A 221,155-nucleotide genomic window follows, 5' to 3' on the forward strand; every position below is an offset into this window, starting at 1 on the left:
CAAGCTTTTGGACACAAGCTTACCGTCTTCCTATCCTTTGAACTGGCCAAACTCTAGTCATTCAGCCCTGTTTGTTTGATTATTACAGATTTATACAGCTGGCCAGCTAATGGGAAGTGACTCTGGGTAGCATACAATAATCAAATAAAAACAGTATATATATAAAACAAGCATTTAAAAATATAAAAATCAACATTAAAAATTAATTAAAACAGAAATATATACAAACCCCAGGCAGAGAGAGAATGAGTAAGTCCACAATAGTGGAGCCATCTCAACAGATCCCCAGTTCCCTGGGACCCGCAGGCCTGGTGGCACATCCAAGTCTTGAGGGACTTCCGGAACGTAAAAAGGGATGGAGCTAACCTAATATTGGGGGGAGGGGGGAGAATGTTCCATAAGGTAGGCACCAAATATCTTCCAGAAATAAATGCCACAGGGGATAACATTGGCTGACACTGCATCCAGAAGTGTCGTAGTATATGGACTACGAAAGTGACATTTGAATAAGCAAAATCACACACACACACACACACACTACAGAAAAAGTAATGCAAACAGTAGAAAGCACAGCCACAAGAAAATTATATTGGCCTAAGCAGCAGAAAACCTGTAATTCACTCACTTGAGATACAACTGGTTGGACCTAGTCTGCTTTCCTGGTTGAATCAGCCGTCCATGAAAACAGTTCTTTAAACAGCAGATCAATCTCTGTTTGAAAAGACAACTGAACAAATCATGCTTGAATGTGTTATGTTCACTGTTTCAATGTGTACTGTACATCGTAACGTTTCACATGCCATGGTGCTGACACGCGTTGCTGTTGGGAGGGAGCTGCTGGGGGACCTTGTGCCAAGCTCTGTATCTATGTTCGTTTCAATGGAATGTGTTTGGGTTATGTGCTCTGCTCAAGGACTTTTCCCGCGGACCATCAGAAGCTGTTAGGAGCACCTGGGATTGTGAGCTTGGGAAGATTCTACGGGGGGAGGGATCTCGTTTGTACCGAGGGTTTTTAGTTTGCATTTGGCGCGCTTTTTCCATTCTCAGTTTTCTTTGTGATCCTGGATACTATTCTTTAATAAATCAGATATCTTTGTGATCCTGCTCATGAGTCTGATGGTGTTCTAGAATAGGCAATCATTACAGAATGGCCCTTTGGAAAGCATCAGTACACCCTGACCCAGGCAGAGGCATCTGCAGAAGCCAGGTGCCTGACCTCTCCTGCAGACCAGGCTAAAAGAGAGCCCTGGAGGATGGCATCCAGCACCCAGAGGATGGGGACATGCCTGCAACATCCAGAAGTGGCCAACGGGAGCCAAGCAGAACCAGCCACCACTCATGTAAAACATCCATATTGCAAATAGTGATGAGAAAAGAGGAAAAAGGACAAAACAGCACTTTAAGACCACCGCTATGAAAGATACACGTGAGCTGCCTCCCAGGTGGGCTGGGGTGAGACAATGGCTGCCGTGACATCTGCAGGGGAGGTCGAAAGAGTCAAGATGAGAGCTGCAACTATGCAGTCAAAGACCTGTTTTTGCACATGTCACATATACAATGCATGTAAAAAAGGGGGCAGGGCTATGATTATGCTGCCATGTCTGCCATCTTTACTTTTTTGACCCCCTCTGCAGCCACCTCTGGAAGGCTGCCTCATGTCCTACCAAAATGTTGAGTGGCCTCTTTGTGCGATGGGGGGGTGCAAGGCTGAAGCAGACATTCCCAAAGGGATCTATCGTCCATGCAGAGCGTCCCAGCCTCGCCAGCGTCTTGCCTGGCCATCGCCAACAAGGCCCTCCTCACCCAGTTCATGCTCAACCATTTTATCCTGACAGGCAGAGAGTCCCAGATGCCAAAAACGCCTTCCTTCTGTCTCATCTTTCTATCCCACCTTCCCTGGAAGGTTTCAAAGATTCTCACAGCTCAGTTTGAAGCTTCTTTTCCTCCAAAACACAAAATTCATGTGTGGCTTTTTTAAAAGCAAACAAAACCTAGCTAGATCTATTGGAAAACTGCAGAGGGAAACTCTAAGAAGAGTGAGTTGGTAAGTTTATTTTGATGAAATGCAACAATTATCAGCCTTAGCAGCTGTTGCTATTTAAAACAAGAAAAAAGCAAGCCTTGCACTGAAAACTGTTTTGTGAACCAGTTGCACCAACAATCTGTTCCAGGCAAACCAGCCATTATGAAATCCGTATAATAGCAGGAGCTCATTACGGAAAAGTTAAATTGCAAATCGTATTCCCCCACCCCCACCCTTTCTGTCACTCACTTCAAAGGCAGATTGATGAATGCACAATTTTGTCTCAAAGAGAGTTTCTTAATTTTGATCTGGCTGCCAAAAGACACCTCACTCCAAACTGCAGCTGCTCTGGAAGAAAGATTGTCCATTCCAACAACGGGAAGTTTTCTCTTTCAAAGTGAGGATTTAGAAGCAAAAACAAAGCAGAAGTTTGGAAAATTAGTCTCTCTTTCAAAGAAACCTGCTTTGAGCACTCAAGATCTGCCAAGAGCAGATTGCTGCGTGTTGTTCTCACCTACAATGTTTAATGCCGCTTCATCCGTTAAATCCAATAGAGGCACTACAGGCCCAGGCTGGCCTTTTTCACGTAAGGCACAAAACAAACCCACGGCTTCCTTAACCGCTTTTCGTTGTCCGTTGCCCGTTCCAGCTGAAGGCCCGGGTAGTCATAAGAAAAATTATCGCTTAATGCTTGCCTGCTAGCAGATGATATGAGACACTTATCAGGAAGCCAGGCTAGGAACCATGCTGGGTCGGTAGTTCAACTCTAGGTCTGTATTGTTCTCACCCTACAGACAGAATCTTGCCAGACTAGGACCAATCACTAACCTGAGGGGAAATACCCCAGAAGGGCTCTAGGGCGGAGCCACCCTGAACCGCTTGACCTTCCCAGCAACAGAGCCCGGGCCGCAGAGCCGCTTATCTGGCTGGAACGCACTCCCCCCCTGGGAACCAGGGGCAGTGCCTGTGGTTCAGTTTCAGAAGGATGTGGGTTGAACAGCAGGTATCTGACCGTAGGGGGAAAGCCTGCTGTACTTGGGGAAAAGAGGAAGAAGACCGGTTTCGAGGTATTCAAAACCCACAGAGTGACCTTGTTATGGGATCACCGCTGACCTAGCTGTAACCTGAAGGCTGATTAGCATAGTAGAATGCACACTCCTAAGGTGGGAGTTCTAGAAAGCATAGACCTTGCTAAGGAATATTATGGGGTAGTATGTAATATGTGAGGTTACTGTGCAAGTGCTAAAAGAATCAGCCAATAAAGAGATTTTGATGCCTTTGTTTCCTTGCTAGGAAATGTACAAAAGGGAAGCCAGATGTGTTGTTCGGGGCTCTTGCACTTGGGCAGGAGCCCTCCCTTGGTGCTGTGCCCAGAAATAAGAGAGAACAGAGGACCTTCCTGCCTCGGTGTGGTTTATAGGGTGACCACTCATGCTGCGTCACAGCCCTTCTTGGCCAACACAACAACAGAAAGACTAAGAGATTAAGTGACAGATCACCAGGTTTACAGCTAAATCATAAATCATGGCTTATAAAAATGGCTGGGTTCCTACAACCAACTGTGTAGGACCAACTCTAAGAGGCAAAGAAGAAAATTGCATGTGGAACGAACACAGTAGCATCCTTCCATATACCTAAGAAGGGCTTTATTCTTAAAAAGAGGCAACTTGATACATTTTGAAGGTAGACTGATGCACCTGAAGAGCTGGCTGCCAATTAACCCACTGTGCTAAGCTTTGGGCTCAGTGTGTGGGCCAATCCAGATAAGGAGTTCATCCAGGCACCAAGTTTAGCACGTCGTATGAATTCAGTCCCAACGGGATACTGGGGGGCAGAGGGAGGAAAGTTGTCGCAGATTCTGATCTTGTGTGCCGCACCTCTCGGGGGCTTGGAAGGGTGAGTCAGCCAGGAAGAGCGAGGGAAGAGAATGGGGCCGGTTCCTGCTCAGTGTCCCTTGTACTAGAGCAGATGGACTCTGTGCCACAGAAATAAACAACCACAAACAGTGGGACTGTTTGGAGAACACCACCTATCAGCAATGATGGTGGGCTGGGTTATGTTTCAAGAAACCCCCCAGAGGAGCCCCCAGTTGCATGTCCTGCTGTATTTGGATTTGAATTCCTGAGAACTTATTATTGGCAGTTAACACCCAAGAGATTTCTGAAGCAAGAAAAAGTCACACTCTTATTCCCTGTCTGGGAACAGAAAGATAATGTCTATTTCCCACTTTGCCTCTTGCAGGTAAGAAATAGACAGCTGTGCTGGAAGCTTTAAAGATTTTTTTTTTGTGCCAAAAGTGATTGTGGTAGCTAATCATTGCCAATTTTGCCAGCAGGAACAGAACGGTGGAGAAGTTATTCTCTAATGTTTTACTGCTTGAGGGATGTGACGGTCCCATGTAATTTTGAAGTCAGGGCAGATGAAATGATCCAAGAGCAGCAGGGTGAGAAAACGTGTCTGCCTCATATCTGGGAAGGCTGGTGGGTGGAGACAGACCTTCCTCTGCAAGAGGCGAGACCGACCGGAGACCCCTGCCAAGAGCGGGAGGCCAGAGAGACGGGGTGAAGCCCGGGCTGCAGCTTCTCTACGGGCCTCTTCGGGGGGAACGTGAAGGTGGAAAGGAGATGGATGGGCCCAGCAAAGTCAAGAAAGGGGAAGAGCTTGTTTTGCAGTGGCTCCTTTCAGAACATGGTGTATTAACAGGATGCCCTGCCGGGTGGCCCAACACAAGTCATATAAAAAGATCAGACCCTTTGCCGAAGCCTGACGTAGTAATGGGTTTAACCACCAGGCACGTGCAGCTATAGTTCCAGCTGCGATTATTTTGAAGGTGGGCCGTACTGGCTGTATTCCCCGTGCAGAGAAAATTATGGTCAGTGTCAAGTTGTAGCAGTGTGGGTACCGAAAGAGGCAGAGTTGCTGTTGGACCAGTCCCTTCTCTATTGCCAGAGTCAGTCCATGTGCAGAACCTGAGGAGAGCGTCGCTTACAGAACACAGGCTACAGCGAGTGTGCTATTTGGGAAAAGTCACGTCCCAGTGAAGGGACGCTTGCCTGTAACAATAACTTAGTGGTATCCCTGTTCTTGGGAGAGAGAAATTGCTGCATTCAGCTTAGGGAAGTAGACGGATAAGTATTTCCCCATCAGTTAAAAACGCAGTTGCAACAGGAAGGGGAGAACCACCCACGAATGTTATCCATCAACTTAAAACGGAGCAGAATGTGTCAACGAAAACCAGGAGAATTTCAGAGAACCTGAAGGGGCTGTGACTAAAGAGGTAGAGTCACCAGAATGGGTTGCACATATAACAGGGATGAGGGAGTGAGTTGTGAGGATTCTTCTTTGTGTGGACTTGAGGAAGCCAAATAAATATCCACTTCCTCATATAGACCTTTTCAAGCTTTGATGTGCAAAGTGCAAACCATCAGGTCGTGACTGAAAACAACAGAGATCTTACAGTGTGCATTACACATGATGGATTTAAACTTGTCTCCTGGGGGCTTGCATCGGCATTGACTGCATGTATATGTATATGTATGCGTATGCATACGTGTGTGTGTGTGTGTATGCTAGATGAACGGCCGCATTAGGGCCAAACAGCCAAACATTCAGTGGATTAAGTCTGTGTCTGTGTGTGTTTATGCGCACTCTTTACAAAGTTCTAGGAGGGAGGCGGCAAAACATCTCCCAAGCAAGCAAATTCCAAGGCAGGGGGGACATAAGGAACAACACCTGCTGTCTCGCTCACACCCTGGTACTTCTTTGCTGATGGGGACTCTCAGCAGGCCCTCTGGATGTGCTCAGACCAGGCAGGCAGATTCAGTCTTGTCAAGATGCGGTCTGATGTACCCTAAAGAGCTTTGTGGGAAAGGCAGCACTTTCAGCTAAGCCTGGAAAGCTGGTGCTTTTCAGGGTATGGTGTCTATTATTCTGATCATCAGAAGGAGGGGCACTGCTATTTAGATTCTGCAACAGGAAAACAGGAGAAGAACATGAACATAATTTGAGGTCAGCCGTGGATTATATTAAGACAGCAGGCTCAAGGCTTAATTTGGAAAAATGTAGGTGGAAACAAACAGAGCTTTCCTTTTGGGGACAAACAATTTCAAAACACGGATTGAAGCCTATCCTGAACACATGGTAGCAATTTCAGAGGCGCCTCCTCCAAGGGTGTACTGACACATACAACACTTTGTGTGGTGGTGGGGGGGTGTCTTTCCTGTGGTATGAAAAATGGATTCCAAATTACATGCTTGTACTGGGGTCCCTTCATAAACTGTTATGGGAATTAGGATTTTGGATGGACAGGGATTGCAGAGACACATTTTGAGAATGGGAGGCCTGCTTGTTAACGACGTTGTTTGGGTTGCCTGCATTGGTAACCACAGATACTTCGGATTATGGATTAGGAGATGCACTTGCACAGTTACCAGAGGGGAATGTAGAGAAAACTGCTGCATTCATATCTAGACCACTTACTGATGCTATAGGAAATATTCAGCTATTGAAAAAGAAACACTTGGGATAGTTGAAACAATGGAAACCTATTTGTGGGTTCTCATGTTTAAATGACGTACCCATCATAAACTTTCAACAGCATTACTGGCCAGCCAAGGAACAGACCACCAGGCACTCACATGCTAGACGGTGAGCAGAATTGCACTCCTGTACGTGTGATACAGAGCCTAGGCCAGGCACACAAAATGTAGCTGCTGATTGCCATCTTTAGAGGTGTTTGTGGATGAGGAAATTGAGAGGGAGGCAGCATTGCCTTCTAGAGCACCAACAGCTGCATCTGAAGAAGCTTATGTGCTGCGAGCGTGATGGGTCCAGTCCAGTGAAGTTGCAGGAATGAGTGCGGGAAACAGCCTAAGAGTAAGAGGAGAGTTGAGCCCATGTAACTGCCTTGTCAGAGGACTCGGGAGGAACTTTCATTACAAGCAGAATATGAGTTGTGGTTGCTCGTGCCAGACGAATTGCAGCAAACCTTTACAAGCTGGCACAGGATACCCATCGAGGCAAAGCAAAGATGGTGCAGTTTTTGACTAGGGATAGACTCCCAAGCAGAGGTGGCAGTAAAATCATGCACCAGCAGTGAGAGAGTTACACCATTACACCGTGCGCCTCTTCCAGTAGCTGATGATATTGTAAGTTCTTTTGACAATGGGTGGATTGTCACTACACCATCCAGCTGGTGGTCAGAAATGGTTTTTACATCATTACATTTCTTCCTCTTGTTTTTAGTAGGAAGGGAATCCTGAAGTAAAAGTTAGCCGCTGAAGTAAACCAAGTGGGACTTGGTTTACTTCACTGGAATGTGAACGTTTTCTAGCAAGAGGTAATGTTATATATCGAAGGAGATTGCTGCATCATCCACAAGCAAATGAAGAGTTTGAGAGGTCCACTGGGACTCTGAAAGACCGCTCACAGACCACAGAGGGGGAAAATGGTTGAAGCCATTTATTACTGAATCTTTGGAGGTTTATAGAGCTACACATCACACAGTGACAGAGACATCACCAGCAGAAGTTGTGTGGAAGAAAGATGTGCTGGAGCTGGGTGGCTAATAAATTAAAATACATACATACATAAGGTAAAGGTAAAGGTTTCCCTTGACGTAAAGTCCAGTCGAATCCGACTCTAGGGGGCGGTGCTCATCTCCGTTTCTAAGCCTTGGAGCCGGCGTTGTCCGTAAGGACCCGTCCGTGGTCATGTGGCCAGCATGACGACACGGAACGCCGTTACCTTCCCGCCGAAGCGGTACCTATTGATCTACTCACATTTGCATGTTTTCGAACTGCTAGGTGAGCAGGAGCTGGGACGAGCAACGGGAGCTCACCCCGCCGTGCGGTTTCAAACCACCGACCTTCCGATCGACAGCTCAGCGGTTTAACCCGCAGCGCCACCGCATCCCTTACATACATACATACATACATATTAAATGTGACTGGAGTAGTATGGTGACCACCAGACATGAAGACAAGATGGAAAAGAAACAAGAGGAATTTCAAAATGGTCCAGATCCACAGATGAGGCTAAAGGACTAGAGTAAAAGAAAGAGATGTTACATTTCCTCACAAATTTCTTGGAATAAAGGGACATTATTGTTGGCAGATTGCTGGGAAAGCCTTTGGCCCAGGAGAGATCAGAAAAGTCACACACCAGGCATTTCTATAAAATAATTTTATTTACAGAAAGCAAAACATATTTAAAAGCTTCTGCATTCTTGCAGGCTCTCAGTGAGAGCAGCTTGACTCTCTACATGCCTACACATGTAGAGGGAAACAGAAACTAAAACAAGTCCAGGCAAGTTCTTTCCCCCAGGTGCAAAAAAATTAACATCCGAAAAGGGGACAGTTGAATTCAACCTCTTCACCCAGCCAAAATGATTAGTTACCATAGTAACTTTAATCTGTAGTAGAAAACATTAACACTCCCCTTTTTATACTACAGAATAAGATGCCAACCAATTTTCTTTGACAACTCTGTATGTCTTTCCATTCACATTATTTTAACATTATCTCCCCTTTGGTTTAACAGAAAGCTACCATCCTTCTCCCTGTGTATTTCCAAGCCTAGATAATTTGTTACAGTTCCAAGGCTTTTTAATGTGAAATGGCTTTTCATGCAGGCTTCAAAATCGAGCCTTTGTTTTTCTGTTGATGTGAACAGCAGCAAATCATCAACATAAATGCACAGATACATACAGCCTTGTTTGTCTTTCTTCATATATACACATGGATCTGCTTTTCCTTTTTCAAAACCAAAATTCTGCAGTTTTTCATCTAATTTTTGGTTCCAGCATCTAGCAGCTTGTTTTAACCCATAGATTGACTTCTGCAGTTCACAGACTAGATTCTCCCCTTTTTCATAGCCAGAGGGTTGCTGCATGTATAATTTGTGGTCTAAATCACCATAGAGAAATGCAGTTTGAATGTCATAGTGGTGAACTGACATTCCTTTGAGTGCAGCAATTTTTAACAGTAATCTAATTGATTCACCTTTAGTAACTGGTGCAAAAGTCTTGTCAAAGTCTAAATCTTTCCTTTGAGTGAACCCTTTTGCAACTAACCTTGCTTTATATTTTTGGAATTTTCCATCAGCATCCCTTTTCAGTTTGAAAACCCACCTGCAACCTAGACAGCGTTCATTGGGAGGTAGATTTACCAGTTTCCATGTTTTTTTTTCTTTCAAGGATGCTAACTCCGGTTGCATGGCAGAATGCCAATTTTGTGCAATCTCAGGTGGTAAAGCATTCATTTGTTCTAAAGACTCAGGTTCTGCAAATATGTGAAAAGCCTTTACTGTTTCAGCCTGAAAACGTGATGGAGGAACGCCTTTATTACTCCTCTGAGATCTGCGAGGTAATATAGGGCTTAAATTTTGACTCCTATAACTTTCCTGAGAAGCATCTATCTCATCAGACAGATCTTCAGTTTGCTTTTCTGGTTTAACGTCCTCATCAGGCAAAAGATCACCATCAGCAAGTCCTTGCTGTTCTCTTGTGGTGGTCAGTTCAACTGGAGAGCTAGAATTTAATCTCCCCCAGTTTTGTTCAGCAAAAGAAGCGCTTTTGCTAATTATTAATTTCTCTCCCATTATGAACCTGTAGCTCCTCTGGCTTTGTTCATAGCCAACAAAGATGGCTTTCTTTGTTGTGGGGCCTCCTTTCCTTCTCTGCTGTTTTGGAATGTGAACCCATGCAGTACTACCAGACACTCTAAGATGGCTTACCTTTGGTTTCACACCATAAAACAAATGGAATGGAGTGTCCTGAATCACAGAGTTATACAACCTGTTCTGAACATAAGTGGCAGTCGATATTGCCTCTCCCCAGAACTTAAAACATAATCGTGAATCTTTTAACATGCATTCCATCGCATTTTGCAAGGTTCTGCCCTTTCTTTCAGCAACACCATTTTGCTGAGGGGTGTATGGGTTAGAAAGAATTTGTTCTATCCCTTTTTCCACTAGGAACCTTCTGAATTTGTGAGAAAGGTATTCTCCTCCTCTATCACATTGGAGTGCAGATACAGGCCTAGGGAATTTTCCATTTGCCCATGTCACAAAACTTTTAACTTTCTCAAATGCCTCATCTTTATGTTTTAAGATGTAGATAAATCTGTATCTTGAGAAATCATCAATGATGGTCATTGCATACCTTGCTTGTCCAAGACTTGGAGCAAAAGGACCAATAATGTCAGAGCGTACAATTTCCAAAGGTCTAGTTGTAACTCTGTCACTGTGCTTACTCACAGGAGCTTTTAGTGTTTTGCACTCTTTGCAAACTACACAGTCTAAGTATTTGTCACAGGGTTTTATCTTTAGGTCAGCACACAGCTGTGGCATTTGTGCTATATACTTGAAATTAGCATGACCAAATCTCCTGTGCATCAGGTGTACACATTGGTCATGATATGGAGTGTTGCCAACTGCAGCCTTGCAGCTTGGCTTCCTTGCATTTTGCACAATGTACAAGGAGTCTTTTAACATACCAGTAGCACACAATTTTCCATGTTTACGTATCTCACAACCATTTTTCTTAAAAGTTATGACATACCCTGTTGCAGCCAATTGTGCCACAGATAAAAGGTTTGATTGTAAATTTGGCACATACAACACACCTTTTACAGTTTCTCCTAAGCAGGATAAATACAAGTCACCTTGCCCCATAATTTTGGTCACAGACCCATCAGCCAAAGATACACTTTGTCTTTCAGTTTTAGACAGTGACACAAAAGAGCTTTTACAATTACATAAATGACAACTGGCCCCAGAATCTAACACCCATACATCAGAATTACCCTTCTCAGCCACCTGTGCAATTTGGGTTGTCTGAAGAGCCTTCTTCTGTGTTGCCCTTGTGTTCTTCTTCTCTGTCTTTCTACTCTTGGGTCTCAAGGCACCGTCTTTCTGCAAATGTCCAGCTGAACCACAGGTGAAGCATCGCTGGCTGGCTAGCGCTGTGGCCTCAGCTTCCTTTCCCTTCTTTTTCCTTGTTTTCTGGTACTGCAGCTTTCCAGAAGAGATGGGGGGGATCTTTCCTCTCTCTTCTCCCATTCAGCGAGTAAGCGCTGTGTAACATACGATGGGGTGAGGTCTGCTTCAGGCATAGCCTCCAGGGTACAAATCAGCGTGTCCCACGTTTCATTCAGTGAGGACAGGAGGATATATGATTTTGTGAGAGGTGTAAATTCCATTCCTCTCTCCTGCAACTCAACAAACAGCTGCTGAATATAATGCAGGTGCTCAGGAAGGCTATCTCCTTCTGCAAGGTAGGCTTTGTACAGCTTTTTTGTCAGGGTAACTTTACTCCCTGCTGTTGCCTTTACATACAAGTCTCTTAAAGCGTCCCAAGGTTGCTTTGCAGACTGCATACCTCACACATGGACTAGCTGATTGTCCTCAACTCCCAGGATAATGGTGGCTCTAGCCCGCTCATCCTGTCTCAGCCATTCAGCACTGGGATTTTGGGGGGTTTGCTCACCAACTGGCACCCAAAGATTCTCTCTGTGAAGATACATCTCCATCTTCAGGGCCCAATTCAAATAGTTGGTCTCTGATAGGCATCGCTGAGGGCTGGGAGGTAGCCATGGCTTCTTCCTTCTTTTGCAAGTCACCTTAGCTGGCTTCTTTGTCCTGTAGACCGGCAGTTGCTGGAAAATCTCCAGGTGGCTCCAAAGAAAATCTTCACAGGTCTTTGCTACCTGCCTTTAAATTGTGCATGAGGTGTGGAGCTGATCTCTCTTTTCTCTCTGGGTTGTACTGGGCTTACTGGGCTGTTTACTGGATGCATAACCTGTTGGCAGATCGCTGGGAAAGCCTTTGGCCCAGGAGAGATCAGAAAAGTCACACACCAGGCATTTCTATAAAAATAATTTTATTTACAGAAAGCAAAACATATTTAAAAGCTTCTGCATTCTTGCAGGCTCTCAGTGAGAGCAGCTTGACTCTCTACATGCCTACACAGAAGGGAAACAGAAACTAAAACAAGTCCAGGCAAGTTCTTTCCCCCAGGTGCAAAAAAATTAACATCTGAAAAGGGGACAGTTGAATTCAACCTCTTCACCAGGCCAAAATGATTAGTTACCATAGTAACTTTAATCTGTAGTAGAAAACATTAACAATTATAATCATAAATTGTTGCATGGGTTGCTGTGGCATACTTCTCCCTTGCTGCAATATTTGTGGAGGAAGATGCTGCACAGTCAGCATTTGATGACCTTGGGTTTGCCTCGGGACTAGAAGGCTCAAGGGGGTTACATGACGGGCTGTGAGAATAACCTTGAGGAACAGGAGGAAGAGCCACAGCCGAGGCAATGGTCGGATAAGAGAAATCTGGGTTCAAAGCAGGAATGTAATGTAAGAAAATGGCTCAGACTTGACCGTCCCTAGTTTTCTTTAGGATAAAGGCAGGGAGGGGAGAGGCCCATTCGCACTTGCAAGGTTCTGTTACTGTAACCCTATAATAAAAGCAGTTTTAGTATTCATGACTTTGGTGTCCAAGTCTGGTCTACCTTGAAGGGCCAACAAGTGAGGAGTGGGACCAGTTAGGAGCCGAAGCTGAAATGTAGTTCCTTTGCCAGTTTGGACTGAAGCTGGTGTTCTGTAAATGTGGGGTTTGATACGAATTGTTCCGAGGGGAATAAAAGTGACATGCGATTGTTGTCATTGTGTAATGTGATTCTAAGGGGCTTGGAAGGGTAAGCTGGTGGGAAGGAGTGAGTAGATAAAAAAGGGGTGGGTGGCTGCTGTACTTGGTCATGTGGAAGCAGCTTTAAATGAACATGCTGATTGGCATTTGGAGGATCCAGTGGGGCTCTACAAAAATGGCTCTACAACTTTAATCTTAAAGTCATGACATTGGGAGTGACTCCATGTGCATCCTCAGCACAAACAGGCCCAGCGAGGCCTCTTCTGCCACTGTTGGGCTCTCGGAGGCCCTGCAGTTCCCAGTCTCAGGCAGAGAAGGACTTCCACCGAGCTACCTCCTGCTTGGGGATCCCCCCTTAGCCGCCGCCTCCTCCTCCCTGCACCCCTGGGGGGGGCTGCCCTGTCTTTGGCCCCAGGGTGGGGAGATCTGGAGCCCCAGAAACCTCTTGCCACTGCTGAGCTGCCGCTGAACAAGCATGCGGTGGACTGGGTATGCTTCCAACCTGCTGGGCCACAAGTCCTGTCAAATTCCACTGCTGCTGTATCCCGTTGAGCCTAAAAATATTCCTCTTTAGGACTGAGCGCATAACATATAAACATGAAAGCACTTATTATCTTTTAATCACCAGCTTTGTCCTCGCCACTTTTAGCAGTCGCTGTTATGTTCCCATCAGGATGAAAATTAATTTGTCATTTCAGCAGTATTTTTAGGAAGGTTTGCATCTTCTTTGCTTTCTCTCCCACTTCAGAAGAAGACGGTGCCTGGAGGGTCCTTTGCACCCCTCTCTTTGTGTTTCCATAGTGCTCCCACCTCCTGGGCCTGGGGAGAGCCCTGCAGCAGGCGGATGCCTGGCCAAGGCAGTTCAGGCATCAAACTCTTCAGGATTCCGGAAAATGAGATGAAAACAGAGCAGTCCTTACCAAGCTTGCCAAGCTTCTCCTGGAGAGCTTCAAGAGTTGCTCTGCAATAAACTTTTGAAATAGTCCACCCATACTTTTTTATTTCTTCCCTTCTTTAAAGAATTTATATAGCTGCCCATCTAAACCAAATAATTCTGGACAGCTAACAAATCATACGCATAAAATAACACACTATAACGGCCACCAGGCAACACGTAATGAAAATATCCTCAGGAAACATCTCATGGCACAAAAGAAAACACACAAACCAGGCTGTGCTAACATCTGTAATGGTATGTGGGAATGACCTTGGGAGGTGAGGGAAGAGATGGTGCCTAGGGAACGATCAGATAAAAGGGAAAGGAGCCTGCAGCTGCATAATGGGAAGAGAAAGAAACTCAGAAAGGATCCGCCCTAACTTATCAGGCCATAAAAAAGAGATGACGGGAGATTTGTATTTTCAGACTTGCAAGATTCTATCAATGTAGCCTTACAATAAAGTAGAACTAGCTCATCTGGTTGTGTTTCCTGCCAGGTCCACCTGGGAGGGCCAACATGGCCCCAGTGCCTGAGAAAGCTGTTCTTTAATCCTAAAAGATCAACAGGGTTGGGCCCTCTGGGTTTGCAGGGAGGCGCTTCCCAAGGGCAGGTACCACAAAATAGCAGAGACAGGAAAGAACAGCCCAGCAGACCCCCCAGTTGCTCAGCAAAGGACTTCTAGAGAACCAGGGCAAAAAGTAACCTGCTCCAACTTCATTGTCAAAAACTAAAAAAGGGAACTTTTGCTTTTCCACTTGCATTGCTTGGGCACCAGGCTTGGCAGGACACTGTTCACTGTGTGCCTTTATGAAATGGGCAGTTTTTCTTCCATCAATCACCAGATGTTCTGGAGTGCCAGGAGGTTTGACATGGCTTTTTGGCAAGCATGGTATCCCTCACTGGTGTCCCTCACTGGTCATTTCACAGGGGTGACTTGGCCTTTCCTAGGCAAGGATGATTGGTAATGCCAGTATTTCTCAACCTTGGCCACTTTCAGATGTGTAGACTTCAACTCCCAGAATTCCTCAGCCAGCAAGGCTGGCTGGGGAATTCTGGGAGTTGAAGTCCACACATCTGAAAGTGGCCAAGGTTGAGAAACACTGGGTAATACTGTATGTTAGCAAAGATGGCAGAAGCAAGCTGGCCCAGTGAGAAAGGCATGCCACATGGAAAGTGGCTGAACCTGATGCTCGGTCACATGAAAGCTGAAAGGGAGCGGGAGAGAGAGCCAAGAAAATGAATGGAAGTGAAGGGGCTCTGGAAGGAATAGACTTTAATTAGGAGATAAAACTCCTGGCTGCTACTCGTGTCGGTGTAAGGGAGCTCACAGACTCCTCAGCTCCCTCCCGCCTCACCCCCACTTCCTTCTCCCTGTATAGAAGTGAAGTTTTAGCACTGTATATTATTTGCAAGCAACCCCAGCAGCAATTGCAGCTGCAGCCAAGGTTGCAGTTTGCCCTTTGCAGTCACCTGTGCTATTTGCTGCAAGGAAATGGGTCCTGACTTTGATTTGCAGTCCAGCCTCCGTGGGATGACTCAATCAAATCTTTGTCTTCAACGCTTTGCATGGCCCTACTGAAACAATAATGAATTAACCAAATTTGGGGACACCCTTGATTGTGATCTAAATGAATTCTTATGAATTTCCCCTGATCGTAGTAGCAACTTTTCAAAACAAGAGAGAGATGAAATTCTCCCTGGATACAAAGAACTTTGCTAGTCACACCTAGCCACAAATAGCCCTTTGTCTGCAAGATGCTTGAAAGAGTCTTGTCTGCAGTTGACGTTCTTGGAAGACACAGATTCTCTTGGCCCTTTTCATCTGGGTTCAGGCCTGCTTCTGGTACAGAATGAGACATGGTCACTCTAATAGATGACTTCCTGTGGGACAGGGACAGGGAGTGTGCCCCTGTTGATCTCTGTGATGGTTGATACTATTGACAATGGTACTCTCCCCAGGGGCTACAGTTATTCAGCTTGAACTTGCAGGGACTGAGTTTTGAACATCTGCACCTCTACTTCCTGGTATCTCTGCTAAGAAGTTCCCCTGGGGACTATTCTGTCTCCACTGATACATAACAACTATATGAAATTGGTGATCCTAAAGGGTTTAGGAGCTGGAAGTCACTAATATGCAGATGACCCTCACCTCCCTTTCTCCATAGCATCTGCATGAGAGGGTGATTCAGGGTGTGCACATCATGAACAGTGTCTGGATGCAGAGATGGAGTGGATAAGAACCAATAAACTAACACAATCTTAACAAGATTAGGTCCTAAGCAACTTTGGACCAAGATGTCTATCAGATCACCTTTCTCATTATAGACCTGGTTGTCACTGAGATGATCACAAAAGATCTGAACTCTTGAACCAAGAGCTTCAGTAGGGAGGACATTAACTTTCCTCTTTGAAATTATCAGCCAACTATGAGAAGCTTTCAGAGATTAGAATTATAGATTGTTGGGAGATATAATCAACCACCACAAGAGCTGAGGGTGATGCCTTACAAAAGCAAACCCCAGGATCTTATGAAAGATTTTGCTTAATGATTTGCTGAAATCAAGGTATACTATGTCCACTGCATTCCCATAATCAGCTGATCAAGTCACTGTTAGAAAACAGAGATCTGGTTTGGTTTGTCATAAGAACTAGTTAGGATGCCAAATAACTGGAGGAGGATAAATATTCCTCCTATATTCAAAAGTCGGAAAAAGAGGATTTAGCAAATTACAATGTAGTCAGGCAAAAGGACATCTGGGAAGATTCTAGATTAAATTATACAGAGATTGGTCTGTGAGTACTTTGAAAACAATGTGATAGCTGTCAGGCCAGCATGGATTTGTACTGAACATCTTCTCAGGCTTCTATTATGCCATTGCTCTATGGGCTAGCTTCCTTAATATATTGTGAGAAAGTCATAGAGATAGCTTGATTCAGCAAAGCATTTAACAATGAAACATACAGTATGACCACTGCAATGTCCAATTAGCAGACTTTGTGTGGGCTGGGTGACATGACAATTAAATGAACCCATGGCTGGCTCAAACACTGTATGCAGAAGATTGCTGGCCAGTGGCTCCTTATTCGACTGCGGACTGCAGTGACAGAGGTTCAGTCTTGGGTCCTCTGCTCTTCCACATGAATGAAGAGGTAGGGTGAATGCTTATGAAATTTGCTGATGACTCATAATATGCTGGGAGAGCTGATATTCTAGGAGACAGAAGTAAAATTCCAAAGGATCTTGACAGATTGGAGAACTCGGGTGAAGGTAAGAGAAAGACATATAACAGAGACAAGAAAATGAAATATAACAGAGACAAATGGATGGGGGATTCCTGGCTTGGAAATGGTACTTATGTAAAAGACCTTGGAATAGGAGTTGGAAAATGTGATTTGGCTTCAAAACAAAGAAACTTTAGGTTGCCTCTATAGTATTTTCCAAATCACAGGAAGGAATCATTCCACTTTATTTATTTAGGAACTCAAAGACACTTACAAAGAGAACTAAAAATATAAATTGACAAAGCAATAATAAAATAGTAAAAAAACAACCATGTCAAGGGAAGATGAAAACTTAAATCACAAACTCTCCAGCGGGTTCACAAATCACCCAGCACAGTGCCTGCCAGAACAGCCACTTTTTAAAGATAGCAGGGTTGGGGCCACAGGGACCTTGCAGGGATTGCTGTTTCAAAGGGCAGGCATGTGTCCTGTAAGATGACATTGACTTGAAGGGACCTGGAGCATGCTAACCCTATCAAATCTTATAGGACAGACAGAGATTTTATTTATTTGTTTGTTGATTTGTTTTTTTATTAAATTTCTCTGCTGCCCATCTCACGTACAACAACTCTGGGCAGCTTACAATAGTAAAAATGACAAATCACTAACAATTCAATATAAATACATTAAAAAAAATAGAAATATAAATACAAAGTATAAAATATAGAATATAAAATATAAAATTCAAGATGGGAAGTAAGATCTTAACCTTGGCACCCTCACAGGGCCAACCACTCCCATGAATAGCTGTCCCCCCTCCCATCCCAGGCCAGGTGGCATAGCCATGTTTTTACTTCCATCCAGAAGGCCAGAGAGTGGGACCCTGTCTTACCCCCGGGGGTAACTTGTTCCAAAGCATGGGTGCTACGGCAGAGGAGGCCCTCCTCCTGGACCCTGCCAATCAGCAGTCCCTCATGGACAGGGTCTGCAACATTCCCTCTCTGCCTGACTGGGTGGGACAGGTCGATGTAACAGGGGTGAGGCAGTCCCTCGGGTAACCTGGACCTATGCCATGTAGGGCTTTAAAGGTGATAATCAACACCTTGAATTGGACCCGGAAGCAAACTGGTACCCAATCATGCAGCAATGCTGTTATATGTGCCCTCCTTGAGGCTTCTAAAATGAAAAAGTAAAAACTGAAACTAAAAAGATAATTGGAAATAGATGATCCTGCAAATATCCAGGCCCTAAATCATCAAAGATTTTACAGATGACAACCAGAGGCTTGAATTATGCTTGGAATGCAAATGGTAATCAGTACACCTCCAAAGGTGAGGTGTCACATAGGTAAACAGGAGCCAGGAAAGTTACAGATCCCAAGGAACACCACAAAGTAAGTGCCTTGGGCTAGATCTCTCTCCACCATCACCAACACCTACTGGAACTGGCCCAAGGATGAATTCACCATTGCTTGGACCCAACCACATGTTGTCTCCTGGGTAGTTTTGACCATGAGGGTCATGGATCTGACACCCTGATAGACCCAACCCTGTCCACTTTATCCATATCTACAAGCTCAAACTTCTCCCAGATAAGAAGACAAAATCCTATTCCAGGATCTTCCAAGCAATTCAGAGAAGATCTGAGTGATTTTATGCATCAGATACCTAGAATAATGCTTTCAGCGGCTCTTCAGATGTTCCTCTGACCCTTCCCTTCCTAGTAGGAACCAGGTTACCCTAAGCAGGGCCACCAGACAGCAATCTGAGGATGCAATAAGAATGGAAAATAATTATGTCTTGTCACACTTATCACCACGATTTAGACACTACTATGGGATCCTACACCTGTTTCCTCAAACTCACTCCTTGACTTTCTCCACTGGTGCTCTAGTTATCTCTTCTGTTATTTTATTTCCCAGAAATCTTCCAAAAATCAGGCAGGTCCCCAAGTTCCACATACGGGAAGAAGCTTCTCTGTCAGCCCTTTGAGGACAAGAATCACAAACCATGGGTACTAATACTAGCTTTATTGTAAGGTTACAGTAACAGACACTTGCAAGTCTGTAAGTACCTCTCCTCTCCCTTACTTTTACTCTCCCCAGAACTAGGGAGGGTCCCTTCTGGGATGCCTTCTCCACCCCCACCCCTCCTTCAGGCTCAGATTTCATTTCTCAGACCGTTGTCTAGGCTGCAGTTCTTCCTCCTGTTTCCCAAGGCCATTCCCACATACCATTACATTCTCAGGTACACTCCAGTTCAAAGCCACCATCACACTCTTGTTCCAAGTGGTGACTAGGGCCAAATAGTGACTTGTTCCAAGTAGTGATTCTGCCTATTGAAGCCTCAAAAAACTCCCCAAGCTCTCTCTGAAACCTAGCTGGGTCCATCAGGTGTCAGGAAACTGATCAAATAGGTCCAATTTTTCAGTGGTGGGGAACAGCAACAGAAATCTCAAAAGCAATCAGTTGTGCTCTGATGTAATCTGTGGTCTGACCATGAAAAGGGACAGGAGTTAAGATCCCTCAAGACTGAAGCCATTAGTGGACAGCTAGGACTGCTGAATGGAGCAGAGCTTAATACAGCAAAAAGACACACACAGAAAAGAATATTATCTAAAATAGCATTAATGAGCACGTTGAGAGAAATACAGGTTATTGATCTTACACACTTAGCCCACCCAAGCATAAAGAATTACACACATAGACAAAGTAGGTTCAAAAGTAAGCAAAAGAAAAAAGGACTTACTCATTTATTTGGTCCACTTACATCCACTCAGGAAAATGATTCTTGTTCTTCTTTCTTTCCCTAAACTGAATTAACCCTTAGCCTTTATTACTGCTAAAGGCTGCATGCAGAAAGGGGGAACCTCCTGATTCTAGGTCCATGCATGGCCCCAGATGGAAGGAGCAGCAGCATGCTCCCTTCTCAGATGGTGGAGGAGGTAGGACTGAAGGAATGTGGGAGGGACACCACACTGCTTCCTCCAGAAGCACATAGAGAATTGCATCCTAGAATGAACCCATCCTCATGCTAATGAGGCATGCTGATTTGCTGGGACCTCCAATAAAGATAAAACCCATATCCAACATGTGACCACATATGTGTGTTAAGCCCTTGATGATTTGGTCAAGTTCATGATGGTCACAAAATCCTGAGCTGCTTCAAACTCTGCACCAAGAGAAGGAAGGTAGAAGTCCCCTGCCCAGAAGATCAGTACCCTAACAAGGGCAAAGATCACTGCATGGCCAAGAAGATCCACTTCCTTTCCTATCAAGAGACCTTGGGATACACTTTAGCTTCTCTTGCTCTTTCTCTGTCCATGATCACATCTGCAGTCCTGGTGATTTTCCTTAAGCATTGCGACACACTGATCATCAAGGCCAACAAGTGAGATCTTACCTATGTCCTCCTGGTCTCCCTCCTGCTCTGCTTCCGCTGCTCCTTCCTCTTTGTTGGTTGACCCGGGAAGCTCACCTGTCTCTTCTGACAAACTGCCTTTGCCATTCTCTTTTCCCTTGCGATTTCCTCTCTGTTGGCAAAAACTGTCATGGTGGTTCTGGCCTTCATGGCCACCAAGCCAGGGAACAGGACAAGGAAACTCTTAGGAAAGCCACTGACCAACTCCATTGTCATAGCCTGTCCCTTGGTCCAAGCAGTTCTTTGTGCCACCTGGCTGGTAACCTCTCCCCTGTTTCCCAACTTGGACTTCCACTCCTTGGTAGGAGAGACCATCTTGGAATGTAAGGAAGGCTCAGCTTCACTGTTTTACACTGTCCTCCTATCTGGATTTCCTGGCCCTCCTCAGTTTCACAGTGGCCTTTCTGGCTAGGAAGTTGCCTGACAGCTTTAACAAAGCCAGGTTCATTACTTTTAGCATGCTGGTCTTTTGCAGCATTTGGATCACCTTCCTCCCCACCTACCTGAGCACCAAAGGGAAATCCATGGTGGCCGTGGAGATCTTCTCCATTTTGGCCTCTGGAGCTGGTTGCTTGGTGTGTATCTTTTTCCCCAAATGCTACATTATCCTACTGAGACCTGAACTGAATAGCAGAGAAAATATAATGAGGAACAAAAATTTCTGAGTAATACAGAGATAGGACACATTCATTTTTGCTATGGGCATGGTTAAAAATTGAAAACATTTCTTACCAGTGATTAAATGAGAAAGGGGCATGTCTTTTAAATAATTGGTTATCAAGTTTTGTGACTGATCACAATATACCTATTAACCTGCAAGAGTCACCCATCCTTTGTTGGAATTATCAGGGGTCAACTCAGCATTGTCTCATAAGCATAAGGGGGACTTTCTAGTAAACGCATCTCTATTGTGCTTGAGGGATGTCACATGGGTCACCCAATTTCCATTTCCTCCTTCTTCTTGGGCTTGGGGATTAACAATCTCCATTACCTCTTGGGCACACCTGCAAGCAGGAGGTGCTGCAGAATGCAGCTCTCCTCCTCCTTTATCTTGCTTGCATGCAGACATTTCTATTCCACATAGAAATGTGTCTACAAAGAACCAGTGATGAATAAGTACTTTCTACTATGAAGCTGCTTTTATCCAGATCTACTGAATAAACATAAGCTACCTTTTTTTTTCTCTTTATCTAACTACTGTATGAAAACTGAATTATTTTCAGAATGTAATTAAGCTAAATTTGCAAGTTTTGGTTCATGCTTCTACTTTGCAAGATTGTTGTTAGCTGCTTGGAGTTCTTTTATTAACCTTTAAAAACTGCATCAAGGGTTATGGGCCCAGGACAAAACCAGTACAGCCCAGCAGAGTCCAGTATACTGACCAAGAACTGATTTTTGAAAGGGGTTTTTGGCCTCACAGCCAAAAGGAAGCCGCTGGCACATTTAAAGGACAAAGTTCAGAATTTTTTTTTCCTTCTCTCTGAAAAGTGGAGAGAGAGGAGGGAGTTCCCCCCATACCAAGATTGACTGAGGATAATTACTCAGCATGGCTATTAAGATTGAGGATGCAGCTAGATTTTGAAGACTGTTGGGATGTAATGGATTTACCTGAACCTAAACCAGAGGATGGGGAGGAAGCCAAAAGACAGTGGAAGAAAAAGGATAAGAGAGATAAAATTCTTATGCTAGATCTCTTCCAGATCATAGATTAGCAGAGATTAAAAATATTTCTACTGCGAAGGAAATGATTAAGAATTTATGCACCCTATACTCAGAAGCTGATGATCAGAAAGTGATCTCTTTGTTACGAGAACTGCATACATGCAATTTGGAAGACAATGTAAATGTAAATGACCACCTGATCAGGCTACAGGCAATCTTTGATCAGCTGAGCACAGTCCAGAATCTCATGAAAGAAAAACTTAAAATGTCTTTTGGGCTGAGTACGTTACCAAACAGATTTTTCCCATTTGTAGCTGGCCTGAATTTAGAAAGGAAAAATCTTTCTCAGCTTCTGGAAGTGATCAGATCAGAATGCCAAAGGCAAAAGAATTTGCAAAACAATAGAGAGCCTGGCAGAGACATTGGTTACCTAGCAACGAAGGGTAAACATGAGACAGAGCAATCAGTGACACACCAGAAAAACAAAGGGACAGAAAAAAGGGCCATTATGTGTAATTCATGTAAAAGGCCAGGACATATGGCAAAGTTTTGCAGAAATAAGGACAAGAAAGATTTTTCCAAGGATAAATCCAAGGAAAAAAAATTTAAAGGTAAGAAGGCTTTACACACTGTTTATAAAGCTGATACCAATAAATGTCCTAGATAATCGATTCGGGGGCCAGCAGGCATCTATGTGGGAATAGACGTGACTTTTGTGAGCTAAATGAAACCACAGAAGGAAGCATAACATTAGCAGATGGCAATTTGACTTTGATTCAAGAAAAAGGAAATGTACCATTGCGATGCATCAATGGAAGTGAACACAAAGATCTTATAGCAGAAGATGTTTTCTATGTACCAGACTTAGAAACCAATTTACTAAGTGTCTCAACATGGAATAACAAAGGTTTTGATGTGATTTTTAATGCTAATGGACAATGTAAAATCACCAGCGGAGAAAAGATTTATGTTACAGGTTTTCAAAAGGATGGCATCTACCAGGTGCACTGCAAACAACTGCCACCAGATGTCAGCCCCACCTGTCAGCAGCAAAAGGAGGACAACAGCACCACCACCTGGCACAGATGTTTTGCACACTGTGATTTTAACGCAATTTTTAGAATGAAAACTGAAGGCATGGTAAGAGATTTTGAAATAAGCAACCATGATAAATGCCAATCAAAATGTGTGATAAGCATCAAAGGAAAGGCAACAAGACCACCGATACCCAAACAAAGGGAAAGACGGGCAACCAAGCCACTAGAACTTATCCACACTGATTTGTGTGGACCTCTTCAAGCATCAGTGGGCGGAAATAAATATGTTTTATGCTTTATAGACAATTTTTCCAGATACCGTGTGACCTACCTAATGAAGGAAAAATCCCAAAGGGCGGACATGCAGAAAACGTACGTAGCCATGGTGACCAACAAGTTCAACAGAACCTCTCAAGCCCTCCAAAGTGACTGAGGAGGTAAGTTTATTTCACAAGCCCTGCAAACATACCTAACACAACTAGGTATAGAACACAGACTAACCACTCCATACACACCTGAACAAAATGGAGTTGCAGAAAGGAAAAATCACTCACTAATGGACATGGTAAGATGTATGCTTTTAGAAGCAGGTCTGCCTGACAAATACTGGGCAGATGCTGTTTTAACAGCTACATACTTACAGAATAGACTGCCAACCAAAGCCAACAAGGTAACACCTTTTGAGCTAGGGCATGAACGCAAACCAAGCGTAAAATATCTGAGAGGATTTGGATCCAAGGCTTATGCACACATACCAAAGGAGAAGAGATCCAGACTAGACCCCAGAGCTGAAGAAGGCATCATGATCGGGTATGCTCCAGGAAGCAAGGGATACAGAATCCTGAACCCCAAGACAGGAAAAGTAAGCACATGCAGAGTGGTGTACTTCGATGAACGAGAGAGAGGCTACCATAGTCACAATGATGATGACTGCACAGAAACCAGCAGCAGCAGTTACCAGCTTGAGACATTTAGCCCAACATTTGAAGACACAACCACCACACCGACCCAGAGGGAGATTGAAGCCCAGGCAGAAACTCCACCAGAGTCAGATGATGAGGCCGAGGGTGCAGAAGGGGTTGAACCACCAAGCGCCACTCCTGAACCTGCTCCAAGATGCTCACCACAACCCAACAAAGGAGTTCTAGCCAAGAGACTCACCTACCTCGCATGGTCGTCATTACCAAAAGAACCTGCATCGTGGAACAAAGTGCAGCAAATGCCACCAGATGAGGCAAGCAAGTGGAAGAAAGCAGCACAAGAAGAGCCAGAGACTCTACACAAGAACAAAACATGGACTTTGACAAAAACTACCAACAGGCAAGAAAGCCATAGGATGCAAATGGGTTTTCAGAGCCAAACAAGATGAAAATGGAGAAGTACAAAGATACAAAGCTAGACTAGTTGCAAAGGGCTATTGGCAAAAACATGGACTTGATTATGATGAATGTTTTGCTCCCGTTGTAAAACATACCACAATCAGAACGCTCCTGAGTCTAGCAGCTTCCAGGAACATGAGTGTTGAACACCTAGATGTAAAGACTGCATTTCTACATGGAGAGATGGAGGAAGAACTGTCCATGCTGCAACCCCCAGGCTTTGCCAATCCCAAGACACAGCAACTCATTTGCAAACTTCAGAAGGGGATTTATGGCCTGAAGCATGGAGTAAGAAGTTGAACCAAGTACTTCTTACGCAAGGTTTTGTTCAAGGCAAAGCTGATCCCTGTCTCTACACAAGACACAAATGGCAGAGAGGTGTACATTCTTTGTTACGTGGATGATTTGATGATTTGCCACAATAACAAAAAGGACTTTGATGAAATCGTGTCCAGCCTGAACAAAGAAGTAGAAGTCAAGCATCTGGGCAATGCCAGCTACTACTTGGGGATACAGATTGAAAAAGAAGATGGAAGCTTTCTTCTAAGCCAGAAGCAAAAGATCCTAGAACCGTTGGAGAACTTAGGACTGCAAAATGCCAATCCTATGCCAACACCAATGGAAACAGGTTTCCACAAGCAACAGGAACCTAGTGAACTTTTACCTGAGAACAATGGCTATAAAAGAGCCATAGGTAAGCTATTGTATCTAGCCACTACCACTAGGCCAGACCTAGCAGCTGCAGTAAACATGAGAGCTGCAGTCTCTCTCTGTGGGTGAGTGTGCTAGTTTTTCTGCATAGTGAGACTGGACTGGTGTTAAGCGGGTGGGAAGGTACCTAAAGGGCACCATACACCTAAAACTAAAGCCACCAGCCACTGACAATCCTAAACTAGTGGGGTATGCAGATGCAGGTTGGGCAGAAGACATTACTGAACATAAATCCACTAGTAGGTATGTATTGGAGCAGTAAGCAGTAAGCAAGCACAGTTGCACATTCATCCATAGAGGTGGAGTATGTGTCAGCAGCAGAAGCATGCAAAGAGGTTTCATGGCTCAAGCGAGTGCTTGAAGACATGGGAATAGAGGAATCTACCCCTATTCAGGTCTATGAAGACAACCAAAGTTGTATTAGACTCTCACGGTCAGAAAAGATTAATGGGAGAACTAAACACATTGATGTTAAGTATCATGTAGTAAAAGACTTGCAAGAGCAAGGAATAGTCAGACTAGAGTATTGTCTCACAAGGAACATGACTGCAGACATTCTCACGAAGGCGTTGCCGAGGAGCAGTTACCAAGAACTGCGGAAGGAGTTGAACCTTGTGGACTCTGAGACATGCTAACTTGAGAAGGGGTGTTGGAATTATCAGGGGTCAACTCAGCATTGTCTTGTAAGCATAAGGGGGTCTTTCTAGTAAATGCATCTCTATTGTGCTTGTGGGATGTCACATGGGTCACCTGATTTCCACTTCCTCCTTCTTCTTGGGTTTGGGGATTAACAATCTCCATTACCTCTTGGGCACACCTGCAAGCAGGAGGTGCTGCAGAATGCAGCTCTCCTCCTCCTTTATCTTGCTTGCATGCAGACATTTCTATTCCACATAGAAAGTGTCTACAAAGAACTAGTGATGAATAAGTGCTTTCTAGTATGAATCTACCTGTATCCAGATCTACTGAATAAATGTAAGCTACCTTTTTTTTCTCTTCATCTAACTACTGTGTGAAGACTGAATTTTATTTCTGAATGTAATTAAGCTAAATGTGCAAGTTTTGGTTCACACTTCTACTTGCAAGATTGTTGTTAGCTGCATGGAGTTCTTTTATTAACCTTTAAAAACTGCATCAGGAGTCACCATGAGTGAGTTGGGCAGCCATATCAATCTCTTTAATAAATAAATAGTCTGAAATTCATAATTTGACACTTGGAAGTGATTTTTTTTCATTTCATTTTAGCATGTCTGGAGAAAAATATCTACACCCAAGGTTCAAATCAAGGCAGAGCAGCCACATTCTCCCACCCCCAGAAATGGGACTTTCAACCCCCAGAATTCAGCCAGTGAGGCCATGGCTGGGGATCCTGGGAAGAAAGCCCGGCACCTGGCAGCTCCTGAGGGGGCAGGTATCTTCTAATGGTGTTGTGGCTGAGCTGCTCATTCGTGTGGCTGGCACGTTCTTTCTGTTGGCAGAGTGCTAGAAAGCATTTGGCCCAGGAGAGATCAGAAAAGTCACACACCAGGCATTTCTATAAAAATAATTTTATTTACAGAAAACAAACATATTTAAAGGCTGTTTGCTGAGAGGAGAGATTTCTCTCAGCTGCATATTCTCTGCAAGCCTACACAGAAGGGAAACTGAAACTAAAACAAGTTCAGGCAAGTTCTCCCTTAGGCAATGCAACCATTAACACGTGAAAAGGGGACAATTAAATTCAACCTCTTCACCCAGCCAAAATGATTAGTTACCATGGTAACCTTAATCTGTAGTAGAAAACATATTAACACTTTCCCAGGCAGGTGGGCAAGTCTGCAAAGGCTCAGCTAAGAGAGAGTGGAAAAGGTAGCCAGGAGAGGTTGGTGGCCACCCCTCAAGTCAGGGGAGAAGCAATTATTTATTTATTTATTATTCAAATTTAATTACCAGTTAATTAGCAGTTGCGACTCAGGTGTCTTTCTTTCCTTCAGATGGTTTGAGATGGTCCCTCCAATCAGTTAATCAGGCAGCTAAGCAAAACTGTACATCATTTTGCTGTGAAGTGAGGCATTCTCAGAATTCTATCTGAAGGAAATCTATTTTTCCCTGATGGTTCTTGCAGTTTTGTGCAACTTTCCTCAGGATATGTATATATTGATTTTGAACTATTTGGATTTATCTACTTCATTCTTTTTTTTTATTGAAAAACATTTTAAGTGGCTCTCATCTCGCTTGCACGCAGACGTTCTATTCCACATAGACGTGTCTACAAAGAACCAGTGATGAATAAGTACTTCCTACTATGAAGCTACTTGCATCCAGATCTATTGAATAAATGTAAGCTACCTTTTCTTTTTCTCTTCATCTAACTACTGTGTGAAGACTGAATTTATTTCTGATCATAATTAAGCTATATGTGCAAGTTTTGGTTCATGCTTCTACTCTGCAAGATTGTTGTTAGCTGCCTGGAGTTCTTTTATTAATCTTCAGAAACTCCACCACCCGTGGCCAGCAACAGGGCAGGTCCACCTTCACACTCTTCAGTTTGAGCCAAAAGTGTTTGGACTAGATGGTCCTGCTGGTGCTTTTGCACCAAACTATACAGAAGTTAAAGCCAGCACTTTGAATGGCATTTGGACTTTGCATTTCTAGTATAAGCAGATCTGAGACCTCCGTTGTTTCTCTGTTCTGAAAATCCCATCAAGAGTTGGGAAGGCGGCATGACCTCGTGTCATCTCACGTCATCAGTTTTGCAGCCAAATTGTTTTTCCCAAAGCTTCTAACCCTGGTTGAGGACTGCAGGTGGAGCCAAAAGTGGGGCGGGGGAGTTGGCAAGGAGTTTCAAATGATGCCCACAGGCAGTCACCAGGTTGGTGGGGAGAGAGGTCGAGAACGACAGTCCTGGAGAAACCCATTCCCTTCCTTCACCCCTCCCACCACATTGCAAAAGGGAATGCAAAGTTAATTCCTTCCTAAGGGGATGTAAATCTTGGCACACATCAGTCTTAATACATTCACACAAAACTGCTCCAGGAAAAAAGGAGCATTGCTTTTATCAGGGAAGCAGCTGGAGAGGGGGTGGTGAATGAATGGGCAAAGGTGGGATAAGGTCAGGTTGGATGGAAGGAAACGGGTAGAACAACTTGGGAACTGAACTGAATGTCAGGAATATAAACATCTAGATGTTGCATATTTCTTATTCTTATATTTGTTTGTTAATTGTAATTACATTTTTATATATTGTATTTATATTTTATGCCTATTGTTTTAATTGACTACTTTTATTGTAAACCACCCAGAGTCCCTCCGGTGGGAGGAGATGGGCGGTGACAAATTTGATACATAAATAAATAAGTAGGTAAGTAAGTAAGTCTAGGAAACCCCAACACCAACCCCGCAGTAGAATCAAGCAGCTCCTGGAGCACAGCAGGGGACCTACACAGCAGCAGCAATCCAAAGTGTTCCCTGGAGTCCAGCTGCACAAAGCAAGTCTCCCATCCGGGTCACTGTGGAGCAGAGTTTCAGAGCCTCCCAAATGACAACAGACACTCCACGCCCCCCGTTTTAGGACTGTGACTGATGCCAAACTCAGAACCCAGAGGGCACGACTCTGAGAGGGTAACAATCCTAGTGTCACTTACACATTCCAGGTCAGCCCTCTTACCCAGAATAAGGCCATGGATGAGGGAGCTGGTATTCAGCAGGCTATGGCAGCTCTGATGACCAGGCGTTAGGGAGGACCTCAGGAGGTTGGCAGATGGAACCAGCATCCAACAGGAAAATATCCTCCCAACAGCTCGCCCCCATCTACTACCACACCTTCCTCTGACAATCAGTCTCAAGACATTTCCCCACTGACAGTCCAGCCCCTCCCCAAACCCCTGCCCTCCCTCCTCCATGTCCTGAAGCCCCACCCACCCCATCAGAGTCAACTGCTCCAGTCCACTGAGTCCTAAATCCACAGGCAAGGAGTTCCTTGGTCCGAAAGAACCAATCACCATCAATCTCACCTCATGCACCACCACCAGTTTGGTATCCACTCTCACCAGTACCAGCAGCACAGAAATAAATTCAATCCCAATCCAAAACCACAAACCAGGGCAATGTGGAAGAAATGCTGCCACCACCTTTCTGCCTCTCACCCAGAGGGAGGCCAGCTGCCTTCCCCCTCAATCCAGATCAGAATCCCTGAATAACCTCTTATGTCTACGATCCAGATTCCTCTTTCCTCCAATCCTAACCCCGCTCCCGCTGCTGATATTCCTCACTCCCAGGCTGCTGTCAATGTCATCCAGAGGCCTGATGAACCTTGTCTGCCATTGTGCTCAGCTGACTGGTCCACATGGCTGGTCAAGCATCACAAGATGCCTACCAGACCTCTTCAGCAACACCACCAACCAACTCAACCCACCCCCAAGGACTTGGCTCCCCATCACCAAGAACCACCACTCCCAGACTGGCCCCTGCTCCTAGTGTTTCCCTGCCTTACCCCTCCACTGCCACTGTGATGTTCATGTTCTTGACACCACTCCAGAGGTCACTCACCATCTGTGACAATGGCGCCATCCCACAATTACCATCACACCTTCACCAAGCAACTGAAGCATCCACAGCACCTGATCTTCTGTGACCTGTGACAGCCACTCAGCTTTCTCCAGCACCGTTCCCCACACCTGCACTTGAGTCCTGCGTAGCATTTTGAGAAGCATTTAGAGAAATAGAAGTTTTCAGAGAAGGATGTTTTTAAAAAGGAAGACCACCAACCTCTCTTGAATACTTGGAGGCTGCCTGTGAGAGCAGAAATAACTGTAAAAATCTGTGCTCAGCTGTGAAGCTCCCTGACCAGGTCTGGGTTTGGGGCTGAGCCGATAATTGGGTTGTTTGGCCTCGGCTCAGTGGAAGGATGCACAAACCCAGCCAGTGGGATTTGCAAAACTCATATAGGCTTCCTGAGATGTGGGAAGGGGGGTGCCTCCAGGGAAGGCTGACTTGAGGAGGAATAAATGGGGATGCTCTTGATCAAGGGGAAGGTCTCAGGACGGGAAGCTGCCTAGAAAAAAAAGTGGAATCCAGCTACGTGTCTGGATCCTGTGGCTTCTTATGAATAGCAGCTGAGCCCAAAGAACTGGGCACCTTTTGGCCCTAGTCTTTTCAAGAACCTGCTGGCTTAGAGAGCCACCAGGTCAGCGGACAAGACCACTGTAATAAGGACGTTATTCCTGGTGAATTTCCTCTGAAAACCAGGAAGAGTTTTCAAGACCCCCTGTCTTTGACAGGTCTGCCCCCAAACTGCCCAGCTGAGCACAGATTGCTGGTTTCCTGCTATCTGTCCCCTGAGAAATCTGCCATCTCTGACGGTTTGGGATTGGCACTCTTTCGTGGGCAGGGGGAGCAATATTAAAGCCAAACTGTACCAAGGACACTCTTTTGATATGTTGCTCTTTTTACACATAGGAATTTTGAACGGAGAGTTTGGATCCACAAGTGAACTTGGTTGATTGCAGAATGAACCCTGCAGCTGTAGGCATTAATATCCATGACCTCAGACTCATGTGCTCAGGCACTAATGGGGAAAAAACACTAAAGATCACACTGGAGAACTGGAAAGGAAGACGGATACTGTCGTGGTTCCTGTTCCAGGGTTCCTAAAACATCGTAACCAGTTCCCGTGCCATGCTGGCGCTGACACGTGTTCCTGGGCAGGAGGGGGCTGCTGCAGTTAGCTTGTACCAGGCAGGAAGGCTGATGATGCGAGTGCGAAGGAATTCACGTTTGGACTACAGTTGCCTGGCCAAGGCCGTTACCCGAAGATTGCCAGCGACCTGCAGAGGAATGGGATTATACTGACGGGGGGAGGGGTCTGGGACTGCTTGTGGTTCAGTTGGGAGAAATCCCGCGCTTTTGGCCTTCTCAGCTTGCCTGTGATTCTGCATGCTATTCATCATTAAACTGGATTTCCACAGAACTCCATGGGAGGCTGGTTGTTGATCTGAATAGGCAGTCATTACAGATACAGCGTAGAGACCTATGCACTAAAAAAGTTTCTCCTAAAGTGAACGATCCTGTGGATATCTTAGCCAGAAACTATTGGAAAGTAATCCTTGGGAATATTGTTTAAGGATTTAGTTAGTACACAGTAGATTTAAAATGAAATTTCCTGCAAGGCAAGCTATCTCAGCCTGCACTAAAGATATCCACTACAGCCTGTAGTGCAAAAAAGACCAAGCTGTTGACACAGGGTGATTTGTAAGGTGTGTTCACACAACATACTTACCCGGATTGATTTAAAAAAGAACAGCTGCATTTGGATTAAATTTAGTTATTGTGCATTTCTCTGTATGTGTGTGGCTTCATTTTCCTGCATCTGTTTCAGTGCTTTATGATTCCTTGGGTGGCGTAAACCCCCAACCCTACCCTACCCCAGGGCCACATCTGCACAGCCCCTAGCTTTGGGGCTCTTGGATATCCTGGCAAATCCAGCATGCCTCATTAGCACATGGATAGTTGCTCTAGGATGCAAACTCTCTATGTGCGAGGAAGCTGTTTGTTGCCACTCCCACCTCCTCTTTCTGTTTCTTCCTCCTTCCACCGAGGGAGAAGCAGCATGTTTTGGCTGCTCCTCCCTCCATCTTGGGCCATGCGGCCAGGTCTAAGAAGAGGAGGATTCTGCCCCTTTCTTCCACTCAGCTTTTGGCAGCTATAAGGCTAAGAGATCACTAAGTATAGCTAAAGAACAGAAAAAACAAGGAACATCATTTTTCCACTGAAGATGGATGTAACAACAAATAAGTCAGTAAGAATCTTTTTACTTCTTAACCTACTCTGTCTAAGCATGTGATTCTTTATGCTTGGGAGTGCTGAATGTCTAAGATCAATAACCTGTGTTTCTCTGATATGCTCATTCATTAAAGCTATTTTTCTGTGTACAGCTTCTCAGCTGTGTTAAGCTCTGCTCCATTTCAGTGGTTCTAGCAGGCCACTAAATGGCTTCAGGGACACCCATTGACCATTTCTAGAAGATGCCCCCACCTGACACAGCCCCCCAACAGCTTGAGGGGCTGATGCTAAGGGCAACACTCTGTGCCCAGCACTCTGGGCTGGCCAAGGAGAGGCCTTTCTTCTGCATGGTGTCCTTTCAGATCCCATCGAGCCTTCTTTTCTCAAGGCCACACTATCTGGCCTTTTCTAGGCCTGTTTCTGCTCCCCAGCCCCTCCCACTGCCTGCCCTTGAACTGGTTCCAATTTCTCTGAATTGAGTCACATGGCCTTGTGTTCTGGGGCCAGAAGAGGACCAGAGAGCAGTCCTGGGCCACCCCTTTTCTTGCAAAGGCTCAACCAGTGCGCTGGATCAATTCAGTCTTCACACAGTAGTTAGATGGAGAGAAAAAAAAGGTAGCTTACATTTATTCAGTAGATCTGGATACAAGTAGTTTCACAGTAGAAAGCACTTATTCGTCACTGGTTCTTTGTAGACACTTCCTATGGAAATAGAAAGTCTGCATGCAAGTGAGATGAGAGGACGGGAGCTGCGTTCTGCAGCACCTCCTGCTTGCAGGTCTGCCAGAAGGCTAATGGAGATAGTTAATCCCCAAGCCCAAAAAGAAGGAGGAAGTAGAAATCAGGTGACCCATGTGACTGTTGGTATTTGTTTTTTCTGTGAGAAATTTGGCTGTAGAGGAATTAAGTTCCTATGGTAACAAATTACTCTGGCAGAGTCAGAAGGTCAAACTTAAGTATCCTCAGGTTTGGGTGTGAAAAGAATGACCAAATAAGCTAAAGCTGCTAATTGCCTAAGGGGAAGCTTGCCACCAGAAAGGTTTAGTTTTCTGTTTTAAGCCCAGCAGCAGCAGCAGCTCGTTCTCCCAGCTCTGCGTGTGTGCATGTCTGAGCTTGTAAAGCTTTTGTGTCTATCCAGGTTATCTGGATATGAAACTGTTTACGTTTTTATGCTTTCTGTAAATACATTTATTTTTATAGAAATGCCTGGTGTGTGTTTTTTCTGATTTCTTGGGCCAAACGCTTTCCAGCACTCTGAACAGTGACATCCCGCAAGCACAATAGAGATGCATTTACTAGAAAGACCCCCTTATGCTTATGAAACAATACTGCGTTGACCCCTAATAATTCCAACAACTCCAAGTGACTTACAGAAATAAAATCCCAAATAAAAACTCTGCTACACCCCCACCCTCTGGCAACAAAACAATACATTCAAACAAACCACCTGATGGGCTGTGCATCAACCTGGGATCCCCAGGCCCACTGGCAAAGCCATGTCTTCAGGGCCTTTCGGAAGAGTATTAAGGTGAGAGCCAATCTTATCTCTGCAGGGATGATGTTCCACAGGGAGGGAGCCACCACAGAGAAGGCCCTTCTTCTCAGTCCTACTAGATGGACTTCCTTAATGGGGGGGGGGGGGACTACATGGTTTAAGAGAATCATCAGAAATATTTAACCTCAAATCTCAGTTTCCAGAGTTAATTGTACTTTTCTATTTATAAAGACCAAAAGACATGTATACAGGTACTCGGACAGATCTACTACTAGGTAATAAATGAAATGGAAACAGGAAGAAAGTTTTTCCTCAGGAACCTTCTCAAATTTTGGACAGGAACCTCCTACTTGTCTCCTTTCATTTGAGCAGTGTTTTTCAACCTTGGCCACTTCAACTCCCAGAATTCCTCAGCCAGACTTGCTGGCTGGGGAATTGTCCAAACATCTGAAAGTGGCCAAGGTTGAGAAACACTGCTCTAAAGAATTCTTAGAAAACTTTTAAAATTAATACAGAAAATAGATGTATTTAGTAATCAGATTAAGCCTGTTGTTTTAGAGTTTGAGAATATATTGTATTCCTCCTGTGGAAACTGCTTGAGTTTTAAGATTTTCTTTTTTTACCTCTTTGTTAATTAGAGGTGGATAAAGAGCTGAACTCACCCGTTCACACAGCAGGTCAGTTAAAGACCTTGTTGTTACATAGGATTAGAGTGCAAAGCTTGGTTGTTTAAACTGTGGGATTCTTTCCTGGGTGTTAGTTAGCAAACCCAGAATATGGTTTAATCAGAAAACAGGCTGTCTCGGTGCAGAGTGGTTATCAATGGGTCTTTATCAGAAAGCAGCTCTCGTCCTTCCATCTCGCTTGCACGAAGACATTTCTATTTCCATAAAAATGTCTACGAAGTACCAGTGATGATTAAGTGCTGTGAAGCTACCTGCATCCAGATCTACTGAATAAATGTAAGCTTCCTTTCCTTTTTCTCTTCATCTAACTACTGTGTGAAGACTGAATTTATTTCTGATCGTTAATTAAGCTTAATGCGCAAGGGGTTTTTTGCTCCACACTTCTACTTTGCAAGGTTATTGTTAGTTGCTTGGAGTTCTTTTATTAACCTTTAAAAACTCCATCCGTATTTCACATCTACATGATGCTACTCCTGGCACTGGGTCAGGTGTCAGTGCTCTAATGTTACTTGGCTATGTATCTTGTCTCCCAACCTAACTGGAGATACATCCAAAGTGCTGTCTCAGTGCTTGGAATCTTTGAAGGTCTGAATGGAGATGAAGAGATTCAAGTTCAGTCCACTCAAGATGAGGTAGACGTGGATTTGGAAGATGAGACTAGTAACATTCCATCTTTGGTTCCAGGCAGGGTCACACTCTGTTGGGCTGAACTGGGTCATAATCTGGGTGTCTTTCTGACTCACAGTTCCTGCTCTTTGCAATGTTCCATTTCGTGCAGTTACAACCATTCCTGGATCAAGAGGCTTTGCTCACAGTAACCTACACTTCAGTCATCTCTCAGTTGGATTTATGAACTTGCTGTACATGGTGCTGCCCTTGAAGACCACCTGAAAGCTACAGCTGATCCAGAATGCAGTAGCCTTACTAATTAGGGGTGCCTCTCAGAATGCCTGAGTAACACCATGACTGCATGAGCTGCATAGCTTACCAGATGTTTCCCAGGAGAAATCCAAGGTGCTGATTATCACCTTTAAAGTCCTTCAAGCTCAGGACCTGGATATCCTTGGGGTTATATTCTCCAAGTGGCTTCTGCCTGTCCAATAAGGTCTAGCAAGGAGGGCATCCTGTGAGGCCATTTTTGAAGGAATGCTACCACCAGAGACCACGAGGGGGTGCCTTTTCCACTGCTGCCCCTCCTTTGGAACAGGGCTCCACCCGAGGTCCAGTCAACACCGACATGTTGGCATTTGCCAGCCCTGCTAAGACTTGGCTTTTTCAGACAGCCCTTGGGGCTCAGTAGAATGCGGGCAGACGATGGTTTTTGTTGAGAGTGATACATGATAGGCAGCCAGTTTGGTGTAGTAGTTAAGGTTAGAAACCGGGAGACCAGGAGTTCTAGTCCCACCTTAGGCATGAAGCCAGCTTGGGGACTTTGGGCCAGTCACCCTTTTTCAGCCCTAAGAAAGAGGCAATGGCAAACCACTTCTGAAAATCCTTGCCAAGAAAACTGCAGAGACTTGTCCAGGAAGTCGCCAGGAGTCAACACTGACTCAAAGGCACCCAAAAAACATGATACTTACAACACATATAAAAAATGGGTGCAGCTTTGATCGCACCATCATGGCCGCCATCTTGATTTTTTTTACCATACTCTACAGACAACCTTGATGTAGCAGATTTGAATTCCTCCTCTTGACTAAATCTATCTACTGTGACTATTCAAGGAAAATGGTTTGTGGATAAAACTTGTATCAAAGGCCAGAGAAATATGGAAGTCCTGAGACAAGACAGGACTCACGAAATTACTTCAGTCAAAGAAGCCAAGGCCTTAGTGGCGGGGAAGGTGGGGGGCTGAGGAAAGCAGAACAACCTCTGTTGCCTTCTTTCTGCTTTAACAATTATTTTCAATGAGTTCTGGTCCCTGCAGCTGACGCAGCAGCACCCATATTAAAAGGTACAAATAATAAAATGATTTCTTTCCATCCCATCAACATTCTTTTCAGAAAATTCTTGCATCAGCTGTGAAGTTCCAGCAGGGATGATTGTGCGACATTTTGCTTTGCATAAATGAATGTCAGTAATTTTACAAATCCTATTTGAAACACGAATTGATGAGGAGAGTTAAAAGCAAAGTTTGCTGTTCTGCTTTGGGGGCAGGGCATTGGGTGTTAAGTGTCCTCCTTTATAAAGGAAATAGCAATGACCGATCCCACCTGAATGCTCAAGAAGCGGGTGGGAATAAAGGAAAAGCGCATGTTCAAGACTGTTATTCCTCATTTGCTTTCCAATAGCTGTTACATCACAGGTGGTTTCCAGCTGTCAGCTCCATTTTGGAATTCATAGAGTTGCAGAATCATCAAGTTGGAAGGGACCTTGGAGGTCCTGTAGTCCATCCCCCTCCCTGGCTTCCCAGCTCTGAGAACCTCCCACCCAGATTATCGTAATACCTCAGAAGAGACGGGCTCTTGTAAAGATCACCCAAAAACATCTTCGCATGCTAATCATGCAGGAAGGCTTTTGACTGAGACCAGAAGCTCTGCATAGACAACACCGGTCCTCTTTCACCAATTCATTCCCAGACCCAATTTGATTCTTTCTTTAAATCTGCAAGAATGCTTCTCCCCAGGATGCCTTCCCACCCCACTGTGTTAGCTGCAAGGGCAGCCCTGGGCGGGACCTGGGAACCCTAAGCTTTGGGCTGGAGGCAGCCAAGGGCTCAGAAGAAAAGATAAAAAGACATCTTGGGAGTTGGGCCTCTGCAGACTTTTTTTGTTTTTAACTGGCTTGGTGGATGCCTGGCAGATTTGTTTGATGGATGACTGACAAACCTAAGCACATATATACTTATCTTTCATTGGGCTAAGATACATTGATTTTGCTAATTCTGTTGTGCAATCAGAGGATTGAGTGGTTAGGTCCTTGCCCAAGATCCCTACAAGTACAAGTAATGGAGAAAGAAGGGAAGGAGTAAAAGTGGAGGCTGGAGAAGGGGGGATTGGCATTTAGAGTAGCCTGGGGTCCCTGGGATCTAGTTGTTGCAAGCCCCAAAGCTTGTGCTGCAGTGAGGTGCCTGGCTCAGAACGTAGGCTGCTGGCCTCATGTTGAGGGGCAGCCAATACAGAGATCACCTCCTGGCCAGGCTTCCAAACAATAGGACAAGCTACTGTTGCCCCTTTGCCATTTTGCTTGCCTTCTACAGGGAGCCCCTACAAGGAACTGTCTGGGCCTGCAATACACTGATGGACCTACTTTTGTTCCTGAAGACAGACCTTCTGGTGGGCATTGAGGAAACAGACTTGGATAAGGATGCCATGAGGTAGTTCCCTCTTGGGAAACCAGGATCCTAGTGCTCCTGAGTGTGGCTGGCCATGTGGAGATAAGACCCTTTGCCACCCTGTGTAATGATTGCCTATCCTAACAGAGTCAGACTCACAAGCAGGTACTTAATGATATCTGATTTATTGTGAGAATAGTATGCAAATACAGAGAAAGCTGAGAATGAATAAAAGCGCGCCAAATACAAACTAAAAACCCTCGGCTCAAAACGTAATCCCTCCCCTCGCCCGGCCGTAGCAACCCCCCCCCCCCCAGGTGCTGGTAACCATTTTCTACTGATCCTGGGAAAGTAACCTTGAACACATGAGATAACCCAAACACATTCCAAACCAGCAGCCAACAGATAACGACTCCCTGAGATGGAATCTTCCTCCCTTCCCAGATCAAACACGTATCAGGTAAATGACATGCGAAACGTTACGATGTACCAGGAACATTGGAACGGTGAACATGACACCCTGGGCTGGTATAACTGCTGGCCATAGACTTGTTACATCTAGGCCAGGTTATTGCACCACACTCCCATTGTAATCATTTTCAAGGGTCCTACAAAATGTTCCTTGATTTGAGATGTAGCAGCAAGCAGTTCAAACCCCTCTGTGGAGTAGATTTGCATTTCTCAGGCTCCCCTTCCATGCCACAACAGGATAGGCCTGGGAGAAAACCACTCCCGGTTTCAGTCCGTTGGTTGGATGGAACTGTGCTTCGAAAATGCTGGTTGACTAGATTTTTACCTTGCCTTTCCTCCAGACGTTCAAGAAGGCAGACCTAGCACTCCCTCCTCCCACAACCCTATGGGGCAGGTTGGGTGGAGTGTTCATTGCTGGCCCAAAGTCACCCAGGAGGCTTCCATGGCCAAGGGGGATCTTACCAAGCTGGGTCCACATGGTTTTACTCATGAGTCCTTGATCTTGACCCACCACTAGGATTGTGTCTCAACCACCTGCCCTGCTTGAAGAATCTGTGCTTTGGGTTGGGCTACCTTTGCCCGCATGAGTTCCCAAGCCCACCCCATCCTTATGTGCCTCAGTATCTCCAATACTGAGGATGGAAAGAAGAGCTTGGTACTGCGGATCACTGAGTCAGGCCCAAGCTGCCCTGCCTTAGGGAGGGAGCAACTCAGTATCAGGGCTGTGGTCATAATACAGTAAAGCCAACAAGCTATTCTTATCATCCAGTCAAAGCTGAGAACATGAAATCAAGCGCATTGCAACATGGATACCTGGAGGAGTAAACAAACTGGTAAACAGGTCCAAAAGCAAGGAAGTTCTCATAGCTATGAATCCAACAAATGGGGCATCATAGAGACCTTCATGGACCAGCAGGCTAAATTGCTCCTTAAATAACAGAAGCTGACCTCATGAAGCACAGTGGGCCCTAGTCAGACCTGGCTTCCTTTGGCAGCTTACTCCTGAGTAGCCCTGCCTGGTCCAGCTGTTCCTTGAATAGGTGACCCCTCCTACCCCTCTGTGTCTTTTGACTTTCAACTCACCAAGGGTGGCCTTCTCAAGGGTGGAGGCAGCTCCTAGTGTAGGTCACCCTGTTGAGTGTGGGCCCGTGTGGGCTCTGACCTTGCATGGTTGCTAGAGACACTTTGTGGGACCTGCTCCGGTTCTTCCTGCTCATTAGAGGAGAAGATGGGACCCAGCAAAGGTTGTTTGGCACCTGAATCAAGACTGCAGCCTTTTGCGTTCCCTTCCAGTGCTCTCTGCTGGCCAACTGTGGAAATGCAAGATAGCATTTCCATACCAGCTGCAGTGACTTCACATGGCAAATGAAAGCAACAAGAAAAGAAGTAAAATGCAAACAAATAAACAAGGGATTTACAAATGTCATCGAGGTTCTAATTTTCCAGAATATCATAAACTGTTTGTGAGTAATCAAATATATTTTATTGTTTTAAAAACCTGAAAGTTGCTATTAAACTCTGAACAAAGCATCCCTCCATATTATTAAAAGTATGTTCTAATTTAGAAACATCATAAAATTGAAATGGAGACTTGATGCATTAATCCAGATTTTGGATGTGGTATGAATCCATTGGAAGGAAATCTTACCAGGTCCGTTCTGAGCCGGGAATGAAAGTTCTTAGGCAATTGCTTGAACAGAGATAATTTTATTTTCCAAGAGCATGTACAGAGTCTGCTGGTTGGAGGTGGCCACACTTGTATTTTCCCCACAAGCCCTTTATATAGGAGAGCTTGGCTGTTGTTATGCAAAGGTGTTCCTGCCCTCTAGGAACTTCTGAGAAAAGCATGGTTTACCAGAGTCCAGAGAGGAGGTGCTTTGTGGCCAGTCCTCAGCCCCCCCCGCCCCCCTGCCCCCCCCCCGTTTGTGTCTCCTGTTCTGATAGCCCAGGTTTCCTGCAGGGCTGTGGCTTTGCCTACTAGCCTGGGCTGTTCACCTTGGAAGGGATCTTTTGTTATTTGATTACGGAGACCTGTTTGGCTGTTCACCTGAATGGGCTCTACTAAATTCTGTGAATGAGCGACCTTTTGTCTTACAAGGTCTCTGATTAAGTCTGAAGGGAATCTTTTCCCTAAACAGTTGGGGTTTCCTATCATATTTTAATTTGCTGGCATCCTCTTTGTATGAACCCTTTCTATTTTGTAACTTTTAAAGTTTTAACTTTCTCAAGGGGAGGGAAATATTGCAGAAAGAAAATGTTCTGGGGGGAGACGACATGGCTGGCAGGAAGAGATCTTAATGTCTTCCAACAAATCCATAGTAAAGTTATAGTCCAGAAATGGTTTCCAATTTGAATTCAGTGCTGTATCAGATTTCCTTTTAAGATACAAAGGCAGTATTGTAGGCAAAATCCTGCTAACTACCCAATTAGTTCACTGTCGGCAATTAGTAAGCTTTATCCCAGGACTACCAAGTTGGGGGACCCTGGTTTGAGGGTGGAATTTTGAATTAGTGTTTTATTTTTCATGAAGTACCCCATTTCCTTGTTCTTGTATTTTCCGCCCCCAAATGGCAACAGGGAGAATTGTCCTATTACAGCGGCCGGTTAGCAAAGTCTCCAAGGCTGCAAAAAAAAAAAAAAACAGGCTGGGGGGAGGGGACAATGCAGACTACCTGCCCCCCTGGTTCTGTTTGCCCATAGCCCTGACTCAGGCAGGCTCTGCAGCACCTTTCTTCCACTCTGGGAATGAGACAGGCGGCAGTCATGCTTAGCTCTACAGGTGTCAAAGTCACATTTTTCCCTTATTCCCACCCACTCCAAGGGCCGCCTGGAGGGGCTCTGGCTCTGCTAGCCTTTTTGCCCCTTGCCCTGAAGGGAACTTTGGGCTTCAGGATCTGTGAAGGCCTGGCACCTCAGCAGGGCGAATCAGCCAGGAAGAGCAAAGGCTGTAGAAAACCAGCTGTGGGCAAATGCTAAGGGGCTTGGGAGGACGGGGGCAGGGGGAGGGGTGGTCTCTCAGCTGAACGACTCAGAGGGAGAAGCAGCCACATCCCAGCCCTGACAGTCGACGGGGAAAACAGAGCAACACCTCGGAACTGAACACTTTACGAGTTGCATTAAGGGCTCGGAAGACCAGTGACAGAACTAAGCTCCTAAAACAGAGTTTCTCAACTGTGGCCACCTTCAGATGTGTGGGTTCCTGTGCTGGGGAATTCTGGGAGTTGAAGTCCACATGTTTTCAAGTGGCCAAGGCTGAGAAACACTGTCCAAAGGCTCATCCTCCCAGATGCTTTGCTATGCTTTCTTCCTCCTAGAGCTCAGAGGAAATTGCTTGTTTATAAATTACTTATTTAGAAGAGCTATAAGCTGCCTTTCTCTAGAATGCTTGGCATGATCTGCAGTACATGGGCATAAATTGCGCTGCCTCGCAGCATGGCCTTGACGTGCTGCCAGAGCAGGGCTGGCCAGACACTGTCCTCACAGGTCCATCACACAACCGTGAAGGGAGCATCGAGGTCTCTTCAACCGAAATGCTGAAAAGTGGCGCTTGCACACTCCAGACCTTCATCCAACGAGCATTTGTTTAATGTTTCACCAAAGTTTATCGCCTGACTGACCCACCAAACACGCAGAGAGTTAAAGCTACCTGTCTCTTGGCTGCCATCAAGCGGTCATCGGGATTTGTGCAGCCAGTATACATTGGATTAGGGCAGTGAGACCCAGGTTCTAGTCCTCCCTCAATCGCAGAAGCAAAAAATTAAGTTGTGGTGGGCTCCTCTGAAATCTACCTTAGTAAAGATGTGTGCTTTCTGTAAGGCCAATTCAGATGCATATAGGAATTTGCACCCCAGAAATAAGATTTATAGTGCTGCCTCAGAATAGATGGAGGAGCAGAACGTCCATGCTTCTGCCTACCCAGAAAGATCAGCATAAGCAGAGTATTTAGTAAGATGGGAAAATTGATGGAGTTTTTAAAGGTTAATAAAAGAACTCCAGGCAGCTAACAACAATCTTGCAAAGTAGAAGCATGAACCAAAACTTGCACATTAAGCTTAATTACATTCAGAAATAAAATTCAGTCTTCACACAGTAGTTAGATAAAGAGAAAAAAAAGATAGCTTACATTTATTCAGTAGATCTGGATACAGGGAGACTCATAGTAGAAAGCACTTATTCATCACTTGTTCTTTGTAGACACCTTTCTATTGGAAATAGAAATGTCTGCGTGCAAGCAAGATGAGAGGACGAGAGCTGCGTTCTGCAGCACCTCCCGCTTGCAGGTGTGTCCAAGAGGTAATGGAGATTGTTAATCCCCAAACCCAAGGAGGAGGAGGAAGTGGAAATCAGGTGACCCATGTGACGTCCCACAAGCACAATAGAGATGTCTTTACTAGATAAACATTTTTAGGGTTTATAATAAACCCTAAATAAACATTTTTTAACCTTAATCCAAATATTTAAAAGCAAATAACATCAATCAAACCCTTAAAGCAAACCAGATAGACATTCTTTAATTCTTATCCCGCTTCAAAATAAACCAGAGCATTTACATATCCCCACAATGTGCACAGAGCTTTTCTCTTAAAAGAATCAAACAGCCTGACTGCCCCCCTCAAAAATTCCAACTTCTTTTCATGGCATTCCACCAGAAAGTCAATTTCACTTGTGGCTTGCAGATCTCTCTCTCCCTTAAATTTCTCCAAGTCCACTACCTGATCTTCATCCAGCATCTCAACAGAAATCCCAATCTCACTCTTAGAAGAAACATTTCTATCACTGCTGAATTCCTCAGTTTCATCCACCACTTCCCCAACCTGATGGCACATTTTAAATCTCATATTTTCCACGATGTCCTGAATATCTTGCATAAAAGCTTGGTAAAAGTCAGAAGAAATCTGTTTATAATCTTGGTGGAAGTCATAAAAAATCTGTTTAAAATCCTCCATGTCTCACGCAGTAGATTATGGAGCCCCCTAGAAGCTTAACCAGCAAAAGTGGAGGATATGAAAAAGTTCCGAAATGTATTTACGCAAGCGAAAGTGAGATAATCAGGCAGTTCCCAAGGGAAAGTGAAAACAGAAAGCTGAAGATTCAAATCAGCCAATTCAACATGTAGGAAAATGCTAATATCTTCAAATTTATTACAAAAATAATAACAGGAAGACAATTGTTTACTCTCAATCCTCCTTTATATTTGGAAGGAGAATGAAATCCAAAACTTTAAAAAAAATGTTTTTAAGAAGCAATTCCAAAAATAGAAAGCGTCTCTTAGGGTATGCATACTTTAAAAAAATACAAATTTGGTGATCTAGAGATGGGGTGGCTGATCTTGATGTCCCTTTAAGGCTACAGTGCAGCTTGGAAAGTGATGACGTTCCCGCCTCCCAGCTAGCTCTTACCAGTTGAACGTGAAAATGCTGTTTGCGATCTTCTGGCTGCAAGCAGAGGACAGATGTGATGATTCCAGGTATTCTCCTTTATCCAGAGAACATTTTTGGGCTTCAGGAGATCCTGCCTGAGCCTGAAAAAAGTTACTGCATTGTCAGCTAATACCACGGGCACAGCCGCTCAGTCTGACATTCCCCACCAGAAGCCCGACAAATAGGATGTGAATTGACTTTCTGGGTTCCACTTACTTTCTGGTTATCCCCACCCTGAGCCCATTAAGAAGCCCTCCTCATTTTCCAAAAAGCCACTATCGCATTTTGAGCTTCTGTTTGCAAAGTGCCCCCCGCTTCACAAATACAATATTTAGTCACTGCTCCTCAGCAAGGCATTCTTGTGCAGAATGGCCAGATCTATCACAAGGAAGGTATAGGCCGCACATGCATATAGTCGGTGTTTTTTTCTACCTGAAAACAAATCCCCATTAGTTTCCCATGCATGGGTTCAGCATCTGAACCCTCTAATGGAGGGAGGGGGTATGAAAGAGAGTAGTGGCATCTCTCCCATCTATCCATGCAGTGCTCTGCTTCTTCAAATCTTCCATTTGGGCCCAGAGAGAGTTGGATTAATGCTTTCAATGTCTCTGGGTGCTCAATCTTTATTTATTTATTTATTTGATTGATTGATTGATTGATTGAAGATTCATGTCATTCGAATAAGATTATCCCATATTTCAGCAGATAGACCTTTAAACTGGCTGACTAAGACTAATTCACTCCTGCCCACATCCTGAGCTAACAACTGAAAATCAGTCATGTATGCTCAACATTTACCTTGTCATACATGCCAGATAACAGAGCTGGCTGTCACCCATTTTGTGGGATTATTAAATGCTTTCATATAATTGTCAGTATCCAGGATGTTCTGTTACAGAAAAGGAATCAATCATTTTGCAGCTCCTCCAGTTTACAGCCTTTGCACAACTTCATATTGTGCACCAGTTGTGCCTGTTCCTACAGCGAGGGGCCCTACATAGGGCTGCCCTTGAAGCGTATCTGGAAACTTCAGCTGACACAAAATGCAGCAGCACAAGCAGTTACCATATGTTTCCTGTAGAACACGCTACACCTCTGCTTCGCGAGCCGCAATGGCTACCAGTTTGTTTCCAGGTCCAATTCAAAGTGCTAGCGTCGGCTTTTAAAGCCCTTCATGCCATGGGGCCAGGTTATTTGAGGGACTGCCTCTCCCCAACTTCATCTGCCCATCCCACAAGATCCAGCTAAGAGGGCATGTTACAGGTTCCATCATCTAGGGAGGTACATACACCCAGAGTCACTCTGTGAGTGAGATGGGCGGCAACTAAATTTGAAATATAAAAAATTTGGTGGGCCCTAGGTGGCGGGCCTTTTCTGTGGTGATGCCCACATTGTGAAATCTTCTTCCCCCGAGGTGAGGTTGGCCTCATCGCTTCTGAAGGTCCCTCAAGGCCTGGTTATGCCAGCAGGCCTGGGCACCCCAGGGGATGGGTGAGTTAGCAAGGTGGCTCCATTATTATTAACATCCCTTCCCCTACTTTTTGTTTTAGCTCAGTTTTTTATTGTTTTTGATGTTTTTAATTGTTAATAAATAGTGTTTTTAGGTATTTATTGCTGTTGTAACTTTGTAGTAAACTGCCCAGAGTCACTTGCAAAAGTGAGATGGGCAGCTATATAAACTAGATAAATAAATTAAACAAACAGACAAACAGGCCATTTATAAATCCTACATGGGAGCAATCAGTGGAAAATTCTACCCGCCTTAAAGAGTAGTATAATTCACACTGAATAAAAAAGATCATACACGCTCTGAGACCCCCACCCTAACCGTTAGGCAGAGACAATGAGCGACTGTTGGAGAACAGGGGTTGTCACTATAATTGCCCCACCTTGCTCGTGGGACCTGTGTGTTAAGCAGAGGAAAGCCTGGCGGCAGCAGCAGCACACAACAACAAATGCCAGCCCACCTGCACAGCTGAGCTCAGCTGGTCCCTCCCTAGTTCTAGTGGAGCGGCCCAGGATTCCAGCTCTGGAGTAGGGCACTGACAGCTGGATCCAAAGTCAACAGAGTTGCAGGAAGGCCAGTAGTCCTGGTCTGGGTCTTGGAAAACTCAAAGTCTTCTCCCATGGTATGGGAGGTGGAATTGCTGGGTCTGATCTTTGTCCAGGCTGAAACTAGAATTAGAAGGCTCACAGGCAGAGAGTCCAGGACATTGCTCTTATTGGTTTATTTATCAAATTCCTAAATAATATTACCTTTATTTGCAAATATACCGTGTGTGTGTTTGTGTGTGTGTGTGTATACACACGTAGTAAAGGTAAAGGTTTCCCTTGACATGAAGTCCAGTCATGTTCGACTCTAGGGGGCAGTGCTCATCTCCTTTTCAAAGCCAAAGAGCCGGCGTTTGTCCGTAGACACTTCCGTGGTCATGTGGCCAACATGACTACACGGAACGCCATTACCTGCCCACCGAAGCGGTACCTATTCATCTACTCACATTTGCATGCTTTCAAACTGCTAGGTTGGCAGGAGCTGGGACTAGCAACGGGAGCTCACCCCATCACACGGATTTGAACCGCCGACCTTCCGATCGGCAAGCTCAGCAGCTCAGCGGTTTAACCCGCAGCGCCACCGCGTCCCAATACACACATACATACTGTGTATATGTATGTGTATATATATATATATATTTCCCCCTTCTCACCCCCATGGGTGGCATGTGTCTTCCTCAGCCTCCGGTCCTCCACCACAGGCCTGGGAGTTTGAGGGTTCTGCGCAGGATCTTAGCTGTTCCTAGCACTGCACTCTTCTGGACAGAGAGCTCTGATGTGGCTCCTGGGATCTGCTGGAGCCACTCTCCCAGCTTGGGGGTCACAGCCCCAAGTGCCCCTACCACCACTGGGACCACTTTGGCTTCACTTTCCACATCCTCATCAGTTCCTCCTTCAGGCCCTGGTACTTCTCCAGCTTCTCATACTCCTTCTTCCTGATGTTGCTGTCCCTTGGCACTGCTATTATCTATGACCACCACTGTCTTGTGGTCCTTGTTTACTAACATGATGTCTGGTTGATTGGCCAGTGCCTACAGTACCTACCTGTCTGTCTGGAAGGTAACCAACTCTGCATCATGATGGGCTTAGCGCTCCCCTTTTTTGGTTGAGGAGCAGCTGAAATTGGTGCCTTCGTATGGCAACAGACTGGCAGGTCTCAGACCCTTTGCTTCTGACCTCACACCCTTTCTTTCTAAACCATCAAGGGTGGGGAGAAGGGGGATGGAGCCAAGGGACTCTGCCTGCCAAGCCCAAAAGCTGCTTGATCCAGACAGGGCTCTGTGCCCTTTTGAGAGGGCAGAGCAGGGTGCCAGCGCTCCCCCATCTTTTGGACCCAGGTTCCAGTCCACCCTCAACCACAGAAGCTCGCTGGGTGTCTTTGGGCCAGTCCCTTTCTCGGGTGGTGGTTATAGGGGAAAATGGGGAAAGGAGCCCCTTGGGCATTGCCTGGACCTCTGGCAGGAAAAGCAGGATATCAATCTAATAAACTCTGTCCACAGACAGGATATCTGAAATGGCTTTCCCACCCCGATTTGTAAAGCATTCCTTTTTACAAATCAACCTGTCTGGATCACTAATAGGAGTTACGATGATCTCCCCGGGTTTTCCTGCTGGTTGCTGAGGAAGGACAGCCCCGGCTGGCCCGCTTTGGCATAGCTAGCAGTGAGAAGCCCGGAAGACGCGCATCCACGACACGCGTGAAGAGGCTACCACGACGGCCCATTTAACAGACGCCACACCGGGCAGACACTCCCAGCCCCTCCGGCTGCCCCCATTGCTCGCTGGCGGGGGGGCCGCGGCGGCGCTGGGTAGCGGAGAAGAAAGTTCCCCGCAGTAAGGGCAGCTGGACAGCGGAAAGAGGAGCTTCTAACGATGTTTGGGGGCACGGAAGAAAGACACTGAACAGGGGCCGGATCTTTGCTGTCTGACTGGAAACGGAGATATCGAAGGGATCGATACAGAGATCGGGAGGTCCAGTTCCGGTGGGCGATCGCAGAGGACCCCCCCGAGAGCCCCGTCTTCCCTCCCGCTGCTGCTGCCGCGTCGCAGAAGGGCTGCGCGCGCACGACACGCGGGGCCGTTTCCGGGGGGAGCAGGGGGTGCTCCCTCCGCCGGGCCTCCTCTCCCCCCGCGATGGCTCCCCCAGCCTGCCCGGCGCGCCTCTGCCCGGCCTGCTGCGCTTCCTCCAAAGCCGGCAGAGCAGGAACCCGCCCGAAGCTCCGGAGGGGCTTGAACAGGAGCCCCCCCCTCGAGAAGCGCCTCTGCCGGAGACCCCGCCCGCGCGCAGCAGAAGAGAGGCGCCCGCCCAAAGCGCCGCCCCCCCCCGGCAGCCAACCGCACAAGGACCCGCCCCCGCAGCGCGCCGGGAGGGTCTGGTGGGCGGGGCGGCGCGAGCCGCCCAAACCCGCGGCCCCTTTAAGGGGCCGAACAGCGGCCGGTCACGTGGCTCCCTCTCGGGGCGGGTGAGGAGGGGAGAAAGCGGAAGAGCTTTTGTCATAATGCGCTGGGTCACGTGAGACCGCAGGAGGCGCGCTGTGACGCCTGCGCAGTCCAGCAGCTGGCTCGCCCTTCGGCGTGCGTTGTGCAGCCAGGGAGGCGGCTGTTCCCCTCGCGTCCTGCCTCCCTCCGCGGCCCTGCAGCTGCCGGCCGGGAGACCCCGGAGCGGAGGAGGAGCCGCCGCCGCCGGAGCAGCAGCGAAGGAGCGCCAGCGCCGCCGCCGCCGCGAGGAGGCCGCCGAGGCCGCGATCCGGGGGGAGGAGGAGGAGGAGGAGGAGGAGGAGGGGAGTGCGGCAGCGAGGCGAGCCGCTACCGCCGCCACCGGGAAGAAAGCGAGGCCCGCCGAGAGCGAAGGAGGAAGGACCCGCCGCCGCCGCCATGTTGGAGGCCTAGCCGGCCCGGCGCCTCGCCTGACAGGACCCGCCGCGAGGGCCATGGCCGGGCGAGGCGGCCTCTGAGGAGAGGAGAGCAGAGGAGGCCCGCCGCCCGCCCGCCCGCCGCCCGCCAGCCATGTCCTGCGTGCACTACAAGTTCTCGTCGAAGCTCAACTATGACACGGTCACCTTCGACGGCCTGCACATCTCGCTCTGCGACCTCAAGCGCCAGATCATGGGCCGCGAGAAGCTCAAGGCGGCCGACTGCGACCTCCAGATCACCAACGCCCAGACCAAAGAAGGTAGGCCGGCGGGGCGTGGCGGGGGCGGCGGGCACGTGGCGCGGCCTGGCCCCGGGGCGCCTCCCCAACGGCCGGCCCGGCGCCGCTCCGCGGGGCCTTTGTCCGGCGGCCGGTCGGGCCGCGAGTTCGGCGAGGCCCCGGCGGGGATGGGAGGCGGCCCCTTCCGAAGGCGCCCGCGCCTGGGGCGCTCGACGTCCTCGCCTGCTGCGTCGGCCGCTCCCGCTGATCACGTGCCAGGACTTTGTCCGAACGGGGTGGACAATGTCACGCTCGCTTTATTCTGTGTCGGTATGGCCGCCCACCTCCAAGACAGTACGTGACTCTGGGCAGCTAACGATACTGACCGTGATTTAAAAAAAGCCATGAAATCTGTAGTAGATGGGGAAAGACTTCTAAAAGTCAGGAACCTCGCCCCAGACTTTCTGTAGAGCGTTTGACGTTTGCCAGGAATAGTTCGCTCCAGTAGCTTTCTTGAGTAGAATTTTCCTGATATGTAAGGATTCAAAATGGTGTCATTATTCTGGGATGGACTGTGGAGTCCTGGGTGATCTGTGAGCTTGGTTATTGGCTTGCAGACGTTTCATTACCCAACTAGGGGACATCATCCGTACTAATAAGTATTTAGAGAGAGAGCCCGAGCTCATTTGGTCTAGAGGTTAACGAACCGGGCTAGAAAACAGGAGCCTGGGAGTTCTAGTCCCGCCTTAAGCAGCAAGCCGGCTGGGTGACTCTGGTCCAAGCCCCCTCCCTCAGCCCAACCCACCTCACAGGGTCGTTGTTGTGGGGGAAATAGGAGGAAGAGGAGGGAGTATTTGGTATGTTTGCTGCCTTATTTATAAAAATAAGGCAGGATAGAAAATAAATAGATAAAATAATGTGTGTGGGGTTTGCTGCTGTTTATATACTGTAGCTTTCCCTGCCAGTGGGAGCATAGTATTGCTTTCTGCATAAAAATGCTCTTATAATTATTGTAACAATTACAGTAATATTGTAAAAACAATACCCTAATCCAGGAACTAGCAGGGAGAAAACCACGCCCCCACCAAAACTGGCAGGGCAAGCTGCTGTATATAAACAGGGAGCAAGCCTCACATATATTAGCTCTGATGGTGTTACCTAGTCCGGTAATGAAACATTTGCAAACAGCCAAGTTCAGAGAGCACCAAGGACTCCACATATGCAAATATCGCCACAAAGATGCAGAGCAGGCTTGGTTGCAAGAATAGAACAACTGTAATCGTTAACTGTAAATTAACATGGATTAGTAGTCAGATTTAAACCATTGTTTAAGAAATATGTTTCAGCTTCCTGATTTGAAGTGTTTTGATTTAACTAATTCAGACTGATGGTGCCAGGTCTTAATTTAGAGTATAGAGATTAATACTAAGCACCTACCCTGAGCATAATCATTTTATGACAAAGGTTAATTTGTCATAATTTAAATCAATGCAATTTGAATTGCTTTGATTCAAATGTAATTTGAATGTAATTATTTAAGTCACTTGTCAGGAAGATTTTTAACAAATGTTTTCTAATAAAAGTATTGTTTAAAATAATTGTAATGCGTATAATCAGAACTTGGAAATAGATTCAAGTTTTAGTAACAAAAGGTAGGTACACACTGTATATTATCTGAATTGTATACTCTGTTTTTGAAAATCATTAAGTGAATTGGCTTCTGTTTAATAAATCATGAATAGCCACTAAGGGATTCTTTGCCATGCTTCGCTAGTTCATCATCAAATCATCAGAGGGCCCCCTCAGAACCAGAAGTGCCAGGGGAGGGGTACAGAAACATGTGCTGCTTACATGTTGTTTCTGTTCTTCTCACCTCTGCTTTAAATCCAGATTTCTGCTCTTCTGCCAGATCCATTCCATCCCCATCCCCCAAATACAGTTAAATTATCTTTGCCCATTGGAAGAGGTGAGCTTTGACTATGTAATGCATTTGCAAGGATGGTCTGGTCTGTTAATTCTCATTGTCATAAAGAGTGGTCAGCAAACTTACAGAATATAATTAGGACATGATGAAATCTTTGACTTCAGTTAATTTGTTTTTCCAGAATACTGTAAGGATTTTAAACATTCAGCTTAAATTTTAAAAATTGGGTTTAATTCATCCTATGTTGTAATTAGATATGCTTTGTGAAAGGTTTCAGTAGTTCTAATTCATTGGTATTGGCTCAAATAGATCATGGTAGAAATACAACTGGTGTGTGTGCAAAGGTATAATTAAAAGAGATGGAATAGTTATGTATGGCAGGTTGATGAAGTTATTTTAGTTCTAGTGTGAGCAGGTTTTTGGTGATAAATACATTTTTTTTCATTACATTGAGGGCTGTGATGGATGAGGCCATGATTTGGGGGGGAGTGTATCTGGGGACCAGTTTTTAATGCTATTCTAATACTAAATCATTGTTACATTTCTCTATTTTGATTTCTTGGCATTCTGTGATTTGGGAGCTGGGTCCATATCTCTTGCCTGTTGCCCATCACTCCCTAGATTACTGTGATGCACTGTCTATATATACAGTTACTTTCCTGGGGCAAAATTGGCAAAGCATCTACAGAACCATTTAGGCTAAAGCTACTTGGCAGTGCATCATGCTGACAACACCAGATCTGCTTTTTAGTAGATTTGTTTAGGATTGCCCTAATGAACTAGGCAACCCAGACTTTCATGCCCTCCTAGCTACAAGAATATACTGTGCCAATGAAGTCACCAGTAGTCTAATTCAGCTCAAATATGACTACCTAATTTTTATAAAACATCAGGCCATGATTGCATAGATACTATTTTAAAACAATATCTTATGAAATTTTTATTTGGAATTACTGGATGCATGAATACTTTAAATAAAATCTTACATTTGGTAACCCATTCAGTAGACAATGTATAGATGTTAACATTTACTATACGTTCTGCTCCTAATGTAAATTTCAGATTTTGAATAACCTTGAGGTACTGAAATTTTTATTGGTGTGCATAAAATAAGATTGGCTAATATTATGAAAAATAGTTAAGTTGTCCACTACATGCTGCTTAATAGAGGGTGTTAATTACCCTGCCTGATTATGCCAAGAATCCCTGTGCTTCGGTGGCTCATTAGGAGAAATTCTACATTTCAAACAGGAACTCCTGCAAATGTGTGTTTGTGTTTTTCCTCCTTCTCTTAGAATATACTGATGATAATGCCCTGATTCCCAAGAACTCATCTGTTATTGTCAGAAGAATCCCTATTGGAGGAGTAAAATGTACAAGCAAAACATATGTCATGTAAGTGTCTATCTTGATTTTTTTAAGAAGTAAGCTTGGGTTCTTACTTGATATTTCTTTTACAAGTTCTCTTGGTAATTAGAAAAGATACTTTCTAATATGGGTATGTTTGTCCCCCCAAAATTTTTTAATTGTGAATATTTTTGTGAAATTCCATTCTCAAAACCTTTGAAATAACACATTTTGCTTACCCCTACCTTGTAGATACTCATTAAAATAAAATGGGATTTGGACTACTATTCAAACTTGGTGACTGCCAGGAAAGATATTGATTTGTGTTGTCGCATGATCACTACATCTTAATGTTGCATATCTTCCAGATAGGATAGAATTGCTTTATATTTTGACTGTTTTTAGTGGCCATAGTTCAAACTATTAAAAGACTTTTGTCTAATATTTAACATATATCTGCTAATTGTAAATTGTTGCCTATTTTAGGCTCTGTGGAATAGTCATTCAAGAAACATTATGATCAAATATTACCATGTTTAAATATAAAAAGGTAGAATATGCAGGAAAGGCCCTTGGGCCTGATTATCTAGAATAGGAAAAGCTCTTCAGCTGACCGGGAAGTCTTGGCATTTGAACTCCTTTGTCCTGAACTATTGAAATGAAGGTATGTTGACAAGAGCAGTGGAGCTCAGCTAGGACATGATTCAGGTGAATTTTGCCTTGGAGGATTATTCTTTGCCCTCTACACTTACTTTAAAACGGTACTGCTCTGGGATCCTACGTATATAGTGTAGTAGTAAGTTCACAATAACATCTTAGCCAGTAGTATAATATGTGAATAGCACATCTAAGTAAGCAGTGGCGCAAGATTTGGTAATTCAGTATCTTGTTACTGAGATGTAGAGATACTACGTTAATATTTGACAGATTATTAATGGTGAATATTGCCTTGTTCCTTTAACTAAGGAAGAATACAAATGATTCATATTTGTGCTGTCTTTAGCTTTGAAGGTGTAAACGTGTGGGGTAAGGCTTTAAATATACCCTAGAACATGATCTTTGTTGCCCAGATGATCTTTGCTGCCCAGAGTAGAACCAGGCTCATGCTCCCCCAGTTGTGCATACCTATGTGCTTTGCTTTGTTTTGTCCTCTAAGAGTACAGCTCGTCTTCAGTGAGATATGCGCCCCTCCAGCAGGCTGCAAGTTCTATAATACGCCTTGAACATCAAGCCCTTCAGTAAAATTAAGGATCGGAAATTCAGAGGGATTTTGATTTTTGAATTTTAAAGTTATTTTATCTTGCTACTTCTTATTACAAAAATTAGGAAAAGTATCTGTCCAAAAGGTTTTGAATCCTGGGGCCTGCATATTTGGCCTGGTGCAGAACATAAAGGGGAAATATGAGTTTCTGCTTAAGTCACGGGAACTGTGACTCTTTATGGCAGTCTGCCTTACCTCACCTTCTCTTTTATGGCAACAGGGGAGAGGCAGCTTTTGCTTCCAACTTTATATTACATTCATCTTTTATAGCCATCCAGATTCAAAGCGGCTTTTCTTTACTCTGCCAAATCATCATTCTGAATATTGCCTTGTTCTCATTAATTTAGGTGTAAAATATAGTTTCCTGAATTTAGATGTCATGAGGATCTGTTAAAATCAGGAGGGAGGTCTAGTCTCTTCATGGCTCTGAAAGAAGAGGAGTGGTGCGCCCATATGAATCATTTACATGGCAAGCCACAGTGGTTTCCCATTACATTGGAACTTGGGTATTATGTTGTATGTCATCTAAGACGTCTTTTTAAAGAGACGAGTCACAGATGCAGCACAAACTTCCACATTGGTGAGGCAGATATTTTTTTAAACCTTGTATCTTGTTATAGGAACTATCAGGGTAATTAGGTTAGGCTGATAATACTGTATGCATATGAAATGTATGTAGAAATGCAGATTGATGGCACTGAAAGTACATGTTATTTATAAAAATAATAATGGCGGGATAGAAAATAAATAAACAAATAATGAACATCTTCTGGACTACAAAGAGTAGTTGTTTACTTTCAAAACCCATTATCTAATTATCCCCTCTTTCAGTTGTACTCTTTTTATTATTTGCAAATATCACACATGTCCCAAATTACATTGTGGGATTGGGTAATCCATCAGCATTGTAGAGAAGGTAACTTTCTAAATGTACAATATTCAAGACTTATTTAAAGCCTTTTTTAAATAAGACCTTTCTTCTTTATCACAGAACTCATAAGTTACACAGAATCGTAGACACTCCTCTCAGGTGATGTTTTTTGACCACTACTACCACTTTTAGTCAACATATCCTATCCTGCTTTGGTCTGTCTAGTCGAATTGACTGCCTTGTTCATGGTGTGGGGATTTGGCCTTTTTCCATAAACTTTGCATGTCAGTCTTAGAAAGCAGGTACTTCTAGAAGCTTAATGTTAAGGTTCCTTTAGGATCAGAGCCTTTGTCAAGTAAGTGTTTGAGGACTGTTTTTTCTCTGCATACAGTTTTAATATACACTATCGGTTTCTGGTGGTGAATTTCTGTTTTGTGAAATATCCTTTGCTGTTTCTGACAGTATGTTTTCCCTTTTTTAGAAGTCGAACTGATCCAGTGAGTGGACCTTCAAAAGCAGTATGTAAAAACACAATCTCACACTTTTTTCTTCTACACAATCTGCTTAATTTACAATATTGTAGCAATAAAGTATTTTTCTAAATATTTATTTCCCGCAGAGAACCATTGATACTGTAACTTACATTGTATTTTGATTCAGTATAGTAAACTGAGCAATGCAGATCATTTTAATGTGATCGTAAACACTTGTGCAAAGTGACACTCTGTATTGCATATTGGAATGCTAGATTATTTCCTGTATGACTTTGTGTTGTACAGATAATGTATGATCACTTACGGATCATGTAAGTTAAGGTTTGCACTGCTGAACGTAATTATTTTGTTCTACATTTTGTGTGTCTCTAGTTGGTAGCTGTTTGTTTGTATAGGTTGTTGTGTGCTTTTTGTTTCCTTGAAATAAAAATATTTGGAGTGTATCTTTTTTTGCCACTATCACATTGTATCAGCTTTTGTTCTTAATATTTCCATTAATGGTTTTTGAAGGTATTTTCAAAAACTGCATTATATTAAACTTACTTCTTTCCTCCTCAGATTCAATCATTTATTGAAAGGTGAAGGACCATTTGTGCAATTAAATTTATACTGAAAAACACACCTGTTCACATGATTTGCGTGAGCGGACAACTTAGAATGTGAACTGCTGTCCTAAGATCATGTGCTTCCTACCAATTATCTCTGAGCAAGATATAATTAATCTTATTCATCGTACAAAATAAGTATTTTAGTACAGTGACACGCCTCTTGGGCCTCTCCAAAGACCTACACAGTTAAGAAAGTTTGCCCTCGTTGGCTCCTCAGGTCACCACAAATTCTTAAATTTTATTTTGCCATTTGATAGCTATTCAGTTGCTGCCTTTGGTAAGCCCTTGTTTAGATATGTTACTGATCAGTGGCATTTTTTCCTATTTCAGTTCAATAAACACATCTGATCTCTATTCCTCTTAAAGTTTGCTTTACTTAGAGTTTAAAGTTACAAGTTGGCATGTAATTAAGTACAGTTAGGGTTCACTTTATCAGAATGAGAATGGAGCAATGTTAGAAAATAACATCATATTTTCTAATGCTAGAAAATAAAAGCAGTCTTGGTGACTGGTTAGAATATTTACGAAATTGTGGTTATTTAAAAATATTTAGCGTTTCTGTGGTAAATAAAAACATAGGTATCATTTGAGTATTAGTTATACAATACATGTCTGAAAACCATTTCTGTTTACAAGTGGCCCAAAACTAACTAATACAGCAGATTTGTGTAAGATATTCTCATTCCTATTTTATAATCAGTCCTTTTTGCTAGCATGTATAAAAAGTTATGTTCACAAATAAAGTTCAACTTTCCTTTAGAATTGTGTGTTCCCTGGCATGTCTATTACACACCTCGTAGCTCTGCTTAAAAGTACATGGTTTTAAGCAGGCTTGCAAACAGCTCTAGAAAATCCACTAATTCAGAGGCTGCCTACAGACATTTCTGTTACCTGCGTGACCGGAGGGAGCAGGTTCCACCTGGAGGCGGTCGGGCTTTGCAGTGCAGCTGTTTCAAGCCTACTTTGAAGCTAGGGTACACGGAGGCGATGTCCACCGACTCAGTAAAAAACCCCTGGCTGCTGTGCTGACACACCAAAATGCTACGTCGATGGAATCTAGGAAAGGGGACAGCAGGGGCAGGGGCGTGTGTCTTTTGTCGTTCGGTGCGAAGTCGCTTGTCACCTGGTGGGTTTGCAGAGGAGACTTCAGCATCTCCGTGCGCTCCGCCATTCTTGGCCAGAGCTTAGATTTAGGCTGATGCGGGGAGGGGTGTGTGTGCGGGTGTTAGATTTTGAGCTGTTGGGGAATAAGAGAATCCCTAACTGTGCTTGTATGTGATGTCCTGCTGTGCTTGATGACGGAGCAACGTGTGGTCCTTTCAGTCAGCCTCAAATCCTGGTCACTATAAGGGTCCCATGTAGTTCTTGGCAAGGATAGAATGGCTTGCCACTTTCTGAGGGTGTTTTGCTTTGTTTTTAAACTTCTCGCTGTAGCCTGTTGCACTAGAATTCACCATCCAAGTACTGAATAGCTCTGAACCCTTTTATCTCTCTCTTTAATCAGCTAGATTGGCTAGGCGCTCCCACCTGTTGTGGCCTTATTCACGTTCTTTGCCAGGATCCCCCTGATCCTTTTGTGATGAGTAAATGCCCTTTGTTTCCTAGGGAGGCAGAATATCTAGGCACGAAAGCCAGCTGGGTGCCCTTGGGCCAGTCCCTCCCTCTCAGCCCAGCCCACCTCGCAGGGTTGGGCGGAGAGTGCTGTGGTGGGGAAAAGAGGAGGAGGAGGAGGAAGGAGTATGAGGTATGCTCACCGCCTTGAGTTATTTATAAAAATAATGAAGGCGGGATAGAAAATAAATAAAAAATCTGGCATACATATCTCTTCCTGTCCTCCAGAAATGGCACAAACTCAGTGTTAACAGTGTGTAAACATCACATGTCTCACGTGCCCTGCTTCTGCGGGGAAGTGAAAGAGCACCACAATGGCTGCTCATCTAGGAATCCCTTGTTTTGCGGTGCCTGTTGCTATTTTCCTCCCGTATGGTATCTTTTGCCTGACATCCTCAAATCCAACTATTGTCATCTTTTTGTATAGCATTAAATTTCAAAACCTTCCTTGAAATTAAAGATAGTTTAGTAATTAAAATGAGAGTCTTAGCCATTTTGAAGATCCATTTTGAGTCATTTAGTTGTATGTGTGGTCTTGGCCAGTGTTTGACCCCTAGTGTGTTTTGATTCTCTTTCCTTGCTTTCTTTCCTCAGTCTGTTCCCTTAACAGTTTCCAAAATGGTCACTGAATCTTAAGAGGTTTTTAGACATCATATATAGGGCTACTGTACATACAGCCTTCTTCAGGTACTACATACATACTTGTATGACTTTACTAAAAATGTGTGTCATTCACATAGTTGAACTAATGGTGAGAAAAATAAAAATACATAGCCATCCAGCCAGCTAGGAATTTGGTGGTTGTGCCTAGGAATTTCTTATAGTAGAGTTGTTAAGATTGGCAGCAGATTCTTTGATTCTTTAGTGCTCACTTAAAGTATGCTCTGACATTAGGTGAAAAACTTGAATCAGGAATTGGTGACTGCAGGGACAGATTTTCCTATCTGCAATGAAACTCAAATAGGCTCAAATTTGGATGAATGACATCTTAGTTGAAATTAAAATGTCTAAAGGGTAAGAGACCAGCATTAAAGGAGGCAGAGGACTACCAGCTACTAGCAGACACAGATTCACATATTTCTGTTACTCTAATGGCCAAAAGATAGTACTGATTTATTTTATAAGAGATGCAATTTTGTCTGTACTAACCTGTTTCAAAGAGAGCTAGATAGTATCATTTGCTATATTCAGTCATTTGTTTTCTGTGGTGGCCCGACCATCTGTTTTTGTTCAGTTTATCTATTTTACATTCTTGTCTTATAAAAAGTGTTTTGGCATCCCACAGGTTATTTCAAACTCCATTTTCAAATAAAGATTTTAAGCACTATTTAAAAAGCAAACTTTTTATCAAGCTGCTTTGTGGCTATTTGTATAGCCCAGTAAAATGCTTCAAAATGAATGGGGAACATAAAACATACATTTTTAGTGAGCACAAATATCTGCAGATGGAATTCATCTGACAAATTTATATATTGAACATGTAGTCCATAAACACATTATTTCTTCATGATCCGTGCAGTCACCTCCTGGATTTCCTCTCTGTGATGAAATAATGAGGAGTGTATGTTCAATATTGTGTAAATGAGACAGTAACTTTAATAGAAAAACAAATGGGATTGATGGGATACATCTGAAGGAGTGGGTCGCAGCACCTTACCATGTACCTGGGTAGTTCTCAGCAGATTTCTGTGTAGAGCCAGGGGTAGGTGCACATGCTGCTGCTACACTGCTGTTCCACCTATAGTATTGGCTTTTGGGGCTGGATCTGAATGGCAGCTGTTAATTTGCATACACAAAAGCAGAGGGTTGCCCTTGGGCGACTTCAGACCTGGTCACTTCGGCATACACAGCAGGCTCTTCCCCTGTAAGAACCCCCCCCCCCGGTTCATTCTGGGGACACATTCTCAGTCCCACTGGAGATCGGCCTTAAGCTTCCACTACTGTAAATAGTAAACTGAAGCTAGAAGGAGAATATGTAATTCAGTTATACACTAATATAGGAAATTGAATGTTTCATAACCAAAACATAATCCATTTTTCTTCATTGACCTTGTTGCAAGACACCTGAAGAATGTTTGCCTGTGCAAAATGCCATATTGATTACTTTTGACAGGTATTAGCATTGTAATGTAATTTCAATTATTTTTTGTGAGATCGTCTTTCCAAACTGTGGCCTTATTGGCATGATGACTCCCACAGCCCAGTCCTGGTACACCTCACTCAGAGCAGCGGTGTGTGTTTCTCCAAAGTAAAGAGCTGGAGTCCTCGTAGTTAGGCCCTGTCTGTACACACGAGAGGTGCTTGTCCCTCAGTGATAGTTGGCATTGGATCATGCATGCCTATTTATGGGTCATAACATGGTAGTTGTCGTCATGGACGTAATTGCTTTAAGAGTGGGTTAATTTTATGACTAGAATTCTGAAATTTACCACATAATTGCACTTTGTCTGATTTAGTTCTATGACTGACTCTGTATGCTAAATAGAGGTTTCATTAGGTTTAAGTTAGGACTGGAAAATATGTCTATGTCCTGGTTTTCTAGAACTGAAAAAAAAAAAGCCTTGTAACTCCTAGTTTATATACCAAGTTTAGGAGTGTGTTCCTGAAAAAAAAATCATGAAATATCTATGTATTTCTTAAATTATTCATTCAAATGCATAAATATTTATTTTGCACGCTTAAGTTCAGCATCTTATATTCAGTACTTCCTCTCACAGAACATCTAAGGGTCCCTCATTGTTATCAGCATCGTAATGATTTTTCTTTTAAGTGCAGCATCTGTCATCTTCTAAAGCTTAGAATCACCCAAATTTTTAACACATCTAAAAGAAAACAGCTGTAAATAATGGTCTTTCCCACAACTTGTTTGAACATTTTTTACATCTACTTTTACCACAGCATACATTTACATAAAAATTGAAGGTTTTTAACCTTAACCTACTTAAATATTTAAATGTAGCATTTTTTGACTTCGGAAAATGTAATCTTGTTTATATTGGTTATAAAACAAAGCCAAAGTTGAAACTATTAAGTGAATTGGGTATCCTAGCTTATTTTCTACAGAACTGAATATTACGTGTTTGACTGCACAAGCCATAGAAGCAAATGATACATTTCAACCAAAGTTTTCTTTGAAAATTCCTCTCTGTAGAACATAGTCCCAGGCTAAATCTTAATACCACAGCTGAGGCTAAATATGTTGGCTACATTTTGACTGTGGAACTTGAATGTGTGTTTAATTTTTTATGAACAGATTGATGACTCTTCTGCATCTATTTCTCTGGCCCAGCTTACAAAGGTATATACATATATATTTGTCAAATATAACAAAATAAATTGTTGCTTGCTTGGTATTTTGAATGTTTTATGCTGTGATATTTATACAGTTAATTTCTGTCATAGATGCAAAACATTTTTAGTAAAAACAACTGGGTCTAAACATTGGAATTGTGTGTATTTATTAATAACTATCCTGTAAAGAGTAGTTCCCAGTATGGGAAGATAGAAGGGGAGTACCTTATCAGCCTCAACATAATGTTGCAGTTTTATTCATCTTCAAGACACAAAGAAGAAGCACTTCTGAAGCTGTTTTATCATTTCTTTGATATGTTACGTTAATTTTGCATTGGAAAAATAGCACAATTTTAAAGAAGAATTTTAATACTATTTATGGACTTCTAGGATTTCTCTGTGCAACAGTCAACAGAGAAGTATTTCCCTATCACATGGACACTTTACATGATTATTTTGGGAATCTTCACTCAAAGCCAGTGATAGAGCAATAATTTGCATCAAATAATTTGATCAGTTGTACCCTTGTAGTATATACAGTGGGCAATAGCTATGCAACTAATTTGTTTGAACACAGACTGTGTAAATGTATTTATAGGAATATACCAATGTGTATGTGTGGCATACTGGCAAATGTGACCTTAAACTGTTGTATCAACTTTGTTTGCAATGAAACTGCTTGCATTTCTGCTCAGTAATGTGTAATTTTGTCTGGGAAAGCACTAGTGATAACATCCAAATAAATAACTGCTCTTTAAAATTCTGAGTTAGAAGCAGTATTGCCTTATATTTCATATGTCTTTTTGTGAATAAAGGCTGGAGTTGTATTTTTTTTAAAAATAAACTACGTTTTCTAGTTTGGAAATTTTGACATGCGTTTGCGAATATTTAATTTAAATCAAGCAAGTCTGGTTTCCATTAGTGCTGTCCTTAAATTTGTCCTTGGTTTTGTAACCTTATGTCAAGTTTATTTTTCTGAGATGTGAAAAAATGTCCAAGAGCTGTACAATTTAAGTTTCAGGTAGAACTTCAGAGAGTATTTCTGTCAAATGCAGAATATTTTTATATAATATAAAGCAGTTCAAAACTGTTACTTACTTTATCCTCTTTGGTGCTCATAGTTCTTGCATAGAGGAAATGCATTTAACAGTTTTGTTTTATTCCTACTGTGTATTAAATGCCATATTTGAATTTTGGTCTATTCCTACTAATGTTCTGTGCTATTGGATATGCTCTGTAAACCTGTTTGGGTTCAAACAAATTAGCTAAGTATTTGTAAAATAGTTTTCTGTAAATGTGAACAATTTCATAGTTGTTAAATCTGCATTGTTAAGAAACGTTATGTATTTTAATCAACTGTTTAATAAAATGTTGAAACTAGCTGTTTGCTTTTGTGGATGAATGTATTAAAAAGTGTGCATGGCGGATCTGAATGTTAGGTGATTGGGTATCTGAGCAATTAATAACCAATCCCTTCAACCTTGCTTATATCTATATTAAGTGTGCAATGACCCATCTTAACAAGTTTCTAGAATTGTTAGCTTTACATCACAACTATGGCTTGCACCCTAAAGGGGCTGTCATCCTGAAAGTTGTGTGCCCAAAGCATTTTGTGTTGCATCAGATTCCAGTTGGTAAAAAGTTACTTGTTTAATCTGTGTTTACACCTTTCTGGATATGTTAGTTGCATTCCTTCATTTTACATTTCAGAAGGGAACTTACAAATAATTTCTTAACTTTTAAAAAACGGTCCAGATAGGTGTCTGAAACTTCAGTTTTCAGGATGATATTGCCTTTTTAATATTTCTAAGTGTAAAATGATAATGCTGTGCTGCAAATGGAGGCCATGAATTGCACCCTATCGTTCCCGAATAAACATCTTAAAATTCATGGCTTTTTATCTGTACATATTGCAGAAGGCACCTTTCAAAAGACTTAACTTTAGGCCACTTAAATTTATCCCAGGAAACAGGTGCGCTTACACAAGTCTTGTGTAAGTAGAAATAGCCTCATGCATAGAGTGTCCCAGCAAGGAAGATAGTTTTTTTGTTTTGTTTTGTTTTTTAAATCAGCTTAGGGCAACAGGCACATAAACATCATGTAATGGCATAAGGACTCCCTGGAACATCTTCAGGATAATCTGAGCTGTTTTTGAGACAACTTTAGTTAGCATTGTGCTGCTCTTTACAGGATTGGATGAGTGGTGTTTGTCTTTGACTGGATGGCCTTAAATGTGTTTTCTAATGTGTGTTGTCAAATGATTACCTATTGAACAGACCGCCAATCTGGCTGAAGCCAATGCTTCTGAAGAAGATAAAATTAAAGCTATGATGTCACAGTCTGGCCACGAATATGATCCAATCAAGTAAGTCTTCACCATGTCACACACCAAAACGAAGCAAAAAAGCTAACTTTGGAACAATTTACATAGTTAATTTTTTAAAGAAACAATCTGCAAAGATGCACGCTTCTTTTCTTACGCCTTTTTAGTTACATGAAGAAACCCTTGGGTCCGCCACCGCCATCATACACTTGCTTTCGTTGTGGAAAACCTGGTCATTATATAAAGATCTGCCCAACCAATGGGGTAAGACTGGTCTTGTTTTGATTGTTGAAGTAGCTTGTCTTTAGTTTCCTTATCACAGCTTAGTAATACTTTTTTGATTCATTGGGGAGGGGGGAATTCCCTCATGCTAAGCTAACTAGGCTATCTTGTGGGTGTTTCTAGTCGGGTTTAGAGGTACGGCGGATGGGATGGGTGAGCAGAGGCCACACATTAGGCTGCCTCTACTTTCTGTGTGCCTCCACTCCTGGGAGCAAAGTGATGAAGAACTGTCAACTGGAGTATTGCTGGAGGGTGCTGCTGATTGAAATTTAAGGTAGTTGATCTCCCTGTCTGTATCTGCACTCAAAAGGGCAGTCAGATTATCTGTTGTCTTCCAATGAGGACTGACTGACTGACTAAATACAATTCTGTTTCAAGCTACAAAATTTATCCATTGATCAAGTATGTGAAGATAAAGTTGACAGGAGTTGCAGGAACCATATTTTAAACAATGTTTGTGTTGTTTTTCCTTAATAGGACAAGAACTTTGAGTCTGTTCCCAGGATTAAGAAGAGTACTGGAATTCCACGAAGTTTCATGATGGAAGTGCAGGACCCTAATACTAAGGGTGCCATGCTTACCAACACAGGGAAATACGCTATTCCAACTATTGATGCGTAAGTAAAAGAGATCTTTGCAAAGCATCATCTCTCAAACCTCCCGCCTGAAAAACTGAAGCTGGCAATCTAGATAGGTAGATAGCTAACAATAAATTGGTTTGTTATGGAAATCTTACTAATACGCTGTTCAGGTTCATTGATTAATAATACTTATGAATTGCACATCCATGGTTATAGGTTCTCGAGTTCTGTATCAGAATTCACGTTTCATCTTTTCTCTCCCCTTACCTGAATTGTTTGAGACCTATCAGACTCTGCATTTGTGACAGCTAAGAGCTGCTAAAAGATAATTAATTAGAAATGAATCTCCGGGAAATAACATGGCCCCTCAAAGTGTCTTTGTTGCTGTTGCTGGAGGAGCAGAGGGTTTCAGCTTAGGAGAAACAGCAAAGCCAAGGCCGCTCAGGAATCTCGGTCCTGAGGAAAAGGATGAATTCCACCTCAGATCTTTATTTGCAATTTGATCCTTAGCACAGGCTTTGAGAGCATGTGTTTTTGCTTATTACAGAAAGTAGTAGGTACAGCAAGTAGCTGAAAAATGTTGCCAAAGTCCCTATTTTGGTTTACGCTATGGCAGTAATATTTGTTTTATTCATTTCCATTTGCCTGTTCAAAGTGTTGGAACTTAATCCATGAAAGAAGAGCTTTCTGGGCAGTGACATGACCATCACTTAATCAGTTAATAAGTTAATCACTTATTAGTGATTGATAAATGATGATAGTAATAATGTCACTGCCCAGAAAGCTCTTTCCTACTACTCCTAAATAGTTAATCTCTATTTTAAGTACTGTTGCTTTCTACTGCAGCTTTTCTGTTTGTTTGCTCTGTTTCAATAATTTTGAACTTTTTAGATAAGCTGTTTTCAGTCCACTGAATAAATTAAAAAGCTGTTGTCTCACTGCCATCTTGGCTTTGCCAAGTTCACTGAATATAAAATGATCTTTATCTAACTAAAATGCAACTTTGGAATTAATGCTTCTATTAATTTTGGCCAGTTCTGTGTTCAGGAATGTGGAAGAAAAAATTAAGACATGTCCTCAATGTTACAATATGCTTAACACTACTTTTTCTTCTACAAAGGTAACAAAAGATTTCACTGAAGTTTATTTTTTTCAGCGAGGCTTATGCTATCGGGAAGAAAGAGAAGCCCCCTTTCTTGCCAGAGGAGCCATCATCTTCCTCAGAGGAAGATGATCCTATTCCAGATGAATTGTTGTGTCTGATCTGCAAGGATATCATGACTGATGCTGTAGTGATTCCCTGTTGTGGAAACAGCTACTGTGATGAATGTGAGTTTTGTAGCCTGCTCAGTATCCAAATGCAAGGGGAAAAAGCAGTGATTCTCTGAGCGCCACGTGGATGGATCCGTGTTTGTGTAGACCAGGGTTCTGGCATGTCCTTGAGCTGGACTGGCAGGAGGCCCTTCCATGTACCTGCTGGAATACCCTCAGTTACCTCGATAACTTCACGTAGACTGTTTTCCTTACGGGTTACGCATTACTGAGCTTTTTAATTCTTTCCAATCCAACAGAATGTTAGGAATGTTAATTAAAGTTAGGGCCACTCTGTCCGGCAGCAGGATAACTCTCCAAAAACTGGATGGAAGTGGAGCAAATTTGGTTTGGAGGAATAAGCTGGTAAAAAGAAAATGGAGTTTAAAAATGGCTGAATCAGAATGGGGGCTGCTGAGGAAAAAAAAGATTGCAGAAACATTCCTGCAGGAGAGAGGATTAGACAGTGGCTCAGAATGTCGCTGAATATTCCATTCTATTTACTTTTTATTAACTAAATACAAAAAACAAAAATAATACACTTGTTCCATCCTAAGCCCCCTCCCATCCGGTGCTTCCTTGTGCACATTCATACACACTATACAAGGGTTTGCAACACGAGGGGAGAGCAATTCCTGGCCAGTGTCACCCTGGCAATTGGTGTGACTCTTACTAAAAATAATTCTGCTTTACCCTGGGCCACAGTTATTCTGGTTCTTTGTGCTCTCATATCCACCCCAGCGCTATGCCAATTTTTTACCTCTTTTGTGGCCTTTTTTGTTCCATGAGGTCTTTGTTCACGGCATCCTTGTTTCTTCCCTGCAATTTTCACATTATATCATAGATATTACTTCTCCCATTTACGTGCCAATCCTGGCGGTGATAAAGAATGGTCCACCAAGACTATTGCTTCCTCTCCTGCCTTTTTCTCAGGGTGTTCCCTTCGTGATACTTACAAGGCTGCAGTAGAACAGAAGTGATGTCCGTAGCAGGAGTTTCCTTTAATAGAGTGGAACTTGTCCTTTTCCCTCGTAGGACCACCTTCTCCAACATTTACAAATAAGTTCGCTGTTCTCCTCTCAGCAGGATGTATGGAGACTATGAACAACAGAGCAAATAACCTTTAATTCTGTGGTCACCTGTGCATTTAAGCAATCCTCCAGCCTCCTCTGTCATAGTTCTTTTAATTCATTGCCAAGGGACATATTGATGGAGATTTGGGCAGCCTGACACTGTAGAGATGGTTGAAGACTGGAATCCTGCCAACTCAATTCTACCAGGAAATGTCCCAAGACATTGCTATGTGCAAATGCAAACCATCAGTGCTCAGGTGGCCACTGGAATACCAAACCTTTGTTCTAGGCTAAACAGCTAATTTTTTTCTAAGCTGTGCAGTACATGTATTCTAGAATGAAATGCAAAGTGACAGAATGGCCCCTTCTTGACCTGGAAGATGCAATAGGCTTTTTCTCCAACCACTCCACCTAAGGTTGGGGGAAAAGCCTTAGAACGTGTTCTGTAGTGTTAGATTTCTTATTCGTCAGCTGTTTTGCTTTTCTTGTTTTGTTTTCTGCGTAGCATCATTTAGTTACCATGTCATAGAATATGTGCATTGGAAGGGATCTTTCAGGTCACCTGGAAGCCATCAGCAACTGGACGTGTCAAACCAGGCTCAGATTGAATCCCAGCAAGACAGAGTAGCCACCTATTCTGGGGTGTTCTTTTGGACACGCATCTTCTGCTGCAATATGTAGAAGTGATGGTCTAGAAAATCTTCCCCCAGCCTTTCTTAGAATCAGATGGTCATACTTTCATCACCTTATATCTGGACTACTGCAAGGCAGCCTACCTGGGGTTGCCTTGAACTCTGTGCAGAAGCTTCAGTTGGTAGCAGCCTGTGCGCTGGCGGGTAGAATCTGATTGATTGGAGTTACGCTCCTTCTTCAGCCTCCACACTGGTTTCCTGTAGGTTTCCAGGAACAATTCAAAGTGCTGGTTTGTAAAACCTTTCATGGCTTCGGCCCTGGCTGCCTTCAGGACTGCCTGCTCCGTGTAGCATTGACATGTTCTACATGTCTGAGTTGTGAAGGTTTGCAGTACTGTATGTGTGTTGGATAGATGGACAGAGCTACTCCAGCTTCCCTGCCCAGTGCGGGACTCTGCCAAACCATCCCCAGCAGATGGCCATCTCCAAGAAATTCCCCCTAATCTCCTGAATCATCTGAGTCATCCTGAATCTCCTTTCTTTAATTTCAACCCTCTGGTCTGAGTGGAAAACAGATCTGCCCTCTTGTGTGAGGGACAAGCTTTTAGATACCGCTGTCATATCCCCCCTCAGTTTTCTCTTGCTCAGCTCCTTTAGGTGTTCCTCATGATGCTTTGCTTCCAGATTCCTTATCACCCCAGTAGATCTTCCCCAGATCTGTTCCAAATGCTCCATATCCCTGTTAAACTGTGGTGCCCAGGACTGAATGTAGGGTTCCTAGCTCACACTTAGATGCGGCACTTTAAATTTAGTGCCTTTTAGGCATTGGTGACTGTTAAAAATTCTTAACTGTGCTATACTTGTCCATCTGTGCATACGCTGACATTCTCTGGTTATAATATTCTGTGCATTTAAAATGGAATTTTCAAATCATTTACAGGTATCCGAACATCCTTGCTGGAATCAGAGGAACATACCTGTCCAACTTGTCATCAGACAGATGTTTCTCCTGATGCTTTAATTGCCAACAAATTTTTACGTCAGGTAACCTCAAATCTACCTATATTAATCTCTGAGTGCACTTCCCCTGCTGTTTTTTTAATCACTTTACACTATTGTGAGTGGGAGAGATTCTGTTGAATATTTCAAGGGAAAGATGATCAGATGAAGCTGGTTGATTAGTCTGTGATTTGACAGAATTATCCAAGTGTCTCTTTTACTCCTGTCACAAGACCAGATGGATGTTAAGTTTCTGTACGAAGGTGGGAAACCCATTCTGCTGGTTACTCTGTTTACATCACACGTTAGTAGATAGGTGAAGACGTGGTCTATCTATTTTCATCACACATTACTCTGATTAGTGTTAATCTCGGTAGGCAGTGTTTTGCCTTTCAGTTTTTTGCTTAGCATGTTGTGCAAATTCAGTCTGGTTGAACAGTTTAAGGTAACACATGAACCCAGAAAACAAGTGAAATACTGTATGTAATGCAAATACAGCCCCTGTCTCTTACATCCAGCCTGTACAGTGCAGCAAATGACCCCTGTGGAAGAGAAGCTGTGATGTTATCCAGAAAGTTTTGACTCATCGGTTCATTCATTTTTCTCTCTTTAGGCTGTAAATAATTTCAAAAATGAAACAGGCTACACAAAAAGGCTCCGCAAGCAGGCCCCACCACCAAGACCTGCAGTTCAGCGGAACGTGCCTTCTATGCCGAGGCCAGCGGGCTCTAGGCAACAGGATCCCCTCATCCTTCCAGTCACTTCTGCTGCTGTTCGTGCCACTGCATCTCCCCCCTTGTCTTTGACTCCTGGCCAGGCACCCCCCACAACAGGCACATTGGCCGTGAGCCAGCCTGCCACCACCTCAGTCAGTGATGTGCCTGCAGCACTGTCCATGGCAATTCACACTGACAAGCCTGAAGGGCCTTTCCGGTAAGTCAGCTCAAGTGGGAGGTGGCATTCCTTCCTGCATTTATCTCCAGCGTCTCTGACACCACTCGTGACCGAAGTTGCAGCTGCACCCTTCAAGGCCTTTCTTGTGAGGTCTCTCTTCTAATGTGAGAATCTTCATTGGTCTCATGATCCCTGCAGAGCATACAGACTATTTTAACATTTCTGCCACTGGGTAGGACTCAGATTGTATAGGATTCTTAAATCCCTGATTAAGAGTAGCCTGACTTCAACTTTTAACCTGTTTTCATTCTTCTTACAATAACATTGCACAGATGCTTCCATGAATGGTTGTGTTTTTGAATTGCAAAGAATGCTGGAGGAAACTGAATAATACAACCTCCAGGAATTGATTCAGTTGCTATATTTGGATTCTGCTCTACCTTTCAAAGACTTCAGCACACAGCAGCATGTGAATTTAAGCTATGCTTAATTAGTTCTTGAATCAATGTTGTCTGCAAGTAAGAAGATATTGTTTGTTGTATTTTAAGAGAAGGCGATAAGTTACTAAAATTGCTTATATTTGCGATGAAGGGGAAAGTCACTTCTTTATATATTTCTTTTTCTATACTATATTCTTTTTTTTTTCTTTCTTTTCTATTTCTTTTTCTATTTTTTTCTTTTCTGCATCTATTTTTTCTTTGTTTTTCTTTTTTTTATTTTACTGTTGTAATTGTAATCTTGAATAAAATTACTATTAAAAAAGGAAAATAGATGGCTGAAAGGACTGAAATTTACATTATATTATAACTTAAAAGAAAATTTTTATAAAATTTTTGGAGTCCATTGGTACGTGACTCAATAAAAATTATCTAGAATGTATAAAGGTACTTCAAATCTATGTTGGAAATGTAGAAAACATGAAGGATCATTTTATCATGCCTGGACTTGTAAAAAAGCCAGAAAATTTTGGGTTCAAATACATACAGTGATACAAAGAATTTTAAAGATTAATGTTCAATTGAAACCAGAACTTTTCTTGCTGGAACTAATGGATAGACAATTAGAAAAGTGTTGTGGAAGATTGTTTATATATGATAACTACTGTGAGATTATTATATGTACAAAAATGGAAAGACTCTGAAATACCCATAGCAGGGATTTTTTATTATTAATTTTTATTGCTTTTTTTAGATAACAGAAAAAGAAAAAAGAAAAAAAAACGAAGATGCAGAATTAGATGACAGAATTAGCAGAGATAGCAAAATTGACTTGTCTGATTAGAGAAAGGACAATAACCACATTTATTAGTGACTGGAAACCACTAATAAATAAAATAAATAAATAATAAGTCACGTACTTATTACTTTACGTTTTTACTTTTTTCTTTCAAAATTTGCATTGTTTATATTGTCTTAAAATTTTCTTTAATAAAAATTATATTTAAAAAAAACCATATTTACAAACTGACTTGATCAGTGGCTAGATTTTCAAGACATACTAGCCAACCACATTTTAATCGAGCACGTTGTGTGAGTTTTGTGGTTATTCATTGGTCCATTGTGTCATATGAACCTAGAAAATTGGATTGAGTAAAATGATAGTTAAGCATATCTTGGGACACAACCGATATAGCTGCTTTCTACTCTTCCTCGCCGGGCTTGTGGAAGGCAGCTCACTGTTGCAAGGCAGGGCGTGGTTTAGTGCTCTGTGATACTGTGAGACCTGTCCATGACTCACCATAGCCGCTGCTAGAAATTGACATGTTAATGATAGCGCAGAACCCTTCTAGTACATCGTTCCGATCTGTTTAACTTCAAACCTTTTCCTTTGTACAGAAAATATTTCAGTCTTTTGACGGCGATAGTTGGTTTTTCTGTCACTTTTCCTGCTCTGTATTGGTGACCTTTAAACACGGGAGACCACAGAGCTATATACAGTTACTACACCTTCTCCTCTGCTGTCAGATGCTTTCCTGGTCATGTATTTATGCGCTCATTGAATGTGTTTCCCATTCTTCCTTTCAGTGCTTGTAGTAATGACCGTAATGCTCCTGCTTCCCAGTTTTATCACCAGATACCCTGTAATTCCTAACCTTGAGATTATCTGTTTTCCTCCAGGGAGGGTGATGGTATTGGATCAACTGCTGCTGCTGTGTCAGCCTCAGATCACCCCAAGCCACCTGCCTCTCTATCGGCTAACACTGTGCTGGAAGGGAAGGTAAGCTTTGTCTCAGAGTGGAGCTTGCTGGTGTCTTTCACAACGGCAGCAACTGATCCTCTTCCGTTTCCTTCCCAAAGGGCTATCAGGTTCCTGTGCTTGGACAGCCAGCCTTGCCTGGGCAGCTGAGTTCTCATGGGCATTCAATACCCACTATGGGTAAGTTTGTGCAGCTTTGATCGCTCTTGTCAGATGCAACAGTATCTGCCATCCATACTGAAAGCAACTTCTTTTCCACATAGGCCAGCCAATGAGAACAAATCCTGTCCGCTCCGCAACCAGTAGGTCAGGCTGGGAGCCGTAAGTATCCTTTCAGAATATGTGTGTGTGTGTGTGTGTGTGTGTATATATATTGTATTCTTAGGCAGTAAGTGTAGAATGTAATCATTAAATAGCTGTTTGTATATGCATAAGAAGCATCAGTTGCTACTAAAAGGGCTCTCATGTTGTAGTGAGCAACACGTTAAATCTGGCTCTGGCCTAAAATGAGCGAGAAATTAACCCACTTGTTCATAGTGTGCAGTTGGGTGCAAGGGTAGAAAAGTATCTCAGTCATATAAACATTAGAATTTAACATTTCTGGAAGCAAATTGCTAAGTTATCAGCTATAGGCAAAGCTAGAAAACTCAAACTCCTAAATGTTAATTCCAGTTTTTTTAGCCTTTAAAAACTCAAATGCAGTTCTGGAAAGGCAGTTCAAGTGCAGAGAGCAGTAACTGCATAATAATGGTCTGTGGGAAATAGGTAAGAAGCAGAACATTAGCTAATGTTTATGAGCATGGAAGAAGAGAACTGCATTCAGCTTGTGCGTGATGGGGAGAGCGCTTGGTCTAAGTCTAGAGAGCACTGACGGGGGGAGAGCAGCAGAACAGGTTAGTCTGTGGTTGAGCTATAAGACAGAGTAGGCCGTGGCCACAGAAGCGTGCTCTCTCCGTTTCACGTTCCTCCTCTCTTGCGAACAAGAGACAAGTATGACACTCAGTGACAACATCTTTTTGGGTTTCTTTAGAAGTTCAAACCGAGGACGCCCGCATAGTGACCGTACACAAAGGACTCAGGCCCCAACACTGCCAGCCTCAACACCAGTCTTTGTGCCCGTGCCTCCACCTCCCCTGTATCCTCCTCCTCCCCATGCACTTCCTCTTCCACCGGGGGTACCTCCACCACAGTTTCCTCCTCAGTTTCCACCTGGTCAGCCTCCACCAGCTGGGTACACTGTCCCCCCTCCGGGATACCCCCCGGCTCCAGCAAACATATCAACACCATGGGTACCAACACCAGTGCCAACGGCTCACTCAAATGCCATCCCAACGACACAAGCACCTCCTTTATCTAGGGAGGAGTTTTACAGAGAGCAACGGAGACTTAAAGAGGAGTAAGTATTTGGCTCTGGATGAAGTTCCGTTATATTTCATTCTTCTGTTTCAGTAGGCTGCTTGGCTGCAGCTGCGCTAGAAATGCGCGTGCCGTAAGCCAACATGACATATAACGTGAGATTTCAGATGTTGGTTTTCACTACCAGCCTTCAGATCTACAACAATGCAGAAACTTGTAATTCTAATAAAATACGATGAAACTTCTCTCAAAAGACTATGATTCGCATTTTAGTAATACGTGGCATGCAGTCCTTGTTTGAGTTCGTACTCTTAGTGCCTGCTTTATCAGTACAGAATTGCACTGCAGCACAATGTTTTTCTTATTTTAACAGGGAAAAGAAAAAGTCAAAGCTTGATGAGTTTACAAATGATTTTGCTAAAGAACTGATGGAATATAAAAAAATTCAGAAGGAACGCAGGCGTTCTTATTCCCGGTAATTTTTTAAACGTGTCTATCGAAATTTGTTTATTTAGTGCAACTTAAAAAAAAACTAAGCAGCTTATGAAGGTAGTTTATAATAAACCATATAATGCATATAATATTAATGAATCAACATCATACTAAAAATTACAAGGACAACTACAACATCCTTAGCAGGACCCCCTACATGCTAGGTGCATAAATCCTCCCCGTCCCATCTCAGTCCCCGAATGTCACATTCTCTTTTACAACGTTCACGCGGTGGACAGAGATGTTCTTCTTGGCAGGAGTGATTCCACAGAAAGGGAACTGGTCTGCTGCTGCTTCCAAGCCCCTCCCCTCCCCTGCCATGGGGGGGCGGGGGGGCCGGAAGACCAGCTGGAAGACGGGGAGGAGCGCCTGCTTTGCCTCAAGAAGGAGGGTGGGCAGCCTTTTTCAGCTGGCCTCCTGACTGGAAGCTGCGGAGGGTTAGGCTTTGGATTGGGCTGATAGGTTTCACTTTGGGGAGATCAGAAGTGGCCGGATGAAGCGAGTACCCACACCTGCAGAGGCTTAAGGCAGCCATTTTGGATCCTGTACCCCCACTCCCTCACAAACATGAAAGATGTGGGAAGGTCGTTTGCATTAAAAACAACTCTTTAAGGAGCGTAGTGGATGCTTTCAGTCTTTGCAGAGCTTAAGGCATCCATTTAATTCCTTAAATGTCCCACTAAAAGCAAATGCAAAAATGGTCTGAGCATTTCTGCCCTGCCCAGTCTGAGATGCTCAGGGGGTACCTGTGACCGTAGGGCTGGGGTTGCCCATCCCTGATCATTGGTACCTCCAGCTCTTGCCTTTTCATAGTTGCCATGTAGGTCAGGGGCTCAACGTCATGGACCACATGCCATCCATTGGGTCATTTTTGCAGCCCCATCTCGCTGGTGCCCAGCGCAGTATCAACAGCTTGCCAGTCTCCACCAGGTGCTCCGGATCCTCCCACAGGCTGGAGAAGTGGGACTCGGCGCCCAGGTGGGCAGGCCAAGAAGTGGCTGCGTTCCTGTTCCTGCACTGACTTGGACTGGGACAGCTCTGCTGGTGACAAGGAGCAGCAGCTGCTGCTGGTGGTGGTGCTGGTGGGAACAGGCATTTCAATATGCCTGCCATGCCATCTCCCCAGCCTTCCCATCTGCTCCAGCTGACAGCTGGACAGAGAAGACCAGGCCAGGGTCACTCAGGCCTCTGTGTGCTCTGCAGCTGTTTCTCAGGGAACAGCTGCCTTGGGGGAAGAGGCAGAAGCAGTGGCAGGGAAGCAAACAAACGAAGCAGGGTGCCTTTCTTGTCCCAAGAACCAGGACACGCTCCTGGTGGGGCCTGTGCTTGCTGCTTTCTGCCACTTGTGGCCAGGGCAAAAACGGTGCTGCGCGCTCTGCCAAACTCTCCCTCCAGGGCTCTCCTCACTTGCCCAGGAGTGGCATCTCACACAGCCTGGCCTGTCCCAAGACTCTGGTCATCTCCACCAGCTGGGAATCCCCAGAGCTGCTCCTGCTTCCTCCCCCAAGCAGGCCCCTTTCCACACAGCCCCTGGAGGTAGGTGAGGCTTGGTTCAACCCCCAAATTCTCCTGCTTCTCTGTTAGTTATAGCAGGAAAACACCAAATGGTAATGGCTTGCTTCCTGTGGGGCAGAAAGTATCTGTGTAATCAAATTTTAGCCTGCTTTCTATTAAAAGTAATTCTGAAATAGAGCTCAATTTACAGGGATTGTAGCCTCTCATGAGAGGATGACCCATGCCAAAGTTAAGACATTTTTTTTCCTTTAAAGCAAACTACCAATAGCATTCCTTGAGAAAGACAGCTCATTGGAGTGGCCACATGGTGTTCACCCAAACTGTCTTCATCCTCTCAGACATTTTTGGACCATTTCTCTGGCCTGCCTGCATTGGCCTAAGGAACTGAAGCAGTTGTTGTCTGTCCTCCAGATGTGCAGTGGGGCAGCTTGAGATTCCAGCCTTGCAGGCAACACAGCTCTAGAATGTTCCATAAAGGTGCTGCCCATTGATTAGGGAACCAAATGCACAGGTGACCTCTCAAAGAACAAATTTGGGCACTTTTCAAGATTGCTAGCAAAACATTTGTTAATTACCTAACCGATATCCAACCACACTCTAGGGACCTGCCGGAGTAGACATTTGGTGAACTATTTCCGAAAATCTTAAGATTGTTTCTAAAAGCTGGAAAAGTCCTACCGGTCTCCTCAAAGTATTATTAACCTGTTTTTTTAATTGTATATAGTAACTGCCAGAGGTTTTTGTTTGTTTGTTTTAATTACAGGAATTCTCTTGTCTCTGCAATGCAAGGTGATTTTTCCCAAAGTCCGGAGACTGCAAATAAACCATTTCTTCTCCTTGTGTTCCAGGTCCAAATCACCATATAGCGCATCTTCCTATTCAAGAAGTTCTTACACATACTCAAAGTCAAGATCTGGCTCATCCCGCTCTCGATCTTACTCCCGGTCATTCAGCCGCTCCCACTCCCGCTCCTACTCACGGTCGCCCCCATACGCCCGGAGGGGCAGAGGCAAGAGCCGCAACTACCGCTCCAGGTCCAGATCACATGGATATCATCGGTCAAGGTCTAGGTCGCCCCCCTACAGAAGGTATCACTCTCGGTCAAGGTCTCCAGCATACAGAGGCCAGTCCCCAAATAAGCGCCCTGTTCCTCAGGCAGAAGGGGAACGGGAGTATTTTGGTCGATACCGAGAAATCCCAGTTTATGACATGAAAGCATATTATGGGAGATCTGTGGACATGAGAGACCCCTTCGAGAAAGAGAGGTACCGTGACTGGGGAGAGACCTACAGAGAATGGTATGAAAAATACGTTAAGGGCTTTCCAGCAGGAGCCCAACCCAGGCCTTTGCTTAACAGAGAGAACTTCTCCCCCGAACGATTTGGCCCTCCTGGACTAAGGAGAGAGAACTCCCCGTACATCCGGGGTCGCAGAGATGATTATCCTGGAGGACTGGGGCATCGAAACCGAAATCTAGGGGGTGGCTACTCTGAAAAGCTGCCAGGGAGAGAGGGCCACAGTCTGAAAGACATAACAAAACTGAAGGACAAGGAAGTTGACAATCCTCCTGGGGATGCAAAAGGGAATAGACATAAAAAACACCGGAAGAGAAGGAAGGGAGAAGAAGGTGAAGGCTTTCATAGCACTGACTTGTTGGAAGGCTCACGAAAGCCTGCTGCTGGCGAAGAGGGCAGGCCTGACCCCCTCTTTGTGCCCCCGAGCAGGGATGATGCCACTCCTGTCCGGGACGAGCCAATGGAAGCTGATTCGGTTGCCTTTAAGCCCATCTCCGACAAGGAGAGGAAAGAGAAGCCGAAGGGAAGGGCTGAAAAGACAAAGCAAAAAACAGCAGAAGGTGCTGCTACCACCAAGAAAGAGGTGCAGGTCAAACCAGCTAAAGTAGCATCGCAGGAGAAGGCAGAAGCAGATCGTGAAAAATCCCCACGGACTGACCCTCCTGCCAAAAAAGTGAAGGAAGAACTGCCAAAGACTGATGGCCCCAAAGCATCCTCTCAGAAGGAGGAGAAGCCTCCCAGTGTCCCCCGCAAAGCCCATCCCCGCGGTGCAAAGGAGCATCCGGAGGCCAGGGCTGCCAAGGAGGAGAAGGCCAAGAAGGAGCATCCCAAGGAGATCAAACAGGAGAAGCCGCCCAGCAAGGAGGAAAAATCCAAGAAACCCACTGACAAAACCAAGCCGGCAGATGCCAAACCTGAAAAACGGAAGAGAAAAGTGGAGGACAAGGTCGATAAGGAGCCTGAAGCCCCGTTGCTAAAAGCGTCCAAGCAGGAAGTCGCGGAATCAAAACCGTTGCCAAAGGGGAAAAACGAGCCAGAGGCAGAGAAAGCAGAGAGGACCCCTGAGAAGGACAAAGCTGTTGTGCCAGTTGTTCCCGCAAAGAAGATTAAGCTGAACCGAGAGACCGGCAAGAAGATCGCAAGTGCCGACAACGTCCCTCCCGTGAAAGACGCACCGGCCGAGAAGCCCGAGCCGGCGGGAAGCAAAGGGAAGCAGGAGAAAGCCAAGGGGAAGCTGCGGAGGAAGGTGGCGGCTGCCGACGGCCCCGGCTCCACGCTGGTCGACTACACCAGGTACGGGGACTGGCGCAGAGGCCGGGGCAGCTCCTGCCCCGACTTGCCGAGCCCATCACCGGCCCTCACGTTACACTCCCTTGAGCCATTTTGGCAACCATTCTGAACCCCTCTGATGGGGCCAAGTCCCTCCTCTGGTAAACCCCCTTGGCCCTTTCCTCCCCATCCAGTAGCCCAAAGATGATTGTGGCCTTTTCCTTAACGGCTCTCTGCCTTCCTTTTTTGTCCGCGTGTTTGTTCTGGAGGTACCTTCCCTTGCATTTCTGAAAAAAAAATTGCGGGGGGGGGAATTGTTTGGGATTATGTGACTTGCCCTGGAGCCAAGGAATGGCTGCCTGGAATTCTCACTGACCTTGTTTTTCTCAGAGGGAATCGTAAGATGCAGGCTTTTAAGGTTAATTTAACAAGTCGCATTCTGGTTATCAAGAGTTGGAGCACTTGAAATCAGGCCATTCTTTCTAAAGCTTATTTATTTTATTTATTTTATTGAACTTCTCAACTGCCCAACTCATATACGACAACTCTGGGCGGTTTACAAGAATAAAAATAACATATCGCTACAAAAATATAATGTACTGTACATATATATATACACATATACATATAAAAATACAAATATAAAATATAAATACAACATGGCAAATCAAGATCTTACTGTTGGCACCATCATGGTGCCAACCACCTCCATGTATAGCTATCGCCCCTTCCACCCCAAGCCAGGTGGCATAACCAGGTTTTCACTCCCTTCCTGAAGGCCAGGAGAATGGGGGCCTGTCTTACCTCCAGGGGTAGCTTATTCCAAAGGGCAGGAGTGATGACAGAGGAGGCCCTCCTCCTGGACCCTGCCAATCGGCAGTCCCTCATGGACAGGGTCTGTAACATGCCCTCTCTGCCTGACTGAGTGGGACAGGTCAATGTAACGGGGGTGAGGCGCTCCCTCAGGTAACCTGGCCCCATGCCATGTAGGGCTTTAAAGGTGATAACCAACACCTTGAATTGGACCTGGAAGCAAACCAGCACCCAATGCAGCTCGCGCAGCAATGGTTATGTGTGCCGTCCTTGGGACTCCTAAGACTGCTCACGCGGCTGCATTTTGCACCAGCTGTAGCTTCCGGATATTCTTCAAGGGTAACCCCATGTAGAGCGCATTACAGTAGTCTATATGGGAGATGACCAGGGCGTGAGTGACCGTTCGAAGGGCCTCTTGGTCCAGGAAGGGGCGTAACTGGCACACAACCTGAAGTTGCGCAGAGGCCCTCCTGGCCATGACTGCCACCTGCTCTTTGAGCAGGAGCTGTGAGTCCAGGAGAACCCCCAGATTATGCATTGGATCTGTCTGGGGCAGTGCAACCCCATCAAATACGATAAGTTTATTTTTTATTTATTTGATTTTTATCCCGCCTTTATTATTTTTATAAATAGCTCAAGGTGGCGAACATACCTAACACTCCTTCCTCCTCCTATTTTCCCCACAACCACCACCCAGTGAGGTGGGTTGGGCTGAGGGAGGGGGACTGGCCCAAGGTCATCCAGCCGACTTTCATGCCTAGAACTCTCTGTCTCCTGGTTTCTAGCCCACTGCCTTAACCACTAGACCAAACTGGCTCTTTGGTTCCTGGATACTCAGGAGCCCCCAACCCACAGCCACTCCATCTTACCAGGGTTCAGCTGAATCCTGCTGTTCCCTATCCAGACCCTCACAGCCTCCAGGCACCAAGAGGGTGGTCACAGCTTCTGTTAAATCGCCTAGGATGGAGATGTATAGTTGGGTATCATCAGCATATTGATGATATCTCATCCCATGGTGACAGATGATCTTGCCCAGCAGTTTCATGTAGATATTAAAAAGGAGTGGAGAGACCACCGAACCCTGTGGCACCCCACAGAGGAGGGGCCATGGGCTGGATCTCTCGCTCCCTATCAACCCTGATTGGGAGTGGCCCTGGAGGAAGGAGGTGAACCAGAGCAAAACCACGCCCCCAACCCCAACTCCCTGAGCCACCCCAAAAGGATACCACAGTCGATGGTATTGAAAGCCGCTGAGAGGTCAAGAAGAGCAAGGATGGATGCGCTGCCCCCATCCCGCTCCTGCCAGAGGTCATCCATAAGTGCGACCAATGCCGTTTCAGTCCCATATCCAGGGCTGGAACCCGACTGAAAAGGGTCCAGATAATCCATGAAACAATTTAAAGAATCTGGTAGTTACCAGGACATTTCCTTATGCCAGGGCCATGAGATGAATGCTTTTCTGGTGAGACAGTGAAAATCATATTGCCGCTGCAAAATTAGGAATTAAAATTATGCCTCTTTGATATCCCCCATAATAAACATGTCTTGGTTCTTGCGTCCTCAGTACAAGCTCTGCTGGAGGCAGTCCAGTGAGAAAGCCAGAAGATAAGCTAGATACGAAGCGCACCGTCATCAAGACTATGGAAGAGTACAACAACGACATTACTGCCCCCGCTGAAGATGTCATCATCATGATCCAGGTTCCCCAGTCAAAGTGGGATAAGGATGACTTTGACTCTGAGGAAGAAGAAGAGAACGTGAAATCTGCGCAAGTTCCTTCTGCCATTGGGAAGCCAACTAGCGTCATAAAGAGTGTCAGTGCAAAGCTGCCCAATCCCATCAAACACAGTGAGAAGGATCCTGAGCCAGCGGAGAGAAATCCAAGAGGCGCAAAAGAACCTGGCCGTGAAACTTTGCAGCCTGACCCCAAAACCTCCAAAACTGTGACACCGAATGAGAAGGGGAAGGCCAAGGACAGGGATCACGCTGCATCCGACAGAGACCCTTCTGAGAAAAGGAAGGGCGGGGCTCAGCCAGAGAAAGAGCGTTCAGAACGTGCGGCGGAGCAAGGCAACGCCAAGGGTGGGTCTTCCCACTCCTCCAGGGATAGCAGATCTTCAGACAAACATGACTCGGCCCACGGATCCTGCGCAAAGGACTTTACTCCTAACCGAGACAAAAAGCCAGACGGTGACAACAGCAGAGACTATTCCAGTTCCAAGCGGAGAGACGAAAGGGGTGGGTTTGCACGAAAGAAAGCGTCCCCTTCTCGCGCCCGGGAAGCAGCCGCCTCCGCCTCGAAGGGCAAGGCCAGGGACGAGCGAGCTGAGCAGCCCAGGAGAGAGGGCTGGGACTCCAAGCGGAGCAGCTATAGCCCCCCGAGGGACCGGAGGCAGAGCGACCAGAAGGGCGCCCACGATTCCAGGCGTTCGGCAGAGCAGCCGAGGTCCCAGGAGAGGGGCTCGGGCAAGGAGAGGGAGAAGCGCCCGTCCTCCGAGGCCTGGGGCAGCAAAGAGAGGGCGGCATGTGGAAACAGGTCTGCGTTCAGGCGGGGCTCTCCGGAAGCCAGGGAGCCAGGGGCTCCGCAGAACGACAGGAGCGCCCTCAAGCCGAAGCCTCCACCCTGCCACGCCGCCCGGCTCTCTTCCGACCCGACAAGAGAAACAGACGAGGCGGCTTTTGTCCCGGACTACAACGAAAGCGACAGCGACAGCGATGGTTCGGCCAAACAGGACGGCTCCCCGGGGAAAAAGCCCAGGGACGGGAAGGACAGGCCGAAAGAGGCTGCGGCCGCCGTGCCGGCCCCCCAGCCCGGTCGGAGCCGCAGCCCCAGCAGCCCCAGCCCCAGCCCCTCGGAGAGCCAGGGCCGGAGCCGCAGCAGCAGTGCCAGCTCCGCAGACAGCCAGGACAGCAAGAAGAAGAGGAGGAGGAAGGACAAGAAGAAGCACAAAAAGCACAAGAAGCACAAGAAACACAAGAAGCACCCCGGCACCGAGTCAGAGGCCGAGAAGAGCCAAAAACACAAACACAAGAAGAAGAAGTCGAAGAAGAGCAAGGAGAAGGAGAAGGAGAACCCCAAAGCCAAGCCGGCCCCGGTCTAGGGGCCAGGCGGACTCGGTCGCCGGGTGACACTTGTCCCGATGTAAAGACGCAAGAGCCGTGTAAATAATGCTGCGACGGGCCCAGTGCTGCACTTACGAATTGCTGCTTGATTTGATTTTTACATCAGAGCTTTATAAAGTGAACATTTTGTACAGACTTGTGAGTTGTGACCATGTAATATGGGAGGAGGAGGGGGGGCAAGTTTTCTTTTTATTTGGGGGGCATTTTATTTCTATCCACCGTTACGTTAGTTTGGGTGGAGTTTACTGTACTGTGAAAAATTTCACACTTTTTTTTAACTGCCTGTCAGGATAAGTAAAAGGGCTGGTATCAGTTCAAAATATCAGTTGGAGGACTCGCAGGATTCATTACAGCCCTGTTCTGTTACTTTTGGATGATAAATAAAAAAATTCATTGAATCTTAATCAATGTGGTAGTTTTACAGCACCAGTGTTAATAAAGGAAGTGGATGAGGAGCATGGCCTAAATTCTACACAATGGGAAGTTAACCAACTTCGTTATAGGGACCTCCAGTGACAGCTGGTAGCTGTTCCTCAACCCAGGGAAGCTAGGAGGAAAGCAGCTGCCGTGTGCATCCGTGTCACCATCCACCGGGTTTGGGTTTTCTTCCCTGATACAAGAGGGTGGTTTTCTCCCAGTGGAATTACATGGGAGCATTAGCATGTAATACATTCCATGTTGAACAGGGTGGTGCTCTTACGTGCAGAAGGGGATGATGAAAAGCTTGGTGGCCTTCCAGAGTTTGAGTAAAGGCAAACGTTACCTTTCCAAGTACGCGTGGTGAGCCGAAACGACATCGGCACTGCAGAGAATGGTCAGTCCATCTCAGTGATAGTGGAACTTCAAATGGGTCTCTCTTTTTGAGGGCAAACATCTGGGCAGGGAAGCATCCCACTGTGTAGGTCTAGACCAGTCCATGTTGGGACTGGAGCAACAGCTCCATCTTTGCCACTCTCCCCCCAACCGCCCAGTGTGATTGAAGAAGCCCCGAAAAAACTCAGCTCTGCTCCTGTATTTTTCTGCATGTGATTTTAGGAGTGGTTCAGAGACTCTGTGGGTTAGTAGATCCATTCTGTTCTCTTGACAGGACACTCCTGAAGTGTTGGGTTGTCCCCACCAAAGCAGCCTTACCGTAAATACTGATACTGCTCGTGACAATTACCCTGGGGCTTCCTGCATCCTGGCATGGCGTGTGTACGTAAAGTGGCCACGTCTGAATGAAAGCACAAGGATGTCACCACACAAGCAGTCTGACTGCTGCACTTGAAGCTGGTTCTAGGGAGACGCGGAGCAGCAGCCGTCCAGCCTCACTCGCTTGGAATCCTGGCTTTCCAGGCACTGTAATATCAAAGTGTCGAGCACTTGACAGCCACCCACCCACAGACAAGTTTCTTCTTGTAGAGGCTGCTTTACCAAATGGGTTGAAAGAGAAGAGAGATTCTTTTGCAGAAACCTAAACAACTGCATTTTCACTTCCAGAAGCCATTTTTATCTTCCAGCCTGCTACAGCCTCAGCTTCTGTGTGAGTTGGCAATGAGGCTCCTCTTTTACCTGATAAGTGAATGTCCAGGTGTCCAGAATTGGACTGTCAGGTCTGAACATACCATCCCAAGAAAAATCCCCAATGGTCATCTCTGGCTGAGGATACAAGAATCAGACACTGGGGACACTACAGGAGGGAACGCACCGGTGCTACACATTGGCTTCTACAGAAGATCACACTTCCATGGTGCTTTATGTAGACTCAGCGGCCTGTCTGTAGGTTGCTCTGAAATGGGCCTAAAGAAACATCACCCAGAAGAGGTCCACATGCCACCTATGGCCTGAAAATGAGCAGTGCCTTATTGGCCAACTTTGCTTGAGTTTTCCTCCTCTTCCCCTTGGAGAGCCTTCTTTCATTTCAATACTTTCTAGGGCATGATTTGAGTCAAACTGCAACAGGGTTAATTTTACCACTTATTTTCTTAAATGAAAGAATCTCTTAGAACTAAACAAGGGCCTGCGGGCTCAGATGCTGCAGCTGTACTGCAGCTATTTTTAAATTTGGGGTTTAATACCTGAATTATCCTTTGCTTTGGTAGGGGAGTTAAAGGTGACAGAAACTCGAGTTGTGCCAGCAATGATCTAAGTGGCCTGCCATCATTTGCCATTACTGGAGTGGAACGGCCCCTCCCTGGGCAACATGGCTCCCTCGGCCCAGAAGCAGCTAGTGCACCCCCTGCTGCTCACTGAGATGGACTGCAGCTTGCAGAGGTGCCCAGTTCTTAGCAAAGCAGAGGATTCGAGTGGCCAAGACCAGGTGAGGGTTATAAGAAGCCAAAAATGAGGGTATGAAACCCTCCCAGGCAGATTCCTAGCACTTAATCATCTTCCTTCTGGATTATTCTTATCTCTCAAGAACAATTGCTTTGCTGCAAAAGTTAAATGCCATTATTCAAAATGAATTGATATATGCATGGATTAGGAACTTTTTTTACATGTGAATAATTCAAAGATTGGTTCAAGCAATCTGTAGCAGCAGATCTCCATCACATGTATTGTGTGTCATGCATCTGGTAACTGATCCCATAACAGCATAGACTGATGCTCAAGGCAGCATGTGGCCCCAACAGCTATATATATTCAAGCTAAAATAAAAGAATGCAAGAACATCAACAGTTCTGACCTCTTTCCACCACGTGCCCTTTCACAGCTCAGTTGTGCCCTAGTTCTTCGCTTTGAAAGACCTCTTGGGCATTGTACAGCTCCCTACAGGTCCACACCATGTTACCTGCCTGTAGGGCATGTTCACAGAGACGCTGCACAGGGAATTTGCACTGGTTACTCATTAGAAGCAGACCACCTGTCCTCAAGTTGGGCCAACTGGAAATAGCTATCATTTCCATGGAACAAAGGGACCAGCTGGGGCTCTGTGCTTTGTTGGTGGAGCTGAGCTGAGCACAGGGGCTGGAATAGGGAGCCCCTTTGGGGGCAACATTTGCCTATCCCCACTGAGTAGCCCAAATCTCAGGTTTCCAACCAGGTAGCGGTGGCGCTGCGGGTTAAACCGCTGAGCTGTCGATCGGAAGGTCGGCGGTTTGAAACCGCGCGGCGGGGTGAGCTCCCGTTGCTCGTCCCAGCTCCTGCACACCAAGCAGTTCGAAAACATGCAAATGTGAGTAGATTAATTGGTACCGCTTCGGCGGGAAGGTAACGGCGTTCCGTGAGTCATGCTGGCCACATGACCCGGAAGTGTCCTATGGACAACGCCGGCTCCAAGGCTTTGAAACGGAGATGAGCACCGCCCCCTAGAGTCGGACACGACTGGACTTTACGTCAAGGGAAACCTTTACCTTTACCTTACCTCTCGTTCCGTATTTGGCAAGTCTTGATATATTGTCCTCCTTTAGCACTGGAACATCAATTGTGGAGGTTCCTTCTTTCTCCTCTATTTCTGCAAATGAACAAATGTCCATTCTCACTCCTCATGGATAAAATCTATCTGTGGTCGCTGAGTTGATACTGACCTGATGTCAGGCTCTGCCTGCTACTAAATAAGACACAGACGCTAATTTAAAGAAATCAGGTTCTGGGTTTATTAATAGTATAGTGCATGCCTAGTTAAAGCTGAGAGTGGAGGGAGCGCGCCGGTGCGGGGTTTAAATAGCCCGCACCGGTCAGCGCCCCTTCCTCATTGGTTATGCAATCCCCGAACCCCGGATGTCTCGCTCACTGGTGGGTGAGGGGTCGCAAGGCTTCTGCCGGTGCTCCGGGCGTCTGCGTAATCTTCCTCCTCCGGCCGGTGATGGCTTATCGCTGGGTGATAATCTTCGGCGATTCTTTGGAGAGTCCCGTGTGTGCTTTGGATCGGGCGTTGCCGGTGTCAGCCTTTGCTACCAGGTATCGTTTGATGGGATCTTTACTTAAAGTCGTTATGTCGTTGCCGGAGTTTTTATGCTTTCCTTTTGTTAGTCATTTACGTGTCCTTTGCCCCATTTCCCTGCATTGTTGTGAGTGTCGTTGTGCTGACGCAATCAGTGCAACGGTGCTCATGACATGCCGCCCCCCTTTCGCATGGTTAACCCGTGGGTTTGTTGGGGTAAGCCGTGTGAAATGCGCGAATCAGGTCCGGGGCCTGGACGTGTCGGGCGGCAACCCATTCCGGGTGGGGAAAGTGTTTCCACTTCGCCAGGTAGTGTAGGGTGCCCCTCCTCTGGCATGAATTGAGTACCTCTTTTACCTCAAAGTGTTGTTGCCCGTCTATCATCACCGGGGGGGGGGGCGTGCTTGGATGCCATCGGGAGGGGCTTGCCAGTTTTAGAAGGCTACAGTGAAAAACCGGGTGAAGTCTCTTTAAGTTGTGCGGCAGGTCTAGGCATATTGTGACCGGGTTAACTATTTGTGTTACCCGGAACGGCCCAATGTACTTGGGGCCCAATTTCTTCGAGGGTTGGGGTGATTTTATGAATTTTGTAGAGAGATAGACCATATCTCCTACCTGGAATGTCTGTTGCTGCCGCCGGTGCTTGTCTGCTTGTTCTTTGTAGGCTGATTGTGCGTCTTTCAGCGCCGCTATGATTACTGGCCACGATTCAGCTATCTTCTGTCCCCAGTCGCCTGCGCTCGTTGGGGGGGCCGGGGGCTGCGGTAGCTCCGGGATTGGGACGAATTCGCGGCCCAATACCACCTCGAATGGGGTTTTCCCCATGCTCGTGTGAATGGCGTTATTGTAAGCGACTTCTGCGAACGGGAGGAGATCCACCCAGTCGTCCTGGTGGTAATTTATGTACGAGCGGAGGAATTGTTCGAGTGTGGCGTTTAGGACCTCCGTGGCGCCGTCCGTTTGGGGATGCCAGGTCATGGATAGGGCTTGTCGGGTCCCTATGAGTTTTAAAAAGGCCCGCCAGAACTTTGAGGTGAATTGTGTCCCTCTGTCAGTCACCACGCGTACAGGACATCCGTGTAACCTGTACACATGTACTAGGAAGAGTTTGGCCAGCTGCTGGGCAGACGGGATCGCTGCGCAGGGGATGAAGTGCGCCTGTTTCGAAAAGTAGTCTTTCACCACCCAAATGGCTGTTTTCTTTTGGCTGGGTGGTAGATCGACTATAAAATCCATGGAGATCTCCTCCCATGGCCGGGAGGACTCCGCCACCGCTTGTAGCAGTCCCAGTGGTTTTCCCGGTGTCCGTTTGGCCATCGCGCACACCGGGCAGGATGCCACGTATGCCTTGACGTCCCGTCTCAGGGAGGGCCACCAGAACTGTCTACATGTTAGATGTAGCATCTTTAGAAATCCGAAGTGTCCCGCCTGCTTGCTGTCATGAGATCTTTTGAGGATCTCCCAGCGCTGTGCTTCCGGGACGTATAGTCTGCCTTCCCCCCATGCTAAGTCATGCTCCATTGTTACCTTGTCGGGGTTGGCTAGGAGCCAGGGGTTGGATTTGAGAGCGGTGGTGAGGTCTGCGCGTATCCCCCCTGGTAGCTGCGGCCGGCACCGTCTGTTGGCTGGTTGGTTTGTCGTCGGTTGCGTTGTGGGGGTGGTCTATCTCAGTGCGCTGCTCCTGGTGGTTGCTGCCATTCCCAGCTGGGAGGCGGATAGTACCGTCCCTGCCATGTCTGGGATGGGCTCCTCGTCTTGGGGCAGTCTGTAGAGGGCGTCAGCCAGGAAGTTCTTCTTGCCCGGTATGAACTTCAGTTGGAACTTAAACCGGCTGAAGAACTGAGCCCATCTCACCTGTTTAGGGCTGAGGCGTCTGGGCGTTCGCAGGGCCTCTAGGTTCCGGTGGTCCGTCCAGACCTCGAACGGGTGGGTGGCCCCCTCCAGTAGGTGCCTCCACGTTTCCAGTGCTGTTTTCACCGCGAACGCCTCCTTCTCCCATACGTGCCAGCGCCTTTCTGTCTGAGAATTTTTTCGACAGGTAGGCGCATGGCTTTAGTATTCCTGTGGGGTCTTTTTGCAGCAGTATGGCCCCCAGGGAGAAGTCGGAGGCGTCAGCTTGGACCACGAACGGCCGTTCTGGGTCCGAGTGTGCGAGGATTGGCTCCGTTGTGAACAGCGCTTTCAGCTTGTCAAACGCTGCCTGACAGGCGGGTGTCCAATTTAGTAGCGCCCCTGGGTTCTTGACCCGCCTTGTTTCTCCGACCCCTTTCGTTTTGAGTAGGTCTGTTAGGGGTAGGGCTGTCTCCGCGAACCCCCTGGCGAAGGACCTGTAAAAGTTCGCAAAGCCGAGGAAGCTTTGTAACTGGCGCCTGTTGCGTGGGCATTCCCAGTTCAGAACTGCCTCGACTTTTGCGGGGTCCATTTCCACGCCTTCTCCGGAGATCCGGTAACCTAGGTAGTCCAAGCGTGCTTTATGGAACTCGCACTTGGACAATTTGGCGTACAGTTTAGCCCTCCTTAGTTTGTCGGGGACTTGTCTGACCAGCCGTTCGTGTTCTTCCTGGGTCTTCGTGTAGATGAGGACGTCGTCGATGTACACTAGCACCCCTTTGAATAGGTGTTCATGTAGCACCTCGTTTATGAGTTGCATGAACACCCCCGGGGCCCCTGCTAGCCCAAATGGCAGTACCTTGTATTGAAAGGCGCCGAGGGGACAGTTGAAGGCTGTTTTCCACTCGTCCCCCGCCTTGATTTGGATTCTGTAGTACGCCTCGCGGAGGTCGAGTTTGGAGAATACTCGCCCCATTGACAGGTGGGCGAGCATGTCTTTTACGAGGGGCAGGGGGTATTTATTGGAGAGGGATGCGGCATTGAGCCCCCGGTAGTCGGTACAAAGCCGTAGGGTGCCGTCCTTTTTTTCTCTGAAAAGGACGGGTGCTCCGACGGGCGAGTTCGCCGGCTCTGTGAAACCTCTGGCCAGGTTTTTGTCGAGGAACTCTCGGAGGGTTGCCAGCTCCTTCTGGGTCATGGGGTATATCTTTGGTTTGGGTAAGGGGATGTCAGGGAGTAGTTCCATTGTGCAGTCCGTCTTGCGGTGGGGGGGTAGTTCTCCTCCTCTCCGAAGACCTCTGCGAAATCGGCATACTGCTCCGGTAGTTCTTCTGGGGTTGAGTCGGTGTTTTGGGCGACCGCCTCCGCCCTCCCCACTGTCGGGGTGGGTATCGTCTTCGGTGCTGGAGCTTGGTATGTGCCATCGCTGAATTGGATGGTCCGTTTCCTCCAGTCTATGCGTGGGTTGTTTTTTGCTAGCCACGGTATGCCCAGCACTATGATGGGTTTCCTTATTTGGGTCACCACAAAGATCTGTTCGTTGTGGGTGCCCATTTTGAGGGAGACTGTCTCGATCCACTGGGTGGCTGGTCTCCTCCCCGCTGTTGAGCCGTCCAATTGGTGGAACGCCAGCGGTTCGGGGAGAGGTCGGCACGGCAGGGTGAGTTTTGCCACGAGGTCCGGATGGATCAGGTTCCTTGAGCACCCAGAGTCCACTAGTGCTTCAGTTGTGGTGACTCTGGGGCCGTAGGTGAGCCTGGCGGTCCCTGTTAGGATGTAGTTGTCCTCGCTCTTGCTGTGGCTCTTGCGCCCCTTTTGTACCACCTGCCCCGCGGCGCGGTTTAGTGCAGGTGGGGAGCGTTTCCTGCCGGCTGCTCCTGGGCCCCGCTGTCGTCCCCCATGAGGTAGGCGTTCTCTTCCTCGTCAAGGGCGGCTGCCGCTCCTGTCAGGCGCTGGGGTGGGGGTGGGGGTATTTGGGCTTGCGCAGTGGTTTCGTTGCTGGTTTGGGTGTGCGGTCTGGCGCTCTGCGGTGCACTCTGCCGCTCTGTGCCCAAACTTACCGCATTTTGCGCACGGCTCTCGCCTGAATCTGCACTGTTGGCTCGTTTGCCAAGTTGTGCCGGGTTGAGGTCTCGTGTTTAGTGGTGCTTTGTCTTCTGCCGTTGTCATTAGGAACGTGCGATGTGCATGTTCCGCTTTGCCCGCTAAGCAGATCCATCCCTGCAGCGAAGCTGGGTCATCCTGGTATAGTGCCCATTGTAGCACTTCTCGGTTGAGGCCCCGTTTGAAGATGTCAATTAGGGTAGCCTCGGACCTCTCATCGATTTTCCCTGCGAGGGTTTTAAAATCCAGGGCATAATCGGCTACTGTTCTCTTGCCCTGTTTCAGTGCTTGCAGTGCGCACTTAGCCCTCTCTTTCGCCAGCGGGTCTTCGAAATGGTACCTCAACGCGGCGATGAAGTTGTGGAAGTTTGCTAGGGCGGGGGAGTTGGAGTCGCACATCTGTACGTACCAGTCCTCCGCCCTGTCTTGCAGTTTGATGGCTACCGCCGAGATTTTCTCCCCTTCGGAGTCAAAGTATTGTCCGTAGCGGGCCATGTATTCCCTGGCGTTGGTAATGAAGATAGCTTCGTGGGGTTCCCATCGAAGGTTGCTGAAAAGTCTCTTGGGAACCTTACATGCTGTGGATCTCCCCCCATGCGTTTTGCCGCATGCCCCCCCCCCGGCGTGGGTGCACCCGTCGCCGCGACTGGCTTCCGAGTTTGGCCCCTTCCGCTCGGGGTCTGGTTTGGGGTGGGTCCCGGCGTTGGCGTCGGCTTATAGTGTTCGTTGTTTACTAGGGACTGTAGCATGGCTGTCAGGTCCCGTAGTTGGGCTTCCATGGCTGTGAGCCTGGCTTGCATGTCTCTGTCCGCTGCCTGCGTTGTCGGGAACGGGCCGGTCGGCGTTTCGGGGTAGATGAGCCTCCAATCAGGGTAGGGTGGGTCCATCTGGTAGTCTGCCCCGTCGGCCCAGTAACGGTGTGGTTGGCCTGCACCCACGTCCTCCGTTGCGCTTCCGGTGACTGGGCTGGCACTCCATGCCTGGAACTGGGGTGCGTTGTGGACCGGGAGGGTCCCCAGGGCTTCTGTGGGGGTCGTCTCTGGCCGTTGCAGGTTCGCCTCCGCCCCTTGTGGGGTCTGGGACTGGAGGTCCAGGTGGGCAGGGCGGGTGTCCGTGGCTCCTGGAGGGTACGTTGGCCCCTGCCGTCGTCGGGTCACCTCTGCCGCTTGTCGGCTGCCTTGCCGTCGGGGTTGCGGGTCACCGGCTCCATCGGGTTCCCCGGTCTTGCCTCTCGCCGTCTGGTTCCTCCCGCGGTGCGTTTCCGTCCGGTGGGGCTTGGCGAGGTTGATTTTTAAGACTCTCAATTTTCTGTCAGGCTCTGCCTGCTACTAAATAAGACACAGACGCTAATTTAAAGAAATCAGGTTCTGGGTTTATTAATAGTATAGTGCATGCCTAGTTAAAGCTGAGAGTGGAGGGAGCGCGCCGGTGCGGGGTTTAAATAGCCCGCGCCGGTCAGCGCCCCTTCCTCATTGGTTATGCAATCCCCAAACCCCGGATGTCTCGCTCACTGGTGGGTGAGGGGTCGCGAGGCTTCTGCCGGTGCTCCAGGCGTCTGCGTAATCTTCCTCCTCCGGCCGGTGATGGCTTATCGCTGGGTGATAATCTTCGGCGATTCTTTGGAGAGTCCCGTGTGTGCTTTGGATCGGGCGTTGCCGGTGTCAGCCTTTGTTACCAGGTATCGTTTGATGGGATCTTTACTTAAAGTCGTTATGTCGTTGCCGGAGTTTTTATGCTTTTCTTTTGTTAGTCATTTACATGTCCTTTGCCCCATTTCCCTGCATTGTTGTGAGTGTCATTGTGCTGACGCAATCAGTGCAACGGTGCTCATGACACCTGAGGGCACATAATCGGTTAATTCTCACTCCATGTGCCCTAAAACCAAACCAGCCACGTCATGACTCAGGACGATGTAGGAGATCCAGGCAGGGAGACAACACTTCCCAAGAAGTCACTGGATGCGCTGGGTGGAGCTAGCAAGGAGGCCCCTGGGACTGACGCGGCTGCAGGAAAAAAGCAACCGAGGGGCCACCCTGCCTTCCCAAAGAACAGGAGTCAGTTTGGGAAATCGGCTTTGGTGCTTTTTTCAGAAAGAGATTTTGTCAGTTTCGTGTCTTCTAAATACCTTAAATTTTCAACTGCCATAATCTCCAATCATAGCCCTTGGTGGAGAACACTGAAGCAAAGGAGTCATCGCTCTACTTTCTCACTCGCAAGATTTTGCCATCTTCCCTGAGCAAGTGGTCTGTAGAGTCCCTTCTTTTTCTTTTCTTCTGGACGTATCTTAAGAAGCTACAATGGGAGTCTTAACTCTCCTGACTCTTTCTCTGCAGAGGGCGGTTGCTGTGGGGAAAACAGGAGGTAGGAGTGTTAGGTATGCTTGCCACCTTCACTTGACCAAAATATATATATTATTTTAAAAGGTGGAATAAAATTATTATTGTTGGTCGCCGAGTCAGCCAGAAGTTTAGACTGGATTTGGCATTTTTATCCATCTATCGAGTCCTTCTCAAGGACCTGGGATAGGCAGATGTTGTTTAATAATATTAAAAGTATTGTCACAGGATGTGAGCTGTTCCAAGTAAAGCTGCCTTCTGCAATTGACAGATGGTGATTTTGTAAGTGCCGATGATGTTCAGGGGGTGCTCCAGATGTTTTGGAATTGCACCCAAGGCCCCTATAACTGTTGGTACTACTTTTGCTTTCTTTTGTCACAGTTGTTCTATTTGCAGGTCTTTGAATTTTGTGATTTTCTCCCGTTCTTTCTCTTTTATTCTGCTGTCTCCAGGTATTGCATCCACTATCCCAACTTTTTTGTCTTTCTTATCAACAATTGTTAAGTCTGGGGTGTTGTGTGGCAGGTGCTTGTCTGTTTGAATTCTAAAGTCCCAGAGAGCTTTGGCATCTTCTTTTTCTATTCTTTTGTCTACTTTGTTGTCCCACCAGTTCTTGCTTGCAGGCAAGTGGTAGTTCTTGCAGATATCCCAATGCACCACTGTTGCCACTTTGTCATGCCATTGTTTGTAGTCAGTCTGTGCGGTCTTCTTGCAGCAGCCAACTAGGTGGCCCATGGGTTCTTCAGCTTCTGTGCAGAGGAGGCATTTGCTGTCTGTGCTGTCTTCTCAGTTCTGGCTTTCTATGTGTTTGTTCTTAAGGCTTGGTCTTGTATGGCCAAAATTAGCCCCTCTTTCTTCAACTTTCCTGCTCTTAGCCCTTGCCAGGTCTTCTTGTTATCTGCTTTGCCTGCGTGTGTGTGTGTGTGTGTACTGGCCATGTAATACTTTGCCTTGCCACGTCTCTTTTCTGTTCTCATTTGGTCTTTCTTGTAGGCCAACTTGGGCTCTTCAGTGTTCAGTAAGGCTTCATGGTGTAGCAGCTTCCGTGCATCTTCTTCTTCATTGTTCTTCAGATATTCTTCCAATGCCCTTTTTATTTCTTCAGCTGTCTGGTGTACTTGCAACATTCCATGCCTGTTGTTGTTGTTATTACTACCACTAGTACTACTTCTGGTCTGTGTGTTTGAGATTACTTGTTTTTAGTGTCCCTTGAAATCAAGAAACCCAATATTACACAGACATTTCCCCTGATATTGCTGTTTCTTCTACAGTATTTCCCCAATTAAAAGTCATCCCTATTGGTTTTGTTGTTTATTCGTTTAGTCGCTTCCGACTCTTCGTGACTTCATGGACCAGCCCACGCCAGAGCTTCCTGTCGGTCATCAACACCCCCAGCTCCCCCAGGGATGAGTCCATCACCTCTAGAATATCATCCATCCATCTTGCCCTTGGTCGGCCCCTCTTCCTTTTGCCTTCCACTCTCCCTAGCATCAGCATCTTCTCCAGGGTGTCCTGTCTTCTCATGATGTGGCCAAAGTATTTCAGTTTGGCCTTTAATATCGTTCCCTCAAGTGAGCAGTCTGGCTTTATTTCCTGGAGGATGGACTGGTTTGATCTTCTTGCAGTCCAAGGCACTCTCAGAATTTTCCTCCAACACCACAGTTCAAAAGCATCGATCTTTTAACTATGCGGACCTTTGTTGTCAGTGTGATGTCTCTGCTCTTAACTATTTTATCGAGATTTGTCATTGCTCTTCTCCCAAGGATTAAGCGTCTTCTGATTTCCTGACTGCAGTCAGCATCTGCAGTAATCTTCGCACCTAGGAATACAAAGTCTTTCACTGCTTCTACATTTTCTCCCTCTATTTGCCAGTTATCAATCAAGCTGGTTGCCATAATCTTGGTTTTTTTGAGGTTTAGCTGCAAGCCAGCTTTTGCACTTTCTTCTTTCACCTTCATCATAAGGCTCCTCAGTTCCTCTTCACTTTCAGCCATCAAAGTGGCATCATCTGCATATCTGAGATTATTAATGTTTCTTCCAGCGATTTTAACTCCAGCCTTGGATTCCTCAAGGCCAGCTTGTCGCATGATGTGTTCTGCATACAAGTTGAATAGGTAGGGTGGGAGTATACAGCCCTGCCGTACTCCTTTCCCAATCTTAAACCAGTCCGTTGTTCCGTGGTCTGTTCTTACCGTTGCTACTTGGTCGTTATACAGATTCCTCAGGAGGCATACAAGATGACTTGGTATCCCCATACCACTAAGAACTTGCCACAATTTGTGATGGTCCACACAGTCAAAGGCTTTAGAATAGTCAATAAAACAGAAATAGATGTTTTTCTGAAACTCCCTGGCTTTTTCCATTAACCAGCGGATATTGGCAATTTGGTCCCTAGTTCCTCTGCCTTTTCTAAACCCAGCTTGTACATCTGGCAATTCTCGCTCCATGAACTGCTGAAGTCTACCTTGCAGGATCTTGAGCATTACCTTACTGGCATGTGAAATGAGTGCCACTGTTCGATAGTTTGAACATTCTTTAGTGTTTCCCTTTTTCGGTATGGGGATATAAGTTGATTTTTTCCAATCTGATGGCCATTCTTGTGTTTTCCAAATTTGCTGGCATATAGCATGCATTACCTTGACAGCATCATCTTGCAAGATTTTGAACAGTTCAGCTGGGATGCCGTCGTCTCCTGCTGCCTTGTTATTAGCAATGCTTCTTAAGGCCCACTCAACCTCACTCTTCAGGATGTCTGGCTCTAGCTCACTGACCACACCGTCAAAGCTATCCCCGATATTGTTATCCTTCCTATACAGGTCTTCTGTATATTCTTGCCACCTTTTCTTGATCTCTTCTGCTTCTGTTAGGTCCTTGCCATCTTTGTTTTTGATCATACCCATTTTTGCCTGGAATTTACCTCCAATGTTTCTAATTTTCTGGAAGAGGTCTCTTGTCCTTCCTATTCTATTGTCTTCTTCCACTTCCGCGCATTGCTTGTTTAAAAATAATTCCTTATCTCTTCTGGCTAACCTCTGGAATTTTGCATTTAATTGGGCATATCTCCCTCTATCACTGTTGCCTTTTGCTTTCCTTCTTTCTTGGGCTACTTCTAGTGTCTCAGCAGACAGCCATTTTGCCTTCTTGGTTTTCTCTTTCTTTGGGATGTATTTTGTTGCCGCCTCCTGAACAATGTTGCGAACTTCTGTCCAGAGTTCTTCCGGGACCCTATCTACTAAGTCCAGTCCCTTAAATCGATTCTTCACCTCCACTGCATATTCCTTAGGAATATTAGTGAGCTCATATCTAGCTGATCTGTGGGTCTTCCCTAATCTCTTTAGTCTGATCCTAAATTCTGCAAGAAGAAGTTCGTGATCTGAACTACAGTCAGCTCCAGGCCTTATTTTTACCGACTGTACAGATGTCCGCCACCTTTGACTGCAAAGGATGTAATCAATCTGATTTCGGTGTTGTCCATCTGGTGAAGTCCATGTATAAAGCCGTCTCTTAGGTTGCTGGAAGAGGGTGTTTGTTATGCACATTGAGTTGTCTTGGCAAAATTCTATCAGCCTATGTCCTGCTTCATTTTGTTCTCCCAGGCCATGCTTACCTGTAATTCCAGGTGTCATTTGACTGCCCACCTTAGCATTCCAGTCTCCTGTGATGAAAATAGCATCTCTTTTAGGCGTGTCGTCCAGTAGGTGCTGCAGATCCTCATAGAACTGCTCTACTTCAGCTTCTTCAGCATCTGTGGTTGGGGCGTATATTTGGATCACTGTGATGTTAGATGGCTTGCCCTGAATTCGAATTGAGATCATTCTGTCGTTTTTTGGGTTGTATCCAAGCACTGCTTTAGCCACTTTACTATTAATTATGAAGGCTACTCCATTTCTTCTGTGGTCCTCTTGTCCACAGTAGTAGATCTGGTAGTCATTTGATGTGAAGTGGCCCATTCCAGTCCATTTCAGTTCACTGACGCCCAGAATGTCTGTCTATAATCTTGACATCTCACCAATAACCACATCCAATTTGCCCTGGCTCATAGATCTTACATTCCAGGTTCCAATGGTGAGTTGATCCTTAGAACATCGGATTCGCCGTTCACCACCAGCACCGTCGGCCACTAGCCGTCCTTTCAGCTTTGAGCTAGCTGCATCATCACGTCTGGGGCTAGTTGAGCTCATCCTCTGTTCCTCCCCAGTAGCATTTTGACCATCTTCCGACCTGGGGGTCTCATCTTCCGATGGTATACCGACATATCTCTGGTTGTACTGATCCATTTAATTTTCACGGCAAGAATACTGGGGTGGGTTGCCATTACCTTCCCCAGGGATTGCATTTAGTCTGACCTCTCTGTCATGACCTTCCCGTCTTGGGTGGCCCTTCACGGTTTAGCTCATGGCATCATTGAGGTGCTCAAGCTCCAGCACCACGACAAGGTAACGATCCTTTGCTGAAGCCCTATTGGTAGTATCAAATTAAGGATAGTTCATTTCTGATGTTTTTTTCCACCCACTGAAGCAGAAAGTTTCAGTAAGACAAGTCAGGAATGACATGGAATTTATTATTATTTATTTATACAATTTATCCCTGCTGCAGTCCAGAGGAACTCAAGGGGGGGGGGGAGTTACAGATATATTTAAAGTTTATAAATAATAAAAAAATAATGGGCAGTAACAAAATACAGTAATAATAATAATAATTTACAGGTTGCTTAATACATACATTGACATATAGGGAATGATGGTGAAAAGTGGGGTAAGCTTGATTGATTGATTGATTGATTATGTGCCATCAAGTCAGTGTCAACTCCTACCAACTACACAGAGAAATTTTTCTCCAGGAGGAACTGTCCCAAGCAGATCCTTCAGCTCTTCCAATGCTGTACCCATCACCTTTGAATAATTGAGCATCCATCTTCCTGTTGGTTTTTCTTTCTTTCTCTTTCTCTTTCTCTTTCCATCCACCGTTCCCATTACAGACTTCTCAAGGAGGCTGGGTCTGCACATAATGTGCCCAGAATATGAGAATTTGAGCATGATCATTTGTGCCTCGAGTGAGAACTCTGGGTTGATTTGTTTGATGATCCATTTGGTATTCTCAGGAGTCTTCTCCAACATCACAGTTCAAAAACATCAGTATTCTTCCTATCCTGCTTCTTCGAAGTCCAAGTTTTGCTTCCATAGAGTGTCACAGGGAATACCATTGCTTGCACAATCCTGTTTTTTGAAGAAAAATGGACACATCATGGCGTTTGAATATCTTTTCCAAGGCCTTCATAGCTGCTCTCCCAAGTCATAGTCTGAGACTTATTTTTGACTGCTGGTTATTGTTGATGGTTGATCCTAAAAGGCAGAAGCTCTCTGCCACTTCAGTATCTTCACTGTCAATAACTAGGGCTACTTGCTGTATCTGATGTCATGAGTTTGGTCGTCTTTGTATTTAATCTTAGTCCCATTTTTTCACTGTGCTGTTTGACTTTCTATACTAGAGCTTCCAGATCATTTGCATTTTCAGCTATCAGAATTGTGTCATCAGCATAATGCAGATCATTGATATTTGTTCTTCTGATTTTAAGTGTAATTAGGAGGACTTTAAATAGGATCCTCTGGGGGTAGAAATTAAAACCCCACAGGAAGCTCAGAGAGAGACTTGTGCCTGTGGGAAGTGAACGTATTGCTGAAATAGGGTCTCTTACGCTACTTGGTAAAAACTGAGCATCAGTTCATAAAGTTCATGACTTTCAATGTCTACACACTAATGCTCAGATTACAGGAAATAAACAAAATGAGATTGAACTCGGGAAGGAAGATATGATTTAATTGGTATAACAGAGACCAATTTTATTCCCATGCCTGGAATATAGCAACTGAAGGACACCGTCTGTTCAAAAGGAACAGTTGCAATGAAAAAGGAAGAGAAGTTGCATTGTACAAATACTAATTCTGGCTCAGAAATTCAGATGAACGATCTTGGCAAGACGATAGAGCATCTAGTTCAACTTGGCACAAGGACAAATAAAGAAGCAACACTGCTCTTAGGGTGTACTATCTGCCAACCAATATGTGAATTACGCTTTTCAAAGGAAACCCTTTAAAGTCATAGTGATGGAGGATTTAGTTATGTTGAACGGCAGAGTCTATGAAGTAGGGCCCTTCAGACATTCACGACTTAGGCCGCCGAGAACTTCTTCCTGCAAGGAGCAAACGTGCAGGGTGGGGGCGGCAAACGCTCCCCCCGGGAGTCATGCATGGGGGCTTGGGGGGTTAAAGAGGTGGCAGGCTATATGCAGGTCCCGTCTGGGGGAGGCAGCAGAGCGTCCCGCTGGCAGAGGACGCGTTCAGGGACGCGCCCATCGTTTCTGCCTCTCCCTCCCAACCGAAGGAGCGCTGGAGAGGCGTTCTTCGAAAGGATTCCAAGTCTTGCCTGCCGCCCCTCCGCAGGCCATCCTCGGGGAAGAGCAGAAACGCGACGCAGCGCCCGAGAGACGCCGGCAGAAGCCCAACCCGCCTGAGACCCGGCAGGGAAGGGAACCTTCGGGGGGGGCTCCCTCGCGCCCATCCCCCAAGACCTCTGCCTCTCGCGGGGCCGCCAGCTGAGCCCGCCGACGGCTGACCCGCCCGCCCGGGTGCGAAGGCGACACCCCCCAGCGCGGCGCCGCGGTGCAGGCTGCCTGCCTCGGTGCCTTCGGTCTCGGTTTAGCCGCTGGGCGCCGACGCCGATGGCCGACTGTTCGCAGGACCAGCGCCCGCACCGGGGCTCGGAGAGCGGCCTTCGGCTGGAGCGCAGGGCCGGGTCCAGCCGCTGCCGTCTCCAGGCCAGCAACAGACCCGCCTCTGCCGGGTGCCCCCGCGAGCACTGGCTCGCTTGGCTCCTGTTGCCGGCTGGTGGGTGGGCAGGCCGGGCTCCGTTTCAAAACTACCGGAGCTCTGTGTTTCACGGGGAAAACGGCTCGAGGGGCAGGACCGGACTTGTCCTTTCTGTTAAAGAGCAAACCCTGCCCCACCCCCGCCGCACACATTTGTTTACGCATTTATTTATTCTATAGAGCAGTGTTTTCCAACCTTGGCAACTTCAATTTCCAGAATTCCTCAGCCAGCGGGCTGTTCCATTGGGCCTTACTCGGAGGCGATTGTAATTGAAATGAGGGAGGTAAACTGCAGGGCAATCACTTTGTTAAAGGCGTTTTAGTTCACCGATGGATTTTATCTGCTTGCTTTTGAATATCGACGATGCCTGTAAACATTAAAATGGGCATTCAAATACCTCTCCTAAAGTGGTGCGTTTTGTAATTACTTTTAAAGGCAGTAGAAACACTGGAGAGCATTTTTATGATCAAAGCATTTCATTCTTTATATCAGATTTCTAATCTGGCATCTTCTAGAAGTATTGGAACAATCCCCCAAATTCCCAGGCATAATGGCTTGTACATTTGCGAACTGCACAGAGTTGCTTAACGTGGATGGCCATATAAATCTTTTAAACAAACAGTACATCCAGGGAAAGCCAGGCTGCAAAACATGGATTTCTAGGAATTTAGCCAGTTGTGGCTTTGGAGGAATAATCATGTGAATATTTAATTTAGGGTGAGCATCACTGAGGAAAGTGGGGCTGTATTCCAAGTAAAAGCCTAAAATTTTGTTCTAATCGTTTTATTTCCCAGAGTTGCGTTCCAGTTTTCTGCTTTCATCATCACAGTGGTTAATCTGTTACCTGTGCACCAGACCCTTAGAGCTAGGCATCAGTCCAGCCCAGCAGATGCCCTGGTGCTGTTTCCGCCCTTGGCAAACTGACAAAACGCACTGCCCCCCTTTCCTACTTCCTACTGTTCCTATTTTTGGTCCGTGCTTGGGAGAGAACCCACCCATAAAGCTGAAGTGGAATAGTAAGAGCCAAAGCGAAGCAGGCTCTCCATTTTAGCTTGACAAACTGCTGCTGTGGATCCACTGACTGGGTTAAGGATTTTCTTTCGTCCTTTCCCAGCACTGTTATGCTGATGAAAATCCTCTCCTTCTGCCCCCAAACTGGCTCTTTTGAACACTGGGAGAAAATCTGGGCACAGCTCCTGATGCCTGTAAGTTCTTCCTAGAACTTGGGGAATGGGAACCATTCATCAGAGAAACAGAGGCAGGTTTTGGACCACCTTCCTGTAATACAGAGCAAATGGGGCTGATATTCACTGAATTAAAACACAGAGACTAACACTGGTTTTGTGGGAACTAGTCAGGTACTGCCTCCAGTTCACAAGCAGAGCATCAGCGCAAATACTTTCTTGGTGATTTTCCCCCAGTACCTCATCCTCAAAGATATTCTTCTCCTGTACACTGAGGTTCTACTTAGTTACCATGGCAAATGCTAACTCAGAAAATTGTTGATCTCAAGATTACTATAATACACTGTTTGTGAGGCATCCCTTGAAGCTTGACAAAATGTCAGGCAAAAAAAAAGTGGCAGCTCTCAGCGGCCGCCCCTTTTGCTTGACAAAATGTTGAAACATCATGTTGTGGCTTTAGTCCCACTCAGCAGGAAGCCTCTGATCACTGCTGTTAGAGAACTGTATTGAACAACAGCTGTGCACAGAGTAGATCTAACCTGGAAGGAGGAATGCAAGAACCACTAAATAAATGTCAACCCAGCCCTGGAAGAGGACGTGAAAAGCATCTCAACATAACCCTGCTTTGATTCTGTTTGGTAGAAGAGGGGACAGAGGGACACCTGGGCTTTCGAGGTTCTGTTACTATACTCTCTAAAATACCCTTCCAGCTGACACAATTTTCTGGGAGTGAATGTATGTTCCTTTGGAATACATTAGGTTCCTTTTTGTTCCAGGGCATAGTTTAGTCCAAACTGATCTTAATAAACAGGGCAAGCTGCTGTATATAAACAAGGAGCAAACCCCACACTCACTCACACTGACATTACTTAAGTCGGGTAATGAAACATCTGCAACCAACCAAGCTCACCCAGGATTCCATGGGTTAGGAGTTGGCAGCACTGTATTCCTCCCACAGAAGTATGGGGCCTACTAAATGGTTATATTGTTTGTAAGTTTTGGAATACACTCTGCTGTGTTTATGTTTTATTGGTTTTAACTGTTTTAATTATATTTTAATAGCTTTATTTTTAATAGTTTTGTTTGGTTTTGTTATTTAATTGTGCATACCGCCTACGGTCACATCTGTGAGATGGGCAGCTATATAAATATAATAAATAAATAATGCAGTTGTTCCATTCCTTCCTGAGTGAGCAGTGCCAATGGATAATGGTGGAGGATTAGCAAGCCAGCCTGTGCCACTGGCATAGGGAGTGCCACAGGGCTCAGGGCTCGTTCTCATAACACCCGCATGAAGTTGCTGGGGAATTCCGGTCAGGTCAGGGTGTGGTGGTGTGAGCACACTGAAGAAACCCAGTGATACATCTCCATCCAGATCCAGGCAGGAGGTGCTGTAGAGGTCCTCACCAAGTACCAAAGGTCTAGCTCAGTGTTTCTCAACCTTGGCCACTTGAAGATGGGTGGGCATCAACTTCCACATGGCTGGCTGGGGAATTCTGGGAGTTGACACCCACCCATCTTCAAGCAGCCAAGGTTGAGAAACACTGGTCCAGCAACTGCAAGGGACAAAATAACTGTGAATCCCAGCAAGGCACTGTAGCTGTTTGCATGCTCAGGCCAGATTTCCCTCCTGGCGATCTGGCCTGAAAACAGCTACAAGGAAGGTTAAAAGTTACGCCGCCAAGAATTCCAGCCTCCAGATGAGAAACCTATAAAGAGGCCAGGGGTCCGTTCTCCTGGCCTATTCAGTGCAGACGGGAGGCGGCTTGCCCGGTTCGGGAGATGCAGCAGCCCGCCCCTGCGGCTTGGGTAACTCGTCCTCGGCAGAACTGACTTTCTCTACCCACCGCAGGTGGGTCGCTGCCCCCTCGCTGGCTGGGGAGGGGGCCGCATCCGCCCCCGAGCCCGGAGATCGGCTGCTGGCTGCAAGGCTCCACCGGGAGCGGCGAGCTGGGAGACCCGGTGCGGCCTTGGGCAGCAGTCGGCCGCTCCTGCAGCGCGCTCGAGGAGCGGCCTGTCAAGAGCCCACGAAGCCGCAGGCGGGGGTGGGGGCGCTGCCGCCCTGCCGCGTTTCGCCGGCAAGCCAGGAACCCCTCCCTCCTCGGCGGCCGACTCCGGACCCCACGGCTGCCCCGCGGGCCCGGAGGAGGGACCGGGCGCGGGGGCTTCCCCGCGACCAGCCAGGCCCCGTCCCCCCGGCATCGCGAGGACGCCATCTTGGGGGCGGGCCAGCGCCCCGGAAGGCCTTCTCGCGCGGGGCGGGCCTTCCGGGGGCGGGGCGGGTACTGGCGGGCCTCCTCCGTGAGGGAGGCTGGAAATGGCGGCTGGGCGCGGGGGTGCGAGGAGGCGGCGGAGGGCGGCAGCGCCCGCGGACAACGGCGGCGACCAGGCGAGCCTGCCGAGGGACCCCAGCTGTGCTGCGCCGGGCCCGGGACGCCGCGCCTAGGAGGACCCGCCCCCCCGCGCCCAAGCACATGCGGTGAGCGCCCGCCCGGCCGCCCGCCGGCGCGTCTGAAGGAAGCCGGCGCGGGGCAGCGCGGGGCGGCCCGCGGGAGGCCCCGAAGGCGGCCTGGTGCGCGGGGCGCCCGGTGGGGAAGGGGCCGCCGCCTCGGGGAGCCCCGCCGCATCCCTTCCCCTTCGGGGCCGCGCGCTAACGAGGCCCCCTCTGCCTCGGGAGGGCCGCAAGGCCGCCGTCCCTCCCGACTGTCGAAGCCCCGCGGCGGCCTTTGTCCCGGGGAGCGGCCCCTCGGCCCGAGCGCCGCCCTGCGCGAGACCCCGCGCTCTCGGGTGGCCGGCGCACCCCCGGCGACCCGGTTCGTGGGGAGCCTGGTTCGCGTCAGCCCTTCCCCGGCTCTGCTTCGCTGCAGCCTTGGCGGGTCGGGCATCTCCTCGGAGGATGCCTGCGAGCCCCGAGGCGGCTGGAGCGTGCGGCCCCGCGCTCGGTTTCCGTTTCGAGGCCGTAGCGCGGCCGCGCCTCCTCGGAGCGCCCGCGGGATCGCCCGCGCTCTGCGCCGCCCTCCGGAAAGGGAGCCGCGCGGTTTCGGGCCGCTCTTGCTCTGCCCGCTGAACGGCACAGCCGCGGCCCTCTCCGTCCCCCGAAAGCGCTTGCTTTCTTGACGGCGTGTTCCCTTTTTTTCAGAGTGTTGGAAGCTAAAGCTACCAAAGAAGTTGAAAGAAAATTAAGCAGGTATGGTGAAAGTCGAGTCACTGAGATTCCTTGGAGGGTGTGTGGAAACAATGGGCACTTTCCATAGCTGTGCTTTGCTTTAAAAACAGGTGAAGACATTATAAAAGGTACTTGTGCATATTTTCTGCAGGATGGTGTTCTACATTCCTTTAAATCTCATGCCAGACATACTTTCTTTTGCTACATTTAAACTGTTGCAAGTAGCAAGAGGAACAGAAATGAATATAGTGTTTGTTTGCTTGCATTTTTTTTCAATTTTGTCCAGCCAAATAAATTTTTATTGGCTGCAAACCAGTGCTGGCCTTGAGCTGAACATAAACCACATCTTATGAATGGAAATGTTATTCCCTGTATGTGTCATTATTGAGGCAGATGCTTACCAACATTCAGAGAAATTTGAAGCTGCCCTCAACCACACAAGTATTAGAAACTTGAGTATTTGTTTAGAGTTCAGAGTGTAAAATGTGTTCAGCTGAAATACTGAAGTAATTGCAAGAGGCAGTTTTTCCATTACAAATGTCCTGTGAGGTATCTTGCCCATATACAATCTGCTGTGATTGCTTTTTATTCCTGTAATCCATTTGGTCATAACAATTCTAACAGGAATGTATTTATGTATTTCAAACAGTTTAATCCTGAAAATCAGAATAGTAAAATCCCAGCATCCACAAAGGCTTATACCATATAATAGAATAGATCACAGTGAATAACTTTTTAAAAGGTCCTTGACTTAATCCTTATTGGGAGTCTGATTCTTGTGATAATACTAGTTGAGGAGCTTCCTGTCCACTATTGTACTGTTATTTAGAATATATTAAATAGCAACTTTATCTTCTAGTTTTCCTGTGCTTTGGATGACTTGAAAAATGATGATGATTTCAGTAGTTTTAACAGTAAAATCCAACAAAATATTAACTGGAAAAAAAAACAAAAATTTGACAAGAACAGTAACTATTGCTAGCCAGATATTTTCTCTCTTTATTAGGAGTAAATGATTGATTTTCCTCTACATAAATCTGTATTCCTGCTTTTAAAAAGGAGCATTTATTCCTAATCCTGAAAATTATTTTTGTTAGGGGTGATCGGCAGGGTATACATTAAATAAATAAAATATTACCAGAGAAAGCCTTCCCCGTTCCTTGTATGAAAAAAATAGTTTTCCCAGTTATGCTGAATCAGGGATAGTGAGGATTCTGTCTGATGGCTACTTTGTAGTCCTTCCTTTATATGAGGAGTATATAAAAGCATGAAGAACATGTTGAGGGCGACCTAAACCTTTACCTTGAGTACAGAGCACAGCCACAAAGGGCTCGTGAGCTGCTGCTGTAGTAGGTGAGATTAGGTAATGCTTCTGTATACATCTGCCTGATGTTCTTGCCATCCCTCAGTAGGAATAAAACCTGCTTAATGGCAGTATTTAGCTTTTGGAATGGCCTGACTGAACTGAAATGGTTGTAGTACCTGCACTGAGACCATCTAGTTCCTGTGCTACGTAGGAAGGCCTGAGTCAGATAACAGTGGAGTCCTTGGTGTTCTCTGAGCCTGGTTGTCGGCTTGCAGACGTCTCTTTACCCGACTAGGCAACATCAGGGCGAGGGAAGGTGGTGTTTGCTCCCCGTTTATGAACAGTAGCATGCCCTGCCTGTGTGGGTGGGGGTGTAGTTTTCTCCTTGGCAGTTCCTTGATCAAGGAACCACCTTAATCAAGGAACCAAGGAGAAAACCACACCCCTGCCCACACAGGCAGGGCATCCTACTCCATTCCCTCTTGGTCTGTTGATAAAGAGGAACCCAGAATATCCCCTTGTGCACTGACCAACCAGGAGACTAGACCTAAAACTATATAATGTTGTTAAGATTGCAGCCCACCCGGTGTTTTGATTGTGGAAAGCAAAAACTGAAATGAACAAACCACATAAGACTTCATAGGTAATAACCAGCTCCTTGAATTGTATCTGGAAGTAAACCCTGTAATATTGGTGAAGTGCTGCTATATCAGCTCACCAGTATGCAGGTTGCTACATTTTACACCAAACTTTTCAAGGATGCCCCAGTAATTGAATTTTGAAGTCATAAGGGTGTGAGTGATTCTAGTGCCACCTCTGAAGGCCGCCTACTCTCGGAAGGGGGCAGTTGGCATGCCAGCTGAACTGGCCACACTCTCCAGCAGCTCTTCTTGTGGAAGCCGTGAGCCCAGGAGGACTTCCAAGTTGAAGACTGCTCCTTGAGTGAAATGCAGCCCCGTCTAGACCAGTTAGCAAAGGGATGGACAGTTACTTCTGGACAAAGAGCCAGTGAATCTTGTTGGAATTCAGTTTCAGCTTGTTTTGTCCCATTCATATCCTTTCGACCTCCAGACACTGCGTTAGTACTTCCACAGCATCTCTGCTCAGCCCAAGGTGAGGATAAACAAAAGGATGTCTTTTCCCTGTTGATGATACTTTACCCCAAACCGACAGATGACCTTTTTCATAACATTTCAGACAGACGTTAAGTAATATGGAAGGCACTGCTGAGCCCTGTAGTACCCTGTGCTAGAGTTGCCAAGAGCTCAAATGCTCCTGCCCAACTAACTGCCCATTTAGAACGGTGTCCCTGAATCCCAACCCTTATGGCAGTCCAGAAGAATATCATAGTTAAAGATACTGAACCGCTCCTGCCAGAGGCCATCCAGTGCTGTTCTCCATTTCTGGGCCTGAAGCCTAGCTATGGTGGATCTAATAATCCATTTCCTCCAGAACTTTGTGAAACCGCAGCTCAACCACCTTATCCAAAACCCTCCTCAAATGGGAAGGGGCAGAAGTTGTGTGATATGGCTGGATTGAGAGATGCATAAGCATGCTTCTGCCTTTTTCCAGGAGGCGGGCATTACCCCCACTCTCAAAAGGACATTGATCACCTCCTGAATCCAGCTACTCGCCTTTTCCCCAGCTGCCTGGAAAAAGGCAATTGGGGCATTGATCCAGCCCAGAGATGGCTCAGCACACGCCACAGCGGACCCTGTCCAACATTAGAGTTCACAAGCCCAGTGGGATTCCAAATCACCACCCAAGGCGCTGCTTCAGTTATCTCATTTTGTTCTGCCAATAATGTTATGTAGTGTTATAAATGTGTAATAGAACACAGTATGTAGGTCTTCTTTTTTCTCCTCAGTTCTTACGGATGAGTGCCTCTTCACGCTATAAATCTAACGGGTAATCTTGGGGAAAGAGATAAAAGCTTGTGGTGAGTTGGGGAAAGGGTGCTTAGCCTGGAAGGAGAGCCAAGGGGACTAGCCAGCGCTGATCGTTCACAGGGGGGCAGGGGGGCTTCCAGACTGGCTGGTTAGGAGGTTTCCTGGCTTTTGGTTCCTGCTTGCTGGCTTTGGCTCTTGAATGCCTTGTTTTCCTCCTTGCAGCAAATAGCACAGATGTGCCACCCAGGACCCTAACTTTTCTTGAATTGACCGGGCACAGCTAGGTGGAGTTAAACAAGGGCATCGCTACATCCTGTGGAGCCTGGGAATTGCAAAGTATGGGCCTGACAAATTCTGCTAAACATTTCTTCCTCTTTTAGAGGTGCGCCTTTGCAACAGAGATGAAATCTCTAAGAAATGGCAGCAGTTTGGGTCAGTGTTCTTGAACGTGTTGGTGCCAGTCTTCAGGGAGAGAGAGAACTGGATATTTTAAAAAGCTTCAAGGTCCTTCCCAGTCTGAAATGTATCAGTTGATGCTCAGCATTTCTCATTGTTTCCTTTTAAATTTGTTGCTTAGCATTTGGCCTTGAGCTATGAAGATGTGTAGTTTCCCCAAACTTGGTGCCCCCGCCCAGGTATGGACATCAGTGATAGAAAACTAGGAGTTTAATTTTAACTACTGTAACCCACATAATCAAAACATTTTCACCTATTGATCCATAGCCTAATAATTATTTGATTCTTAAAAAAATGTTTCTCTCTCTTAAATAATATTAATATCTAACACAGAGAGCTATCTACTTTCAATTTATTAAAATTGCAATGTAGTGAAGTAGAAGTAGCTGGTGTGGAGTTCCTGCAGCTGGTCCTGAACTCAAAGGTGGCTCCCAAAACGGAGTCCTCCAGCTTCCACCCGGCTCACTTTAAGTAAGCCTGGCAGGGGGGCTCCAAGGGGTGGTTTCCCCTCCCTCCACAGATCCAGTAGGAAACATACAAGCCTCTCAAACCGCTTGCTTTGCTACTTGTATTAAGGGACCAGTGGCCATGCAGTATACACAGCAGGCAGCAGGATACCTGTAAGCAACTGGAGTTCCTGAACTCAGTGGAAAGGAGTCCCTCTGTGCATCCCCGGGCCCTTTCAAAGTACTGTGCCTGTTCCAGCCCTCCAGCTCTCCCCCTTCCCTGGGTACAGCTGCCTTGCCTCCTCTGGGCTGTTCCACCCCTTGGATCGCCTCTGTCCAGGTGCAGGCCAGAGGCCACTCCAGCCAATCCGCTGGGCAGATCTCAGGAGTAAAACTTGGTGGCCAAATGGGCTGACCAAGGACCCACCCCTAAGCTGCCTCCTCCCACAGCCCAATGCAGCGCTTCAGGGAGACAAGCGAGTGGCTTCCTCCCTTTTTGTTTCTCCCTCACAAATAGTCTTTGCTCAGCCTTAAGGCTTCGTCTCTTCCAGGCTTTGATCTGCCAGGCTGCCTCCCCCTGGGCTGAGGTCTCCTTTTCTTTCTCTTCAGGCTCAGCTGTTCTGCTCTCCTCTCTCCTTGTGGGTATCCCTGTTTTTCTGCCTGGGTCTGAGAATGGCACCAGCAGCTCCACAGCTTGTTTCTACCTTTTCCAAACCATTTCTCCCCCTCTGCCCTTTGCAATGGGCCCTCCTCCCTTCCAGAGGCCCCCAGTTCTGACTTCCTTGCAGGTTCTGTGCTTCTCCCAGCAAGCCACTTACCTGTCTCGTGCCATGGTTTCTCCTGGCATTTCCGAGGAATACCTCTTCCTATTTCTGGCTCTTTTCAGTTACAAACCAGCACAATCAGATCCTTGCACCCAGCTTACCTTCCTTGCTTCTCTTGGCAAATCTGCCAGTTTGCATCAGATTTATTTATTCCCGAACTCTGCTGCAACTTGCTGGGGTGCACAGACTTCTGTGGTTCATCGGTCAAACGTTTGCCTGGGTTTCTTGATGTGTGCTGAATAACACCAGGCTTGACTTGCTGCAGACCCTGGGTGAGGTGGTGGCTGGCAAACCTTGTAATGCTGTCAATCAAGCTGAACTTCCCCACCCCCCAAATATATGACAAGCCCCAACTCTGCTTGCCTTTAGAAGAGCCATGAATACATGTTTTTTCCCCTGGGTATTTGAATCTAGTTGAGGAGAAGACAGCCTTTTGCTTATTTAATTATCCCATTTGGTTGCCAGTTTGTATTTTATGAATGTTTTGGGTTCTTTTTTAACATTATATAGTTACTTTTCTTTGTTTATGTTGTACGCCATCCATTGTAGGAGTTGGGCTACCCAAAAAACCCCTGTAATAAATTGTTTGTTTGCAACAATATTTGAATTGGTTTGCACCTGCCTTCTTCAGGGTGCTCTGCTCTGCTGTGCTCTTCTAGCCTACATTCTGAGATTTCAGATTCCATTTCTGTACTAACCAAGCCAACATTGCTTAATTTTGGTGATCACCTGAAGTGATACTTGATAGTTGACCACTGGCTTAGATCTTCTGCAGAAAGAAATGTAGCCATTCCTTTGCTGGGGGATGGGAAACCAAATAATATCACAATTTTGTAACCCTAACCCTTTGTCTTGATCTCTTTTAAATTATCGAATAAAAAGCAGTAATAGGGAAATTAAAGTAAGTGGATTTTAAAGTCTTTCTATTTAATTTTTTAAGAACAATAAAATATAAGAGGAACTTTCATATTAAGCAATCCCTATAGTGAAATAGATAAGATAAAGGAGGCTTTTGTTAAGTAAATTAATTGATTATTCTGTCATTTTTCAGTTATGAAGAATCAGATATTTCATTTTTTTAATGGATGGAAACAAATGGAGACTGTCTAGTCCACTCTCTGCAGAAAACTACTTCAGTTTAGGGACCATCTGCTTCAGGTGAAATCTGCCTGTCCTGTATGTTTGAATTGCGCTGTATGTTTCCACCTGGCATGAAACTCAAGCGGCGGAGGCAAGGAAATGCACTTTTTGTGCTGATGCCCCAGTCTTGTGAAATCGTCTCCCTCCCCTCCCAGGAGACATTCAGGAGCAGACTTAAAACTCTTTTGTCAAGCTGTTGGATCTTAATTTATTGAGGGTTGCTGCTATTATACTTTAGCAGTTGGGTTTTTTAAAACTTACATGTTTAAGGGTTTTAATAGCTTATTTATTGTAAAACAAAGCACAAAAACCCATCTGCAAAACCTAAACCAAATGTTCTGTTCTATGCAGACGACTGTCTTGTGTACACAGACCAGTTTGCTCAGGAAGCAGAAACTCTGCTTGTTTACTCTTCAGTCCCATTCACTTTACTGGCTCTTCTCCGAGGTACTGTAGCTATGCATAGACACCTGCGGTATTAGAGCTAGATCTGTTTAGCCTTGCTTGTTCCACGTAAACTGGGGAGGAGTTCTCTGGGGTGTTGAAATGGGTTTTCCTTCATTTAAAAAGATGATGAATTCATTCTGAACAAGCAAAGATGGGACTGAAGACCCTTGTGTTACATTGTGAGCATAAGGAAGTCTGTGGTTGCTTATGCTGTATTACATCTTTTTGAGTTCAGTAGCACTTCCTTGTAGTTAGGAATTATCTTCATTCATGCTAGTCTTATTCTCCTCTGATTCCCCCACCACCCCCACATACACACCCACAAAATAAGGACTGTAGAGTGCTGTGAAGCCATGGAAACTCGCCACAAAATATTCCGATTTTCATAGTCTTGTTTGAAGACTTGCATGGACGGAGAAGGCATTCCGTTGCCAATATTCCATACGAAGGACATTGTTGGCATCCTCCTCCTCCTCGCTTTGGAAGCACTTTTTTCTTGTTCTGGTTCTCTTTCAGCCACTTGGTTTCATTTTCTGCACTCCCTCCCTACCCATTTACAGAATCGTAACGATAGAAGGGGCTATTTAGGGGCACAGGGTAGGAATCCAGATTAGAACATCCCCAGCAGATGACTCTGTCTCTCTTTAAATATCCAGTGTGATTAGTTCTGCTGTTGAGTTGTTCTTGTCATTAAGAGGTTTTTCCTACCGTTACGCCAAAATCTGCCTTTCTGTAGGTTATTCCATGTTCTGCATTCTGGGGCTATAGAAAACCTATTTTGGCTCTTGTGCTATCATATCCCCCTTCAGTCTTTCCTAGATCCTTCAGTTGTTTCATTCCTAATTATACCCATTAACTTTCTTCGAATCTCTTATGGATTATCTGAATCCTCCTTTAAGTGCAGCGGCCCGAACAGAACACAGGATTTGCGGGGGGTCAGTGCATTAAAACCATTCAGAAGAGTAAGATGACCTGATCGCTGGAAACCGTATGAATAATTTAAAATGAAGGGCAAAAGTAGGTGCTCTGTCTGGCAATCCGTACCCCACACCAGCACATCTACTGGGGTAAGTCACTATTCCCCACGGCCAGTTTGGCACAGCATGCCATTCTGCACTTAAACCGGGGAGTGCAGGTCAGGCAGGAGCTGATGTGCCAGCTGTGCCAGTAGTTGTTCTGCTACAGGCTGCTCAATAATAGGACATACAAAAGATTTGCTCCCGGCTCTTGTGCAGAGGGGCAACCTAGCCGTGGGGATGAGGGATTTGCATACGGTGCTGATAGAAGAGCTGTGGGGGGGGGGTCAAATAAAGGCTTGAGGATTTATCTGGCCGTGTATTGCGTAGCCTGCGCGTGAGGAACAAAATCCCACTGCACCTATGTGTTTCTATGCCATTGAGCTTTTAAAGGGCCTTGCAAGACAGTACTTGCTTCAAAGGTGTATGCCCCTTTCTGCACACTGAATAGGGAGATCGCACAATGAAAACAACATAACACTCTTGTAATTTAAAATGGCTGGAAAAGCAGGACACTGTAAAAAGTATAGGTCCATTCTGCAGATTGTGTACAATTTGAACCGTTTTTGGAAGGCAACGCTAAACTGCATTCTTAATGTCTTTGCAACTTCGTAAATGAAACTACCAAAAGATGATCCTGTCCAAATCCAGATCCTTGCTCCAACCTTGCTGCTTTGTAGGACTTTCATCAAGGCTTGTAGTATGTTTTATGTTTCAGCCAAATGCTATGCCTGGGGCGAGGGGGGCACTTATGGTGATTGGATGATTTCCTTGAAAGCATCACTGTAGCACATTGCACAGCATTATGTGCTCCTCAAGAGACAAGTTGTTTTCCTTGTCTCTTGAGGAAACAAGTTGATTTTTGTAGGAATTTGGTTTTAAGTAAAATGAGCAGTTGTTTCTGAGAACGGGTCTCAAATTCTTGCTAGTCCTGGGGCAAACATTCATCTTCCCTCTGGGTTGGGGTGCTCAGCATTGGGATGCCGTTGTAAATATTTCCTCTGAATATTATCCCTCAGTGTTCCAAACAAATGCACAGGCATTGTACTCCCCACAGAGCATCCACACTGAGAATCAGGTCTGCAGCTATTTCTCCCATCATCGCCAGATGTTCAGTGGTATGAACTGATCTTCTCCCAGAGGTATTTTGTTGAAGCCAAGCAGCTACGAGAGGACATCGGTAAACTGAGGATAATAGTGGAACTATGGAAATACCTCAGGATGAAGGGGTACAATAAAGTATTTGGACCAGGACATAACCAAGGACCCTTCTCTTTCTATCTTTTTTAATGCCAAGGGAGAATAGAGATTGGAGAGCTGCCTCGCATCTTAGGATGGAGACAGTGATGGATCCTGTGTAGACTTGGGTGGAGAACAGACCACATTTTAGGTCATACTTACGCAGAAATATTGAAAATTTAAAAGAGTTCACCAAGTTCTAAGCACCGCAGCATTTCGAAATTCCATCTACCTCAAGCAGAGTACCTCTAATGTGTATTAGAGAGGGAAAAGGGCTCTTTATAGGTGGGAAATCGGGGAAGCAAGTTTCCTTCTCCACAATTAGTGGATGTGTTGGAGAATGCACTGCCCTGGCATATGTAGCAAGCGACATGACATAACTGCCTCCTTTATTTTTCAAATTTATATCACCGCCCACCTCCCCCAAAAAGGGGGACTCTTCTTTCCTTACACCCTATAAGGGGGTGGCTGTATCAACAACTGTAATGGTAGGAATACTGTTAATAGACCACGTGTAGAGCAGCTCCTCAGCAAAGCCAACTATCTTTACCAAACATTATAAAACAGGTGTCTCCTCAGAAATGGACTTTGGCCTCAGTGGGACATAAGATTATTACATAGACCGACTCAGAGATACATTGCTGTAATATATCCTTTTCCTGTTTTCATCTCTGGAGATTAAGAATGATAGTTGGATTTACCACTGGAAGATGGGCCTGATGGTCCCACTCTGTTGCACAGTATCCAAGCTAATGATTGAGATGTGAATTATTTTACTGCTGCTATGGTAATTGCGATGTTCTGTGTGTCTTATCAATTGCAAGTTTTTGTTGTTGGTGAAATAAACAATAAAAGTGGAGTTGAATCACACTCAGCTAAAATTAATGCATGCAACTGAAGGGAAGTTTATAGGAGGAAACCATAAGCTTTGACTCCTAGCTAAAAGAAATGGAATTAGTTGTCTCCTGTTTGATCCATCTCCAGGTGACAGAAATGGTATGGTCAGCTACTGGCCTCTAGCTAAACTTCTTGCCAATATTCTCAATAAATACTTTAGTCAGTCTTAAACTGCTGAAGAAGAGGAGTTAGCTGTGCTTTGGACACCAGATTATCATCTTGTAGGCTTAGGTTGAGTTTCCCCCCATCATTTGTGTCTATTAAGTGAACTGTAAAGATGAAGAAGACGACTGAATTTATGGCTATGTAAGTGATGTCAACAGGAGACTTGGTTTCTGGGACTGTGGTTGAGTCATTTGGTTGACAGACTACGGGCATAATGTGTATTGCACTTCATAAGGTTAAGTGAAAATGTGTTTGGTCAAACCATCATGCGCTTGATTGGGACAAGGGGTTTTAGACTGAATCCTATAGACTTTGGAAACACAAAACCCACAGCAAGGATGTTAGATAAAGACTTGCACCCTGTAGAAGAAAGTGGGAGAATAGCTGTAACAGGATCTGTTAAGTAAGGCAAGAAAAAGCACTGGCTCATAAATTTTGTTACATATAGAATAAAGCTCAGAGTATGGTCTGTAGGTTGAGTCTTGGCAATGGATTTCTTTCTTTTTGGTAGAAACGTTTCGCTGCTTCTCCAAGCAGCTTCTTCCGTCTGGGCAAGGGTTGGTGGGGGGACCCCGTATATGTCTTCCAGGGTGGCTGCGCTGTCCCTGCACCTGAATGGCTGTTAATTGTGCCATGGAGGTGTGGATGGCCTTTGGGATGCCTTACTCCTAGATCCTTTGTTCATCCCCAGGTGGACCGTTAAGAGTGGCCTTCCTGGTGGTCTTGATCTTCCTGGGGACTGATGAAAGAGCAGCATGAAAAATGGGGGACAGGTTGTGTCTGAGGCCTCCGCCTCTGTTGAGGGAAGGATTTTCCACTTTGGCATGGATGGATTCCTGAACCCCTCTCTCAAACCACCTCTCTGTTCTGTCCAGAATCATGCCAAAGTGGAAAATGAGCTTGAACTCTAAGAATGGAAAAGCAAGTACGGTCTGCTAGATCTCATAGGGACTTGGTGGAATAATTTCCATATTGGATATAGCAGCTGAATGATATAGGAAGCTATAGATATATTCACTGCTTAGAAATGAAAGTGAATTAATTTAGTAATGCTGTGGAAAACATTGGCGTTGAAATCAGTAGAGAAACAAGAACAACACTATGTTTGCTGTCCAGCCAAGGAGAATAGTGGGTGCTGCCTTCCAAAGCAAATTGCAGGTGTTTTGCAAAGGGGCCAATTACGATGGTGAGGTGTTTTCATTGCTCCCACCTCGCTTGGAGGATGGACTGAGCATGCTTCTTCCAGGAAGCTCCTTGCTTCTCTTGCTGGCAGTGCTCTCCTTCAGACAGTAAGGGAAAGCGTAAAAGTATCAACTGTCGCTGATTGGATACTAACTAAAAGGTAAAATTTAGCAAAGGGTGGAAGCACAGTAAAAGGAACACTGGGAGAAAGCTAGGGTTGAAACGTGACCACAAATTGCACGCAGGCTAGTTAGCACAGGGGCATCTGCCACTTCCTTGGTCGGCCTTTTGTTCAGTTCAGCTCAGCATTGTCTTCGTTGACAGAAGCAACTCTCAGAGTGTCAAGAGGGCCAGCTCTTCTGCCCCTCTTTGGAAATGCCTCTGATGCCTAAGCCTATGGGCAAACTGTTGTTTGCTACTGAATTGCAACCATTCTGTGTAAATGCTTTTTTGAAAACTGTGTTCCTGAAGTGGCCACCTTTCCTTACTGTATAGTGGTATTTCTCAACCTGGGCAACCTCCAGATGTGTGGACCAACTCCCAGAGCACTGCTGTATAGAAATGAAAATGAAATTGGACTTAATTACCCATTGGTTTTACAGAAGGGTTACTTTTCTAAAATCATCTTGTTGGACCCTTTCTGTGTGGGCCTGGGTGATGCTTCTCCTTTTCTTCCCCTCTCACCTCCGGCATTAATTCCTGCCAAGCCCCTTTCTCTTTCCACAGTGCCCTCCCCTCCCCACCCTTCCCCAGCCTGGTCAGTGCCGTGTTTCCTTACCCCCTCTGAACAAGTTCTTGGACACTTAATCTTACTTGCATTCTAATGTAATATAACAAATGGGATTTTCTTAAAAAAATGTAACAAATAAGCTAATGTGTCACTTTTGTGTAAAGTCAAGTCCATGTCTAATAGAAAACATAGTGGTAGTTAGGACATTTTTTCAGAATGCACTCCTAACTGCAGCCCTCTCCTCCAGGGAATTGGTGCAAGAGGAGGAAGAACAGTTGATGGAAGAAAAGAGAAAGAGGAAAGACGACAAAAGGAAGAAAGAAGCTGCTCAGAAGAAGGTGAGCTGGAGATTCAGATGTTTTATGAATGCAGTGCCCTCAAGTTGCCTGAAGTATAGTCATAAAAGGTAGATGTATGTTCCAGATGTATGTGTTCTGCTTAAAATAGTTGGGGCACATTAATTTGGAAAAAAGGTGAGTATAAGGGTGTGGCATGTGATAGAAGTATATAAATGTTGTGGTAACAGTAACGCTACAACCTGTAGCAGGAGATTCAGCAAAAATAATAGTAATAAATTTCTTATCCACATAGTTTTCAGTTAACTGGTAGAATTCATAACCTTTGTATATAATGATGCACAATCAGCTTTCGTGGCTCTAAAGGGGGATTAGAAATTCGTGGAGAATAAGCTATCAAGGGCATGACAATAACACTTTCCATCTTATACTACTTGCTGGGAAATGTAAGTGAGGAGGGGGTTATATAGTATGTTGTAGCACGATCCTTTTTACATATTAGATTATTGGTAGTAAGCATCAGCCTCTGGTCCATATATCTACAAATGGTGCAGTCGTTGGTACATGGATTCAAGGTAGCATTCTGAACAGCCTATGAACCCAGTAAAATTATTAGCTATGGTAACTGTCACTTATGGGGATCTGTGCTAAAAAAATCTTTAATTGAGTGCACAGTATTTAAAAAAAATCCAATGACACACAATACTCACTTTCAGACTTACATATCTTTTACTTTGTGCCTAGCTAGTTAGGAGTCAAAGGGACTCAGATTGAATGGGAATGGTCCCTAATATATTGGAAAAGTTTTGGGAGCAACATTGTAAAAATTCAGAATAGACAAGAGTAAAATCTGTTAATCCAAAGGGCACCTTAAACTATCCAGTGAAGAGCTCTACTGGGAGAAACCACCTATTCTGAAGGGTACCCTCCCCATTCTCCTTTATGCCTTCTACTCTACTAGTCTAAGAGAAGTATCTAGATACCTACTGTCATACTTTTTGTTGTATACATCAATAGTTGCTGTGTTCATGTTAGATAATCAACTATAAATCAGTCCAACAGCTGGTAAAAAAGTGGTACAAAAAGTACTGAGCTCACAATGTCCCAAGCTCAGCATGGCTGTTTTGAGGGTTAAGAATAAAACACCCTCCATTCTGGATTTTTGTTATGCCAAAATGGCATTTTGTTCCATGTTATTTCTAGTATTCCAACATCTTCCAGTTGGTTGTATTTAAAAAAAATCCTCCAGCTATGGAGACTTGGAGAGTTCATCTCTCAATAAAATATGGAGACTCCATTTCCAGCCCTCCTGTCATGGCTATAACCAGTTTAGGGGAACTTGGGAATGAAATAGAGGCATTTTCAAAATATGTTCAGAGATTGGGAGAACATTATTGGTTATAAAAGAAAGATTGCTGCATGTCAGGTAAGTAAACTTCCTGAGTTTTTTTCCAATTACTACAGGGAAATTGGTGTTCATACGTTGTGTTAATGTTCTCCCCATGTCGTCTTTGTGGTTCCTTTTTCAAAAGGATTGTAGAATACAAAACTATTTTGTGAATGTGCATTACAGATACAGCATTTATAGTATTAGCTTTCAGGTTACCAGGTGGGAAAAATGTTGTATTTTTCATTGAGCTTTGCAACCCAATTCAAAAGTCTACAATGTATGTATTAGAAGATACAAGTCAACATTCTTGCTGTTTTTATATTTCGCATATGCTTTGTGGAAATTAATTCATTGCTGTTTGTCTGATTCCATATCTGGCATGTGAAGTCTTGAAAAAGTGTGCCTAACTGTTGCTTATTGCTTGCTGGTGGAATTTTCTTTTTAATAATTTGCTTAACCTTTTTTTTTTTCATAAGCAGTTCAAAGAAAACTGGTTCAGTCTTTAGTTAATTTGTTTAGTTTTTAGGGCACCCAGGATGCTTACTGGTTGATTTTTAAAATATTTTAATTTTGTATGTTGTTTTTTATTCTGTTTTCTTTGGTCTTGTATCATGTCCAGAGTCCAGTAGGAATGGGGCAGCCTATAAATATTGTGAAACAAACGAACAATATTGAATGGTTTTTTTAGAAAGTGGTCCAGCACATTACAATGGACTTTCAAATAAAAGTTCTCAAGAGTTGTTATTTGTACAATAACAGGAGGAGGAAATGTTCTTCAGCACACCTCACAATTTATCTCCAGAAATCAAGTCAAATGTCAACATAAGGTAGTAAACCAAACAGAGCCAAGTTTGAACCTGCATTTTAAACTAAATATTGCAGAGTATTTAGTTTAGAGAGAGTGGCCCACTCTGAAGTCAGCTTATTCTTCTGCCGGAACACTTTCATATTCAAGCCAAAAGGCTGATGTGGTAATACACGTCCAGCCCTTTGTCTGAAGACTTTTACTGAAAGAGACCTGACTGCTTTACATGGCAGTCTTTTGCAGCCTGCTATAGTCAGGAAGCTTCTCCTAAGGCCCTTGTAATTCTTCCTACTTCCCTGTAGCAGCCCCATTAGTTTTGGCCCTACCTTCTGGGACAACAGAGAAATAAGCTCACTCCCTTTTCTATGGGACAACCAGATATTTGATAGAGAATAAGAGAACAAGTATGGGGAAGCAGTTAAAGTGCTAGAGTAGGACTGGTTCAAGTTTCCCCTCAACCACTGAAGTTCATCAAGTCTCTTTCTTGGGCCATCCTACCTCACAGGGTGGTTGTATGAATAAAATGCAGGCAGACCTCTATATAGACTGCACTGAGCTCCTGGAGACAAAGCAGGATACAAATCTAACCAGTGGTTTCTAGTGTCTACTACTCATCAGGCTTAGGGGCACCATCTTTCTTAGCACAAGTTGTTGACCAAGCAGCAGGAGAGAGTTCTCCCCTTCCTAACCGGCTTTTGGGCTTCCAGGAGGCATGGGATGGGCAGCATGTTGGCCCCCTTGGCTCCTTCCAGCATGTTCTTGTATACCTGTCCTGTCTTGAGAGTGGATTGTATAATTAACAGATGCCTCAATTGGGAGTTCTTTGTCAAGAGAGAAAGAAGATCCAACAGATGCACATTGTGGTTGTCCAGCAACCTCCCCCTCTAACTCTCTTGGTTTGCATCTGCCATAATCTGTAGCAAACATGGCCCTTCAGTAAGGATGAAAGATTATAAAGCTTTGGAGGGCTCCACGTTCGGAAATACTTTGTTAAGGAGAAAAGAAATAATAGAAACAAAAGCTGTCTGTTTAGAAATGCCTTAAGAAAGCTAATGATTCCCCTGGATCCGTAGTTTAGGTCCAGTAGTGAGCAAAATAGAGTCAGGAAATCAGTAACCAAGTTTTCTTTTTTGTTCCACAGGCCACTGAACAAAAAAACAAAGGTAGGTTATCTACAATTATTTCCATAACTTTGGTACACATCCTCTTCTATGGGGAATGGTTTGAATGTAGATTCTGTAAGGGACCTGATGGAGGTATGTCCAGGTATTTCCAGTGTTTACCTTTATTGCCTGAAAAGCACCTGCAAGCAGTTTGCCCTTCCCATCCCGTGCTCAGTCTTATTTGTCGAGACACACAAAGTGGGGAGAGCAAAAGGCAAGAAGAAGCAAATGTACCAAAGAAAATTCCTTCTGCCAAGCACCTCATGGCTCATAACCTTCTGCTAGAAGAGGAAGGAGAGGGTGGTAGAGGTCCCTTGTCTCCCACGGCGGAGACCACTGTCTTGTGCGCTCCTCGCGGGGAGCAGCTGTCTGGAGCACTTGTGGGCGATCTCAAGCCCTCGCCTTGTCCGGAGAGGAATTATGAAGAGCCCGCCTACTCTCTGGCTCCTCATTCTGCTGCAGTCGTCAGTTTCACTTTTCGCAGAGCCAGTTTACCATTTCTTCCCCGGAAGTACCTTTATACATCCTAGATAATTTCTTGGTGACATATACCCCCGGTACATCATTTAATAAAAAATATGTTTTGATCGATATAGAAATCAGGTAGTAAGCTTGCTGGTTCATAATGGAAAACTTGAATCCTTTTCCCCTTCTTAATTGTCAGAGATCTCAGGCACTCTAGTTGAGCCATGTTTGTATTTCCTCCTGATTCTGATAAATAAATTAAAGCTGTACAGGACAACAGAAAGGCGATAGGAGAGCTTTATGAGTAATTCCTTATCAGTGTGAGGAAAGAAAAGTGGAAATTCTTGAACATGTGAGCAACAAGTGGAATTGAAACCAAATGTTCAAAATTGGAAAAGCTAGGCTGTTGGCTTTAGGCAAAAAAAAAAAAAGATATATTGTGGAGTCTCTTAAAATATTTTTCTCACAGTAGAAATTGGGCATGATCCAAAACAACATTAGAATATTCCAAATTAGGAATATTAAAGGTAGAAATGTTCTACATTTAGAAAAATGTTTCGCAATTAGAAATTCCTACTTCATGGAATTCTCTCCCCCTTGAGGTGTGTGCAGCCCACAGCCATCCGGCTTCTCATAGCCAAGTGAAAATGGTCTTACTCTTTTGTGCTTTTGGCCCTAGTTGAATGGGCACACCATGATGGATTCTTTGTTTTTTATAGGATCCCACTGTATTTGTTGTTCTGTTCAGATTGTACTGTTATTTTATTATTATTTTAGAGTCCATTAAGAGTGGGGTGGCCTAGTAATGCTATAAAAGTTAACACGTAAATAAATTAGAGATCCTAGTTCGCATAGAGTAGCTGGAACATGCTTGGAATACAGTAGGGCTTCAGCTGCATTTTTAACGTATTCAGTTCCTGAGAGCTTGCCTGATTGGTTCCTATCCTGTCAGCTGAAGCCAGGCAGCAGTAATCATATTTGTTTGTTTGTTTGCTTGTTTGTTTGTTTACGAAATCCTACGTCATACTCAGGTAGATTCCATTCATAATGGGTCTTGGATTTTTCAAGTTGCCTTCATCCGTGTTGTTCTTTTCACAAGAAGCCTAAACTACACGTCTAGAAGAGGCTTAAGCATCGGTTTGAATTGGCAGTTCTGCTTTTCTGCTGGGGAGGGCCAAGCATCCCACCTGGCAGGGCCTTGGCAAGGCAAAACTTGGGGTGAACAAAGCTGGGCTCAGGTGCCGTGACAGGCGTGCCATTCCTCCTCCTCTCACGCAGCGTTTCCACTGAACAAACTACCCCCCCCCCAAAAAAAGTGCATGAGGGTGATGTCACAGGGCAGCTTAGGGGCTCTTTGTTCCCCAGAGACTCTTGGTTTCAGTTAAAGAGCTTAGGGAAGTTTATGGTTGGTTGAGCAGAACTTTGGCCCTTCATAATGTGAACTGGACCCAGCTAAACTTTTTCCTTCATTAGTTAAATTCATTATGCTTCTGCTCCCTAAGAAATGTGCTAGACATACAAGCATGTTGTACTGCAAAACGTGAAGGCGGGAATCTTTCAAATTTGAAATGCTTTGAACTTGAAATATTCTGTTTTGAGTTCAAAGCAGTTTGAGTTCGAAATGGTTGATTCCTACCTTACTGAGTGGGTTTCAGCACTAGTCCAGCCATTCTGGGAGAGTTCTGCCTTTTGGGCTCAAAACGTTTCCGTAGCAGCAGGAGAACAGTATCAGAGCACTTGCAGTAAGACGGGAACAGATGTTTCCAACTCGGAACAGAACAAGTCAAGCTTGAAATGTTTTGAGTTTGAAACGTTCTGCATGCCACTGAAAATATCCTTGCAGCGATTCGTTTATTCGGCATTAGCAGATGCTTTTCATCTGAGCTGAGGAGACTGACCTTTGATAGGCTAAAGCAGCCTTCCTCAACCTTCTGACCCCAGAGGAACCCTTGAAATATTTTCCAGGCCTCGGGGAAGGAACCCCTGCCCGTTCCGGCTCACACAGAGGCCGGCAGTTACAGAATTAGTGTATTTGTTTCAGGGGTAGGCCTTCATATATGCATTAACAGTGTTCTTAAGCTAAAAATAAAGAAGGAAACTGACCTCTTTAATGTGAAGTTGCCCGAATTTGAAGTAGTTTTTTAAATAAATTGTGGTCTCCCGGGGAACCCCTAGGGACCTTTCGCAGCACCCTGGGGTGCCACGGAACCCTCATTGAGAAACCCTGAGTTAAAGAAGTAAAATATGTTTGTTAGCTCTCTGAGCGGTCTTCCTTCATTTCTGTATTCCAGAAAAAAATTCAGTAGTTAAATGATATACTACCTGTTGATAGAGTGAGTCTTAATACAGCAAAATTTTGCATTTTTATTTTTATGTGAGAGCTGAGCAAACATTAAAACTCTGTTTGCAGGATGTATACTTTCTGGAAAGTAATATGTGCCTTTTGCCTAAGGAAAAAACCTTTCCTTAAAACTTGATCAGTTTCGTTTCTTTGGATTAATACCAGAATGCCTGGAAAGCCTTTCATTCTCATAATTCTGCTTTCCTGTAGAGTAGGACAGCCTTTAGCATTGATTTGTGAAATGGCAGGTATTCCTTGCCAGAGTTTCCCACTGTCTCTCTCTCCCCTCTATGCTGTGCGAAAATTGTGGCCAGTTGCCCAGTTGCTGAACTTGGCTTGCAGTGCAGCCACGGCCACTGCCTGGTCCGCTCCTCCTCAGAACAGCCCTGGAGCATGTCTTTGGTGGGTGTGGAAGCAGGGCATGGCTAGTTTGCCATTCAGCATCCCCAGGCTGAGAGCTTGTTGGGGCATTCCTTAGAGCAGCGTGTTAACCATGCTTTAAAAGTGGCAACAGAAGAACAGATGTTTAACTGCAACAAGCTATTATTTCATCTTGTGCAATAAAAGAGTCTAGCTTCTGATTGTGTAGGATGGTTCCTCATCAGATGACATGACTTTCTGTCTTTACTGAAGTTGTTCAAATAATTGAAAGTTTAGTTTCATATATCAACTGATGAGAACACACAGCATTTCTTCTAGAAAACTCCTGCTTGTATTGAAATTGGAAAATGAAATTCTGAAAAGGGTTCAGGTTATGACTGATATATTTGATCATGCAAGCATTAAAGTGAGGGTCAGTCGAGACTAGAAAGTAAGCAAGTTAATAATCCTTTGAAGTTGTTACTGAAACAATTTGCTCTGAAAACTGAAAGTATTCTCCAAGTTTTGGCTGCTAGCCCACTTTGGAGTTGCAGTGACGTTATGAACGTTAGCAAATAATCCATCTCTGGGATGAAGGTCTCATTAAGAGAAACATATTCCCCCTTTTCTCTCCTTTTCTCTAACAAAAAAGGGAAGATCTCTAAAGTCAAAGCAAAATGAAATGCAGAAGGTGTAGGCTTCCTTGATCCATTCACAAATACTTCATTGGGCGGGACATTCTTACATTGACAACACATGTTGTGTGTTATCAGAGAACCTTTGTTCTCTTTGAGAAACGAGAGGGAACTTCCCCACGGCCTCCCTTGATTTGCAAGCATCTGGTTTCCTGTCTCAGAAAAGGTTCTGACCAAGCTAATGTAATTCTGTCCCTTTTGCACCAAATGTTGCAACATGTGTTAATGCATAACCATTAATATATGAACAAACAGGCGGAGCTCCATCTCTAGGGCCACTAGCTGGTGCTCAAGATCCTTGCAGGTAGCAGCTTTGATGCAACACACCTGGCAACCTTTCTAGCTTGCAGAATTATTCTGAAGGATTCTGGTAGCACCTTTTTTGACTAACAAATCTTATTAAAAGACATAAGCTTTCATGAGTTGAAAAAGGTGCTACCAGCCTCCTCCTGATTTTTTGCTACCATAGACTAACACAGCTCTACTCCTACATCTAGGATTATTCTGAGTAGAAACAAATCATTAGCTGGAAGAATAGTGCAATTGTTTTAGATTCTTCACCACTTGGATTCTTTATTTTTACCTCTATTTATATTATTTATTACTGTATTTTATTTTGTGTATTTATGGTTATGGTTTTTAATCGGTTGCCCAGAGTCCTCCGACGGGAGTAGATGGGCAGGGATAAATTAGATAAATAAATAAAATTAATGGATAAATAAATAAATAATTGATTAGATACCACTCTGTGTGTTCAGAAAGGATTAATTCATTAAACCTGCATAGGTTTAAGACACAACTTTTTATTTTCTCTCCTTTGTCAGTAAGCTTCAGAAGAGTTTCTCAGCTTTCAGTGTTATTTTACTCCTATCTCAGCTGGCACTTACCTACCCCTCCTTCCGCCAGAATAGCAGCATGCTGATAGGCTTGCTTACTGTTAGTTTAAATAGATTGATCCACGTAAAACATGATTAGAAAACAAAACCATTGAACTAATCGCAGTGCAATTTGATCCACTTACTACTCCATTTTATCCAGTCATTCTTGCCTCTAAGTTCTGCCAGAAATAAAAATGGTGTACCCTCTGCAATTTTAAAAATGTTAGGTGCTTGCACCCTATGGCTCTTACAGCTTCAGCAGTTTTGTTCAACTTATCGGAAAAAAAACACCAATCTGCCATCAGGCATTGTTCAAGGCGTGCATTTTCTGATTTAGCTGATCCCTCGTAAGAGTAAAGGGGAACTCTACTGGGCATAATGCAGTGACGGTGAATAAGTGATGACGACAAGGGACGAAAGCAAAAAGGCCAGATAGCCTCATGTTAAATCCCTGATTCTTTAGACACATTTCCATCCCTCCTCTCTTCTTGTAGGAGAGTCCTCACAGCTATAGTTTTTCTTCCTCTCCCTTTAACTTTACATATCCCTGCAACGGAGTGGCTGAGGAAAAGTGCCGAACCCACTTCATAGCTGGGCATGGATTTGACTGAGGATCACAGTGTTCTGGGTTGTACCCACTGCATTCCCATTTTCTTTTAAAATGTTTCATCTGTCCTCCATCTTAAGCAGCCTTTATGCATGTGACTTCTCTAATTTTCTCCTGTCCTCTTCCTTCAGTGTCTTCTCCTTCTTCCACTTGCCTCTTCGCAACCATAGATTTTCATTTTCAGCCTGAAAGTGGTCCAGAGAAGTGAGTTGGAGGCAGCAGCAGTTGGCCTGCTCCTCCATTTCTCCAGGTGCACTTTTCGTTGCTTTCCATGTGCTCTTTGAAGGCAAAATATTAGCATAAGGCCATAATTCCTGCATATTATTTTCCCACCCCACAGAAAGGAAGAGCAGGAATTGATCTTTTGAAAGGCTCTAAGGACCTCAGCAACTCTTCTTAGGAGGTGGGCCACCAGGCTATGTTTCTGCTTGGAGAAAGCAACTGAGAGGTCCTGGTCCCTCCTGTCTCTGCACCTGTTCATTCTATCCTCCCTGAGAGGTCCCAGTCCATTCATAATGGGAGGGCTGTACCCAAAGAACCTGCAGGCAGCTTCCGTTTCCAAGGCCTGACCCAGTAGCAGCATTCTGCCTTCTGAGTGGAACTGGACGTTCATGGTGCGTCTTTGCCAGGAATTGCTGTGGCAGGAAAGGAATTTGGCGCCGTTGGCCAGTTCTTCACCAGTCCAATAAAGGGTTGCTTTTCTTGTTGGGAAGTTTCTGAATAATGTTTCTTTGTATTTTGAATGAAGTGCATGTTGATAAATTGGGTAAACAAAAATTTTTGAGCATTTCTTAACTTCTACTTGTGGTGGTCATGCTATTGTATTTGTTTGGGGGTTGGGGCATTCGTAAATATGTTGACTAGATTATGAAGATCAATTTTCAGATCACCTGATCAAGAGGCTTCATCCCTGGGAGCAGTAGAATGAGTCCTGTCAGGGTGGAACCTTTTGAAATGCAGAGTTGTTTGTGATTAGAGTGGCATATAAGCCTCAGTAAATAAAGTAATTCACCTTAAATAAAGGTTTACTCAGGTAGCCCGGTAATTTAATAGCCACATTTCGACCTTTTGTGCAGTTTTTTGTGAACATTGTTTACTTTTTGTTAAGAGATTATGTTTGCAATAAATGTACTAAACACATTCTTCTTTCTTTCCTCCTCTCTTGGTGGGACAGTGTTAGAGCCCCCAAAGCCTGGTACAAGCCAGCCACTCCCTGCCTCAGCCCCTGTTCCCACTTCCATAGCCACCAGCAGCGTTAGTGGCAACAATAATGCCAAACGGGCTGCAGGCAACAATCCGCAAGCACAGCAGCCATCTTCGCCGCGCTACCCAGCTCGCGAAGTACCGCCACGGTTCCGGCACCAGGAGCAGAAGCAACTCTTGAAGCGAGGACAGCCACTGCCAGGGATTGCCGCCAACCTGCGGGCACCGTCTAGACTGCTGAACAGCCAGTCAGGAGAGAGCGCAGTGGTCCACGAGCAGCCTGTATCTGACAGCCAGGTGCAGAGCAGCAGCCAAACGCAGCCAGGTGAGAGCGAGCAACAGGCCCACCTGGACTGGGAGTGTCTGCCGTCTGTACGGCATAAAGGAAAGGAAGGTGGTTGGGCACCCCGCCATGGAGACAGAGCCTGGTTGCCCAGTGAGGGCCTGATAACTGTCTTGCAAGGAGACAGGGCAGGGCAGCTGCAGAAGCTCCCAGGCCCCTCTGGGATTGCCAGCCTTATCCCAGCAGTGGCTGGATTCCCACGTCCTGCTAAACAGTAAACTGGAAAAATGGAAGGTCTGCCTAGAGCTCACCTTTCTTGTTCAGAAATATGGGTAGGAAATAGAGTACCAGCCTGTGGGAGAGCAGCACAAATGCCTTCCCGCATTAGAGGACTTCCAGGTTCCACTGAATAGTATCCTCTTCCTCAGGTGTCCACTCGCTGGCATGATGGAGGAATTGGAGCAGAGAAGAGGCAGCCTGGCACAATGTTTTGGGCATAACTGCTGGGCAGTTTGATCTTAGGGAGCTTTGGAGGGGAGGGAACAGGAAGTGGAGATTGCAAGTAGGGATGTGTTGCTGTATCAGAGTGAAAAGCCGAGGGAGGGGGAGCCCAGGCCAGACTTTGAAGATGAGACTAAGGAGTTTGTGGTGCATCTGGCAGCAGAGAGGAGAGACAAATAACTAACATGTTGCTTAGGATTCTGAAATGTTGGCTTAAACAGCTGCATGAAACATCTGTATCATCCAAGGCTACAATTGCTTTTGTGAGGATCGTGGGTTCAGATATCCTAATGGCAAGAAATCTCTCTTGAAGCTCTTTAGATTTCAGTAAAGATTCTCTTTATTGTAAGATACAGTCCCCTGTCCATGCAAAGACTCAAGTGAATAAGATTCCCCAATTCCCTCCTTTTCTTGCCCTATCCTCCCACCTCTCTTTGAAATTGAATATTTACAACTGCTTTGATTTTACAACGTAACTTCCAGCTGCATTCTTCGGTGTCCATTTTCTGATAAGGCGCTAGCCACAACAGCCTGACTCCGGCTCGCTGTGTCATTCAGTGATGTCTCTAGTTTCCCAAGCAGTAATTAGTGAGCCCCCCTCCCTCTTTTACAACCCATGACAGAGGAGAAGTCCCGGAGGTGATTTTATGGCTTCTGAACAAACCTCTGACAGCTTTGGAGAAAAAGCATTTAGGGAACACCAAATACAACATGTGATTGTTGGCCCTTACCCAGGTTCCTTCAGATAAAGATTTTGGCCAAAAATACATACCCATCTGCTTATCTTAAGTGTATTAAAAAGGAACTGAATTAGACTATTTTTGTCCACCTGGTTTTTGATGCAGAAAGACTACTATGTTATGCTTTTCAGAACACAGTTAACATGACTACAAATTAGTGTTCTACATGGTTACTTGAACTGTGAAAAGCAGACATTGCTGCAGCGTGTTCACTGTAACCTCAGACCCAAAGAAATCCAATTAGGAGAGGTAGCGTGGAGCAGAGGCATCGGGGACGGCCAGTGTGGAGACGGAGGGCTGAGGGTTAGGCTGATGTCATGAGTACTGATGGTGAGCTGGAAGGGGCCTCTATCCAGGGGGGAAAACGCATGCGTAGTACTGAGGAATTAAGCAGCCATTCAAAGAGACACAGAACAGACCCGCCTTAACTTTTGGGGGTTTATCTGTCTGGGTTTTTCCCACGCTTCTTCAGTTTGTTAGGATTCTGTTTATGTAGCAGTAATAAACACTAGAGACCTACTCCTCGTCTCAGCGTGATTTCTGACTGTTAGGACAGCCACGGAAGTCTGAGGCAGAGGCTGCCGATGCTGAGAATGGGTGAGGGCCAGATGGGTGAGAAGCACTTCCCCAGGAGGCTGCAATAGCCAGGCCGGTTTGCTCTGATCTTTAGCTCTTTTTAAGCATCTTGGTTCATTTTGTCCAGAATGTGGCAGGCATCTGCCCTATGCCATTTTCGGGGAGGCCAATCCAGCACTGTCTGTTCTCTGCCTTCCTGGGTGCTTTTTTTTGCCCGGTGTTTGCAGTAATGCTTTATATTTTTCTTAGATCTGAACCACAGCACACTTGGATCCCATTATGAGAATGCTCACTGGGAAAGAATCTTTTCCAGTAGTGACTCCAGCACAAACTGGGATAAGACTGTTGTAGACGGGTCAGAGAAGGAGGCATGGCCCTCGATCGCCGGCAGTGACTTGGAGCTGGCTTCAGAATGTGTGGACGTTGATTCTGCCTCGAGTTCCGGGTCCAAGAGGAACATTATTATGGCCTCACGGGGCCAGAGCAGTGAAGTAAGCAGCCTACAAAATGGCATTGGACACGGTAATCAGACCAAGCTTGTCAGCAGTAGCAACAGCAATAATGTGAGCAGCGGAAGCATTAGCGGGTCGTGGGGTGTGTCTCTCGGTGCCCTTATGAGTGCTGGTCCAATTCCAGCAGATGCTTCCAATGGTATATCTGAAAGTAGCAACAGTAGAGTGAATGCTTGGGGCACCCCCAATTCATCCAATGAAGAATTAAATTCCAGCACTTTGACGTCAAATGGCCACTGTGGTGCCTGGCCTGTCTTGGAGAGTAGCGGGCGTGCCCTGAAAGGGTCCCGAGGAAACGGTAGCTGCAGCACAGGTGCCATTCAGATGGTGAACAATCAGAGCGTGAACTCTAGCCTTGGCAGCTCCTGGGGCAGCCTCCAGGAAAACTGTGATTCCCAACTAAATGGTACAAGGAAACTTTCACGGAGTGGGCAGCCTCAGAACCCTAACCACGAAGTGAATGGACCAAATAATAACACTAACTTTATGACCTCTAGTTTACCAAACCCCGCTGGTTCAATGCAGACAACTGAACCAGCTAGTAATACAGGGCCTGGGACCTGGGGCAGGACCGCCAAAAGTAATCGGCCGCAGCCTCCAGCCTCTCCAGTAACAAACGGCACTTCCATCTCGCACCTGAGCAATGGTGATGCAAAAAGTGGTGGGACTCCTGGTACTAGGTGGGGTACCTATGGCCCTGGTTATTCCATAGACACCTGTTCTGACTCAAATAGCCAAGCTAATAGTGACACTGTGAATGCAACCCCAATGCAGCCTGGGCTCAGTAGGACCAGCAGCTCAAACTTGGAAATAAGGGAGGATCAGCGAACAGGGACATGGGAGGTGGCAGGCATGGGCAATAGCCAGAATGGTGCTTGGGGGCCTAGAAGTGGAATGGGTCCTGGAGGAGGCCGGAGAGGTTCTGCCCAAAATGCCAACATAATAGATGGTGAATGGAACAAACTGCCAAGTAATCATTCCTCTGAAGCCCTCAGTGGGAATGGGAAGATGTTTACCAATGAATGGAAGTCTGCCGAGGAGGAAAAGGCAGGTGTTGACCCCCAGTGCTGCACAGCACCCCAGGCCATGGAACAGAATGGGGGATGGACTAAGGCCAGTCCTGCAGATAGTGATGGCAATCCTGAAGGCCCCGAGGAACGGTCCACCACAGAAGGGGCAAGCCACGAAAGAAGGAAAGTTGACCAGCAAACACTGCTTCAAAGTATAATGAACAGAACTGATCTGGATCCACGTGTCCTTTCCAATTCTGGTTGGGGGCAAACCCCAATAAAACAAAACACAGCCTGGGATACAGAGGTGACCCCAAAGGGTGAAAAGAAAGCTGACAATGGAACGGAAGCCTGGGGAGGAGGTGTGGCCCAAGCCTGCGGTTCAGGGGGAGCTACGGAGAGGCCCTATCTACATGGGCACAGTCCTTCCCCTGGGACAGGGTGGAGTGAGCCTAAATCTGTAACAAGATGGGGAGACTCCAGAGTCTCCAGCAGCCAAGGAGGTTGGGAAGAGGGCACAGCTCCTGCACTGGCCAAGAACAGTCAGCCATGGGTAACAGGCCAAGAGGTCCGGTCTTCATCACTGACCTGGAGTGACGCAGAAAAGCTCAAACAGGGATGGGGAGAAGGGCCAAAAGCAAGCCCAGGATGGGCTGTTCCAGCTGTTGATGGCTGGGGGGAGAACATGAGGAACAATCATTGGGGCGAGTTGAAGAAGTCCAGTTCTGGCAGTAGTGACAGTGACAGGTCAACCTCCTGCTGGAAAGAGCCTGGTAGATCAAACTCTGGACGCTGGGGTGGGGGGAACGGCGGCAGCACGAAGCCATGCAGTGCTTCCGGGTGGGAGGAGACTGCCAAGCCAAATCAAAGCCTGGCGTGGGGGGAATCCCCCAAGCCAAGTCGCTCACAGAATTGGGGGGAGGCTTCCAAGTCCTCTGGATCCCCAGACTGGGGCAAGCAGCAAGATGCTGGATGCTGGGGGGGCCCATCTGCTGCTGCTGCTGCTGCAAGCAAACCATCAGGTATAGGGTGGCTGGGGAGACCCATGCCAGCCCCCGTTAAAGAAGAAGAGCCCACTGGGTGGGAAGAACCATCCCCAGAGTCCATTCGTCGTAAAATTGAGATTGACGATGGAACTTCTGCCTGGGGCGATCCAAGCAAATACAATTACAAAAATGTGAACATGTGGAACAAGAACACCCCAACCTCCGTTGGCCGATCAGACCAGCAAGCGCAAGTGCATCAGCCGGGGCTGCCTTCGAGTTCCACAGCGGGTGTGGAGAGCGGGGCTGGGAGTAACTCCGGTAAGTCTTTGCAGCACCTGTCTTCCTAAGAAACTCATCGTTTCCTTTAGAATTGGATCGCTGGAAGGGTTGCCCTCAAGGGTACTTTGATGCCTCCATAAAGCAGGGGTGGGCGCCCCATGGTTCCCACAGCATCTTCTATTGCCCCCAAGGCCCCATCCCAGAGTGGGCAGGGCCAGATGTTTCAGCCACTGGGCAAGAGGGGTGGGACAAACGGGTGCCTTAAGCCTTGCATGGCTTAAGGCACAATAGCACCCCGGGGGAAAAACCAAAAACATTCAGCCAGTTCTCCTGTGATAAGTGGTGGGGGTGGGGGGTTAACTTACTATTTGTGTTAAAGCACACTTTTCCCTAAATGCCCTTAGAAAATAAGGTCTGAGCTGTTGGCCTCACTCAAAACAGTGTCGCCAGAGGGGCCCTCTGGTTCGTGACAGAAGGGCAGCGCAGTCACAAGCAGAAGAGGAGAGCTTGTGTCTGTGCCCTGCTGTGGCGTGTGGAATTGGGGGAAGGCTCGGATCAGTGCTGGCAGCAGGGGCCTCTCCTGTGTGCTGTGTGGAAGGTCTGACTGGAAAATAGCAGGTGGGTCCATGCTGGAAAGAGGAAGAACCCTAACTCTTGACAACAAGAACTCCTTGAGAGAGATTAAGCGCTCCCTCTTGGGATCTCCTGGCCTAGTGAGCCAAAACAGAAAGCTCTTGACAGGTAAATCGTCTTTTCACAAAATTAGTGAAAAGTGTCCCTGGAGTTTTTGCAGAAGGTTTCATCTTTGGGTTGTCTTCAAGCCAAAGCAAGCAGGGAAAAGAGTTGACTCTTGTCTGTGTGTGTCAGGGTCCTTTTTTCCTCAAGACAAAATACCACATACAGTGTTTTCCTATCAGAAGGATTTCTTTAATATGGGGACGACCTGATCTCATCGTAACGAGTGACTTCAGTTGGGGTAGAACTCTGTGAACTTTTCATTTACTTTGAGCTGCTTCCTCTGGACGTTTCTTTCTCGTATTTTTTTTTCAAACAACCAGTTGTTGCTTAACTAAGCCCCAGCCTTGCTAATAAGTTGGATCTGTTTTGAAAGGTTGGGGGGAACCTCCTCCTGCACCTGCTACAGTAGACAATGGCACATCAGCATGGGGTAAACCTGTTGACACTGGTCCAAGTTGGGGAGAGTCTGTCAGTGATTCCACCGGTGCCAATAGCTGGGGAAACGCCTCTGGCGGGCAGCAGGCTCCTCATAAAACAGGTATGAATGTTTGTGGTGAAAGGGGGGCTGTGAGTGCCTCTGGGAGGGCTTCTTGGGATTGGTGGTAAACCAGAACATGCTGCTGTCCCTACAAGCCGCAGGCCTATGGGTTGGCGCTGGGCGATTTGGACTAGGCCTTCCTCTGCTGGTGGCTCTGGGCGAGGTCTGTTGGCAAACGGCAGGGGCAGTTCATGGGAGAGAGCAGCCCAACCTGACTGTTGATAAATTAAGAGAGGGTTGACTTTATCCCACCCAGGACCTAAGTCTGTACAAGTTCCCGATGGCTGGTGTGGGGGTGATGTGCCTTTGGCAGGAAGTCATCCAGCCAGCTGGGAGGAGGAGGAGGACGTGGAGATAGGAATGTGGAACAGCAACTCGGTGCAAGATGCCAGTGCACCTTTGCACTGGCCACCGTGCTCAAAAAAGTTGCCTTCTAAGGTAAATATGCAAGGTGGGAGGGGGGGCACGCTTATGCCAAGAATGGGCGGGGTGGACTGGGATCTTCCCTTTTCCTGCAGAAATGGATGATTTTGTACTGTAATAAGAAAGCAGGTGATATGGGACATTAAGAGAGCAGAGGCCCTCCTCCGGTTTCTCTGCCTGGAGACAAGTCCCCTGCCAGCTGTTGTCTCTGCTGGGAAAGTATCTGAAGCTCCCTGAGTTCCCTGTGTCTGTGTATCACTTCGCACGGACTGCGCCCAAAGCTGCCTGGTGGAATACATCTTCTTAGCCTTGATGCTAAGCCCTGGAGGCTGACTCCATCCCGATCTCCCATTGCCCTGGCCAGTCAGGATGAGGAGCGGGGATGGCTCTTGGCTGCTGGGGATGGGGTGGTCTTCCTGCCCACACTTTGGAGGAGAGAGGAGAGAGAGCTGGGAGGAATCTGCTTGGCCCTTTGGCTGCCACCTGATTCCCGCTCCCGAAGGCAAGCGCAAGTGAACCCACGAAGCCTTTAGGCCCTTTTTTAGGTCCGTAACCTGCCCTTCTGACCAGGCTGAGCTAGAGGAGTCTCTCCTGCCCCAGCACACTGCTGTTTGAAGCCAAACCACAGTCTCTTTTCTGCAGAGGCACGTTCTCATGTCTGTAACATGTTTTCCTGCTGTTTTGATGCTTTTTTTTTTAGGGAACAATGAAAAATGGAAACAAGCAAGATGAAATGTGGATAAATCCATTTGTGAAGCAGTTTGCAAATCTTGGGTTCCCTGTAAGTATGGCGGAATAAGAGAACATTCCCATACATTTTTGCTTAACCAACTGCCCGTTGCCCTTTGGTCACGTGCGTCTTTCTTTGAGGACCGCCTTTTCTCCTTGTGAAAGGTGGAAAGGTTGCATGCGGATCCTGTCTTGATTAATCAAATCTCATTCTTTTCTCCAGAGAGACCTGCCAGAAGAAATGATGCAGAGCAATAAGATAGATCTATCTGGAGGTAAGGCAAGCATCAGGTTAGGATGGAAATAAGTGGCTTAGAATGTGTTATTTCAGATTTTTAAAACATTTATTAAGTTTCTGGTGGTGAACCCATTAAAATAACTCTGTTGTTGTTGTTACTTCCTGTCACAGCAGTTAAACTAAGCAAACCATTCCCCCAGTCAGCTGTAGGATTAGAGGTGTCTTTTTCGTTGGGACATGCTGCTTCCCACGCCTTAACGGACGTCTTCCGGTCTGGGTCAGCTGGGTGTCGCCTAGCATACACGGTCCACGGGCCCTTCGTTTTAGGCTGTAGGAGCCACCCAGAACTCAGTAGCAACCTTGACATAGTAGCAACACTGTGATTCTTCACTGACTTCTTTAAAAAAAGCACATGGAAAAGGAGTTCAGAATGGATTGGAGATGCCAAAGACATAGTTGCAAATGATTACAGAAGGGGGGGGGATAGCAGAAATCAGTGTGACTGCACAGAAAAGCTAGTGAAGATCAAAAAGGGCACAAGGGAGAGCTGTCGCTCTTCAGAGAAGGGAAAAACCCAAAGAACTGCAGACTCACCAGTCTAATACGGAGAACTGAGAAGACTCGAGAGCAGATCCTGGAGAGACCGGTCCGTTACCACATTCAGAGCGACGGGGCGATTCTAGAATCAGCCTCATGGTTCAGTTAGGTAATTTTCTTAGTAGTTGGTGGAAATACCACAGACAGCCTGCATCTTGATTTCAGCCGAGCATTTGATAAAATGCCCCTGGACTGGTTAAGTGTGGGCTGGGTGGCATGACAATCATAATCATATATAACAGGCCTGAAAACCAGTCAGAGTGCTCATCAGTGGTTCTTCATCAAATTAGAGTGAGGTATCCATGATACAGTTTAGTGTGCTGTTCAGTGTCCCTATCGGTGACGTGGATAAAGAAGCAAAGGGAATGCTTACCGGATTTCCAGGTAACACAAAATGAGGTGGGGAAGGTAGTCCTCTAGAAGATAGAACTATAATTTTAATTGGTATTTTGTTTGTTAAAGAGATGCTGGAAAGAAGAAAACAAAATTTAGATGACAAACACAAACTTTTTCACTTAGAAACCAGAAATGAAATGCACCAGTAGAGGACAGGGGACACATGGGTAGGCCTTTTGAAGAACACCCTGGAATAAGTAATCACCCTGGGTGATGTGGCAAATAAAAAAAGCAAGTGTGTTTTTAGGCAGAATCAAAAGACTTAACAGTTTCCAAATCACTGGAAGCAGTTCTACTTTATTCTGTTTTGGTCTGACCCAACTTTGAAATTGTGTCTGGTTCTGTTCACCACAGCCTAAGTTGAGAGAAGGGCAGCAAGTAAGCCCAGGGGGCCAGAAACTAAGAAGAGAGACTGGAATGGAATTGGATGTGTTTAGTCTGGAGGAAAAGGGGTGAGGTGGGATAGGACAGAGCCCCCTTTTGGGGAGAGAGGGTGGGTGATAGAAATTTGAAGAATACAGAAATAAATAGGACAGCCCTCTTTAAAGATCAGAAAGGGTGTTTGTCCCGGGCTAGCAGCTGAGGGCCTGTCCTCCATTGTTCCAGAAAGCAGGACACAAAATAATGAATTTGAGCTAATTAGGTTTGAATCTTAGGAAAAAAACTCCCCAGGGATAGGAGCACCTAATGGTGGAAGCCATACTAAAAGAAAGTAGGGTTGGGATCTGCTCTTTGCACGTATTTAAGGAGAAGCTAGATCACAGGGTGAGGGAAGGCTGTAATTTGGGTTCCTTCACAAGTGGGTTTTGCTCACCAGCCTCTACAGCTCATTCCAGCAATAACTCTGGACAGCACTAAAACCTCCAGGGGGCCTCTTTGGCAGACGAAAAAGGGGAGAAATGAGAAGCCCCAAATGCTTTGAATTGCCCTATGCCACCCTTTTGTAGCATATGCAGGATTCAGATCCAGAAAAGGCAAGGGGTTTCAGATCTGGCATGGGTGCCCTTGCTGGGCTGGCTGGCAGCTCCTTAGGGGAGCTGAGCCTTTTCCTGGACTTGCCAAGGAGCTGGTGGGCTCGGGGACACGCGTTGGTTCCTTAACTCCAAGGAGGCAGAGGTGGGGTATCTCCAGGGCAGCCTTGACCACCTCAGATCCAAACACTGCCCATCTCTGCTCTTCAGTGACACCGCCATGACCTCAGACGGTCTAAACGTGGTGGGGGGAGCAAGACAGGGCTTTTTAAACCGCCATGCCTGCCCCCCTTCCACCTGACAAGAAATGTCTTTCCTGACCTGTGTGGAATTCCAGAAAGCCTTGAATGTCAGCATGGGTGCCTGAGAGTATTTCCGGGGCCCCTTTCCTCTTCCTTCAGGAATCTTGCCTGACAAGCGGATGGAGGTGGAGAAGCATAACCTGAATGTTGGCGAAGGCAGCCGGGGGATTGGGAAAAGCCCTGGCTCCCGTCCCCAGATTTCCAAAGAGCCTTCCGTGGACAGAATTCCTTATTTCGATAAGGTGAGAGTCTGTCCTTCTGGAGGAAGAGTTAAAGGCTGGGGGGTGGGGGGGCACCAGGGTTGCCAGTGACCTCAGGCCCATTCCTTTGGGGTGGATTCGTGGGGCCTCTGGGCTGGGCAGCTAAAGAGACAGCACCGTATGCTGGCTGCACGTTCTGACAGGAGGGTTACTGGTGCCTCTGGCTTGCCTTTTCCCTTTCGAGTTAATTTGCTCCATCGCTGCTTTCACTGTCAGTTCAGGGAGGAGCCCCTCCTAGGGCTATGCACAATATGCAGAATGTATTTCAATTCAAACCCCAAAGCAGCAAAAAAAAAAAGTTGTGTTCCAGAATTTCTGCCAAACTGTTCCAGGTAGGTTGCAGCTCAGCAGAACCAAACCCCCAAACATTTTGGTTGTTCCAGATGTTGGCGGGAACAAACTCCTGAGGGGGTCTTACAAGGCAAGTGGAGCAAGGCAGGCACCTTCCCCCCACTTTTCCAGGCAGTCTGTGCCAAGCTTGAGGCAGAGGTTGTTGGCAGCAGCAATGGCCAATCTGGCTTTAAGCCTGGTGTGCCCACCCTGCCTGGGCAGGCACATTTCAGCCCAAACACAAAGCACCCAAGATAGCTACTTAGTGCATGGCATCTTTGGCACCTCCCTGGTTGGTTCTGCTCCTTTCAGGAAGGACTGGTGTAAATGGGAAATGGTTTTATTATCTGACGCCTGACTTGGCCCTGTGGTGACGCTAACCTCTCTCCTGTTTTCCGCGTCTGTTCCTGTGGTCGGCCTCTTCCCTCCTGCTGCTGCTGCTGCTCGGCTTGCGCCTCTCCCTGCCAGGATGGCCTGGTAGCAGACGATTCCCCAAACGTGCCGTTCATGCCCAGTCAGAATGGGAAGTTTCCCCCTCCCAGCAGTGTACTACCTAACCACGTCCTCGGCTCCCTAACAGGGCTGAGCGTGCAAAGCTTGAATTCTGCCAGACAGGTAAGGCTGCCCTTTCCCAGGACCTCGCAGCAAGGCTTTCGGGTGGGTCCACAGCCGCTAATGCGGAATCCCAGGTCTGTGGAAGTACCGGCCCTTAGCCTCTCCCAACAAGCATGGAGGGGGCAAGAGCCCCAGGGCCCACAGGGGGCTCCCCACACCCAGATCTCCCAGAGAAGCCCCACTCTGAAAAAAGAGGACCGTCTTCAGGCAACCTCTCCCCAGTTGGTTGTTGGGGCTGAATGGGGCCCACTACCACTGTGCCGCCTGACGTCCTTTCCCCTGGGAGAGCCTTCCGCATTAACAGCCAGGCTTGGAGAATATCTTCCTTCGCTCTTTGGCTTGTCTTATGTCGCTTCCTCAGGCTTGGATTGGCATTCCTCTTTTTCACCTTTTCCTTTCATTCCTAGCTTCCTTCAATCTTTGGGTCTCCACTTGCTAAAATACTCCCGGATTAGGCAAGCACCATCCAACCATGCTTCTGTTTTCTGCCTGCTTTTATCTTAATTTGGGACCTAATTATACTCTGAGTTGGCAGCTCCTTTGAAAAGTTCAAGGAAGGGATGTGAATTTTATCCTTTTGCAGAAGGGAGGTTTGGAGAAGGAAAGAGAGTAAAAAGGGTCTCAATTTGGGGCTTGACCTTCCCTGGGATCACCCAGGGTTAATGGCATAAACTTGCAGTTTCCACAATGATCACTTGAAATGAGCAGAGACCAACCACCATTCTTGGGAAATCATGGTTCTGATGTCCCCTCCATTCTGAAGAAGCTCACTTAGACCAGTTGTTCTCTCAACTGAATTGGCCTCATTGTTCCCGGGCAAGGAAGGAGTGACCCCCAAGATGGGGAGGGTGGGCAACCGACAGCCTTGTGAGAGAAGTTCTCCTGACAGACACTCCCAGGCCTGGTTATGTCATCGTGCATGTAAGACTGACTTTTTGTGGAAGTCTGGGGTGATGATTTGCCCAGTGAGTGAACACCTCAGCTCCCCAGCACACATTTTTGAAACACTTTTTCTCTTAAGAAACCAAGCATTGCTGGGCTGGATAGTCACCAGGCATATGGTCATGCAGCATTTGTGACTCCCGGGGGGGCACCCTCTGCAGGCATCCGCAGGTAGAACAGGCACCTCCTTCAGCAGGCCTGGGGGGCATGAGGGGTGACACCTGCCCACCCTGGGGGCTGGGGCTTCTGCCAGTACCTGACTCGTGGGGGAGCTGCTCAGGAGGAGGGGCAGCTGCTTACCCATCATCTTTCCCTTGGCAGAACGGCAATCCCAGTACGTTTGGAAATCTCACAGCACAGCCCCGGAGTATTCAGCCATCTCCAGCACAGCCTCTTCATTCCTCTCAGCCTAACCCCCGCGCTCAAGTGCCTCCTCCATTACTCTCCCCTCAGGTGAGGCTCCCACCTGAATTTTTGTGGCCGGATGCAAGGTTGAGGCGGCAGTTTGAAGGGAAAGGGAAAGGTTGCCTTTTTTCCCAATGTGTAAGGCATGCTGGTGGGGTAACTTCCTTAGCAGACTGAAATGCTAGCAAAGCAGTATATCTTGATTTCAGCCAAGCATTTGTCAAGGTACCCTGTGGTATTCTGATTAGCAAGCTAATTAAGCATGGGCTGGCAGGCATGACATGTAGCTGGTACAGAAGTCATGTTCAGAGAGTAAGGTATCCAGTGCGTGCGGCAAAGTTGGGTTCTGGTCCCTTTGCTCTTAAAGACCTCAGTGAAAAGATGGATGGTGAGAATGCTTATCAGATTTTAGATAAGATTTGAAGCAACTAAGCCTTAGAAGACAGAAACAAAATTGAAAAATCTCAGAGGGACAGAAAAAAGCAGAAATTTAACCAAGAGATACAGAATTCTTTTATAACTAAACAAATCAAATGAACAGGTATAGGATAAAGGATACCTGCTTTAGCAATAAATAGTATTTGTGAAAAAGACTTGGAATATTAGTTGATTGCAAGCTGAATGTGAGTTAGCAGCTTGATGTGGCTGCTGAAAAGGCAAGACTAATTTTAGGCTGCATCAATAGAAGTATTGTTTCCTAATCATAGAAATTAATCATTCCAGTTCATTGTGTATTGATTAGATCCTTCCTCGGGTATTGTGTCCAGTTCTGGCCAGTATCTCTTTAAAAGGATTCAAACAAACAAGCTGGATCAAAGAAAGGCAGTGAAAATGATCAGTGGACTAAGAACTACAGCCTACAAAGAGAGAGCAGAGGAATTAGAATTAAGATATAGGTAGTCCTCAATTTACAACGGCAATTGGGACCAGAATTTCCGTTGCTAAGCGATGCGGTTGTGAAGCACAACCACATCGCTTAAGGACAGCAATCCCTGCAGTCCCAGTTGCCATTGTTAATTGAATCCCATGGTCGTTAGGTGAGGCAACTTCCTGCTGGCTTCCCACAACCAAGTCAGTGGGGAACCTGGCAGGAAGTTGCAAATCCCAGGCGGATCACAAGCAGGCTGGCAGGCAGGTAAGTGGCTGCTGCCAGGTGGGGGTGCGTGACTGGCTGGCGCAAGCGCAGAGGGACTCGGGGAGGATGCACGGGTGGGGGAGACTTACCCCAGCAACGTGCAACGTTCCCTTCTGGCTTCCCCACTGGCTTTCTGGGGAAGCCAGCAGGGGAAGTTGCAAACAGCGATCACGTGGTGGGGCGCTGCAACCGGTCCTAAATGCAAACCGGTTGTCAGGCGCCCAGATCGCAATCACATTAGCGCCATCATAACTTCGAACGGTCGCTGAACAAATGGTCATAGGTTAGGAACTACCTGCAGGACTTTTCAAGCACCTGAAAGGGTGTCGTACAGAAGAAAGTGACGTCCTGTTATCTCATCCCGGAGCGCAGGTCACAGAATAGTAGATTTCGGCTCCAAGAAGACAGATTCTGGCTGATAAAAAAGCCTTCCTAACCGTAAGAGCAGTTCAGCCGTTAAACCAGCCACTGATTGTGATGGTCGGATCCCGTCCAAGGATCAGGTGCATTTGAGGAGAGGCTAAACAGGCATTTGGGGGGGGCGTTTAATTTAAAATCCTGCACTGAGAAAGGGCTTGGGCCCAGTCAAAGCAAGAAAAAGCACAGATCAGCAGGCGCAAACCAACGTGGCATTTCTGTGTGCCACAAGTCCCTTCCCTGTCGTCCTCTTTGCTCTAAAGAGTTCTCTCCCGAAGCGACTGAACAACTTCAGTGGTGACCGTCAAGATGTGCAAGAGGTGCTTTTTCCTCTTGGTGGCTGCACTTGGCCACTCCTGGCCGTTTGGCAACTTCCGTGGCAAAGCATGCTCTTTCGGTGCTTTAGGTTCCAGTGTCATTGCTGAAGTATGCACCAAGCACCGGGGGCCTCAGCTCACTGTTTGGCCCACAACAAGTAGCCATGTTGAGCCAGCTCTCCCAGTTGAACCAGCTCTCCCAGTTACAGGTAAGTGGACATCTGACCGTCCCCCCCACCCCCGCGAGACCCGTCTTCTGAACGAGGAAATGCCGTCCTCACTCTCACCTCTTTTGGAACCCGGTTTCCTGTCACAGCGGCTGCTGGCCCAGCAGAGGAAGGTGCAGAACCAGAGGAGCCTGCCTGCAAGTGGGCGCCAGGAGCAGCAGCAGCAGCAGCAGCAGGTGGGCTGTGCGGTGTGTTTCTCCACAGGTTCTATCTTCAGACAGGTGGCCTTGCACGAGATCCCTCCTAGCAGGTCTGGAACCTCTGGAAAAGCAGACGCTGGCTTGGAGGCACAAAGACCAGTTGCGATGGGCACCTCACCGTGGAACGTGAAGCCAGACACTTTGCACTGTGGAAGAATATCCATATTGCTCTGTCCTCTCTATTCAGATCCAAGAAAATGCCCTGGTTTTTCACAGCAAAAGCGTGGAGGATGTTCATGCTAACCAGCCAACTGAATGTGCAAGACAAACGGTCTATGCAGTGGAACCAGTTTGTGGCCTAAATAGAGAACTGATTTTCTTAGATGTTCATTGCTAATGTTCATCATTTAGAGCTGACCCTGTTGTGGTCTTCTGACCGAACAAGAAACTATCTCATTTACCCAACTCTAGTTTTTCCATAATTCCAGGCAGGAGGTGTATTTATCATGCTGCTGGTGGATTGTGCTTAGTGTGTCACAACTCCTTTAATCATTTGGTCCTCTCTTTGTGTTTGAAGAATCGCTCTCTCAATATGCAGCAACAAACGATGCCACCGTCTTGTCAGCTTGATCCAAATCTGCTCATGAAGCAGCAGGTGCCTCCATCGCAACAGCAGTTCCATCAGACTGCCATAAAATCCTTCCTGGAGAATGTTGTGCCCCATGCTAACCAAGAGCTGCAGAAAGGGCCATCTCAAATCAACGCATTCAGCAACTTTCCTGTAGGTGAGTATCTTCTCCAGGCAAATGTGCATCAGGTGGTTGAGATCTTGCAATGGACACTGGTCTCCTGGAGTTGGGTTTGACCGCTGCCTGTCTAGCTAAGCCATTTGCTTTGCTCTGTAGCCAGGCTTTATCCTGCTGGTGAAAGTGCTTTCTGCGGTCAGTAAAACCCAACATCGAAGACCTGTCAGTATTGTGAAGAAATGGTATTCTAAAGCAGTGCTTCCCAAACCTGGGTGAATTACCCAAAATTGGGTAAAAGTGGTTTTTCTTTGGGCAGTGACACACGAACCCATTGCATTGGCTTAAGGTGTTTTACCTACATTGGGTAAAGAGGACTTTCTGATACGCGGTTTTGGGTAATGAAGGAAAACGTTTGGGAAGCGCTTCCTTCGTTACCTTCGACCTTTGACATCGATTTCAGCTGGACCCGCCCCCTTCCGTTGGAGAAGAGCTGCTGCATCAGCTCAGCGCGCTAGTTCTCTGGGAGTTGGACAGAACGTTTTTTTTAACTAGTCCGGCACAGGAGATGGGGCTATTTGACGCCCAACACAGTCCTGTCAAGTCAGTGGAGTCCTCCACAACCCCAGACAGCCGCAAATTGAAAGGCACCAGGCTAGAAACTGTGAGTCCCTGAGTTCTAGTCTTGCCGCAGGCACGAAGCCAGCTGGTGACTTTGGGCAAGTTATGCTCCCTCAGCCCCAGGAAAAAGAAGGCAATGGCAAACCATTTCTGAAAACCGTGCCAAGATAACCGCCGGGACCCATCCAGGCAGCCTCCAGGAGTCAACGCTTGACTCCTAGTCGCACAAAAAAGGTGTTAGTTGCTTTAAGACTTCTCAAATACAGAATTCAACTTGCTATGTTCTTTTAGCAGGAATTGGCTTTAGCTAATTTGTTTTGGTAAACAGTCATTTTTCACATCCTTTGGTTTCTTCCTTTTTCCACAAAGCCTTATTTTATTTTCCCGCCTCTTTCTCCAAGTCATTTTTTATTTTGCTGTAGACTTTTTTGCTACTCCTCCAGAATGGCCCTGGCCATGGACTCCATATATAATTACAGATTGATTGATTAATATAATTGATTGATTGATGAGGTGGAAGTAAGCTCCTACCAGCTCTCGGTAGGTGCTGTTCCAGGGTTGGAACGAGGAAGCTTTCTCCAGATTCTTAAGACTGGACCTGAATTCCTGTGACGGGACGTGTTTCTGGGGGGGAAGGTGCCGTTACGGAGACCACAGGCGAAGGAGGAGGGGGCGCCTCCCGGGGGAGAAATGCACCCACGGTGTGGAAGACCCTGGGCGCCTGGCCAGGAAGGTCAGGCGGGGCCCGCCTTAGAGTTTCTGGGGCCTAGAAAACTAGAGTCTGCTCACTTTGCTCAGTTCGGCAAGGTTCTGTTCGTAGGGTAACAACAGTAAAGTCTGGAGCTTCACTCCTGGCTCAGCATAGTTTCTTTGCCTTATTCCTGACAATTCCACCCTTAACTTCGAGATCCAATCCTGGAGCCTTCTGAAAACGGCCTCCCCATTTCTGCAACAGTCCTCAGCTTCTAAATCCCAGCACCGCTGAGGCAGCAGAGGGGACCAGGTGGTTCTAATTCTTCTCTGCCAAGACTTCTTGGCTTCCATTTGCAGTAGCTCGGGGCCTGGTTTTCCTGGCCCATCTATTGCTCTGCCTCTACTGTAAGTGCTTTGGGGGAAATTAAAGGTGAAGTTCATATTAGAAAAGCAAACTTCGTAAGTTTTCTAAGAAAAGTGGTCTCTTTCCCCTCCCTGTGGCACTTCTCTTTTCTAGTGCAGTTTTGTGGTGTGTGTGGCTCTTGCTTTGCTTTCTGAGGCAGGGGTCTTGTGGCATCCAGTCCTCATGCTCCGTCTAGCCTGATACAAGGAAGGGAAGGCACTTGGGGGAAGGAACGGGAACGATCTGGTCCAGAAAGTAAGCTGTTCTTCTTCTCACCAATTCCCTTAATGCAGGATTGAACGCAAACTTGAATGTAAATATGGATATGGGCAGTATTAAGGAGCCGCAGTCCCGGCTGAGAAAGTGGACAACTGTGGACAGTATTTCCGCCAACACATCTCTGGATCAGAATGCCAGCAAAAATGGTAAGTTTAAACCAGGATGAGTAGAACAAGCCTCTACTGGAGCCCAGTGGCCAGATGTTAGTTAGTTACATTATGTTTTATGTTACGTTACGTTATGTTACCAGTTTTGAAATGTGCAAAGAAAATACCTGAGTATCAGGGTTTCATTTTTAAAAACTAGCAAGAATTATTAGATGTGGTTCAATCAGATGGTGCAAATCAGTAGAGCCCACAGAAGGCTGTATACTTTTGGTGCTTTTTCTCAAGCTGTGGATTGATGTGAAAGTCAAGCATTTAATTTGAGTGCCCTGAAGGAGAGTGAAGCATGCAAGGACACGTGGGGCTCAGTGAATGGGCAGTGTCTGAGAATGATTGGGTGAACCACTTGGGACCCCAGGGATGTGAAATGTCATAGTTCATCCTTGGAGTCGGGGGATTTAACGGTTACTGCTTGCCAGTTGCTACCTGTTCAGAGATGTAACAAACTGTCAGGCCTCTTTAAGAAGAAGTTAAGTTCGGGAAGAACTTCCAAATAGCTAAGTTAGTATAAGAATACAATTTCTTTGATGCTGATAAGAGTAGAGGTTCCCTTTCATGCTCAGGGATGCCAGTGGATTTCCAGATGTTCTTCATTGCAGCTTGTAATTCACACACATGGGTTATGCACCTGTGCACAGCCTTGTTTGGTGCCTCGGAGAGTTGTTTGGTGGGATTCCTGTCCCTACATGGCAACACAAGCTCCCACAGATCCTGTTCATCTTTTTTTTTTAATTGCCACAGCATTCATATGTTTCTTCCTGAACCAGTCATTCTTCTGCTGTGATTAAATTCTTTAAAAAATCTTTCCTTATTTTAATCTTCTCTCAGCTCTCCTTCAAAAATCCTTAGAATGTTTCATCAGCACACCTTGTCCTCCCATCCAACCTTTGGCACTCAAGGCCCCATTTTACAAGGGCAGATGTTACAGAACAAACGTTTCCCCTAGGATGGATGAAACTTTTTGCCTTGCTGAAGGACACACTGTAAATGCTTGTACTGCCAAGCATCCACTAGACTGTCGTTGCAACCATCTGTCTTACTTGCAAGCCACCCTGTGGGAGCAAACTTAAGGGCCACAGATTCCAAAGGCACTGTAGTCCCTGTGTTTTCCTCCAAACCTAGTCTGACAGCCCCCTTGATAACTCCTCATGGAATTATCAGATGAATTCAGAGGGTCCTCAGTTCTCTGTTTTGTCAGAGGAAATCACCCCTTAAGAGCCCAGGGTCTTCCAAGAAGCCTTCCCTGCCTGATTCCAACTGGGAAAAATGGGATAGAGGCCCTGTTGCTTCACCAGTTCCAGCAGCCTCAGATTCCTCTCCACAGTGGCCTTCTCTGACTCCTCTATGCCTAGTGCCAGTGTTGGTGGGCTCCAGTTTGTACTGTCCGGTCCTCACCAATTGCTCTTCAGGCGTGGGAGTCAGTCTCAGGAGACTCAGGATAAGCTGCTGCTCCTCAAGATCTGGACCAGCCTCTTGTCTGTCAAGGTAGTTGGAAGTGAAATCTTCAGTTGTCTCAAGATCCCCAATATCATGGTTGCTTATTCATGTTTATTCTGTTTCTGAAGGGCATCTGTCCTTGATATCGGTCAGTTCCGTACCATATATTCTTCCAAAATAGACAACCGGTCCTCTCAGCATCAGTCCTTTCACAGTATTGGGCAGTGGACCTATACTCCCTGGAACAGTCTCCAAGAAGTCTTCCCTGCCTGATTCCAACCAGAGCAAAAAGGAAGAAAAAAGGATAAAGGCCTTAATCTCGCAACATTTTGACAGACTCAATTATTGCATTCTTTGGGTGTCCTGCTATCATTTTTTCATCTGAACTGTTTTTCTGAGAAAAAATGTTTCTACTTGGCCTTCTAAGGTCCATTTGGGATATAGTCTTCCCCCCAAAATTTCTCTAAATGGATAGCTGGCCAAACATACGTACCTCTTTCTGATCTGTACTCACTCCACAGGAGCAATAGAAACATCGGTGGTCTTCTAGGGCAGCGGTTCCCAACCTTTTTGGCACCAGGGATCAGTTTTGTGGAAGACAATTTTTCCACGGACCAGGGGTGGGGAGGGGAGGGATGGTTTCGGGATGATTCAAGCGCTTCCTCTTTTTCCTGACCTTTTATTCTTTTTCCTTCATGCCATTTGGAGATAGCAGCCAATGGGCTTGCTTTCTCTGACAGGAGGCGGAGCTCAGGCGGTAATGCGAGCAATGGGGAGCGGCTGTAAAGACTCAGGCTGTAAATTCACTCGCTCGCCCACCGCTCACCTCCTGCTGTGCGGCCCGGTTCCTAACAGGCCATAGACTGGCACCAGTCCCTGGCCCAGGGGTTGGGGACCCCTGTTCTAGGGGATTCCTCTGCCGGAGTTCTGCCAAACTGCTGCATGAGCTCAACTCTACCTTCATCCAGCACCATAGACTGGGCACCTGCTCTTTGAAAAAGCCTTCTGTAACCAACCTGCACTCACCATTGCTTTGATCCTGGCTGGTCATGTGTACCCACCTGCAGGCTGATTCTGGAGGGAGCACCAAGTGAGGAAGAGTAGGCCAAACACACTCTGGTTTAACTGTACTTTGCTGATAGTGTGCTGGGAATAGAAGGTAGTTTAGCTTTTCATAGGTCTCATAGGAGAAGGAAGGGCAGATACGGAGTTGGCAAAAAAGGGGGGGAAGTCTTAAAAACACCTGAAATGATATATTAAAACCAGAAAGGATTCTGGGGAGAAGGAGCTGAGTAATGGAGGATTGGGCTGGCAGCTAATGGTACTGCAGTAGCTAGCGTGGATTAGCCCACTCGAGTGGCTGTTGAAGATGGAGTACTAGGTTGTTGGTTTCTGTCCAGAGTGAGTGGCTGATAAACCTAAGATGGTTTACACTGAAAAGGATTTATGAGGTGCTGGGTGAGACCAGAAGAAGACTCACCAAAGTGTTCAAGGGCACAATCCAGGGAAAGAGGAGTCTGAAGAGGAAAGGCGCTGTAGAATACTCTTCTGGAGGACTACGGGCCAGAAGGTGAGAACAGGTCAAAGGTTTACCCATCTGAGCATCACCAGCCAACCCAACCCAACCTGTCAGCTGTGCAGACAGTGAGGGATACTAAATTGCTAGCTCGTTTTGTAAGCCTTTTCCTTAAAGCTAAGTTAGTAAATAGCAGTAGTGCCAGTAATTTGAGTGAGATGGGTGGTGACAAAATTGGAAATATAAATAAATAAATAAATAAATAAATAAAAAATTAGCGACAGAGGGTTGTTTACATGCAAGAAAGACACATACGTCAGACTCTTATCATGATGTTTAAAGTACAGTCTGTCTGTTACGTTTGGTTAGAGAAGGAAGGTAAACTGCCTACGCAAAAGAATGCCGACTAATTAGTAGCGCTGGAGCTGGAAAAGGGAAGGTGCTGGTCTGTTCTGGTGAGGCTTGCCTGGTACCCAGACTGCTTCTTTTTGTCTCCACAAACTGAAGAACAAGAAGAAAGAAGTGGTGTCTCTCTGGCCTGCCTGTTTCAGTCAGATCTTGTCACACCACCCTCTTCTCAGTGACTTATGGTGGCCAGATCCTCCTCCAGATAAGTCATTTGCTACTCACCCATGTATGTGAATCACAGAGACCACAGTGAAAACACAAAAACTTCAAAAGATTGATTGTGAATCTACACAGCTCCCTTCCTAACCCCTTCATCTCAGGTGACTTGTCTGTTCCTTGAATCTTCAGTGTTGGTTTTAGAAACTCGAAGGGTTTGGCAAAAGCTACACTTCATTACATGATACATATTTGAGGGACCGCATCTCCTCGGCTGCATCTACCTGTCCCATCAGATACAGCAGGAGAGGCGTGTTACGGGTCCCATCCACTAAGGAACGTCATCTGACGGGACCCAGGAAGAGAGCCTTTTCTGCCGTGGTGCCCGCCCTGTGGAACATCATCCCCCCGGAACTTAGATTGGCCCCTGGCCTTCAGGAAGGGCCTGAAGACTTGGCTCTGCCATCATGTCTGGGTGTCTGGCAATAGCGATGAGCCTTGGCAGGGGCTGTATTAAACAGACAAATGATTTATAGTCACCGGCTGAGTGTCATTATGTTTTAATTGAATTTTTAATCATGATTTTAGGTTAGTTCTGTTTATTTTTTACCGTTCCTGTTGTTTTAATGGTTGTGAGCTGCCCAGAGTCACATCCATTAAAGATGTGAGATGGGTGGCTATACAAAACAAGTAAGTAGGTAAAGTGAGCAGGTCTCACTCCAACAGTTCAATAATCTTTGGAAGATTCCAAATGGGGCTTTGCACAGGCACGTAGCCCACATAATAGCAAGTAGAAATAAGTAACCAGATCTTGCTGGACTGTGTCTACCCTTGCCCAGGGTCCTGCTTGTTGGGGCTGATGGGAGTTAGAGTTCAGCAGTATTTGGAAGGCAACGTGATGTCCCTTTTCCACTTCTCAGGATGATGTTCTGGAAAAGGATTGGATCTCCCCCTTGCTTTCCAGGTGCTATTTCCAGTGGCTTTAGGATGGAGGAGACATCCTTTGTTCCTTACGACTTCATGAGCAGTAGTAACTCACCAGCCAGTCCACCTGGATCTGTGGGGGATGGCTGGCCACGTGCCAAATCACCAAATGGTTCAAGCAGTGTCAACTGGCCACCAGGTGAGTCCCTACAAAGATATACTGCAGGTAGTCCTCAACTTACGACCATTTGTTTAACGACGATCCGAAGTTACACGGCCTTGGAACGGGTGCTTTACAGTTTGTAAAGCACTTCAGAGTGTCACAAAATGTCACACACCCCTGGTCACATGATCGCATTTCAGGTGCTTGGCAACTGGCTTGCATTTACAACCAGTTGCAGTGTCCTGCGATTGCGTTTTGTGGGTTTTGTTTTGTTTTGTTTTGTTTGCTGTTTTTTGGCAAAAAATGCCCATTGGGATTCGCTTAACAACCACTGTAAAAATGGTTGTCAAATCAGGGTCCGGTCACATGGTGACTTGACTTACAACCGCAATGACTTACGATGGAAATTCCAGTCCCAGTTGTAGTCGTAAGTTGAGGAGTACCTGTATGCCAAATCCTTCTACCTATATAGGAGGTATCAAACTGGCCTTTTATTTGTCTTGTGGGATAAGAGATGATTTACCAACAGAAGCAGGCAAGGAGTACCCAGGAGAGCATCATCCCAGTTCAAGCTGGCTTTTGGTTTCCCTGTTTCCCATCACCCATACAAGGTGAAGTTTGCAAGGGGGAGGCCATGAAATAAACTAGCTGTGGAGAAGTCTCAGGAGGCCTGTTCTTAAATTGTGTTGTTGAGGCCCAGCTGCTGCTCAGGAATCTGTATTGCTCTCCATGGTTGTGGGTTGTGTCCAAGAGAAATTAAAGTTACAAATTCCAGCTTATCTGATAGTAGTGTTTAGACTGTGTTAGGCACTGGAAACATTTTGGATTTTTCCTTGTGGAATGTTTTTATATTGTTACTTCCTAAAATGGTAAAATGAATTTGTCCTGACCCCCTCATTGAGAAATTGAATGATTTCATTGGGGTTAGAGTTGGGCAGGAAATAAATATTTCACTTAACTTTCAGTTACTTTTTAATCTGTGTATTAAAGCAGTAACACAAGTTTACAACTTCTTAAAATAATACTTTTATTAAAAGTTTTAAGTACAATAATAAAAGATAACACAAACTAAAAAGAAAAATAGAAAGAAAAAAAGGTGCAAGAAAGAAAAAGAAAAAAAACTTAAGAAAACGACTTCCCACCCTCATCACGACAAGTTTAAGCAGTTTCACTATCTCTTCACCTGCTCTTAGTTAACAGATATAAAACTCTTCATCCCATAATTCAACTCTTAACTACAGGCAAGTCCAATAAGCCATGTCTTTTCCTTTTTCTTTTTTAAATAACTTCATAAAACCACATCTTTTCAAATCCAAGTGTCAGCAAAAAGCCCAACAGAGCCCTAAAATAATCACGTTAGTTAACAAATACAAAACTCGTCATTCCATCTCTCAGCGCTTAACTGTAAGCAAATCCAAAGCACAATGTCTTTTCCAGTCCAGATGTCAGCAAGTCCAGAAAGAACCACCCAAAGTAACAGCATATTTCATTTTAACCCTGATCAAATAAGCCAACTTTATGTTCCTTCCTTTTACATAAAACAATTTTGCTCTTTAATCTATTTGGATGATCATTATCCCATGTCTCGAATTTCTTCAAAACTTTAACAAGCCTTTCTTGTAAGTCCAGCAGGAAGAAATTATTCCAATTCCTCTCTTGAACTGGCATTTTTATTTCCTTCCTTGTTCCAAACCTTTTTCTGTAACAGCTTCTTCTGGGAACAGGGTGTTCATAAAGACACACAACATAGCTGACGTGGTTGATCCAAAGTCCCGTTGCCATTCCCCAACAATATCTCTGAACACCGTTGTAAGTTGCTTATCTTGCTATGTCTCCAATATCGAAAATAATCTCTTTCCCACAAAAATGCCTTTATTCTTTGAAATTAATTTCGGAGTCTTAATATTCAAAATCAAATATTCCAACTCTTTCTGAGCCCTTAATCTGTTTAAAACCTTCTAGAGCCAAAGTCTTGTCTTGCTTTTTGCTGTGTATTTTGAATTCCTAAAGCTGATAAAGGTGCAGTTTCAGTTTCTTACATTAAGGGCTGAAGGCCCTCACCGGTGTTCCAGCCTTGTCCTTCCGAAGGCGACTGACTTGTTTAAAGCGGTTAACAGGCAATTTTCGAAGGTGGTTAGCAAAGGACCTGCAAACTTGGTGTCCTTCGGAGGCTCCGGCTGTGGCTGGAGCACGATGGGCAAATGCCCTCGTCTCCTGGTCCCCCCCCCCCCCGGAGACCAGAACCGCACGGAGCGCAGCATGGGCAGTCTCGCCTCTCTCTTTCTCCAGAGAGGGTTGATCTACTCGTCGGCGCCTTGCTCTTAGCCACAACCGTCTTCAGTCTACCATTTCTTCTCCGGAAGTCCACAAATTTACAACTTTTTAAAATAAAACCATTTCACTGGAAAAAAGCCCCCCCCCCCCAAAAAACCCACCCCAGTATAAAAGCATATTTGTGGTGGGAAGGATGAGTTTGCTTATGCCTTAAATCTTGACAACAGCCACTGCCCTTTACCGCAGCCAGGAACAAAGGGCATTTCCGTGCATGAGCTTGGCTTCCCTCAAAATGCCACAGCTGCTTTCGGAACTCCTCCTGCTGGCCCAGCTGCACTGAAGCCGAAGCCGCACGCTCGGCCTTCCCTTTCCCCACCCGCGTAAGTCCTTCTGCAAAAGGAGGGTCAGAACGTCGTGCCCTCTGCGCCTGACTCTTGCACTTCCTCCTCCTCTGAAGAGAAGACACACTGACTCTGCAGCTGTCCCTTTGCTTTGCGTCCAGCACGCTTTGGCATCAAACTGACCCGCCTGCTCAGGACTCGCTAGGAAGCCCTTTAGCAGCCCTCCGTTGTTGCCCGGCAACCCGGGTGTTCAGAGACGCCGTACGTGGGGTGCAGGACACTCTGACTGCTGCACTGGAGCGGGATCCGTGCAGCACGAGGCAGGCCAAACAAACCAGGCTGCTGGTTTCCTAACTTCTAATTGCTGCCGTTGGGTTTGTTTATCAAAATACGTCAGCCACTAACAGAGGCTGGAAAAGCGGAGCCCAGGGTGGGAGGCGCTGGCAGCGAGGCAGCCTGCTGCTTCTCCCAGACTCCCGGGGCCTTCTAGGGAAAGGTGCAGCTGCTAGGGGGGAGCGTTCCACTCCATTCAAAATCTGGAGATGGGCAGAGTATCCGTGTCCGCACCATCTCAGCCTACAGTTTGAAATGAGACACCGAGTCGTTCTCATTGTTGTCATTCTGAGCACACGGCCTTTTAGAGCGCCATTTCGTCCAGGATGTCTGTTCAAGAATCGACGGGGGGAGTTCTCCCTGTGTCTTCTGCGAAGGTGACCCTTCCCGCGAGGGACTCGTAGCGTCATTGGGGCTCTCCGTAGTGTGCGGGCCCAGGGGAGGTCGACGGCGTTGGAGGTCTGAGGGGAGCGCAGTCTTCCCAGGCAGAAGCCCCAGTTCTGAGGGTTTTCCTTTTCTTTTTAAACCCTAGAATTTCGCCCTGGTGAGCCGTGGAAGGGTTACCCGAACGTTGACCCAGAAACTGACCCTTACGTCACTCCTGGCAGCGTCACAAGCAACCTGTCAGTCAGCACTGTGCGGGAGGCTGACCACCTCAGGGACAGGAACAGCGGTGCGTCTGCCAGGGGGGTGACACTTTCAGCCTCAGGAAAAGTGTTCTCATGCGGCCCAGATGCCCTGCAGCCGGAGCCTTTTCTCCCGCCTGCCTCCTGGGCTGGCTTGTTTTTCAAGTCTCCCCAGGAAGAAAGTTCCACAGCTGGGAGACCCGGGACCGGCGATGCGGGAAGAGCCTGGGCCAAGGGAGGGACGGCAGGAGGGGAGGGGCTGCACTTTGGCCACTCGCCAATTTCTGGCAGGCACTTTCCATGAAAGATGGCGCCATTTGCGGGGTGGTGAAGCTCCCGTGTCTCCGCCAGTCTGGCTTCGGTGGGGCAGCGGGCAGGCTCCATGGCCCGGGCGGCTCCTCTCACAAGCAGCTCCCGGCCCAAGGGGGCTCGGCTCCCTGCAGGCCAGGCGGCTCTGGAGAGGGGTCCTGGGCAGGCTGTGGGTGCCAGCAGGGACTTGGTGGCCAATGCCCGCCACTGGCTTCCCCTGTGCCCCAGAGGCCTGTTCTTGGCAGAGCCAGCCTTGTTTTAGGGCTGTAGCCTGGAAGTAAAACCGAGAGAGCTCCGAGCATCTCCGGCGGCCTGGCCCTTACTGCTGCCCCACGCCCAAGACGGCTCCACCAGCTTCTCAAGTGACGCGTTCCTGTGACTTCCTTCTGCCAGGGTCATCCTCAGCTCTGAACACCACGCTGCCTTCAACTAGTGCCTGGTCATCCATTCGTGCCTCCAACTACAATGTTTCCCTCAACAGTACAGCACAAAGCACTTCTTCAGGTGAGGCCAGCCAGGCAGCCGTGCCACGGAGCCCCCTCTCCTGACCCCGCGTCACCCGTCCCATTTCTCTCCCGAGCCCCGCAGCCTCAGAAGCAGCTGGCTGTGTGGATGTTACGATCAATTTCTCCTTCCAGCCAGAAACGGTGACTCCAAATCAGCCTGGTCTCCTGCTTCCGTTAACAACACCTCTCTGGCCCATGAGTTATGGAAGGTTCCTTTGCCGCCCAAGAGCATCACTGCTCCGTCACGCCCCCCACCTGGACTGACTGGGCAGAAGTTGTCTCTGCCCACGTGGGATAACTCTATGCGACTTGGGGGCAACTGGAGCAATTCGGATGCTAGATACACCCCTGGTAAGAGTCTGGATCCCACCCCATACTCCCACCCTCCCCCGGTTTGCTGATGGCAGCACATGTCTGTGCTCAAAGAAGGGGCTCCACTTTTCCCAGTGGAGCCATGTCCTTGAGGCCTGGGCTGTTCCTGGGCTGGGCTGATGGGATGGTTCTGGCAGAAGCAAAGCAGCTGCACAGTCCTGGCCAGGCCTCCCCTTGCTCAGAGAGCCAGGCGCTGTTGGGTCAGATGCTTTTCCACCTGCCACCACCCTCGTCTGCATGAGACTTTGGCAAAGACCCCTTCCGTCATTTGGGGGAAAGGTGTCCTAACAGTCAGGAATCACGCTGAGACGAGGAGTAGGTCTCTAGTGTTTATTACTGCTACATAAAACAGAATCCTAACAAACTGAAGAAGCGTGGGAAAAACCCAGACAGATAAACCCCAAAAGTTAAGGCGGGTCTGATCTGTGTCTCTTTGAATGGCTGCTTAATTCCTCAGTACTATGCATGCGTTTTCCCCCCTGGATAGAGGCCCTCTCCTGCTCGCCATCAGTACTCATGACAAAAGGGCCTCTGCTCTCTTGATAAATCCACTCAACGTATATGGAGCTGCAAATGGTCCACTGGCGGAGATCGTGGACATTGGTGTGATTGCTGAAATGTGAGAACTCTCAGGGAGCTGAACCTTCTGAAACATGCAGCTGACAAGGAGAATTAAACGGTTTGAGAAATGTTGTTTAGGACCATTGTTGAAAGTCTTACGGACATGGGAAGAATGGCCTTCTGAATCCCATGGTCTTCCCACATCCCTTGCTTTTTCCAGTGTCCAGGAGCTGGAGTTGCATTTTCTCTTTCAGGTTCCAGTTGGAATGAGAATAGCAGCTCAGGGAGAATCACTAACTGTCTTGTCCTGAAGAACCTCACACCTCAGGTGAGCCACACTGCATTGGGGCGTTTCCCCCTGGGGGATCTGAGTCCCTCTCCCCTACAGCCAGGACTGGCAGCAGCTAAATGGGGCCCCTTGTCTCTACATCCAGATTGATGGCTCCACCCTGCGGACACTCTGCATGCAGCATGGGCCCCTGATCACATTCCACCTGAACCTCCCCCACGGCAACGCTTTAGTCCGGTACAGCTCAAAAGAAGAGGTGATGAAGGCACAAAAATCTCTCCACATGTGAGTAGACCTCCAAATGTCATGCAGGGCTCAGGCAGAAATAGAGGCGAGGCCACGGGTACCTTTCCTGGGCAGACTTTGCCTGCTTTTGGTCTCCAGGAGAGGCACCTGGATTGCTTTGCAGAGAGTCATCCTTAGAACTCAGACCTTCATCTCAAATGACCTGGCAGGACCACATTTTCTTTTGAATTAACCTGCTTTTAATATACCTGGTTTATCTGCCACTTAATTGGCTGGATTCTCCTCTGGAGAATGCCTTTTTTTTACTACAACAGGGTGGTTACTGTAGTATAAGCCAAGTGGGTAAGTGGTGGTGGTGATGGTAAGCATGTAAGGTGTTTAGAGAAAGGTCAGAATGACGTCATCACAGGGTGGAACTGGTGGTCTTGAGTGGAGATGCCTTTCAGGTGGAAACTGAAGTTGTGTGTTTTGCGAGGCTCCTGCCCATCTCACATAACTTTTGCTGGCTTTGTGAACAGGTGTGTCCTCGGGAACACTACAATTCTGGCTGAGTTTGCCAGCGAAGAGGAGATTAGCCGCTTCTTTGCACAAGGCCCGTCTCTCACCCCTTCCCCTGCCTGGCAATCTCTGGGCACCAGCCAGAACCGTCTGGGGACTGTGGACAGCCCCCACGCATTCTCCACCCGCAGTGACCTGAACCCGCACTGGAGTGGCCCTGGGCTTTCGGGAACGAGCGGTGGAGACCTCCACAGCACCTCCCTTTGGGGCGGCCCAAACTACACCACCAGCCTCTGGGGTTCCCTGGGCGGCAGCGACACCAGGGGCCTTGGCAGCCCATCCCCGCTCAGTGCGTTTCTCTCCGTTGACCATCTCGGGGCCGGGGGGGAGTCCATGTGACCGTCTGCCCGTCTTTCAGTGGGAAAAACTGTGACCTCAAAGCAGCACTAAATTTGGATTTCCCCCCCCCACCTACAGCCTCTAGGGGTCAACTGTGGAAATGGTTACGTCGTGCACATTTTTCCTCTTTGTTTTAGCCCAAAACATACCAGTTTGAATACTTGAATCATGCAGGCCAATATTATAATGTGAAAAGTGAATAGATTTACATTTCCAGGTAGTACTATACATAGTTCAGCAGTTACCTACATAAGATCAGTTTACTTTCTTGTTTTCCTTGATTTTTTTTTTCCTGGCAACTTGCTGAAAATGTTGGAGTTTGAGCTTTTTAAGCTTTGCACAGACTTGGTCTTTCTCCCTACTCTACAATGTTTGAGTGGCAGTAGCTGCCGCCAACGCCAAGGGCAACTTTTTGGGGTGGGCGGGGTCCCTGCTTCAGGCCAGGATGTGCCCCGCTGCCCCTGCGGGTCGGTCTGTCGGCCAGCCGGCCGGCCTGCCTGGCCACTCTGCGTCCCGTGGCAGCCTGCAGCGCCAAACAGTTGGGGGATGAGACTCTGCTAGGATGACGGATGAAGATGTGTTGCACCTATTGGCTCATGTGGAATCAGACTAAAGAATGGAGCTCGGCGGTTTCTGAAACTGCGCGCACAGCTGTCTTGCAACCCGGCTGGCTCGCCTCGGCGGAGCCCTGCACTTTCAAGAGGCATTTGGGTTTTGTCTTTTATTTGGGGGGCTCCTGTTGGGGCACTGCCTTGTTTACAGAAATTTTTCTTTCTCTTTTTTTTAAGAAACAATGTTTACTCTTCCATCACTTAAATATTTTTTAGAAAACAAAATGTGGATGATAAAGATGCTTCCTCTTGATCTCTGGGAATCACGGGCCGTGTGCGGCCACGTTCCATTAGTTTTTTCTATTCCCGCCTCCTAATCCAAGAGCATGGCTCTCAGGAAAACTAAGGTCCCCAGTAGAACTCGTAGTTTCTTATAGGAAAATAACTTTTAGCACTGATTATTACTTGCTCTGTAAAATGACTTCTGCCAAAAATTGCTTCAAGTCGCTGGAGTTTGACATTCTGTGCTTTCCGATGCTGTCTTTTAATAGTGCGGGGTGGGAAGGGCGGTGCTTGGCTCGTAACCTGTAGTTTCCCATTTTTCTAAAGCCCACCACTGTTGCTCCTCTCTTCCTGCCCTCCCCCTCCTGCGATGCTCCCCCTGCTCTTGTGACTGTGTTTCATGTTTAACCTTAAAGCTGAAGTAACTATGCAGACTGTAACCAAGGATTTGGAATTACAGAATTTTGTTGTATAAATTTTAAATGTTTAAAGTTCCTGCAAATACTTTTCTTGTGAAAGTGTTAAACTCATCTTCCTTTTGCCACAAATGGTATTATCTGATGCTTGTTTAGTTGGAGGATGAAATACTAAACAAGGATAAAAAATAACTTTTAACTGTGCCGAAAGACGCTCTCATTTCATTGCCTTGATTCTAACTGTTGTGTCTGAAGATGCAAAAGTTGTCAGTGGCTTTTTAACTGTTTACAAATAGAGTGTGATTGTAAAATGTACAGTTTGGGTTGTGTTCAAATTATGAAGTTTCTCCAGATATTAATAAATCATGACTTTTGGGGCTGCTTATCTGTTGTGTTGGACTTGTCTAATTTTCTCTCCAGCAGCAGCCCTCCACCACAGTAGGCGTTGGATTTATGTGGAAAGATGCTGGCTTGTTTGCCTTTTCTATTTACAGACAGCACAGATGTCCCAAGGGAATTTTAAATAGCATTTTCGAAGTACTGACATCCTGTACTGTAATTTCTCCAAATGCTTTTGTACATATGCAAAAACAGAATCTGCATATGAGAATCTGTTAAGACAGACTTGGTTGTCAGTTCAGTTGAATAGTTGGATCAAACCAGAATTGAACGGAATGGAAATCGAATGTTGCCTGTGCTGGACAGGTGCTGGTGCAGGAGGGAGGTTGTCACTGCAGACCCTGTGATGGCACGTGCCCAGCAGAGCACATGACGGGTGTCCCAAGGAGGCTGCTTCTAGGCTGGTGGGAAATGCTTGCTGGCACAGCAGCTGCAGCCCGTTTTCAGCCAGAAGGAAGCACCCCCTTGCTCAGCTGAAGGCAGCAGCGTGCACTGTTGGGGCAGCAGCACCCTTCCCCACCTCCAGGTTGGCTTGGCCTTCATCCCTGCCAAGTAACTCCTGTGCCCTCAGCTGCTGCAGCTCTGTGGTTCACCCTGCCAGCTTTTTCAAAGGAGTCCCAGCAAGCCACAGGAACTCAGCCCTTTGTCTGGAAGCTATGCATGATGCACCCTGCTTGGTGACGCTTTCCAACTTACCGCCTTTGAAACCGTAGATGATAGTTCCAAGTCACTATAACCGCCCAGAGTCCCTCTGGTGGGAGGAGATAGGCAGTGACAGACAGATGAGAGATGAGAGAGACAGATGATAGAGATAGAATGAATATTGGCTGAGGATGGGATGATGAGAGCTGCATCAGTGGAAAGCAGGTCCCATCATTGCCACCAGATAGAAAGTGTCTTTCCACACGACTTGGTACCTAGCAGGCTGCAGGACCTTGTCCTCACCTGGCCAGTTCTATCTACCCAGGAGAAACTTGGTTGTGCCCCACTTGAATGAGAAAAGAGGGGCCCCGGCTTGACTGTGGCCCTCAGCAGCAGCGCAGGTTCTTCGGAATGGCCTCCCAGGGGACATCTTCAGACCTTGTGTCTTGATTTGCTTATCATTTGATCTGGTTTATTCTCTTTTCACCCAATTGTGGACCTTTTGTGTTTTCGCTGTTTCTTAGTAACTTTCTTGTAAACTGCCAAGAACCCTTAAGGATATGGCAGTCATAATGATGCAAGAGGTATCTGGCCATCTGGCTTTAGATGAGCCTGAAACTCTACACGCCACTCCCTTGATTGAATTATGCCAACTGGGTTCAAGGAGCACAGTGAGCCGCTCGCTCACTCTTCCTCTTTGCCCAAATGCCCTGAAGGTAGGATCCTGACAACTTCCACAAAGCCCTGAGGGATCTTCCCAGGACAGGCTGCTTGCACAACCCAGTTGTGCACCGTATGAACCAGCATGTGTGACTGTGTGTCTCAATTTCTGTGCCAGCCCAATTTGGATAAATGGATCGTACAAGCCCAGCTACGTAAAGCGAAGGGGAGCCAGATGTTATTTCTCTACCTGGTTGAGGTTAGTTTTTCATCCACACAGTACTGTGAATAAAGGCTGCACTGTCTGATGCAGAGTCCATGTCCGCTGTGTTCAGGGTTGCATCACTGCAGCAAGCATTCTGCTCCTGGCGTCTGCCCTGCACCAGCGTGAAAAGCCCACAGGAATCTAGAGCCAAGACACACTCCTGGTTAACTACAGATGGTTGAATTAGCAGTGACAGAGCCACAAACCACCAACTGCAGGTCAGCCTGGTTTCTTATGCAGCTGCAGGCATTCTGTGCTTGTGGTCCTTTAAGTGCAGCAGCAATGCTGTGAGATGAGATCAGAAACTGCTGCACTACTGGAGATACCCAAATGGGGACGGGGGGGGGGGGGGGATGGTGCAAGGTCTCACGGTAGGGAAAGTCTTGAGAGAAACACAGTTTTAAAACCAGCAATGGGACTAAAGGGAGAAGAATTACTCATATTTATTCTGAAGGCAAACATATACAGCTTTAAATATAACAAACAAAACTCTTCTTCTGAGAGCCACAGTGATTCCAAACAGCAAAGGGGCTGGCTTGCCAGGATCATCCTCCCCGATCACATCATCCAGCTCTCGGAACAGAACAGTAATTACCTGTCAGCAGGGTGAGAATAAAATATTTGTACCTTGCATATGACCACCAGAAAGGAAATCTTGCAGCGATAGCTGAGTCACATGAACACTCAAGAGCAGCCAGTTTCAACTGGCTCCATGTCTCCAAAGCACTGCCTTGCCACCAGTCAAATGAAAGGTCACCTGCCAAGGGCAAGACCACCGTTCTGATCCATTTCAGTCAAGAAGAGCAGATGCCCCCAACAGGCTGCTCAGGGAGTCAAACCGAATGCATCAAGGTAACTGTTTGGCTTTTGACTTCCTGGGGAGGCATGGCGAGCAGAGATGACAACCACAGGAAAGACCGAAGAACCGGCAAGCAGACCGGTTCTTCAGAACTTCTGACAAGGAGAGGACGGGAGATCACCCACATGTGCTCCCAACAGTTGCTCCTTGCAAGGAGACCACAAGATAGCGGTCTCCTGCAGGTTTGAGTGCCAGGAGACAGTGATGAGTCATCATGCTCAGAACCACGGTGGAGCCTTTTAAAGGACACTGTTTGCTAACCTCGTTTTCTAATCACTTTCAGAAATTGCTTATTTAGCTATCTTAAAGCTATTAGAGCTCTTCAGAACAAGTTTGAAAAGCCACCTGAGTCTATCCTCATTTCTGAACCAAAAAAGAAAATTACCTGTAAGTTTAAAATCTTAAAAGAATTTGAAATAAATGGCAAAAAGCTAAACAAGATTTTGAACTAAGGAAGTTTTATAAATGAATTAAGGGTCCAGACAAATTTGGAATATTAAAACTTTTACTACAGGTAGTCCTCACTTAATTCATTTAGTGATGGTTTGGACTTACGATGGTGCTGGAAAAAACTGACTTACGAACAATTCTCACGCAACCGTTGCAGCATCCCCATAGTCATGTGATCACAATTTGGGCACTTGGCAACCAGTTCACATTCATGACTGTTGCAGCGTCCCATGGTCACGTGATCGCCATTTTCAACCTTTCTGGCCAGCTTCTGGCAAGCAAAATCAATGGGGAACCGCATGATTCACTTAACGCCCATGTGGTTCACTGAATGCCCATGGTGATTCATTTAACCACCACTACAAATAGGTCATAAAATTGGGTCAGATTTGCTTAATGACTGCTTCGCTTAGCAACCAAAATTCCTGTCCCAATTGTGGTCCTTAAGCAAGGACTAGCTATCTATGTTTTGGAACTAACTATATAAAATAAACGGGATGCGGTGGCGCGGTGGCGCTGCGGGTTAAACCGCTGAGCTGCCAATCGGAAGGTTGGCGGTTCAAAACCGCGCGGCGGGGTGAGCTCCCGTTGCTAGTCCCAGCTCCTGCTCACCTAGCAGTTCGAAAACATGCAAATGTGAGTAGATCAATAGGTACCGCTTTGGCGGGCAGGTAACGGCGTTCCGTGTAGTCATGCTGGCCACATGACCCGGAAGTGTCTCCGGACAACGCCGGCTCTTCGGCTTAGAAACGGAGATGAGCACCGCCCCCTAGAGTCGGACACGACTGGACTTTACGTCAAGGGAAACCTTTACCTTTACCTTATATAAAATAAAAGCTTTACATGGGAACCAAAATTATTTTGTCTACTCTAAGTCATAAGAGATAAGAGATTTTATGATTTAAATTGGATACTAGAGAAGACTAAAGATTCCAGGCAAAAGGGGAAAAAAAGTGTAAACCTGCTTTTGGTTTTGATCAGTATTGGGATCTACAAAATGATACAAAACGCTATAGCATTTGAAGTACTAAAGGAAATCTTCGAAGAATGGAGCCAGAAATTAGTAGCCACAATATCAACAATATCAATATTTGCTTCTATGGACAGACTATGTTCAAAAGATGTCAATGAAGGAATGACAGATGTGAAACATATCTTGCTTGATGCAGAAATAGTAGAACGAGAATTGGATTTTTAAAAATGTGGATTACAAGACAGAGAAGGCATTTAAAGTGGAAATACAAGTGACAGGCCAAGAGTATGACCTGGATAAGGATACTCTACAGGATATACAAAAGAAGCTGGGCGAAGTTTTAAAAATTAAAGGGGAAATACAAGTGATAAACCAAGATAATGACCTGGACAATGTCTTTTTATTGGATTTACATTGTTAAAGCCCCAAAGCAGCCTATGAAATGGCACAAAGAAGAAATATTAAATCCTACAATAGTTAAATGAACTAAAGATTAAGATTTTCAGAGGTAAAAGGAAGGAATATAGAGTTGGTTTATTTGATCAAGATTAAAATTAGACTTGTTTTTATGAAATTCTGGCAACCCTTTACAGACTTTTTCCTGATACCAGGATTGAAAAGTTGATGTCTTATGGATTTGCTAATAGATAAGGGATGGGTTAAGGGAAGAAGAGATATGGTTTGTAACCTCATAGGGGGTGAAGAGCTACCAAACTTGTTTATACTTATTGTGATGAAGACTGGAAGTCACTTCTTTATATATTTCTTTTTCTTTATCTCACTTTCCTTTTTTTTTTTACTTTTTCCTTTGTACTTTTTCCTTTTTTTTACTTTCTGAGTTTAGTTTGTATTAGTTTTTATTACTGTAATTAAAATCTTTAATAAAAATTATATATATTGTCATTGTTGAATTAAATTGTCATTGTTGAATTTAATTGAATATAATTGTCATTGTTGAATTTAATTGAATATAATGTCATTGTTGAATTTAATTAACCAAGTTGCCCTTTTGAACATAAAGGTAAGCCTACAAAAGTTAAGCTGACTCGAGGCAGGACGTGCTGGTTTCTCGCCAGTATTCTACTGCGATGAACCCCAAGGCACCCACATCCCATCCAACATTCATCAACCCAAAGCATGAATATTCTCTGCCCTGTCAAACACAGACCGTCAAGGAGATTTCTATTCATAAAAGCCAAAATCCCTCCTATTCTGCTTTGTGAAAATCTGCCTTGCAGTTGCTCTGGGCCAGTCAACTCATCCACCTCAAGGCCTGTCACCCTCACCAAGCAGCCTGCAGCAGCCTTCCTGAAGCTTTGCAGGCAGCTGTCTACAAGCTGATTTGACTGCCTGATGCTCACACTCGCATTCCACTATCCACCCCAGGAGCCCTGCACATTGAGGCTTCAACCCAATTTCGGATTTATCATGAGATTGTGAGCTCTATTTTTCATTCCTCCAATATGCTGTTGAATGTTCAAGAAGAAAAGGTAGGTGTAATAGTCCAAACCTCTTCCCTGCCCTCACTGCTTCTTCCCTCTTTCCCATCAGAATTTCCAATCTATCATATCACAAAACCATACAATGTAAGGCTGGAAAGGACTTCGGGGATCATCTAATTGTCCAACCTCCTCCCACTGCAGGAATGTATCATCTGACGCATTGTTGAAGGATGTTGGCCAGCAGTGGCCTAGTGCTCCCAGGCAATATATTCCTCTCCTCCCTGCCATGGCCAGCGAGAGAAGCAACCCAGTCTTCCTAGACTGAAATGCAAGTGAAACCCATTCACAAAGGAACTTTTAATGGACCCAGCTTGATTTTGCCTCCACTGGATCCAAACCGTGTCTATTCAGGCTCCCACTATCTGCTTCCCTGACTGGGCCCTGCTCCTGATATCAACTGCAGATCATTCCTCCTTGCAGACTTCACCACATAAGACCATGGCGTGTCCTTTCTGCAACGTTATATCCACTTACTCAGCTTGACAGAAACTCATTCATACACATCTTGCGTGTCAGCAATGTAATCTATGATATCTTGAGGACTCATCAGCTTCTCTGCTTCCGCATCTGGAATTTCGAAGCCTGGAAAAGATTTGGCTCATTTAGTTCAGAGTTTCCAGTCGCTCACTCAATCAGCAAGACCAAGCACCACAATCTTGGCCTGAAGACTCTGACGCTTCTTCCAAAGAACCCTGCAGTGCAGGGCTGACGTCACAACACCAGGAGGAGAAGGGAAATATCCACATCTCTGGGTGGTGAATATACCATTGTATTCAAAGCTCAGACGCACCTCGTCAGTGGTATGTCTCTCTGGATCCTTGAGAGTTGTTCTTGGTGCAAAGTTCAACACATCTTTCTGAAAATTTGAATTACGCTATTTATGTGCAACTGTTTCCATATTCAAAATGAGAAAATGCTGAGCACGGCAGATACAGAAGTTTGAACCCCTTTTCAATCAGTATTCCGAAACAGCTTCTTGGGCAGAAGTCTGGAGACTATGAAGGTCATTCCGAAAGCTGAAAAAAGTCTGGATGTTTCAGCAGGACAATGATCCAAAACATACCTCCAAATCAACCTCAATTTACTGGAAAGTAGGATAGACTTTGCAATGACCTTCACAGTCTCATCTGGAGCATTAATGAAAACCTGCGGGAAGATTTCAAAAGGAAAGGCCTGGAAGGGGATCTAAGATTTCTGCAAGCAAAGGGGGGGGGGGAAGCAGGAACAGGAAGGTAGGCTGCAGGAAATGCTTGGAGGCTGTGGGATCTCTTGGTGGACTTTCTACTGAGCAAATCCACCTCCGAGCTGAGGCGTGCGAAGCTGGAGGACTGCCATCCTCTTCCTGAAGTCTGTCACCTGCCCGGCCCGGAGAGTTCTTGCTCGGCATGCAGAGGGCTCCGGGGGGTGGGGGGTGCGTGTCCCCCGCTTTAAACGAGGAGTCGGCGCCCAATGCAACCAGCGGGCGCGGGAGCCGCTTTCCGCCCGCCCGCCCGCCCGCGGCGCCCCTTACCGAACTCGTCCTCCATGGCCATGATGATCTCCACTTGGTCCAGGCTGTCCAGGCCCAGGTCCTTCATGAAGTGCGAGTCGACCGTCAGCTGCAAGGGCGAGGGGCGGCGTCAGAGGGGCTGCCCGTCCCGCCCGCGCCCCCCCGCGCCCCCGCGCCCCTCACCTTCTCGGGGTCGATCTTGTCGTAGAGCTTCAGCACGTAGAGCACCTGGTCGTGGATGCCCTTCAAGGTCAGCGTCGGCGCGTCCGAGTAGCCGCGGGCCCACTGCGGGCGCGGGCACGGCGGGGGCAGCGAGGCCCCGGCCCAGCCCGCGCCCCCGCCGCCCCGCCGCCCCCCCGGCGCCTGCCCCGGCCCCCCCAGCGCGGCCAGGCGGCCCAGCGGGAGGAGGCGCTGCCGACGGAGCCCGGCCGCGGCGCGCACCAGCACCCGCGCCGCCATCTCGACCCTGCGCGCCTGCGCCCTCGCCGCGCGGCGGGCCGGCGGCCGGGCGGGGCTCCCGACAGGCCGCGCGGCGGGGGGCGGAGCCCTGCTCTCCGGGCGCCTGCGCAGCGGGTGGGCCGGGCGCGTGGCGGGCGGCGGCGGCGGCGGCGCGGGCAACGGCTCCGCCCCTTCGTGGGGACGCCGGAGGGTGCGGCGGGGCGCCCTTCCCGGGCCGTTCGCGCTTCTGCCCGAGACACGTACAGCGTCACGTCCCCCCCACCGCCGTCCGCCTGAAAAGAAAAGCGCTGAAGCCAGGCCGGGCTGCCCCGCAGGGAACGTGGCACGCGCCGGGAGCATCCTCCCGCCCGCCGAATTGTTTCTTCCGTGGTGCAGAACAGAGACAGCCTGCACGTAGCGAGCAGCTTAAATAACGAAGTGGAACATCTTGGGGATATTAGCGACTAACTTGGAACGGAAATAATTAAGCATGGACGCGGATTGTACTTGCTCATTCAAAAGACGATAGACCTTAAAGTTTCTAGGCCTCGGTGAGGCAAAGGAGCCAAGTCGGCTACCCGAACAGGAGAGGAAAGCAAAGCAAGTTGGCACCTACCGAGGAGCAGAGGACAACTGTGGGAAAGCTGTTAGACGCTGCATCAGCCAGCGGACCTGCTGTAGCCAGTGCAGTTGGCTGCTGGATAGAAAGGTCAGTTGGCCAACGGAAGAGGACTGGACAGCAGTAGAAAGATTAGAGTGTTGAGAGACACTGCTCTACAGGTAGTCCTCGCTTAACAACCATTCATTTAGTGATGGTTCAGACTTATGATGGTGCTGGAAAAACTGGCTTCCAACCAGTCCTCACACGTGACTGTTGCAGCATCCCCACAGTCACATAATCATGATTTGGGCACTTAGCAACTGGTTTGCACTTATGACTATCGCAGCATCCCATGGTCACGTGATTGCCATTTTCAACCTTCCCAGCTGGTTTCTGACAAGCAAAATGATGGGGAACTGTGTGATTCACTTAACAACTACATGGTTCGCTTAACGCCCACAGCAATTCATTTAATAGCCACCACAAAAAAGGTCATAAAATGGGTTGGATTTGCTTAATGACCACTTCACTTAGCGACCAAAATTATGGTCCCAGTTGTGGTCATTAGGTGAGGACTACCTGTAGTCACGTTCCTCTGGATTGGCTTAAAAATGATCAGGAATGCTGCTTTTGTGCTATCATGAAAAGAAATCGGAACAAAAACAATGTGAAAACCATAATGTACTTGATTGATTGGAAAGATGACTTTTTGTCATATTTATTTATCCCTGCTCACTCCTCAAACAAAAACCTAGAAACCTTTTACAAAAAATAATGACATATTCAAGAACAGTCAAGAAAATGCGTTGCTTGCTTTTTCGGTTTCATTTTAAACAGGTACAAGGCAATTTCTTCAAAAAAAAAAAAAGGTGAAATTTAGCCAACCAGTAGCTCCTGTTAATTCTGGTTCGTTTGCAGAAGAAATATTCCAAGTGGCTTGTGACCATGCCCAATTTCTGAGTTTCTCTTGGACCAAACTGTTGTGGAGTCTTCCTTGTGAACTTGATGTGTCACGGGACCTGCCATCAGACAGATTCAGCTCCAGAGAATTCTCGAAAGGCAGGAAGCCAGATCTGTGCCTAACAGAGCACGTCTCTCACCCAGAGGGCAGGCTTCCTATGTGCCTGTAAAGGTAAACCGTGCCATCGTCTTGCCCAGCCAACAGGCAAGTATCTGTGACTGACCATCTGGCCAGAGTCCAGCTGCCTTCAGAGTGGGGGGGCAGCAACGCCGTGCACTGCCCCAGAAATAAATCCCACACAGCAATGGTTCCAGACGTCAGGACAGCTGCTGCTGAAGCGTCCCTCACGTCACACTCCAAGCACCTAGAGGGCCAGAAAGAGAGTCATCAGGAGCTCCATCACTCGCATGCTTGGAACATTCAGATATTTGGGGAGAAGAGCAAGCATAAAAAGGAAGCTCAGGTAAAGCAGCATCAGGGCAGAAAAGAGGATACCTCCCACCAGTGGAATATCTCTGGGCAACCCTTCATCCGCTCTCAGCCACAGGTCACCACAAAATGGCTGCATTAAGATGGGTCCAGAGCTAGGGAGGAAAGGGGCAATTCAACACAGTTGTGGCAGGGTTAAGGGTTAACATAGTCATCCCCCGAAACTACATTTCAGGGCTCAAGATGGGGCTTTTCTGCACTGCAGGCAGGTGTAAACTGGTTGGAAATGAAACTGGCTTAAGAAGCCCTTTTTGCATTTTACCCCTTTCCCCCACTTTGGCTGGGCGTTCTGCCTGGACCACAGTTCACGTGGCCCTGATCGCTGGATGCCCCTCCCAACCATCGCCGGAAAGCAATTGCCACTCCTTTTCTGAGTCTTAAAGTAGAAGAGTGGGCCAAGCCCTCAACGCCCAGCCTCCAAGGCTCAGGCCCTGGAATCTACCACAACTGCCTGCAAGCTCAGACCTCCCTGGGAATGGGAGCAGATTCAACAAGGGGTCAGAATGCTGCACTCCAGGGGCAACAGATCTGTATACAAGGGGACAGATTTGATCAGGCAAGGAAGCAGCACCCAATTAGCACAGAAGCCCTCAGATCACACACTTCCCCAAGGCAGGCAGGAAGAAGGCAGCATCAGAGTCTCAAGCTGCAACCATGGAAGTGAAGCAGGAAGGGCCTGCTCGATTGCCCAGGGGGTGAAGAGGTGGAGCGAAGGTCACGCGGTGTCTGTGGAGCGCTCCCTGGGCTTCAGTGTCCACACTGGAATGATCCAAAGTGGTGGGTTGAGGAAGCGTTGGTGCGCCCCCTCCTCAAGAAACCATTGCTGGACCCTACTATACTGGACAATTTTCGCCCAGTTTCCCACCTCCCCTTTCTGGGGAAGGTGGTTGAGAGGGTGGTGGCGTTAGCTCCAGAGGATTCTGGATGAAACGGATTATCTAGACCCCTGTCAGTCAGGTTTCAGGCCCGGTTATGGGACAGAAACAGCATTAGTCGCACTTATGGATGACCTCTGGCGGGAGTGGGATGGAGGCAGTGCATCCATCCTTGCTCTTCTTGACCTCTCAGCGGCTTTCGATACCATCAACATGGTATCGTTCTGGGCCGACTTAGGAGTGGGGGTGGGCAGTGTGGTTCTGCGCTGGTTCACCTCCTTCCTCCGGGGTCGGTCTCAGTCGGTGTTGTAAGGGAGCGAGAGATCCAGCCCGCGGCCCCTCCTCTGTGGGGTGCCACAGGGCTCGGTACTCTCTCCGCTTCTTTTTAACATCTACATGAAACCTCTGGGTGGTATCATCCATCACTACGGGTGAACTATACATCTCCATCCTGGGTGAAGTGAGTGATGCCATGACCACCCTCTCCAAGTGCCTGGGGGCTGTGGGGGCCCGAATAGGGAATGACAGGTTGCGGCTGAACCCGGGGAAGACGGAGTGGCTGTGGATTAATGGCTCCTTGGGATCTGGGAAATTGTCATCTTTGGTTCTGGATGGGGTTGCACTGCCCCAGACAGACGCGGTGCGTAACTTGGGTGTCCTCCTGGAGTCACGGCTCCTGCTCAAAGTGCAGGTGGCACTCGTGGCCAGGAGGGCCTTTGCGCGACTTTGTGTTGTGCTCCAGTTTCGCCCCTTCCTGGAGCGAGAGGGCCTTCAACCAGTCACTCATGTCCTGATTATCTCCCATATAGACTACTGCAATGCACTCTACATGGGGCTACCCTTGAAGAGTATCCAGAAGCTACAGCTGGTGCAAAATGCAGCCACATGGGCGATCTTAGGTGCCCCAAGATCAGCACATGTTACTACTTTGCTCTGCGAGCTGCGCTGGGTGCCAGTTTGCTTCTGGGTCCAATTCCAGGTGTTGGTTATCACCTTTAAAGCCCTACATGGCACGGGTCCAGGCTACCTAAGGTACTGTCTGATGCCCACTCCATCAACCCGTCCCACCTGGTCATGCAGAGATGGCCTGCTGCAGACCCCATCTGCAAGAGAATTCCATCTGGCGGGGTCCATGAGGTGGGCCTTCTTTGCAGCAGCTCCTGCCCTTTGGAATATCCTTCCCCCGGAAGTGAGGTTGGCCCCCTCCCTCCTGGACTTTAGAAAACAATTGAAGACCTGGTTTTGTCACTATGCCTGGGGCGGGAGGGAAAATAGTCACATCTGAGGATGGCTAGTTCCTTAGAGTGGCCCTGCTCAGCTTGTGGGTCATAGAGAACTTTTAGCCATCATGTTCCTACCATACTTATATGTTGTTATGTGTTATATTTATTCTATAGTTTTATATGGTTTTTTTAATCTATGTTTTATTGCAAACTGTCCAGAGTCCCTTTTCCAGGGAGATGGGTGGTGATAAATTTGATAGATAGATAGATAGATAGATAGATAGATAGATAGATAGATAGATAGATAGATAGATAGATAGATAGATAGATGATAGATAGATAGATAGATAGATAGATAGATAGATAGATTTTGTTGTTTATTCGTTTAGTCGCTTCCAACTCTTCGTGACTTCATGGACCAGCCCACGCCAGAGCTTCCTGTCGGTCGTCAACACCCCCAGCTCCCCCAGGGACGAGTCCGTCACCTCTAGAAGATCATCCATCCATCTTGCCCTTGGTCGGCCCCTCTTCCTTTTGCCTTCCACTCTCCCTAGCATCAGCATCTTCTCCAGGGTGTCCTGTCTTCTCATTATGTGGCCAAAGTATTTCAGTTTTGCCTTTAATATCATTCCCTCAAGTGAGCAGTCTGGCTTTATTTCTTGGAGGATGGACTGGTTGGATCTTCTTGCAGTCCAAGGCACTCTCAGAATTTTCCTCCAACACCACAGTTCCAAAGCATCTATCTTCCTTCTCTCAGCCTTCCTTATGGTCCAGCTCTCACAGCCATATGTTACTACAGGGAATACCATTGCTTTAACTATGCGGACCTTTGTTGTCAGCGTGATGTCTCTGCTCTTAACTATTTTATCGAGATTGGTCATTGCTCTTCTCCCAAGGATAAAGCGTCTTCTGATTTCCTGACTTCAGTCAGCATCTGCAGTAATCTTTGCACCTAGAAGTACAAAGTCTTTCACTGCTTCTACATTTTCTCCCACTATTTGCCAGTTATCAATCAAGCTGGTTGCCATAATCTTGGTTTTTTTGAGGTTTAGCTGCAAGCCAGCTTTTGCACTTTCTTCTTTCACCTTCATCATAAGGCTCCTCAGTTCCTCTTCGCTTTCTGCCATCAAAGTGGTATCATCTGCATCTCTGAGATTGTTAATGTTTCTTCCAGAGATTTTAACTCCAGCCTTGGATTCCTCAAGCCCAGCTTGTCGCATGATGTGTTCTGCATACAAGTTGAATAGGTAGGGTGAGAGTATACAGCCCTGCCGTACTCCTTTCCCAATCTTAAACCAGTCCGTTGTTCCGTGGTCTGTTCTTACTGTTGCTACTTGGTCGTTATACAGATTCTTCAGGAGGCATACAAGAGGACTTGGTATCCCATACCACTAAGAACTTGCCACAATTTGTTATGGTCCACACAGTCAAAGGCTTTAGAATAGTCAATAAAACAGAAATAGATGTTTTTCTGAAACTCCCTGGCCTTTTCCATTATCCATCGGATATTGGCAATTTGGTCCCTAGTTCCTCTGCCTTTTCTAAACCCAGCTTGTACATCTGGCAATTCTCGCTCCATGAACTGCTGAAGTCTACCTTGCAGGATCTTGAGCATTACCTTACTGGCATGTGAAATGAGTGCCACTGTTCGATAGTTTGAACATTCTTTAGTGTTTCCCTTTTTTGGTATGGGGATATAAGTTGATTTTTTCCAATCTGATGGCCATTCTTGTGTTTTCCAAATTTGCTGGCATATAGCATGCATTACCTTGACAGCATCATCTCGCAAGATTTTGAACAGTTCAGCTGGGATGCCGTCGTCTCCTGCTGCCTTGTTATTAGCAATGCTTCTTAAGGCCCACTCAACCTCACTCTTCAGGATGTCTGGCTCTAGCTCACTGACCACACCATCAAAGCTATCCCCGATATTGTTATCTTTCCTATACAGGTCTTCTGTATATTCTTGCCACCTTTTCTTGATCTCTTCTTCTTCTGTTAGGTCCTTGCCATCTTTGTTTTTGATCATACCCATTTTTGCCTGGAATTTACCTCCAATGTTTCTAATTTTCTGGAAGAGGTCTCTTGTCCTTCCTATTCTATTGTCTTCTTCCACTTCCGCGCATTGCTTGTTTAAAAATAATTCCTTATCTCTTCTGGCTAACCTCTGGAATTTTGCATTTAATTCGGCATATCTCCCCCTATCACTGTTGCCTTTTGCTTTCCTTCTTTCTTGGGCTACTTCTAGTGTCTCAGCAGATAGCCATTTTGCCTTCTTGGTTTTCTCTTTCTTTGGGATGTATTTTGTTGCCGCCTCCTGAACAATGTTGCGAACTTCTGTCCATAGTTCTTCCAGGACCCTATCTACTAAGTCCAGTCCCTTAAATCTATTCTTCACCTCCACTGCATATTCCTTAGGAATATTAGTGAGCTCATATCTAGCTGATCTGTGGGTCTTCCCTAATCTCTTTAGTCTGATCCTAAATTGTGCAATAAGAAGTTCGTGATCTGAACTACAGTCAGCCCCAGGTCTTGTTTTTACCGACTGTATAGATGTCCGCCACCTTTGGCTGCAAAGGATGTAGTCAATCTGATTTCGGTGTTGTCCATCTGAGGAAGTCCATGTATAAAGCCGTCTCTTAGGTTGTTGGAAAAGAGTGTTTGTTATGCAGAGTGAATTGTCTTGGCAAAATTCTATCAGCCTTTGTCCTGCTTCGTTTTGTTCTCCCAGGCCATGCTTACCTGTAATTCCAGGTGTCATTTGACTGCCCACCTTAGCATTCCAGTCTCCCATGATGAAAATAACATCTCTTTTAGGCGTGTTATCCAGTAGGTGCTGCAGATCCTCATAGAACTGCTCTACTTCAGCTTCTTCAGCATCTGTGGTTGGGGCGTATATTTGGATCACTGTGATGTTAGATGGCTTGCCCTGAATTCGAATTGAGATCATTCTGTCATTTTTTGGGTTGTATCCAAGCACTGCTTTAGCCACTTTACTATTAATTATGAAGGCTACTCCATTTCTTCTGTGGTCCTCTTGTCCGCAGTAGTAGATCTGGTGGTCATTTGATGTGAAGTGGCCCATTTCAGTTCACTGACGCCCAAAATGTCTATCTTTAATCTTGACATCTCACCAATAACCACATCCAATTTGCCCTGGCTCATAGATCTTACATTCCAGGTTCCAATGGTGTGTTGATCCTTAGAACATTGGATTCGCCGTTCACCACCAGCACCGTTGGCCGCTAGCCGTCCTTTCGGCTTTGAGCTAGCTGCGTCATCACGTCTGGGGCTAGTTGAGCTCATCCTCTGTTCCTCCCCAGTAGCATTTTGACCATCTTCCGACCTGGGGGTCTCATCTTCCGATGGTATACCGACATATCTCTGGTTGTACTGATCCATTTAGTTTTCACGGCAAGAATACTGGGGTGGGTTGCCATTACCTTCCCCGGGGATCGCATTTAGTCTGACCTCTCTGTCATGACCTTCCCGTCTTGGGTGGCCCTTCACGGTTTAGCTCATGGCATCATTGAGGTGCTCAAGCTCCAGCACCACGACAAGGTAAAGATAGATAGATAGATAGATAGATAGATAGATAGATAGATAGATAGATAGATAGATAGATAGATAAAATAAATAAAATAAAATAAAATAAAATATAAAATAAAATAAAATAAAATAAAAACCTCCCCTGGAGACTCTGCAAGGGTGTCACTGCTTAGGGCAGGCAAGACAAGCCTAGACAGACAACCCACAGCGTAGTGCAGAGGGGTGTCCCACTCTGAAATTAACTTGGCTGCAAGCTGCTGGCTTCCCAGGAGCCCAACCCCACCACCCACCCCGTCACAACTTGCCTTCCTTGGATCCCTGGGGGCAGGGATAAGACCATCACCCTGGAGCTGCTGGCGGTCTTGGGATTGAGCGCAACTATCTGGAAGGCGGGGTTCTCACGCAGCTGGCTCACTTTGGCATGGGGATGGCTTAAAACCATGAAGAGGAGGCCCTGATTCACCAGAAAGAAAACACAAATGGAGATGTCAGCTCCATTACCAGGCAGGTAAGCATGGGACACATAAGAAAGGCATTCACGTGGTGGTCCTTAAACAACACTTAAGTTGGGGTTGCACAAAAGGGGCTGGGTAGGTTGAGGGAAAGCCGGTTACCATCTCAGGAGACTGTCAGAACCTTCCCCCCCGCCCCGTTTTTTTCTTCTTTTTGTGTGCCTTCAAGTTAGTCTGCCTGGATGTGTCCCTGCAGGGTTTTTGGGGGTTTTTTGCCAATATTTTCAGTAATGATTTGTCCTGGCTGCCTCCTTCCTGGGACTGAGAAGCAGGGACTGGCCCAGCTGTCTTTTGTGTCTCAGACGGGACTAGAATTCATGGCCTCCCTGCTTCTAGCCTGGTGCCTTTAACCACTACACCAAACTGCCTCTCCATTACATCTTGGCCAACAGATTGAGTCATAAGATGATTTACTTGTTTAGACACAGCACGTTATATGAAGCTATCCTTTGAGATCTTCTCTGCTTCTGGCCTGCTCGATTCCGAGGGTTTGAAACATACCAGAATTTAAAAGCAACGTACATCCTTCAAATCTCCCCAAACTCACAATCTTAAAACCCTGGACTTCTAAACACTTCCCTATCTCTAAGAAATCAACCCCAAACATTTGCTACTTATCCAAATATATTCACTTGGTCAGGCCTCAGGGAAAGTGTGACAAATCCCTTTCCTAGAAGATGCCTGTGGAAAAGGTCCACCAACAGCCTGTTGAACAGCCCCCCAAACGTCTCCCAGCTGGCATTGCCCCACATCCTGGACCCAACCCCCAGCAACAGCCTACCTCAGGCTGCAATCAGTCAGAATGAATTTTCAGTCCCACTCCAGAATTCAGAACTTCCCTCTCTTTGGTTATTAAATGTAATTTAAAATATAATCAGTTGGCAAAGTTGTGATTTAATTATTTTGCCTCACTTGTTGCTAACTAATATGATTTTTACAGATACTAAAGTTCTGCGAAAGGGATCTGTTACTTCTCCTTGGATAGATGCTAGATCCTGGCTAACTCCCAGTACCTCCACAGTACTCACAAAAGCAGCTGCAGTCTCTCTTATGCAAAACTGGAAATGCCACTCGCACCTGTTCGTATCCCAAGGCTGGACACAGCCTCAAGTGTGCTCTGAGCAGACAGCCAAAGCAAGTGCGGGAAAACTCAGCAACAGGAGGAGCAGAACCCCTCTCCCCCCACAAAAAAACCAGCAGACGCTTTCTGTGTTCCCCAGAGTTTGCCTTAAGGGACCTACCGAATCTGAGTAGGCCTTGTGGCAGACGGACGCAGGGAAAGACCAACCCACAGGCATCTTCTTCAGCAATTGTCCAGTTCCCAGATTCCTGCATGAAGCAAAAAGGCCATCACTGCTTCTGCCCCCAGAGTTCCCCGCAGCAGGAAGTCAAGTCCCTGCAGCTGGGTGGCTGAGGACCCTGCCCAGCAGAGACCAGAGACCTGGCTCATGTTGCGGATGGATGCCTTGCCATGCTGAGTCACCTCCTCTCTACTCCTAACAGGGATCCACTTCCTGGGTGCTGGCAAAACAAAATCAGCAAAACTGAATGTGCAAAGTAGTGGAGTTTTTCTTTCTAAAATGCACTACTTGACTCATTCAATAGCTATATAAGGATGGTATCATATCGACCAAATAAGCGATTCGAATAAATAATGACCCTTCCCCCCAGCCCAATTACTACATCTTGGAAATACAGTATCTACAGTAGTTCTCTATATAGACAAAGATACATAGGTTGCAGACCCCCAGCTAACCAGTCCACAGGGCTTCAAGCAAGGCCTGCCCCACCTTCGTGAGCCACCGTGGGCTCTTCAGGAGCCACTCCCTGCCCCCCCACCCGGTGGCCAAACCCACGGGGGAGGGCAAGATGGTGATTTCCTGCTCTCATTTTCACAAAGAATTTTCTCCAGGTAAAAGCAGACAGGTAAAAACAGACACTGGCTGTGAATGAAAAAATGTATGGCATCGGCAAGTAGCTTTGACAGAGGTAGGACCACCCTCCCTTAATCTCCATCCATCATCAGAAAAGCCAGGAAGGAAGGCTGAATCCTGCTCAGATACAACACTGAGCACTTTAGGCATCCCAGAATGAGTCTGCTGGCAATACAGAATATGCAAGACAAACATACACTATTAACATTCCATGCCTTGAAGCAGTTAACGAGGATTCCAGTAAAAATGTTCAAGTTTTAGGACTGAATGTGGTTGATTGTAATATTTGAATCACATTAAACATTCTTAATTCATTTCTCTTTGTAATCAAGTACAATCTAAAAACTCATTTGATTCAGCAAAAATACTCTTTTCAGATCTATTGAACTCTTCAAAGGATGTTCAAAAATAGTTAGCTATCATCCTTTCTAGGCTGGAGATATTATGGTCACATCCGGTGGTAGTTCCTTATTAGTTAGGTATTACTGCTGTTGTAAACTGGGTTCTGGGGAGGATGTTAAGGTTCACACATGTCAGTGTGTTGTCAAACTATATTCTAAAAACTTTGAATTTTTCCATTTGTGAAGAACTTTGATAAATACAGTTGACAGTTATTCCTGGAAAGATGTCTGTGTACCAGATTTTATATCTTGGTTTAGTGGAACTTGTCAACTCTCAATCTTCAAATTAGCTTTGTTTCGACAGAGAGGCAAGGCTGGACAATATTTGATTCCATATATATAAATATAAATATAAATATAAATTATATATATATATAAATTATATATATATATATATATATATACATATATATATATATATATATATATATATATATATATATATAAAAATGTGTGTGTGTGTATATAAATAAATATATATATATATAATGTCACTGCCCATCTCACTCAAAGAGCGACTCTGGGCAATATGGTCTAGGGTTAGTTTTTAAAATTTGAATTGTAAAGATCTGCATAAATACATAATTAAAACTTCTGTACTTAAGAAAGATATTGGAATCTTGAAATCTTGAGATTTCTTTTTGTTTTGTCCCTAGTTTTTTAATTTTTTTTCAGTTATTTCAGTTCTCCCCACCACTTTTCAGTTAGTTTCAAGCTTTTCCTTTTATGCATAGAACATTTTTTATAATAGCATTATAGTTTATACGTAAGTTTGTTTTTATGTCTTATCTGCTGTAACATCTTTATAGAATTAAAACTCAGAATTTTAATGAAGAAAAACAGCTGGGCCAGTGGAGACTTCCCTGATTCAGACCATGGCATCAGTTCCAAAGAGGCTCACCAGAGTACGATGCAGTTCATGGCTGTCATTCCAAGCAAAGCCTCCTGTACTCCAGCTACATCGGCAAAAGCCAAAATGGTCTCTTCTGGAGGCATCAAAGCCCATCTCTTGTTGCTCCTGCAAAATAAATAGGTTCTCCTGATTTCCAGCACTCAGTTTACAGGGATGGAAAAGGAACTCACTATTGTCCACCTACACCCCCTTGTCCAGTCCTTAGTCTGCTTCCCTTCCCCGCTGTATTGATTTTATCTCTGAGAGGTCTTCTGAGATGGGGGTCTTCCCAAGGAGGCTTACCATACAAAATCAGTCATTCCTCACCTTCCCACCTCAGAGAAAGAAAAGACTTCCACTTCTTGACCTTGGAGTGACCAACAGCTACTGACCAGCTTCCTGTCTCTCAGACCAAGAACAGCGTTTATGTTTCCATCTTTGACCACCTGTTCTTTAACACAGCCATCTTCAGAAGAATGGAACAAAAGCCTAGAAGAACAGAAGTCTCCCTCTGATCTTAGGTCTACTTAACAGGCAACAAAACTAGTTAACATGGAATGTCAATTACAGCAATTCTAGCAAAACTTACTACAGTGGGGGTAACATACTAATAAAAATGCCAATAAGGTATTCTGAAAGAAAAATGGGCTACAGAATTTGCCCATCAAACACTTCCCATCTGCAATGCTAGATATATAAATGGTGAGTTTGGACCCTTGCCTCTGAATAAGATTAAAGGGACTCTCAACTTTTTCACAGAAATTAATAAGGAAATGGTGTCTGTCTCATTCTGCCGAAGGCCACAAAGTGTACCCATCAGTTTGGGATGAGGTATCCTCAATATGCTGACGATATCCAGCTGTACGTCTCCACCCCAGGCCCAAGGGGAGACGCGGGAGAAGTCCTGTCCCAGTGCCTGGAGGCTGTCAGGGTCTGGATGGGGAGAAACAGGCTCAGACTCAACCCAAGCGAGATGGAGGGGCTGTTACTTCAGAAGCCTTCTGACTCCAGGACTGAATCATCTTTGACTCGAAAGGGTTTGTGATCTGAGGGTTTTCCTGGCCTCACAGCTCCTGCTCAATGAGCAGGTGGAAGCTGTGGCCAGGAGGGCCTTTGCTCCACCTTGGTACACCAGTTCCAGGCTGATCTGGAATGGGATGCTCTGAAGACATTCACTCATGCCCTTCTCATCTGCCCCACCCCAGGTGGTCAGTGGGGGCCTGCTTAGCAGCAGATGCAACAGGAAAAAGCCCAGCGAGGGTGGTGTTTTCAGTGGAGCAGCCTGTCCGCTCAGGGGAGAACACCCCCGTCCCTCACAGCCCTCCAGAAGCTAGTAGACACTTGGCTTCTCCGGGAGGCTTTGGGGAACTGACTGTGGAGCCACAGGTTCCACTATTTGTTTCATTCAATCAATTAAAACGTTGTTATTGTTATTTAGTACCTGTAGTAGGAATGAGATGGTGGACAACCACAGAAATCAAATCATGGAAACTTCAGGTGCTTCCTTTTGCGCAAAGGGTCACGTTGATGTACCTGTAACTTTGCTTACAATTGCCTGAATAACGCAAAAGCACCAAATTGCTTCTCTCGGGCGCTAAAGCTAATGATCGGATTTGTTTCAAGGAAAAAACCTTATGAAACCAATTTTGTTGTTAGTCTGAGAATGAAAGGACATAGCATTTTAAACACCTCAGGTTCCATTTGTTGCTGAGAAAGACATAACCTGAAGCCCTGCAGGTTTTACAACTTGCCTTATCTCTGATGCCTCCAGGTGTCCCAGCACCACACACACCACGCTGTGAGCACCTGGCAGGGGAACGATTTGGATAACTGGAAACTGCAGAAAGAGAGCAACAGAACTAACACTTCTCCCCTTCCAGGCCAGACCTCTCCCTCCTCCCTGGACCCAGCCTGAATAAAGAAAGCGGGGTGGGGGGGGCATGGCCCGCCAGATGCCACTGAGCTGCAATCCCCAGCATTGCACAATTTGGCTGTGCTGACTAGGTCCCGTAATTAAGCAATATTCAGACAACTGCAGAGTCTCCACTCCAGGCATAAACAACCAGCAAAAGATGCCTGGTTCTCACACAGACGCCCAAAATGGGGGGCCGCTTGCAAACTGCAGGATGCTGAATAGTTTGTTCTTCACACGCCACCCAGGTGAATTCTGGCTCACTTGGTCACTCACAAAGCAACCTCTCAGACAGCACAATTTGCAATGGCAGCCTGTAGGGCGTGGCAGCAGGTAACGAGGGTCCAGGGCTCCACAGTTGCAGCAAAGAAGCTTATGCAGGTTTTACGGTTATCTCTTTTATTTTATACTATTTGTTGTCAGGACACCTTGCCAGCTATTTTAAGCTTGTGGCCTTTAGCCGTAATAAAAACATTCCTTCAGTTTTGCTGTTTTCACAGAGCTAAGTCTTGGAGACATTAAACACACATATGCAAGCCACACCCACAATTTCACAGCCCTAAAGAGACGCAAACAAGCAGGGCCAAATCTTTGGACATTTTTCAGTGGGCCAGGAATGCACTCCAGGACAAGTGTGCGCACATGTCTGTGGGCGTTCTGTGTTCAGAAGACACTGGAGAGGAGGAAGCCAAAGCCCCAGAGGGCAGCTGTTCTAGAGGCCTCCCTCTGCCCCCAGACACTGGCAGCCGGGGGTGGCCCAAGGGACACCTGTAATGGCCTGTGGGAGAGACCTTGGGAGACGGGCGAAGAGATGCCGCTGAGGACGGTCAGATAAGAGGGCGCTGAGCCTGCAGCTGCATTGGGGATTGGGCAAGAGGCTCAGGAGGGACCCTCCCTAACTTTTCTGACTGTACTTTCAGACTTGCAAGATTCTGTTAATGCAATCTTACAATAAAGCAGAATTAGCATATCTGGCTGCGTTTCCAGTCTGGTCCACCGGGCACCACGCACAGCAGCCAACATGGCAGCAGCCCTGCCTACCTTTGTAAAGTGCCAGGTGTGCACCATCCCCCACTGGCCAAGATCCAGAGGCCTCCAGAGAGAAACAGATGTCTCCTCAGCTGTCACAACACACATTTCTGCTAAGTCAGCAGCTTCCCACCAGACAGCGCGCACGTCCACCAAGCAGGAGCCAGAGCTATCCTGACCAAGAGGGGGAGGAAGCGGGATTATTCAGAAGATCTGGAGAGCAGCAGGAGCCGACCGCTGGATGGGGCCGGGCTGTTCCAGATGCGCACCACGGAGGGAGTGGAAGGGAAGCTGCTGGGGCCTCTTCCGGAGAGATGGCCCGGGGAGCTGCAGCCCCTCCACAGCAGCCGGCCCTCTCGGCAAGAGAGCTTCTCCAGCCTAGATGGGGGCCGGCCACAGCCCTTCCTGAGCTGGGATGCCCGGGGGTGGGAACTGTCCCAGCTACCTCTGGGCATCTAGCCTTTTGCAGGAGGCTCTATCTGGGTCGCCTCCGAAAACAAGACCATCCAGGATGCTGCAACCAGGCCACCAGAGGGGAGATGGCTGCTGCAGGACGACCACTGCACTCTGGCGCCAGCCGCCAGCAGCTTTCCAAGCCCAATCCAAAGCGCCAGATTGAACCTACGAAGCCGCACGTGGCACAGCCCAGGGTCCTTCTCCACCACACACAGCCCATCCTGCGCTAGCACCGAGCACGACACTTTGGCCCCTGCCTCATGAAGGGCCCAAGCTTTCTGGGCTTCTCACTCTGGCCCCTCACCCCCCGCTGCCTCTGCCTCATCCAGGTGCAGTTTTGAATCTTTAGTGATGACGCCAAGCTGCCAGGTTTGGCTGCCACCCTGCTTTCATCAGAAGGGTGCTTTTGTGGCCCTTGCCTCATGAGATGCCATTGTATTCTGCCGTATGTTGCATTTGTAACCCACCCAGAATCTTGGGAGGGGAGCAGTACATAAACAGACACAATAAATAAGCAAACAGATAAATGCTAGTTAGCAGGCATGCCTACTTCGTAGTGGGGAAAGTCTCTCTGCCCTGCTCACAAACCTGCCCTTAGCATTCCCTGCTTCCCAGCCCTGCACAGCCTGGGCATCCCAGGCTTGACTGGAGCCCTGCTTAGAGCAAAAACCACCATCTTCTGCCCTCTATCCAAGAGGGAAATGGGGCCAGCGAAGGCAAAAGGAATGCAGAATTCCCTCAAAGTTTCACTCCACACGGCACCCTTTTTCCTTCTATGCCTGCAAGAGCCTGGACTGCTGGAAAGCGCCCCAACTAGCCCAATGCCCTCTTGGTCACACTGCCAGCCCAGTAACAGCGACAACAGCCCAGGTCTGTTGCTGTTCCTCAGGCGGCACAGGCAGGACCGCAGCGCTGCTCCAGAGCGTCTGTCCAGCCTCAAGAGGAAATCCACTTCTCTGGGGCTAATGGTTCTGCAGGATGGGCATGACACGCACGCACTCCATTACCAGGGGAACCATGGGGTGCTGACAATAAAAAATATTGTAGTGTTTTAAGAGTTTGTCTCTAACCTTTAGTTTTGAAGTCATTTTCAAGTTGCTTTCTCTCCGAATGCCCCCCAGTGCCACTTGCAGGACATCATCTGCCGTGTTGTTCTGTGAAAACAAATGGCAAATGATGCTCCAGTTCTCTCGGTTCAAGGACCCCAACCACACACCTGCAGTGCCCTCTGGGAAGCAGCTTCACCCTGAAAGAGGCCCCCCTTTCCCACCCTGGAATGCAGGTCCATCTCCATCTGCCTCCAGGCAAAAGCATGGGAGGGTCTGCCCTGCAAGGGAGGTCAGACTCCAATGTTGGGAGGGTCCTTCATTCATTTGGGTTTATGGGAAATGGGCAGCAGACCTGGTGACAAAGTGGCTGCCAGGTCAGGGGAGCAATCACAGTGTTCACCAACTGAACAAAACAATGGTTTCTCAGAAAGGCAAGATGGTGGGTCTGAAATAGAACATACACAGTACTCTGGATTCCAGCTTTCTGCTACAACAAAAAGAATACCCTTGCACACAAAAGCAAGGCAATTTCCTAAATTAAATTCTTCAGTGTGGATCAATAAAGGGCTCTAAGATGCCAGCCACTGACTCAGCTGCTCCAAGGAACACAGGAGAAAAGGACAGCTGACAGAAGTGGCTGGCCACCTGCTCAGGCAGGGACTCTGAGCACCAGAAGGCAAGTCCAATCAGCAGACTGAGCAACCAGGCCAGAGCAGGATAGCCAAGCCAGCAGCAGAGGGGCCGTCGGGCCAAAGAACGGAAAAGCAGAGCCGGGAAGAAGAGAGCAGAAACAGCCACTGGACAACGGGCTGTGGGGAGCTGAGCCAGCCAAGACCCAGAGGAGCCATGCACTGGGGGTTGCAGCAGCCGAGAAGAGGGGCACAAGGGGCTTAGACATGGCCCCCAGCTTAGAAAGAATGTCTGCCAGGGCTTCTGTCGGTGCCCTCCTTGCATCCCCCAAGGGGATTCCTTCACCTCAGCAACCGGTGTGTCCCAGATGTCCCCCTCTACCTGCAGGGGGGGCTCCTTGTCACGCTCAACTGGCTCCTCAGTTGGCAGCTGCTCCTCCTCACGGCTGGCGGCTTCCTCCCCGGCCTTCCTGCTGATCCCGACCCAGTCCGGGGAGCCAGGCAGCCCCGTGCCGCTTTCTGGGAAGGAAGAAGCTGCCGCAGCCGCTCGCGGAGGAGAGACCCGATGCGTGTCTGGGGAGGACTCCCTGTGCTGCAGAGCCAGGGGTGCTGGGGTTGCCCCCACAAGAGGAAAATCCAGGGTGGCCCGCAGGGATGGCAGCAGGCTCCGTCCACCTTCTGAGGCTGGGGAGAGGAGCAGCTCACGGGAAGGAAGAGCCGGTGGCACCTCTCCCATTCCAGGAGTGAGGTTCTGCTCTGACGCCACTCCTTCCTCAAGAGGGGCCTCCCCAGCAGTGCTCGGAGGCCCCTCACCAAACCTGCCAGCATCACCAATCCCCAGCGGCTCCTCAGGACAGACTTTGAGCTTCTTGGACTTCAAGTGGCCAAATTCCTCATCAGGCAAGTGGAACTCTTGGCAGGCCAGGCTGGGAGGCAGCCAACCAAGACAGGGCCCCTCTTGGTCCTGGGCGAGGAAAGGCAAAGCCACCGCCGCTGCCGCAGAACCCACCCTCACGAGGCCAGGAGAGGCAGGACTCCGGCAGCCCACACGCGGGCTGCGTCTTCTGTCTGCAAACACAGAACAAACAGCCAAAGGGAACCTTTGCAAGACCCAAACCTCAATTTGCTGAGCCCCCAAGGAATTGGCTTAAAAGACCTTCCCCCTGCTCATCCCTGTAACACACAAGGAGAGAGGATGGCCACCCATTGCCCATACCAGGTGCAGCCCTCAGCCTTGCACGCTGCTCCGAAGCACAGCAGGTCTCTGGATGGCTGCCCAGGAAGTTCTGCCCTTGGCGCAGGTGGGCTTGTGCTCCCAACACCACCCTGGTGCTCCCTTAAGCCCTGCAGTAAGGCAGCCTGGGAACCTACCTGGGGAGGCTTGCCTCACTGTGCATCCCAGGGAGGCCACCAGGGTCTCCAACAGGGGCAAAGAGGACTTGCCCTGCCAGACCAGCCCGGGACCGGTGCAATGGGGACCCCCAGTCTGTCCAGAAGGCTTCCTTGCAGAGAGAGGCAGTTCCTCACCACCTCCCTGGCTGCTCCGGCCACTGGGGACGGAGCACTGGGCTGTTTGGAACTCAGCCCCCTGACTTATGCCAGCCAAAAGGACGGGCCCCTCTAGCCCTTTCCGGCTACTCCACTTGCTGCCCACATGGCTGCCAGCTGCTGCCTTGCTTCCACGCGAGCAGTTTCCTTTCCCCTTATGGAATTCTTCCACAGTATCAACCAATGCTTGGGGGGCCGCCCCTTCCAAGTTCTCCAACTGAGCCCTGCATGAGCTGAAGGAAGTCCTCTGCTTGGTCCTCCACCTCAGCCGTTGCCCGTTCCTGCACCGTACCTGGCCTTTGCCGGGCCGAGGGGGACTCTTTGGAGAGAGACCGGGGGGCTGAGCAGAAGTGTCCCCCTGCAGGCTGGGAGGCAAGATCAGCCGATCATCGCATTTGGGGACATCCTGGGAGGACTGGGCCAGATTCACCGCCTGCTCTTTGCGGGTCACCCTCCGGCCCTTTCTGCCCTTCCCCAGGTGGCTCTGAATGACTGCCTCCAAGTTCACCTCCTCCTGGCGACTGGAGAGCCGCCGCGTCGTCCTCACATAATATTCAACTGGAAACATGAGTCCCTCAACTACTGTGCAGGAGCTCAGCATCTTCTCACTGGGAGTGACCCCTTCCAGGGGAGCTGACCCCACTTCAGGACTGTGCCCTTCATCCTGTCTACTTGTCTTCTTGGTGGGGGGGTCTCCATTATCAAGGTCACTTCTATGGGAATTAGGAAGAGTTCTGACTCCTTGGACAGCGTCACTGGCCACGGCTAGGTCCACTAATCCTCCTGGATCTTCCTTGGCCACCCCTCTGGGCTCCTTTTCCACCTGGACAGATTCTCTCTCCTCATTCTGCACATTTGCACATAAAGCGATGTTCATAGCAGCCGAGTCATCCAAACGATAAACGTTCCCTTCGCTCACATGGTCAACTAAGTACACTCGACTCCCATATGACAGGACACAAGGAAGAGGCTGCGTTACCCCAGGAACATCACTTTGCACCAACATTCCCTGTTCACGGTCTGGGTGCAGCACTTCAGGAGTAACATGGCTGCTTCCTCCTCTGCCAGTTGGCAGTGAGGACTCTGGGGGGCTCCCCTGGCCAGTTTCCAAGACCTTGCTTCTTTTCTTGAAGACTGGCGACCCCGTGCCCTGGGCCACGGCTGTCTCATGCTCCAGCTGGCAGTCAGTACCTCTCTGATGTGCCTCCCACACCGATTCTCTTCCCTTCGCCAAAGAGAGCGTTCCTCTCCATTGCCCAGTGGTCCTACTGGCGGAGTGCAGGCTGCAATTTATCTCAGGAGGAGGGCCCACAGAATTAAAAAGCACCCTTCTGCCAGCCTGATGGGTACTTCTGGAACCTGTCATTTCTGGCAAGCTGCCTTCAAAGGCCTTGGGCTTAAAGGGGACACACCCGGCCTCTGCAATGCTGCTCTCGAAGATTTCAGCCAGACTCTCCTCCGGGGGCCCTGGAGGTAATTGACTGAGGCTTCCTGCAAGGGAAAAAGTTCTTGGGTAGCTGCTTTCCCCCTGGGAAGCACACAGCTCAGCAGAAAGTGATAGAATGCTATAAAAGGAGTGTTTATTAGAAAAAGCTCTGGTTGAAGAGAGATCAGGCATGAGAAGCTGAGCTTTTCCACAGGACCACACAAACAGAATATTGATTCATCTGACTCAGTTTGGGTCTAGGAATCAAGAGAGACAGCATCTTTGCATGTAATTACAGGTAGTCCTCACTTAACAACCATTCATTTAGTGATGGTTCAGACTTACAATGGTGTTGGAAAAAACGACTTATGACTGGTTCTCACACTTATGACCATCACAGCATCCCCATGGTCACGTGATCATGATTTCGGCGCTTGGCAAACAGTTCGCATTTATGACCGACGCATCCCGTGGGCACGTGATCACCATTTTCGACCTTCCCAGCCAGCTTCTGGCAAGCAAAATCAAGGGGAACCGGGTGATTCACTTAACAACCAACACAAAAAAGGTCGTAAAATTGGGTTGGATTTGCTTAATGACTGTTGCACTTAGCAACCGAAATTCTGGTCCCAACTGTGGTCATTAAGTGAGGACTACCTGTACTTGTAAACTGCATAACCTGCATCTGCACAACCACCCCCTACCTCACCCCAATTTAAATCCTGCATCACTCTAGCTACTCTGTACATCTGATGAAGTGAGCTGCAGCTAAGGAAAGCTTCTGCCTTTTAATAAATTTGTTAGTCAGAAAAGGTGCTGCCAGACTCTTTCTGAATTTTTGCCACCACAGACTAACCCTGCTCTCCTCCAACAAAAAGAAGATTCAAAAACACTGAAACAGGCAGTGGGCTGAAATGAACAGAATGGGATTTAACAGGATGTATATAACATTCTGCATTTGGATAGGAAAAATGAAAGGCACAAATATAGGATGGGGGAAACCTAGTTTGGCAGTAGTACCTGTAAAAAGGATCAGTCTCCTCATGTACTATGATTCAGCATGACCCAGCAGTGATGCAACAGCTAAAAGGGCAACCATTATCTTGGGGCACATAAATAGGAGCATAGAGCATAGGAACTAATTGTGCTAAGCTACTTTGCCCTGGTCAGCCCCCATTTAGAATACTGCATCCAGTTAGGGGGACCAGAGTACAGAACGGAGAGTGACAAACCAGAGCGAGTTCCGAGATGGGATACAAGATGGTGACGGGTCAGAAAACCAAACCCTCCGAGGAACAGTTATTGGTATGCTGAGCCTGCAGAAGAAACAGCTAAGGGGAAATACGATAGTCGTCTTCAGAAATCTAAAGGACCGTCATGCAGAAGAGGGAGCAGACATACCCTTAGTTGCCCCAGAGGGCAGGACCAGAACTAGGGAAGTCCTCTAAGGAAGGAGGCTCAGGCCAGACGTGAGGAGGAACTCCCTGACAGGGTGAGGTCTCGTCCAGTGGAACAGCCTGCCACCTGAATGCCAGGGGTGTTCAAACAGAGGCTGGATGGTCAGAGGTGCTCCAGAGCAGGGTTTCTCAACCCTGGCAACTGTAAGATGTGTGGACATAACTCCCAGAATTCCCAGCCAGCATGGATCCTTCTCTGAGCAAGGAGTTGCACCAGAAGGCCAAGAAGGTCTCGTTCAGCTCTAGGGCTTCCAGCTTCTTGAAAATCCAAACTTGAAGGAGCGGCTGGTGAGGAGCCGCGTTCACCCTGTGCCTTTCCCAGCCTGGATTCCCTGCTGCTGCTCCTGGTTTTGAAATGACCTTTTTCTACCTCCTGCAGAGGGAGGGCGTGGGAATAACTGCCTTCGTGTTTATGACGAGTATATGAATTCTCCCTCATGGGTGAATCCTGTGCCTGGCATTTTGCAGGATTGGGAGTATCTGTGACGCAGGGACTCATTCCACAAGGCATTTAACTTCAAGTGAACTTCTTGGTTTCTGGTGTCTGGGCTCAATTTGCAAGCAGTGACAGTCCTCACATCCTTGGAACTACCCTGTATACGGGATGCAGAGAAAAGTCACGGTGTGGCTGTTGAGCCACCTTCGGCCCAGCTCCTCTCCTTCCTCAACATCTGCTTCCTTGAACATGTCGAAATAGAGAGCAACTCCCAGACCAGCCTGAAGGTGGAAAAGGAGTCACTCAAAAGCTCTGGAGAAGGATAAGCAATTGATTAAGGATCCGGATAAAGGCTTGGAGCACACTACAAATAGAATACAGATACTCCTTGCTTAACGACCACAATAGAGACTGGAATTTTGGTTGTTAAGCGATGCGGTCATTAAGCAAGGGAACCACATGACCAGACCCAATTTTACAACCATTTTTGCTGCAGTCAAAGCAAATTGCGATGGTCATAAAGTGAGTCAATTGTTTCCAATTGATTTTTCGGGTTGGAAGCTGGCTGGGAAGGTCATAAATTGCGATCACATGACTGCACGACACTGCAAACCATCAATAAATGCAAGCTGGTTGCCAAGCCCCCAATTCGTGATCACGTGACCGCAGGGGTAGTGTGACAGTCATAACTTCAAGGATGGGTCGTAACTTTTTTAGCCCCAATGTATCTCCAAACCATCTTTAAACAAACAGTTGTTAAGGCAGGACTACCTGTAAAATCAATCTGGTTGGTTGGCCTTCTCTATTCTTTCCTGTCTCAGCCCCATGCCCTGCCAGGCAGAACAGATCAGGAAATCCACCCCACAGAAAGGCTAAAACCACTTGCGTTGGGTTTGGCTATAAGAGCAGCATCTTGCAAGTCTGATTTGCTGCACCTCCTCCCCTTTCTTACACACTTGTGAATCAGGGAGGTGCAGTCACTTACAAACCCCAGCTGCTCCTCTTGGACTTAGGAGATGTTTTCCCTCCTGTTGCCCTAACAACGGATCTTACCTGTCTCCTTCAAGGCTACCTTCTCTACTCTTTACTCCCACCCTCCAGCCCAAGCAGCAGCTCAGGTCTTAGAATACCCCCCAAAGCACTCAGGCTTGGAGGAGGGCAGAATGGTTCCGTAATGGGGGAAGGTCAGCCCAAACAGGTGGCTCCAGAGACATGTGCAGTCGTATCTCCTCTGAGTCAAGCTTGACTCCTGGTGACTTCTGGGTAGCAACATGGGAGCAGTTTGCAGTTCCTACTTCTGGGGCATCTCCCAGCCTTGTCTACAGCTGTGGCATCCCCGGAGGTTTCCCTCCAAGTGCTAGCCAGTCTGATCAGATGGGGGCAGCTAGGCCCTACCACCGCCCAAGATCCATCAAAGAGGGACCCTCACCCCAATTATTTCTACAAAGAGCCCAACAGATGCTGTCTCAGCATTACCTGCATGGTTCTTCGCAGCTTCCTCCTGTGCAAGCAGCAGGTTTTGCTCTGCAAGAGTTTTCTCGATGTAATTTTTAACCTTCACAGCACTTTCAGCACGCTGTGAAAACGAAGAGGGGTAGCAATCACACATTGCTGCTCTTATTAGTCAACAAGAAATGAGTCCATTTTTGCTGACTTTTGCTCCTCAAGCATTCCCCAGATGAAGAGACTGTCCTTCAGCAGCTCTGGAGAGTCACATTTATTTACCTACCTGCAATCTGTGAAATGTTCTATTGTATTCTCTTTTCAATAAGGCCAGCTTTTCTTTCAGCTAGAAGACAAAACTATTGTTAAGTAGTTGCCATAATTAACTTAAAAAGTAATTCAAAGGTTTAGACAGCAACCACACTAACTCTATCTGGGTTTGACCTGACAGTGAAGAACATCACATGTGCTCCCCAAAATAAAGCAGCCCCCCCAAGATAATTGCACATAACCTGAAAGCTCACTTCTAGCACCATGAACTTGTTTAGGGTTAAAAATAGTTGGGAAAGGATCTGGATGGGCTCAAGACTTCCTGGCTTCCATGAGCTTATACTAGCCTGAGATCTGAAGAGGGAGGGCACGGTGGGCACTCCTTTGCTATGCTCAGGTCGCTTCCTGGTCAACATGACACCATAGATCCCTGCAGGGGTACAGGGCCCGTAGGATTATGGATCCACTTGCCTTTTAGAAGCACATAGGAATTTTCCCAGTGACCTGGCAGGCATTTCTACTGTTCTGGACCCCAGAGGCAACAAGGGTGGCAGATGAGAGTGTTCCCAAGCAGTCTTTATGCTGATCCCAGGAGGCTTCTGGGTTCGCTGAGGATGGATGATCTTCATCTGAGCCGTCAAGGGAGTTCGGACCTCCCAAAGGCACTTATTGCCAGGGACTACAGGACTCCCCAGGCCCCCCCCCCCAGGTTTTGCAGGCATTCCACTCTTTCCCAAGTGGCCCCTGCCAAGCCTTTGTGGGGTACCACAGGACTCAGCTCTCTCTGAATACTATTCAATCTCTCTATGGAACCACTGAGAGCTCAGTGCCAGTTTGAGGCAGGCTATCATCAGGAGGCTGATGGTCCTCAGTTACACAATAACTCTAGGCCAAGCTAGAGATGCATTGAAGGCTGCGAGGGATTGGACAGCAGGAAACAATCTAAAACTGAACCCGGGCAAAATGGAGGCACTGTTCATGTGGACACCATCTGGCACCACACCTTCCCCTACATTAGCTCTGGATGGTGTCACACTACCCCTGAAGGAGCAGACCCACAACCGAGGAGACTCCCTGGGCCCTGCTCAATCAGGCAGCCTGGGGCAGGGGCTTTGCCCGACTTTGGCTGGCACACCAGTTGAGGCCCTTTCTGGAGCAGACTGCCTTAGCCACGGCAACTCCTGCCCCTCAGCAGAACTAGTGCCATGTGCTCTGCCTGGAGACTGCAGCAGGTATAAAATGAGCTGCCCACTTGAGAGCAGCTTCACCCCCATTTTGTGGGTGCCAAAAGGTTTCAGTTTAACATCCAAAGTGCTGGGATTAATGCAGAAAACCCCACTTGGTTAACTAAGATCCCATTACCTGTGGGACCATGACCACCCCCAACAGAACCTGGCCAACCTGTACATTTAATCTGGGAGAAAATGCTTCAGGTTCCCTCCCTGCAAGAGAAGTGGGGCCTGGAGCAGGTCTTCTCAATGGCTGCCCCATTGTTCTGGCACAGCTCGTCCCCAGAGGCCAGACAGCCCCATACGCTTGGGTTTCCAAAGGGCAGTGAAGACAGTTCTATTTTGCAGGGATCTGGGGATCTGAGCGGGAGGTGGTTGGCTGCCTTACCACTGCTTTTTGTTGCAATTTTAATTTGCATATTAAATTAAATAATATGTGGCACAAGCAGTGATGGACATGCTTTGGTGTGCCCACATAACACCTATTCTGTGAGCTGCGCTGGTTGCCAGTTTGCTTCCAGGTGCAATTCAAGGTGTTGGTCACTACCTATAAAGCCCAACATGACGCAGGGCCTGGTTATTTGAGGGACCACCTGCTTGCCATATATCTGCCCAGCTGACCTGACATTGTTGGCATGCTGCAGGTGCCTCCAGTTAAACAATGCATCTGTCTAGACCAGGGTTTCTCAACCTTACCAACTTTTAAGATGTTTGGACTCCAACTCCCAGAATTCCCCAGCCAGCATTTGAAGTTGAAGTCCAGACATCTTAAAGTTGGTCTAGACCCTGGAAGCGTGTCTTCTTTGTAGCAGCTCCTGCCCTCTGGAATGAGGCGTTCCCCCCCCCCCCCCACCAAATTTGAACAGCCCTCACCTACTGGTGTTTTGACAGGCCCTGAAGACCTGGATCTTCCCCCATGGGTTTGGCGAAGACGACTGACTCCCCTTTCTTCCTTTTTGTTCCCCTCCAGGCTTGTTTTCTTCGCCATCACTGTTCTTTTTCTTGAGCTATTTTTGTGTTATTTTGTACTGTTCTTTGCTTTTAAATGTTTTTAATAACTGTAAGCTGCTCAGAGTTGCTGGAAGTCAGACGGCATATAAATTTAATAGATTTTATCTTATCTTACTTGGAATTCTTGGGAATGGATTCTGGTGTTTTATGGATTATGTGCTGGTTTCTGTGTACATTACTTTTAACTGCCCAGAGTCCCTCTTTTGGGGGAGATGGGCAGTAACAAAATTTGAAAAATAATAATAATAAATAAACGACTGGGACTACGTAGTCCACAATTTGGTGTCACGGTTAAATGCTGAAACCATGAACGAACAAGCATACCCCCACCTGACTAGGAAGCCGAGCGCTCATTAAGACCATTTCTTTCTAAAGAGGGGCCAGCGCAGCCGCTGCAAGCTACGCGACGCTGCCCTCCTCCTCCAAGCTAAGTTTCTGCTTGCGGGGCGTCGCGCGAAATGGCGGCGGGCCCGCGCCTGCAGTGACTCGCGCGCAGCCCGTAAGAATCCCGAGCAAACGGCTCGCAGCCACCAGAGAAAGGGCAACGGCGGCTTGGCTGGGAAAGGCAAACGCCCCGCGGCAATCCCGTGGGAAAACCACCCGTGCACCGTTTCCCCGCCCCGGCTGCAGCCGTCTCGCAAGAGCCCACCCGGGCCCCGTCGCCGAGTGGGCAGCGTTGCGAGACCGTGGCCGAAGTTTTCCGGAGGGCAGCCTCTTCTTCTCCGCGACGAAAGTACCTCAGTTCCTCTGAAAATCCTCTCAGCCTCACCGTCGCAGCTCGTGGCGGTGAGTTCCGCAAGCTGCGCTCAAGGCGAACACGCACGTGGTAGGCGGATTCCCCACACTGCCCGCCCGCCCGCTTTCTCGGGAGAAGCCTGGAGGGGCGTCCCGGCGCTCACCTGCTCCTTCTCCTGCGGGGTGAGAACCGCGGAGCCCCCAACCATCATCCTCGCGCACCGACGCAGCTCACGCGCACAGCACCTGCGCGCCAACCGCGAAAGAGAGGGCTCGGGCCCGCCTCCCGCGCGGCGCGTCCAATGGAAACCCGAGTTACAAGGAGTCCCCCGCGCCCGCATTTGTGAGCTCCAGCGATTGGCCAGGCGCGAGGCTGGGTACGGAAGCCGGTTGGGTGTTCCTGCGACCGGCGCCATGGAGCTGAGCGAGATGCTGTACAACAAGTCCGAGTACATCGAGACGGTGCGCGGGCCCGCGGGGGGCGGCCGGGCGCGGGCGGGCGGGGGCCCCGGCGTGCCTGCGCCGCGAAGGCCGGGGGGCGCCTTGCGACCGGGAGCCTGACCGCTGCGCGCCTTCCTCGCAGGCCTCCGGGAACAAGGTGAGCCGGCAGTCGGTGCTGTGTGGGAGCCAGAACATCGTGCTCAACGGCAAGGTGAGGGCCGCGGCGGGTGGGCAGGCCGCAGGAGCCGGGCCGCCGTTCGGCCGAGGCGAGGAGCGGAAGGAATCGCCCCGTCGAGTCCCCTCCAAGTGCCGCGGGAGGGCGGGGCGGACGGGGCTTCGCCTGGGCGGGGGCCGGCGGGCCATCCCGGCTTCCGGAAGCCAGGCAGGGGAGCGCCGTCCGCCTGGGCAGAGGAGCGAACGCGATCCGGGGGCTCTGGGGAGAAAGCGAGTAGAGGCCCAGGCGGCCGGTCCCGGGGCCAAGGCAGACACGCCCCGCAGGCTGGAACCCCCTCGGCGCCCCGTCGGCCCCTCCCGCCAGGCCCTCACCCCGCTCCGAGAAGGCCTGCACAGCGAACGGCTGCAACTCCCACCAGTCTTGTCTTTGCCTCTTCAGACGATCGTCATGAACGACTGCATCATTCGGGGCGACCTGGCCAACGTCCGGGTGGGGCGGCACTGCGTGGTGAAAAGCCGGAGCGTCATCCGGCCTCCCTTCAAGAAATTCAGCAAGGGGTAGGAGTTGCATTTCTTCCTCAGTTTTTCTTTTCGTTTTGTTGAACAAGTGCAGCGTCCAGTACCTCCTTGTTGGTGCTGCTGGAAACCGCCCTCCCTCCCGCAAGGGTGGTGCTGAGCTGAACACGGATCATCCAGTATCAGGCTCGGGCGACCAGCCGTTCGGTCAATTCCTGTCGCGACCAAACAGATCAGTGTGCTGCCTGCCACTTTAACACTAGTGGGAAGCGCCCGCGGGGAAGACCAGAGCAGAGTGGGCAGGACACAACGGACATGGACATGAAGACCACCTGGTTGGGCCTGGTTGCTGCATATCACGTGGAAGGGCGATCGTTGATCCGAAAAACAGACCCTGCACCTGCGGGAAAAACAAGAGGAAGAAGTGCAGTGTCCAGATATTTTTTTATATATATATATTTGTCCCCGCCCGTCTCTTCCCATTAGGGAACTCTGGGCGGTTATTGATATTATTGTCAAAAACACTAATCCAAAACAAACAAAAGCAGTCAGAAGGGAAAAGTGAAAGAAAAGAAAAAGGTGATTCACCCTTACACCTTGAATTCATCAGGACTTTCTGTGAGCACCGTGGCAGGCAGATCTCCTGCTAGTAGCGGGATTACATTTACAGGAGAACCGCTGCTGGATCCAGGCTGGCAAAATCTCTCCTAAGGAAGGAGAGATCATTGAGATTATCCATGTGGCTCCGGACAGCCACTCCTCATGAGTAGACTGAGGAAGTGCTGTTTTGCGGTCAGCTTATGAGTTGAGCGGCTGGGAGTCAGAATTCCACCAAGCTTGCACTCGTAATGCAGCCTTTTATGGACATTAAGTTCGACGGAGCCTCATTTCTTAATCACTTTTTGGATTAACTTTAAATTGTACTGGAGACATTAGACCCTTTGGATCAGCAAGGTTTTACTGTATTGCATTGGGTGGGTCCCCTGCTCCTTAGAAGATGGTATAAATTTGATTTTAAAAGTTTTGGAAATTTATGGTTCTTTTGATTATGCAGTAAAAGGGTGCTTAGAATATGGATTTCGGAGAGTTGACAACGGATTAAGGGTCTAGTTGTATTTGGAATTATAGCTCTGAATTAATTAGAAGACATTTTCCCATGGGAAATGCAATTGTTTTGGGAAAGAAATATGTTAAGGGGACCTTGAAGGTTGGACAGTATTGGTTAAATAAAACAATGGAGCAGAAATCTACAGCAGAAGTATTTGAATATTGGTCTGGCAAACTTCTTCATAAGATAGATAAATTTCTTGATAAGATTGACAGAGCATGTTGTAATGAAGTTACAGAACAAAGACAAGTTGCAATGTATAACTTTGAAATTATTTTGAAGGGGGATTTAAATGTGATAAGCAAGGAGAAGTATATGGAGAAAGATATGGACGCACAAATGGAACTGATGGATGGCTTATTCCCTAAAGCAGACGTACAGTCCTTGAACCAAGAAACTGATTTGGATGACTTTTCCTTGATATACAAAAGAGCTCTGTTATGCTCTTGAAGGACTTTATTAGAAGTGACAAACAAAAGGACAAGCTTTTTGTATTGAGTATACAAAAGAATCTGTTGAAGTTCTGAAAGATTTTTGGCTTAAAAAACAGATGAACAGAATTCTGGGACTCTTCTTAAAGGGGTTAAAAAATAAGATTCTTAAAAACTCAGGGAAGGAATACAAGGTCAGCTTATTCGATCAGGGCTAAAAGAGAAAAATAGTTGTATTTGGTTGCCCTTACTGGACCTTTCCATTTGGATTTTGTTTTTAACTTGAGAGATGAGCCATAAGGTGAAGAGAGACTATGTTTTATGCAGAGATGGCGATAAGCTATTAAAATTGTCTTTACTTGCTGGGATGAATGAGGAAGTTACTTTTTCTTTTCTTTTTTCTCTTTTTCTTTTCTTTTTCACACTTTTTTCCTTTTTTGTGTGTGTATTTTTCTGTTTGTATTTTTTGTAGTTTGTATTTGCTTTTATTCTTTTCATTCATAATTAATACAATTATCTTTAAAAAAAAGAGTACAATATTCATGCATATCTAAATGCACACAATTTAGTTTTTTGTATGCCATCCAGTTCCCAAGGCTCCAAGCGATTTGCACATTAATCATTGAAAACACACGGCACAAGAGTGAGATGACCACCCAAAGCCAGCATCCATAACCCCAACAATCAGTCACCAAACACCCACTGAAGCAGAATCATGTGGATGGCTCTGCAGTAAGAGGGGCCAGAGGCAACTCTGTGGGCTAGGAGTGCCAAAGCAGAGTGCTCTTTTGATCTCATGGGGACAAGACCCTTCACCACGCCTCGCTGCCAAAACACTCGGACCATGCAGATTCCCCTGGAGCAAATGGCTTCTAAGGCTGCCGGGACCCTTCTCCTGGGGGCTTTCTAGGGGAAAACCAGCCCTCAGAGACTGAGCTCAGAAACAAATAGGTAGCCAGTCAACTACTGGCATTACTTGGCAAGAGCAGCTTTTACCTAGTGACATCCTGGCTGTCATATCCTGCTACGGTTCCTGGTCATCTTCAACAGCAGAACCCATTATGGTGGTAATGAGGCATGGCTCACTGCTGCAGGAATTCACAGATCATTTTCCTGCCGGGGCAATTCTGAGAATGACACCAACAATTTGCTTTTGTTCTCCACTGTTTCGCCATAGCCAGTCTGGCTGCTAACAATGGAAATTGAATTAATTTCTGGACAACTTATTTTTAATCTTTTTAAAGGAATTTTGCAACACTCCTCCTGTGGGATTCCATTTTCAAAGGTGGTTGTGAGAATCTTACCAAAAACTTTGCCTAATCAAGGATTGTCATCTGAGATAAATTTGTTTATATCCTTGCCAATGCAATCTAGAAAGTTTGAGATTAATGTAATATACTGTATATGGAGTAAAATACTACCAATGAGCTATGTTGTCATTTCTGGTTGATTTGCTGAAATGGGTTTAAACATTTTATGCCATAAAGAGTTTCAGAATTGATCAAATTGAAAAATTAAATCCTGTTACGAAAACTGTTTTTGCTGATATAAAAGCATATTAAATCAAGATAGATTCTTATACTATTAAAAAAAAGTTGCTTCCAATTTATTCAGTGTGATGGAATGTGTCTGTGATGTTATAGTGATGTTATAGTCTTCAATAATGCTGCTGGTTCTCAGGAAGGAGGGAGAACATTCCAAGGAGGGGGGTGAGATAAGAGAAAACACAAGCCAGAGCTGGAATGTGGGAAGACTAAGAGGGTCAGAGTAGCCATGCCCTAGAGCCTTCCCAAGTTATTTCCCTTTAGGTTACATAGAGCAGCTTCTGTCTGGCAAGATTCTGTCTAAACAATGTGAGCAAATAAATAACTGAAGTTTGGCTGGATTGATTCTTTGTTGTTCTTGGACTGGGCCTGACATTCAGTTTGCAACTGAACTATATTTTTACTCAGATATTTAGGAAATACCATATCAGCTCTGAACAAATTAATTACACAATTGAGATCCTAAATATTCCTAATATTTATTTATTTATTTTCAAATGTTATCACCACCCATCTCCCCCGAAAAGAGGGACCCTGGGCGGTTTACAATAAAACTAACATTAAAACTGTGTACATACAAAAATACAAATACAAATTGCCAATATAGACAATAAAAATAAGTATAAAATCCAAGTGGGGATAAGATCTAATTCAGTGAGGAGGGCTCTAAGGTGCCAGCCACCCCCAGGAAAAACTACTCCCCTTCCGACCTCAGGCGAGGGAGCAGAGCCAGGTCTTCAAGTTCTTCCAGAAGGCCAGGAGCGAAGTGGCCTGCCCCACCTCCAGGGGCAGAGTGTTCCAGAGGATGGGAGCCACTGCAGAGAAGGCCCACCACCTGGACCCGCCAAACAAAATTCTCCTACCGACAGGGTCCGTAGCATGCCCTGTCTGCATGATCAGGTGGGACGGGTTGATGTCATGGGGATCAGGCGATCCCTCAGGTAACCTGGTCCCTTGCCATGTAGGGCTTTAAAGGTGACAACCAGCACCTTGAATTGGACCCGGAAGCAAACTGGTACCCAGTGCAGCTTGCGCAGCAGTGGTGTCATGTGCCGATCTTGGGGCACCAATAATTGCCCACGCAGCCGCATTCTGGACCAGCTGAAGCTTCCAGATACTCTTCAAGGGTAGCCCCATGTAGAGTGCATTGCAGTAGTCTATATGGGAGATGGCCAGGGCATGAGTGACTGTTTGGAGGGCTTCTCAATCCAGGAAAGGGTGTAACTGGTGCACAACACAAAGTTGTGCAAAGACCGTTCTGGCCACGACTGCCACCCACTCTTCGAGCAGAGTCGTGAGTCCAGAAGAACCCCCAGATTCCACAGTGGGTCTGAGTGGGGCAGTGCCACCCCATCCAGAACTAAAGATGACAACTTCTCAGATACAGAGGAGCCATCAACCCACAGCCACTCTGCCTTACCAGGGTTCAGCTGAAGCCTGTTGTTCTCCATCCAGACCCCCACAGCCCCCAGGCACCTGGAGAGGGCAGCCACAGGATCACTTACCTCACGTGGGACGGAAATGTACAATTAAGTATCATCAGCGTATTGATGATAACTTCATCTTGTGGTGACAGATAATCTCACCCATGTAGATGTTGAATAGTAGAGATGTTATGAGTACGGATGGTGAGCAGGAGGGGGCCCCTATCCAGAGGGGAAAACGCATGTGTAGTTTACAGGCTTTGAACTGTCTTTCAAAGAAACTCAAAGCAGACCCGCCTTGAGTTTTGGGGTTTATCTGTCTGGGTTTCCCACGTTCCTTCAGTTTGGTAGGATTTTCTGTCTACTGTAGCAGTTAATGAACACTAGAGACAATCTCCTCGTCTCCGTGTGGTTTTTTGCTTAAGTCAGGACAAGAGGAGAGAGAACCGAACCCTGCAGCACCCCACAAAAGAGGGATCGGGGGTCAGATCTCTCGCCTCCTATCACCACCGATTGGGACTGACCCTGGAGGAAGGAGGTGAACCAGCGCAGAGCCACACCACTCACCCCCCAACTCCCTGAGCCACCCCAAAAGGATACCACGGTCAATGATATTGAAAGCCGCTGAGAGGTCAAGAAGAGCAAGGATGGATGCGCTGCCTCCATCCTGCTCACGCCAGAGATCATCCATAAGTGCAACCAATGCCGTTTCCGTTCCCTGGCCTGAAACCTGACTGAGAGGTCTAGATAATCCTTTTCATCCAGAACCCTCTGGAGCTGAAAAGCCACCACCTTCTCAACCACCTTCCCCAGAAAGGGGAGGTGGGAGACAAGATGAAAATTGTCCAACAGGGTCCAGGTATGGTTTCTTGAGGAGGTGGTGTATCAGCACCTCCTTGAAGGCAGTTGGAAACACCCCCTCTCTCAAGGATGTGTTAACCATTGCCTGGACCCAACCACATGTCACCTCCTGGGCTGCCTTCACCAGCCAGGAGGGGCATGGGTCTAGATGACAAGTGGTGGCATTTACAGTTTGGAGGATTGTTAATATCTCAATCAAAATAAGGTAGGTGAAAGGGAGTATCCTTGCTTTGTGTTCCTGTTAATTTGAAAAGAACCTGTGTTTACTCATGTTCCTTACTGCAGGTCCTGGTGAATATCACTGCCTGCTGTATTTTCTGTTATGCCCTTAATAAATCTCCATGAACATTTGCGCCCGTAATCTGACAGTTTTATGAAATAAGAATAGCTTCTGGTTTAGAATAACCCAGCAATGGAAGACTGATCTCTTAACCAAGAACCTTTCAATAAAGTTTTGCTTCTAGAAATATCATAACAAATAATACTTGCCTTTTCCTGTTTACCGTATGCAGCAGGGCTTGATTATTTTACTGGGTGGTTATTGCTGACATCAAATGATACAGTGTTAAATTGGTCATCACAGATATTCTTGATTATGTCATTGTACATAACTCCAAAAACATTATTTAACCCTAACCCTTACCAAAAAATGTTTGTGTCAAAATTAATATGCTTAAATGCTTTAATAATAAAAATAAAGAACACCCAGCAGAGAGGAGACGGTCCCCTCGTCCTAGATCTTGGGTATCACCTTCAGGGTCTCCCGTCTGCTTTTGCTCTTTCTTTGTCTTGGCTGCCACTGAGGAGGGCGGGTGGCCAGGTGGGTGGAAAGGAATCAGCAAGAGCTCTGCTGGGGGTTGGCATCAGTCGGGGGCCACAAGGGGCCTGGGAATCCTTGGATTCTGTCCCCTCTCTGGGCGACCAAACCTGCAGGCCAGGCACAAGCATTGTGCCCTGCTTTTGCTCGGCCCTGAGTGTGGAAGGGCTGCTGGTGGTGAAGCTCCATCCTTTCTTTTCGCAGGGTTGCTTTCTTCCCTCTGCACATCGGAGATCACGTCTTCATCGAGGAGGATTGTGTGGTCAACGCAGCTCAGATTGGCTCCTATGTCCACATAGGCAAGAACTGTGTCATTGTAAGTGCCTGTACCTGCTTGGTTTCAGGTGATGGGGAGCTCTCTGGCACAAATCCAGCTTCACCTGAAGCTCCTGGGAGCTTAGATGTTGACCCTGAGTGGGTGCCCCGGGGAGGAGAGCCACACCCACCCATTCAAATTAATGGGTGGTGGGACTGATCTGCTGATCGGGGGTCTCAGACTCTTCAGGAAACCTTCTTTGGCTTGCTCGTTCCCTTTTTGTATGAGGGTGACATGTCCCAGCTGGAATGGCTACCCATCAAACAAATAGAGTGTAGAGTTGTGCAACAGCAAAAAGCTGCCTCTGTAAAAAATACTGTCTCGTGGCTTTGCGGACTGCAGAAGTGAGAGAGATGAACCTCGCCAGATCAGTCTCTGAGAAGGCACCTTGTGTGACAGACGGCTAAGTTGTTGGTGGGTCCTGTGGCAGAGGCATAATTGTGGCATCATTTTTACCAAGATAGCATTTGCCCAAGGTGACATGACAGAAAGTTACCCAGTTAGGACATCTTTCTTTCTGGACTTAAAGCCTCTCGGGGTCTCTGTTTTGATGGGTGATGGTGTGGTGGGGATCTGTCAGCCCTCCCAGGTAAACCAGATAGGAAACATGACAAGATGATGAGCTAACTCTACTTTATTTCAAGGCTCCATTAACAGAATCTTGCAAGTGTGAAAGTACAAATCTCCCACCCTCCCTATTTATTGCTCAGGTGGTCTGAGCGGGTCTTTCCTAAGCTGCTTCTTTAGACCATCTCCCTCTCTCAGGCTCCCTTTCCTTTTATCTGATTGCTCCCCAGGCAGGATCTCTTCCCTCTGTTCTCCAAGGTCACGCTCGCATTCCATCACTGCATCTGAGCAAAATGCCACAGTAGGGCATGAGCAAAGGTGGGGAGCTAATGCTTCTTGCCCTGCAAATAACTGCTTATCTATTCCAGATTAAAAGTCCACTTTCTGGTTATTGGGTGGGGGTGGAGAGAGATTATCTCCAGATAGCCTTCCTGATCAGAACAACATTTCCATGGCCAAACCAAACAACACGCTTTAGTAAGAATTAATTCTGAGCCCCATGAAGTGATCTTTCCCACCTGAATAAACATTCTAAGACATTTTGTTGGCCAACACAGTGAGACCTTTTGCTGTTCAGGGAGTGGGACGTGGCTTGCTGTGCCATACTTGAAGCTGGTTCCTCTGTGTGGGAGGCAACTGGAAGGGCTGTTTACCTGCTTTGTAGCCCAACAAGAGATCCTGTGTGTCTGGTGTGACTGGGTATCCTGGCTTTATCTCTGGTGTTTAAAAGCACAATGAAGTCAGGGACCATTTCATAGAGCCTGGAATCTACAGGCTTTTGGAGGCTTCCCTTTGGAGACCCTCCATTGGGTGGCCTGGAGCTTCCTCCAAGCCCGCTTCTGCCTTCCTTCCCTCCATCTGTGGTGAGCCGGCCCCCAGTGCTTTCAGCATCCCAGGGTTATGGCGGCAACCCCTGGAGCAGGATGGTGCTGATGCCTCCTGGGCCCCAGGCAGCCTTGGCTGTGCTCCCTCTTCTGGCAGCAGTTCCAGTTCCTGACACAGAGCTGGCACTGCAGAGGCCATCTAAAGGCTGGCTCCATCCCTTTGGCCGGATGCTGCAGAACAGAGCTCTTCCTGGTTAAGGCCAAGGGGCTCCAGCAGATTGTGTGTTCATTTCTGGGTATCCTTTTAGGGTCGCCGGTGTGTCCTGAAGGACTGTTGCAGAATCCTTGACAACACCGTATTGCCCCCAGAAACAGTGGTCCCACCTTTTACCATCTTCTCTGGCTGCCCAGGTAAGCTGGAGGGGGCATGGATGCTGGGGGCAAGGGGCAAGCGGGCTGCTCACATTCCCCTTCCTCTGCAGGGCTCTTCTCGGGCGAGCTCCCAGAGTGCACACAGGAGTTGATGGTCGATGTCACCAAGAGCTACTACCAGAAATTCCTGCCCCTCACCCAGATCTGAGGGCAGGCTCAGGACTGGCACAGCCTGTGGGGGCCCTGCGGGCAGCCGGCTCCAGACCTGACCAGCAGGCCTGCCGAAAGCTTCCCGGTCAGGCAGCCTTCCTCTTTGGTGACTTCCTCCATCCCAGATTGACCAGGCCCAGGCCAGAATCTCTCCTGCTGTTGGAGTAGCCCTGCTGGCTGGCCTTGATTTGGCTCCCCGCAGACACGCTCCATGATGGCGTGACTCTAAATCCACTTTGCTCCATAGAGCAGGCGAGAGAAGTGCTCGGTGCTTTGTGGGGCGGGTGGGGGGTTGTGTAGAATGTTGCGGCTCTTGCTTTCTCCGGTCCTTTCCGCTGTATCGAAGCCTGCCCTACGTGGGTCTGGGCTCCCTTCTCACTGCCTTCGTTTTGTTTGGGGCCGCCTAAGAGCTTTCGTCAGATGCTGCCAAACCGTCTCTTCAGACGCCAGTTGTGGAAGGGGCTTCTTCAGGCCAAGGAGCTCCAGCCCAGGCCCAGACCACTGCTTTGTGGGATCTGAATCCAGGCCTGACTCTTTCCTCCTCCTCCTTGTCTGGGGGGAAGGAGCTGTGAGACAGTGAGGTTTAAGGATGACTTGAGGCTGGCAGGGCCAGGTCATGCCCCTCTCCCAAGGGCAGCCGCTGGGCCTTCCTGTCGATGGTCACTTGGGAGAAACTGGGCAAGGGGAAAGGACCGTGGGTACCATGGGGGTGGGGGGTGGGGAGAGAAACTCCTGAACAAAGCTGCCCAGTAGGAGGGAAAGGGCAGAAGCCGCCAACGTGCAAATGTTGGGTGCAAACAGTCTCCTGGGAAGCTGCTGCCCCTTCCTTGTCCTGCCCACTCCAAGCTCTTCCCATGCTTTGCTTCAGTTTTTTTCCCCCTTCCATAGGTAAAGCCATTGATCACCTGGTTTTACTGTGTTGTGTTCTCACATTGCTACTTTCTGCACGTAGATTCCAACTTCCAGGCTCTGCGTGTGGGTGTGCACGTGTTTGTGTCTGTGTTCTTGGTCTGGGAAGCTCCACTGTGTATTAACCAGCCAGGGACTATTTCAACGCATTGTAGGAATCCTGGCTAACTGTACAATTGCTCTCTGCTTTGTCAGCATTTACTTGTATATGTAATAAAGCCTGAACTGCCCAAGCATGATGACAGTGGTGATTCTCTCTGGGGAAGATTGGTTGCCTGGCCAGTCAGCGTTTTACACGTGCCCAGGAGACCCATTGCCTGGTGCTGCTCAAATGTCTTTGGGTGAGACTCGGAAATAGTTTGGGCCACAGAGCCGCTGACGGGCCTCTCTTTGCATTTCTCACCTCTGGGGAGGGATCCTTGGCTTATCAAGCATTCGGTGAAAGCAGTGATCCAGGAGCAGGGGTAGCAGCAACCCAGCTCTCTTGCATCAGAACAGCCAAAGCTGCATTCACACTCACTGGTCGGTTTTGCTCTGGCTTAGCGTGATAGATGAAACTCAGCTATTGTGGATTGTAAGTCATAGTTTATGGCTTAGCATTTTGTGTGACCTAGACACATTTGACTTGTCCAAGCACCTGTAGTGTGGGGCAAGGTGTGAACCCTAACATAATTTAAAAACCTTGCTGGTTGCACTGAGTAATTTTCTACAAACTACCTTATAGCTGACAGAAATCCAAAAGTCACTTATTCCGTAGCAAATTTTTGCTATATGGTGATCTGGATAAACAGAGAGTCACCATCATGGGGCAGAATGGCCATCCCCAGCAGTAACCTTGCTTACATCTGCATATTGTTGAATGCTTTATGATGCATCGGGTTTTATTTTTTATATTGGATTTCCGGTCAATGACCTAAATAAAAAAATTAATGACCTGTTTTTGGTATTGTAGGGTTACTTGGTAGACAGGCATCTGCTTCATCAGTTGCATGATTTGGAAGAAGCACTTTGGACCTTGTGCTGGTGCAGCCCCTCCCCTTTCTTTCAGGTCTTCAGCAATCCTGGAGAAAGATGCCACTGCTTTAACAAGTCATCCTGCGACTCTTAAAAGCAGCTGCAACTGTTTAAATTTCTTGCAGATGCTTGAAAAAAGAGGGGCTGCATTTAGGGCTAGCAGAAATGTGCTTTGCTACGCAAGGTTCAGAATGCTTCCTCTGAATCCTCTGTGAAGCCTGCCCAGTGCTGGTAAAGAGTGAAATGCCGAAGATGCAGGTAAGCGACCGAACCGGAAAGTCCCTGGAGCCCAGAAAGGAAAAGGAACGCTTTCGAAAGGAGACTAGCAGATCACTGCTTGGACCTCTGTGTTCCAGCGCCTTCGGTGCTCTGACTCTTTTGAGGTGCCAACAGCTGCCTTGGCCAACAAGGCTGCCAAAATAAAAACGGGTTGCGGCACTATGTGGCTCTGAGCTGCTGATATTTAAAAACAATGCAGGACTAGCCAATAGCAATTTGAGGATTTGTACCTTTAAATATTTATATATCTTTTAATCGACCATTAATGAAGTCATTTTCTTAAAAATAGCTAAACCTTATTAAATGTATACCCTGCCATACACGAGCAGTTGCACCAATTTACAAAATTAAATCAACTCTAAAATGCAGAATAAATGTGATACAATTAGCAGCAATTAACAGTTAAACATTGGGTGGAAAAGATGCATTTTTGCCCTTTTCTTGAGGGTGGGGGAACCAAACATACCTTTCAGTGAAGAGCATTCTGTGCGGTTGCATTGATGGGGGTTCCCAAGTAGAAGGCTCTGTGGGGGCTGCGTCTGAGAGTCAAGCACCTGGAGCCGGGCGTCCATCACTGGAGGATTTCACGCAAAGGTGGACAGTTGTCTGGGGTGGACTGAGGATTCCTGGGCAGAGACTTGGACTAGAAGACCTTCAAGGTTCCTTTTGATCCCAGGATTCTATGAAATCCAGCTGTTACATATGTGTCACAGCAGGCCACTCTTAACGAGAGTCCTTGGTTCCTGTTTTAGCACTCCTACTCTACCATATTGGAGAATTTGTTTTTTATTCAATCTGAAGGAGAAATTTGAAAGACTCCTTGGATTTTAGTGTTTTGGTTTTTTCCCCAGTCTGTCTGTTCTTCTATATGTCTTGGCTGCTTCCTCCCTTCTTCTTGCCCCCCCCCTTTCCGGCTTGGGGGTATGTGCTATTCCTTCCCAGTTCACCTGGAAGATTACTCAGGGCAGCATCTCCTCAGGCTGGTCAATGGTGCTGGGAATGTGGATGCCTCCTTGGCCACAACTGTCAGCCCTTCAAGGTGGTTAAGAATGTTAATAGTATTTTTATTATAAGATGGTGGCACTGCAGATTAAACCGCTGAGCTGCTGAGCTTGCCGATCAGAAGGTTGGCGGTTCAAATCTGCATGACGGGGTGAGCTCCCGTTGCTAGTCCCAGCTCCTGCCAACCTAGCAGTTCGAAAACATGCAAATGTGAGTAGATTAATAGGTACCGCTTCGGCGGGCAGGTAATGGTGTTCTGTGACTGTCATGCTGGCCACATGACCATGGAAGTGTCTACGGACGAACGCCGGCTCTTCGGCTTTGAAACGGAGATGAGCACCGCCCCCGTAGAGTCAGACGCAACTGGACTTAATGTCAAGGGAAACCTTTACCTTTACGAGACAACCCGTGACCCGTTGGGTCATCGTTTCACAGATATTTCCTTACCAGGTTCCTCAATGCCTTCAACAGTAGAACTTCTGATGTCCTGCCTTCACTGGAAAAGTTCTTAAAAGTTCAGGGAGATATTCAGAGTTGTATCAGCCTTGAAAATAACCCATGTCGTTCCTATTAAACTGAATAACCCAGTCAAACGTAGGACTACAGGAAATGTTTTATGACATTTTGTATCATCTCATAAAATGTTTTATGATAATTTTTATGTCATAAAATGTTTTATAAAATTTGCAAAATTTCAATTCCACGGAAGTCATGGGTCCCTGATTTTTGACGCATTCTGTAAGTTAGCCCATTTGAGGCACCTTGGTTCAAAAATTGTTGCCCTATGATGCACCGTTTCACCCAGTTAAAGGTTACACACAGACAGAGTTTTAGTAGTATATAGATTACAATAACAGAGTCTTGCAATTTTAAATATGCTTCCCCCCCACCTCCATTTATCTTCAATAGAACTAGGGAGGGTCAAGCCTGAGAGGCTTTCTCAAATTACGTTTCTGCCCTGGACTCAAATTTTGTTTATCTGACCATTGTCTTGGTTGCAGCTCTTCCTCCTGTTCCTCAAGTTTATTCCTTCTGCTCATTTCACAAGCTCCCCTCACAACCCCAGGTTTCTTGCAAGCTTTAGTGAAAGACGTGTTCATCTTTGCAAACATGAAAAGGGGCAATGTGAAGTCTCTGCAAGAATTTCTTTGTTCACTCATTGGTGGCAAAATGGAACACAAAATTTAAAGTAACTCCCTTACGCCCAAGGTGGCTGAGCTGATCTCTTTCAGGTTGCTCTTGTAAATACAGAAGCCAGGAAAGAGCTGGATAGGCATTATTACTTATTACATCTGTTCTCCTACTCATCTCCTGCCCGTTACACACACACACACACACCATCGAGGTTATTGAGGACTAAAGGGTTAGCGCTGGATCTAAAACAGGCTGGAAGACTTTCAGCACAGACTTTGGGCTTAGCAGGATCATGGGATGCTCTACCCAGGAGGAAGAAAGCCAGCTGCTGCCCTCCTCCTGGGGCCCTTCTGAAATGGGGATCTGTCAGAGATCTGGCTGTGTAATGTTATGTGGGAATGACCTTGGGAGACAGGAGGGAGAGCCACAGACTGGACAACCAGCATGTGCAAGAAGCCTCAGCCCACAGGAGGGAGGGAGGGCATGGGAAGCATTTCTGAAGGGACCCTCCCTAGTTTTCCAGAGAGTAAAGAGAAAGGGGGAGAGAAATACCTTCAGCCTTGCAAGATTCTGTTAATGCAACCTTGCAATAAAGATAGAGCCAGTACTCCTGGTTGTGCTTCTTGTCCAGACTGCCTCGCAGGCAGGGCTAACCAGCTGGGAGGTGGCTGCTGAGCGCCCCCCCCCCCCCCAGCAGCAGGCAGCAGATGTGGAAGCGCCTTCCCTCCTCTGCAAACTGGCTCTGGAGGAAACCAGCCGAATATCCATCCACAGGGACATTCCCTTTGGTGGTTCACCAGAAGAGGTGACTGACGAGATCAGCCCGTCGTTCCAGAGCAGCTGGTGAGAAGAGGGGACACCTGCCAGCCCCTCCTGCCTGTTTGGGCAGTTTGCCTCCTGCTGGAGGCTGGTCCTGGCAGCCTCTTGCTGAGCTGCAGCACATGTTGCTCTTCTGATGGTTTTGCATCCGCCCTGCCCGGGTCAGGTCCCATTTGGAGGCACCCCAGTTTAAAAGAATGACGACAAACTCGAGTGGGTTCACAGGAGGGCTACCAAGACAGTAATCTTGAAATGATGAAATCCTAAATGGACACAAGCTCAGCTGCTGGAGACTTAAGGGCTGTAGCCGTGTGGTCTTCGGAACCGGGGTCCAGAATGTTTTTGGACCTACCACTCTTTCCTTGGATGGCTGTTATCCAAGACTAGCCAAGCCTGACCCTGCTTAGCTTCAGAGCCTGGGCTTGAGAAGACGGGGCAGCCCATCGTGGGTGCAGTGCTGCTTCTGTAGGGCAGGCCAAGTCACAACGGCCAGGTGCCCCAGGCCGGGCACAACTGTGTCCAGGCTTTGTGCTTTGCTAAACCAGGTAAGCGGTGAAAGCACACAGTCTGGCAACCCCCCCCCCACCAGATGTGTACACAAAGGAATGTAAGAATATATCAGCCACCTCTTCCTCCCTTTACAAACAAGTGTGTGCATAACCCACCCTGTCTTCAAGGATTCACTGGAAATAATTAACTCGGCAAAGAAAACATTAAAAGGCGTCCCAGCAACTTTCATGTAGGAGATCAGCGCACAGCTCCTGTCTTTCAAACATCTCCCCGCCCTGGCATTCAGAGTGCTGGGACAATGGCTCGCCCGCCACTCCCACCAGTCCTCCAATCTTTGCTTCAGAAGCTCCTCCGCACACCTCCCGGCTGGCCACCGCTACCTGGCACCAGGGCCCTCCTCAACGCAGAGCCTGCACTTCTTCATCCACCCCACCAAGCACCATCCTGGGCAGAGCACTGCCCTGAAGCAAACACGCTGGGCCAGAAACCCCGGGGAGCTGTGGCAGTGGCAGGGGATCCCGTCCAGCCCCAGGAGAGCTGAGCTGAGTGAGCCACAGCAGCCCCCGGGGCAGAGGCTGTGGCAGCAGCCTGGCAGTGTGCCTAGCTCACCCTCAGCAGAGGTCAGAGGGCCGGCTCATGTCCAGGCCTCCCATCTCGCCCCTCAGGGTTTGGGCACCTAAAGCTATGCAAGACAGTTGTGACTTGCTGATTTTGGCCCAACCAGTCACGATCCTTTTAAATCTTATTCCTCCAGGATTTGGATCACTTGCAATTTCAATAAACATTTTTCCATCCTCACAGTCAAGTAGTTAATAAAAAGGCTGAACTGCCCAGCATTGTGGATGCTAAAAACTTTTTATCTGCTCAAGCACACACTTATAAGACATCTATACAAGCACAATTAAGCAGTTGTTGATTCTTGAAATTATTTATATCACATCTCATATGCTTTAAGAGAGCTAACAAAAAAGTGATCAAGTACGATAAAAGATGATAGCAAAGAAACGGTGTGCCAAGCATAACAAGCAAGCAATGAGCCTAGAAAGGGCAGCAGTTCAAACATCAGAGCCAGGCAAACAAGGAGCAAGGAAGATCCCAGATCAACGGCCACAGGTTTCAGAAGAAATGGCCGTCTTTCACAGTTGCATAATTCAACGGTGGAAAAGGGGGTCATTCCCCCTTTCCCCTTCCTGCCATTAGGGAACGCTGCAGCAAGCGTGGGGGGGCGGTTTAGGCTGCTCACGAATAGCCACCCCCAGAGCCCCGCTGCTCCACTGGGGCTCCCCATCCCCGGGCAAAATAATGGGCCACCGTCCCCGTGGAGTGGAGGCCCTCCGAGACCCAACCGCCATTTAGAAAAAGGCTGGTCGCCGCCGCCTGCCTCGATGGACGGGCAAGCGTAAGTCGGTTCTTCCCCCTTCGTAACGAAACCCAAAGCCCTCCGGGGCACCTTTTCGGACTAGCGAATGTCATGAAAAGGCCTAAAATAAGCCAGCCACAAAAGGTGCTCCCAGGCGCCCTCGCATTTCGCAACGGAGGGGCTCTCCTCCTACAGCGCCTCCTTTTTAGCAAAACCGCCCTGGTTTTCAGAGTTTTTCGGCATTGGGGAAAGAGCCGCTGGAAAGGGAAGGCCCCCCGCCCCTCCTGCCGAGGCGCCCCGACGGTCGCCCCGATTCGCCCAGAAGGGTCACCTCCGTGAGATCTTGGCGCATCTTAAACGCGCCAAGCAGAGCGGGACCGGCCTAGTGCCTCGCGGCGGGAACGGGGGCGATCCTGCGGCCAGGGAAAGCGGCGGCGGCGGCGGCGGCGGGTGCAGCGCCCGGCACCTTCCCCCGGCTGGACGAGCACCGCAGAGCTCCCGCGGCCGGGACCGCAGCAGCGCCGGCCTCTCCTCCAGCTGCCCCGGCACCGCCCCTGGCCCCCGATTGGCCACGGCCGGAGCCCGCGGCGCATAAAGCCTGCGGGGAGCGCCTGCCCGCCGGAGATCGGGATCGCAGGGTCATCTCGCCTCGCGCCGGAGGCCCGGGCGGTGTTCCTGGGCAAGACGGCGCTCCTCCGCCGCGTTCTGGGCGGCACCTTTGAGCCGCGCCACCGGCGCACCGTCGAGGAGCTGCACGTGCTGGACCGCCGGGCGCCTCCGCCTCGAGCTGCTGGACGCCAGCGGCAGCTGCAGCTTCCCGGCCGTGCGGTGCCTCGGCTTCAGCGGCGGCGACGCCTTCGAGCTGGGCTTCGCGCCCCGCCAGGCGGGCTCCTTCGGGGAGGTGCGGCGGCTGCGCGACGAGATCCTGCCGCCAAGCCGGGCGCCGCGCCGCTGCTTGTGGTGGCCGCCAACAAGCTAGACCTGGCGGAGGGCGGCAGCCAGCCGGCCGCCTCCCTGGCCGACACGGTCCGGCGCGACTGGGGCGCCCGCTACGTCGAGGCCTCGGCCAAGCAGGGGCGCAACGTGGGGGCGCTCTTCCGGGAGCTGCTCAGCCCGGTGGAGGCGCTGAGCCGGCGCCTGAGCCCGGTCCTGCGGCGGCACCCCAGCCCGGCGCCCCCGGCCCGCCGCTCCCGCCCGAGGCCCACCTGCGCCGTCGCGTAGCAGGGCGGGCGGCCAACCAGCGCCTCTTCCAGCCTCGGGGCCTCGGTCTGCGCCGGGGAGGGCGCGGAGTCTTCCCGGGAGAGGCGAGCGGCCCTGGGCGCTTCAGTGGGTCGGCGCTGCCCGCGGCTTTCGGACTAGCTGCCGCCCTGAGTGCCGCGACGAGCAGGGCCAAGCGAGCGAGCCAGCCTCGGGGACGGGCCCCGGGAGGAGTTCCCCTCGAGGCTTTCCAGCGGGGCGTGTGGTGCCGCGCCTTTTGGGGGGCCCCGAGGCTTCAAGGCTCCAGTCGCGGGCAACCGAGCGTGGCTCGTGGAGTTGCCGGGCTAGCGCAGCGCTCGCCACCACCGGCCAGATTGGCTGGTGCCTCTGCTCGCTGTAATTGGAACAGGGCAGGGGCGTCCTGGAGCTGACGGGGTTCGGATTCTGCGCGTTGTAGCAGCCTTTCCTTATCGGGATTGATGTAAGGGGAAAGTCTGCATCATGTCACACCCACAGGTGGGGTTGTTGGTTTGCCTTCTTGCCTGAAGACTTGACATAAACTTTTTTTTAAAGGGGCAAGGAACCTGATAGTCAAGGGAACTTGGAATGTTCTTCAGTTGCTCTAACAATTACATAGTTTTGCATGTTTGTTTTTTTTACATAATTATCTTACTGATTTGAATTTGTTTGGAAAATAACAATAGATTTTTGTCTTTTCCTTTTTGTTATGATACTGGGTTTTTATGTTTATGTGCTGTGAAGTCAATGTCTACTCTTAGCCATTGCACTGATTGATTTTCTCAAGGAAATTGTGTTCCCCGCCTGGTCCTTCTGTAACTGAGTCCCTCCCCCTTGTCACTAGTCACCCTCCTCTTCTCTTTCCTCCCACCTTTCTCAGTATTATAAATTTCTCCAGAGAGCTTCTGGAGATCTTCAAATGCATTTGTTCAGCTTTCAACAGAGTCTCTACTGCTATGTTTCTTGCTGTATTTGTTATCCTATTTTATCCTATTTTTCAGATGCTTAAAAAAAAACCTTTGTTCTAGATTCCTGCTCTGGAATTGTTGCAACTGAAATCAAAGTAGAGGTTTTAAAAGATCCAGTTGCACAGCTAGGAACATGGGAAGCTACCAAATTCTGAGACATGAGTGGCTTGTTGTGTCCAGAGGCTCTTCAGAAGCCGGGTGAGGAGGCAGACTGACCCAGAACAGAAATGGAGCCATTGACAGGAGATGTAGGACTTCCACTGGCCCTGCAGATGCCCTCTCTGTTCAGAATTCATGAATGACAATGGCTGGACCATCCCATTTGGCAGAGGTGCTCATTATCTTTTGCTCCTGGATGCCAAAAGGGCAGAACGTTGATGTTCCTTTGCTCCCTCCTCTTGATGCATAATTGTCAGTAGCTGCTTCTCCGAGTTTATGTAAATTCCGGCTTGTGACATTAGTAAAAGGACCTGGCTGCCTGGACTTCCGTCAGCTGCTTTTCCAAATGCCTTTGATTTTTCTCAGCATCGGGGTCTTTTCCAGTGACCCTCACCTTCATGAACACCTTCATATTTGTCCGGTAGGACTGCCTCAAGATAACACTCTGGAAGACTTGGCTTAGGGGGCTATTCAGAAACTAAACGAGATAGTTTGGGGTGATGGTGGGCAGCATGTTAACTTAGGTGAAACCAGACTTGGTTGCTGAATTGGCCCATCTTCAAGCAGAGACACATCCGTGTCCCCCTGCCCTCTGGAGCAGTTTTTGCCTTTTGAATCCAAAGGGCTGCACAACTTGCTCTTGGCTCTGTCTGTCAGGCAACCCAGCAACTCGCTTTTGCTCAGAAGAGGGAATATACCAAATTGTTGGGTGGGCTTGCATCAATCCCCCGTAGTCAAGTCTGGCAGCTGAATTGACCCACACAAAATTGGCATTCCATAAGAAACTGAAGCTGCTTATTAGTTACCAGCTCCTTGAGTGAAACTTTGAAAAAGTGAATAAAATGAATGAATGATGAATAAAAGTACAGGCCTGCACCTGAAATTAACCATAGGGCTATGTTTCCAGGACATTCTGCCACTGAAGAAAAAGTAAGAGTAATTGGTTGGGATAAGGGCTTTATTGTTTTCTGCTTTTATTTTTATATACATTGTTTTATTCTTCGGTTGTCAGCCACCCAGTGTTCGGTTTTAAAAAGGGGGGCTATGCAAAGGTTTTAAATAAAATAGAATGGAGAATTGCCAGAGGGCCCCTGTGGCTTTTGCAGGGTAACAATCCTCCACATTTAAGAGAGGGTCCCTGGCCTGGTAGGACCCAAAGCTTTCCTAATCCACAGGGCACTGTCAGAGATCATACAAGAAGCCCATTTTGTCCATAAATGGTAGGGACAAAAATAAGAAATTGCTACTCTAATGGTTCTTAGCTTTATTATGGGAATGCTGTGGACATAATATATCTGGACATGATATATCAGCAAAGCTTTAGGCAAAATAGCCAAGAACATTGTGATCTGCAAGCAAGGGTGGGACGGCAGGAAGACAAACACAGAGCAGGCTTGAAAAATACCTGGAGTGCTCGCCAAGGGCATGAAACTGGCATGAGGTGCCAAATACCATGGCCTTTGGTCCCGGCTCCTCTGCTCTTCCACAGTTTCAAGGCTAACTTGGGTTTCATGATGCTGTTTCACCTCTAGATATTCTGAACAGAAATTTTTAGGCAGTAAGTTCCATCCTGCAGGGCTGTATCGAGCATTAGACCTTTACCATGCTGCTCCCTGCAGAAAAGGAATAAGCAAGCCACAGAATATAAAGGGGTGAGATAAGAAAAGGAAACTGTAGCCAAATCTAGTTATGCCAACACCATTCGCAGTGCCTCTCCATACCTTTCTATCCTGGCTTCCACATTCCACTTCATACATTGCCTTTTGCAGGCCTCACCAATTCCATCCAACCACTTGATCTTCCCCTTACTTACCCTGCAGATACTAATTTTGAGATGTGATCCTCATTCATTCATTCGCTCTACATGGCCAGCCTCTTGTCTTCAGTTCACATTCATTCCTGGCCCTTCATTCTTGGCATTACTTCTTCCTGTTTTACCATGGACACACACATTCTCACACTTTTAAGATACCCCATTCCCACTGCATCCAGCATACCTTCCTCCTGACTTACCAGCTCGCACTTCGGTATAATAGTGGACAAAAGTATGGCCTTACGCCCATTTTCACTTCTTTCAGCAGGCCACAGGCTAACCACCACTCTTCCATCTAATTGCGTGCCTTAAAATTTCTCCATCCGTTTCCCCATTTCTACCAAGATGCACAGATTCTCCTACCTGCTGTACCTTTCCACTGTTTATGCAGAATAATTGTTCACCACCTCTAACACAACTACTTTGGCCTTTGATACATTATTTTTCAAGACAGTATTTCTCATAGCATCATTCCAACTAACATTTGCTACTCAAGTTTGAATTCTCCAATGGGGGAGGATGCACCACTTCATGGGTTAATTCATTTGTATTACTGTCCCCCCTCACATTCCAAGAGGTGCTGAGATTGCCACCAGATGGGCCCACAGATGCTGACCTCTGCTGTCCGTTGTGACTTTGGCCTGTGTAACTCCTCTTAATGAGATTGAGAAGCTGCAGCCTGGATTGCCTGCTTTAGTCACTCCTGCTACTGCAGGAGTGCATTTGGGTGCATTTGGCCAGCAGCCATAAGCGCAGCCAAGGCCCAGTTGAGCCGCAACCTCTCCTGCGGAGGCCAGGACCCCTCAAAGCCAACTCACCTTTGCCTGCATCCCCCCAACTAGGAAGCAGTGTAGCGCACTGACCAGCATTCTGGGGACACGCACAGAGGCTGCTATCTGCTGGCAAATAGGGGGGAAAGGCTTCAGAGCCACGAGGAATTGGGCTGTTTCACTATGGTTACACCTGCATTGCCTCGTTAGGTGGCAGCACCAGCCAACCTCGGCTGATCTTGCACACCTGGCCAGGGTCTATACCAGTTAGCATTCAGAGGGGAAGCCTCTGGTGGGTGACCCAGGCTGGGAAGTCAAAAGACATCCAGAAAAGCCAATGGAACCCATCTCTCTGCCACCTGGGAGGGCGAGGAGAGCACCCTTTGGGCAGACCTGAGCAGCTCCTGAGTGGGAACTGCAGGGGGTTGGGTCTGGCCGCAGAGCCCTACCTTAGTTTGGCCCAACTCCCTCTTCAGCGCAGGATCCACTCGAGTGTCTCCGACGGCCTGTCTGAAGACCTCCGGCGAGGGAGAACGCAGCACTTCATGTGGCAGCCCGTTCCACCGGACGGCAGCTGGCAGCGGCAGGAAGTTCCTCCGGGAGGCTAGCCCGAACCTCCCCCTTGTCGTTTAACTTGGAGGTCCTGCCCTCCGGGGCAGCTGAGAATAAGTCCGCCCCCTCTTCCGTGCGACCCCCCTTCAGACGCTGGAGGAACGCGGTAGCTGCACCTCGCCCGTCCGGCGACACGCCCGTCCTCCAGCCCCCGGGGCTTCGCTTCCAGACCCCTCGCGGTTTCGGCAGCCCGCCTCCGGGCTAGCTCTAATTCGTGCCCGTCTTTCTGGCCTCTAGAACTGGACACAGGATCGGGCGGAGCAATTGCCTCCTGCGCTCTGCGCTCCCGTTAACGCACCCCAAGGGAGCCTCGGACTTTGGGCAGCCGCATCGTAGCCCCGGCTCGCGTTCCGCCCGTGTCCGAACAGGGTGCCCGTGGCGGGCCGGTCCCCGCCAGCCGGAGTCGCCCCTCGGGCGCAGACGGGGAAGCGCGCAGGGGGAGAGCACAGCGCTCCGCCGGGCGGGCAGCAGAACGCCCGCGCGTCCCGCGCCGCGCCGCGCCCGGGAGGCGGTTCCCCGGCCGCCGCGCCCGCCCCTCCCGTGCTGCCTAGCGGCGCGGGAGGCGGGTTGGAGTTTAAATCCTGCCGGCCAATGGGGAGCGCGCTCGGGGGTCCGTAACGCTCCGGCTCCGGCTTTGAAAGGCTCGGCTCGGTAGGCTCCGGCGAGCGGTGGGGTGTGGGCGGTATGAGCGCGGCGGTGTCCGGCAGAGGGTCCCGCCCGGCGGGGGCCGCGGCGAGCAGTCGGGGGGCGCCGCCGCCGCCGCCCTCCTCGGCGTCGGCATCGGCATCGGCGTCGGCGTCGGCGAGCAAGGCCGTCCCGGAGGTGCTGGTGGACCCGCGCAGCCGGCGCTGCTACAGCCTGGGGCGCTTCCTGGGCAAGGGCGGCTTCGCCAAGTGCTACGAGATCACCGAGGCGGAGAGCCGGGAGGCGTTCGCCTGCAAGGTGGTGCCCAAGGCGCTGCTGCTGAAGGCGCCGCAGAAGGAGAAGATGACCATGGAGATCGCCATCCACCGCAGCCTCCAGCACCGCCACGTGGTGGCCTTCCAGGGCTTCTTCGAGGACAACCACTTCGTCTTCGTCGTCCTCGAGCTCTGCCGCCGGCGGGTAGGCGAGGCGGGCGGGCGGGCGCGGCGGGGCCGGGGCCGGGCGGAGGGCGCCTGAGGGCGGCTGACCAAATGCCCAGCCGCAGCAGTTCAGCTGCTCGGACGGCCGGAGCCTCGGATCGGCCCCGCCGGTTCCGCTGCCGCGCTTGGGCTGGTGGCAGCTGCGGTCTCGCCGCCCCGCGGGCTGCCCGCGGGAAGGCGGCGCCGGTGGCGGCAGCTCGGTTTGCTCAGCTCCCCCCGTATGGGCCGCCGTTTCACCGCGTTCCTAAAAAGCAGGTCCAAGAAACCCGAGTGATGAGACAGGGCTGCCTCTGGGGTCCCCTCTGCCCTCGCCCCCTCCCCCGCTTGGAAAGCGAGCGTTTCTGCCCTTCTGGAGTCGGTTACTTCCTTCTTCGCTGCGATTTCGATGGGTTCTTACTCCCGCTCCACAGGGAAAAGTGGGGCTCCCTTCCTCAGCAGCTGTAGCCCCATTTCCTGCAACCTTGAAATTGATAGATAAATGCCATCGGTAGATGCCTAAATACTGAACATAAGCGAGTGAAAGGCAAAGGAATGTGGAGCTTACCTTGCCGGAAGCAGGAGTGTCCCCTTAAAAAGGGGGGGCTTGGAGAAGGGTTTGGCATAAGAGGGGCCTCAACTCTCCTACCCTACAGCAATAAAGAGCTTTCTGGAGGCCCAGCAGCTTTTCTTTCTTGACCTGGCCCACCTCGAAGGGCTGACATCACTCCTGAAGCCTCTTTAGGTTCCTCCCATCTGTCATTAATCCAACTCCTGTCGGATCTGTCATTAATCCCATCCCGTCGGAGTGACTTTGAATTTCCTTTTCACTTGTTTTCTGCAAGTCTCCCTTGATGGCCCTCTCCTACCTTCCCCAGGTGAGCGTTACCAGTAACGCAAGTGTGACGGTTTTGATTTCCCCCAAAGGTTTTGAACACCTTCAGGAGACACCCCCCCCGTTTCTTTCCTTCCACTGCACCCACAGTTCCTGTAGTGGGGTGAGGGGGACCGCACGCCTTTTCCCACCCCAGCTTCTCACAGTGTTACCCCTGCTGCTCTTCTCTCCCCCCGCCCCCCAGTCCCTTTTGGAGCTGCACAAGCGTCGAAAAGCCCTGACCGAGCCAGAAGCCCGCTACTACCTGCGGCAGATCATCCTGGGCTGCCAGTACCTGCACAGCAACCGCGTCATCCATCGCGACCTCAAGCTGGGCAACTTGTTTCTGAACGATGACATGGAGGTGAAGATTGGTGAGTGGGCCGCACAGGCACGGGGTGCTTGGTCTCACCCTCTGGACGTGGTTGAGTTTTGACGGGACCTCATTGCTCTTCGGCCTGGGAAGGGGTCTTGGGCCACACTGAAGGTGGGAAAACGCTGCTTTTCAGACCTGAAGAACCGGTGGTCTGCTGGCCTTTGGCTGCCACCTACCAAGAACCAATGAGAGCTGGTTTGGTCTAGTGGTTAAGGCACCGGACTAGAATCCAGGAGGCTGTGAGTTCTAGTTCCGCCTTAGGCATGAAAGTTGGCTGGGTAACCTTGGGCCAGTCACTCCCTCTCAGCCCAACCCACCTCACAGGGTTGTTGTGGTGGGGAAAATAGGAGGAGGAAGGAGTGTTAGATATGTTCGCTGCCTTAAGTTATTTATAAAAATAATAAAGGCGGGATAGTACATAAATAAATAGGAACATTGACAGCATGGGCGGTGAGCCAGGTCTTAACCGCTTTGCTAAAAGCCTGTAGAGTTGTGGCCCACTGTACGTCCAGGGGAAGAGTGTTCCAAGGGGCAGGGGCCGTCACAGAGAAGGCCCATCTTCTGGGTCCCATAAGGCGGCATGCTTCAATGAAGGGACCTGGAGCGTGCCCTTCTGTCAGAACGTCGGGGATGGACAGATACCCTCAGATGCAGGCAGTCCCATAGATAACCCAGTTCTATACCATGAAGACCTTTATGGGTGACAGCCAGCACAACAATTGCGCCTGGAAGCTTACGGTATTGGGTGCCAGTGCAGCTCGTGGTGTTACATAACAAGGGACCCCCATAACTAGCCACACCACATTCTGGGCTAATTGTAGTGTCTTCAAGTGCAACCACATCCGGATTCAAAGGTGCAGTATCTCCACTTCCAAGACCTGTGGGGCCTCAAACCATAGCCGTAGACTGGCATTTCTCAACCTTGGGAACTTTAAGAAGTGTGGAGGCAGAGCTCTAAGGCCCAGGTGGCTGTGGCTGCAGAGCTAAGGACCCTTGCCACTCCCTCGGGACTAACAGGATCGAACGCCTCCCAGATAAGGTCACGAGACATTGCCCAAGTCACCTCCAGAGGACCTGCCCAGCTGGAGTCCCACTCAGAGCAAATCTAAGCAATTTTATTCACCGGGTGTTGAGAACAGTCCTCGCAGCGACCCTGCAGAGACTTCCCAGCCCGCGCGACCCAGGAGGGATTGGGAGGCTCTGAACGTGGCCGCCGGCTGACACTCGGAAGACGCAATAAGGGCAGGGAAGTAAGCACATTCTGCTGCTCCAAGGGCCGCAAGGTCGGCTCTAACAAAGGTTCTCACCTGTACCGGGTCAGATTCGTCCCTGGTTTTCCTCCAGCGGGTTCCAGGCATCTCTCAGGTGGTGGTGAACTGCAGGGTCACCAGGGAGTGATCTGCCTGTGACAAGTGGCGGGTAGGAATATCCTCCAACTCCACCCCAAGATTAAAAAAAGGGTCCAGCAGGAGTGTCACTCTCTGTCTCTCTCTCTCATTTTCTCTCCCTCTCTCTCTGCTCCTGTGGGTTGGGTACACAGTGGCCATGAATCCCTGGGCTACAGGGGAACAGGTTGAAGTCTCTTGCCACATAAGCCCAGGGTGCTCCACCACCAACCCAGAGCAGCACGGGCAGGGAAGCTGCTATGCTGGTTCAGTTGCAGCAGTCCCAACTGATCCTGAAGGCCCAGCCTCGCAAGTGGGACCCAGCCACCTGTGGGATGGCGCCCTGATAACCCTCTGAATCGCCCAGAAAATAGTGCGCACAGACACACACGCCGCCTTGGGGTTCCAGCAGGTGCCAAACAGCAGCAGCGCCCCCCCAGGTCTCAATAACACATGCCAGGGGTATTACATTCTGGATGAAGTGATCTTTATTAAAGAGCAACCTGGCATTTGAAGTGCCAGCCGGAGCCCAGAGCCACTGAAGGCCCAGGAACCAGGCATGGAGGCAGGGCTAGAATGCAGGTCTGGTGAGAGACAGTGGGGCTCACCTTCTCCGTGGATGGCCTCCCCCTGGTTCCCACCACATCTCCCATTTCCCATCAGGGGTTCTCTTCTGCAGAGCGAAGCGGCTAAGGGACCCCAAAGGAGCTAATGTGGTTTGACTGTTGGATCTGCAACCAGGCCTCTGAAAAGCCCCAGCTTGTCCTCGGGTGCCAGTTCCAGGCCTCCTTGGGTGAAGCACAGCAAGGAGACCCAGTGCCACAATAAGCAAAGCAGGAGCAAGAAACAGCGATGGCTGATTGTAGTTCCTAAAACCTGGTGATGTCCAGAGCATCAAGGCTGCTCTGAGTCTTATCCTTTTCCCAGAATAAAATGGAACTTACAATTCAAGTGCTTTTCCAGACTTCATCCAATGCCTGGAGGACCAGGGAGACCACTGGGCCCAGGAAAGGGGGCTTCCGTGGAGCTGCAAGAGCCGGGCCTGCCTGTGGACCAGGGGCCCCCTCCTGGTCTGCCTCCCCGGCTGCAGCTTGGTCTCTCAGGAGAGGTATCCCGACGGCTCTGCCTGCTGCGTTGGGTCCCTGGCAGGCCTGGACTCGGGGGCCTTTGCGTTGTGTCTTCCAGGGGACTTTGGTTTGGCCACGAGGGTGGAGTACGACGGTGAGCGGAAGAAGACTCTGTGCGGGACGCCAAACTACATTGCCCCCGAGGTGCTGGGCAAGAAAGGGCACAGCTTCGAGGTGGATATCTGGTCCATTGGCTGCATCATGTAAGTTTTGGGGCACCTTTGCTGAATCACACCTGAACCCCCCCCCCCCAATACAAGTGCACTTGCTGGAGCAGCAGGAGCCACTGGCGGGGGGGTCTTGCCCACATCTCCCAGTTCTGCGGGATGGGGGATGGGCAAGAAGATGTTCCCTGTGATGTTTCCCAACCTGCCGGACTTGCATGTTCTGTGAGAAAGAGGGGCTCCCCCAACAGCTGATCAAATTCACCAAGCTTAGCTTTGGCTTGTTTTAACTGGGCTTGGCTGAATAAGCTGAAGTCCCATCCCAAGATAACCTATCGAGCGTGCCTTGCCAACGACAGAAGCCTTGTTCATGTATCGCTGGCTTGAGAGCCCAGCTTGGTGGCTCAGCACGAACCCATCCCGCACTGTGCTTGGTGGGTGAGTGTGGCTGCTGCAGGGGTTGCTGGTGGTCTCGCGACCCTGGAGACGCGAGCAGGGAGCAGAACCAGCTCTGCCACTCGCATCCCACTTTGCAGGTTGGGCATGGGCAAAGGGGCACCAAGGGGCAGCTTTTATGGGGAGCTGTTTTGAAGCTTTCTGCATACCCTCCCCCATACATGCAGCTTCTCCTTGCAGGTACACCCTCCTGGTTGGGAAGCCTCCATTTGAAACCTCCTGTCTGAAAGAAACTTATATTCGGATTAAGAACAACGCATACACTATTCCTACGGTAGGTTCTCTTAGGGGCTTGGAGCTGCGCAAGCTGCCAAGTGGCTCTGGGGGAGCTGACCATCAGGGCTTCAAGCTGGGCTTGCTTTGCGTTTCTGAGCTGCCCTGGGGTGGGGCGCCTCAGACCCTCCCGACCTCACTGAGTTACAGCTACCGCTCTCTTCCTCCTGTGGCCGTGTGAGCTGGCTCTCCCAGGGACTGCAGTTTGGCAGCCTTTGGGAGTTGCACATTTTCAGTCATTTTCCTTTAAAAATAACATTTGCAAGAATAAGAGTACTTTGTAATTGCTCCTTCAGCCAGTTGAATTAATGCTTGTTGAGCTTTCAGACATAGCTCGATTCTGGGCATAAGGCTGTTTCGCAACTCATTTTGCTCTGCTTAGTTTCCTGTGTGAATCCGGCCTGGCCAGGCCATGGGTCATCATGGCACTAGTGCAAAAACACTAGTTTTATGGCCTCGTGAAGAGGACAGGGACATTGGTGACTGTGGCGAGGAGGCAAGCAGGAGGGTTGGTTGAGGGACTCCTGAGCCTCGAGGAGCCGGCTTCTGCAGAAAGGGCCGCTTCCCTCGTCTTCAGCTGCCGGACCGTCTGTTTGCCCTGTTTCCAGCACATCAATCCCGTGGCTGCTAGTCTCATCCAGAAGATGCTGCAGCACGACCCGGCCGCCCGCCCCACCATCGACGAGCTGCTGAGTGAGGAGTTCTTCACAACAGGCTACATTCCTTCACGGCTGCCCACGACGTGCCTCACGGTTCCTCCCCGGTTCTCCCTGGCCCCTAGCAGCTTCGATCCCAGCAGCAGGAGGCCTCTCGCCGTGGTGAACAAAGGTGAGTGAGCCCGGCAGCTTGGCTCATGGCCAGAGCCAGCTGGCCGAGGTTTTGGAGGACCTGGGTTGCGTGACCCGGGATGCCTTGCTGATTCTTCCCTGCCGCAGGACCAGGGAGCCCTGCCCTGGAGAAGGTGCCTGAGAAGGAGGATGAGGCCACCCTGCCCGAGCCAGGACAGCCCCTGCCCTGCTACCTGGCCGACCTGCTGCAGCAGCTGACGCGAGTCAACGCTTGCCAGCCCTCAGAAAAAACTCCCGTCAGACAAGGTGAGGGGCGGCTGGCAGGAGGCCGCGTTTTGAGCCGGCCGGCCCAGTTGCAGTTATCCAGCATCTCTCTTTCTTTCCCCAGAGGAGGCTGAAGACCCGGCCTGCATTCCCATCTTCTGGGTCAGCAAGTGGGTGGACTACTCGGACAAGTACGGCCTAGGTAGGCAGCTTTAGGGCAGAGGCGGGTTAACCGGCGGCTGTTTGGTGGGAATGCTCTGGAAGCAGCCACCGCCACCCCAGCTGCGTTTTTCCTCCAAGCACAGTTGGCCCCTCTGCATTTTGTGCAAACGAGAAGAAGTCTTGGGAGCAGAGCCTTTTGGCCGGAGGGACTTGCGGCCTCAGGGCTCTAAAACACGCGAGGGGCGGCACGATGCCGCTCCAGAGCAGCTGTGAAACTGGTACAGAAGCTTTTTTGGTCACTGGACGAACCAAAGTGGTTTGATTTGATCCAATATGAATTTAAAGAGAATTCAGCTAGAGTTTCACCTGACAGTCTGTCGGTCTGTCAGCACCTGAGGGTCTCAAACTGCCCCCCAACTCAGGAGAGGGCTCACTTCTCACTAACTAGGCTGGTGATGTGTTTGTCTTCACCTGTCGTTCTTGGCTTTGGCTTCCCTTCCGGGCAGTTTCCCCCATTTGTTCTGACATCCGGTTGGCTTTCTTCTGTTTCTTGGTCTTTGGCCATCTCTCTTCACATTCATCCTTAACAGCATCTTTCATCGCGTTCCCCAGCTCCTCTGGTTCTCCACCTATCTGTGAGGTCCACGACGGCAAAGCGATTCGTGCTGTTCTTTGCAAGGGTGGCTCTGTGCTGGAGATGGTGTTGTGGAAGCTGGTTGGCTTCCTTCTCTGGCTCCACCCCCTTCTCTGAGCTCCTCCATCTCCTTTTAGCAATAATATAGTCAGTCTGATTTCTGGGTACTCCATCAGGTGAGGCCCCCGTATGCAAGTGTCATTCTGGTTGTCTGAAGACAGAGTTGGCTATGAAGAATTCATTGGGGGGGGGGGCAGAAACTGATAAGTCCTGCTTCATCTTGGTTTCCGAGGCCTCACAGTCCAACTACAGTGTCCTCTTTAATGTTTCCAACTTTGGCATTCTGGTCTCCAACCACGAGCAGCATCATGAAACTTACCAACCTCCTCCTCTTCTGTATTGGTGGTTGGAGCACAGACTTGGATGATCATCGTATTAAGGGGCTGTCCACGAAGTCTGATGGATGAAATTCAGTAACTGATTACATCATAGCCAAGTACTGTGCTTGCTGTTCTTTTCCTGACCCTAAAGCAATGCCGTTCTTTCTTTGTTTTTCATGCCCTGAATAACAAGCTATGCGATTAAAGGCTAAAAGGGGGCTTCAGCCATCCCCACCGTAGGCCTGGGTGAAGAGCCAGGTCTTCAGGCCCCTTTGCGACACCAGCAGGGTGGGAGGAACCTCATTCCAGAGGGCAGGCGCTGCGACAGAGAAGGGGCGCTTCCAGGGGTCCCGATAGGTGCATTATAATGGAGCCCAGAGTGCGCCACCCCTGCCAGATAAAATCGGCCAAGCAGATGCTACGTTTCAAACTTTGGCATTCCGGTCTCTAACCACAAGCAGCACATCCTGCTTGCATGTTCCATTGATTTCAAATTGAACTTGATCATAAAACTCATCAACCTCTTTTTCTGCATCAGTGGTTGGAGCATAAAGTTGAACGGTTGTCATATTAAAGGGCTGTTCATGAAGTCTAAATTGATGTCATTCAGTCACTGATTGCATTCTAGCCAAGTACTATTCTTGCTATTTCCTTCCCAACTATAAAAGCCACGCTGTTCCTTCTTTGTTTCTCAAGTCCTGAGTAATAAACGGTGTGATCTTCTGACAAGGTGTCCAATTCCTGTCCATCTCAAATCGCTGGTGCCTAATGTCAATTTGTAGTCATTTCATTCATCTTTCACTGTGCTGAACTTTCCTGTGCTTGTGCTTCTTAGGTTCCGTGTCCCCACTAATTCTGCCTTTGCAGCTTTGGATTTTCTTTTCCCACATGGCAACATCAGCAACTAGCCGTCCTGAAGGCTTTAGTCTGGCCATGTCATAAACGCCATTAGTTCTCAGAAAGATCCTCAGCTCCTTCTCTTACTCGGTAGCATGCTGAGTGCCACCTGACCTGAGGGGCCTCTCATCCGACACTATATCGTCAGTCATTTATTATTTTCTATTTGTGTGGTTTTCTTGGTAAAAATACAGGCATGGTTTACCATTGCCTTCTCCCACACAGTATGAATTGATGCCTTTGCCATTGTTGCTAAAGTGATCCTCTGCCCCTAGCATCTTCCCATATCGCTGCTGCCCAGTGAAGGTGCCTGCTTGCTTTAGCTGGGCAGCTGGGAAGACTGTCACCCTTCGACCTTCTGGGAATGTGTTTATTCCCAGCAGGCATACATTCCTGACATTCTTTGCTGATCCCTTCCAGGAACACCCCACTGCCATGATGGAGCAGCACAGCAGGACTTTGGGGGGTTGGGGAAGGGGGATCAAAACTGTTTTTTTCTAAGCAGTTAATATTTTTCTTTTAAAAGATTTTTGGTTTTCTGAGGGAATGAGAGAGGAATGTCTCGGCTAAATGCCTTGTACCAGTGCCAAGCTTCCCCCACATGATGAGGAGAAGGGAGAGCAATCCAGCCGGGGTGCTTCGGTGGCCCCTGCCTTGTTCCCAGACACTCCCCAGGTGCAGGTCGGGTTGTGCTCGGCGAGCTGAAGTCTTGTTCTCCTGTAGATTCCGGCCTGGCCTGGCCCGGTCTGAGGCAGCTGAGGACGCACCCGCCTTCTCTCCCACAGGCTACCAACTGTGTGATAACAGCGTGGGGGTCCTTTTCAATGATTCCACTCGTCTGATCATGTACAGCGATGGGGACAAATTGCAATACATCGAGCAGAACGGCTCTGAACTGTATTTTGATGTGCGCTCTTACCCAGATGCTTTCAGCAAGAAGGTGTGTGTGTGTGTGTGTAGTGATGCCCACCCACAAACTTGGGACACTGCCCTTCCCTTGCATCTCTGAAGGTGAGGAAGGAAAGGGTCCCCACTGCTGCAAACCCAAGTCCGTGCTTGAAGAGGGAATTCCTACTTCCATCTGGGCCGGGGGAAAGGCCGAGATCCAGGCGGTGTGGCCTGTGGGGTTGGAAGGCTCCCAGATCAAGAGGACTGGCGAGGCTGGAGTGCTCTCCAGTGGCGAGCAGTGCCGGGCGGGGGATGGGCGAGGGGTATGCATGCGCAGAGGGGGGTCTCTGGCTTTTTCCTGGAGGTGGTGCCAAGGCTTTTGTGCTGTGGGGCTTACCCCTCACCTGCTGCTGGCTAGCTAACACGATGCTCCTGCCGCCTCAGATTAAGCTGCTGGAGTATTTCCAGAACTACATGAGCGAGCATTTGCTGAAGGCGGGCGCAAACGTCACTCCCCGGGAAGGAGACGAGCTGGCACGGCTCCCCTATCTCTTGAACTGGTTCCGCACCCGCAGCGCGATTGTCCTGCACCTGAGCAATGGCACCGTGCAGATCAATTTTTTCCAGGTGATGGGCAGGCCCCGGGGCCCTCGGTGGCTGGGGGCAGGTGGGAGGGGAGCCAGGAAGCCCACCACAGGTGGCCTTGTGGGGACCTTGGTCAGGCTGGGGTGCTGCAGCACTTCTCCAGCGGGGGGAGGGGTCAATCCGTTGGGGCCCTTTCCCAGGAGCACTGAACCCCCCCCAGTTCACGCTTTCCTTGGAGGAGAGGAAGGAGGCAGAAGGGTCAGTGGGGGATCTGGCCAGACGGGTCTCTCTAGAGGCCAAAGGGAAGATCCGAGCAGCGTTGCTGAATTAGCACCGGAGTTTTTGCAGCCCCCGGGCCTCCTGGCCTCCTAGCCTGGGCCCCACATCTCTTCTCGGAAGGGGGTGGTGCGCTTGCTTAGGTGCTGCCGCCCCCTGGTGCCAAGCCGGCCATTGGCACCACCTCCTCTCGGCCCACAGGACCACACCAAGGTCATCCTCTGCCCCCTGATGGCTGCTGTCACCTACATCAACAAAAGGCGGGAGTTCCGGACCTACAAGCTGAGCCTGATCGAGGAGTTCGGCTGCTGCAAGGAGCTGGCCAGCCGCCTCTGTTACGCCTGCACGATGGTGGAGAAGCTGCTCGGTTCTAAATCGGGAGCCGCCTTTGCAAAGCCGCCGACCTAGAGCCCGCGGGGGGGTTGCTCGGCTCAAAACTGTCCGGCCCCCGGAGGGCCTTCCTCGGCTGGGGCCAGCAGAAGGCCCCGGGGTGCTTTGTGGGCCCGGGGGCCCCTCAGCTACAGAAGGACTGTAACTTAACAGGATGTATTTTCTCCGGATTCTGATAGAAAAGCCCCCATCCTCTCTTCTGCCCTAATTCAGACTAAACTGTTTTATACTCACTTTTGAATAAAGAGAAGTCTCTGGTTGTTGCCTTTTGACTCAGATTTCAAGCCAGCCAGATTCCTTCTGAAGTCTTTCTGTGGAGTTGGGTCCAGATCTTGCATTGGGGGGTGAATGTGCTCCTTTCGGTTCAGGGCGATACTCTGGGGACTGCGTGCAGCTTGTTTCGTTCTGACTTGGTGTAATGTGTGAATCAGGCCCTTGCTTGCTTTTTCTTTGAACTGTTGACCCCCCTCCAGCTGAGCTTTTCCACTAGAGGTCCACCAACGTGTTAGAAAACCTCTCCCACAGCTGGCCAGCCCTTTTAAGAAGGGGGGGGTGACCAGGGACCCCAACCCTCGACACCTGTTGCAGCCAAGGCAGTCAAAGCCGTGGTCCGAGGGAGTCCTGTGGGTTGGGGGGGTTGTGTGGGCAGCACAAGTCGAGACAGATGGATGCCAGGCAGAAGGGAAGTGTCCTGACTAAGCAAAAACCATGCCAAGACGAGGAAGAAGTCTCTAGCGCTTTATTACTGCTAAAGTAGATGGGAAATCCTACCAAACTGAAGAAGTGTGGGAAAACCCAGACAGATAAACCCCAAAAGTCAAGGCGGGTCTGTTCTGGGTCTCTCTGAATGACAGCTCAAACTCTCTCTACTACGCATGCTTTCCCCCCACTGGATAGGGGCCCCCTCCTGCTCACCATCAGTGCTCATG

At 47.6% G+C, this 221,155-nt stretch overlaps 6 protein-coding genes across 12 annotated transcripts; 4 read left to right on the forward strand and 2 right to left on the reverse strand.

Annotated features, from left to right (window-relative positions):
• The first annotated feature begins 47,918 nt into the window (after positions 1 to 47,918).
• On the forward strand, positions 47,919 to 80,297 carry RBBP6 (RB binding protein 6, ubiquitin ligase). Of its 5 annotated transcripts, XM_063314776.1 has the most exons (18): positions 47,920 to 48,374; positions 51,552 to 51,651; positions 53,856 to 53,894; positions 54,217 to 54,253; positions 59,702 to 59,746; positions 62,016 to 62,104; positions 62,230 to 62,326; positions 62,822 to 62,961; positions 64,082 to 64,254; positions 66,882 to 66,985; positions 67,554 to 67,873; positions 69,952 to 70,051; positions 70,132 to 70,210; positions 70,294 to 70,351; positions 71,061 to 71,426; positions 71,760 to 71,861; positions 74,242 to 75,981; positions 78,335 to 80,297. In XM_063314776.1, the coding sequence occupies exons 1-18, from the start codon at positions 48,209 to 48,211 to the stop codon at positions 79,869 to 79,871; spliced, it is 5,292 nt and encodes a 1,763-aa protein (XP_063170846.1). In that variant the 5' UTR covers positions 47,920 to 48,208; the 3' UTR covers positions 79,872 to 80,297. The 5 variants fall into 5 exon arrangements, with proteins under 5 accessions (XP_063170848.1, XP_063170846.1, XP_063170850.1 ...); XM_063314778.1 differs by lacking the exon at positions 71,760 to 71,861 and having other exon boundaries at positions 47,919 to 48,374; XM_063314779.1 differs by lacking the exon at positions 71,061 to 71,426 and having other exon boundaries at positions 47,923 to 48,374.
• Positions 80,298 to 100,380: 20,083 nt separating this feature from the next.
• On the forward strand, positions 100,381 to 153,682 carry TNRC6A (trinucleotide repeat containing adaptor 6A). 3 transcript variants are annotated; one of them, XM_063314652.1, is made up of 24 exons: positions 100,381 to 100,553; positions 101,214 to 101,261; positions 113,225 to 113,315; positions 116,610 to 116,631; positions 123,152 to 123,505; positions 125,530 to 128,106; positions 129,179 to 129,343; positions 129,600 to 129,781; positions 130,467 to 130,547; positions 130,719 to 130,770; positions 133,099 to 133,241; positions 134,058 to 134,204; positions 135,468 to 135,599; positions 137,510 to 137,629; positions 137,737 to 137,823; positions 138,365 to 138,572; positions 140,541 to 140,672; positions 145,172 to 145,330; positions 148,775 to 148,915; positions 149,571 to 149,681; positions 149,816 to 150,034; positions 150,871 to 150,944; positions 151,051 to 151,190; positions 151,670 to 153,682. In XM_063314652.1, exons 1-24 carry the CDS (start codon positions 100,549 to 100,551, stop codon positions 152,046 to 152,048), a joined length of 5,769 nt encoding a protein of 1,922 aa, XP_063170722.1. In that variant the 5' UTR covers positions 100,381 to 100,548; the 3' UTR covers positions 152,049 to 153,682. The 3 variants fall into 3 exon arrangements, with proteins under 3 accessions (XP_063170722.1, XP_063170724.1, XP_063170723.1); XM_063314654.1 differs by lacking the exon at positions 134,058 to 134,204 and having other exon boundaries at positions 100,382 to 100,553; XM_063314653.1 differs by lacking the exons at positions 100,381 to 100,553; positions 101,214 to 101,261 and adding an exon at positions 101,543 to 101,611.
• Positions 153,683 to 155,688: 2,006 nt separating this feature from the next.
• On the reverse strand, positions 155,689 to 161,028 carry NDUFAB1 (NADH:ubiquinone oxidoreductase subunit AB1). The gene is made up of 4 exons (XM_063314826.1): positions 160,720 to 161,028; positions 160,558 to 160,645; positions 159,522 to 159,629; positions 155,689 to 155,858 (listed from the first exon to the last, which is right to left on the reverse strand). Exons 1-3 carry the CDS (start codon positions 160,993 to 160,995, stop codon positions 159,538 to 159,540), a joined length of 456 nt encoding a protein of 151 aa, XP_063170896.1. The 5' UTR covers positions 160,996 to 161,028; the 3' UTR covers positions 155,689 to 155,858; positions 159,522 to 159,537.
• A 1,229-nt stretch (positions 161,029 to 162,257) lies between these two features.
• On the reverse strand, positions 162,258 to 187,285 carry PALB2 (partner and localizer of BRCA2). The gene is made up of 13 exons (XM_063315111.1): positions 187,203 to 187,285; positions 184,080 to 184,139; positions 183,827 to 183,926; positions 178,855 to 180,522; positions 177,866 to 178,551; positions 176,876 to 176,959; positions 175,362 to 175,523; positions 174,102 to 174,245; positions 172,736 to 172,935; positions 172,418 to 172,534; positions 170,423 to 170,510; positions 168,975 to 169,123; positions 162,258 to 162,900 (listed from the first exon to the last, which is right to left on the reverse strand). The coding sequence occupies exons 1-13, from the start codon at positions 187,248 to 187,250 to the stop codon at positions 162,672 to 162,674; spliced, it is 3,735 nt and encodes a 1,244-aa protein (XP_063171181.1). The 5' UTR covers positions 187,251 to 187,285; the 3' UTR covers positions 162,258 to 162,671.
• Positions 187,286 to 187,391: 106 nt separating this feature from the next.
• On the forward strand, positions 187,392 to 197,791 carry DCTN5 (dynactin subunit 5). Its single transcript, XM_063314709.1, has 6 exons — positions 187,392 to 187,500; positions 187,622 to 187,690; positions 188,093 to 188,211; positions 194,559 to 194,670; positions 196,370 to 196,472; positions 196,544 to 197,791. Exons 1-6 carry the CDS (start codon positions 187,453 to 187,455, stop codon positions 196,639 to 196,641), a joined length of 549 nt encoding a protein of 182 aa, XP_063170779.1. The 5' UTR covers positions 187,392 to 187,452; the 3' UTR covers positions 196,642 to 197,791.
• Positions 197,792 to 209,823: 12,032 nt separating this feature from the next.
• On the forward strand, positions 209,824 to 220,280 carry PLK1 (polo like kinase 1). The gene is made up of 10 exons (XM_063314707.1): positions 209,824 to 210,311; positions 211,387 to 211,555; positions 214,128 to 214,272; positions 214,870 to 214,963; positions 215,571 to 215,790; positions 215,898 to 216,056; positions 216,139 to 216,216; positions 218,873 to 219,027; positions 219,420 to 219,602; positions 220,038 to 220,280. Exons 1-10 carry the CDS (start codon positions 209,892 to 209,894, stop codon positions 220,242 to 220,244), a joined length of 1,830 nt encoding a protein of 609 aa, XP_063170777.1. The 5' UTR covers positions 209,824 to 209,891; the 3' UTR covers positions 220,245 to 220,280.
• The last annotated feature ends 875 nt before the right edge of the window (positions 220,281 to 221,155 follow it).

The sequence above is a fragment of the Candoia aspera genome, chromosome 14 (assembly GCF_035149785.1).
Source record: "Candoia aspera isolate rCanAsp1 chromosome 14, rCanAsp1.hap2, whole genome shotgun sequence".
In the NCBI taxonomy this organism is placed as follows: domain Eukaryota; kingdom Metazoa; phylum Chordata; class Lepidosauria; order Squamata; family Boidae; genus Candoia; species Candoia aspera.

Coding starts and splice junctions, on each gene's coding strand:
- DCTN5 (XM_063314709.1), top strand. CDS start 187,453: ATGGAGCTGAGCGAGATGCTGTACAACAAGTCCGAGTACATCGAGACG. Junction 187,501..187,621: donor AGTCCGAGTACATCGAGACG/GTGCGCGGGCCC, acceptor CCTTCCTCGCAG/GCCTCCGGGAACAAGGTGAG. Junction 188,212..194,558: donor TTCAAGAAATTCAGCAAGGG/GTAGGAGTTGCA, acceptor TTCTTTTCGCAG/GGTTGCTTTCTTCCCTCTGC.
- RBBP6 (XM_063314776.1), top strand. CDS start 48,209: ATGTCCTGCGTGCACTACAAGTTCTCGTCGAAGCTCAACTATGACACG. Junction 70,211..70,293: donor GCATTCAATACCCACTATGG/GTAAGTTTGTGC, acceptor TTTTCCACATAG/GCCAGCCAATGAGAACAAAT. Junction 71,427..71,759: donor CAACGGAGACTTAAAGAGGA/GTAAGTATTTGG, acceptor TTATTTTAACAG/GGAAAAGAAAAAGTCAAAGC.
- PLK1 (XM_063314707.1), top strand. CDS start 209,892: ATGAGCGCGGCGGTGTCCGGCAGAGGGTCCCGCCCGGCGGGGGCCGCG. Junction 210,312..211,386: donor TCGAGCTCTGCCGCCGGCGG/GTAGGCGAGGCG, acceptor CCCGCCCCCCAG/TCCCTTTTGGAGCTGCACAA. Junction 216,057..216,138: donor AAAAACTCCCGTCAGACAAG/GTGAGGGGCGGC, acceptor TTCTTTCCCCAG/AGGAGGCTGAAGACCCGGCC.
- PALB2 (XM_063315111.1), bottom strand. CDS start 187,250: ATGATGGTTGGGGGCTCCGCGGTTCTCACCCCGCAGGAGAAGGAGCAG. Junction 178,552..178,854: donor AGTGAGGCAAGCCTCCCCAG/GTAGGTTCCCAG, acceptor CTGTGTTTGCAG/ACAGAAGACGCAGCCCGCGT. Junction 172,535..172,735: donor TCTTTCTCTGAGGTGGGAAG/GTGAGGAATGAC, acceptor TTTATTTTGCAG/GAGCAACAAGAGATGGGCTT.
- NDUFAB1 (XM_063314826.1), bottom strand. CDS start 160,995: ATGGCGGCGCGGGTGCTGGTGCGCGCCGCGGCCGGGCTCCGTCGGCAG. Junction 160,646..160,719: donor ACAAGATCGACCCCGAGAAG/GTGAGGGGCGCG, acceptor TCGCCCTTGCAG/CTGACGGTCGACTCGCACTT. Junction 159,630..160,557: donor GGCCATGGAGGACGAGTTCG/GTAAGGGGCGCC, acceptor AATCTTTTCCAG/GCTTCGAAATTCCAGATGCG.
- TNRC6A (XM_063314652.1), top strand. Junction 101,262..113,224: donor GTTGAAAGAAAATTAAGCAG/GTATGGTGAAAG, acceptor CCTCTCCTCCAG/GGAATTGGTGCAAGAGGAGG. Junction 150,945..151,050: donor TGAAGAACCTCACACCTCAG/GTGAGCCACACT, acceptor CTCTACATCCAG/ATTGATGGCTCCACCCTGCG.